The sequence below is a fragment of the Doryrhamphus excisus genome, chromosome 4 (assembly GCF_030265055.1).
Source record: "Doryrhamphus excisus isolate RoL2022-K1 chromosome 4, RoL_Dexc_1.0, whole genome shotgun sequence".
Taxonomy (NCBI): Eukaryota; Metazoa; Chordata; class Actinopteri; order Syngnathiformes; family Syngnathidae; genus Doryrhamphus; species Doryrhamphus excisus.
This window is the reverse complement of record NC_080469.1, coordinates 10292536-10550383: the sequence shown is the minus strand read 5'-3', so window position 1 is coordinate 10550383 and position 257848 is coordinate 10292536. Positions and strand designations below refer to the sequence as shown.

General features: G+C 41.1%; 20 protein-coding genes and 1 long non-coding RNA gene across 44 annotated transcripts in view; 13 read left to right on the top strand and 8 right to left on the bottom strand.

The window, feature by feature from the left end:
* The first annotated feature begins 19685 nt into the window (after window positions 1-19685).
* On the top strand, window positions 19686-28992 carry slc14a2 (solute carrier family 14 member 2). Of its 3 annotated transcripts, XM_058070840.1 has the most exons (9): window positions 19686-19778; window positions 22088-22262; window positions 23683-23872; window positions 24982-25110; window positions 25900-26092; window positions 26692-26839; window positions 26948-27082; window positions 27162-27211; window positions 27299-28992. In XM_058070840.1, the coding sequence occupies exons 1-9, from the start codon at window positions 19755-19757 to the stop codon at window positions 27683-27685; spliced, it is 1431 nt and encodes a 476-aa protein (XP_057926823.1). In that variant the 5' UTR covers window positions 19686-19754; the 3' UTR covers window positions 27686-28992. The 3 variants fall into 3 exon arrangements, with proteins under 3 accessions (XP_057926823.1, XP_057926825.1, XP_057926824.1); XM_058070842.1 differs by lacking the exon at window positions 19686-19778 and having other exon boundaries at window positions 22116-22262; window positions 23796-23872; XM_058070841.1 differs by lacking the exons at window positions 19686-19778; window positions 23683-23872 and having other exon boundaries at window positions 22132-22262.
* Window positions 28993-29070: 78 nt separating this feature from the next.
* Window positions 29071-44700, bottom strand: lnpep (leucyl/cystinyl aminopeptidase). 3 transcript variants are annotated; one of them, XM_058070836.1, is made up of 22 exons: window positions 44335-44700; window positions 41260-41354; window positions 40183-40385; window positions 39788-39899; window positions 39441-39680; window positions 38386-38576; window positions 38157-38295; window positions 37547-37681; window positions 37343-37463; window positions 37105-37256; window positions 36906-37019; window positions 36708-36839; window positions 36481-36615; window positions 36234-36394; window positions 36053-36141; window positions 35774-35957; window positions 35547-35703; window positions 35170-35354; window positions 34832-34993; window positions 31731-31871; window positions 31577-31658; window positions 29071-31492 (listed from the first exon to the last, which is right to left on the bottom strand). In XM_058070836.1, the coding sequence occupies exons 1-22, from the start codon at window positions 44360-44362 to the stop codon at window positions 31361-31363; spliced, it is 3090 nt and encodes a 1029-aa protein (XP_057926819.1). In that variant the 5' UTR covers window positions 44363-44700; the 3' UTR covers window positions 29071-31360. The 3 variants fall into 3 exon arrangements, with proteins under 3 accessions (XP_057926819.1, XP_057926821.1, XP_057926822.1); XM_058070838.1 differs by lacking the exon at window positions 44335-44700 and adding an exon at window positions 42438-42659; XM_058070839.1 differs by lacking the exon at window positions 44335-44700 and adding an exon at window positions 42483-42659.
* A 198-nt stretch (window positions 44701-44898) lies between these two features.
* On the bottom strand, window positions 44899-53396 carry erap2 (endoplasmic reticulum aminopeptidase 2). Its single transcript, XM_058071117.1, has 21 exons — window positions 53239-53396; window positions 51091-51446; window positions 50816-51002; window positions 50575-50744; window positions 50375-50513; window positions 50181-50315; window positions 49987-50107; window positions 49760-49914; window positions 48998-49111; window positions 48781-48912; window positions 48162-48293; window positions 48017-48085; window positions 47775-47950; window positions 47622-47701; window positions 47314-47497; window positions 46433-46589; window positions 46158-46342; window positions 45915-46076; window positions 45519-45659; window positions 45346-45427; window positions 44899-45204 (listed from the first exon to the last, which is right to left on the bottom strand). Exons 2-21 carry the CDS (start codon window positions 51258-51260, stop codon window positions 45040-45042), a joined length of 2856 nt encoding a protein of 951 aa, XP_057927100.1. The 5' UTR covers window positions 51261-51446; window positions 53239-53396; the 3' UTR covers window positions 44899-45039.
* Window positions 53397-54554: 1158 nt separating this feature from the next.
* rgmb (repulsive guidance molecule BMP co-receptor b) lies at window positions 54555-69037 on the bottom strand. The gene is made up of 3 exons (XM_058071118.1): window positions 68562-69037; window positions 63214-63743; window positions 54555-57930 (listed from the first exon to the last, which is right to left on the bottom strand). The coding sequence occupies exons 1-3, from the start codon at window positions 68677-68679 to the stop codon at window positions 57205-57207; spliced, it is 1374 nt and encodes a 457-aa protein (XP_057927101.1). The 5' UTR covers window positions 68680-69037; the 3' UTR covers window positions 54555-57204.
* A 41768-nt stretch (window positions 69038-110805) lies between these two features.
* Window positions 110806-115974, top strand: riok2 (RIO kinase 2 (yeast)). The gene is made up of 10 exons (XM_058071794.1): window positions 110806-110980; window positions 111582-111720; window positions 111852-111968; window positions 113324-113499; window positions 113584-113672; window positions 113760-113951; window positions 114035-114127; window positions 114620-115072; window positions 115332-115431; window positions 115559-115974. Exons 1-10 carry the CDS (start codon window positions 110915-110917, stop codon window positions 115718-115720), a joined length of 1587 nt encoding a protein of 528 aa, XP_057927777.1. The 5' UTR covers window positions 110806-110914; the 3' UTR covers window positions 115721-115974.
* Window positions 115975-116136: 162 nt separating this feature from the next.
* LOC131128700 (protein limb expression 1-like) lies at window positions 116137-121237 on the top strand. Its single transcript, XM_058071795.1, has 6 exons — window positions 116137-116758; window positions 117318-117523; window positions 119543-119683; window positions 119781-119876; window positions 120369-120446; window positions 120522-121237. The coding sequence occupies exons 1-6, from the start codon at window positions 116677-116679 to the stop codon at window positions 120990-120992; spliced, it is 1074 nt and encodes a 357-aa protein (XP_057927778.1). The 5' UTR covers window positions 116137-116676; the 3' UTR covers window positions 120993-121237.
* A 940-nt stretch (window positions 121238-122177) lies between these two features.
* On the top strand, window positions 122178-141099 carry epg5 (ectopic P-granules autophagy protein 5 homolog (C. elegans)). 2 transcript variants are annotated; one of them, XM_058071209.1, is made up of 45 exons: window positions 122178-122761; window positions 122954-123565; window positions 124050-124310; window positions 124407-124605; window positions 124695-124825; window positions 124905-125012; window positions 125082-125155; window positions 125357-125465; window positions 126556-126670; window positions 126749-126899; window positions 126973-127134; window positions 127204-127361; window positions 127455-127606; window positions 128150-128290; window positions 128368-128529; window positions 128609-128731; window positions 128804-129066; window positions 129147-129287; window positions 129378-129522; window positions 130000-130197; window positions 130274-130381; window positions 130457-130579; window positions 130659-130825; window positions 131163-131399; window positions 131489-131612; window positions 131677-131821; window positions 132268-132439; window positions 132519-132681; window positions 132778-132920; window positions 133016-133172; window positions 133463-133657; window positions 133727-133940; window positions 134624-134811; window positions 135121-135328; window positions 135401-135476; window positions 136096-136193; window positions 136280-136455; window positions 136574-136801; window positions 136882-137091; window positions 137834-137978; window positions 138051-138293; window positions 138379-138592; window positions 139122-139340; window positions 139428-139542; window positions 139619-141099. In XM_058071209.1, the coding sequence occupies exons 1-45, from the start codon at window positions 122714-122716 to the stop codon at window positions 139799-139801; spliced, it is 7704 nt and encodes a 2567-aa protein (XP_057927192.1). In that variant the 5' UTR covers window positions 122178-122713; the 3' UTR covers window positions 139802-141099. The 2 variants fall into 2 exon arrangements, with proteins under 2 accessions (XP_057927192.1, XP_057927191.1); XM_058071208.1 differs by having other exon boundaries at window positions 127204-127606.
* A 1740-nt stretch (window positions 141100-142839) lies between these two features.
* Window positions 142840-151313, top strand: dnajb5 (DnaJ heat shock protein family (Hsp40) member B5). 2 transcript variants are annotated; one of them, XM_058071781.1, is made up of 5 exons: window positions 142840-142964; window positions 143572-143655; window positions 144825-145079; window positions 145653-146314; window positions 148905-151313. In XM_058071781.1, exons 3-5 carry the CDS (start codon window positions 144869-144871, stop codon window positions 149136-149138), a joined length of 1107 nt encoding a protein of 368 aa, XP_057927764.1. In that variant the 5' UTR covers window positions 142840-142964; window positions 143572-143655; window positions 144825-144868; the 3' UTR covers window positions 149139-151313. The 2 variants fall into 2 exon arrangements, with proteins under 2 accessions (XP_057927764.1, XP_057927763.1); XM_058071780.1 differs by lacking the exon at window positions 143572-143655 and having other exon boundaries at window positions 142861-142964.
* Window positions 151314-153349: 2036 nt separating this feature from the next.
* Window positions 153350-156556, top strand: akr1a1a (aldo-keto reductase family 1, member A1a (aldehyde reductase)). Of its 2 annotated transcripts, XM_058071179.1 has the most exons (9): window positions 153350-153420; window positions 153855-153942; window positions 154073-154192; window positions 154409-154560; window positions 154643-154838; window positions 154904-154953; window positions 155026-155175; window positions 156226-156385; window positions 156447-156556. In XM_058071179.1, exons 2-9 carry the CDS (start codon window positions 153862-153864, stop codon window positions 156510-156512), a joined length of 975 nt encoding a protein of 324 aa, XP_057927162.1. In that variant the 5' UTR covers window positions 153350-153420; window positions 153855-153861; the 3' UTR covers window positions 156513-156556. The 2 variants fall into 2 exon arrangements, with proteins under 2 accessions (XP_057927162.1, XP_057927161.1); XM_058071178.1 differs by lacking the exon at window positions 153350-153420 and having other exon boundaries at window positions 153447-153942.
* A 328-nt stretch (window positions 156557-156884) lies between these two features.
* On the bottom strand, window positions 156885-165251 carry vcp (valosin containing protein). Of its 3 annotated transcripts, none has more exons than XM_058071174.1 (17): window positions 165070-165251; window positions 163603-163714; window positions 163351-163523; window positions 163128-163270; window positions 162913-163043; window positions 162709-162840; window positions 161776-161878; window positions 161379-161512; window positions 160295-160430; window positions 159399-159511; window positions 158939-159103; window positions 158741-158863; window positions 158431-158643; window positions 158043-158351; window positions 157795-157950; window positions 157569-157723; window positions 156885-157416 (listed from the first exon to the last, which is right to left on the bottom strand). In XM_058071174.1, exons 1-17 carry the CDS (start codon window positions 165084-165086, stop codon window positions 157311-157313), a joined length of 2421 nt encoding a protein of 806 aa, XP_057927157.1. In that variant the 5' UTR covers window positions 165087-165251; the 3' UTR covers window positions 156885-157310. The 3 variants fall into 3 exon arrangements, with proteins under 3 accessions (XP_057927157.1, XP_057927158.1, XP_057927159.1); XM_058071175.1 differs by lacking the exon at window positions 165070-165251 and adding an exon at window positions 164646-164808; XM_058071176.1 differs by lacking the exon at window positions 165070-165251 and adding an exon at window positions 164422-164440.
* Window positions 165252-165970: 719 nt separating this feature from the next.
* On the bottom strand, window positions 165971-173017 carry fancg (FA complementation group G). Of its 2 annotated transcripts, none has more exons than XM_058070899.1 (14): window positions 172862-173017; window positions 172521-172608; window positions 172309-172434; window positions 172040-172215; window positions 171805-171946; window positions 170851-170981; window positions 170603-170749; window positions 170379-170533; window positions 170051-170114; window positions 169448-169746; window positions 169340-169380; window positions 168635-168808; window positions 166476-166587; window positions 165971-166296 (listed from the first exon to the last, which is right to left on the bottom strand). In XM_058070899.1, exons 1-14 carry the CDS (start codon window positions 172943-172945, stop codon window positions 166203-166205), a joined length of 1833 nt encoding a protein of 610 aa, XP_057926882.1. In that variant the 5' UTR covers window positions 172946-173017; the 3' UTR covers window positions 165971-166202. The 2 variants fall into 2 exon arrangements, with proteins under 2 accessions (XP_057926882.1, XP_057926883.1); XM_058070900.1 differs by having other exon boundaries at window positions 172857-172967.
* A 3059-nt stretch (window positions 173018-176076) lies between these two features.
* On the top strand, window positions 176077-180192 carry LOC131128239 (neurofilament medium polypeptide-like). The gene is made up of 4 exons (XM_058070897.1): window positions 176077-176827; window positions 177771-177970; window positions 178048-178172; window positions 178241-180192. Exons 1-4 carry the CDS (start codon window positions 176077-176079, stop codon window positions 179232-179234), a joined length of 2070 nt encoding a protein of 689 aa, XP_057926880.1. The 3' UTR covers window positions 179235-180192.
* An 88-nt stretch (window positions 180193-180280) lies between these two features.
* thoc5 (THO complex 5) lies at window positions 180281-188004 on the bottom strand. Its single transcript, XM_058070898.1, has 20 exons — window positions 187862-188004; window positions 187540-187644; window positions 187253-187396; window positions 186974-187087; window positions 186572-186669; window positions 186157-186303; window positions 185934-186048; window positions 184729-184861; window positions 184573-184650; window positions 184443-184486; window positions 183898-183997; window positions 183188-183296; window positions 183008-183109; window positions 182838-182934; window positions 182083-182194; window positions 181887-181990; window positions 181006-181093; window positions 180826-180941; window positions 180547-180737; window positions 180281-180469 (listed from the first exon to the last, which is right to left on the bottom strand). The coding sequence occupies exons 2-20, from the start codon at window positions 187636-187638 to the stop codon at window positions 180406-180408; spliced, it is 2055 nt and encodes a 684-aa protein (XP_057926881.1). The 5' UTR covers window positions 187639-187644; window positions 187862-188004; the 3' UTR covers window positions 180281-180405.
* Window positions 188005-188318: 314 nt separating this feature from the next.
* On the bottom strand, window positions 188319-193351 carry tfip11 (tuftelin interacting protein 11). The gene is made up of 15 exons (XM_058070896.1): window positions 193222-193351; window positions 192733-192942; window positions 192463-192628; window positions 191875-192031; window positions 191666-191793; window positions 191416-191577; window positions 191050-191241; window positions 190617-190796; window positions 190396-190530; window positions 190196-190299; window positions 189954-190122; window positions 189616-189859; window positions 189392-189534; window positions 188876-189041; window positions 188319-188775 (listed from the first exon to the last, which is right to left on the bottom strand). Exons 2-15 carry the CDS (start codon window positions 192939-192941, stop codon window positions 188429-188431), a joined length of 2502 nt encoding a protein of 833 aa, XP_057926879.1. The 5' UTR covers window position 192942; window positions 193222-193351; the 3' UTR covers window positions 188319-188428.
* A 180-nt stretch (window positions 193352-193531) lies between these two features.
* On the top strand, window positions 193532-195154 carry srrd (SRR1 domain containing). The gene is made up of 6 exons (XM_058070915.1): window positions 193532-193806; window positions 193879-193919; window positions 194008-194165; window positions 194243-194341; window positions 194428-194579; window positions 194648-195154. Exons 1-6 carry the CDS (start codon window positions 193664-193666, stop codon window positions 194898-194900), a joined length of 846 nt encoding a protein of 281 aa, XP_057926898.1. The 5' UTR covers window positions 193532-193663; the 3' UTR covers window positions 194901-195154.
* A 507-nt stretch (window positions 195155-195661) lies between these two features.
* Window positions 195662-206618, bottom strand: si:ch211-166a6.5 (clustered mitochondria protein homolog). 2 transcript variants are annotated; one of them, XM_058070905.1, is made up of 28 exons: window positions 206275-206618; window positions 204270-204379; window positions 203820-203991; window positions 203266-203403; window positions 203024-203178; window positions 202792-202949; window positions 202582-202698; window positions 202100-202232; window positions 201927-202019; window positions 201675-201841; window positions 201418-201597; window positions 200345-200776; window positions 200193-200266; window positions 200015-200119; window positions 199836-199936; window positions 199596-199748; window positions 199419-199481; window positions 199106-199338; window positions 198935-199019; window positions 197967-198120; window positions 197735-197874; window positions 197514-197594; window positions 197278-197403; window positions 197076-197185; window positions 196899-196992; window positions 196686-196811; window positions 196525-196598; window positions 195662-196285 (listed from the first exon to the last, which is right to left on the bottom strand). In XM_058070905.1, the coding sequence occupies exons 1-28, from the start codon at window positions 206327-206329 to the stop codon at window positions 195799-195801; spliced, it is 4116 nt and encodes a 1371-aa protein (XP_057926888.1). In that variant the 5' UTR covers window positions 206330-206618; the 3' UTR covers window positions 195662-195798. The 2 variants fall into 2 exon arrangements, with proteins under 2 accessions (XP_057926888.1, XP_057926889.1); XM_058070906.1 differs by having other exon boundaries at window positions 195663-196285; window positions 202792-202946; window positions 206275-206612.
* A 477-nt stretch (window positions 206619-207095) lies between these two features.
* On the top strand, window positions 207096-217317 carry ddhd2 (DDHD domain containing 2). Of its 7 annotated transcripts, none has more exons than XM_058070907.1 (20): window positions 207096-207423; window positions 207790-207931; window positions 209738-209930; window positions 210449-210639; window positions 210733-210822; window positions 210924-211044; window positions 211598-211687; window positions 211766-211907; window positions 211995-212203; window positions 212288-212352; window positions 212436-212555; window positions 212626-212721; window positions 212871-213047; window positions 213140-213166; window positions 213798-213953; window positions 214033-214135; window positions 214217-214378; window positions 214567-214671; window positions 215365-215545; window positions 215747-217317. In XM_058070907.1, exons 2-20 carry the CDS (start codon window positions 207812-207814, stop codon window positions 215826-215828), a joined length of 2430 nt encoding a protein of 809 aa, XP_057926890.1. In that variant the 5' UTR covers window positions 207096-207423; window positions 207790-207811; the 3' UTR covers window positions 215829-217317. The 7 variants fall into 7 exon arrangements, with proteins under 7 accessions (XP_057926890.1, XP_057926891.1, XP_057926893.1 ...); XM_058070908.1 differs by having other exon boundaries at window positions 207097-207423; window positions 215368-215545; XM_058070910.1 differs by lacking the exon at window positions 214567-214671 and having other exon boundaries at window positions 207098-207423.
* Window positions 217318-220474: 3157 nt separating this feature from the next.
* LOC131128586 (transforming acidic coiled-coil-containing protein 1-like) lies at window positions 220475-235682 on the top strand. Of its 5 annotated transcripts, XM_058071561.1 has the most exons (14): window positions 220490-220779; window positions 224212-224254; window positions 226644-226735; window positions 228549-228909; window positions 230281-230335; window positions 230424-230502; window positions 231138-231184; window positions 232068-232205; window positions 232298-232374; window positions 232439-232482; window positions 232613-232773; window positions 232939-233045; window positions 233124-233244; window positions 233320-235682. In XM_058071561.1, exons 4-14 carry the CDS (start codon window positions 228602-228604, stop codon window positions 233386-233388), a joined length of 1206 nt encoding a protein of 401 aa, XP_057927544.1. In that variant the 5' UTR covers window positions 220490-220779; window positions 224212-224254; window positions 226644-226735; window positions 228549-228601; the 3' UTR covers window positions 233389-235682. The 5 variants fall into 5 exon arrangements, with proteins under 5 accessions (XP_057927545.1, XP_057927543.1, XP_057927544.1 ...); XM_058071562.1 differs by lacking the exon at window positions 224212-224254 and having other exon boundaries at window positions 220475-220779; window positions 232071-232205; XM_058071560.1 differs by lacking the exon at window positions 224212-224254 and having other exon boundaries at window positions 220482-220779.
* Window positions 235683-236285: 603 nt separating this feature from the next.
* si:ch211-113d22.2 (uncharacterized) lies at window positions 236286-241084 on the top strand. 2 transcript variants are annotated; one of them, XM_058070395.1, is made up of 3 exons: window positions 236286-236444; window positions 238791-238904; window positions 240276-241084. In XM_058070395.1, the coding sequence occupies exons 1-3, from the start codon at window positions 236303-236305 to the stop codon at window positions 240497-240499; spliced, it is 480 nt and encodes a 159-aa protein (XP_057926378.1). In that variant the 5' UTR covers window positions 236286-236302; the 3' UTR covers window positions 240500-241084. The 2 variants fall into 2 exon arrangements, with proteins under 2 accessions (XP_057926378.1, XP_057926377.1); XM_058070394.1 differs by having other exon boundaries at window positions 236288-236444; window positions 238764-238904.
* A 1820-nt stretch (window positions 241085-242904) lies between these two features.
* plekha2 (pleckstrin homology domain containing A2) lies at window positions 242905-255818 on the top strand. 2 transcript variants are annotated; one of them, XM_058070392.1, is made up of 13 exons: window positions 242906-243151; window positions 243232-243290; window positions 246684-246847; window positions 247005-247061; window positions 248710-248758; window positions 248878-248975; window positions 251221-251352; window positions 251463-251543; window positions 251615-251683; window positions 251767-251837; window positions 252867-252930; window positions 253991-254068; window positions 254478-255818. In XM_058070392.1, the coding sequence occupies exons 3-13, from the start codon at window positions 246707-246709 to the stop codon at window positions 254913-254915; spliced, it is 1278 nt and encodes a 425-aa protein (XP_057926375.1). In that variant the 5' UTR covers window positions 242906-243151; window positions 243232-243290; window positions 246684-246706; the 3' UTR covers window positions 254916-255818. The 2 variants fall into 2 exon arrangements, with proteins under 2 accessions (XP_057926376.1, XP_057926375.1); XM_058070393.1 differs by having other exon boundaries at window positions 242905-243290; window positions 253995-254068; window positions 254478-254903.
* Window positions 255819-256388: 570 nt separating this feature from the next.
* LOC131127965 (uncharacterized) overlaps window positions 256389-257848 on the top strand; it is a 2594-nt gene continuing 1134 nt past the window's right edge. The window contains exons 1-3 of the long non-coding RNA XR_009129585.1: window positions 256389-256791; window positions 256959-257275; window positions 257431-257848. The exon at window positions 257431-257848 is cut by the window's right edge and continues 1134 nt beyond it. This is a non-coding gene — a long non-coding RNA (uncharacterized LOC131127965). The remainder of the gene's footprint in view (window positions 256792-256958; window positions 257276-257430) is intronic.

The following is a 257848-nucleotide window of genomic DNA, read 5'->3' as shown; positions in this document are numbered from 1 at the left end:
CAATCTAATCTTTCTATGTCATTTAAGATGATTTTCACCTTGCACGCTTGAGTGCAGAAACTGCATAGAAACATGCTACATCATCACCGTGGAAGGTTATTCTGAATCAAGGACCCAGAGTGGACACTTCATAATCCAGTAGAGGCAGTAAAAAGGAACCTTGACCAGGAGTCATGCAGCTTTTTCATTGCACATGCACTTGCAGCACTGTAGTCGATTTGTTATTTTTGCAAAACTATCATTATTACTGTGGTCGAATACATGTGGTTTATTGTTACCTTGCACCACATTACCCTGTCACATACATAATTAAACTTGTGCATCATGCAGTGAAATGTACCTCAGAACAATTCACTGTGCACAACAAGTCATTCCTTTAAAACATAAGTAAAGCAATTGCACAGCATTGTAAAGATGCAGGAATCTGTTCTGTAAAACAAAAGTAGAATGAACCTGTAGTACTGTATATGAAAATCACCCCTTAAAGGACCCCCTTTTAAATTTGTCAGGTCATTAAACAAATATAATTCTTAGTCATTGACAACACAATGAAAACAAAATACATTTTATTACTAAGGGAGAAAAACCTACATGGCCCTGTGTGAAAAAATTATTGCAAAGAACTGCAGGCCACACTTGCCTCAGTTAAGGTCAATGTTTATGATGCCACCATAAGAAAGACACTGGGCAAAGACAGCCTACATGGCGGAGTTCCAAGATGAAAACCACTGAACAAAAAGAACATTAAACCTAGTCTCAAATTTGCCAGAAAACATCTCCATGATCCCCGAGACATTTGGGAAAATACTTGACCTTTTTGGAAGGTGTGTGTCCCATTATATCTAGAATGAAAGTAACACGCCACATTTCAGAAAAAGAACATCATACCAACAGTAAAATATGGTGGTGGTAGTGTGATGGTCTGGGGCTTTCAGGTACTCACTTTTCAGGTCTGAAATCTGATCTGAAGAAGAATGTCCAGCCATCTGTTTGTGATCTCAGGCTTAAACCAACTTGGGTTTTAGAACAAGACAATGATCCAAAAGACACCAGCAAGTCCACCTCTGGAAGCCTCAAGAATAACAAAATAAATACTCTGGAGTAGCTTAGTCAAAGTCCCGAGCTGCATCCTATTGATGCCGGGGCACAGCGCTGTAAGAGACTCATTGCAAGTTAGCACAAAACGCTTAATTGCAGTTGTTGCTGCTAATGTCAAAACCCCTACAAAGGACTGCTATTATGTTTTTTCCACTTTTCTGACCTAAAAATGTCACAGAGACACAAACAGGCAAGCAAACATATATGCATACATGCATATCAACATTATCTGCATTGGCCGATACTTGCTTTAAATCCAATCCCCTGCAGCATTCAGAACAAGCATATCTGCCATGTGTGGGTCTTCATGTCTGGAGTGATATAAGTTTCACACCCTGCGAAACGTGCCTCAAAAATGTCTCACTCGGGTGGCGTTTTGAAACGCTTTAGATTGGTGCAGGACTCAACAATGATTAAGTCAGGATGCATGAGTGTGGGTAATCCACTGCATCGATAGACAGAGCCATAAATTCACCACAGATAATGTTGCAGTTCAGGCCAAATAAGCAAGAAGCTGCCGTGTATCCCAGAAGAGCCTCCATTCATCTTTGTTGCTTGTGTTTCCAAAGATGGATAGAGCTGGAAACACTGGTCACCCCCCCTCTATCCTATTTCTGTCTTCTTTGCACAGTCATGGCAGTGATTGGAGACACCTCCTGGTGGTTAAGTGTGTCAGTGCAACTATGGGTGTCCCAATCCTCCCAGTAGGCCTTGGAGCCATCCATCCATTTTCTTAACTGGTCAGGGTGACAGGAGCCTATCCTGGGTGATTTTGGGTGAAAATGGTCAGTCAATCACAGGGTGACTGTGAACGGGGCAGTAGATACCCTCCCCAATGGCCATCGAAACGGGGCATTAAATCAAAACAGGGTATTGCATACATGCACTATTAATTTTGGTATTATATCCCAACGATATGATATGCTATTAAGTTGAAGATATAAATCTGTGACATATGTCAATGACATGCTGTTCTACCTCAAATACAATAGGATACCAACATGAAAAGTATAAAAATAAAAAAAATAAAAATGATGCCAAATATGAATCTGTGATTGATGGAAATGAATGATCAGTAATTAGTAGTAGTTTAAATGTGAAAACGGAACGTAACTTGTTAATCATGTCTGACACACACGAACAAGACCATAAAATATTAACATCATAATTGTAGACTGGGATTAAGTTGCTTTTGCAAGGTGAAATTATTTTCTTGCTGTCTAAAGTTGCTTAAGGAGAAACATAGAGTTGCTGGCCTCTGTTGCCATAGCGACAGTGTGCCAAGGCAAAACAACCCAGTTGTGTAAATACTTACACATTCTATCTTATAGCTTGTTAAAATATCCCCGAGGAAGATGGTGGTCTTGATGTTGCGTGTTGTCACTGTGCGCACCCCCCGCCCCTCACCCCTTGTGGGACAAGAAGGGATTCTCGTTTTTCTGCTTGATAAGAGGAAGCCACTTAATCTCTCTCTTTAGTCTCCATCTTGCAGATTCACACGTACCCTCTTTTTTCCTCTCCCCCACAAATCTCCTAATAAGCCGTCTTTCTGTCTCCTGTAATTTGGCAGACGAGTCTATTATATGATACATTCATATTTTATTAATGGACCCCTGCAGTGAACACACACCTCTGAGTGGATGCAATGATGTGACGCACAGAGGGAGCCCTCTTGTGTTAAAAAATGATTTCAAGTCCCAGGTTGGTTTTCATTGTGTCGCTGTGAGGCACAACCACACACGGTGTTGATGAAGTAGGCCACTGTTACTGCACACTTCATTACACTCCCATCAGACCCATGATTGGGTGGAGCCGGGCAGCTTTAAAAATGCACAACACAACAATATTGACTTTTTAAAATTTACTATAACACCTTGGTGAAATGCTTCTATGGTCTCTTTCCTTGCAAAATTAGACATTATTAATGTACTACATCATCAGCAAAAATGTGCTATGAATTTGGTGTATCTATGTGCCTTTTAATATTTTTGAGTACTTTTAAAAACATTCCTGGTTTTTAAATATCATTATTCAGGAGACTGCAAAATGGGCAAAAATAAGGCCCCCGGGCTAAGCTTTTTAATCCAGTCCACTGAATGCTTCACAATTATTAATAATACAACTAGGGAGATTTTGGTAGTTCATTCATTTTCTACTGCTTTTTCCTCATGGTTGCGGGGGGTGCTGGAGCCTATCCCAGCTGTCTTCGGGCGAGAGGCGGGGTACACCCTGGACTGGTCGCCAGCCAATCACAGGGCACATATAGACAAACAACCATTCACACTCACATTCATACCTATGGCCAATTAACCTAGCATGTTTTTGGAATGTGGGAGGAAACCGGAGTACCCGGAGAAAACCCACGCATGCACGGGGAGAACATGCAAACTCCACACAGAGATGGCCGAGGGTGGAATTGAACCCTAGTCTCCTAGCTGTGAGGTCTGCGCGCTAACCACTAGACCGCCATCTTTGCAATGATTGTAGCACACTAGTTATGAGATGGGAGATTACAGGAAAACTGCACTTTTTTTTGTTTCCCCTATCTTTCCCAAACATTATGTGCTAATAATGCATGTCATGGGACCTACCTATTTTGGCGCTAAAGGCGCCCTAACAAAAACATATACATAATATTACATATTACATAACTGATTTGTACACTGGAAGACACAGCCATCTCACTGAGAGCGGACATTATGTCGTCGGCGTTTCTATGCTGCTGTTGTTGACAGAAGTAGCGTCAACTCCAATGCATTGTTATCTAGCTCATATTAACTCTTTTTATGGGTTCATGTTTCACATAAGAATTGTGGACGATGGGCAAAACCCTTTAAAGGGGAACTGCACTTTTGGGGGAATTTTGCCCATCATTCGCAAGTGTTGTGAAACATGAACACACATTTCTTTCTCTACTCTGTGTATTCTAGCGCAAGAAAATGTGTTAGTACTAGCTAGCTAACAATGCACGTGATGTGACCAACCTATTCTGGCGCTAAAGCCTTAACAAATTAAATCATCAACAGTGTTCCATTTACATAACAGACTTGTATACTGAAAGACACAGCCATCTTGCTGTTGTTGACAGAAGTGGCATTCACTCCAATGCATTGTTAGCTAGCTCATATTAACTCTTTTTATGGGTTCATGTTTCACTTAATTGTGGATGATGGGCACTTTTTGGCGAATTTTGCCCATCAGTCACAATCCTTATATGAAACATGAACACATTTTTTTTCCCTTTTCTGTGCATTATAGCGTAGGAAAAACAAGTTAATATGAGCTAGCTAACAAATGATGTCATGGGAAATACCTATGATGAGGCTAAAGAAAAAAACAGTGTTACGTTTCCATAACTGACTTGTATATTAACCAAGCCACCGTGATATTATTATTGTAGCAGCTAACATGAAAAATGCTTCTTTTTTTTAACCAGTGTGGCCCGTAAAAAAAAAAAAAGTTAGCCCACCTCTGTCATCAAGACATGTATGTAAATAATGTACAATGTATGGCTTAGACTTGAGACTGTTTACAAAAGTGTGTTTATATATCTTGAAGCTGAGAGAAAAATAATTTACCAAATGATTCATGTCGGGATAAAAACATTGAAATTCATGACCTTATCATGCTTAAATCTTTATGATGAATGCCTAATGTACGAGGTATGATTAATAAATGTACACCCTATGGGCACCAGTAATAAGTGAAGGAAAAATGATGAATTAGCGTCAGTTTATAGGTCAGCATTTGTTTGGGTTAGTTTCACAAGAAGTGGGTCACATCGAAAACGCTTGAAGGCGATGTTGAAGGCGAAGCAAACAGTGAACATGATCACATGACCTTTGCTGATCCTCCTGTGGGGAATCAATGGTGTGACTGTTTCTTTTCCAGCCTTGCATGCCACATTACATAACTGTACTATTATTTTTCTTTGGTATGGAGAGGGGTCGGGGGGGATAATTCAAAAAAGGCCATGAGAATCATTTAATGTCTCTTTTGATCAACTCGGTTGTCATACATGAAACCTCATGCCCGATAAAAACCCTCATTTATGTCACTTTTGCACACATTGTGGTGCAAAAGCTTTCCTTTGATTCACTTCCCTGCTTTGAGATTGTTCATGCATGTGTGACTTTCTGTGTGTGCATCCTCTACATACCGTATGTGTGTGCGTGTGTGTGTGGTTGCCTGTGCACACACGTGCACTAGTGCATGCGTCTCCTGAGTCTCAGAACAGTATTATTGTAAACATATCATTTGATGGCAAGAGTGGTTCGGGTTCTTGGCTGGTTGACTTGCTTTTATTTGGAACAGAGCTGCCAACATCTGGACTGTGTCAACACTCACTGACTGTATGTGTGTGTATGTGTGTGTGTGTGTGTGTGTGTAGGGGCCAGAGTCCATGAGCTGTTCAGGACTGATTGGGAACAGATTTGCTCAGTTCAAACAGGTATCATGTTAATAATTGGAGCTCTATTCCTTCTTGAGTCCAGACTGCCATTAGAAGAACCTCTGAAAGTATCCCGCAGTGTATTGTCGACCTGAAAAAGGCCACAATGCAGTTGCAATTGAGTGATAAGAAAATGACCCTTCAAAAGGTTGCTCTTGTACGGTATATCTTTCTACCTGCACTGTTCTCAGTGTAATATGTTCACACTGGATGACATAGTTTAGGGTTCAAGACTTTCAATTTCTTTAACAACCAACTGATCCTGGTACCAGTGGTTATATATTATAATCTTGGTTCGATTCTCCGCTTGGCATCCTTTTGTGGAGTTTGCATGTTAACATGCTAGGTTAATTGGCGACTCCAAATTGTAGGTATCATAGGTATGAATGTGAGCGTGATTCGTTGTTTGTCTATATGTGATTGGCTGGCGACCAGTCCTGGGTGTACCCCGCCTCTCGTCCAAAGTCAGCTGGGATAGGTTCCAGCATGTTCCTTTTCACATTCATACAATTTGGAATCGCCAATGAACCTAGCATCTATGGTTTTGGAATGTGGGAGGAAACATACACAAGCATGGGGAAAACATTCAAACTCCACGCAGAGATGACCAAATGGAGATTCGAACCCAGGTCTTCTCGATTAACGGGAAGCGGCCACCGATTATGCAAAAAACAAACAAACCAATAAACCATTGACATGGTTTTTGACAAGTTCACAAGTTTTGGGAAAATAAGATCCTATATTATGTGAATAAGGTCAAAATATTACAAGAACAAAATGTACAACGGGAAAGTTGAAATAACTGGAAAATTAAACCAACAGCAACAACAACAAAAATGGGGAAAAAACAATTGAAACTTTATGGGAATACATGTAAAAATAATTGATATTCTAACTAAAAATAAGTTGTAATTTTCTGTGAATAAGCTGAGAATATTATGAGGGAAAATTATGTAATTTTAGTCGCATAGATTTCAATATTAAATTAAAAAAACATGTCATTTTTTAAGTGTAATATTATAAGAAAAATAAAACAAAAATTTCGGGTTGGTGAAAAAGTAATACTATTATGGGAATGAAGTTAAAATATTGTCAAAATTAAGTAATCATATTACAAGATGAAAATTGTCAAATATTACTTAAGTTGCAAAAATGGGATAAAAAGACTAATGTTTGTACTAATACATTTTTTCAACTTATTAGCACGTTTAAAAAATATGAAAGTGGCCCTTGCATCCTTTCTTTTTCCAGTATGAGGCCCTTGGTGGAAAAAGTTTGGGCACCCCTGTTTCATAGTCTGGCATGCAATGCAAATACTCATCAAGAAAGTCACGCTCGCTCTGCAGTATTATACTCCGCAGTCTCCCCTTTGTTGCAAGGGTCTGTTTTCTTACTGCCCTCAGTCTCTTTTTAAAATAAATCCTGTTTCCTTACCGTACCCATTAGCCACATGCTGTAAATTAAATTAAAGAGACTCTCCCTCTTTCATAGTGTGAGTGGATAATGGAGTCAGGATGATACATGAAATACATGAAATGTGATGTGACTGGGAATATGTGGCTCCGCAAATCCAATCAGTGTGGTAAAATGTAGAGTATGTAGTTTCATACATCAGAATTTATTTATTTGAAGCATGCAAGTCAAGGGGGGGTGTAACTATAGCGAGATGTTAGACTCCTTCACAGACTCATCTGAGTGCTGAGTGGAATTTGAATCCGATCTCAGTCGTTTATTTAAAGTGGGAGCAGATGCTTTGGTGTGTGTGTGTGTGTGTGTGTGTGTGTGTGTGTGTGTGTGTGTGTGCCTGAGTGAATGACAACAAATCCTATCAGTTGGTGCTTAAGTAATTTAACATTCACCTCATCTTGCCCCTTAGATCCTGCTGTTGTTGTTGCAAATTGAAGGTTCTTATACTTCACTGAACATAATTTGCACACTAAAATTCCAAATGTTATTATTCCAAAAACAACACTTCACATCTTTTTTCTTCATCCCCGGCATCAGCCTGTGTGTTTACAGCGTGTGAACGTGTAATGTATGTCTTAATGTGAGAGCACCCAGTAATCTCCCCATCAGGTGAGGCTAAAATCTTCTCAATGTCACACTGCAGTCTGCTCTCGTGAACCACCTGATCCAGGCTGGCTGGCTTCCACACATTTGAGTTTAGTAGGAGCTCATGTTATGGCTGGGCTCTGTGAAGGACTGGTCTGAGAAGTGTTTGTGTTGGCTGAAAGAAGGATGGAGCCTGTTTACCTACTGGGGACCCAAGAACTCTGCAGGGGGCCCCTCAATCAGCAGCGCCATCTGACAGCTTCATCTGTGTTTCACTGCTGCTATGGGACACCACCTACTGGAAGAAAAAAAATGGAGGGAACTCTGAGCGTGCCTTTTCCTGGCACCGTTCGGCTGTAGCGTTTTATTTATAAAATGGTTAATGGCGCCCTAAAGCTAGATAGCTTCTTCTTCTATTGTTTATTGGTGGTTAGCCAGCAGCTCACATTGTTAACTAGTTTGCTAGCGACCATTGAAACAGCACAAAGGCGATGGATTGACAATGGCCTACAGCCAATCAGTATGCAGAATACAATGGGTGGGTTTTCTGTTAAGCCAGTCAGGACTGCTGTGGCTCGTACAAGCACGTAAACATACTGAGACATCTTTACTCCAACTGCACAACTCCACATGACCATGCCAACATCCTGTACTGGAAGTAGTAGTAAATACAGACACATACAGCAGAGCACTGATAGATCGGTCTAATACACCACAAAGATGCAAAAACAATGCATATCCATATGCTGCTAAAAAAAAAAACAAAACGCAAAAATGTAGTGAAAAAACACTGTATTTGAAGATAATGGGTTTAATGGTTTCTTGCTTTAGTAATAATAGTATTTATTAATTCTTAGATTGCGTTTTTTGTTTTGTATATTATTAGTGTTTTGTACAATTGCAATATGATAGTGATTATATTCAAAGGTGGATTGGGTCACTTAACTCCCCAAATAAGGCCGAAGAACAAAATGCCGTAGCCGCTATCTGAAAAAAAACAATCTAACTTTTTAAAAATGGAGTTCAAGCCTCAGCTGGGATAGGCTCCAGCATACCGCCACAACCCTGGTGAGTATAAGTGGAAGTGGTAGAAGATAAATGGATGGATGGATGGATGGATGGATGGAGGTCAAGCCAGCCAAGTTCTGCCACACCAATCTCATCCAATCACCAGACCTTGCTTACCATCATGGTGCCCAGTCATGCTGGAAAGCAAACTGTGGCTCCATACGCTTTCCAATTGTACAAAATGAGGACTTATGAATCTGTGAGAGATCCAGCCGAGCCCCTGATTCATTACTGATCTTACTAAAGATCACTTATTAACGAACACGCCTGGCAAGAGTAATATCATGCGGTGACGATGTCTGCTCTGTCAAGTCATCGTGTCACGCTCGGGGGGTAAGGGTTGGCCCGTCTCCCACTGAGAGCAAAGCACCCTGGGAAAAAGGATACAGTCATTTCAAGTGAATGTCTGAGGGCTTAAATGCCATGACACGCTGCTGTCTTTTATTCTGCGGAAACTCTCGCACACTGTACATTGTTTGAGTTGGTTTTGATGAGTGGCGATCCGGGGAGCTTAGACTTGGGGAGAATAAACCCTGTGAAGGAGGCTCTCCATTACATTGAATGGAGTGGGAAGCCCTCACGGAAGCTTGAACCAAAGGCTGTATTGAAATGTCACAGATAATCATTTGCTCACTTGTGAAGATGGAGCTCCTTAGGCCTCCATGGGCCATCTGCCTCCCAGAAAAATGCAGCTTGTCTGTCAGTGCAAAAAGGAGAGGGGGCATCTTGGCACCGCAAACTGATCCTTTTTTTTTGTCTTAACTTTTCCCCTAATGACATTATTTTCCTGGTCACGCTTGCATAGAAAACAGATGAGCTTGATCCGTAAAGAAAAAAAAACAACTTTTAGGAAAGGAATGAAAAAATAGGAGCTGTCACTGTTTTGACTTAGTGGACAAAGCCTGTGAAGCGAGAGCAGGAAGCTGTGAGAATGTCAAACATCAGTCGGCTTTACTGACTCATGACAGGGATTAAGCATCTCCAGTCTTGTTGGAGCTGTTAAGGAATTATCAAGCTGCCTGGGAGTGACCTAAAGTGGCGCTCCAAGTGTTAGCTGCATATCAATTAGAAAGTGAAACTGACACAAAGCTGTCGAACTCTCAAGTCTGTCATTCGAGATAAATCTAGCATGCATTGAAACAAAATGTATGTTCTTGTTGAGTGATCGGAGAATTCTGCTCTCTGAGACTTACAAAAAATTGCCGCTTTGTTGGGTACAATTGCACAAATAAATGCTATCCAACAGGAACTGAATAAAAAAAAAATATTTTAAAATAGAATATAACTGAATAACGCTTTATTAGTCCCACAAAGGTGAAATTCAAATGTATACAAGTATCATAAGTGTCAGAATTTTAAAATAATTTGTAAAAAACTGTCTTGCAAGAACAGGCCAACCAGAAGCGAACTATGGCATCACTACAAGAAATTATATTTCATAGTGAATGATAAGTGGCAAGTGGTTCAAAGCAGGGGTGGACAAACCTTTGCACCATTTTCTTGTAGTAGTAGTAGTAGTAGTAGTAGTAGTAGTAGTAGTAGTAGTAGTAGTAGTAGCAGTGATACTGGTAGTGCACAACATTGACAGGTTGCATGCTTTGAGGAACAGAAGCAACACATGTCCACTTTTTTAATGTAATACGCCAATCATCCAATAACTCATAGGTTAATCAGCAGTCATTGCATCAATGCTTAACAGTAACAAACTAATGCACAGTTTTGAGTAGAATATGACTCTTCATTCTTCATTTAGTCCAGAGGTGTCCGTAGTGCTATCTGAGGGCCTTTGCAAGATTGCAGCTCTTTTTTTATTGGGCCGCAGCACATTGCAAAAAGTGATGATAATTTTTTTTGTTGCATAGTCTTGCACAGATGCTTTGGGTTTAACATCCTTAATAACCAATTTATAAACTCTTTATAAGGGCATCCTTTTTGAAAAGTGATACTTTTTATTATGATTGTAAAACTCCACTGTAACGTTGTGAACTCGCAACTTATGTCGCTAATAAATTAGGTTCCCGAAATAACCACACTTTCCAGTACTATGCTGTGCACTTCTGCACTACTGCAAAACACAACCACAATAATAAACTTTACATAAATGCCAATCAACTGTTCATAATGTTGGCGATGCCGCTATCCTCGCTAGGGTCGCGGGTGTATGCCGGAGTCTATCACAGCTGGCTTTGGGGGAGAGGAAAGCTGTCACGGTTCGGCTTGAGAGCTTTAAGGTTCGACCCCAGGATGCAGAGAGCAGGACCAAATGCAGGTAAAAATATTTATTTCTTGCAAAAATTGCAGCAGCAGGAAAGAAGCAACTCAGGAAGCAGAAGGACAAACTATAATGATCCCACACGGGGAGATGCACACACCTGAACTAAATACCAACACAAATTAGGGACAGGTGTGGATGATTGGGGCAACGAAGGAAGTAGGAAGTTCCATACAAAATAAGGGTGTCAAAAATGGAAACTAAAGCCCAGACAGGAAACACAAACAAACTGTCACGAGGGAACCCACACAGGGCGTGACAAAAGCTAGCCAATGAGTGTATTCTATGTTTTTATTGCAAGGAACTCATGTCTTGAAATGAGTACAATAATTATTTTATTACTGCGATAACTTGATAATGATATTTCAATAAAGCAAATGTGACAAATAATCCCTTAATTTAAACACAATAAAGTGTCACATAATTCTGCTCTTTATCTTCATGTTTTATTGTCAGGCCTTGTACATTGTAAAATAATCAACACCAGCATTAATCTGCCATGTGCTACACAAGCTGCGACTCGTCTCACGGTAATTTACGTTCTTTTTGACTATTAAATGTTCCTGCCACCTTGCACCATAGTTGTGTGAATATGCTGCGCCATGGGTGGGCAGTTAATTTCATCTAAGATACTTTCAAACAGATGTTCCAGGATGCCTGCAATGCTGTCTCAAATCCAATGCATCATATGTCATACAAAAGTCTACCTTGTCTTTTTTTTAAATAGACTGTCCTTCTTGTCAGCTTAGTCTAGCACGATGTCGTGTACCCCTTTAAGTGTGATCTCTTTGGCTTTGCTTTGGTCTGCATCAATATGGATGTAATCAGTACTAAGAACTGATTTTACACGTATAGACATAAGTCAATCTGTGTCACACATTGTGGTCAAGGACCGCCGAACAATGGCTGCAAAGCCCGAAGTACACATATCAATCGTGAAAGCATGAATTTACTTAAAAGTGCAAAATTTCAGCTTTTGTCAACAAACAAATGACAGGCTTATACAGCACATAAGAAGACCAGCTCTCATTTAGCACATGCTATAAATTGTACATTAAAAGTGTGCAATTTTAACTCACAATGTCCTCATCAAATTTACTTCTTTGTTCATCTAAAACACACAGAACAATAACCCACTTCATGCTGTCACTTTTCTTCTGCACTGTACTACCTGAACTGTGCCTGTTCACATGGGCCGTTCGAGCGCAATATGTAAATCTCAGTAGTAATTTAGTCAAGCTGTTTTTTTTACTCACGTACACCCTAGGGGTATACCTACCCCACTTTGGAAACCTGTGGTCTAGCAGCATTAGACGTCTGTATGCCTTTACAGTGTCCGAGTTTCACTTTCCACTGAGCTTTATGAGGCATTTCACCAGACTGTACACTTTATTAGGCGAGACAAAAAGAGTGAACAGGAAAGACAACACCACCAACCAAAACAGCAAATATAAAAATGGCATTTATAGCTTGTACAATTTGGAAACTAACTAAAGTTTATGGTAAACTATGCCACTAAAATACATATCAAAATGTCAACTGAAGAAACAGCCTCAAGTTTGTTTTACTATGAGGGGAATCACAGAAGGATCCAAGTGTGATGAGAACCATAAAGCCATGAATGGAACGTCCATGTTTTCAAATAATCAGTAAGTTTTCTTTTACTTTGTTTTTACTGTACAAAGGTTACTTATCACTGGTCAATAAAGGTTTTATGATGGTATGGGTTATTTTTCACTATGTTTCAGTATGCATAAACACTATGACAGAACACAAAGTACATACAGGTAGGACTTTTTTACATACAGCAACACACAAATGACTTGACTACAAGTACGCTTCTAGACAACTGATACCTTGCTCAAGGAAACATATTGTTCTCGAAAAGCAAACTGACTTCGCTCTACCAACTTGCACATATTTGCACATTTTGGTCTGCAGATGTTCATATGGACTGAGCAAGTATATTATAAGAATATTGTTTTTTTTTATGGAATTTTGCAACCATGTATGCCAGTACCATCACTATGACTATCATGTCACAGGCTTCTATGATCTTGTGCTACTAAGGTTCACTGCTGACTTGTGTGTGTGTGTTGCTTTGGAAGCATGCCATGCAGCTGGAAGCCATCATCCAACCACTTTGTCTTCTTCTCTCCCTCCTTCTCGTTCTCTTCATCTCTCCTGTCTGCTTTCAATTTCTCTGTCTGATTTTTATTCTTCTGCCTCCTTGTGAGCTAAGACTTGGCTTCCCCGTCAACCTCTTTGGTTTGCCTCCATTTGCGTTGTCTCTTTCAGATGGATTTTCAACCCCAAACCTCAATCATCTCTAGTCTTGTCTTTCATCCAAAGTACTTCCCCCTAATCAACATGCTGTTATAATATATGTTTACTTAGCTTGTGAAGTTCTCCTGTTCGTGTTGAGCCGCAGCGCACGTCATGTGTGATGGATGGCAAGCATGTAAACATGGATGACATACTTGCACTGCACTGAAGGAAAATGGCATCAGAGAGAGAGGTGAGGAAGTGAGAGTTAGCAACATAAACAAATGAGTCCAATGAGGATGAAACATGGCTGTGAACAAATCAGCCTTTGTCTCTCCACTACCACCTGCCCTCTCACACACAAACACACACATTTCATGTGCCCTGTTGTGTTTGGGTCTGTGGGAAGTGCAGTTTATTGGAAGTTAAGGAGGGGAAACGAAATCCTGCAGTTCATTCAAGGAGAGCGAGACTCTTCATGATGTTTTGTTTTTAGTGGTCTTGCCAAAGTTCAGTGCTCTCTGCCAGTCCATTAGTGTACAAGACCAATAGTAGAACAGAATGTGCAAACATTTATTTTATGAATACAAGGAACGGTTAGTGAAAAAAGCCTCTATAACGATAACCAAAAAAAGCAGGATTAAACTCTAAATGTATTATGGATACCAGTTACGTTCCCCTCCATTTTTAAGAAGAAATGTTAGCAGTTTGCTATTTCTCTTTGGGCGTTTCCCTTCAGGGGTCGCCACAGCAAATTAATCTCCTCCATCCAACCAGGTCTTCTGCATCTGTCTCACACACAACAACTACCCTCATGTCCTCCTTCACTACATCCATAAACCTCCTCTTTAGTCTTCCTCTATGCTTCCTACAAGGCAGCTTCCATCTAACAATATATTCAATATATGTCTCTCTGATGTACTCGTTCCTGATCCTATCCATCCTGGTCACTACCAATGAGAACCTCAGCCTCAGCATCCTCATCCTCAGCATCCTCTGCTACCTCCAGTTCCGCTTCCTGTCTTTTCCTCAGTGGCACTGCCTCTAGACCAAACAATGTGGCTGGTCTCACCACAGTTTTGTATACCTTTCCTTTTCATGTTAACTGAAACTCTTCTATCACACATCACACCTGACACTTTTCTCCACCTGTTCCATCCTGCCTCCACAGGATTCTTCACCTCCTTTTCACAATCTCTATTTTTCCCCAAGTACTTAAAATTCTCCATCTTCTGTATCTCTTCTCCCTGGAACCTCACTCTTCCACTTTGGTCACTCTTATTCATAACAGGAAACATGTTCCTGATACTACATATGTACCATAAATGCTCCAATTAGAACCATTAATTAGAAGCAGGAAATAATAGAGTGGCAAAGTAAAACATAGTTTTCTTTGAGCATGTGATCACTTAAAGTGCATTGCACAACCCAACAGCAACAGAACCAATGTTGCAATAGTGACAAGGAGCACCTCTGATACCTCTGATGAGTTCATTGTCAACAACAGTCTGGCAAGCGTTAACAGTGGAGTAGTGCAATAATGCTTTGAATGCAGCTACTACCATCTTGTGTAGTGAATTCCAAAATTAACAGCCTACAGCCACAGCTTTTCATGTAAATGTTTTTTTTTACCTGATGCTAATTAGTGACAAACCATCCTATCATCCATTTTCTTCCATTTAACGGGTCAGGGTTATGGGGGCAGCGGTCTCAGTAGGGAAGTCCAGACTTCCAGGTTCCCGGTCACCTCTTCCAGTTCCACCAGGAGGACACTGAAGTATTCCCAGGCCAACTGTGAGGCCTGAGGACACACTGAAGGGATTATGTCTCCAATTAGCGACCCCAGCAGTTATATTTGCTTTTGTAGATCATGCACCCGGTTCTGCGATTAAGGGAGCAGAGGCATTAATTGGAGTATTTAGCGTATATGTACCATAAAAGTTGGTCAATAATAAGATAAGCTTTTAAATGACAGTGACAAAGCAAAATGTCATTACTTCCTCACAACTGAAGAAAGGGATATCATTTTACAATAATCATAATAAAACTCCAGTATAGTGTAACTGCAAAGCCAACTCAATTTGAGTTATATAACATTTAAGATGAGTATTGCTTGGTTCAAAAGTCAGAAAGGTTATGTTTTCTCTCATACTGTCAACCATTTGTTATTTTTCTTTGTTATCTAAGCCATAAACCGAATGGAGGTTAATGGCTTTTCTCTACAGACAAAACACAAAATATGCATGTTAGTTTCACATTTGTCTGTCTGTGGTGTTTTTTTCACTAGAGAGAGAGAGAGAGAGAGAGAAGGTTGGAAAGTGGAGCGTTACTGCCCTCTGTGGTTAGATATCACACTTCTAGTGTAGGCTTGTACATGTCAACACACCCAGCAGGAGTGTTATAGTGTGAGGTGACACTATAAACTTAAAAGGGACATAGGGAGTAGTAGTAGTAGTAGTAGTAGTAGTAGTAGTAGTAGTAGTAGTAGTAGTAGTAGTAGTAGTAGTTCATTGATGAGGGGGGAACTCAGGTTGGTGCTCAAAACGGGCTCACAATTTAGTTTTAAAGCATGTTGATTTAAATGTTGACAGGTATGAAGTAAGTCCGTACTGAAAATAGGCCATTTTCCATATCATGGACTCAATTCTCCCTACCTTTCTTGGCCCCCGCTGGGCTTCGCTCACATGGAACATTCGTGCTTATTCCGTCATTGCTGTCATGCAAATTCCATGACTTTGTGGTGTGGATTATTTCCAGTCTTATTTGAAGTCATTCAGATTATTTCTATTGTGAAAGGTGGCAGCTGTCATGAATTACTTGTGACATGACATGTCTGCATCATTTCCATGTAGGGGCGGGGGGGTTGCACAGAGCATGTGAACCATGTGCAATGAATCGTGCCATGCCCTGACTCACCTATTAAGGAGGAGAAGTGTGCAGGGCTTGGACATGGACACAGAGCACCCATACTAACCAAACGGCAGCGCTTTAGATGTGAATCGTCACTGGCCTACTGTGAGTATGCATAACAAACACAAATATGGTACTTTGGTGGACTGAGTAACATTATGGTATAGCAATAACTTGAAGAACACTCTTGCACTGCACCAAAGTTTTGTTTCCTGCAAAATTGACAACTGATTTGTACATTGTTATCCGAAAAAACAAAGGAAAGAGAAAGAAAACATCTTGTGCACGGCTGTGTTCCATCCTGATCCAAGTCCTTGCTCTGGTGCTGCACATACCTGTTAATATTTGCATTTCAAAATACAGAATTGATTGCTGTGTCTCAAGCATGGATAATGTCACAATTGTCATATGTAGTGACGAAGAGGACTTTTATTGGAGCAAAAATGGTAGCAATTTCCAAGACACTATCTAAGCAAAATCGGAGAGATTCCTGCAGACAGTTGACAAACTTGACAGTAGTGGTGTTACATCACTCAAATAATAATTAAAAACAAAAGTGACAACATGCTAGCAAAAGACCAGAAAGCCAACGGCCTAAGAAAGTCTAAAAGAATGTCTGTGCTGAAAGAGGCTCAGAAAAAGGGGCAAATAGTAACACACACACACACACACACAGATGGAGATGTGGCCGGGCGTCTGGCCAGATGCTCTGAGAGAAGGAAAATCACATTCTTGTGATGGGAAGTCATCCAGTATCAGGTTCCATATACTGACTGAAGCTGGAACCCCCTCCCCACATACACACACACACTGAATGGAACAGACATGGGGGCATGCATATTTGTGGCCCCTTCAAAGTGAGGTGGCTGCATGAAAACACCAGTTCCCCCACTAATCTTGTCAGATCTCTCTTAGAGTGTCTGGTATTTGTGCGGCTTTGTCAGACTGGTTTTATTTGCCCCAGTACAGAATGAACCGAGAGGAATGTGCACGTTTGCTGTAGTCACTGTGAGGCCCACAGGTACAGAGATCACAGGAGGGAGATAACCGTGACTTCATGCTTTTTTCAACAGATGTCAGTATCTGCCAGCAGGTGATTGTGGTTATGAACTGTCCCGGATTTTGTAGGTCACCGTAAATAGTTTGATAAGAATGATTTGACACCATGGAAACATGATCCTGTCTGATAACCTTTCTACATATAACCTTACATGTGGCTATTTCTATATTTATTTCATTTCTAGGTGGGAACATTTCACCTTTTCAACAGAAAATAATTATTTTGTTTATGAGTTTTAATCTTGTTAAAATGACTCCCAGACTTTGCTTAGTTTCATCTTCCAAGCTTCCACATTCAATTAACCCCAAACATGCTCAGTCATGTTCCTGTCAGGTGATTGGCCGGCCAATCATGGAGTATCTTGACCTTCTTCATGAGAAGGAGTGCCATCCTGCTGAAGAATTTGCCCTAATAAGCAACAATAATTTAGAGAGAATGAAACAATGGTGTTGCATTTGCCAAGACCCACAGCTTGCAGAAAGGATAGCCAGTGGAAAAATGGCAGCAGGCTGATTCATTCCACTGCATCCCAATCACCACAAATGCTGCAAAAGACCAATTGAAACCCGCATGAACCCAGGATTCATCCAGAAAACAGTCAAGTTTGGTGGACGGTGAGCAGGAACAAGCAGAATGGATGGTAACATGCCCATTACCCTCCAAATCACAAGAGAAGGAAAATTCTTCAGTAATTTGGCACTGCTTTTTATACTTTAGTCTCCACATTAAAGTTCCAGATAGCGAGGAAGGTCAAGATACTCCAGGATTGGCCGGCCAGTCACCAGACATGAACATAACTGAGCATGAAGGTGGAGGCTTCGAAGATGAAACCATAGAATTTTGATTTCTACCATACATTAATTTGATATGTGACTTTATAGACTTTATATAGAATTTTGACTCAATGAAGGATACAAAACTTTATTTTTCTATATAATAAGCATCATCTAGAGGTTTTTGTGGTTCATATGAGCTATTTCTGAATCCAAATGAGCAACTTAATAGTGAAGTTATCACTTATTATTCCTCCATCTTGCTTAAGTGACAACATCACATGTAAGGTCAACAAATCTCGTAAGAGTTGTGTTTTGCTTTTAGGTGTTTTTCTGATGGTTATGTTATGCAAATTATTTTTTGCATACTTGAGTTTTCCATGTCCATACTTTTCCAGACCTGGAGCCTATCCCAGCTGTCTTTGGGTGAGAGGCGGGGTACAACTGGACTGGACTGGTCGCCTGCCAATCACAGGGCACATATAGACAAACAACCATTCAAACTCAAATTCATACCTATGGACAATTTGGAGTCGCCAATTAACCTAGCATGTTTTTGGAATGAAGAACATGCAAACTCCACACAGAGATTCCCAAACAGAGAGTCAAACCCAGGTCTTCCTGATCTATGACTGTGTGGCCAGTGTGCTAAACAGTAACCAGTAGGCTATAAAGTCAAATTCCATACTTTTTTCATACTTGCATAGGATCCCTGTTTAAATATTATTAAAATTATCTTTCATCCAGGTCATTGTATTCTAAGGGCATTGAATCAATCGCAACTGGAATATTCAGGTTGTCTTGTTGTTTGTTGTCATCTGAGCAATCTGACTAGATAGGACAGCTGTAGTCTGAGAGAGAGTCATTTGAAACCATTCCTGTCTGGACCTGCCTCCTCCTTTAGAAGATAAACAGATTGGCGCTTGGACCAAGTTCTCAGACTAGAGCTGTCCTATCTAGTCTGACTGGTGTGTGTCCCACCTAGAATGACCTGTTGAAAGCTGCTCGGCTACATGAACTTCATGTGACCTTCTCTAAACTTTTGAAAACACATGTCTAATGATAATGTTTAATTAATAATTAACAGTTTTCATAAGAAATACGTGATTCATTAATCGACAAATTCCTGTTTCAATTAAGGACAACTGTTTGTTTGTCTCAATACCTTTGTTCCGTACAGTATACCACTAAACTAAAGCTAGAGAAGAACTTGTTTGGCGTGTCTGATGTTTATCTAACCACTGTTTTCATTTTGTGGCAAATGTCACTGAAAACATTGATTTATTTTCAGTCTACAATCACTCATGTGATTCATTGATACTGAAGGATATACAACAATATTCAGTTGCCTAAAATCCTATTTAACATAATTCAAATTCTTAAAGAGACTCGGACTATGTGCAAGTTGGGCTTCAGGGAGACAAGAGTGGGGAAGTAAAAATTAAACAAAATTTAAAAAGTGTGAAAAAATGAAAACTGTTGACAGGGATGCCCCCTGGGGAGATGGGGCCCCCTGAGGAAAATCTGAAAACAGATTTATGTCCTCCTCGGGCTCCTGTCAGTCATGGGCCCATAGAGCTGTCATGACTTTCCTCCTCCTTATTGAGTATATATCTATTGATCTCTATCGAGCATATTTAAGAGACCAAGGCGGGGCAGAGCTTAGCACAGATTTGACGGAGAGATTTAAATACATAAATGTAGGTGAGAGGAAGTGGGAGTTTCTTTTTGACTGCAAGGCTTTAAAAATCTCTGCCCCAGGAACGATAGTCAGCAAACCAATGAAGTTGTTGACCATTTGAACATATGCCGGGATCACTTTGTACAAAGGTAAGAGAAGGAATATCATCAAATCAATGTCAAATTCATACATTCATGCATTTATTATGTATTTTCAGAAGTTTGCATTTAATTCATCTCAGTCTACACTATATTAGAATAGATCCAGTATTGATTATAGTGATTACTGCAGAACAGTGAAAAGCTGTATATCAATGTTTAGCCATTTAGGGTTTTTTTTTTTTCAAGTCTGCTTTTCGAGATATAATAATGCTTCATTTTGATCATCAGGAAAGTATTACAAAATGTAATTGTCGTTTTGGTCACTCTCACATAGCTACAAATTCAATCCATTCATTGCAATTACCATATTTTCCAGCATATAAGTTACATAGCATAAGATAAGATATGCTTTTATTTGTCCCATGAGGGGGTGTGTCAGATTTCATATATATATATAACGTATATAAAATGTAACATAAACACTGCCTTTATATATTTTAGCCATTAGTGGTGTTTAATTATTGACAGGAATGTGCAACACCAGGTCAAGGCCTGCAAGATGTTTTCTTTTAATTCACCATTCTTTCCTTTTAATTATACTAATTATGCCTGGGTGTGCTAGTGGTTAGTGTGCAGGCCACACAGCTAGGAGAGTTTGATTTTCGGGCATCTCTGTGTGGAGTTTGCATGTTCTCCCCGTGCATGCGTGGGTTTTCTCCGGGTACTCCGGTTTCCTCCCACATTCCAAAAACATGCTAGGTTAATTGGTGACTCCAAATTGTCCATAGGTATGAATGTGAGTGTGAATGGTTGTTTGTCTATATGTGCCCTGTGATTGGCTGGCGACGAGTCCAGGGTATACGCTGCATCTCGCTGAAAGACAGCTGGGATAGGCTCCAGCACGCCTCCGACATTCGTGAGGATAAGCGGTAGAAAATGAATGAATGAATGAATGATTAATTATGCCATACACACGTATGATTTTTAGTCAATTTTAATTCATTTGTGAATATGAAAATGACATTTTGGTGTTAAAGTACTTCTGTTTGATATGTTTCTACACACTGGGATGCATCCAGGTAGGGCTTGGCGATTTGGGCGAAAATCGAAATTTAACCTCGATTTTGGTTTATGTACGATGATACCACTCTGAACTATTTATTCTGTAAATATTTGTATCATTTTAAAACAAACAACATGAATTTAGGGTTATTTTGGGGAAAAAATGAACTGAAAACACACAACTAGAATTAAAATATTTTGTGAAAAATAAATCAAAAACTTCAATTTCCCTAAAAAAGCTGAAAAAACTGATTATTTTGCATGCAAAATAATTATATATCCTCATACTGAATAAAAATTATTTGAAGCAAAACAAACATTGCCATGTCAGAATAGAGAAGAATGAATCTATTGTAAAAAAAAAAAAAAGTACTTACACTGACTGTACATACTTACACACAAAAACTTTTAGTTTTAAATTAACAGGTATCTTAACTTGAGTGAAAAAAAACTACTACCTGACAGTTATGTTGAAGTTATGTTGTTTTACAAAGTCACAGTTTGCCATCGTGTAAAAATAAAAAATGCAGTTTCTCTTGTATCCTCTGCTGCAGTCGAGTGAGTGTGGGGCCAAAAAAAGGGAGCAAAAAAAGCTAATGAATCAGTTACATATTCACACAACTACTGACCTGTGAAGAAGACAAAAAGTCACAAAGTTGAGAATCCGCAGGGGTGGGCACAAAAATAACTGACTCTGCAGTTTTCCATCGCTTAGAAGCTCTAAATGTCAGTGAACTTTGTATTCACAAGTCTCATTTTAGGGGTTATGTGCATAAGAAATCACAAATAGGATTTGAACAAAAAATCATACCCTGCGGTGTGAATGCAGCCCTGCCACTACAATATAATTATCCATTGGAATGTGGGAGGAAGCTGGAGTACCCGGAGAAAACCCACGCATGGGGAGAACATGCAAACTCCACACAGAAATGCCAGAGCAGGGGAACCGAACCCGGGTGTGCTAGCTGTGTGGCCTGTGCGCTGACAACTCATCCACTGTGCAGCCCACAATACAATGAAACATATTAAATTAATACTTATCTGAGCATAACAATTAAAATTGAGCATTTTTATCTTTGTGACATTTTAAAACTTGCATTGGATATTTGTGTAGGTACACGTTTGTGTTTGTAGTTCTTAAATGAAGGTACAGTTACAGTTATCCAATGCATGTGATTTATTCTGCATTCTGCAAGAGGTTGATGAAAGTGTCCTCATCAGCCAACCACATCCACTGTGTGCAACTCCTCACTCTTGACAATAAAGTGGAATTCACTTCCTAATTGATTCATCAGGAATCACAACCCCTAATGGCGCAATCAGACCTGAAGGTTGAGAACACCGACAAGGACGCAGAGGCCGTCGTACAGACCGTCCAAACCACCAGGTTGCAAAGAACCAAAGCCTGCTTCCTAAAGGGGGTCTCCTACTTTGCTGGAGACATGCCAGTTTTTGCCAAATGGATGGAAAGTAAGTTTACCCTAATAGCTGACACTTCCAAAACAAATATATATGACATGTTCTCAGAATAAAAACCCGACAGGGAGCCAAAATGTAAACTTCAGGTACATATTCAAAATATGCTGATTTTTTGCAGTGTTTGATCACTGTCATATGACAAAGAAAGAAAAAAAAAGCTAACTGTACAAAGTTAAGTTAATGACAAATAGTGGCAAAACTTTGCACTCGGAAATATACATCAGCGACAACGACTGTGAGTGTGTAAAATTGTATTCACGTGGAGTAATATGGCCCCATAACTACAGTAATACCTCGATTCTCACTTTGCAGCTTGCATGTATTACTAGCAAAAACAGAAAGCATTTAAATGGCTTCCATTGCAAATTATCGAGCGTGAAGGCGGAAAACATAAGCGGTCCCTCTGCCCCACTGTGTTGTACATCCTGACTGGCTGTAGACCCTTGTCAATCAATCTCCTTTGTGCCACCCTGCTGTAACAGCTTCCAGTCTTAGTATGTGTGCAAGTTTCTCCCAGACAAAACCCACAATTTTGACGAAACGTTCTGCACCCCAAAGGCAGCACAAAAAGTTGGACTTCTGGACATGCTGAAGGAATGTAGAAGTTAAGCGGCTGTAGGACGCCATTATGGAATAAATGACTCTTCGGGGAGGAGGAGTAAAACGACGAGGAAAAAAGCACCACCGCAACATGTTTTAACAAGGATACAAAACGCTTCAGCAGGGCAGCGCCAGTACAAAGACGCACGGTCAGAGGAATTAATCATTTCTTGTGTTGGCTACTTTGCGAATTTCACTTATTGTGGGCTATTTTGGGAATCCATCCCCCGCGGTAAACAATTAACCCTAACCCTAAGCAAAAAACTGTATTTCATAATAAATCACCTTATATGCTAATGCGAAAGCTTAAAAATTCTTGCAAAATCTTTTTCAGCTTCATTCAAGCAGAAAAGATAACAAGTCTTTTGGTATTTAGGTTACTACTTAGGTACCGTGCGTCAGCTACCATGGACTTTAGGGGTGTCCTGGCTGGTCCATAAGTATAAGAGACTGTTATAAGAAAGCTAAGACATTATTCTGATTATTACAAGCCATTGTTTTGAGTGTGCTGCATGTAGTCTCATACATACATGCATATATACTGTACATCATATCGTCATGTAACATATTGAGAATTATTTTTTCTTTATGTGACATTTACAGGCCTGAGTCAAAAGGTCAGGTCATTTATTTAATTTATGTTCCTTAATTAATACTCCTCATTGAATTCCGTGTATAAAAGGAATTCCACATCAAGTAAGCTGGGACTTGATGTGTTCCACTGAGCCTGAGAACATTTCAATGGCATTTCAAGACTGTAAGGAAGCTTTAAGATAACATCAACACATTCTCTTCTTTATGGTCTTCCCAGAACAGTGTTTCTTGCTCCAAATACTGGACTGGGTTCTGCGTGGAGCTGCCCAGGTTATGTTTGTTAACAATCCACTGAGTGGCCTGATTATCTTTGCTGGCCTCATCCTACAGAACTACTGGTGGGCACTCAACGGCTTTGTGGGCACTCTCTTTGCCACCATCTCAGCCCTCATTCTGCAACAGAGCAGGTTGGAGCTCTCAATACTCGAAATGACACTTAGGGCTCTATTTTCGCCGCGCCAAGGCTGCGCCAACAGGGGGTTGCCAGTGCACTTTGAAATTTACGTGAGCAGCGCAGTCCAGCGCAGTCCAGCACAGTGCCGTGCACCCACGCCTCCATCACTCCCACTAGTGCAAGTGGGATGAGAGAAGGCGGGAGAGGGTTTAACACAGGAGAGTGTAATCAACCAAATAAACATTGCTTTTAAATGTGCACATTAAACATTAAAGTCACATTAAACACAGCAGCAGGCTAATCCAGGCATCGTGCTTGTGAGCCAGCTGCTGTCTGTCATCGACTAATAGGAGAACCTTTGATGGTAAATTCTCGGGATCCCCTCCTTGCATGTATTCCATCTTTTCAGATCACGTTAAGAATAGAAATTGGCATCGGCTCTACACTAGGCTAAGGGAGAGAAAGGCCACCCTAAATAAATAGCTTGTCGTTTTAGAAGAGAAAAGTGACACATGACAGCTCCACTCATCTCTCCCCTCTGTGGCGTCATCTGTGTCAAGTCACTGTTAGGAGAAAAAAGTGCATGACGTGTGTACACCCACTTAACATGCTTAAAACCGGCCCTGATAAAGATTAAAACTGAGAAATATGTTATAGATATTGCAGATATGGTGGGACAATTCATCCAAAAATCTACATTCTGGTTCGACGGTTACATTGAATAATGGTTTCTGGTTGCATTGAAATGTGCCTGACACTCTGAAAAAACCTGCTTCTGAGAATTTGGTGATGTGTGCGCACTGTGCGCCTGTCAGCCAATCTACCACTGCGCTGCGTGCGCTTCGCCTGGACCAAAAATAGACCAGGTAGGAGCTGGCAATCTTTCTATTTTGTCACAAAATTGTAATTTCGCCAAACTGAAAGTCTTCCAAATTGGCTGTTGTGTGCTGGACCAAATTATTACTGAATGGCGTTGTGTGCCACACTCCGCCACTCCGCGACACCTTGTGCTACGCCACGAAATTAGAGCCCGTAGATGTAAACTCCTTAACTTGACAAAACTTGTAAACTTTTAGACTGTATGGCACAAGTAATAATTTCATGTATTATTCATCCCTTTAGGGGTGCAGTAGCTGCAGGACTGTATGGATACAACGGTATCTTGGTGGGCTTGTTGATGGCTGTCTTCTCCAATGCAGGAAATTGGTACTGGTGGCTCCTGCTGCCCAACATCTTCATGTCCATGATGTGGTAAGCTGTTAGATTAAAAGTGGAGTGGAATGGAAGATACCTGTTTTTTCAACTTTTGCTGACAATGGCGTAAAATGGTCAGTACTGCAAAAGCATGCATCTTAAAATGTACCGGTACATTTTTGTAACTTCCAAGGGTGTTAAAAACGGTCCTAGCATGCTTGGATTAGAAGTGTGTGACTTTCAATCAGTCATTGAATCTAAATGGGATTTATTGAAAAAATGTACTACTGACAGAAATGTATAAGCTTTACTATAGTACTCTAGTAAACCTAGGTCTAAAATGTAGGACTGACCCAGTAGACTTGTTAAGTCTATTAGATTGGCTACGCTTAGGAGGTACAACTGATAAGGGAATAGTGGTCTGGCAACATTTCCTATGTAAACACTTGTCTGATACTCCTTCATCACACACTTTGTCAGCCTCTCTCTCTTTTGTTATCACTTTTGACTTGAGTCAAATTAGCCATTTTGGTATCCTCATCACTCGATCACTTTGAAAACACACTGGTGATTGTGGGAACTTGACGGTCCGAGCAATCCGAAGTCTACACTTCATCAGAGTATCATAGATCGCTGCATAAGATTTCAAAATATCATAATAGCTTCAACCTCACTCGTCCACCATGGGAAATGTAGTTTTTACCCATAAATAAGCCACATTACTGTGGCTCAGTGACCTCTGACCTCACAATGGATACACACTCCAAAATCTATCTGGAAATTTTCCCATAAGACTGCAATATTTACATACAGATGGGTATTGACATTCACATGCATTTCTTTCAGCCCAATTGTGTCCAGCGCTTTAGCATCCATTAACAGTCGCTGGGATCTCCCAGTGTTCACGCTGCCCTTCAACATCCTGGTGTGCCTCCACATGGTGGCCACAGGTCACTACAATCACCATTTCCCCCAAGTCCTCATCCAACCCCGTTCAGAGCTGCCCAACATCACCTGGGCGGACATTGACGTTGCTAAGGTCAGTCTTCATATTGCAGTGAGCTGGTGGTTTTAATACAGTATAATAGTGTTAAAGGGAACCTATTATGCTCATTTTCGGCTCTTTGTATTGAGTTGTGGACTCCTAGAGAGCAGCTACACATGATAACCCACATGGAAAGCTTTCTAGATCTCCCAGAACCTGCATCTATTCCAGCTGTATTTCCTTGTACTTCCTAAACTGTAGGAAGTACAAGGAAATACAGCTAATTTAGTCCACCCACAACCACAGGTTACACTCTCAAGCTCTCCCGAGGACTTCAGCACTACTGCCGAACCCTGCAGCGGTGGGCAGTCTACAGCTTGTGCGCACTGTCAGCACACTGTGACATCACAAACAGCCAGTGTTAGAAAACACTTTTTCAGGGCTCACTTCCAAATGAGCACACATCATTATCTGAAACTTTGGCATCGTTTAACACGAGAATACAACATTCTAACAACATTTATAGGTCAGAAAAGTGGAAAAGCATAATAGGTCCCCTTTGACCTTACTCCCTTCAGTGTCAGAACATCAGAAAACCCCCCCACGTGGAACTTAAAGTCTCACAGGGTAATCGTTTTTGGATGTGTCCTCAGTTGTTCATGTCCGTACCTGTCGGGATAGGCCAGGTCTACGGCTGTGACAACCCCTGGACAGGAGGCATCTTCATCATCTCCCTCTTTATCTCCTCCCCCATCACATGCGCTCACGCTGTGCTAGGTTCCACAATCGGCATGCTTTCAGGTGGGTCATTCTTCATTTGCTTCCTTATACTATTACTATTAAGTCAGAACAAGAACACAAGTTTATTTGCAACCCAAGTTAGTATTGTTGTCCATATCTGTTTTGTAGGACTCGCTTTGGCAGCTCCCTTTGGTGACATTTATTTTGGCCTATGGGGATACAACTGTGTGCTGGCATGCATTGCCATCGGCGGAATGTTTTATGCTCTCACTTGGCAGGTGCACTTGCTTGCAATTACGTGTGGTGAGTGAGCATTTTTTGAGTAAAAAGCACAGCAAACTCACGCCACATTGGTTCCTGGCAACACTTTTCTACCCTGCAGGGTTTTTCTGTGCATACCTGGGCTCTGCCATTGCCAACATCATGTCTGCGGTACGTTTTATTCACCATACAGCAGTACTTTACAAGCCCTTTGAAAATGAAATGGAACTAAATATGGAACTATATTTGTGTTTGCAGTTTGGTCTGCCAGCTTGCACGTGGCCCTTCTGTCTCTCTGCACTCACTTTTCTCCTCATCACCACGGAGACCAATAAGATCTTTAAGCTGCCGCTGGCCAAAGTCACGTATCCTGAGAAAAATCTCTGTTTCTTCTGGAAGATGAAGAAACAAAAGAAGAAGGAGAAGATGGAGGAAGAAAGGAAAACGAAAGAGGAGCAGAAGACAATTGAAGATGAGGCGATATTCAAAGAGAAAGAACAGCTTAGGCTTGAGCTTATAACATTGCAAGAGGCCCAAAAGACACAAATGGACACAATCGAAGCACAGAGCGAGCAATGGGACACTAGTGAAGAACAAAACACACAAAACTACCAGACAGAAGAAATTCTCACACATTATGTTTAAAATGATAAATCGTTTTGCAGAGAGAAACAAAGAAATTATAAGAGTATGAAAACATTCTCTTTCATTGTTTTTCAGTACAGTCATCCCTCATTTATCACTGTTAGTTGCAGACACGAATGAGATAGTGAATTTAGGATTCAGTATTAATAAATGGACCGTTTTCATAGTTAGAACATAGAAAACCAGTCCAGGGTGTGCCCCGCCTCTCGCCCAAAGTCAGCTTGGATAGGCTCCAGCATACCCGCCACCCTAGTGAGGATAAGCGGCATAGAAAATGGATGAATGGAACATAGAAAACCTGTTTGTCACCTTCTAAATGCATTTTTAACATTAGAAGAGCCCCAAAATAACAACCTTTTACAATTATAGGGCTTTAATATAATCAGATGTAATGGGACAATTAACACAAAATGTACATGTTGGTTCAGACAGTTAGATTAAATAGAGGTTGCTGTCATTGTTTTTTCCACTGAAATGTGCGCGACACTCTAAAAAACCTGCGTGTGAGGTTTTCGTGACGTGTGTGCACTATGCGCCTGTCAGCCAATTTACCACTGCGCAGGCTGAGGTTTTCCTGTGGAATAAATTAAGATAGACCATTTTTACAGGAAGCCTGAAATCAAAAGTAATACCGCTGAATAGGTGCAGGTTCTGAAATATCTAGAGAGCTTTTTGTGTGGGTTATCGTGTGTAGCTGCTCTATAGGAGTCCACAACTCAATAATAAAGGGCAGAAAAATTAGCATAATAGGTCCCCTTTAATCACACTGAAAATTCGAGACACATACAAAAAATGGCAATATTTTTTTTTTCCAAATGTTTCACTTAAAACTTATTTACTCAAAAGTGCAAATCAAGCATTTATATTAAAAAAGTAAATAAACTGGAAGATAATTCAATATGTAAATTGGTTGAATGACCCCTAAATGAAGAACATCTACATATCAGAAACAGCAACAGTCCAGATCCACTGTAACTGGAGAATACCCAGAGGCATATAATATGCTTATCTACAACCATGCACTTGTAGTTACAATGGAGTCTTTGAGCATTCATTGTATTATACAACCAATTATGTTGATTTTAAAGTGAGGTGCATCAAATTCAATTACGGCTTTAGGGAAATGTTGACGTTTTACTGCATTTGATGTCATGACATATTAATGTTGTATTCATGTAATGTGTTTTTGTGATTGGCGGCAGAGCACGCCTAACGGTAAGACTGTAGAACTGCCGTTGTTTAGAACTGCAGAATTTCATTCTACTACTTAAAATTTGTAATAAATTATTTCTCTGAGAAATTGAGAAGATTGTGGTTTTCTACTTTGAGTTTAGTGTGATACGGTTGAGTGGAAATAGGGTTTTACAAAACAATATACAAATGCACACCATAAAAAGAAAACTTTATTTAACATTTGTTCACACACAGCCTCACCCCCAAAATGAAATACAGAAATAATTTAATTAATCCAAGTGCAAAAAAAGGACATCATTATTGATCGCTCGTTGCACATGTTCCTCAGTGATTTATTTGCTGATAAATCGCTGGACAAGAGCCTTTGATAATCAAAGCTCCTACAATAAAAATTATGCACTTTGGCAGCTTTTTGCTAAATGCTTCCGAAACACATTTTCACATCTGTGAGCATTCATCACCCGAACCTCCTCCATGATTCTGTGACAACGTCTAATGAAATGCAGTATCATGGAGGAGGCATAGACTAGAGGAGTGCTAACACTTACCTTCTACAACCCTGGAGTTAACAACAGGCTGACAAGCACTTTGTTCATCAAACCACACTTTGGAGATGACCTCATCACACCTGTCTAATGATCTGATTGGAGGATTCTGCACAATTTTGCAAGATGTCTGTAAAAAAAGAGGTTGCTGTTGCTTTATTAATAGTACATTTGGTACATTTTAATAATAAATAAAACGTTGGATGTACTTACAATGAACAACATGGTTGTTACTTTGTCTAAAGGGTATTTAAAGTCAAAGGACTCAGGACCAGTTTAGGTAAGGGAACCAGTGAGAGACAACACTGTACGCCCTGAGCCACCCAGATTTAATCATCACAAAAAACCTCTTACAACAAACACGATTTGTGTTTGCGTAATGTCAACAAAGCATCATTTTGCATTTCGGCACGTTGGGTGAAAGGTCTGCTCAGGTCATCAGAGACAATCAGATGATGTGCTGATGTATTGAGTCCCATGACTTGATGTGTATCTTCAGCATAGCTGCACTTTGTCAGAGCTTCAGAAAGGTTACGCCTCGTGTAATGTAATCTCCTGTCTCAGTCCACACCGTTTCAATGAGTGTTTACATTATCGCTGGCGACTACAAACATGCACAAAAGGTGCAGATTGAACCGGAAACGCTGTGCTTTTAAATGGGAATCTGGAACATACATGGTAACTCCTGAAATGTGACAAGATGTTAAATGTGTATGGTCAAAATTAATCTCCGTACATGTCACTGAACACATTTGGGAACCAACAAAATGGGGTGGGGGTGGGCTGGGGGTCCAGTAAAGATAATAAATAGTTAGACAGCTCTTTACTCTGGAGCTGGAGTAACTTTAAACCTTTGTATCAAGATGAGGTCAGATTCTCCATATAAACATTCTTAGCCCTTAAACAATTCCTCAGCAAGCGACCTCCCAGCGGTGGTATGCATCAAAGAAACACAGTAAAAAGTGTCTGTGCAAGAGCCTTGATCATATTCTTGTAATAAATGCCCTCTTTACATTTTATGTACACAAGCGAAGGCTAAAATCAGGTTTTGTCACGTAAAAATAGCATGTCCAAACTGCTGTTTGACCCAAATAGCTTTACATTGAATCAACTGTTTTGCCAGCACATGTCCAAAACTGAATTTAGTGATCGCTACTCTTAAGATATATCAAACTGGGATTTTGGAGAGAAATGGAAAGAATGAAGTCAATGTGTATCCGGTGTGCTGCCCGCTTCAGTTCAAGACACGTTGGTTGCTTGAAAGCAGCACAGTGGTATACTGCCCCATCTACTGTACACAGTGAGAAGGGCTTCTTATGCACAATCAGCCAAGGTCCGTATTAGTAATGAAACAGATGCTCCAGCTTTCATTAATATACAGAATGCATAATTACAAGCTGACCTTGATGCTGTGCAGATTTGACCAAGAGGAAACTTCGGAAATTTAGGTAGCAAGCCCATGAGGAATCCCTGACAGCAGAGTCAATATATTAAAGCAAAGATGTAGTCCAGGCATTATGGGCAGGAAATAAATACTGTAATGTTGTCATTGTTCATATTACATTTCGGAGCAGAGCTTGACCAGCTCATGCAATGGCTGGGAAAAAGGCTGACGGAGGCAAGTGTCTGTAAAGCAAAATGGACAGCATGATTGTCTGTTGTAAGGTTTGGTCGACAGCTTCAAGTGTGAGGAGTGTTTAGACCTGACATCACACTGTCAGATACAATCAGAGCCATCCTGAGCTAGCTAACATCTCACAGGAGCAATACATGAGAGGATCACTCCGTCAGCTTGAGCACTGACTTGTACTCAGGCCTGCTTCAACAGAGCTAGGAGACAATAGTGCAAACAGTTGCCTTGACAATGTACCCTCGTGGGTCATGTTAACTGATATCGGAGGCAAGGGTGGAGAGAAAATTGAAAAGTGTGCCTGCATTACAGCCATTTGTGGAACGAAGGAAGGTTTCTCTCCATCCAGCGTTGGTTTAGTCGTATGGTATCCAAAGCTTCCTGTACACTTCGCAACTGAGAGCCGCGTTCCTTCAGACTGGACAAGAAACTCTGCACCTGCACAACACACACATACAACATAATATAACACGACACCCACTGAAACCTACATATATATTGTTTAAATATAAGCACAGCTACCTGATTAAGATGTGACTGTGTGGAGAACTGAGAAGTGGCAGACTTGATTATTCTTTGGATGGCAAAGGAACCTACTGGAAACCTACAAGCAAAAATACTGATTAACTTGTGTTCATCTTAATGTGCAAACAAAGCTCCACTTCAGTCTACACACTTTTCTATGAGCCTGTTCCAGTTCTCCTGAATGAAATCCCAAGCAAACAAGTTGCCAGGAAAGCTTCTGCAGACAGTGCTGATGACTAAAGGAAGCTCCTGTGTTGGGATGACATTGCCGTGTAATCCTGCACTGAGAAGCCTGAAAACAAAAAGAGTACAAAGAATGTCAAATGTATTTTAGTAAGGAAAAACTAAAAATAAAAATAGGGGGAAAATACAGTAGTCTACTTGTGCAGCATGAGAAAAAGTTAGATGTGTTCAATGACTATCGAACAAAGGAACCAGTCTTGGCCCTCATTAAACATGCAAAACCTGTGGGATTTCAAAATATAGATATTTTTGGAGTAAAATAATCCCATTAGATACAATTTGATGTAGTTATTTAAAATTTTTAAAAATAATTATTATTTTTAAGTGGGGTTTTTTACCATTGCACCTAAATGTTTCCCATGGTCCGGTAGTTGGGGACCCCTGCCTTAACGCATCTTGGGGACATGCACACATTGATACTAAATCTTCAACAAACTGTAATGCATGTGCTTATGATGAAGGAAGATGTAGTAATCCATGCAATTCAAACTGCATATGGAAGATATTTTTATGACACTTGTTTTGTTTACACAGACATGGGGCAAACAGCGCTTTTTTTTGAAGGACGGTCAAAGAAGTCTGTTCGTGTGTGAGGAATGTGTATTTACGGCTAAGACGAGCAATGTTCATAAATAAATTTGCTTCTTGTGGTGGCTTGGGGTTGTTGCGCTGTGGTGGCTGCTGCGGGGACCGGGCTGTGTGTTGGGAGGGGACCTGATCCTGCTCGTGGGTACGGGGGCCTGGGTGGCGTGTGGGGATGGGGAGCATGCTCCTCGGGGTGGGGCCTGCTGGGGGGGCGGTGCTCTTTCGGGCGTTTGGGTGTCTGCTGCCACTGGTCCTATGCTCTGCCGCATCGCTGTCCCTGTCTTTGCCCATCCCCAGTCTTGCCTTAGGGCTCGTCGGGGATGGTTCTCCGGTACGTGGGCGGAGCGCTGCTGGTTCTGGGGGCGGGGGGGGGCTGGCCCTCCCGGTGGATGGTGGGGTCCTTCGGGGGCCTTGCGCTGGTCTTAACTCCTCGGCTCTGGTGCGTGGCCTCCCCGTGACTTGGAGCTATGGCTCTCCCTCACGGGGGTGAGCTGCCCGGTGGATGTCGGCCGGCGCAGTGGAGCGCCTCACCACTCGCCTGCTCGCCCCCTCCGCTTGCTCATGTGCGGGCCTCCTCCCCTCGCCCGCTCCTTTGTCTGCCACACTGCAGTAGCCCTGATGCCGTGGTCGAGGGGAGTCTGGGGGTGCTATGCCTTGGCGGTCCGTACCTCCCTGGGCTCGGGGCCTGGTTGTGGGTCTGGGACCTCTGGGTCCCCCACCCTGTGATGCCCCGGACGCCCCACCCGGGGACGTCCACAGCATGTGTGTGTATTGAGTGGATGGGGTGTGCATGTGTCTGAGTTTATTTTATGTATTTATTGTTTTAAATACTTAGATAATTAATGATTAGTTTTATTATAATTATATATATATGTATATATATATGTATATGTGTGGATGTGTATGTGGGTATATGGCCATGTAGATATACGGGGGGGGGCTCTGCGGGGGTCTGGCGTAGGGTGTTCCATCTCAACCGCCCGGTCCTCCATGGGGCAGTGTGCCCGGGCCTCTTCTGTCCTGGCCGGGGCGGTCCTATGTCGGTGGTCGGGCCTGGGGTTACCTGGGGCGGGCCGGGTTCTGCTTCCTGGGGGTGTGTGGGGGGCGGGAGGCGGTGCCTCCGGCCGTGGACGGGCTCCCTTCCGGCCGGCAGGGGCGCCCCTGTGCCCACGGGTGTGTGGCCTTCGATGCCCTTCTGCCCTAGTAGGGTATGGTCTCCCGCTGGTCTCGGGGGTGCGGCTCTCCTCCGGCCTGCTGGCGCCCTGTTGCCGGTTGGGATTGCTCCTCCATGGCCTCTTGCTGGTCTCTTCGGGGAGTTGCTTCGGGGGCGGGTCTTGGGGAGTCGGCCCTGGCTTTGCCCACACCCACGGGGCCGGAGGATCTCTTGGCGGTGGGGGCTTGACCTGGCTGCGCGGGGCGGGGTTTGCTGGGTGGTAGAAGGCAGTCTCTCTCCTTTTGTCATTCTCAGTGACAATTACACATTCACACACTCGCATTCACATACACAACACACCTCCATATGGGCACTCACCATATGGTGGATATGGGTGCTTCTCTATACAATCTACTCTCTTATCTACTCTCTTAATCTACTCTCTTATCCCTGATGTTTATATAGTATTGGTATGCTATTATTACAGTAATAATGATGTCAAGCAATGAGATTTTAATTACTGTAACTGTATGGTTGCAATTGTGTTTACTATCATGGGTCATGTCCTCATTGTTACTATTGCTATTGGTAAGTTGGACTGTTTCATTCCACTGATATCATCTCCAGTGTGACCCTTAGCCATCATTGACATTTAACTGTTCTGTTTGTCACTGTTGTTGTTTTGGGAATTCTTGTTGCTGCTGTTTTTGTCTCTCCCTCTACTGCCCCCCCCCGACCCCACCTTTCTCTTCTCTCTTCTTCTTTTCTGTTCTTCTTCTTGCTCCGGTCCGGTCGTCCCAAATGGCATAACAAAGACATCAAATAACGGCAAATAAAATTTCATGGTACAGGGAAGTTGTAGCCAACACCTTTCCTGACACAGAGCAAATCTGTCTAGCATGTAAGGGCATTTAGATCAACAATACTATCTGCCCCAATGGCTGGACGGGACAAAAAATAAATAAATAAATAAATAAATTTGCTTCTTGTATTTTTTCCACCTAGAAACTGTACGTTGTCGCCAGGCACTGTAAACTTTCCTTACATTAAAGCCGTAAAATACAACGTGTTGAAAATATACCCATCAAGCCCCAGTCACGCACACACAACCACCAATTACCTCTTCCAACAATTTATTCTTAGATCTTTTTAATCCAAATTGTATAGAAATTCTAGCAGCTTCAGAATTCTGGTAGACCGAGTGTTAAACATCTCATTAGCATTAGCATTAGCATTAGCATTAGCATTAGTATGTAATGTTCCAAACTTACCATATGATACTGCCTGTGTCCTGAGTGGAAGCTAATCCCTGTAGGATCTTTTGCTTCTCTGAGTCATAGGTGGCATACTGATACATGTTGAGCAGTGTTCCCCAGTCATCAATGGACCGAGCCGCCACACTGAATACAACTTGCTGCAGATCTCCTGGGATCCTAACAACAACAAAAACAAAAACATATTTAAGGTTTTGGTTTGTTTCCCAATATCAGGCATCCATTCAACCAACCATCTTCCTCTGTCCATAGTTAAACAGCATTTTTATTTTAAAAGAGTCATTCTGATAACCCCAATCTAAAAACCAAAGTTTTGTAAGTGCCTTTATACTCACTGGGTGGTTCCATTGGAGTCGACATACTGCTTAAACAAGGTTTTGGCTTGCTGCGTGCATTTTTCTTCATCCAGATAGCAAGCGGTCTCCAGAAGGGCTGAACGCAACTCCTGCTTGGACACACTCTCCTCCTTGGTCCATGTTTGGTTCTCCATCAGCGCACCAAATTGTTTCAGAATGTACAACTGCAAATATTCCAGTTCAAGTTATGAAAGGTTATTTGAACTGGTTAAGATCCTCAATAAACCAGATGTTCACATATAGTATAGTATAAGCAACAAGAAAGTGTCTTAATTTTACTTTTTGTTAGGCCAGTATATTATCACATTCAAACAACAGAGTGCATTTCTATTGTATGTGTGTGTGTGTGTGTGCACCTTCATGCGTGTGACAAGGCCTTGTTCGTATCGCTTGTAGAGTAGATGATAAATGTTGTTGAGCTGCAGCAAGGCCTCTCTCACAGGAGACGTCTCAGTTTCATTGGGCATGTAGTTTAGGAGGCTGAGGACTTGACGGAAGGACACACGTCCCAGTCTGTTAAAGAGACAAGACAGTTAAGAGGTTAGTAGGAGTAGGAGTAGGAGTGAAAAATGAGCAGACCTACTTGGAGAGAGAGAAGATGTTGTGTATCAGCGAGGCACGGTCCTCCTGTGTGAGAACTTTGACGTTGTTAGATAGAGCGTCTCTCAGAGAACCCCAACCATCATCACCATAGTCGACAATATAGAAGCCTGTATTCTTGTAGTTCAGCTTCAGCCACTTCACACTTTCTGGCACCTTAAAAGTCCCTGAGAAAAAAAAAAACAGTTCTAGCCTGGATTAGCATTGATCATGTACACATACATCCCAACTTAATGGAGTGGATCGAAAAGTTTTGATTCACCTGACTTGGTACTCAGAGTGAACAACTGTGCACACTCCGGAGACAAGCTACAGCTGTCATTCACATACGTCACTGGAACAGTCCACATGCTAGATAGGAGTGCAAATGTAAAATTAGTTTGACCTTCTATAACTAGTACTGCAAATGGGAGGAAGAAGAAGAGGAGAAGGATGCACGCCACCTGGAGGAGTGTAAGGTGTCGTCCGACTTGAGCAGGAAGTGCTCCTGTGTTAATGTCACCTGATCCCCCTTGCGGGACACGGTAACCAATGGGAAGCCTTTCTGGTATGTCCATGACCCCATCATCTCTGACACATTGGGATGCTGATTTGGGACTTCAACCTAAGTAAAGAAATGAAAATAATACATGTCATTTCAGATTCATGCTTCATCTGGAACATTTTTTGGAATAAATACCAAGCACCTACCTCTGTAAGACTGTTCCAGAGGTCACCGGTGTCTGTGTTTAATCCACTGAACTGTTTCAGATACTGAATGATACCTTTTCTGAACTGCTGATCACCTGGCAAGGAGGCGTTCAACATCAGAAGAATGGAAGCCCCCTGGAAGATCAAGACAGGACATATCGTCAAAGCTGCAGGTTAAAAGCAAGAAGGTATTTAGTAGATGGGGACCATAAATACATATAGTGCACCTTCTCATAGGAGACCGAGTCAAACATCTCTTCCACCTGCTCCGCTGTGTTTACTTCAGTAGACACGGCGTGGGAGGAGTTGAGTGCATCTTTGTCCATGGCACGGAACCTCATGGCTAAGAACAAGTTGCCCTGCAAACACACACTACATAAGCATGTAGCAAATATTTACTGTAGGTGTGTATGGATTGCACCGACAATGTCCAGCTGTGGCAGCACTTTCTGCAAAGACATGTACTGCATGTAGGTTGCAAAGCCTTCATTTAGCCAAAGGTCACTCCACCAGCTCATTGTAACCAAGTTTCCAAACCACTGGAACACAACAGAGCTCAATTATAAAACTCAAACATCATCACCTTTCGATACATGCAAATGAATGCTAATGCCAAATAAGTACCTGATGAGCCAGCTCATGAGCAATGACCGAAGCAACAACTTGTTTTTCCATAGGAGAGGATTGTCTCCCCACGAGCAGGGTCGTCTCTCTGAAGGTGATCAGGCCCCAGTTCTCCATAGCTCCAGCCAAAAAGTCTGGAATGCCTACCAAATCTGACAAAAAATTACAGGAGGATATGAGCACTTCATGATCAAGAAACACGAGCGGGGGAAATGTTTGTTTATCTACATATATTCACCTAGTTTCTGGAGAGGATATTTAATTTCAAAGAAGTCATTGTAAAACTCCAGTAGTTTGGATGCTGTGTCTAGAGCGTAGTCGGTGTGATCCCTCTTCTCTGGGACACTGTACACGGACACCTAAGACACACAATCATTTCACACATATCCATTATGCCAGTCTGACTGAAAGTCAAATGGAAAAGTATACAAGTCAAACCTACCACAATGTCAGAGATGTTTTTGCTGGTGGGGGTGAAGTTGCCAACGATGAATGCCACCAAGTAGGTGCTCATTTTGACATTGGTCTTTGCAAATTCGTCCTGCATAAAGCCATTGGGAAGCAACGTTGTCTTCACCTGAACACACAACAATAGGACAAAGTTAGCCCACTAAACAAACGTATTCTCAGACTGATGGGGTGTTCTATTAAATGTAAATAAAGACAGTAGTCCCTGGTTACATTGTGGTCTCTCCCTCTAAACTCTATCACGGTTTTTCCAACAATGAATTAATATGTGATAGTTGTTTTGTGGTTGACTATGGCCTATTATTAGTCAAAAATATTGAGGGACATTTAAATGTAATATTCTGGTCACTAGGCGTCAGTAATGTTACAAAGACGAGACTTGACATTGTATTATATTAACTTCACACTGCCTATCTTGTTTATAGACAAGACCACAAGGGGAATGTATGGAGCTGTGTTAGAGCGCCTCTCTTGTCTTATCACAGAGCTGCCAGGCACCAACAAGCCCTGTTCACGTCACAACATCTTGGGACAAAAAAAACTCAAGCTGCTACTATATCTTATAATAACTACCAAAACAGTACCTTGGGCATATTGGAGAGGGTCATGTATTCTGGTTTCCTGTTGATTTTAACCTTAAAAGTGGCTTTGAATAATGGCTCATCAAAGCAAGGGAAGGCCATCCGAGCATAGAGTGGCTCGAACTGGGTAGCAGCTAGAACCCTGGAGACAAAAAAATTATTCATATATAGTCAGAATAAAGTAAAAAACTTTTTTGATTGCATAACAGTAAAAACGGATAGCATGGTATACCTTTTGTTACCATCTTCATCTGTGTAAGAACTGTTGTAGAAACCACTGTAGGTGTGCGATAGATCAGCAGTGTAATCCAGAGTCAGCACACAGTTCTGTCCTGCTTTCAGTTCTTCAGAGAACTTAACAGCTATCTGCTGTCTGGGTTTATATTCGAGAATATTAACTTCACTGGCGTCCCCATCACCAAGCTGGAACAGAAGACGCTTAGGTTAACAAGTTGTACACAACACATGAAAATGTCTCAAGCTGCTACTATTGCTAGTTATTGTAACATTAATATTGTGTATCTTAAGAAAAGTATGTGCCTATGCCGATAAATGTCTTTCACATCTGATCACAAAAAACGATCCGTGTGCGGCAGCCAACCCTACATGTGTGTTGTGTCATGTAGCGTTGCAAACACCCGAATTGAGCAACTTCGTCCAGCATCGGTGAGATAATCAAAACTAGTCTTCAAAACCTCAAAAGGCAATCGATACATGACCAAACCTACCTTACCAAACCTATTGCCATTTCAATTTCCCTGCATCTTTGTTGACACTCTTTGCCAGTGGCAGCTAGCTAGCAAGCTCGCAAGCTACAGTTATCCGCCTAGCTTCTGGTCTTGGGACTCCAAATGCAACGTTTTACCACAGTAACATTTTGTTTTTTTTAAACAAGCAATGTGGTTAGATTGGAGCTCCTTTTTGTCCCATGGGAAAGCTATATTTGGATATCACGCTCATGGGGTATGTACTAAAAGATAAGAGTTGATATCATGTTAATGGGGTATGTACTAACTTTTTTAAGTGTCCTGAACAGTTTTGTCATTATACTAATTATGGCTTGCCGTCAAAACACTATTTGTGTGTCGTTTAATGAACACAGACAAATAGTTTGTTCAGACTGATGATAGCAATAGCCAAAGGAGTCTCCTATCTTGAGATTTTGAGTAGCTCACCAAAGGTTAAGCACTGCACCAAGTACTGTGCAAATTCCCCCCAGCCACACAAATGTTGCACTATTATTACTTGGTAAGAGAGATGAAAAAGAAAAATCTGGTGCAGTCTCACCTTGAAAGTAGCTTTGGTAATGTTGAGATTAGCACTGTGCAAGACAATGCGTTTGGTGTTGTGAAGTACTGACATGTTGATGACAGTGTGGCCAGTAAAAGCCATGTTGTTAAAGTCGGGGCTCAAGGTGAGGTCATAGCTGAGAGGACTTATGCTGCGAGGAAGGCGGAATTCTGCCCATGGGAAGAGTTCGTCATCAGTGCCATTAGACGTCTTGTTTTCGGGTTTTGGGCAACCCTTCTGCAAAAATAAATAAACAAAAAAAATCAATAATATAATAAAATACATCAAGAGAGCCAAATTAGTGACATTAGTGTGCAAAAAAAACTCACTACTTTTTTATTTACCTTAGTAAAGGTGCACCCAGGCAAAAAGTACAATACCATTGTCATGGAGGCCACTATTACCAGAAATAACACACACACAACTGTGGTGCGGGCTGAGGGAGGTGAACAAGATCTAGGAGAGAGGAGGAGCGTTAACCAGTACAGCTAAATATGACTATTATATGACTTATTTGGCCTGAACAGCAATTTGGCCAAAGCTTAACTTCTAATTGTGACAAATAAAGATATTTATCTTATTTAAAAATGTGTTCAATATATCACTCCTTTTTGAGCATATTACATTGTGCATGTGTAAACATATGATGTTTCTTATAGCTATGGTAAGCATGTTGGAAATTAATTATAACATTATAAATACAATTTCTACAGTAAAAAGTCGGGCAAAAGCCTGTTACCTTGGTGGGGCCTGTCTGGCGTAAGGGGAGGAGTTAGATCTCTGGGCAGAGCTGCGATTCATGAAAGACATGCCTAGTAGTCGAGCTGACGACTCACAGTCCTCCTCATCGTCATCCACATCATTCTCACCGAGCCCTCGCACCAGCAGGCGAGAGCTGCGAGGCTCATACACTACCTCATCTGGGTCAAGACTTGGAAATGTCTGCATACACAGTACAAAGGCCATTAATATACACTTAAAGAGGAATTCCACTTTTTTTTTTAATTTTGCCCATCTTTCACATTCCTAATGTGAAACATGAACACATATTTATTTCCTTTTTCTGTGCCTTATAACAAGAGAAAACTAATTTGAGCTATTTTACAATGAGAGATAAAAATATTTTTTTTTCACTGTAGCTTGGTTAAGAAACAAGTCAGTTATGTAAATGGAACAATGTTGCCGTTTTTTTTTTCTTTCTGTGAGGGCTTTAGCGTCAGAATAGGTATTGACATCCATTGCAAACAAGCTAATATCAACTCATTTTCTCACGCTATAATGCACAGAAAAGGGAAAGAAATATGTATTCATGTTTCATATAAGCATTGTGAACGATGGGCAAAATTCCCCAAAAGGTGCAGCTCCCCTTTAAAAACAATAGGCATGCCTGTATATTTTAATGAGATTCAATCAGGGCACTGTAACAAGAAATCTGCCTTTGGAATGATAATGTTTGGTGAGATTATAATTCCAATTGCAAGATTTTCGTTCACTGTAACTCAGATCCACAGATGACGGCAGTCATTCCCACCATCTATAGGGTACAGGATGTTTCACATTCCAATTTAAATGTAATCATACTATTAAGATTACTTTATACTAATGTTGCCCCTCTTATATAGCTAAATGAGGTAACCAAAATCCCAATGTTGCCCCTCTTATATAGCTAAATGAGGTAACCAAAATCCCATTAGAAAGCACAGGTGTAAGGAAGGAGTACGGAATATGTGCTTTAAACAATGACAAATACAGCAATTTTTAAAAAATAAGACTGTGCTAAGCATGTCCAACACACAGTAAGATGACTTGAGAGTACCGGATATGCTGTAGAGTCTTTGGCCAGATCCACAATGTCAGGCTCTTCTTCAAACATGCTATTCTCAATCATGTTCCTTGGCAGGCTGGCTCGCTCTACAGTAGTATGAAAGAAAGTATCATAAACAAAATTGTGTCTCACAAGAGGAAATTGAAAAAATGTTGATGAAAGATGAACTCTTTAGCATTTTCTATAAATGAAGTACTGCATAATTCCATTCTTGGTTTAATTTAATTTGGCATCAATGACTCTCAGGGAAACCCAACCAGCATAATCAGCTCAATGACTCTCTTCAAAGATTCTCTTGCAAAATAAATTACTGTATGTATGAAACTCAACAACCACAAAATTAGGTGTGCCTGCACCAGACAGTAATAATCACATTTGATTGACACAGCCGGCTGTGAGACATAAAAATATGTTTACTGTTGTATTTCTAGTTTACAGAGTGATATAATATGTACTGCATACACTTGGGAAACTTTTTGTTATTATTCCAGAGGCAACATTTTAGAAATGTCCTTGCACCACACCTTGTCTTTGTCTTTGATTGTTCAGATGCATCCAAAGTTGTGGACTGTGAGTGTATATTAAATGTATTACAGTATAAAGAACATGTGGCCAAATTGGATCTTTATGACTGACGCTTATAGCACATAAACAGTACAGTTGGAAACTTAAGAGCAAATGTTACAAACGATATTCAAAGAATCAGTGTCTCCATTTCCTGGTATCAAATCTCTTACAGCACTTCCTGGTTCTTTGACCTAGATAGGCTTGATAAACCTGGTGATGTAGTGACTTCAAAAGAAATATGTACATGATTTACAACCACAGTGCCCATATAAGCTAAAAGACAATGAACAGAAAGGTAAGAAAATGCCAACACAATGACAGTGTATTGTCTGCTCATGTCACATGCAACTACAGATTACACAAGCATGCATATCTGCAACCTGCACCGCATCTTGAGCAGCAGGACAAGAAATGCGCCTTGTCTTACAAAATACATCACATTCTCCACCAGAAAATGTCTTTCTCTGCTCATTCTTTAAACACTATATGGCGTGTTTGGCTTCTTAATTCAATAATAGTCCTTGTAGTAAAACACTGCCCTATGCTAGTAGCTCTATGTGTAAGATGCAAACAAGCAAGACTTCTGGCTGGATTTCACAGACCTGTAACTTCGTCTTTTAGAGGCTCATCTGTCCTTAATGCGTTACCTGTATTAATGGCACCAGTTTGATCTCATTGTCAGACACTTGTCCACAATCTCAAACAGTCATACCCAAACTCCACTATGACCAAGACCAAAGACCTGTCAAATTGCAATGTGATTTTTCTGGATTGTTTTCATTATACCCATGATAAAAATTGGAGACCTCTCTCATCGAACATGCACAATTGGTGGCTGAATAAATACTTCCTTGATGTGTATCCTCAAATCACATGACATAGAAGCACCAAAGGAAAACATCCATCCATCTTGTATGACAGCAAACTATAAATGTAAAAAGAGGTTTGCCTTGTTCATCTTACACATTCATACATTCTGACACAAAGGTGGTCACTGTCTGTCTCTCAGCTACACACTGGCTGCATAAAAGCCTATTAATAGGTAAGGACCTCAGTAGTAATTTATGTCCAGAGAAGGAGGCGATAAAAATACAACCCCAAATAAGGCGAACCATGTGGCAGGTTTGCTGAGGTGCTAAATAAAAGTCATGTGAAGTAAAGCAAGACAGCCAACAAAAAATATGCCTAATTGTCTTTCTTTGGCTTTATGGTTACCAGTCACTATTCAAGCAGTTTGGCAGGTGGCAGAAGTGCATTTGACAAGAGCTCGGCATGGATCTTTTGCATGTATTTACACACTCAACAGCAAAGAGGATGTGCAAGTGTAGCGAGCAGACGGTTACGCATTGTAGGGAAACTTTAATGCATGCACAGGCCCGTGCGTTTATGCAAACACAGATATTTTGTTCCAAATGTGAACATTGTAAATAGTTCATGGGTGTTATATTTGCAAATAAATGATTTGATGTAAATGAAACTTTTTTGTATTGTTTATGGTGTGGTACAGTAGTTTAGTTAATTGAGCTGTCCAACAAAAGGCCAAAAAAATGTCCAAGTGAAAGTTACGCTTGAAGCTGTTTTTCTCCCTTTTGTTAGGCACTGATATTTTCCTGAAACGTACATATTTTGTACTGCTGATTACTACAGAATGGAAAAAAAAAAAAAGAAACATTTTTTTCCGACAAAAGATGAAATTCTAATCTTACTTTTGGTAGCCTCCATGTTTATACAGCTATAGAAAATATATATTATATATATAATAATAATAATAATAATAAATATATATATATATATATATAAATATTCTGTGTGCCTTAAAGTGTCCGTCAAAATCGTCTAAAATGGCTTGTACTGAAGGGGATGAATTCAAAAGAACGACGGGGATTGAATGAGTTAACTCATTCGCTATAAAAGACGTATTTACACATTTTTCAACCCCAACTGCTCTGTCCAAAATATTTATTTTATAAGAACTCAGCCTGCATCTCTCCCATAGAAATATACTGCAGAGCAACCAGGAAATGAAAAGGCATCTCGCCATGTTACACGAAGGAGGTTACGCACTGCTATGTTGAATTGTCACATCATTACACAACATAAAATATATATAAGGACAGCTATAACAGAAACAGTAACCGTGTGCTCACTGCCCGCATACAACAAGAAAACTCTGTTTTTCTGTCACCTGATGTACACTATCTTAGTGTCTATTTGTTGCTAATTATATATTGGGTCAACAGTGGAGGTTACTGATGATGTATACTGTGTACGGCAAAGCTCAGTTAAGCACGACCTGCTCAACACGCCATGATTAAGCTGGGGGCGTGCAATGATATGTTAGCTTCTGAGAACCATTCAACTTTCAAATCAAGTGACCATCAAGTTTTAATTAGACTTGCAAAAAGTCAAAGTGACCCCTCACAAGCTGAAAGTCACTCAAGTGTTTATAAGCTAGCCTGCTGCTAGCATCTTGTCCACGTTACCCCAGTACTTCCTTACCTGAATTGTTACTGTCAAAGGGATCCATGGCAGGCTGCTCTAATTGGAATATCTCTCAGGAGGAAGCAGGATACCTGGAGTCGTTTCGAGACGATTGATAGTTTTAATGGCTGGCCACGCCACCACACTTGACTGCAGTCAGTCCTTACAACACCAAAGCCAGCTACGTAGTAGCTAGCTCGGAACTAGCCAACTGGGTAACTCGCGTCAGGACATTACTCGTCCTGCCTAATACCACAAATAGGGAAAATAAATCAGGCGTTGGTAGAAAAATAAGTCATATACTCTTAGCTTAGCAAATGTCACTCTTGCTTCCTCGCCGACGAGTTGTTGACAGCCGACCGTCAAAAGACAGCCCTCGCATCCTATTGGGTAAAAGCATCGTGGGCGGAGATAATGTGACGCAGAAGACATACGGAAGTAAAACTTGTGTTGAGTTTTTGCTGCATTCACCTACTCAACCAATTGTAACACAACCTTAAAAGAAACAAATGTCATAATTGTGTTGATATTTAAGCTGATACATTTACCTGTATTTAAGCACAGCACATCCATCCAACAACAAACCAATGAAGCCTTTTATTGTCTAAGACATTATTTTGACAAGATGTATGTCAGTTCCTCCAACACAGACATACACACAAAATCACATATAATTTGAAAAAGTAATTTTTACACACACAACACACATTGTCAAATAAAGAATCAGCCGCCACCAGTCCGCATGTCACTTTTCTCTGTAAGCCATTTTTTTAAGGTCTCCAAGTTCCTCTGCATCCAGCGAATATTTTTCTGCATGTTTTCCAGTGCAATTTGAGGAGCTCTCAGTTGAGATGCCTGTTCTTTGATGGACTCAAAGAACAACTTAACCTAGAAGTCAAACATATGGACATTTAAACACATCTATTACATTTAATTAAAACAAATCAAGTACAGAGACCAGAAAGGTTGACGTATTAGTGAATATAATACAGTAATATTGCTTAAGACCGACAGTGAAGGTGTACATACCTCAGTGTATTCCTCTGGGTATGTAAACTGGCCTGTGGTGTGGACCAGGATGTTTCTAATAGAAGATGAGCCCAACTGCAATCTGAAGAACAGCAGGAACACAACAGACACTCAAGAGACACAAGGGACCAAAACTCAAACATTTCACTCAAATCATTTATCTCCATACGCACTTTTCAACCAGTTTGCTCCAGTTTTTTTTGACAAATTCCCATGCAATGTGGTGTCCCTTTGGATTTCTTGCCACCAACAAGATGAGTGTGGACAGGTCCTGCAGTCGTATCACCTGACCTTCCAGACCCAGGTCCAATAATCTGTGATGCAAAGGGGAACAAGACACACTTTGGCATTGGTATTTCTGTACCATATCATATAACAGGCAATTAGAGTGTTTCATTTTTGCCACATGGTGGCAGCATTAACCATGTGCAAATTCAATCATCAACTCTGTATTATGTAGGTAGGTATGCTTCACAAAAATTAGTCTCCATACTGAAATAAGAAATCAGAAATATATGCCAAACCTCTCAGTATGATGTTACCACAATAATAAAAATTATTACATATACCTGTATAATTTGTTTGTGTCTCGGCTGGAAGTCAAAGCAAACATAATTTGGTTTTTCTGTGCTGCCGAGAAGGAGGTGTTGTACAGGTGCAAGAGTGACGCCCATCCGTACTCATCCTGGGCACCAATTGCATACACTGTGCCAGCCACATCAGTGGGAAGTCTAAAGTTAACACAATTGAACAACGTGTGAGTTTCATAGTAGAAATTTGGGGGTAGGTTGAATAGGTTGATAGTTACACACTTGATAGATCCGTTAGACTGAAGCCAGTCTTTAAAACGCCAGCGTGCCCCTTCCACACAGGGAGGGTCATCCAGATGGCACGCCAAGGAGAGCACCTCTGACCTCAACCGCCGTGTTGACACAGAGCCCTCATCGCTCCATATCTGCTGGTCAATGACATCACGGAAAAACTGGAGAATGTGCATCTGCGTGACAGGGCATAGAGAACCAAAGTTTACCACTGCTTGTAACTGGTAAGCATTTCAAGCAAGCTCTATATGTTCTTGTCCTCTTACCTTAAACTTGCGCACCAGTTCTGCATCCCTCCGTTTCTCACTCATACGGTAATATACTTCCAGATAGCCTAGTCCTTGCAGTAGAGGTACTGAGTGTGTTTCCATTTGTAGATACCCGATTAAATCCAAGGCCTTATTGAGCGGTAGATAACCTGCCCTTCAAAACACAAATACAAAAATATTTCAAGGGTTAGATGACATTATAAAAAGCTTAGATTTTAATTCTGTTTGGATCAGGGGTGTCCAAAGTCTGGCCAGGAGCGTTATTTATTGAACTGTGGCACAAAACAACAACAACAACATAAACAAAGATGAAATAGTTTTTCAAGGCTTTTTAGAGAATTATCAATATCAAAGCTGCCCTTGTATTTTTTTATTTTTGAGTATGTGATGGAAAAAGTTTGGACACCCCCAGATGAGTCCAACAAAATGTTCTAAAACCTTTTACACAAAGTACTACCATCTCAAAAATATTTTACTTAGCAAGATGTGGCATATAAACATTAATTCATCATCCATCCATCCATCCATCATCTTCTATGCCGCTTATCCTCACTAGGGTTGCGGGGGAATGCTGGAACCTACCCCATCTGACTTAAGATAAAAGGCGGGGTACATCTTGGACTAGTTGCCAGCCAATCGTAGTCATTATAATAATAACATTATAATGAAATTCATTTGAATTTAATTGAAACAAATTTTAATATTTACTATGTACAGCCTATATACATATGTAGTATATGTATAATATATAGTTTTTTTCCCTTTCTCTGGTACTCCGCTGGAATGTCAGTTATGCAGCCCGCCCCTTGTCATATGACATCTACAAAGTGACATTTATGCGATCGACCCATGCTGTACAGTATATAGTATAGTCTTACGTGACCAGTTGGAATGCATTGTGTATCAAATGAGTCCTGTCTTTGTAGCTCAGGGCAGTGTGGTTTTCCCTCAGCAGCTTTGTTAGCGCCTCCCATCCACCATCCTCATAATGAACCACATAATAGCCAGTCATGTCCGCATTGACCTTCACCCAGCTGACCTCCTCTCCTACGTAGAAACTGTCTGAATACAAACACAACCAAAACAATACATTCTTTAAAATGTTATTCCAATGTGATGGGTACTTGCTATGCATATGTGCCATGCTCCTTGCTAATTCCTTAAGAAGTTTTCTTTTCCTCCGAACCTGTATGTTTTGTCATCAAGTGTTTATGGATGGTGCTGGAAGTGTCAGTCTTGTATGTCAGAGGGATATGCCACAAGTAACTAGAGAAGACAAAAAGAGTGAACACAACTTAAAAGTCATCATCTGGTTGTGCAGCTTTTACTGAATCCTCACCCTTCTTGCAATGTGGACCAGTTGGGGTCAGAAGGTAGAGTTGTTCTCAGGAACCGGACCTGTTTGAGCAACAAACGCGGTCCTACCCTTTTTATGATAACCAATGGAACACCTTTCTGCAGAGTCCAAGTGTTCATCATGGCTGTCAGGTCCAAGTGTTCTCCTGCCAATAGGTACTGGAGGAGAGTAAAGTTTGTCAATTAAGAAGATGGAGGTCAGCACATCCAGCAAGTTTAACTCACTGAGTTTTTATGGGCTTGCTCTCGACTGTAACAATGCTGCCCTGAGACAAAATCCTGTTCGGAACATGTCTGAAAAAGGAAATCTTGAATGACCCTAAATGTTATCTGATGCAAAACAAAACGAAAAGTGTGCTTGTGTTCATACGTTGGTCAGACTGTCCCATAGATTTTGGTTTTGTGCATTTCCGTAGCTGTATTTGCGGAGGTATCGCACAATCCCACTTTGGAACACATCTTCTGATAGAAAGTGGCGCAGCATGTGCAGGATGCATGCTCCCTGGAAGAAGCGAGAAAAAAAGCTTTCTTTTATAACAACACAATCAGTTTGTCATGTGATGAAAATGATGCAAATCCCTTGGAAATTGTGTATGAATAACAAAAAAATAATGAATTGAAATACCAAATACTGATATTCACAGCGTATAATAGCGTCCATCCAGTGAAAATGTCAGAATTTTATGAAAATATGCCCTCATACAAAACATCTGAAACATTGAGCAAAATGTTTGCAAATTGACCTCAGCATACGTGATTGAGTTCAGTTCCAAGCCAAATAATAGGCTGTAATCAACCACGAAATAGTCATAATTTATTAATAAAAAAAAAAAAAAAAAAAAACGCGATAGAGTGAGGGGGCAATCTGCCAACCACAAAGTGGCGAGGGACGACTATATATGTATTCCCCCTCGCATTCTCATAACAAATATGCAGGTTTATGGAAAAAGCACAAGACTCATGAAAGACTCAATGAAAGAAATCAATACTTTGTCATAGGAGACTGTGTCAAACATCTCATTAATGTGAGTAGGGCTCTCTGCTGGACTGGATATGGGCCGAGAAGAGTTCAACGAATCGTAACCAAACGCTGCAAAACATGTGTGCAGTAGATATTCCTCCTGCAAGAATGTGGACAGAAGAACATTCAGCCTGGTAGTGGTAATTATTATAAGATATTCATCTGATCATCTGATGAGCACATACCACTTGAAGTTCAGGGTAAGTAGCCTCAACTGCAATGTACTCCATGTATCTGGCAAAGCCTTCATTCAGCCAGATATCATTCCACCAATTCATGGTCACCAAGTTACCAAACCACTGCAACAAAAAGATTGGGGATTGATTGAAGATGGTTTGTCGGTCTGGTTAGTACCGTTAACGTCGGCACCGGTACCCAACTTTAGTCAAGACCTTTTAAAGGAATCTAAAAGGTTTCCACCAAGTGATAGTTTAGGTCCTTTCACTGTGGTATGTTTTGTTTATATAGGCAGGAAAGAAAAATACTACAGTGCAATGTTCAACCTTAAATTCATTCATCCATTCATTTTCTACCGCTTTTTCCTCATGAGGGTCGCGGGGGATGCTGGAGCCTATCCCATCTGTCTATGGGCGAGAGGCGGGCTACACCCTGGACTGGTCGCCAGCCAATCACAGGGCACATACAGACAAACAACCAATCACACTCACATTCATACCTATGGACAATTTGGAGTCGCCAATTAACCTAGCATGTTTTGGGAATGTGGGAGGAAACCGGAGAACCCGGAGAAAACCCATGCATGCACGGGGAGAACATGCAAACTCCACACAGAGATGGCCGAGGGTGGAATTGAACCCTGGTCTCCTAGCTGTCTGCGCGCTAACCACTAGACCGCCGTGCCGCCCCAACCTTAAATTAATTCATTCTAAAACATGAGAAGATTGACACTACCCCAACAACGGTTACGGGACTTAACCCACACCTACCTGATGGGCGAGCTCATGCCCAATCACCATGGTAACCCACAGTTTGTCAGAAACAGATGATACATGAGGATCATAGAGCAGGCTGATCTCTCTGTAGGTGGTCAAGCCCCAGTTTTCCATCGCACCGGCCTGGAAGTCTGGGATGGCGATCAGATCTGAATAGGAAAAGAGATCACGTCAGGCAAAGTATGGTCATTTCTGTTTGGTTACAGGAATAAAATATTTACCATGCTTGGGTAGGGGATAATTTATGTTGAAATACTCCTCGTAAAAGTCAAGCATTTTCACAGCAACTTCCAGGGCATAGTGTGTTTGGGACCATTTCTCGGGATCAGCATAGATGGACACCTATGACAATGAGTTAATGAATGAATCCCTCTACTGTATATATTCAGAGAAGACTATTTTGTAGAGGCCATACCTGCACCCCAGAAGATGTTATTGCAGTAACGGATTTAAAATCACAGACAACAAACGCTACGAGGTACGTGCTCATCTTTACACTGGCAGCATACTGGTCCTCCAGCAAGCCATCATCGAATTTAACTGTCTTGACCTAAAACGACGTCGTTAGCATTTCTAAACACTCACATGAGGGCCAGACATGACACTTACGATTGGCATGTTGGACAAAGAAATGTACTCAGATGTCCTCCTGATCCGCACCGAGAAGTTGGCTTTGAAGTTTGGCTCGTCAAAGCAAGGGAACGCCGTCCGGGCGCTCGTAGGCTCAAAGTGAGTGGAGGCTAAGGTTCTAAAAAGAACCATAATATGTTATTTCATATTGAACCCTCCTAAATACTTATACTTTTTACCTCATTTCTCCTGAACGGGTTCTATAGATGCTTTTATAGAAACCATCGAATCCTTCTACCAACTCTGCCCCAAACTCAATATATAGGAAGTATTTCTGACCGCTGCTGAGCACCCTGGGAGAAAAAATGCCGATCTGCTCATGGGCAGGGTTGTGAAGACACGGTAGGACCTAGAACAGAAGAAAAAGTTACCACCGGAATAAATGGACTGCCATTCTGACCACTTTGTGTTTGAGACTACCTGCTCAGACAGATGAGCAAGGTTCTGATCCAGTATGGTTGCCTTGGAGATATTCAGATCCTTGCTGTGCAACACAACCCAATTTGTGTTGTTCTGGACGTCAATTTGGATGGTGACTGAGCCAGTGAAACGGAGACTAGTGAGGTTGGGGTGCACCAAGATATGGTAGTGAAGTGGAATTATGTACCTAGGAAGAAACAGGCAACATGCTTTGGTAATACATTCCTGCCAATTCATTTTAATGACTTTTCCAGCAAAGATAGCATGAAGATTACCTTGGCAGGCGAAGGCGGCTCCACGGGAAGGACAGATTGTCTGTCCCTAAAGGAGATTGTTCTCCATGAGAATGAAGAGGGCTTGATGCCTGCTGTGAAATTTGAGTGGGCTGCAGTCCAACCACATACACATGGAGAAGAGACAGCACTAACAGCCTCACCAAGACCATTATGAATGAAATGTCCTTAACTGAACACAATGCCAACCCGCACGGCAGGCTAACGGCTGGTAATGAAGAACAGACTGTCAAATCCTGAACATGAGGAGCGACGCCTTTTTTTGGATGCCTGTAAAGGTGTCCGCTGCCAAAATGTATAGTAGCTTCAAACGTCCTGCTTCTCTCCCCTTAGTAAACCTAAAAAAATAATCAAGAACAAGTATAAGTATATTTATCAGCTAAGATATAAACCAATATACACTTAATTACAAGCATGGTTGGGTGTGGGGTCGTGACTTAATGATCTTTTACTTTCACTGAAGACGTGATTCTTGATGTGATGTTCCCAAAGCCCCAATATGGCACCAAGATCAGCGCCTTCCTCTTCAACACCACCTTCCTGTTTTGCCATGAGTAATTTTTTTGTATTCAAGAGTGTTTCTCAATGCACTAACCCAATATGGAGTCAAAGAAAGTTCCAAGTATCATCACTTTGATCAAAAAAACTTTAATTGAAGATGTGATTCTTGATATGACTTTTCCCAAAGCCACAATATGGCAGCGAGATAAGCACCTTCCTGTTTTGCCATGAGTAATTTCTTGTATTTAAAAGTGTTTCTCACCGCACTAACTCAATATGGAGTCAAAGAAAGTTCCAAGAATCAGCACTTTGATTAAAATAGAGAGAAACACTATTAAATTCAAGAACTAACTAATGACAAAACAGGAAGGTGGTGTTGAAGAGGAAAGATGTTTATCTCGCTGTCACATTTTGGAACAATTACATCGTTAATGGTGACAAAAGTAACCATAAATGCTCATTTATCCCCTTTAGAAAAACAATCAGACTGCACTTCCGGAATAACAAACAAAAACAGGCTGTGTACATATATTTATACTGTTATTCTGTATATTTTGTATTTAAATATTTTGTATTTCATATTTTGTATTCTCATTCTTTTTTAATAGATGTGTATGCACCTACTACACCAAAACAATTCCTAGTATGTGTTTGATCATACATGGCAATAAACCTTTTCTGATTCTGATTCTGATTCTGATTTATTTATCATTCATATGTATGTAGAATTGTTGTACATGTAAGACTGGTAAGATAACTGTAAAACTGTAATTGTAAAATGTGTTTTATGTTAACATTTTTTAGGGTATTATGAGGGTATTTTTACAATATGCCCAAGGGCCAAAAACCACACAAGCTGCCACCTGTGCTGCACAAGTCATCGGCCATTTTGGGGGGATTTGGGCAATTTGTGTGTTTTTGTGAGGCCCAAATAATAATGTGGTAATATAAACATAACTACAGATGATTTAAGCTTTATGTCATTAAAGCATATACATGTCTTAGGTAAAAATACCACAACAATCTGTCAATTTAGGACGGTTTTGGCCACAACTGCCACACTTCCTGCTGTCAATGGTGGAGACATGGACACAAGAATAGTTTCACTTAAAAGTAGTGACAGCAAGTGTCAGGAACAAGCGCAAAAAATCTCGCCTAATAATGATTCTGGTAGCACTGTGACAATTGCAAGGATCTGACGACGCCTGGATAGCGAGAAGGGAACTAAATATACTCCGGCTTATCTTATGACTGACGATGACGAGACACAGCAGGTAGAACACAATGGAAGGCCTCCCAAGTGACACACCAGGGCATGACTGACATGTTCAAGGGAACAAGAAGAGTGAATATGAAGCAGAAAACAACCAAAAGGTAAATAACGTAACAAGGTTAAGGCTAATGCCTGCCACACCAGAACAAAAGTGTGGCAGGCACAAAGACAAGCCACATGATTGTCAACCCACAGCTAAAAGTGTGAGGTGACAACAGCTGCAGGAACACTAGAGAGGTGGTTCAAATCAGGTTGCATGACAGGCTCGTCAAACTGTAAGCAGCATTCAACTTTAAATACTCCGAATAACATGGGGTGACCTCTAAGAATAGCTGCAAATATGAAGAAAGCTTTACCTCGATCATTTTAGCTTCATCAGTCCAGCTTTGTGTCGCCACTAAACACTTTCATTTTCTCTTTAAGCTACCCGCCCACTGCAGTGACTTAACGTGCCACAAGGGGGCACACGGGAGTAGGAATTGTGTTATGTTTAGGCGTGTATAAGTGTTGATGCAGTCAGTTTTTCACCTCCGATCTAAGAGATGTTGCCAGGTGTATCCCTCTTGTCCCCAATACAAGTGGATGTGTATGCAGCTGGAGGAGGGTCCATTGTTTGTATAAAGTCACGGAAGGATTCAATTCCCCACAATGCAGTGCACATTGCATACAAAATAGCATCCCTATATCACACATAACACGCAAACACATACCTGTACAAGCAACATGGGGACAAAGTGCATCGCCACACATTAGATGGAACAATGCAAGCACATCACAAAGCTCTACTCTTCCTCCTTATGATCATCTACATATGGACAGGTATGAACTTTTACATTTACAAAATGTTTTTAAAAGGTTATTAATCTTGGAATGTCATCAAAGCTTTTAAAATGCTACAGATGTACACTCTATATCACTATATCACAGCATCACCTTTATATTCATCATTTAGGGTTGTTTGTTTTCCAACTGATGTCTGCTGTACACCAGGCAATTGAATTACAAATAAGAAACATGTACTGTGTTTGAAATATCCAGCACCACCTTTGGATTAATTTATTTAGTTCTTTCTGGGGCTTCCATTAATCTGCCAATAGTTTACAAGCTGAAAGACTGATTTTTTATGCCAAATAACAGCATTTATTTAAACTTGCATTTATGCAAGTATTTTAAAGTATATATTTATAATTAAAATATGTAAACTACCAGTCAAAAGTTTTAGAAAACCCCGATTTTTCCAGTTATTTATTGAAATTCAAGTTCTTCAGTTGCAGGGACCACAATATGCGTCAACAATTTAAAGCCGTTCTGCAGAAATTCAGGTTGATCAAGCCCAATTTCTACAGATGTTCCAATTTCTGGAGTACATATACTACCAACTATGTCTGCATAGAAAGTGTGTTTGGAACACACCATGGTACTATACCCTTGTGAACATAATTTGAACACCATTGTACTGGAAAAAGTCATCTGTTGCTCCAAAAATTGCCAGAAAAAAGATAATTAATTTCTCCTCCTGACAAATGTGTTCCAAAAGGACTTTTTGGTGTAGTTTATATTATGGATGGAGTCTGACAGTTGCAGGAAGGAAAGACCTGCAATATCTCTCAACTGATTAATGGAAAATGTGGTCCCAGGATGAGACCTATTGAGAACTCCTCTGAAACATTTTCCACTTCTTTTGGAAAAAGGAGATGTGCATTGTGACGTGCTGGCATCTGTAGCACCCCCCGTTCATCTGTCAGGGAAGAAGCTGGGCTGGACCCTGCTATTCTGCATGGTGAGGGACTTCAGGAGAGGACGGTTGGAGATCAGTTGGAAGTCCCCCTCAGAAGGCCACACGTTTAACGGGCCGGTCCGCTTTGCTGCTAACAGCAATCATCTTGACCACAGTGCCGTGGCCATCATCACAGTGGCCACCGAAAAATGGCCATCATATAGCTGTTCTGTGAGCAGACATCCCAGAATGAGCAGGAAGCAACACCAAACTTTCTCAGGTAAGCTAAAACTATAGTGATCCTCATTAACAGTCACCTAAATAATCTATACATTGTTTGTGTTGCTCACTCCAGATGGCAGAGACATCTGCAATCAAGATGATAGTGCTGGTACAATGTTAAAATTACATTTTTAGCATAATTGATCAATTTTAAAATCTCTTAAAATTAAGGATGTCCCATAATTACCGGTACCGATTATCGGCACTATATCATCATAAAAATGCCGCTATGGATTTTTTTTTCAATCATGAAAACCTATATTTAAAAAATGCTGTATACAACACATGTGTTCATTCCACCAGAGGAGACATGTCATGTTACACATATCGGTATTGGTATCGGCTGATATCGGTATGGGAAATTGAGATATCGGCAATATAAAAAAAAACAATATCAGACATTCCTACTTAAAATCAATTTTTTTATCTATTGTTATTGTTCTTCTTCTTTTGTGTATTGTCTCTGGTGCCTTGTAGATGCTGCCGTATGGACAAACACTGTGATGGTCTTCATCTTGAGGCTGCTCCTCATAAAGCTTCTTATTTTTAACTCCCTGCTGACAGTGTATGTCATTATAAAGTGGTAAGACAATATATGACACTCACAAAGAAGGTATTTTCAAGGAGGCAATACCCTTAAAAATAAACATTAACTAAGATTTTAAAAGCTGGAGTACATTAGATTGTTGAGGGGTGTCTATTTCTGACTGTATTATTGAATGGTTATTGATTATTGAATGTAAATTGTTCATAGGTATGAATGTGAGTGTGTATGGTTGTTTTTTTTTTGTGTTGAACTGTAATATTGTCCGGGACTTATCCACAGCCACTGTCAAAGGAGAGGCATACAAAAGCTAATCGTCTGCATGCATCCCGGGTGCTGTGAACTTTGACAGTTGAAGTGGTGTTGAAGCCAAAACCTCACATCTTATCAGAAGCGTACATGACCTCAGACAGATGGGCTAGTTGACATTCTATTACAATAGCGTGATCCCATTGTTTCTTTTCTATTTCACTTTGTTGCTTTAACAATTACTGTGAAAGGCAAACATCTGTCACAAAGTATGCTATTTGACTTTATTGTTTCTTGAAATAAAACCCTTGCACACTTTTTTTTTCCCTCCACGTTTTTAAGTGCCTTGAACAACACACTGAAAAAGCAACACAGCACCACTGGGTGGCAGTACAATCACAACTTACAACTTTTAAATAATTCTTCACACAGCAAGAGTATGGAGCTTCTATACAGGAATCTACAGTTCATAAATAAGTTAAGTATGTCATCAACGAACAGCCGCTCTGCACAAAACATTCACACATGTTATGAGCAATCACATGAACAAAATCGGATAAAGCGGAATAATTACAGAGAAAGTTATATGACATAATGGCTCATCGTCCAAAGTTGACACATTTTCATCAGGTATAAAAAGCAAACATTTTGCACAGTGGACACTGTGGTTAAATGCTTTCAGTAATTTGCAAAGATTCATTGAGTGTTCTGTACTTTACACATGATCCCGGCAAGATACAGCTTTGTTCGTTTACAGTAGCACATTGAAAAACAGAACAGGAGAGGGGGGAAGGTGCTGGTTTGATGATACTTTTGTCCTTTTTTCACATAAAATGGCCCTCTTATGAAGCCCCCCTTGTCTGTCTTTGGCTCAAAATTACCTTAGACTACAGTGCCCATACACTTGCAGCCTATTGGCAAAGAGGTGGTAACTCTATTGACTCTCAGAAGAACTACAAACACATCTAGGCCAGTCAGCAACACTGACACGTGCACGCACGTTGAAATCAGGACTGAAGAAGAAAACGTGTCCATACAAATGTCATTAGTACATTCAAACGATAACAACTCACGTGAACTGAGTCAGAAGCTACAAGGAGATTGATGCATTTTCACAAAAAAACACTGAGAATTTAAGTCACAGAAAAGCTTGAAGAAACACTGATGTGGATTCAAATGAAACAAAAAATTAAAATAAAGTGCTTCTATCAATACAAACCTCCTCTGTCTGAGGTATTAATGAAAAATCACACCAAATGACACAATAGAACAAACTCTAATGCTAGGAAGACACAAAGGTATTTACATATCTGGTAGTAAACCCATTTATCGCCATTTTATTTACACAGCAACATTCACCGTAAGTCATTGTCATTGGCATCTGATCCAAAGATGAAGAAAGTGTTGTTATTGGAATCCTAGTAACTGTCTGACTTCCTGTTGAAAGAGGAACCAGTATTCAACATCAGTGCTCAACCAAAAACTCTCTCTAGTGCAGATCCTGTATACTATTTGCAGGCAAAAAGACTCTTACACAAAGCTGAGAGCACACAGCAGGACCAAAAGTTGACAACGGGGGTGCAAGGTAGAGGTGGCAGAACCTCTGGGATAGATCCTCCACCTGTCCCTGTGGGGGTGAAGACTTTCCATGTCCTTCTGGGCACTGTATGCTGCCACTGTAAAGTTAGCGTCCCCTGTGGTGAGGAGGTCAAACACGCAGGAGTGAAAGTAAATATCCTGCACCTCCAGCTGCTCCCGACAACGATCCTTAGCGCTCTCCACCGTGAAGACGTGTCTCCCACCGTGGGAGGATAACTGTACCTGGGAGGAGTATCTGGGCCCATGCAGGAGCTGGAGGCCAACTGAAGGTGGAGACAGGGGAAGGTGGCCGCCCTGGTCAATGCGCTCACCTCTGGGGCAGCCGTTCAGACACAGCTGCAAGTCCTGTGTGGCATCGTAGGCCTGAGCCATCTCCTCTGGGATCCGTACCGCCAGGGTCAGATAGCGACCCAGTTGTCGGACGATCACCGTGACCCCGATGTAGCCCGCGTGGAGCTCCACGTGATGGCCCGGGCTGCGCTCTGAGATCCAAAGGGCCCTCACTTTCCCGGTGGCGCCGTCTGCCCCCGCGGAGATATGGATGGGGTCGCCGCTGCTCACTGTGCCGTCATCGAAAGCGGCGGGGATGTTGTCTGTTACGGCCTGGTACACCCTCTGCTCTGTGCAACCCTCAAACGGCTTGAAGATAACTGTGATCTATAGGTATCATAGAAACAATATCAAAATATGCGTGAGAAATAAACAAGTTTTATGATGACACAGTGAACTGCATCCACCGCAAAACATACACCATTTATTCTATTCATGGGTTGATCCCTTAGTTCGCCTTCAAGCTTAACCATTCATCTTAACATGACATTTTGGACAATTCTATTACTTCCTACAAGTACAGTCGTCCCTTTACTCTTGGCGGCTCGAATTTTCATTCTTTCACAGTTTTCTAAAATATATTAATACATTCTGCTGTTTTGTGGTTCAACACTGCCCATTAACAAACATATACAACTTAAAGGGGACCTATTGTACTTTTTCCACTTTTCTGACCTATAAATGTAATTCTAATCTTGTACTCTCATGTTAAATGATGCCAAGGTTTCTGGTAATGAGGTTTGCGCATTTGGAAGTGAGCCATTAAAGAAGTTTGTGATGGCTCAAAACGCTCCGTTTCAGAAGGCGTGGTAAAACTGCCTCTTTGTGATGTCACAAAGGAGCTGATTTTCTTATATGTAAGCTAAATAAACTCTCTGCCTTCCCCGAAACTCTATTTACAAAACAAGCTCAGGCAGAAGTTATTGTATTTGGTATTTCCCAGCAAGAGAAAAATATTTTCCTCTGTCAACGGCAATTCACACGGGACTTATGACTTATTTATGTGAACATGAACGTGAAATAGCCGCCAAACTGTTGCTGGAGCCAGAAGCAGCGTGCTCTCACCAGGAAAGGAAACGCGGTGCGTCCACGCACTCCAGAGTTACCACTCCGAGTTCATACACGGTAAGTCAGGGCTCATGAGCTGTCAGTAGCTCCTAAACACTTTTCAATTAACTCTCCAAAGACTCCATTAATAACTCCTATCCACTATATTAGAAAGTGGGGTTCCTTTGTAGTTAGGAAGCACTTTGGCCGTGGGACCAATCACAGCAGAGTGGGCATGCTCGGAGGCGGGCCATGGGTGGAATATATTAAAACAGACCGTTTTGGCGGGAAACACAAATCCAAGGAAATATAGCTGAAATAGGTACATATGCTGGAAGGTCTAGAAAGTTTTCTGTGCTAGTTATTGTGTGTAGCTGCTCTATAGGAGTCATGATTGACATGATTAACATAATTTGGTGTCATCAGCACTTTAAACTAGGAGTGCTCCGATCAATTGGCCACACATTGGTATCGGCTGATATCAGTCAAAATAGGACGGTATCGACATCAGCTGATACTTGCTTTAAAATGCCAGTCCCCTCCATGGATCAGCTCTCCCCCCGTATGTGGGATTTCCAGTCTTTGTGAGAGTGCTATAAGTTATTATTTTGTTTGTGTTCTGGTAAACAAGCATATGGGCTTTAAAAGCTATAAAGCTATAAAGCTATAAAAATAAATGTTACAAAAATGAGTAGCTCTTGGCCATTTTCATTTTGTAAAAGTAGCTCTCACAAGTACATTTAAACAGGTATGTGATCGGTATTAGTATCGGTCAATTTCACTCATGGATTATCAGTATCGGCAGCATAAAATCCCTACTTTAAACATATTTTTCATTTGACTTTTACTAAGTTTAATTTTAGAGATATGCTAAAAGCTCGCTCCCTCTCAGCCCCGATATTACCATCCATCCATTACACACATTATTGACACTGGAGGCAACATTTGAGCAATTACTAAAATTAGTTTTTAACAAGTTGCAATTTGACACAGCTAAGCAAACACGCAGGCATGCATGCACACACGCAGACATGTAGATAAAAAAACACACACACAAGACTGCAGTAGTGAGTGGAAGCAGCAGTGTGTACAAGGGTGTGGTGTGAGCATTACCGAGCGCACTAGCATCATAGTTCCGGTGAATGGTGGCTTTGTTCACATGACAGCAATGAGGCATGAGCCCTGTCAGGCCATTAAGCCCGCAGGGCTTTTTAATGTGTGTTTGAGTGTGTGTGCTCGTATGTGCTCCTAATAATTGTGACTAATAACTTGCCCCACCTCTGACACAAGGTCAAACCTACCACTCCACAAGTATACTATTTTTCTTTGTGTGTATTGTGTGGGTGTGTAGGTGTTTGAATCACTGACGCTTGTGAATTGACTACACTGTCACATTATGTTGCTCCAAAGTTTGTATCTTTGTTGCTGTACAGGGATAAGTGTCTACAGACGTCACACACATGCTGATTGCAAGGCGATGCACAAATACACACAGCATAGTAAACAGGGGGTGCTTTCACACATTTTATTTTATGTTATTAGAGGTCGTGTTGAGCTATTAACCACATTAGGTTTTTCAAAATTGCCTCAACCGAGACACAGAAAGATACCTTCACACAAAAGTAGGGGAAGGAAGGACATAGACCAGGGGTGTCAAACATACGGCCCGCGGGCCGGAACCGGCCCCCAAGGAAGTTCGATCAGGCCCGCAGGATAATTTGAAAGTGGAAAAAATGCATAAAAGACATGGAATTAATATTTTTAATTCGCTGCAATTCATGGATTATCCGCTAAGGGGCACACTCTTTCCATCAGAGTAGAAGACAAGCCGCATCACTGAGACAGACTGAAAACAGCAGACGGTATCAATGCGCCATCTGCTGCTTGTTACGACGTTGTTAATACCTTGGTCTCTACCTCTCCGCTACACCCTCATTAGCCAAAATGTCGTTATCCAAACCGGCTTCTGATCTGCCGGTCGAAATTCAGCTGGAGATAATTGATTTGCAGTGTGATGCAGATTTGAAGGGCAAATTTGCCTCTGTAGGTCTGGACAGATTTTATCAGTATCTACTACCAGGGTACCCCAAATTAACAGCCCTGGCTGCTAAAATTTTGTGCATGTTTGGGACAACCTACCTTTGTGAACAAATTTTCTCAGTGATGAATATCAATAAAACAAAAATGCGTTCAAGGCTCACAAACAAGCACTTAAATGACATTCTGAAAGTGACAGCGAGTCAGGACATGGCACCTGGTGTTGATGCACTTGTACAGGCCAAAAGATGCCAAGTTTCAGGAAAAAATACAAGTCCAGACTAGACCAACACCTTTAAAATGCTGCCTTAGATACTGTTTGCATTGAAAGAATACAGCTCTGTGAAGATGAATCCTTACTGTGGTGATTTAAAAAATGTGCACTTTAATGTTAGTCAGCAGCTTCAAAACAAAAGTTGTGTGATGGAATTCTACTGTTCATACAACTCCATACATTTTCAGTATATATTGTATGTGTATGTATGTTTCATGTATGACGTTTACAGATTTACAGGATAGGCGAACACTTTCTTCATTACACATTTAAAATCACTCTCCTTAGTTTGTAAGGTGTACGCAGGGGTTACATTTAGATTTTATATACGTATGTGTAAGTGGTTTAAAAATCCCTTTCTTTAAAAGTCTCATTTAATCTTAAAGTGCATTACTATATTTTTCAGTACCAATTAAAGTTTTGTGCCTTTGTACAATCAGTGGAATCAGTTGCAATGCATATTTGTGAATGATAAACGTAAATTGCACATTTGTCTAAGGAAATATGAGGTGTTTCATGAAATGTTTTGTAAAAGGATAGTTCATTAAATTTCAATATTTTCCTAATGTTCTTGTGCTTCTTTACACCAAAACAAAGGAAAGACATGATATTTTGGTTATTTATAGCAGAGTATGGTATAATTTTAATGGTCCGGCCCACTTGACATCTCTCTAGGCCGTATGTGGCCCACGATGCGAAATGAGTTTGACACCCCTGACATAGACCAACCTGAAGTTAACATTTAGCTCAGATTCTACCAAGAATTGCAGTTTTTAGTGCTAAAAAATAGTGAGGAGCATCAAAATAACACAATGCAGAGGTCCAGACCAACTTTTTTTTGTTTTTACTAAGAGCACAGTGTGTATTTAAATACAATGTCTGTATTTACTTATCTGTTCTCTTCTATTTATCTGACACCAAGACTCGAGTTTGTGTTCTGCGTGGTTGTCCCAACAACATTCTGCCATTGTTAAAGCCGTAGTGGTTTGCCTTTGCAATCCAAAATCAAACTTGTGAGTTTACTGTCATCTTCATTCAACAATCGCTCCTAAATACACAAGTTGATAGATGGTAGTGGTTAAATTACAGTGACTTCCATCTGATATAATGTTGTTTTTTTACAGTACCATTTTAAGTAGTTTGGTTCCTCTGGACGTGATCTTGGCACCTCCAGATTACAATCCAAGGACTCAACAAGCTGAGCTTTCGTATTTAAGGGTGAGGTGCGCCAAATAATTGTAGTGTAAATTCCCATCATCCTTTGCCGCACTGCTCTTAAAATAGCTATATTTTAATAACGTTTTGTCTTTAATGTTATGTCATTAGATTTACATAGGTCATTCCATGTAGATGAATAAATAGATTGTTTTCAAGGGCCTGGTGTACGAAAGCAAATTACTGTCTGGTTCTCTAATGCTGATGCCTCAAAAAAGTGTCATTAGCGGCTGATGCCGTTTTTAAAGTTGCACTTGATGTACAGCATCATGAGTGGTCAGTGTGCAGCAACTTTATCTACTTCTGCATGCACTGCCTATACTGAAAAGGTTTCAGGGCAAAACAGCAAAATATTTTATCGTTTCAGCATCCCACCTACACAGAAACGTCTGGGAAAATCTGAAAATGCTGGTTTGTCATTTTTATGAACAGCCAAACTGCTGTTTTTCAAAAAATGACGTTATCGAACTGTCACCGTCACATGACCAGAAGTGAGCTTTGACGACCATCCAACATAATATGTGAATATTGAAACAGACATGACACACCCTGGGCAACATTCTCTCTATATTAATTTTTTTCTCCAAAATGACTAAGAAGTAATTCCACTTTGTTGTAACCCTTGAAGGGCTGCACAGTGCAGGAGTGGTTAGCGTGGAGGCACACAGCTCGGAGACCCGAGTTTGCTGGAGTTTGCATGTTCTCCCTGTGCATGCGTGGGTACTCCGGTGGGTATTTGGCAATTCCAATTTTCCTTAGGTATTAATGTGAGAGTGGTGTGAATGGTTGTTTGTATATATGTATATACATATAGGGTTTACCCCGCCCAGAGACAGCTGGGATGGGCTCCGGCACACTATAGCACACTACCATATTATCACCCACCAATTGGAAACATGTTGGAATGCAAGTCGGAACTTTACAAAGCTACACAAAATTCTACTGCTTGATGGAAACGATGTCTACTGAGGTTCCTTTACTCTCTTGGAAGTTTAAAGACGAATTATGATAATGAATGAAAATCACTTTTCTCTTACCTTGTTGGTTGCAGTGGCACTAGAGCCCGTGACCACTGGAACATTGGTGACCTGAACCGACAGATAGGCATTATCAATGAGAGGCCACGCCCCCTCCACCTTGCAGGTCTGGAAGCTGTCCTTGAACGTCCTTAAGTGGGGGTCCCCAAACAGGCCGCAGAACAGGAATCCCGGCCGTGGGTGATTGTGGCTGTGTGAGTGGGCATGGGCGTGTGTATGTGCGTGCTGTGTGCGACTGTAGTAGTTGCATGGCTCATGGTGGACCTCGGGATGCGTTGAGGATGTAGGGCCGTCTCGAGAGCAGTTCCTCTGGCTCATGAGGTCTGAGATGCCCAGCACGGCCGAGTGGAAGACCAGATTGCCCCTGCAGGACTTGGCTGTCCTCTGCGTGCAGGCCGAGTACGAACGCAAAGCTTTGCAAAATTCAACGTGAAAGCCATCCACGGTTGGTGTGAGGTGTGAGGTCAGGGAGACAAAGTCAGTGGTGCACTTTTGAATGCGACACTGAGGAGTGATCACCTGACACTGACCTAGAGGACAGAAAGAAAGAATATCACCACCAGGAAAAACATACATGTGCTACTAACTTCCTAAAAGATAATCACATAAGTCTGACAACGCTGGCAGATTGGCTTAAAGCAGAAATGGAAAGTTTATGTCCGCAATGAATACAACTAAAAGAACTGTTTGAAGTAGACTTTGATCTTAAACACGAAAACTTACGAGCCGGTTGCAATCCAATAAAACAAGAAAAAGAGCCGCCCGCCGGCTGGTTAGAACACTTGGATCAATCAGCCCGGCCGCTCTGTGAGTGTAATAAAGCCCAAGTGTAATAAACCAAAGAGCAGAGAGCGGCGGAAAGAAAAGATAAAGAATTGTTAGGCCTGCTTAAGACTGAAGAAGATAAGGCTGCGTCTATAATCAGGAAGTATACAAAGCTACCACAAATCCTCGCCACATTGTATGGAACAAATATGGCTTTTATAAGTATGCATCATATTAGATTTATACATTATTTCTGTAGATATTTGTAAATAATTTGTAAATTCTCCATTTAATTACATTATGATATTATGTATTATTTTCAGGACTATTTAAAACAGTCTCATGTCAGGTGCTAAATAGGGATGTCCGATAATATCGTGTGACCGATATGAGGGGTGCACCCTGGACTGGTCGCCAGCCAATCACAGGGCACATATAGAAAACTAACGTCCAACCTGTCTTGCGGCGCATGGCATGAAGCATTTTTTCAATACATCTAATCTATTATCATACCTCGGGAAAAAACACTTGGAGACGCTTGGAGTTTTGGCACTTTCTATAACTCATACTACACATTGTGGTATTTGTCTTATTTTGCACAAACAGTGTTTTATTTTATTATATCAGTGGCATCAAACTAGAGCATAATATGTGCATTACATGAGAGAGATAGTATCCGATATCGGTATATCGGATATCGGTAAGAAGGTCAATATCGAGCATCTGCACTGCTAAATGTTTAAATACATATATATTACTCTTAATGGATTTTTGGGATGCCAGATGGAAAGTTGGTGGGTCTTCATGACAAAGCCTTTCTATGTGTGGCAGTATGTGGTGTGGGAGATGGCGCTTTCAACCCACCACATTACAACCCGAATCTATGACTTCATCTTGTGTTTCGTGGCACTTGAATGACAGTGCCACAAACACAAACAGAAATACATACGCAAGTCGATTATGCTATATCATTGCGCCCCAAACAACAAATTCTGTATCGTTGTTGTTGCTGTTGCTTCATTTCGGAACATAACATTCGTAACATAGATCATCAGAGAGAGGAAGGCTGTGATTAGAATTTAGATCTAATGCATCAGTCAAAGCATGTTTCTATTAGATTAGTCCAGGGCTCTGCAGCGTATGGGCAGCTGCACGAACACACACTTCTGAACCCTGGATGGTGGTATGATCTCCTGATCAGGCCAAGTAAAATCAGAAACGGTTTCAGCTGAAATGCGCAAATTCCTTCAATGTCACACCATAACTTAACAATATTAGATTTGGCAACACACACATACATGCACACAAACGCTCCTTTATAAGAATATTGGAATTGGGGGGCGTGAAGCAGTCCCTTCAACCATTTGGGGGCAGCAGTGCTCTCTGAGTTTTAGGAAACAGGGTGCAGGTACAGATGCCCTCCATGATGCTACTACTACACCCTACTCAAGAATCTCTCCCCTGTCTATTAAACACTGACACCAACCCACAGACAGTATAAGTACTGAGGGCACATGTTCAGTACACCATTAACCTGATTTCTCTTCCCTCGAGCAGGCAGTGATAAAATAGATTCATATCTAATCAACATGGGTTCACTGCCTTTCAGAAGGAACAATAACTAGGAGCAACACAGACAAGGCACTGTAAAAAGTAATGATACAATCAATGCCAATGGGAACCGAGTTAAAAATAGCATGAATAAACTATTTTGAAAATACAGAGTTGCTCTATGGTTAATAACAACGGTTCAGTACATGATCTTGTTTGTGTTTCCACTGGGTATCGCTGTGTTTCAAAGCAATACCTTTCCAAACAGGAAAAGTGCATGGGCTTGAAGTTGGGAGTTCCCACTTGCAAATGAGTGGGAATAACAACTTTACAGGAATTAAGGAATATGATGTCTCTTTCACACACTAAAAAGGATATCTCTAACTTCTCCAACAGTATAGATTGAAGATGATTATCCAAAATTTGATCTAATATGTATTTGCCAGATTAATTTTCATAAATCAACATACCATGAGGCCCATGTTGCCATTCAAACAGCATTGCATGCCAGTATGCCAATGTGACTACGGTCTATGTGAGAGTGGGAGATGGAGCCCGATGAATTGTGCCTAGCAACTAGTAGCCATGCAAACATGTGACACGACTAGGGAAATGTATCAGAGCATCCCAGTGTATCTACTTTGCTTTGTTTGCTGGTAGTTGTAATGAATGGATTATGTGTTCACTTTGTGTCTTTTTTTAAAACCTTGTCAATAAAAAAGAAATAGCATATAAGACCGTAGAGAAATGTTATAGTTTGTAAAAAAAAAAAAGTACCCAAAGGGTTTGTGCCCGATACTAACTAATACTAACATATATAAATGCCACTAATATTAGGGTGACAAAGTGTAACCAAATAACAAAGGGTAAAAATGGAGAACGCAAAATATTTCTAGTCTTTTTTTATTGCATACTGTACTGAACTGAACTTATATTGGATTACTTAAAATGAAAACATAATCATAAACCGTTTGAGTCACCTCAATAATAACGGATAATAGAAAATATCATCTAGATGGGGAAAAAATCTCTCTTAAGGAACACAGAAGCGCATGAGGGCTATTCACCACATGTGCAGTCTGTGGTTCTTCATACCCTGGGGTGAAAAGACATAAAACAGTAGTCATATTTCTCTCTGGTGTTTGCTCTAAAATCTATTTTGCTCTATAGCCTCTCTGCTGTTGATTTCATTCCCACCTCAAATAATCCCCCCCCCCATCAGCAAAATTTCAGCCTGTAGTCCACCCCCTCCATTCCACACATGGCTTCTCTACAAACACACTATGGTCAAAAGATCCATAGTCTGGATCTCCCAGGCTTGGTTTGGATATTTCTTTTGTCTCCCGATTTGCCAGCCTCCAACCTTCTCTGATCTCCAGAGATCTAAGAGGGATCTACAGGGATGATCTGGCAGCCAAAGTGCTTATTGATCACCTTGTTGTGCACTCTCTCTCTTACACTGAGCTCAGATCACACAAACAGCCCTCCGAGCAGAAGCTGCAACACTTAACGGGAACCTACAACAGCAATGCACCCTCGTGGACTAGACAGTCAGGAGTGTGAACACAAGATTCCAACATTCCTGCCTTCCTGTTTAAACACACGCATGGTGCTGACGACTGTTAAGACCACAGCGGCCGCGTGAAATACTTCTCAGGAAGGAAAAGGAATGGTACAAGTTAATACAAATCAATGCTCTGTTTGGCAAATGAGTGATACACATTCTTTCCAGGTGAGGCGTAGGGGTGCCTAGAGGGTTCTTTTTAATGGAAAGTGGGTCCCTTTTTTTCCCACCAAGCTTTGTGCAGAGGAGCTTTTGTCCCACCGCCGCCTTGGCTGTGTTAAACTAATTACTGGAGGTGTAACTGCTCCACAGACAGCCGCCACAACAGGCGACCTCTTGGACACACACAATAACACACCACAAGAAGCTGCATAAGACACATCCTGCTTCATGAATCAAATAAACATGCATTTGCTCCACAGGGTGAAACAAACCAGATACAGTATGTGGTACTGTAAATGTATATCATGTGCTAAAACAGTTCGATAGGAGAAAAAAAGTTGTCTGTGCTATGTTGTATTTTATGGTAACACACTTAAAACACCTTATTAACCTTCAGCTTCCGGTGCACACACATCCTTCACACTCAAGTCTTTGTTTAGACAAGGACGTGTTTCTCCTGTGCTGGTTTTAAAGGACGACTTCTACAAAGGAAATGTGTCGTTAACACGGATCATAAAATTTGAAATGATACATTGTTGATCAAAACCTCAATTTGCTATTTGCTAGTGTTGATAAATGTAACAGTACATCTATTTTCAACACTATAAACTCAGCTTTATCAGTTTATCATTAATCTATGAAATTAAGCTGCAGACATTAGTTATTAGTTATAGCATTTTGTGTATGCAGTAACAATATATAAATGTTTCTTTCACTTCTGTTATGAATATTCACTTACCAAAGATGTTTATGCCATGTATTGCTTTTGCCTTGACCAAAGCAAGACAATAAAGAAAGCATACATACAGTACGTTATTTATTAGTATTGTAATAGTAAAAGTGTTCGATATGCTTTTCAACACAATAAACTGGCATTAACTTGTATTATTTATAGATCCAGGTCACTTAATTATATCGCTAAAAGCCGTAGAGCTGCTTTGTACTACAGTAAAACAAAGATTTACTTCCACTATGAAGGGAGGTGCATATGTGCATTTTATTAGTATTGATACCAGCTGTAATTGGCTGTATAAAAATATGTGGAGAGCCATGGTACATGCTTGCCATTAAGGAGCAGACAGGAGAAGGAGAGAAGGAGAGGAGGAGAGGAGGAGAAACTCGATCCGTGCTCGGACTGCTGCACTGCCGCTGCACACAGAGCCAATGTCAGCCAGGCGTCGGCTCGGCACAAATAATGAAATACAGTAAAACCAAAAAAACTACTCACTTTAAACTCTCCATGAACATGTGAGTGGGTTATGGGGTGTGACATATTAATGGTGATAAGTTAAACTGGTTTGCTTACCTATGCGACCGGCGGAGGTCAGAGCGATGATCAGCAGCAGCAGTGGCCGGAAGCGGCGCGCCAGAGACAGGGAGGCGAGGCGCTCAGCCCCGCTGCAACAGCATCCGTCTCTCCCCATCCCCGTCCATGCAGGGCCAGGAAGGGGGAGAGGACAAAGGTCCAAAAGGCGAGGACGAGTGGTATCCACGCCTTTGAACTACTTTTCCGTCTTCCTCCTTGTTTTCCTCCAAGGGTGAGAAGGAGCATTAAACCACTCCACGGAATGTTGGGCGGGGGTGCATAGGGGAAGCCAAAGAGGAGAAAGTACACTTCCGCTACACTTTCACATTTTCCTTGTCCACACTTGCACTCCCACACGTGATTTCAATGCATAACCTCTACCACTAGAACCCCCCCCTCTCTCTCTCTCTCTCTCTCAGCTTTCCACGATCTATGCTACTTTGTAGACCCAAACACGCTAATCTCTTTTGCCCCTCTCTCCGAGCCAAGCGTGATTTCTCTTCCACTCCTCCCCTTTCACTTTCTCCTCCTCCTCCTCCAACAAATCAATAGAGATTCAAGTAAGCCCTGCTAGCAAAAACACGCCCACAATGACTACACACGCGCACACACACAGAGATGTTTGACCTTTATAAACATTTATGGTCCATTTTTGAAAAAAAGAAAAGAAGAAATGAAAAGAAATGCATTTAATTTTCTACTGGAAATATTCACTACCAAATGTAAACACCTTTTTAAAATATTTTTTAAATTGTTTCATGGGAACTACATTTTCAAGTGTCAGGCATTCATTCATTCATTCATTCATTTTCTACCGCTTTTCCTCACGAGGGTCGTGGGGGTGCTGGAGCCTATCCCAGCTGTCTTCGGGCGAGACGGGGAGTACACCCTGGACTGGTCGCCAGCCAATCACAGGGCACATATAGACAAACAACCATTCACACTCACATTAAGTGTCAGGCATCTGAACAGAAATTAAACATACTCTGATTTACAGTGAGGTAATAAGATATGCGTTTATTCGTCCCTCAGTGGGGAAATTTGCATGAGGTTTGGGCATTTGGAAGTGAGCCCTGTAAGTAGTTTGGGATGGCTCAAAATGCTGAGTTTCAAAAGGCGTGGTAAAACTGCCCCTTTGTGATGTCACAGAGGGGCGGACTTCCTTATATGGTCCTTAGCACTTTGGCCATGTGACCAATGACAGCGGAGTGGGCATGCCCAGAGGCGGCCACGGGTGGAATAAATTAAAACAGACCGTTTTTGGCAGGAACCACAAATCAAAGGAAGTATAGCTGGAATAAGTACAGATTCTAGAAAATCTAAAAAGTTTTCTGTGGGGGTTATTGTGTGTAGCTGCTCTATACAAAAGGTAAAAAAAAAACAAGCATGATAGGTCCCCTTTAAAAAAAAAAAAGGCAGTTACTCTGCCAAGGCGGCACGGCGGTCGAGTTGTTAGCGCGCAGACCTCACAGCTAGGAGACCAGGGTTCAATTCCACCTTCGGCCATCTCTGTGTGGAGTTTGCATGTTCTCCCCGTGCATGCGTGGGTTTTCTCCGGGTACTCCGGTTTCCTCCCACATTCCAAAAACATGCTAGGTTAATTGGCGACTCCAAATTGTCCATAGGTATGAATGTGAGTGTGAATGGTTGTTTGTCTATATGTGCCCTGTGATTGGCTGGCGACCAGTCCAGGGTGTACCCCGCCTCTCGCCCGAGGTTCCAGCACCCCCGCGACCCTTGTGAGGAAAAGCGGTAGAAAGTGAATGAATGAATGAGTTACTCTGCCACTTTCACTGTTCATCTGACCAAATAAAAATATATATGTATATCATTTTTCTTGTCAATGTGCAGACACATACACCAAGTTTCCAGGTGAAATGTTTTACATTCACCCAACTTTATTTTAGAAGCTGTGCCCCAGAAATTTGCACACCTCCAGGGTCTCTTGAAAGCTGCTTCTTTGTTCCGACTTTATGTAATAAGTGTAGAGAATGCATTTGGAAATCTGTGCAGTGGATTGTAAATGAATTACTTGACAGTGGAGTTCACTGCCAGTTTGAAATGTAACTTTTTCATATACATAGTTGCTGGACAAGTCTCAAAGCAAAGCATCAATAATCCGAGGTACGTTTTATTTGCTTGGCTAGTTTGTAAACTGTGATTGCTTACTTTATATTCTGTCTTGGAGGTGTGCATGGCTTTACTCTCTTGCTCTCTCTCTCCCTCCTAGTGTCTTTAATGAGACTTGCCCTGGCTTGGCCTGTTTGTGTATGTGTGCACATGTTGTATATATGAATCCATGGGAGTGTATGTCAGCAAATAGAGCATGTCAGTGGTTTATAGTTTATGCAGTGTGTCACAACAAGGTAGTTTTGCCCTAACATGACGCAACTATGCACACACACACACACACAGGAGAGGGATTTGGGTTGTCAACCACACAACTTATCTCCTACACACTCATGGTTGTGTAAGTAAAATCAACACAACAGTCATGAGGATTCGACAATATGTGGCCAGCTAAACTAAATTATGTTTGCTTCCTGCCTGAGGAAGGCACCATGCATATGTGTGTGTATGATTGCGGATATAATGTCAGATGACGACAGCGGTTAGTGTACACATTAATCGTGTATTTGTTCATACAGGCAAGTGACAGAGGTAAAGCCTGAATAAATACTTGTGTAGAATTATCATATAGCCACATGTTGAGGAAAAACACAATGCTTTTCTTCCACAACACATACTCCCAGGCCACTATTCATTCTATTTTCCATGCTAATTTATTAAATAGATTGGCACACTAAAGCACACTATAGAAAATCTTACGATAGACAGTACTTGATAGAGAACATCTGACTTTAACATTCAGACACCACATAGCTTGCCATGCAATCACACACATAAAGACCACTGAGCACAAAGGCTGTCTGTTTATGAATGTCCAGCTTGTCTTCACCTCCACACCTCTGCCTCCACTCTCCACTTGTACCTCTCAGCACTCCTCTTCACCACACCACAACCACAAACAAGCCATCATTCAACAAATGGTGTTCTGTACATCTGTGTGGTTGTGTGGCTAAGGTAACCCCCAACCCCCAAACACACACACAGGTGTTAAAGTATTTGGTCAGAGGAGTTCAGTTCAACACAATACAATAAAGAAGTGAATGAGCCGAGTCAGTTTCTCATGTTGTCTTTACTACTCCTAGACAAGCCAAATCATGTTGTCCAGATAATCCAGAATAAATGATGCTGAGCCGAGATAATTATCAGATAAAACAATTATATCCAATTTTACATTTTGTGTGGAATAATGCCATAAAACACATCCACAAAGTAAAAAAAATAATAATATTGAAGTGTACGCACTCTTCCCGTTGAGCACCCACTTCTATATTTACGTTATATATATATTTGTTTAGTTTGGACCTTCAACAATACTTCATTACTCTAACTTTCATGGAAGAGGATACTTACTAGGACTCAGTATTGTACCATCAGGCACACATTGTTTTTAAGTTTTATTATTTTAGTTTATTGACAACAAATAATCTCCACACTTTGGACAAAGGCTCATCCATCCAAATATATAGATTTTTGATAACTGTGATACTTTCCATTTTCTACAAATAAGGGGCTGCCCTCCTCACCAAAGGAGAATCCAATAATCTACAGTATGTAGATCTTTTTCTTGTTATGTTAACCCTTTGTGTTACAATACATGATGGAACCTCACACCTCAATGTTAGTGCATGACCAACATTTTCAGAAAAAAACACACCTCTAAATTGTGTCAACAGGCATGACATCACGTGAGACTTGAGCTCAGTGGCCAGCTTGAGGATTAACTCCACATGTGTCTTTTTGGCATTTTCATGTTTTATTTTTCTTAGAAGTAATGGCAGCATGGGGAAAAAGTTATTATAACGGAAATTGGATTTATTTCAACCTCCGTAAGCAGTGCACACCTCTTTGTCCTGGCTGCTCAGTACAATATGTCTAAAGTGACAATAAGTCCACAATTAAAGAAGAATGAATTGTACACAGCAATCTATACATGTTATGTTTGTTATGATTAAAAAATGTTTGTGCCACTGTTAAATAACCTGCCATGGGGCCACAAAAAAGTTACACTTTTGAATTCAATCTTGCCAGGCTGTACAGGAAGTCTACAGCAACAATAAGTTCCATCTATTCCTCAAGTTCATCTTGTTTTCTGCAAGTGACTCTATAATTGTTGTCTGTAAAATATACTATTTGTTAATATTCTTGAATTCTTTCCTATAGTAAAAATGGTCTCCTTTTTGAACAAATTAATAACGAAAACCAAGGTACAACTGTACAGTGACAGTGATTAGTTTAGTACAATACAAACTGAAAGTGGTAATGGTCGTCCAATAATTGTGATGATTGACATGTATAATATTTTGTACTTGACGACACCAATCTATCCCAAAATGTAAGTGTGTCTTCCCTTGTGTCTATCCCTTAAACAAAAATGTACCACCCTTCAAAAAAGTTTCTAAAAACATCCCAACCAGCCACTAAACATGACAAGAGATCTAAGAAGGAATATTACAAATTCACACAATTCCTTCCATCATTATCTGCATATTAACCCCATTTTGCCTCTCCTTTCATTCTTTTTGTACAATCTGAGGCATTTACAACCCCCAACAATGACATTACAAGAAAGCTTCTGTTTCCTCTCATGCTCACACATAATTGCACACACAAAGAGCAGTAGGAAGGAAACAGCTGAAGGGTGATAGGGCAGATGAGAATCATGAGGCTGCAGTTTGGTTTGGGTCAGCATTTGGCAGCTGTGAGACAAAGATGCTATTAAAATGAACCCTTGTGGCCTCAAGCTTACAGAAGAACTATCACATTTGATAAGCAGATGACTTGATTTGGCATAAAGAGACCTCTTATATGCGACTTAGGAAATATGTCCAATGACTGGGGGATTCTCCAGCATGCAAAGAGAATACGATCATGAAATAATCATCCAGTATGTCACTTTATGAGCATACAGTGATCACATTATGCACACCTCATTTAATCACCCCTCATTACGTTCTTCCTGTCTCACACACAAACTCAGTCATTGTTGATGCTTATTCCACTTAGGTACACTTTCTGACGTTTTGCACATACTGAGCTACAGATGGTCCATCTCCTGCAGTGCCAACCTTATCCCCTGTTAGTCATGACAACCACTTCCACACGTGAAGACAAGGTGTGTGTGTGGAGGAAGCCAAAACCCAGATGAGCACCGCCCCTTCCCCCAAACATTCCAGCATACTGCAGACTGACAGACAGAGAGAGATGGAGGGAGAGATCTTTCTTGTCTATATCCAGCTGTGAGAGCTTCCATCGCTTCTCCTCCCCCTCCCCGTCCCCCCAATCCCCCTTGGGATAGAGTGCTCACACAGCAGCAGATGGGTGGAATGCATAATACATAGACTATTTGGGGGGCTTGGAGGGAGAGTGTGTGTCGTCTTTGGGGAGTGGGCTGTGCAATCGTTATAGATCTAATGGTTGAGCTGCGTTCCGATCTCATTTGAAGTGCTAAAGCCAAATGAGTGTGAAGCGTTTCATTACTCATGCTCTGCGTACTCGTGCTGCACAACCGATCACTGATGCAGTCACAACTTTTGACATGTGGACTCATGTGTGTGTATTTACAATTTGAAGGACTTTTACGGTGGCTGTGTGTGTTTTTCATTTATCACATTATCCTTATTCTGCCTGTCTGCTCATGTAAAGCCACTTTAATTCCCTAATTGCTCTGATTAGTGCAATATGAGACCGATGTATCATAATGCTGCGTAATTAGTACTCAATTGTGAACTAACAAGGCCTCCTCCGGCTTAGGTAATGGATTTGGGATAGACAAGTTGAGCTGAAGCATGACTAATATGGCACAGTATAATTAACACCTCCTGTTGTAGAAGAGGGTCACTTTCTCATACAATGCATTACTTTTGAGTTGTTATTTGACATAGGTCACAATCCCACAATCTTTGTCATTGGGAATCCATGAGGGGGTGTGTCAGACGATGAGGACAACTCACAAATGCACACATTGGTTTAAACAAACATCAAGAGAAATGCTAGAACAATGAAGACAAGACAGAACAAGAGAGAGCTGGCAGGTAGCGCTTCTCTAGGGATTCATTAGGCTTGTCAGAAACGTTGGCTGTGAATATGCTTGCACAGCAAGCTTCTAGAGGAAGATGTATATATGCACACACACACACACACACACACACACACACACACACACACATACACACACAGTTCAGGTGTATGAAGCTCTCATCTGCTGACAGGTTGGAATAAAAGCCAAGAAGGAGGGAGGGATCTTGAGTCACACGCTGCGTGTCTCCAAATGACTGCGGTGGGAATTAACATATCCTGAGTGGCGTTAAGTTCTGCCTGTCAGAGTACACATCTTCTCAAGTGATGACTGAAATGTTTATGTAGTGGTGAAATAACTTTCAAATGGCTTTAATTTTAAATGTGTTTGCCAGTCTTTAAGAGATCGTCTCTTTGTGCTGTAAATGATTCTTACTTTCCATGTGCACTTCCAAATTGTGAATTTGCTGTGTTCAAATGAAACCACATGAGACCTCTTTGGAAAAAGGTATTTGTTAAAGGTCAGATTTCAAGCAGATGATGAAACAATGTGAAACACTAAATGCAATCTCTGCAAGAGTTCTTGCTTATGTATCAGTGCAATTGCCAGCATATGCATATTTTTTGTCTTGGCAGAGGGGGGCTGTGTGTTTGTACTTTGTCCAGGTGGGGGTGAAAATTACAGTCTGATTCCCTGCCTGCTTTCATAGCCACACACACACACATATGTTGTTTCGCCTCCAGTGAGAGAAATGCCAACTTTCAGCCTCTCATCATGGTGAACATTTCAGTGGCTGCTAGATGACTGTTCCATGTATTCATGTCTCATTGGTGATCCATAATGCCTGAACTACACAGCCAGGGACCCAAAAAGTGTGTTTGAAAAAGAACCCCCGACAGCCACAGAGAGACCATTGCATTCATCATTTCAAGTACTGTATTATACTCTACACCCCACTGACAAGATACACCTCATAAAATTTTTATTGTATTTGTAACCCCCTACTTATTGTCTCATGTGGTCTTTCTCTTTGGCACATGTTGACATGGTGTCACAGTATATACTGCCACCTCATATTCTGCCAAAATCATCAGGATAGTGCAGTTCATTTTCTCTCTCTATCCAGAGGGGACCCAGCTGTGGGCTTGAGATCATGGGACCATGTTTCCGTGACAACCAGACATCATCACTGACACTAGAATAACAGACTGAATAATTCAAGCAGATCCATTTTCAAACACCATGTCTATTCACATGGAAACACCCCCAAAAGGACACGCCCAGGCTGTATGAAGAGTGGGGTGCAATCTGTAATATTCACACAATAATCAGGCAGCCACTACTATAACCCATAATGTACCCCACATTTTCCTTTTGTATTTCACTTACATATACTGTATGATGGAACCAACACTGGCAGAAAGAAATATGCCACTTACTGTTATTACTGGTAGTGTAAAGGCAGAACTTATGATACGGCTCTTGTATTAGATCTCATTAGATGCAAATTTTTCGCCTCACGTATGTATAATGTGTACTAACCAGTGGTGTTCCATCAGGGCCAACAAGGCTTTCTCTGCTCAAGAAGGTAGCTCAAGACTCATAGCTCATGGACAAAAAGGTTGTTTGATATCTTGCACCCAAGTGCCAGCAGCATCAACATAAACAACAGCATATGTAATAAAAATGTTTCAAAGTGTATTCCTGTGAAAATAAATCTGTGAAAAATTCAGGTGAGGGTGATAAAAAGTTCTCATCATTAAAAAAATAATGGGGAAGCTGTGCCGGTAGTTTTAGACTTAATTGCGGCATTCAACACTGTTGGCCATCAAATTCTAATGTGTCATATGCAGGTTTCAAAGGCACTGTCTAAAATGGTTTTAATCATGTTTACATATTTTACAGTCTTTCTCTGTCTTCCTTCTTTTTTCATGAAATTTTCTCTCCAGAGAAAGCCCCTTGTTAACTTGTGAGGGCCCTCAAAGCTCAATTCTGAGCCTCTTTCATTTCTTTGCAGACGATATGGAAATGGATTTACCTTTTAACTAATCTCAAGGATTACTTAGATGCCTACAACACATAAAAGACTGAATGAATGAACCTAAATTTCCCCAATTTAAATGACAAACAACAGAGATTGTCATATTTGGTGAGCCCAACCTTCTCTCTGGCTTTAACAGTGCCCTTGCCCATTTTGACCATGTTTAGGTGGGCCACCATAGGTTTGAAAATTTGGACAGCAAGGTTGCCGAATCCAGCAAGCTCAGAGGGTGAATATAACATTTGATACAATTACGCACAAAGACGGCTGGGATAGGCTCCAGCATGCCCGCGACCTTCATTAGGATAAGCGGTGCAGAAAATGGATGGATTTGATTGATGATTATATATTTGGAATTTTTCCATTTGACAAGTCTGTTTCTAAGAATAGTACATGGTAAAAGTTCATGTGGAGACATGTTTGGGGTTTCCCTATTGTCCATCGTAATCATTTATTCATTCATTTTCTACCGCTTTTCCTCATGAGGGTCGTCGGGGTATGCTGGAGCCTATCCCAGTTGTCTTCAGGCAAGAGACAGGGTACACCCTGGACTGGTCGCCAGCCAATCACAGGGCACATATAGACAAACAACCATTCACACTCACATTCATGCCTATGGACAATTTGGAGTCACCAATTAACCTAGCATGTTTTTGGAATGTGGGAGGAAACCGGAGTACCCGGAGAAAACCCACGCATGCACGGGGAGAACATGCAAACACCACACAGAGATGGCCGAGGGTGGAATCGAACTCGGGTCTCCTAGCTGTGTGGCCTGCGCGCTAACCACTCGTCCTCCATCATAATTATGCAATTTGAATTTCCATTTGAATTTTTTTTTTACTAAAAATAGTACGTAATAAGGTGCAGCGAATGTTTTGGCCATATTATCAGTACTAAATCACTTGACCAGCAGCTCTGCTGTGTAGTGCAACATCCCTTTGTCTTTGTCTTGTTGAGTGGATGTGGCACTGCCCGTCTGTTTCACCATAAAATTGGGTCAGCATTTAGCTCTTTTGACTCCACTGCACTGGTAGCTATACACTAACTTGAAAAACAGCCGCATGTACTACAGAGTGTGCTGTTGAATGGATTGGCTGTGCAAGCAAATACGTATCAGCAGGATCTTATCATCGGTAGGACAGTGTTCATCATTGTGTCATATGTTCTTACTGCTTGTTGTTGCCTGTCTATCACAGCGTTGCACTAAGAAATGGTACTCAATACATTTTAAGTTTATTTTATTTACAGTTCAGGTTGGATTTCGTTTTGTGAGCTGCATGGATTTTCCGTGCACTGAGAATGCTGGAGTAGTGCTTGATTGAGCAAATGCGTACCTTAGAGGTAACGTTGACTGCGAAACTTTAACAAAAGGAGACCATAATGATGGAGGAAAAGAAGAGGAAACATATTTCATTTTCTCTTAAACGTTGATGTTGTGTGGAAATGATGTCTATCTAACCAAAGTCTGAACTAATTAAAATGATTTCCGCAACGATCACAGAGTCTCAGTCATAAAATTTTAACCTTACAGCTTAATTATCTGCTAAATAAAAAATGCTTGTTTGGCATTTATGTTGCTATGATGAAAGAGGTCTAGTTTGATAAGAATGGCACGTTGCTCATTTGAAGATGATCAAATGGCATCATCTGGCAGTGTTCATTCACTTGTAATTGCATCATTTAATACCAAGGGTGCTCATTACGTCCATCGTTGTCAATCGCAATGGTCGTTTGGGTCGATCGAATAGATGTCACTTTGTAGATATGTCATATGATATCAGTCAGCTGATATTAACTACAAAGATTCAGTGTTAAACAGACGTCTTGAGCTACACACAGAGATGCAACTTTGGTATGATTCCTATATCTGTTCACTTGTATCAGCTAGTTATGTCAATTGCTTGATGGCTTTGCTTCACGTCCTGAACGTCACTACATAAATGCTTATTTTTCTACACTTCTGTTTTTTAAATGATTATTTCATGATGAATTGGAAAATGTGTCCATTGCTGAAACCTTTTTAATATGTTGCCTTGACTTCGGCTGCATTGTCTTTTGCATAATCATTTACATTTCTTGTCTATTGCTAATTTTTGACAGCAAATGTAGCTATTTTGGCAGTAAATGCATGCACCCCTGATATATGTGTACGACATACATAAGTACTCTTACGTATATGTGTAGCACATTTTCTATATTTACAGTAGGAAGTAGATCTTAAAGTAGCTCGCAGGCTGAAAAGGTATGAGCATCCCTGCTGTAGACATTAACATGAATGATGTGTAATACATAGCCTTAGTTTCAGCTAACCAGGATAATACAGTCTTAACAGTCGCTGTGTATTTTCTCCATCTGACATGTTTCTTGCTCTGTTTCACATCAGCTATTTCCATGAATTCCAGCAATGACTGCACACTCTCTCTCCTTTCATCCCCCATGAACCGAGTGTAAAGCCTCTGAGTATTAAGAGGATCATTCTTTGTTTTACGACAAGCTCACAGAAAGGAAAAAAAAAACATTAACCATCAGCAGCGGTTCAAAATCTGCTAACACAAACGACAGACACCCATATATATGAAATATCAGTACTAATGGCGTATTCAGATGAAACCTTGGCGTGTGAACCAAATATTGTTTTATCCTTCGTTCCTCAAGGCCAAAATGTTGAGGAAAGGCTTTTATTCCCAGTGTCACATAAGCAGACTCTATCATTCTATTGAACTTTCTTATCTAATTGTACCTTCTCTTGTCTTTTCCATATTTAGTATTCAGTAGACGGTCACAATTTGCATAAAAATACCTTCCAGCGCTTTCCAGTCTGTCTTTCTTTTTTACTTGACCTTATTTCTTCTTCAGGGATTTGGGGGAAATGATCCTCCCGATGCATCCTGTCGTCTCCTCAGACACACACACACACACACACAGACACACCCTCCTCTCAGCCCACCACCCTCCAGGCAGTGCACCTGGGTACAACACACATATACACACACACTGTTCTATGCATGCATACATACACATATGCAGTTACACATTCCCACAAAGCTGCACATGTAGTAAACACACAAAAAGACACATGATAGGAAGATTTGGCTGCAGCACTCAGTGTTGATGCTAACTAGCCATCATCAGGAGGTTTCTCAAGATGTTACATGATCACGTGGGAAATCATACATGCACAGCCACATGCACAAGAATTGATCTCCCTCGATGATATTGATTATAGCCAACCCCCTATCCTAGTCATTTACTTCCTGAAGCACTCCTGCAAGAAGGCTGAAAATAACAAAGCTGCAAGAGATGTCTTCAAGGGGGGTTCAGCCGGCTCCAAAAGGCCAAGAAGTCTACTGGGAAATGGTTGACTTAGATGGCAGGTGCTGCAAGCCATTTGTTTTAACCCTTACCCCTGGTTCAAATCAATATGCTGCAAAATAAAGTGTAACCACACCCTTGACTTATCTCGCCACCGGTTAGTGTGTAAGTGGTGTTTTTATGTTTTTATGTGATCTGCAGTCACATTAAAAGACCTCAGTAACATAATGAAATGTGGATACTGTCATTAAATACTACCTTTTTATCTTTCCTACTACAGTGGTTACACTATGCTACTACTACACTACTACTACTACATCTGTGTTGCTGAATGACCCTGAGGTCCTACAATACAAAATCTTCGCCCTCCAGGCATACAACCCGCAAGCTCAAGCCAAGAGCGCAGTTCTTAAACCTGGCTGGAGGTACCAGCCCACTACTTTTGCAACTGAAATTAATTTCAACATATCCATCCATCCGTTTTTCATACCGCTTATCCTCACGAGGGTCGCGGGCATGCTGGAGCATATCCCAGCTGTCTTCGGACAAGAGGCAAGGTACACTCTGGACTGGTCGCCAGCCAATCACAGGGCATATAAAGACAAACAACCATTCACACTCACATTCATACCTATGGACAATTTGGAGTCACCAATTAACCTAGCATGTTTTTGGAATGTAGGAGGAAACCAGAGTACCTGGAGAAAACCCACGTGTGCACAGGCAAAACATGCAAACTCCACAAAGAGATGCCCGAGGGGGGAATCAAACCCAGAGCTCCCAGCTGTGCTGTGTGGCCTTTGCGCTAACCACCGTGCACCCCAAAATAATAATATATATTGACATGCTTATTTTGAGACACCTGCCCATCATTCACATTCCTACAGTCTGAGCCGTGTTGAAGTCACTTTGGTTCCCCCTTTTCCTTCCCCACTCTGTATATTTGACACGTTGGCATCCTCCAAGCATGTTGTCAAAAGTGTATAAAATATAGAAAAATATGCTGAGAAGGTGGGGGAGATGACAGGAAAGAATGTGAGAGAAGTATTGGGAAAAAAAACCTTGGTGGAATGAAGTGAGAAGAGATCTGACCTCCCCGAGGTAAAAGACAATAAAGTGTGGAAGCTTCTTCCTTTGTTTGATGTCCGTACCTCGGGGGCTCAGTGACAGAGACCGCCGCATAAGCTCAGTTAAAAGAGGAAAAATGACAGCAGCCATTTCTCGTTTTTCTCCATGATGGAGGTATAGTGTGTGTCAGAGGGAGAAGAAAAGGAGGGAAAAAAGAGGGAGTCGGACACAAAACACCAGAGAGGAGCCCTTGGGGTCTCATAAATCAGACCTGCACTGAAAGGGAGGGTCCTGGAAGTTCTTGCGTGAGAAGACAGGTGTCCATAGCATTCTGGGCCAGAGGTTACGGTCCACCACATCAGTCACCACCTACAACACACAGTCCGATATCATCATGAGACCTCATTATTGTGTCGCAATCTTCAGCTTCAGTATCTAGTTTTACACACGATCAAATATACCAGAGCACCAGCAAAAAAAAGGCATAGAAGAAACGGCACCTCAATGCATGGTGGCTGCCAACAACATTATCATAGTAATAATGCACATATAGTTATGGAACTAAACTGAAAAGTGAATTACTCTGAAGCAGGCAGTAGTATTTATCCAAGTTATCCAGGTACAGTATTGCAGAAATTAATATGAAATGTAAATTGTTCACCGATGTTGTTGTTAAACTATTTCATTGTTTACTATACTTTTTTTATTGTACTGTTTGGACTCATGGGCAGCACGGCGATCGAGTGGTTAACGCGCAGGCCTCACAGCTAGGAGACCAGGGTTCAATTCCACCCTCGGTCATCTCTGTGTGGAGTTTGCATGTTCTCCCCGTGCATGCGTGGGTTTTCTCCGGGTACTACGGTTTCCTCCCACATTCCAAAAACATGCTAGGTTAATTGGTGACTCCAAATCGTCCGTAGATATGAATGTGAGTGTGAATGGTTGTTTGTCTATATGTGCCATGTGATTGGCTGGCGACCAGTCCAGAGTGTACCCCGCCTCTCGCCCGAAGACAGCTGGGATAGGCTCCAGCACCCCCCGCGACCCTCGTGAGGAAAAAGCGGTAGAAAATGAATGAATGAATGAATGTTTGATGACTCGTACTCTTTCTCTTCAGTGGGGCCTAAATAATCCTTCATAAATACAATAGTCAGACTTTTGAGTTAAAATTTTAATGATAAAACATACAGTTAAAGCGCCAAAGAATGGGAGTCTGTGTCGGAGTGTCAAATGCAGGAGCAGCAAACTTTATTTTTTTGTTCGACATGAAGACGCACTCGTAACTGCAGCGAAAGGAAAGCCAAAAAAAATCACAACAAAATGGTTCTTCCTACTGCTTGAACCGTTAGGGTGGCAACACCCTCAACTTTTGAATTACCGAATGTATGAACCACCTTGCACTACACGGTCTACAAAAAAAGGCTACAGAAGCAAAACAGTGAGTTCAGTTGAACTTTATTCGACTATTTAACAATACACTCACTGTATTTTTTATTCATCTTCTCCCACAAATCCATCCAAGTCCTCATCTTCTGTATCTGAATTGAACAGCTGGGCAATTTCGCCATACATTGATTAATTATTTTATGACTAGATGGCTCTAATGATGTAAAAATAAATATATATAGAAGACAGTAAATAGTTTTTTATGCCATAACTACGAAAATATGCTCATACTTCACAGAAAATCATTTATCTTGGCCAAGTCTGGAATCAATTAACCACAATAAATGAGGGATTACCGTAATCACTAGGGTGGTTATGTCTTGAAGCGATCAAACAGATTTTGAGGGAACCAACTGCCAACATATCTTGCACATTGACTGGATTTGCTCCACATCACTTTGGAGATACCCAAATCCAAGACCGCCACACAACCAACACTGACTGAATAGCCTCATCTTGGGAAGATAACTCCCAGTTACAGCTGACATATATTTCATTTACATAGCTCCATGTTTGGTTTTCTAGCAAGATAAGAAGGTTGACTCTAATTGGCTGTTGTCATGGACATTTCTGCCAGGTTTGATAGAGTAAATATGCTACTGATCAGAGTCATCAAGCAGAAATTTATCACAACCATACAATCCCCCAGACCAACCTGGAACAGCCTAATCCTATAGTATGGAGAGGACTCATCAGCAGTATTACTATATTTGTTTCAACTGGACACTATCAACTGGATACTATTAGTTGCACATTATTATTTTTTTGATTGTTGGTTCTGTTTTCCATGGACTTCATCTACAAACCTGCTCTTTGCATTATACTACAATTCCTGATCATTATTCTGAGCTTCTTTAGTTTTTTTTCCCCCTTTTGTATGCATTTTCTAAAGGTGTTTCTATGTTTTGCCCAACCTCTGCTTCTGCTTTATCAACCTGCCGCTCCTTGCAAGCTCCCCTTTTCCCATAATAAAAGACTTTTTCATCGTCTTCACTTCTTGGGGTAACACTAGCAGCGAGACAACCAGGATTATACAACAAATTTTCGTGAGCCTCTTGTAAAAGTTTGGGGTTTACAAACCTGCTTTACTTTATTTTAGTTTTCTAAATCAACTCCAATCAAAATATTTTTCACCTTTATGGACTACAAATAAAATGCCACATTTAGATGTATGCCATCTTACAATATATATCTCATTGATGTTTATGTGTAATTGTAAATCCATTAATGTGCTGCCAGCTTTTCAGCATGATTGCACATTTTATTAACTGACTAATCCCAGAGTAGAAAATACAGATTATTGAAAAAGCTCCTTGTGTTTCACTTTGGTTTACTGATTGTAATTGTGAAGCAACTTATTGGAATGTTCTTTCCACTCTGCCATGACTCCTTTATTGTTTCCAGCAGACACAATCATGGTGCAATAATAAACTGCTGGAAAAAACATGCAGAGGAATACAATTGCAATGAACTGTGTTGATTAAGAATACACTCGGACAGTTTTATTAACATTAATTGATATTTTCCATGCTGCCCAGGGGGCAGTTGAGGTAGGAGAATAAATCTGTGGCCGTCAAGAACCGGGCTACATTCTTAACAACTTAACCACAGCTGCGTTTTATTAGATTATTTTTTTCAATGTTCATCCGTAAGTCTCCTCACTCAGAGTTGGATGTGATGGTTCAATGATATGTCCCTACAATAACAGTAATACCAGCTGTGTGCACATGACTCAGAAACACAGACAGGTAAATTTTGCCTTTCTGTTACCTCCTTTCTTCTGAACATAAACAGAACAATAAAGCTCCTTCACACAAATACACAAAACACACACACATGCAGACAGTCAAAAAGTGAAGGGTCCCACAGAGTTCATGAGGTAGTGAATAATACAAGCCCCACATCGGACCTGGCTGCATGCTGTAAAAATGCCCTACGTGTGACATGCATACGAGTGCATGTGCATGCATATGTGTGAGTAGTGTACTCTCTATGGTAACAGGATGAATTATTCACTGTTTACTGATGAGGAGGCATTTAGACTCCCAGGAGTGGCGTGCAGACACGGGGCTCACCTCTCCTTTCACTTATGCCATCATCTTTTATTCTCTTGCTTCCTTCATCCCAGCTCACTGCACATCTGCTCTAACTGTTCTCATCTACTGCCTTTGTGGATAACAAGACGTATATATATATATATATATACTTAGAACGTGTTTAAAAGGTGCAGTCTTTATCTCCAAACATCTCCCCATCTGACCCTGCTGGCCTGGTTGAAAAACAAGCCTCTGATGTTAATAGCTTTGTTTCAATGCACACAGGAAGAATCTATTTGCATATATTAATTCAAGGAGGGTTTACAGGGCGCCCTCTTTGGAGCTTTCTGGTCTAAATTAGTATCACCTCACTGACTACATTTTTATTATTGCTACCTTTGTATTATATTGTTTCTATTGTTTATTGTATTATATTGTTATATTGTATTATATTATTGTGAATTTCTCTTGGAGATGAATAAAGTATCTATCTATTGTACACAAATATGTCCATCCACATAAGGTAAAACTCATAAAGCAGTACCGCTCAGAATTGGACCAACATTTGGGAGAAAAATAGGCCTCTAAAATCTTGTTAGTTGAAACTACTGATATGGAAGACATCCACGTACTGTACCTCAAGCCTCACCTGGACAATAATCAAAGGATTAACACTAATAAAATCAATTCTTGCATTTATTGGTTGAAAATACCAAAAAAGTTTAAATTAAGGATGCTCCAACCAGAGTTTTATGCTGCTGATTCCGATACCAATAGATGTAAATGTTTACATTTAATATTGGCTATATGATATGGAAAAGCGAAACAAAAAAATCACTGTCATTTAGACAAAAAACGTATTTGACTTACATACATCACTGGTGAAACTTGCAGAGGTTGAGACATCTTCTTTGAGGAGACTTTGGATAAGATAAGATAAGATAAGATAAGATATGCCTTTGTTTGTCCAACAAGGGGACATTTCAGGTTTGCAACAGTGAAAGAGCACACAAGAGCAGATAAAGTGCAAAAGCAGGGTGATACAAATCAGAAGTTATATATTCTGTATACAGCTGGAAGGATGGTTTTCTTGCCTTATTCTGTTTTTTCTACTTTTCTGACCTATAAATGTAGTTAGAATGTTGTATTCTCGTGTTAAACGATGCCAAAGTTTCAGATAATTAGGTTTGTGCATTTAGAAGTGAGCCCTGACAAGTGTGGTAAAACAGCCTTTGTGATGTCACAAAGGGGCGTACTTCCTTATATGGTTCATAGTTAGGAAGCACTTTGGGTGTGTGACCAATCACAGCGCCGTGGGCATGCCCGATGGCAGGCCATGGATGGAATAAATTAAACAGACCATTTTGGCAGGAAGAACAAATCAAAGGAAATACAGATGGAATAGGTGCAGATTCTGGAAAATCTGAAAAGTTTTCTGTACGGGTTATTGCGTGTAGCTGCTCTATAGGACACCACAACTCAATACAAAGGGTGGAAAAATTAGCTTAATAGGTCCCCTTTAATTAGACGTGTGCTCACACAGAAAATATAAAATATAGTATGAACAAAAATTTATCTCAAAAGGATTATATATCTAGAGCAAGATTTGTTTCAGAACCAGCGTCGCAGAACAGATTAGTTTCAACCTTAGAGGTTTCATTGTACAGTCAAGATAATCAAGCTCCTATTACCAGAAAGGGGCCTACACAGCTGGGACCAAGAGATTTCCTTCCTCTAATTGGTCCCCTGAGAAAATAACTAAGGTGTTCACGTCGCCATAAACACAATATTCACATAGTCACACCCATGCAGTCAATCTGAGCCAATCAGTGAAGAGCTCCTTGGGTAGTGAGCACACTTCCATCTTTCCTCTTATCCCTCCTTTATACCCTGATTCATCCCTCACTTTCAGCTCCATTGCTACCAATTACTAGAGTCAGGAGCCCCCAGTTTTTCACTCACACATGGTTCACTTAGTCACAGTTCAGCTTCCACCACCGTAACAAAACCAGCGCTCATGCTCCTTAGCCCAGGGTGATGGTGTGTGTGTGTGTGTGTTTGGAGTTTCCCATCCGGTGCAGCCGTTGTGCTGCTTATTAAATAAAGCCTGTCTAAAGCTGTCCTAATCCTTTCCCATAGCTATCCCTCAATGCACATATAGACACAAACACATTTCTGCACAGTTGCAGAGGTTCACAGGTCAGCAACATATCTTGTCTTCTGGCAACATAAGCAGATCAAGAGTAAAAGACGGAGGGGATACATGGGGTAACGTTGTGCACACATACCGAAGCACGTAAACTCAATAGACATAGTAGTGAGAGTTATTTCAGTAAAGTGGATTGGAGCCAGACACATTCTTTTGCAGTTTAAGTCAATGCAATTAGTAAGAAAATAATGCACATAATGTTGCAGACATTGCAGTTGTTAAAATACATTACATGCACGTCTTTCTCACAGTATATTAAACTGAATAATTTACTGTTGGCTGCATTATATGTGTGAAATGTCATTTTCAAGGAAAACATATGCGAGTCTGGTAATGTGTGTCAGGGTACCAAATGAAATAACACATGCTGGAGATGTGTACTCTCCAAACACATCCCTAATAATTACATCAATGCATGCGCATGTTCACACCCTCTCACACACATACACAATACACACCCCCACACGCACTAAAATAGGCAATTTGAGCACAGGTGTGGCGGTTTGAAGAGCCACTTGAGATACACACACACATCACAAAATATTTCAATGCATCTCAATGAAGGGTCCTTTCATATATGAGGACCCAGCTAGAAGCAATGTGCACATTTTGTGCTCTCTCTGTTACACACACACACACACACACACAAACACACAAATGGTATTATACAGTATATTGGATGTGTGACCAAGAAGAACATGTCAAAGTATGTCTTTGTTTCTGAGACAAAGACCATGTCAAAATAATTATTAGTGTGACGCTGCAGGACACACACTTTCACACTCTCTCTCTCTCTCTCTCACACACACACACACACACAGATGCTAATAGATTTGCCAGCAGGGGTTCTGGGTCCCAGTGAGACTCTGCAGGCAATCACCACACAAAATACAAGCTGGTCTCTTCTGCCTCGAGGACTCGGGTATATGAAACTACTGTATATTACGCCTCCCAGTGTCAAAAAAAGTAGCAACAAGGGGGGTGTAATGGGAAAATGTAATGCAGGCAATTTGTCCACAAAGGGGAAGATCAGAATGTTTTATTGTCATGCACGCTTTGCACAAAATCTGTCATCTATTTCGCAACCCATTCTGCAACACAGCATGCACGCATCTAATTGTCCATATTTCTATCAAAGGCAGGGGCCCCTAACCACTGGACTGCAGCTTGGTAGGGGAGTGGGGTGCAAAAAAACCTCCAGAAGGAATATGAAAAAATCAACAGCAATCACCATTTAAAAAACATTGCAGATAACTATGCCAAATTCAATTTAAAAGCATATCAAATAATGTGCGTTATTTTATTTGAAAACTAATCACTCAATCCATTTATTTTACTCTGACTGAATTGTGTGTGTTAACTGTTCTGTCATTTTGGATACACGTTAAAATGAACTACGCAGAACTTCGCAGAACGGCATTGAAGATGTTAATATTCCCATTCCCAAGAATGAACTTGAACCCAAGACACACTGCACATGTCACTTATGCACATCAAACCATGCTATTATCGTCTTCCCTCTGGCAACTACAGGCTCACAGCAATGGTCAGTCAGTATTAATGTTGTGTATTTTGTGCAGTGTACTTGGAGTGGGAGGTGCTTACATTTGTACAGTATTTTAAGCCTGAAATTAACATGGATTGATCAGAAGTTGTGATATTTATTATTATCCCACTCTATGTGTGCTGTGTATATGCGTTTAAGTGATCCATAAGACTTGGATTATTTTATTATTTTATAGTGATCAGTGTGAAGTTGGTGATTCATGCAAATATGCAATGATGGCAAACAGGAACACAGCATCAAGTACCCGCCAAAATATAAATGATAAGAATTGTGTTGGATAATTTAAACTTTTTCCTCACTCTCTGACCCGTCATTGGCCTCCCATAAAGCTATGGCTTCAGCCTCTTAATCTACATTATATCAAACTCACTTCTTTATATACGTATTGTATCTAATTAGTCCCTCTAAGTAAACTCTCCTCTCGTTTTACCATGGAGCCATGACCTTGGCTCACTGCATGACTGCGTGCTGTAACTGGGGTCAGACTAGTGGAATGTCCTGGTGTTGTTCTGGTGTCTGAGCTTGGACAAAGCAAAGGACAGGCGCTCAGACACACACACGCACACACACACAAACATGGGCAATGTTGTGTTACCTTAAGCCCCATAGCGTGGGCGTCAGGGCAGAGTGGAAAACCACTAGAAAGAACTGATGACAAAGAGATGTTACACCTTTTAGTTCTGCCTTGACTCCCCTCCCCCATTGCTCGTTCCTTGACATCAAGGTCAGACAGGGTTACAAATGGAAGACTTCTCTGCTCTGCTTCTATTTACCTTGGACACACAGGACTGACGAAAGATCCATGATGTAACAAGCTCCCTGCTGCAGCATCATTAATACAACATATTGTACACAGTGGCATCATTAATAAGAGCCAGGGTGCTGACTTCTCCTCAATGGCCCCTAAATATAAAAGGCTGACGTGTTTATTGTGAAAGTTTTGTGTGTGTGTGTGTGTGTGTGTGTGTGCACGTCTAGGTGGTGCAGGTGTACATCCACTGATGTCTGATTTACACCAGGAAATGTCAACCAAAGCCTGTGTTCCTGTGTTTCTGTCCCACTTCATGGCATATCTTCTCACTAGCACATAAACACAGACAAATAAACACAAAACATGAGCTTCCTGGTTGCTGGCACACGCTGAGTAGAAGATAGATGTTGAATAATTATAGAGATAATTGCCAACACCCGGGAAAAGGGGAAGATCAATGGCTGATCATTTGTTTGTGAGTGGGGAGGGGCGGAAATGGGAGACAAGTACATGTATCGACTGCCTGTGCATTCAATATTATGCCAAGCATATGCACACATGCATTGTGTGGTTGTTCATAGATAAAGCACAGAATAAAGCCTTGATAAATACTTACACAGCCGTATGATATTTACACTGTCACAACATGACAAGAGAAAATGCTGTTATTTTTTATCTGCACTAGGACTATAATTTTTTTTCAACTTCCTGTCAGCTTCAGCCTGAAGCACACATGTATTTCACGTCCTCTGGACTGGTCGTCAGCCAATCACAGGGCACATATAGACAAACAACCATTCACACTCACATTCATACCTATGGACAATTTGGAGTCGCCGATTAACCTAGCATGTTTTTGGAGGAAGCCGGAGAAAACCTACACATGCACAGGGAGAACATGCAAACTCCACACAGAGATGCCCAAGCAGAGAATCGAACACAAGTCTTCCCGATCTCCTGACTTTGTGGACAACATGCCAAACACTCGACCACCGTCCGGCCCTGAACGGAATTATAAATTCGTAAATGTAACTAGTTAGCAGGGAAGTAATTATTGCATTACATTCAGAAAAAAAACTCTGCGAGTTGAGTGTGAATGGTTGTTTGTCTATATGTGCCCTGTGATTGGCTGGCCACCATCCAGGGTGTGCCCTGCCTTTTGCTCGAAGAAGACAGCTGAGGTGGGCTCCAGCACCCCTCGTGACCCTAGTTAGGATAAGTGGTAGAAAACAAATGAATGAATGAAAACCCCTGCGAGACGTTTGATGGAATTAGCGTTAACAACGGACAATAACACTGACTTTGAAGTAGTGTCTGCCCATCTATCCTTAAAATGACAGTTTCAACTTGACAGACCATTTCAGACTCATCATTGTTGCATTGACTAATATCTTGTGACTGTAGTGACTGCGGCGCATTCAGGCATGTGACAACACCCACCTACCTCAACTCTGGCACTGATTGTGTGACGTGTGAAGACCAGGCATGTAATTTGCAGGATAGGGGAGTCATGACCCCCGCCCGGAATAATCAAATCCAATTAATATAAACCCCCCCCCCCCCCCCCCCCCCGGATGTAATCACATCATTCTGATTTAATAAAAATATACATTATCTTACATTAACATCTTGTTGATTTTCTTTATTTATATAATTTCCCAGCAAAACAGTAGCATGTTTAATAACCCCCCGCCCCCTGCTGAATGCTTGGTATTACTCAACTCGTTTTCTCACCCTAATGTTCACTATTTGCGGTATGTTTGGCATGATGGAGACAGCACAACAACGAAAACAATACAAGAGCACTAAAAGAAAAAATCCTGACCAAAAAGAGGTTAAAATTGTTAAGTTAGGTGATGATTTGTGACTAGAGTTAGCAAGCTAGTTGCTAGCCGTGTGAGGTGTGAGGTTGCTAGTAGAAAACTAGCAAAGGTGTCTTCATTATCTCGCAGCTGCTGTATTATTGCTACTATTGACAAAAAGCAAAGCATGGACTGTGTGGGTGCGGGAATGGCTGACTTGAAAATATCACTTTGGGTATTATGATCAGTTACTGACAGAGCTTTACATGGAAGATCCAAGAAGACACAAACATTTCTCGAGAATTCCCCCCAATTTGTTCCAAGGTGGAAAAGTCACAACTTCACGCAAGTGGGACAAGGTTTATGAGCGCCAAAAATTTGGAAAATTTCAAAGAGTTCGCAGTTTACACATACTTCACACCTGTTTATGACAAATTTACTCATTGGCACACAAAATGGACAAAATTCATACAAGTGTCAAGCTGGTTAGTAGTGCCCTTATTTTTAACACTTTTACTGGCAACACTAGTCAGTAAATGCCTTACTCTGTCTGCATCCATTACACTGCCATTTTTGAAATATGTTATGACTGTGTCCAGGAGTGAAATACCCTGGGCCAATTACCACCCCTATGATCTCACCCCTCGTTCAGTGGCACAATTCCCAGAACTGGGATCACCCCAAGGTGGAAGATTTCTCATCTGGCACTGTTAGATTCAATCCTGCCTGTGTCTACAACATTAGTATGCACATCTGGTTATCTTCTGTTACATTCAAGTAAAAAGATGAAAATAGATCATTTTCCATGCACCAGGAAGTGGACTAAAAACAAACCCTAATGGAGTTTCTGTGTAGAGGCACAATTTTTGGTCTAGCTCTTGTACTAGATCTTATTACATTTTGCGGATGTACCCTATGAAGTGTCCAGCAGTATTTATGGAGGCTGGCAATTTGGTAATGATGATGTCACGGAAATAAAAGTGAAGTTTTTGAAGTCCTGTACATATACTGCAAAAGACCCGAGTGCCCCCGAAGAATGTTTCATTATGTGTCTTGCTTCATTCTGTCATCATCAGCAGTTGCTGGCCATTGCTTGGTCAAACTGAAAGGGGGGAGGTAATAGAGGGTGCAAGGTCAGATTGCAACTGCTGAGCTGCAAATATTCTTAAGGCAACCATCCTTAGCCCCATTCTGTCTCCATTTGACACATACATGTAGGCCCTGTCCACATGGGAACCTTTTTTTTTTCTTTAGCGGGTTGAAGAAAAGTCACAAATAGTTCCATACGGAGAGGAACAGTTCACTGAGTGAAAAACGATGCAATACACAAGGAGCACCTACATGTGGCACTGTAAATAGACTCACAGGAATAAACTATAGAGAAGCAAGTCCATGGTCCAAGGTTCATTTAGACTTCCGACAAAGTGGAATTACTTCTTGGATTAATGATGGAGAATAAGACAACATAATGGGAATGTCGACTGGGGTGACTGGGTAATGTCTGTTGATATATTCCGATATTGTGATGGCTTCTCGTCCCAAGTTCACTTCTGGTCACATGATGGCAACAGGGGGGGTGGTGACATTTCTGTAAAACAGCGGTTCGGCCATCTATACAGCTGGCATTTTCAAATTTTCCCAATCTTAAAGCTGTTTTCCAAAAATATAGTTTCAGGTCACCCAGAGCACTGTTTCCGTGTAAATTGTAAAAAAAAATCTTAGCATTTTGACCTGAAAACATTTTGATATGGATAGCTCTGTAATAACACTTACAATTACCTGACAAAAGTCCGGAGTCCTTAAACTTATTCCACCTCTTTGTCCCTCCCACACTCCCATCGGACCGACTCACACCCACACACACACTGACATACATGATGAGTTGTCTACACCTGCCATGGCAGCCAAACAATGAGCTCCACTGACACATTCATCTCTATCATACTTATCTCCCAGCAGACTAAATGCGGCCGCCATGCTATCTGGGAGCCCTTTTATTCTCATTTTATCTGTGCCATGCATTTACATTTCAGGCCTTTACCGCCCGCCCTATTCACACTCCCTGAATTTACAATAATTAGTATCTAGGCAACCAACAAACGCTCACAACTGGACACAGTCAAAGCTACCATTTATATTTCAAGACCGTAAAGCTAACCTTATACCGTGTTCAGAAATGGGTTATTAATGATGTCATAAAGTTTTTGTAAATCATCAAGTAACCTTAATAATAGACAATTTCACATTTGTTAAATTAAGTTACAGTGGAGGGTCAGTTTGCATTATTAATCCTTTCCAGAAGGTTCAAACCCAAACATGCGCTAACAAAATCAAAGTTTCCCATAAGAAATTAAACCGTTCCTGACACCCACAATGTTAATACAAAACGCTTCTTTTTAATACATACAGTTTTACATGCATGCATTTAATGCCACTTTTACCTTGTTTGAAAACATGATTGTTAATAAAGATGGCTATGAGGTCAGTGATATCAATTCAGACAGCATCTTTGTGTTTGGCTATTTATTTCTTGAATTCAATATTGTTGTTCACCTTCTTTATAAGTAACTTTGTAACATTCTTTGGCTCCGTTGTGGGCTATTTTGTAGGCGTCATCAATAACAAAAGCAGAGACCTGTGGCGTAATTATGATTGGTGTAAACAGACATCCGGTTTGGGTGTCCATGCTAACAGGGATGTTCTGTGGTTAACAACACAAGATGTGTGCCACGCTACCCAGTAAATGTCGACAAATCATGTCAAAATCGTGGCGTAACATTTTCGACATGAACTAAAAAATATGCTAACTGGGGCATATGCATATGCTGCATTAAATGTAGTTACTTAATCATTTGCTACCATTGATATCTATCGCAAAAGAGCAAGTGGAAGAACGAAATGTGAGCTCGTTCTTTCTCACTTTCAAACATTCAAACTTTCGCTGATTATATGAATTAATAAAGACAATATAACCCATTAATAAAGCCTTAATCATTGTATCTATATCATAAAGTGGTAACCAAAACAATGCATATGGTCAAGGTTACAGTAACATATAAAGGAAGGAAGAAGAGCCCCATCACGGTTGGGGTGCAGCTGTGGGTGTAATGCACCAGGCAGTGGCAGGTCAGATCTGGACGAGTTAAGACACATCTCCATATGAAAGAAGCCTTGTGCCACTCTCAATAACACTATGCATTTATAATGCAGCTCAAACATTGGCCAGGGAATTCATCCACCTCTATATATGTGAGCTTGTTTAAGCAGGTGCTCGCAGGACAAATAGTAATCAATGTGAATCCAGCCAGCCTTGTTTCCACCTGGCACATGGGCGCGCTAACAAAAGCATCATCCCTGAGGAGGAGGCATCGGATTTTTGCGGGGGGCACCTCATCAAGCCATGTCATGCAAATAACACAGACAGCAGAGGTGAGATAACAAGGTGTCAAATCCTCCAATTATGACAGCTTAACGAATGTTAAGCAGTGACATTGTGGCATCTGAATTAACTTTTCACAGCATGCCATGTTCCCTGTCTGAATACTAAAAAGAGATCATCAGCGGTGCAAAAATCCACTGTTATTTTATCCACTATCTCTGAGGTGAACTGTGAAGGCTGCGCTGAAACAGCAGATGATTGACAGCTGAGGCTAAAGCATGAATCATCTTGTGTTTCAGTGCATCCTGACAGATGACACCAAGAGGAAGGATAGTTCATGTTAATGCTCTGCTTAGTTGGGAGAGTGCCTGAGTATGTGTGTGTGGGGGGGGGGGGTACAGAACTGAGACAGTCTAATCTGGAATGATGACTTCATGCACTGCACTAGGAAATGTATTCTTTTTTGTAACATTACGCGCAAAATGTTAGTGATATCAGGCCCTAGCTTTCTGTCATATTTTTCATTAATGATAGAATATAATTATTATTTGCAATCAGTGTCGACAAATAAGCCTTCATTTGGAAAATTGCAATTTATTGGCAAGGTGCTGCATGTAGGATTACTAAAGGGCTTATCTGTGTTGATTGATGATGTGCTCACATTCAGAGAAATACTACAAAACTGATGGGATGACTGGATGACCATCAACACAGTGCAAATGCAAATTAAGACAAGTCAAATAAATTGTGTGTGTGTTGGTGGCCTGATAAATAAATAGAGACTGATTTTCACTTACTATAGAAACCCACAAAAAGCAGACCCTTACGATGGCTGCAGTGAAGGACCCTGACAAAGCAGCTCAAGGTTATATTTACAATGGGAAGACCTGAGTTCAAATCTCTGCCTGGGCATCTTTGTGTGGAATTTGCATGTTCCCATGCATCGGTTTTCTCCAGGTACTCTGGTTTCCTCCCACATTCTAAAAACATGCTAGGTTAATTGGCGACGCCAAACTCCATAGGTCTATTGGCTGGCGACATGTCCAGGGTGTACCCGGCCTCTCGCCCAAAGTCAGCTGGGATAGGCTCCAACATACCCCCGTCATCTTAATGAGGATAAGTGGCATAGAAAATGGATGGATGGATATTCAAAAGACAAAGATTTGGTTATTAGTATCAAAATGTGTGTAACTTCTTTCTTCATTTTGCCTGTTTGCTCAAAATTTCCCTTTTGTGTTTTTTTGGTTTTATTTCTACAATGTGCTGCAGGCCAATAAAAAACTTTGGACACTTTGGACACCCCTGGTGTATAGCTCCCAGGCCTGGACAGAATCACACAAATGGAACAAATACTTCTAAAGCTACTTTCAACTGCAAGTGAAAAGTATTTTCTCTGAAATTGTCAACAGCAGCACATAGTACAAGCACCACAGCTACAAGCCTCAGAAATGTAACTTTCTCTCAGGGTGATTCATTGGTTCTGCTCCAAACTCATTTGCATAGTGCATTTACTTTTCAGAGGTTCATACATTTTCAGTAGAAATAAGTATTAAACACCACTGCTGCTTTCACTGGAGGCTCAGTCCTTCTTGTCAGGGTAAATAACATTTACAGCGGCGCATTATGTATAATTCACACAAGTGACTGTGTGTGCATAAAGTGGGACAAATTGTAACTGCACTCAGTGACAAAAAAGAGAAACAACGCAATAATGTCTTCTCTGCAAAATACGTGACCTGTAATAGAATCATCTACTAAAGACATTAAGTCGACATTTGACTGTCACAAGGTAGCTGATAAAGTAAAAGCTACATATTAATGCATGATTGAAGTAGTGTGATCATCAGCAGGGAGCGCTCATAGTCCTCCAGGATGTAGACACACATACATACATGATACGCTTTTACATTTTTATGTACTTAAATAGAGCTGTCAAAACAACAGCGCACTTCTGCCTTCTAAATCCAGTTACAGCGACAGAGGAAATTACCTCTACTGGGTCAGATGCAAGTGTGGTGTGTGTGTGTGTGTGTGTGTATGTTCAAACATCAAGAAAAAGATGGGACAGAGTGGAGTAAAAGCAGTGAAATGAAGTCTGACTTCATTGAGGTGCCTTAAATAACCTACGAACCACTCTTCTCCTGTTTTCATTTATTTCTCAGGATTTTCAGCAATGTGAGGAACAAGGAGAAGGGAAAATTTAGTCTATAAATATGTAATAGTGAAATAACAGCATCATCCCAATTAAAATGCATTTAAGGATGCAAAAGCTATGAAAAGAGCTATGAAAGAGACAATTTATTTCTTATTTCTTTCTTCCACCTTTAACTGTAGCAGCTGCTATAAAGTAATATAAGTTCACAGTTTAGCCTGGTGCAATAAATATGAAATAATGACATTTTAATTGCTGTGATTTAGTGCGGGTGAAGTAGGCAAGCTAGTCTAAATACTGTTAAATTAAAATGTATCATCGCAGTGTCTTCACCGATTAGTATGTTTTATGTTTAATTAAAGTCACACTATGTACTAAACTCAGTATAACAGCTTCTAAAATGTATTTTGGCTTGTAATGACTAGAATAGTGTCTCTGATGTTGCCATGGTGATCCCAAATCATCTAATTTAGTGTGGCACAGTAACATAATAGGCCTGGGGCTTCTCCTACTAAACAGATTTTTTATAGCATATTTTGTGGAGTTTTCTAGACTAGGCCGCATTGGGTTTAAAAATTTGGCATGGGGGGCCAAGTTATAAACTGTACAGTACATATGGACATACAGGCCAGGGTACGCCTGCCCTCCTACCTGCTCTGCTGAACTCTTTTGTGGAAGATTTAACCGTGTTAGCACCATGTTTATTTTGTGTCAGTAAGCAGTTGTCTGTGTAGCATTATAGATTGTGCCACAGCACCAACAGTGTCTCTGACAAAGTGTTACCGACAATGAGTGCTCCTCCTCGGGCAGGCCAGGTGGAGGCAGCGCCCTCAAGTCTGACTTCTCCTGAGCTGCACTGCACCACTTTTTGAGTCCATACACGGTAAGTCAGGGGTCTCCAGCCAGTATCTCATGAGTTACCAGTAGCTCTTGACCACTTTTCAAGTAGCTTTCCAAAGAGTTCATTCATTTATAATCAACTTCTATACTGACATAATTAGAAAGTGGGGTTCTACAATCGCGGCAGGAGTGCTTGTGAGTGTGACCAAACCTACCGGCGTGGGTGTGCCTGGAGGTAGGCTACGGGTGGAATTAATTAAAACAAACCGTTTTTGAAATCTGGTTACAGCTGGTACAAATGGGTACAAATTCTGGAAGCTCTAAAAAGCTTTCTGTGCGGGCTGTCATGTGTAGCTGCTCTATGGGAGTCCACATCTCAATGAAAATGAGCATAATACAGTGTAGGTCCCCTTTAAAATAAAGTGTTGTGACGCTAAAAGAGACGAATGTTGAAAAGCTGATTCAAATATCATAAAATTTGCTTTTTTCCCCCCACTGACAGAGACACACAATGAAATGTATAGAAAATAAACACTTCACACAGGCTGTGTGAAGCCTCTCTTTACCTCAGTAACAGATTGTATTTGTGCAGGTCACACAGAATTAACACATACACAGAGCTAATCATTCACATATTCATGCATGATATATCCAGACAAAAGACTTTCTTGTAAGTGCTACTCTTCTCCATATAAAATCACCTCTGATGCCAAAAATGATTTTAGTGTCAGATTAATGCGTGGCACCTCAGATCAACTTGCAATGTGTCAAGCAAGGGGAAACCATAACTGATATTTGCACCATTCATAAAAACACTACAGAGTTAGGAGCTCCAGACTCCAGATGTCTGTCTCGTTAAGATGATACTCTGTTATGCTGCTTGACTCTGCTAAGGGGATCTGGTGAAGGACTCCTCTTCTCCACTCTTATTGGTTGGCCCCTAGGTGACCTGCACCAAATGGGAGACTTGAGATGTCAGACTGGGTGAATGCACTATGACTGCTTAAAGGAACTGTGTTTGGAAAGAACTTTTGCATGGCTGGAAAGTGGGTCAAGTGTGTGTCTCTCATGGTCGTTTTCTTGCATATTTTCATTGCATTCAGGTGCATCAAGCCTGTACAAGCCGTCTTTACAAAATACAACAAAACAACAAGTTGTACAGCAACTACTTTTACGCCCAAGAAGCACAGTGTCTGGTCAATTTCAAATGCAGGGAGGAAGCTTTCAAGTGCCTCTGCACAGCCGGAAGCCATCAGTAAATCACAACAGAGAATAGATCAGCAAGGATCTGACAACATAGACACAGATGTCAAACAGAGAGAGGGGGTGGTAGTTAACGGCATCAATATATCAACATCATTATCACTGCCAATACCAGCAATGATATGTGAGTGGGTGTACATTAATGATAGACTGAGCTGATTTCTGGAATGAAGCCGGAAAGACAAACCTTCATATCCAAGCTTGTGTTTACTCTTCCCAGGAAACACGTAAACCAGGTGATTTACGAGTCAATTCCTATCAATGCAACTAATAAATTATGGGAGAAACATTCTAGTACAATATTTGAGGTCTTATGTCCCAACACGCTGACAAAGTAAGCTCTTAGTAAGAATATTTTTGGTTCAAATTCACCTGATCCGTGTGAGTTAAGCCACCTTCACACCTCATATTGCCCGCAATTAAGTGTGCCCATGTGTGTCATTTAGATGGTTCGCCTGAAAGCATGCAGACACACTATTAACATTTTGTTTATGCATAAATTATTGTTGATGTTTTCTCGACAATATTCACTGTTTTTCTGATTTGAATCACTATTTCCGTCAAGTACTGAGAGCTTAGTTGCCATTATTATAACAGGTGGCAAAACAAGCATAGAACCAAGGATGCTCAGTGCCTTCCATCCATTTTCTTCCTCTGATCAGACTTCACGGTCACTGCCAACCTCCTCAAATTCTACCCGGAGGACACAGGGGCATTCCTAGGCCAGCAGTGAGATATAATACCTTCAGCATGTCCTCAAACTGCTCAAAGAACAAGTCCTGATTGATCATGCACCGAACAGTCACCAAGGAGACATTCACCGTAGATGGAGAAGAAGCAACTTTCCTTTGAGTTCCTCCATTATCATCCAGCTTCTCATGTCCACAGACCTCTCTCAAGGTGAGACGTTGTATGACTGCTCCCTGCTTAAATAGTATCACTGAATGATTGCCAGACTGTAATCAGCTATCAATAAGATGTTGTACGATTATATGAAGAAGAAAAAAACACATTGGAGTGCAGTCCAGTGCAAAGGCTGACCACCTGTGTTTTGTAGGTGGCAATAATGTCCAACATCCTATGTGGCTTAGTGTTTCAGTTTTCACAATGACAAATTACAGTAGTACTCCTCCACCAATCTCTGCCTGCCTTGTTTCATTTAAAAATAATCTTGTGCAAGGCAATACAGTTGCACTCCAACCCTGTAGGCATAGATTTATCGGTTGTATCTGGTCGGGTTGTGACATAAATTGGCCCTAATGCAAGTGGACTGTATAAAAAATAATCTCTCAACCTGACACATTCACACTTGGCAGGGGCAATGATAAAATATTAAATGTATGCCATCAAGGCCAGAATTTAATGGTTTCTTTCTTGGTCAAACTAAGCTTGGCACGCTTGACTAGAGTGAGTGCTCTTATTCAAGCTCAAGTTTACTGCTGTGGCACAATTGGAAGAGGTGAGCACAACTGGTCATGCATGATGATAGCAATGAGACATGATGATAGACCATGTTGCACATGTACATGCATGCTGATGCAAAATACAGTATAGTAGTAGTAGGGACAGGGCATTGCAGCCATTTCCAGCAGAGTTTGACTATTACTATTACTACTACTACTACACCCTAAGGCTAAGGCATGTTAATATTAAACAAAGGAAAACATGTCTCATGTTTTCCACTTGTTAATGTGATTGGTAGAGGGATTTACTAATTTAGAGTTACTTCCTGTTTATCATCAGTAGTCAATCCATCAAAGTATTCTCTTTAATTCTCTTCTCTCTGAGTCTCCTCTCTTATGATGACTCTTTATTTCTTCCTGTTCAAACACACACCCCCACCCCACACCCTTTGCTTTTCTTTTACTCTATCAATTCTCATTTTCTAACATTAGTGTCAGGCTGTCCCGTAGCCCCATAGGTGACCGTGTCTGACTGCACTTTGTGTGTGACACACTGCAGCGGTCGAAGGAAAAGTCAGCTGTGATCAGCACAGATGGAAGGACACCTGCTCTGTAATGTCATTTCAAATCCTTCCTTTCTCTTTCATGGCCTAATAGAAACTCACACACACACACACACACATGCGTTCACTTCAGAGGCAAACGTGGGCATAACATGAAGGGACAGCCTCCTCCTCCCATGATCTACTATGAGGCAGGGTGATGGATGGGATGAGGAGAAATCGGCCAGAGATAAAACGGCAAATACAGAGCCATGGATACGGGTCCAAATGGGGGCAAAGGGGAGTCAGCTACAGAGGGAATGAGAGCTACACAAAGAGTGGTTCCTGAGTGAAACTAGATGTGATAAATCCAGCTGAGCAGCCTTATCTGTGTTCAAATGTGTGTGCCTATGATGAGTTTGTGTACATTTTGGTGTTACTTTTGATAAAGTGGCACCGGCTACTAAGATTCAATACAGGAGATTCATCCAAAAGTCAGACTTTTATACAGATGCTTAGTTCTAACACTGACACTGTCAGAGAGGTATCCATTCAAATATATGTTTATTTAGCAATTTGCATCATTATAGATCAAATATGTTACCATAAAAAAGAAAAACAATTGATGATCTTGTGGATGCTGTATTAATTGTTTATGAACATGCTCACTACTTGCACTTCCATCCAATATTCTATTTCTAATGCCTCACTAGATCCAAAATCAAACTTATTTTTAATTGTATGTTTCATAATGAATCTGATAGACCAGGGGTGAGGCTGCCACCCGTAGCTTGTTTTTTGTTGGCCTGCGGCACATTGTAGGATATAAAATTAAAAAATGCAAAAAAACAGCATTTAATGAGAAAAGGCTGAAATGTTAATACTAGTAACTCATAACAACACAAAGCACACAAAGCTTTGCCTCAAAGTGGACCACGAATCCTTTGATTTTTCAGTCTGGTAAAATGGTAAGAATCCCATCATGCGGGACAGTGTACTGTGGTTTTCCTGGTATGTGGTTCGTGCGTTATCTATTTTTCATACTAAAACGCCACAGGTTAATTTGCTTAACATAAGGAAGACCATGAGATGAAATTTGCAAACAATATTCATTTAACTGTCCGAACAGCCTGGCAGACAAGGACAGAAAGACCATTAGTAGTGGTTTAAATTAGGTTTCTGGCACCATGCATGGCATTGTTGGAAAGCTATAGACACACTCTGGGACATAATAAAAAAAAAAAACATGGACAAGAAACATACACAGATATTCACAATTACACTCACACAGCACTATCTCCCATGTATTCACTCACGGGGCAAAACATAGCCTACAGGTATTATTAACATTTCAAACAAGGAATATTATACACACACGCTTTCATGCTGTGGAAACTGGGCTAATTTAAAAAATTCTCCCAGCTGCACATGGACAACAACTAAGATTTTGTTATCATAGTACTGTTATTTGAAATCTGCTAAGACATGAGCGTACAGTGGAGCAGTTAAGAAGAAGCAATTTCATAAAAACATACACATTGACACATAAGCAATGGTATCAATTAATTAATATTTTCAGCTCTCAGTATCTTTTCTGGCCATGTGGAATACACTAACCATGAAACCAATCTGCTCTTATAACATCTGAATCAAGGTAAGGTAAGGTAAGGTCAGGTAATGTGTAAATTATGTGTGTATGTATATCCCAACCACAGGAAGTGTACAGTATGTACAGAGAATATGAAGTAATCAATCGCATCATGCCTTCGACAGTATTAAGGCATCAATGTGATCTAAGCACTCTTACCTTGAACACACCCAACCCGACACACACAAATACATACAGCATCTTTTGTAAGCTGTAACCCTCCACCTTGCATGCTCACCCAGTAGCATGCATGACCACATACTCTGAATATTTACTGAAAACCACCCTGACACAGTGTGGCCTCTGTGCAGTCTATATCCAAAGTGAGATGGTTTTCCAAGTGGGTGGTTGATCATTTGTATGCTTCTTATACTGTCCACTCTGTGCTATGAAAGTATAGACTCACCACCAGAGGCGTGCTCAACATTCCCAACAAGCAATCTCAACAATTTTATACTGATTTTTTTCTTGTGAGCACTGTACATGTGTGGGGTATTTTTTTCATTTATCAATATTGAATCTGGGCGGCACGGCGTTCTAGTGGTTAGCGCACAGACCTCACAGCTAGGAGACCAGGGTTCAATTCCCACCCTCGGCCATCTCTGTGTGGAGTTTGCATGTTCTCCCCGTGCATGCGTGGGTTTTCTCCGGGTACTCCTCCCACATGGGTTTTCCTCCCACATTCCAAAAACATGCTAGGTTAATTGGCCACTCCAAATTGTCCATAGGTATGAATGTGAGTGTGAATGGTTGTTTGTCTATATGTGCCCTGTGATTGGCTGGCGACCAGTCCAGGGTGTACCCCGCCTCTCGCCCGAAGACAGCTGGGATAGGCTCCAGCACCCCCGCGACCCTCGTGAGGAAAAAGCGGTAGAAAATGAATGAATGAATGAATATTGAATCTGTGAATTATTCGAATCAGTGACTTTAGTGTGCAAAATTATTATGCAACTAACTTGTGTGTTGATTTGATAAGGTCAGAATACTACAAAATATACTGTAGCCACCCTTCTTTTCAATAACAGCCTGTTCATCTGTTGATCATCAACATTTTGGACATCAGCAACCACAGCCTGCCAGTGGCTGTTGAGAGAGATTGACTTCTTCTTCATGGTAAATTTCCTGTTTAAGAGAATAAGTCCTCAAAAGGTTTTAGGACAGTTAAGGAAAGGAATAATGTCATTATTGGTTCATCCTAAAGGGGACCTATAAATGTAGTTAGAATGTTGTATTCTCATGTTAAACGATGCCAAAGTTTAAGATAATGAGGTTTGCACATTTGGAGGTGAGCCCTAAAAGAAGTTTGGAATGGCTCAAAACGCTCCGTTTGAAAAGGCATGGTAAAATCGTTCCTTTGTGACATCACAGAGGGGTGGACTTCCTTATATGGTTCATAGTTAAAAAGCACTTTGGGCGTGTGACCAATCACAGTGGTCATGGCTGGAGGCGGGCAGTGGGTGGAATAAATTCAAACTGCACAAATCCAAGGAAAAACAGCTGGAGTAGGTGCAGATTCTGGAAAATCTAAAAGATTTTCTGTGCGGGTTATTGTGTGTAGCTGCTCTATAGGAGACCACAACTCAATACAAAGGGTCCAAAATGGGCATTTTTGAAGGCCACATGAAAGATTAAAGACACGACTAGCCATAAAATGGAACACTGTACTTCCATGTGTGCACGTGTATTCTGTTCTTGAAAGATGTCTTTCAACTTCATAAGTCTACCTGATAAAGTCCAACTAGTTCACCTCTGATAACGGCAGTCCATTCCAGTACCCCACCTCCACCTTGCTGCCATCTGAAGAGAGGTTTTGTGCCTATTACTGATCCAGCCATGGGCTAGTCCATACTCTCCATCGAGAGTCATTCACATCTCATCCATTTTCTGCTATTTCTTGACCTGGTCTCAACTTTTCAAGTGTCTTGTTCATTTGTGGTGGGCTTTCAGCCTTCCTTGCCTTGACCATGTCTCTGAGCACCGAACACCCTGTATCTGGACACTCCAGGTCGGTTCCAATTGCACTGGAGAATAATGGTTTCCTGGGAGCTTCACTGGTAGCATCTTTTCTCCCCCAGAGTCTTACGACACTGTTGAATATTTGCAACAAAATCCAGTTCTGTGATAATGCCACTGTATCCTAGCAGTTTCAAGAGTTATGCATCCTTCCCATAGACTTTTTACATTTTGTATGTGAGTCAGTCGCACGGTGGGTGCGTATATAGGTTTTCTCCAGTCGTTTCCTCCCACATTCCATTGACACATTGACTCAAAATTGTCCATAGTGTGAATGGTGAATGATTGTTTGTATACGTATATGTGCCCAGCGATTGGCAGGCAACTAGTCCAGGGTCCAGTCCAGCAGATAACAGCTGGGATAGGCTTTCCAGCATACCCGCAACCCTAGTGAGGACAAGCAGCATAGAAAATGGATGGATGGATTTTTTTAGATTTTCTGAATCTAAAAGACGGAAGGAACAGCTGTACTACAGGAGTCCATCACATATTTTTATGAGGGTACAGGGGTACAACAATCCTGATCCGGATGGTCTAATTGCTATTTGTTCTGCTTTTTGTTAAGGTGAAATGCACTTCTCGGCTACCAACATTAACCAGAAGAGGAATGCATCAACTCCCCGGAGCTGATTGGTCCAAAACAGAGCCTAAGCTGGCATCTGGAGCGAGTCGCTTGTCACCACATACAGTCAACAGCAATGTCCATCACCTACTCCTTGACTCTCAGGTGACTGCCACCTTCACCACACTGTGCTACCTGCCATCCAGTGTTTCACTTCCGACACCAGTGTAACGTCTGCACAGACGCCATTAAAATCATGAGGTGTGGGTTAATGAACAAGCTCTTTATTGCAAAAAAAATAATGGCTACCCTCGGCCAGTGAAACCAATGTAATCACCGCTGGTTCTACTGTTCAATGTTCAACTGGGGGCAGCTACAATGGTAAGAAGAGTGTCTGAGACGTTTTCCCTGATTTATAATTAAGTAATTCATGATTTGTGAGAAAATGTGGCTAGTGATTCAACTCAAGTGATCATTTCAAAATGTTCAATTTGAAAAACTAGAAATAAAGGGTTGCATATTGATATTTATCTGTTTCTTTTTTTATTAAATCACTGTTGATATTTAGCCAGGAGGATGGCCAGCCGTACAAGTCTCTCTATAAGCAGGAGAATGAACCGATGAGAAAGCAGGACCGATGGAAGGTGATTTACGCTCCTGACATTTTTAACCAAATTACCCAGAATCCCTTGCAGTGCGAGTACTGTGACACAGAGTCTAGGTGCATGAGTGTATCGTTTTTCTTCTCTCTGCTCACACAGAGCTAAAGGAAAGATTTGGACTCAATTAGTATGATATAAAACAAAGAAGATTTAATTGTTTTCCCAGGCTTTCTTTTTATGATGTTATGCTGTTCTTCTTAGGAACAGTTACCCTGCTGATTGAACTGCAGGGGAGCCTAACAATAACAAACTGTGTCTGCTGTTGTTGGTAGTATAAAAATGTTTCATTTACCTTATTTTTCGCACCATAAGGCTCACTGTATAATATGAAACAAAACAAAAAATGGCAACGGAAGTGAGTTTAGTTTAACTTTATTGTACTATTTACCAATACACTCACCGTATAGTTTCTGGGCATATCTGTGGACTATTTGAATATTTGGTAAATATTTAGCTTCACACTTTGTGAGGCCTTCAGATTTGACATGAAATTAAACATTTAGCTTTAGCATTTAACATTTTGATTGAGCATTTAACATTAATATTCACCATTACATTTCTGCAAATGTGAAGAAAATGAGCTTAAAATGAGCTAAATATTGAAGATATATAATTTAGAAAAGTCTTACCATTTTTTTACATTTGGCACCCCATAAAATTCAAGCTAAGAAGTACTACACAAGTCTTTTTCAGTTTTGCCACATATTGCTAGTGAGAGTAATATTGCTGTCAGAAATTTTAAGTATCTCTCCACTCTTCCCAACCCTGTGTCAAGTAGCACTAAATACTTAAACCATGCATCAGTTTGTCAGCTACTCTGCTCCTAAAAACAGATGGAGGTAGACGCTCTCATTTCACGCTTGCAGGACTTAATGCTATTAAAGCAGACACATACACACATCAATGTGCTGTTATTCCGACACACACAAGCATACACACAAGTCACTCAGCAAAGACTAGATGTAGCTGCTATCTAATGGCCTCAACAACAGTAACCTCTGAGATAAAGAGCAGCGTTCCTCTTTCTGTGATACACATCCATTCTCAACCTCCTGATGGTGTGTGTGTGTGTGTGTCCGTGTGTGCGGTTTGGCTGGTTGTGCACATTTGCAGCTGCACTGTGACTGATGCAGGACCAATCACTCAGTGATCCTATTACAAGGGTCCGACAATGTGTGCGTGTGTGTTCACTGCTCTCTCTATCACTCTGACATGTTATTATCTATCTAAAAGCAATAAGCTACTTAACCCACAGACACACACACATTTTAAGACATATTTTCTGTGAGCCTCCCATGCATCTGGTTCAGATTCATTAATTTTGTAAATGGAGAGCATCAATAACGTCATTGGCACATGAGGCAAAAAAAAAAATATACATATTGTGAGGTCAAACCTGTCATCGGGTGTGATAAGCCATGTTTTAAAAGTCATTAGAATAGCAATAAGAAAGGTGCCAAAAATAATATACACTCCTGATCCAAATTTTTAAGTGGACCTACTATGTTTTTTCGACTTTTCTGACCTATAAATGTAGTTAGAATGTTGTATTCCCGTGTTAAACAATGCCAAAGTTTCAGATAATTTTGCAAGTGAGCCCTGAAAGAAGTTTAGGATGGCTCAAAACGCTCGGTTTCAAAAGGCGTCGTAAAACTGCCCCTTTGTGATGTCACAGAGGGGTGGACATCCTTATATAAAGTATAAACTCTCTGCCCTCCCCCAAGCTCTGCTTGCCCCACCTTCCCGCAAGCGCTGCTCCCCTGTTTACTTGCTAGCAATGCCTCGAAAGGGAACACCACATTTGTTTACAATTCCTAAAGACGCCACCATCACGCACAAGTGGTCGGAGTTCCTGATTCACAACCAGCAAAGCCTTACGCCTTTCCAACGTTACTTGATCGTATGGAAGAGTCAGAAGGGCAAGCGGTGTCTAAACTTCTTTCTTGAATAAACTCTGGCCTCTAAAGGGGGCGCAACCCCCAGTTTGCGAACCACTGGTATAATGTAACAATTAGAACCATAGAATTTCCATTCCACATATTGAACAGCAGATCTTTGTAACGATCTATGCAGGTTCAGAGAATGTACCATGTATTGAACAGTATATGTGTTTTTATGTGCTCATACCCTGACAATTGTGAAATTGTACGTCTCTCAGACTAAAACCAATAACAATATAGAGGAAATATATCCAAAAGCCAGTAGTGGCAAAGCATTAATATGCTGATGCAGCGTATGCACCAAAATGTTGGCTGTATCGGCTATCTTTAGTACAGGTTATGCCCTCTCTCCTCATATTTCTCCCCGGCCCCTCGTTTACTAGCTGCTGTGTGCTTGAAAGCAGATTATTGTTTAAGGGGCCTTCTGTCAGAACAGGAAAGAGTAAGTAGATCGGCTGTCCTTTGCTCAAATCTAATCATATGCAATATTTCCAAACACACACAGCCACAGGATCAAGGCAACAGCAATGACAAATTTAAGAGACAAAGACCTTCTTGGAAGCTTACCTTCTCCAGTAACTACCATTTAGTAGTGCACTGCTGGGAGACAATTAAAAAAGCTATTTAATGGACTCTGGTCATCTTATGCAGAGTTCCCTCACTACATCACAGTTCACCATTTGCAGATTCTTTAAAGTGCAATTTTGCATAATTTTTTAAAACAGAGTATGACCAAAGATTGTGTTCTGCATCCTTGTGGTGTACTAGAGCAATCTATTGATGCTCTATTATTATATTTACTACTGCAACCAGTATAGGGTGGTCTCAGTATATATGTTTACATGCCTGTACGAGCATATTAGGAATCCACAGTACGTAGACACTAGTCGGCTAAATACAGTCCTTATTTGCTAAGGGAGAACAAGCTCATTATGTTCTGCATCCTGATTGGCTGCAGATGATTGTCAATCTATCTCCTTTGTGTCGTTGGAAAACTAGTGTGAGTTGCTTTGCTGACGATAAACAATAGAAGAAGAAGAAGAAACAGCTAACCAGCTAAATTAATATTCAGTTCAAAGGGTAGGATGAGGTGGCGGATGACAGCAGGAGCAAAATGTTTTAACAAGGATACAAAAACGCTACAGCCAAACGGCACCAGGACAAGCCACAGTCAGAGGAGTGAATATGCATGTCACTTTTTGTGTGCTAACCAGTAGATAATTAAAATTAAAATGAAATTTGAACTTTGACAATGGTTAAACAAGAGATAAATGAGAGAATGTGAATGCCTGTCTGAGGAAAGTGTGTATTTACAGCCTTAAAACATCCACTCATCCATGCATTTTCTATGCCACTTATCCTCACTAGGGTCGCGGGTATGCTGGAACCTATCCCGGCTGTCTTCGGGCGAGAGGCGGGGTACACCCTGGACTGGTCTGCCTTAAAACATATACTCTATAATTATTATAATTCTTGTAAACAAATGAAGTTGGCAACTTTGTGGATTTCTCTTATTGTAGGCTATTTTAGGAACCTATCTCCCCCAATAAACGAAGTAACATATATAGGTCAATATAGTATTTAAAGATTATTTTTTTCACACACACAAGTTTATAGTACATTTTTATATTTTCCATCATTCTCTGTGATTTTAGATTGTCAGTTGGGGTCATAATATATTTTAGACAGAAAGTATTAACATTTATTGTGGTCTCATTTTCTCAATTTAAAAATAATGTATTTTGACATGGGCATGTCGACTTTCTATATGGAACATTCAATCACTGCTAGCACACAGCACTAAATATGTATTTATTTGGTAACTGATATTATTCAAAGCACGCATTTGGGGGATGGTTCTAACATTCATCAGCTTTCATGCATGATGAACATCATATGTACAAAAATGTATTTCATGATATAGATTAAATAACATGGAGAAGGGTCGATCCATTAAATATAGAAACCACTTGACTTGATCTCTAAAAGCCCTTTCATCACTTTGACCTATCCAGCTCACACTTTTATCCACAGATAACGAGGGACTCATTAATTTCTCATCAAAGAGAACTGGAAGGTGCGCGGTGGATATTCTGCTCCCCATAGACCGAAAATGGATAAAGATGGGGGTCATCATGTTTAAACAATAAATGTAAGGTACAAAGGGCACACAAGAGTGCTTAAAAGCATTAAAGAAGTGACTCTGTCTCAAGCTGTAGTATAATAAGTTGAATTTCATTTCTCACAGAAGAGACAAAAGTGAAAGCAGGAAAAAATGAAAGGAGGGACTTGGTGCAGTGTGAGTAACAGGCTGTTGCTTAACATGCTGGAATGGATATTTCACCATATTCCGCAGAGAGCATTCACACTCACTGTCAATGCTCGCTTGGTTTCACTCAGCTACTCCATGGCTAGTTTGCTTAGTTCAGTGCAAGAGGAGCCATTTTATCCACAAAAACACATTACCGTTAATTTAAAACGTCTGTGTAGAAATTATTTTAATATCTTAACTAGCTTTGTGTGAGAAACACAGCTGAGAGATATAATTATCTAATCCAAATCAGCTATCATTACCTAATGTAACTGAATTAAATGGTGATCATGTGCTGTCTATTTGCTTTCAGCACTTAAAAATACACTGGTATTCTCATCCTGTGAACTTTTGTGCAAGAAAAAAAAAACACAATTCATGGGTGAAATGCTGAGTTAAGTGCATTCGGACTCCATTCAAGGCCTTTTCTCTCTGGTTTAAGAATTTGTTAATACTAAATTTGCAGATGTTTGTAGAACACTCTCCAAAACATGTTTTGCAGAAATTTTTATGAGATGCATCACTGCCAAATTTGTCAAAAACCATTTGGGATATTCGTGAAACAAAGGTTCATGATCACCAAACAACCACTTCAAAAACTGGGACAATAGTCCTTAGAAGACAAAGACTGGGTTACTGTTATCACATTGTGTCACAGTGCCATCTAGCCTCAGATTAGAGAACTACAATTTTCTTTTAGCAATAGGATAAATGAGATCGATGCATACGAATTGAAGCCTAATGTATTTATTAAAGTAATAATGTACTGCACTCAGTAAAATAACTATTCTGTATTCTATTTGGGTGCACAATACTGCTAATTTTCTCACCAGGACACAATAGATTTATGTAGCTTTATTTTAATAGGTCTAATATGAATGTGGGTGTGAATAGTTGTTTGTCTATATGTGCCCTGTGATTGGCTGGCGACCAGTCCAGAGTGTACCCCGCCTCTCACCGGAAGACCCCGCGACCCTGGTGAGGATAAGCGGTAAAAAACGACTGAATGAATAATAATTATTGAACACTGTTTCCTACACTACGGATTGGTCTGCAATCATTTTAAAATTACGTCCCCAAACTAAATTAAAGTACAGTAATAAAATACGTAATCATTTTCTTGGGAGCCGTCAATTGCCGCCCCACAACACGTCATATCCGCTCCCACTTCCGTTATACCCATGTGTTTCCCAAAAATGTGGACATTATTTTAACATATTACGTACAATTCAGTAATTGTTAAATAGCTGTTTGGAATATGGGGAAACTGAATGTAGTGTTGTTGAGATACCTGTCTCGGGATGACTTCCGGGTGCTCACGGCGGTAAGGTATAGTTTTCTTGTCGGCTGTATCCTAGCTAAGTTGTTAGCTGCGGCTAACAGTTGTTGTCGGCAAGTAGATCAACGCGTTAATAATGGTTGTTACAGATGCTACAATTTTGTTCATGTTTATAGTGCAAAGTGACTGAGTCGAATGAAGATATTAAGCATTATCTTACCATGATATTGTACACCAGTCGTGACTTCCACTGGGCAGCTTTCCAATTTTAAAGCGACGCATAACTGGTCGTGGATTAGGTTTTATTGGGTTTTTGTTTGTTCCCAGATGAAAATGTTGTAAACTACTATTCCAGAACGTCAAATGTGTACACGCTTTTAACTGTTATAGACTGTAATACGTTGATTTGAGGGTAAAAATTATTACCTAAATGTTATTGTAAACCAAACCGAGCTTGTGTTGGACCTCATTATATGTACCTAAAGCTGATCAGTGTATTGTGACTCAATGAAATATAATCTTGGCAGGAGCCTACAAAGCAATATATTGAGAGTCATAAGGACAAATATCATGGATAATGTCAGCCTAACTGAATTACAAAAATTCCTACCAACTGTTCTCTACTTTTTAATGTATGTTCATGTAGGTTGAGATGGGGATGAAGAATCATGAGATTGTTCCTGTGAGTCTCCTTTCTGCCATTGCAAGTCTCAAACATGGCGGTTGCAACAAGGTCCTCCGAGAGCTCGTCAAACACAAACTTGTGGTCTACGAACGTACTAGAAGTAAGCTTGACGGTGTTACCGCATACATTTCAGCCCTAGTTGGGTGAATTCAGCCCTAAGGCTGATTGATGATCCCAAGAAGGTGTAATCTGTTGTTGCACTAATGTAATATGTGGTTGTTTTTTCATCAGATGTGCAGGGCTACAAGTTGAATTATGGAGGATATGACTACCTAGCCTTGAAGACCTTGTCCTCTAGAGATGTGATTGCTTCAGTTGGAAATCAGATGGGAGTAGGAAAAGAGTCAGGTAAACATAGTCCACGTATGAAGTAGGCATCGACCAATATGTTTTTTTTTTTCGGGCCGATACCGATTTTTTCCCATCACCCTTAGCTTATGGCTGATTTTGCTTAGGCCGATATTTGTGGCTGATAGTGCTTTTGCTCCCTCAATTTACATGAAAAAATGACAATGATAACAAATATTACAGGTCTCAAGTTTTAAACAAATATTTATTGAAATGTAAACACTGAACACAGTAGGATTCAGCTTTCTTAAACACACATTTAAATGGCATTATCAACTTTAAAAGGAATAAATATTCAACCATGTGCAAAATATTTCTGTCGTAGTTTTATCTAGCATCGATGTGATGACTGCTCCTCCACAGTGAGACGCACACCTCTCGCCTCCACACACACAAACACTTCACACTGACTCAATTTAGTACGATATATAAAACATTTCTCTCATCATTAAAGTTCGTGTTGTGCACACTGAAGACCACTGATAGACAGGGCTGCTTCAATTCGTTCTGTGTGTGTGTGCGTGTTCGGAGAGAGCGCACACACATAACATGACACGCATTTAACCTCAGCCCGGCGTTCACTGAATGAAACTCCTACGAACACCATGTGACTGAATTGACAACGTTGACATTAAAGCGGTGTTGGTAACAGCTGTACATATTAGCCTCCAACTACATCAACAGCTCCCTAATTACAAAGGTAGGCACTTTTAAAGATGAAGCACACAACATTAGGTGTAGCTGCACAAGGTATCAAAGTCTGCCTTTGCAAAAATATTAATTGTCAGTTTTGAATTCTACTGTCATTTTGGTAAATATTTTGTTCATCTTAATTTTGCTCAATAAGGTATGTTGTAATACGGTACTCAATATATTAGAAATGGATCTGCAAACAACAACCTCAACAATATACATAATGTTTAAAAATTGCCTCTCACACAATGTCAATCAAAATTGGGCATTACAGTCTTCCCGCACAATTCACACTTTGAATTTCGTGTTGTCAAAAAAACATTTTTCAAAAATTAAAAAACAAATCATAGTGTTTTGTGGTTGAATGCAACCTATTGCATATTTACAGTATTGTCTGCCTAAAGTAAGCATTTTGAAGCATATAAATTGCTAAATGAAGTAAGATACAAATAGAGACGCATTCAAATTGTGGCATGTAGTATTCACTAGGTGTCAGTAATGTTACTTTAATGTTCGGTGAAACACACAGGCACTGGACTTGATCAATCAATGATCAACTGCAATAAACGAGATATTACTTTTCTTTGTAAGCGATGAATGCAGGTGTACCAAGCTAAGCTGATCCAGACTTTTCATGCACATGTGTTTCTTGACTTTTTTAGATATTTATATTGTGGCAAGTCCAGATGGGGAACAATACGCTCTGAAGCTTCACAGATTGGGTCGTACATCCTTCAGGAACCTAAAGAATAAGAGAGATTACCACAAGCACAGGAAAAACATGTCTTGGCTCTACCTCTCTCGCCTCTCTGCTATGAAAGAGTTTGCCTACATGAAGGTAATAGACACCAAGCCATGTTTATAGCAGTAGAAGTGTAGCTTACTGTGATGTGTCTTTTGTGTCAACATACTCTTCCCCTAGGCACTTTATGACAGAGGCTTCCCTGTACCAAAGCCTGTGGACTATAACAGACATGCAGTAGTGATGGAGCTCATCAATGGATATCCACTGTATGAAACAAAACATCATACTTTCTTAGTTGAATTGGCTTCACTCGTTACAGACTGTGATTTAAGTGGTCTTCATCCTCCTGTTAGGTGTCAGGTGCATGATCTGCAAGATCCGCCTGCCCTCTACAGCGAGTTCATGGAGCTCATCGTCAAACTGGCAAATCACGGCCTGATTCATGGAGATTTTAACGAGTTCAATCTGATGCTAGATGACCAGGACCACATAACTATGATTGACTTCCCTCAGATGGTGTCCACCTCTCACACTAATGCTGAATGGTAGATGCCTATTTGAACATTGAACACTATTACACATCTCAAATACCATATACCTTCTATAATACTTTCTCTGATTGTTGTAGGTATTTTGACCGTGATGTCAGATGTATTCGAGAATTCTTTGCAAAACGATATAATTTCGAGAGTGAGCTCTTCCCAACCTTCAAAGATATCAGGTAATGGGTTTGTTGATAAATTATACACAACCAGTCAAAAGTGTGGACACACTTCCTCATGCTATTAATGTGAAAGTTTTTGACTCATAGTGTATGTACATTTTCAAATAAAAATGAACATCAGCATAAACTGGCATCTTTAAGAGACCCTTTTAAAATCTACAATTGGTGTGTTGATGTGTGCTCATAACAGCACTACATTTCAAAGTTCCAACTTTTTATTGTAGGCCGTTATAAGATGCTAGTTTAATCAATATCATTACGTACTCATTCAGTCATTAAATGCTTATAATAATTTGATACTTTTTGAAGTATTTAACTATGTGTGTGTATGTATTTATACGTGTGTGTGTGTGTGTGTGTGTATATATATATATATGCGTATGCGTATATATATATGCATATATATATGCGTATATATACACACACACACAGCAAATGTTTAATTTAAATGTAAAGTCTGAAGATAAAATTATGTGTTCATTTTTGCAGACGTTCATATTCTCTCGATGTTGAGGTCTCAGCAAGTGGCTTCACCAAAGATCTAGAAGAAGATGCTGCATTGCTCCATCCAACCGGACCTGAAGGAGAGGAAGATGATGATGAGGATGATGATGATGATGATGATGATGAAGAGGATGGCAATGAAGAGGAGACCTGTGAGGAAGTAACGCAAGAAGAGCAGAGTGTGGACGTGACAGAATACAATAAGGCAGTGATGGAACTCGAGGGCCTGAAGGTTAGCGATGACATGCGGGAGGCAGAAGAGGAAGCGAATGAAACGGGAGGCAAGGAGGAGATGAATGAAAATCGTAAGGAAGACGACATGGCTCCTGAAGCAAGAACCAATGACAAGACAGTGAATGTCTCGGAAGAAGAGCTGGAGGATGAGTTTCCAGAACTGTCTGACCTGTCTCCATCCAACAAAGAGTTTAAACCTTTCAGGTACTGAAGATGGTGAAAGGTTGACTTTCTTATGTTGTGATGAATTGTATTTGGGTTCTAAGATCATCATCATCTAGTACTCTTATATTCTGCCATCACAAATAATTTTTTTGACAGCTTCACCTCCACTTTTTTTTGTCACTTTTGACATATTTACTATAGGGATGAGCTCTATTACTACGTACAAAAAGACAAAACATAATTGTAATGTGCCTCAACAATAATTTGTACGTGTTTTGTATGTGTTTTCATCTTGCAGAGACTCAGAAAGCCTTCTACACATAGATGAGCACAGGAGGAGGAGGACTGACAGTGAGGCCACAGTGGGTAGCACAGGAAGCTGCTCAACCATCCCACCAGTAAGTAGACAAACATACACAAAACTGTCATCTAGACAGGGTCAGTTGTGCGTAGGTTTGTCACATCATGTTGTTGTGTAGTAACCTGCTTTTCTTGTGTGTGTGTGTGTGTGTGTGTGTGTTGCAGGAGGTGGTTCGTCAGAAGGTGCGAAGGCAGCTCACCAAACAACAGAAGTCGGTGTTGAGGAGACGTCTGCAAAAGGGAGAAGCCAACCTGGTGACCAAATCCAGGAGAGAGAATCAAATTAACATCAAGTATAGCCTGGAAAGCGACGCCTTCTGGGGGTGAATGTTCATCTGGTACTCATATGCCATACCCACTGTTTTCTACTGTGGAAAAATAACATGAAACAAACTGTATTTGTATTCAAAATATTATTACTTTTTACTCATTATTGGATCCTATACCATGTCATGATGGAATCTGTAGCTACGCCACAAGATCATCAATGGAATTTAAGATGAAAGGGTTGAAATTTCACATCCACCCATACTCCAAAACCTTACAAACAAGCATGAAGAAATAAACATGCTCCAGAACCATATTGTAAATTGTCTACTATTTATTCTCATATCTTTAGTGTGACAATCAAAGATACAGAGAAAAAGTCGGTCTGGCAGTTGGTAGGGTGCGTTTTGTTGCAGGCATTGAGAAAGCAAGTGAATTCCAACATTAACAAAGGCTATTCATTTCCAAGAGGATGAATGGAGCTCAGACCCTGAGCTCAGTGGGCTCAAATGAGTGGTTCCAAATGTTTTGGCACCATCACACATCCCACACAAAATAGGCAACATGGTGGTAGGGCATGGAGAAATTTGGAAGATCTATACACAGACAACATAAGTTGTGTGTTCCTGAGTTGTGTGTTGTGGCCAATGTTGCAACAATCTGCATGATGTTTTACGTCGTTGGTCAGGGATTAGCCAGCTGCAAAGCATGATGGGAGGGGCTCAGCATTCCATTGCTGCACCTCTGTTAGTGTGTGTAGAGCGAGGGGCCCTGAGCTAATTGGCAGGGAGGGTGACAAAGGTGGTCTGCTTCAGAAAGAAAGCGGGGTGGACCCGGAGGAGGAGGAGGGGGAGAAAGAGAAATGAGAAAAAGAATGTGCTGTTATATTTGATTTGGAGTTTCACCTGTGATGTGCTGATGACAGTGAAGCCTTATGTTCAGGTTTGGTGGATCACTTTGATAAAGCGGTGAATGAGACAAGTGGACTGTATTATATATGATTTAGGCACCTGTGGATGAGGATGAATAAAGTGGAAATGGACGAAAGTATCATGTCCTACTTGTCACAGAATGACATCGACATCAACCCAAAGGACTGTGAGTAAACTTAAAACTTTTTTTCTACCTTTTGGAAGGGTTTAAAAATAAGTACAAAGTAAAGTCATATACAGCTTAAGTAGCCTGGCATCACCACTTATACTCACTGCTATTTACATATACTGTGTAGTATATTTTTGTTAGTGGCATACCCAACTTTCAGTATAATCCTTTATATTAATATTTTTATTAAATATTATTTGTCATGAGAAGTGAGGGGAACAGCATCAGGACCAAGTGTCAAATATTATTTCTTGATTGCACAACAACTTGATTTAGTTCCATGCATCCTTTGGCCTTCCTGAAGTATCCCATTTAAGCAAGCATTTGTATTACATTATACCTGTATCTTTTCAAGAGACAATAAAGTAGTCAATGTCAAGCTATATATATAGCTTAACCGTCAACTGAAAATAAGTCAATACAAAGCCATTATAGTGGAAATAGCTGATAACACAAGCAAGTGCCAAAATAATTGTGTAAAACAATTGTTGAAATTTGAGGAGTGTACTCAGTTTTCTTCAATAAATGTCCAACCTTTATCACCATGTGTGTCCAGTGAATGTAGTGGCCATGCTTCAAAACTTCTGGGAGCAAAAGCATGGGGGTCACATGGATGGCTCCTCAACTGGATCTCAAAGTTCTACGGGGGAGGCAACAGCCCAGACAGACACCTTACTCCTATATGAGTCTGCTTCTTCCCCAGGACCCTCATATGTCTGCTATGTCACCCTGCCAGGAGGAAGTTGCTTTGGGAACTATAAGGTGCAGCTTTGTATCTTCAATTATCCAGATTTAATGTATTGATGGTACATAAAATAAAAGTAAGACAGGGTTTCCTTTGGATTTTTTCAAGCTGTGGTGGTAGGCAGTGTTGTGCCGTGTCTGCATTAAAATAAAAAAAAATTACAAATAGCAATTTATTATCACTTAAGAGAGCAACATTGTTAAGTGACAGGCATTGTCACACAAAACACAGCGTTGTGTTATACAGCATAACACAATATTATACACAATAACACAATATTATACAGCATAACACAATATTATACGGCATAATACTGCATTCTCCAGGTAGGGGAAGATGTGGTAATGTGAGACACTTTTTACATTTCCTCCCCTCCAGGTAAGCTAAATTGAGCTAAATTGATATATTAATACAATTTGCACATTTATTATTAGTTCAGGCTGCACGGTGGTTGAGTGGTTAGTGTGCAGGCCTCACAGATAGGAGACCCGAGTTCAAATCCACCCTCAGTCGTCTCTGTGTATTTTCCCCGTGCATGCATGGGTTTTCTCCGGGGACTCCGGTTTCCTCCCACATTCCAAAAACATGCTAGGTTAATTGGCGACTCCAAATTATCCATAGGTATGAATGTGAGTGTGAATGGTTGTTTTGTTTGTCTATATGTGCCCTGTGATTGGTTGGCGACCAGTCCAGGGTGTACCCCGCCTCTCGCCCGAAGATAGCTGGGATAGTCTCCTGCACCCCCACGACCCTCATGAGGATAAGCGGTAGAAAATGAATGAATTATTAATTCAGGTTTATAGAAACATAAATCATCAGGAATTGTGATGATGACTGATTTTTATGATTAAAAAAAAAGTGGTCAAGTGAACATTGAAATGACGGAACAAATTAGATTAGAACAGTCTTGGGCTCAGAACACATGACCCAGTCTGGGGTAGAACACAAGGCTCTTACAGCCAGCTAGAACAGTCTGGGACTCAGAAGCTTTGTGGCAATATTGTTAGTTAACCTGCATAATCATGTGATCCCTCGCAGACCCGAGCCTATACCTGCACATTGGGTTGTTGTCCAATTGTCAGAGGCAGGGACATTGTTTTGATCTGCATATTCAAATATTATTTGGCAACACTTGAGTGGATTGAGACTATGAAAATGGTCAGCTAGTTGTTTTGAGTGTTTTGCAAGATCCACCTCCATCCAATCTGTGAATATTCTCTTTGCCTCAGCTACTGAAGGAAAGCTACTCAGCAGGAAAGCTACTGTCTTTCCTGCCTTGACCTCAGTGGCTGCCTTCTCCATCTCGCCTCTCATGTGAGCAGGCTTCATCAAAGAAGCTTCTGTCTGACTGGTGTGTGTGTGTGTCCCACCTAGTGTTTGAGCATGAACTGATGAAGAGAGGCCAAACGTCTTCTAAGACAACCCGGACAGTCCAGTTGTGATTTTATAAATCTATTTTCTAGGCCTATTCCAGCTGACTTCGGGCGAGAGGCGGGGTACACCCTGGACTGGTCGCCAGCCAATAACAGGGCACATATACACAAACAACCATTCAAACTCACATTCAAACCTATGGACAATTTAGAGTCACCAGTGGCATAGAAAGTGGATGGATGGAAGAGGCAATAAATGAGCAATTTTTGCATATAATTTGAACATTATGCCTAATGTTTTAGTGAAGTAAGTTGCATATTTTTATATTTTCCATGCTGTATTATATCACATTTAATGACGCATGACAGTTGTTGTTCACATTCACTTCAAGACAGTTTCAAGTTGGCTTTAAATGAATGTAATTCAACTTAAATCCTGTGAGGCCTCTCTTTACGGCACATTGTGACCTGCAACCTCCATCACCATGTGATTGGCTATCTGTGACTGCCTCTAATGTCATTAACTCCTCAGCGATTTGAGCTCTGGTCCCATGACTATCTGCAGTGAAGTGTAAAATAGAAATGTATCCAAAAGATCCTGTTACACAGCACACAACTCCAGAGAATTACTAATTTCCCCGACAACCCCCCTCTTATCCCCAGCTATGTGACACTCTGGCAGAGGCCCGTCGAGATGCAGCACGAGTGGCCCTGATGAACTCACTTGTCAACGAGCTACCGTGTCGACGTATCAGCTCTCAGTTCATCGCTCAGAGTCTGCAGCACGCCACCACAGACAGTGCTGTGAGTTTTAACACACGCGACCTTACAACTTTTATTTCATTGTAGTGCATTCCTTTCAAAAGATTCATATTGATCTGCAGTCTATATTTTCTGCCAGGTTTCTATAGAAGATGCAAATGATTCAAGCACAAGTATTGGAACTTACAGTTTGCTTCTCCACTCTTACCTGGGTAGAACCATGTTGGAGTTCCAGGTAAAATAAGACCAAAGGTTTGTGCCTGATAATGATATATTTGCTTTCAAGAATTCGGACCTTAACATTATTGAGCCCAATATAAGATAAGATAAGATATGCCTTTATTCGTCCCTCAGTGGGGAAATTTGCATTGCACAGCAGCAAGAGTACAGAATCAGTTAAGCAGTACAAAATACACAATATAAAAAAATAAACAATATAAACAACCCTAGTATTAACAAAATCACGTTTTACTGCTCCTCTCTCCATTTTTCCTATTATATCCTTTGTCTATTTTTCCCATCCTTCTTATGCTCAGTATTGAAACAGGGAGTGTGCATGTTAATTGCGTATCAAAAAAAATAGTAACGTTAAAAGGGAATTTCAGTTATAAACGCATTAAAACAGCCCTAATTCCTATACATCAAGGTTCTGCTTCCAGTATATACGTTTCTAGAATGAAAACATCCACTCTATTAATTCACTTTTGTCCCTCCCTCTCTTCTACAGGAGATGATGATTGTTTTCCAGTTGTTGCACTGGAATGGAACACTAAAAGCTCTCAGGGAAAGACAATGTTCTCGACAGGTATATTCTGTGTTGCAAGAAGCAATGATTTTTTTCCCTTGAAAACTAAGTACTGTTCTTGTTTTTTTTACCTAGAGTGTGATTGCTTATTATACTCAGCGAGGCCTTGATGAGCACCTACACAGCAGCATGGCTCTGGATTGGCTCGGTCGAGAGCAAAGGTCACCAGGCCGACTCGGGGAGGAGCTGAAGGTGGCGCAAAGGGAACTGGTGATGGCCAGGAGTCGAGGGATAGAACTACGCTTCTATAAGGAGAAGAGAGGGATCCTCTCTTTGGCTCTCAGTCAAGCTTATATCCACCACTCACCAGAGGTTCTCAGTCAGACACATGATGACAAGGAAGAACAGCTTCCTTTACATATAATGTGTTCCCATGATAGAGATATGCAGATAACGCCACATTACAGTCCATCACCACAACTTCATGAAAACACAAACCAAGAATTTTGTGAAAAATGTGGCAGAAACTTTCCCTACGATAGTTACTCAACCTGCTCACTTTGCACACCTGTGTATTCTCTAAATCGTAATATGGAGGATGAATGAGACAATTCATCATACTGTATGTCGGGGCTGTTCAACTGGCCAGTAGGTCCTTAATAAATAGTATAACACTTGTTTCTATACCATATAGAAACAGTGTGACAGTTTGAGTGGGTTTACTTTGACAAGAAAGTTGTGTATTGTATACACAAGAAATCAGGGTATGTGTGTTCAAGGAGATTTGTGTCTAAAACACCATGTTATTGTCTGCAATAAAAACAATGCTGCTTTTAACATTACTGCCTGAAAAAATAAAGGGAAACTGTCAAGCCAGTCTTGTTGAAGTAAAATGTGTAAGTAAATATTACGGAATCATGTTTAAAGTGATTTAAAGTGACCCCCCCCCCCACCCCCACCCACACACACACACACACACACACACACAAGCTTATTTTCAGCCTTATTTAAAATCCAAAATGCTGTACAAGAATGAAACCTGTTGAGCTGTGGAGAGGTCAGTCATCATGAGATCATGAGCTATATCATATAGCTCATTGTTGGACCAATGAAATAAACCATCTGTATGCCCAAAATGAATAACATATAGCATATATAACATGAGGACTCTGTAGTTACTACTACTACCTTTTTAGTATAAAATGATAAAGATGGTTGATGCAATAAATCAAGATGCAGAAATGCATGTGTAATGCATATGTTCCTCCCATCAAAACAGTAGAAAAAGTTTAGTCCACTGTCCATCACAAAGGACAATACATAGAAAATCAATCAAACATTTTGGCATATTGTTGTCACAAGCCATGAAAAGTAGTTTACTGTTTTTGGTTTTCAGGAGGATATTTAACAACAGAATAATACAAAAAAACTGTTTTAAGAGAACTGAAACACATGTTGTAACTCTGGTTTACAAAATTTGTATTAGAACAGAGGCAAATAACTTGAAGCTTTTGAATTTTATTGTTTTGTTTAAAAATATATATATTACTATTGATTTGTTTGTTATTGTCCATCCATTTTCTATACCCTTATCCATTTTATGGTCGCAGGGGTGAGCCTATCCCAGCTGACTTCCGGCGAGAGGCAGGGTACATCCTGTAATGCTGGCCAGCCAATCACAATTACTGTGCAGCGTATCCAAAATGTTTGTTTTTTATTTTTATTTTTATTTTTTCAAATGATGAAATTTGGCCTATTGGCTTTTCCGTCGAAAGGTGGAGTTGTCACGTGACTTGTGACAGTGACGTCACAGTTCCTGGAACAAACAAAACAAATGACAGCTGAACGGCAAGCGAGGCTACCATCGCATGTCACCCGGTTAAATGACGGGTTTTCTTATTTATGTGACATGAGAAGCGAAACGGAGACGTTCAAGCCGCTGTTAGTTGTATTAAATCGGTGGAAACTGCGCGACTTGCAAAAAAATCATCTACCCATTAGCTATAGCTTAGCCTTGCGTCATTAATATGTGTCCGTTCCATTTGGTTTACGATAATACAGTTTGTCTACACTGTGAAGTAGACACTCCTTAAACTGCGTTGTTAGTTGTCGCCAACAAGCTTTCGATACATTGTTTTGTTTACTGGCGGTGTCGGTGTTTATCTTGACAACACAGCTTGCTACTTGCTGCTTATCACAAGGAATAACTTGTTTGCTCCTTTGACTGATAGGTTGTTATTGATCGTATATACATAAAGTACTGTAGAGACTGCTTACATTAGTAAAGCTTTCTCCGGGAGGGATGTGATGTGAGTGCAGATCTAAAGATGGAGGCTGTGCGACAGAAGAAGTCCAAGGCAAAAGTCAGTGGGAAGGTGAATAGTGCACGTCTTTTAATATATGCTTGTTTCCTGTATATTTTGTTATTGAGGTCATGCAAAAAATAGGCCATCAGGCAATACAATACAATTATTTGGTTGTGCTGATTGTCTTGCACAGACTCGTCATGTATTGTCATGTAAATATATTATGGTAATTTCCTTCCAATATATTATTGGTTTTGTCAGGTGGTCAGAAAGCAGAGAACGACAGAAGACAGGAGGACTACTGCCCCTTCACTCGTTTGTGATGAGGCTTCCACATCTGAATTTACCAGCATCCCTCTCAGCCTGCCACATCAGGAGAAGTGTGACCCTGCTGACCCCCCAGAGACTTTGCCTGTAGAGTCACACCAGACCTTCCTATCACAGGCATCATCAACAGCAGCGTTAAGTGAGACTTTGCAGTCCGCTCTATATTTGCCACGGACATCACAAGCCACAGTGCAACAAGCAGAGTCAACACAGAAGGAAGAAACTGATGGTGCCGTATTGCTCGCTCAGCTACAGGGTGCATCACAAGGCACCGACTTGGAAGCAGATAAATGTGTTTCAACACATTTTGACCTCAAACATGTCCCAAGTGCTCCGTCACTGTATCCATCTGTCCCAGTTCTGGAGGAGGGATCCATGATAGAACTTCACAGAGAAGCTGTGAGCACTTGTGGCAAAGGACCAGCAGTTTTGCCACTGGTTGAGCATGAAACTTCTCCCCCGAGTCTGCAGCCTCTGGAGTCTGTAGCTGAACTTTCCAGGAATAAACTCTACCCCGAATTACCAAGGCCGGCAACAGATATTCAGGTAATTAATCATGTACCGTGTCACTATTTAGTGGCTATATTCTAGTTCATTTTTCATTTGACATTGCTGAATGATTTTTATTTCCGAAATGAAGCTGCTGGTATTAAGGTTTTTGTAAGACCTACAATTAGGTATAATTTACCCAGATAGACCAAGAACAAAAAGTTGGGTAAATCCATTGTTTTTGGTGAAAATGTTCTGTGACGACTTTTTTACTTGAAACATCTAATGAGATTCAATGCAAGAACTTTAGAAGAATGTCTGCCTTTATAATAGAATGTATATTATATATACAAAGTTACAAAATAAAAAAATTCTATAGCCCTTTTTATTCTGGAATAATACAATAGCCTTTTTTTGTTTGATAGTAAGATTTTTAAGATGTTATCAAATATTTGATCGCTATTAATTAATGTGATATTATATACACTTATAGAGTATTCCATTAATGGTAATTACCCACCTCATATACTTTCTTCTGCAGCCATTCTCCCTGGAGCAACTGAGTGTTTGGGAGCCTGGTGAAGGACTGCGGGCTTGGCTAGAAGGCGTTGAATTATGTGCGGCACAGTTCTGTGCTCTGGCTCGACAGGAAAACCACGAATTAGCAGAACTTCTGCAGAACTACTGGCGCTGTCGCAGACAGCTGACCCAATCTCACACACAGCTACACACACAGTCCTCTGACTGCAAAAGTACTCAAAATCGTCTGTGGAGCTTCAGAGATGAACAGTTAACACTCCAGGTTCAGCGTTTTATAAACCACAACCAGCACACATTTGCAGCACATCTATTGACATAAATAATAAACTGCAAATGTCTTTGAATTTTTCTCCTCAAGGGTGTGTGTGCAGATCAGTCCAAAGTGTGTGGGTACCATCGCTTTCAGCAGGCAGAGTTCAGTCAGGGTGTACTGGCTGAGCTAAGCAGGTTGTTTGAAGTTCGCAGCGAGCTGCTCCATCAAAAAGTGGCACTGCATGCATACACTGCTTTACTGTCACGCCTCCAGGTGGAGTCATACTTGTACCACCTATTAAAAGGTAATTATCGACTTTTCCTTCTGTATGTAACAAATATTTGGCTCCCAAGCATTGCATATCCATTTGCTTTTGTAAATGTATGTGCGCAGATTGTTCTGCAAGCCAGTCCCGTTCCCTTCAACCTCTTAAAGAGGCTATCAGTGTCCTCTTTAGCTTCACACGAAGAGTCCTTGATGACACACAGTTCCAGACAGACATCCACCACTGGCTGGAAAGACTGGTAATACACACATACTCACCTCGTGTTTGTTCAAACCTCACGACACTGGCCGTATTTGTCATTTTGTTTTGTTCTGCAGGTGGCAGTGCTGCTGCATGTTGGTGGATCAGGAGAACACCTGTACCTGCTGTGTCATCTGATGTGCTGTCCTGCTGGAGTGGGCAAGTGGGCTGCCCCTTTCCTTCAGGTTAGCTGAGAGAAACGTTGTCCCATGAGTCGTCATGGTGGAGATTATGACCTTTTTTCATCTGCTCAGATCCAAGTTTTGAGGAACACTTGTGGTGTGCAGGACTTCATGCAAGCTCTTGCAGTTCTAATGTCACCTGCTCGGTAATGAAATTCACTCACTGGCCACAACATTAGGTCCACCCGAACAACCCAATTACATGTAAACCATAGGTCTTAATAATATACATGTGTTATTGCTGGATTACTCAGTTGTGGCCAATGAGTTTACTCCAACTATTTGTCTTGCTCAGGCATATAAAAAAATAATAAAAAGCACCAACAGCATCTCTGTTCTGAATGTAGACACCGTGCAGAGTTTATGGGCCATATGAAACCATGTGAGAGCCTTAATTCAACTTCATCTGGACCAGAGTCAGGCAACTGGACCCTTGTGGATGAAGGAGGAGAAGAGGTACTTATAGCTTTCCAGTAGATTAATTTAGAGAACAAACAAAAGTAACAAGATGCAGTATAAAATCAAAACTTTAGTGTCAGCAGCATGGTGGTAAATTAGGTTAGTTCGTGTTTGAATCTCAGACCAGACATCTCTGTATCTAGATTTTGTATGTTCTCCCTGTACTTGTGTGCGTTTTATCTGGGTACTATGCATTTCCTCCCACATCCCCAAAACATGCATGTTAGTTTACTTGGAGACTTTAAATTGGTCATAGGTTTGAATGGTTGTTTGTCCATAGTATGTGCCCTGTGATTGACTGGGGACCAGTCCAGTTGTACTTGGTCAACTGTAACCCAGAATAGGATAACTCATAGAATATTATTCATTCATTCATTTTCTACCGCTTTTTCCTCACGAGGGTCGCAGGGGGTGCTGGAGCCTATCCCAGCTGTCTTCGGGCGAGAGGCAAGGTACACCCTGGACTGGTCGCCAGCCAATCACAGGCCATATATAGACAAACAACAATTCACACTCACATTCATACCTATGGACAATTTGGAGTCACCAATTAACCTAGCATGTTTTTGGAATGTGGGAGGAAACCGGAGTACCCACGCATGGAGAACTTGCAAACTCCACACAGAGATGGCAGAGGGTGGAATTGAACCCTGGTCTCCTAGCTGTGAGGTCTGCACGCTAACCACTAGAGCGCCGTGCCGCCCCGTAGAATATTATAATGTAGATAATAGATTATTTTACAGTAATGTGAAAACTGCACTGCATCATTGAGTTTACATGTTACTGATAGTTTTTGTTACTGCTCTAGGACATCTTGTCTTTTACTTAACTGATGGCAATGGCATTAGCTGAACAGTTTGTAAATGTTGTAAAAAGCTATCTTCATACTGAAAAGGTTGGTGATGTTAAGATGAAGTTTCACATAACAAAATGTTCCAGTCTTTGTTCCAATCAGCTGAGTCACACAGCACTTTGGTATTAAAATATAAACAGTGTGCTAAATGAACACCTATTTAAGTATAAGTTTGTTGATTTATTATCTGCATTGTTAAGAAGCGTACGTCTGACAGGCTGTTGTCTTTTCTAGGACGAGGATCCACAGAGCAGTTGGTCGCTGCTGTGTGAGGATGACCTCATCTCCTTTATTACCCAGTTCCCTTTCCAACAGCTCTATTCACACATGCTGGGGATGAGCATACAAGGTGAATGTGTACGCCTTTACAGCTCTTTTGGCTTGTAAAGTTGTAATTGAGTGAACTGACTGAACAATTTGTTTTCAGGTGTCTATGAGCCTCTGGGGTACTCTAGTCAAAAGATGATGCGTGTTTTTGCATTTGCATCCTCACTCATTGAAGTTCTCGCCCTTGGCTTACAAACATACAACAGAGCCCGATATAGACAACTAGTGAAACGAATAGGACACATCATACGGTTGGTGCACCGACTGGATCATCCACAGTTAAGACACACACATTTGAATCATATCCTTTTCCATCTCTTGCAGGATGACAGTGTGTTATGTCAGTGACCACTGGGCCCAGTACGTGAGTGTGATTGGCTCCAGTGAGTCTAGCTCTCACGTACATACTTTGTCTCTGGAAAAGCTTCAGGTTGAATACGATCATCTCTTCTTCAGGGCTGTTCTGCATGTTCTCAGAAACAAGAGGTGTGATGCTATTCTCTAGATGTAGAGATAAAAAACAAGCATTTTATATTTTTATGTTCTCTGTCATAGGTTGGGAATTTGGTTGTTTATGACTGAAATGCCATACGGGACCCTGTCCAGCTCCATGCTATGGAGGATTCTTTATGTGATGCAATGTGCAGAAACAGCAGGACTAGAAGCTCTTGGTACTGCTAATGACACTCAGTCCTGCATTCAGGCTCTTAGGGGTAAACAGAGTTCACTTCATTTCTGGGGCACCTCTTCTGTACTAAATGCAGCAGTGAATGTCACTCTGATCTTTTTTACCATCTTCATTACAGAACCAGAGCACCAAGAGAGATTTGAGCTGTGGTTGTGTGAAGTGAACAGCTCTGATGGTATCTCCCTCCTCACCGCACTAGCACACATGGCCACACCCACTCAATACTCCGATCCTGCCTTTGTCACGACCATCACGCTGCTGATTTATCAGGTGTGACAGGAAGTTGGAATGGAATGGAATGGCCTTTATTGTCATTATACAAGATGTGCAACGAGATTGGAGAGCTTCTCCTTTCAGTGCAGTAGTCAAGTTAAAAAAAGTATATAAAATTAGAGTAAAAAAGATTTCAAAAGAAAATTTAACAAGATATATACACATAGTAATAATGACTGGTGTATACAGATGAGTAAAGTCACAAATGAGTGTATTGTATTGGGTTGTTAAATAAATAAATATGATTGAGGTAGTAACAGAGGCAGTGATGGAAATATTGTTTTTATATTATATTTGCATTATGCTAATGAACGGGTTCGTTGTATGTCTGAGTTCAGGGTGGTAATGGCTCTTGGGAAGAATTGTTTCTCAGTCTGCTTGTTTTTGCCTTGAAGTTTGTGATAACTTTAATAATTTAAAGTGGGAGGACATGGTATCATATTCACATTGGTTATCTTCAGAGACCACCTGCGAATAAACGCTAATAGACTCTAATCATGGCTGAATTATGCATTGTCCACTGTTAACATCTTCCTACAGGTGTCTTACGTGAGTGTGACTACTAGAGAAATTTACTCAAAAGTTGGAAGAGAGTTGTTGGCTACCATAGCAACAGCCCATCCTTACATTATCTCAGTGCTCCTGGACAGACTGAGAGAGACTATCCAAGCTGTTGGCATGGTTAGTTCTGTTTTGACCTGAAGTTTACCTTGAGCAAAGTGCCATACTACTACTCATGCGTTTCTTTTTTTGCCAAGGTGGCGCTCTACTTGTGCAAAGAGCTGCCTCTCAGTCTGTGGCGTCCGCAACCAGAAGAAATATGCGTGATCGGAGGTTGGCTACTCCAGCATCCTCTAGCTGCTGTGGAGAATCGTCTGGCATGTGTTATACTGGAGGGTCTCAACTGGGGATACTCACAGGTATCCAATGTGCAATGTTCTTCCTATTGTTTCTGAAACATTTTTGTTTTGAAATGAAAAAGCCTGCTTGGTCCCCCAGGATGGCTCTTTGGCCCTGTCATCATTGCTCCACAGTGAGGTGGCTCTGCTGGTGGCTGAGGCCTTTCAAAAATATCTGACTGACAAACCATACAGTGGCCTCATTTCAGAGGGAATTAAACAGGTCACACATAGTCACAGACATCTACCGTCCTACATTTTGATAGCATCACTGAAACCTCTCTCCTTCCCCCAGGTGTCTTACCTTGCCAGTGTCCTTCGGTTAGGTGTATCACCTGAAGCATCATTCAGCCAATGGGCTTGGCAGCTGTTGCTAAGGCTAAAGCTCCATGCCAATGCTCAGAACCCAAAAGGAGCGTGGTCAGTCCAGTGTCCAGTGTCCAGCCCACCTGCAGAACTTACACACTCTCCCAGCATGCACTCTGTTCTTCGGGCTGTCAAAGCAGGCATCCCTATTGGAGCATACCTATCGATTGCCATGACAACAGTGGGACATAGGTTTGTACATGCACTCATGATGATCATTTGGTAAATACAATGCAAAGATGAGGTTAAACTGTTTGTGTTTTTTTTATCAGCCTGGAGCACTTTTGCACTGATGGAATCAGCTTTTTAAAGAATCTGACTCAGTCTCGTCACCTAAGAGCTACCGTACACCTACTAGACAACATTCTTCCTCAAATCTACCCACTCAGTTTTTATCTTCTCAACAACTCTCAGTAAATAAGATACATCCTTTTGCTGCAAATGCGTCTGAAAAGGTGCCTGAACATTCCTGAAAATCTTGTCTTTTTTTCTGTTCATTCAAGGTTTGTCAACTGCATTCAGTTATTTTTGCAGTACGACAGTGTGTGTCCTCAAGGTGTTACACAGCAGGTCACACACCGGGTAGCACCCCTCCTCACCGGAACCACATATGGAGACAATGTTCGACTGCTGAACAGTGTCATTCAGGTAACTCTCTAAAATATTGGTAGCCATGAAATGTCAATTAAGGGAGTTTTTATTGTATAATGTTTGAACAATTTACAGAGGAACGGTTTCCAATACACTTTTTCCAGTGCTATCATAAATCTGTGAATCTCATAAATATTTTAGTAGAATCAGTGATACCACTTTTGCACACATAATATGTATTGTGCGTATTGTTTCTGAATAAACTGGTAAGGTAGTAAAATTAAAAGCCCCAAGTGCTCTTCTCTAGTAGATGTGTCAGACGGACAGCACCTTAAGTCCACACGCAATGTCATTCCCCTCCTGGTCAAGCTTGACCAAGTCCCCCATAAACATGGCACACACATCATAGTGGCATTACAAGCAAATAGCACTGACACAATGTGCCATTACACTATTTTCTTTGGCGAAGACCCAGTGACACGCTAGTTGGGAATCACTGTACTAAAGCCAATCATAAACCTGTTTTTCTTTTAGAGCCATGTGTTGGAGAGTTCACAGCCTGGCTGTGTTGGTGCTGCGGCAGTGCTGGAATTTTGGGTGGGGATTTTGACACAGCAGAACTTGTGGTACCGGGACAAAACAGTCCTGTTCCTCATGGATCAGATTTGCTGTGCTGCATTCACACACCATCAGGAGGATTGTATGCACAAACTCCTCTACCAACAACATAAGGTATTCTGATGTTGACTTTCTACTTTCTACAAATGAGAGACCGTTGGTCATGATATATCTTGTATGGGTGATGCAGAATGCTTTGGGATACCACGGAGACAGAGGTCTGCTCTCCTCTCTGGTAGGCTGGATTGCTGGACACGCCACACCCTCCTTCATTGAGGGCCAATCACTGAGTACAGAAGTAAGGATTCAGCAAACTCAACAGTTGGTACGAGAACTATTGCTCACACTTGTTTACAGGATGAATTGTTGCTAGGTTTGGTTTGCCTGGGTGGTGCTTAATATGGAGAGCACGTTTGAGGACGACTCTCAACTCAGACGCTGTGTTGAACACGAGCTACTGTCTGAGCCCAATATCTCTCCAGAACAAGCCTTAAAGGTACAAATATAATTCATTACATCCAAATGAATATATAACTTTAACAAAGAGGTTTATGTAATGTCTCTGTGTGAGTCAGAGGGCACAGCAGAGGCTGAAGTTGCCAGTCACGCCGTCTCTACAACGGCTGCAAGTGTATCGCTGGGCTTGGCAGGCATTAGCCACGCCCCCTGACCACCCTCTTATTCCACTGGTTTGGCAGAAGTTCCTACAGCTCTACCTCAGGCAGCCTGGTCCTGATTATGGGTATGATGTAAAGATCTTCTGCTATATAAAGCCAAGTTGTCAACAAGCGGTTCAGTTTGGAACAGTAAACCAAAGCATTGATTTTCCATCAGTGTTTTTATAGATAAATAATGGGACATCCCACAGCCCAATAGGGTACCCACCAGGGAATTAAATAAATGTTTCTCTAAAATATGTTCTTCCCATTGTATTTCAGTCATTGCATTGCAGTATAGTACTAGTATGGTGCATTGGACTCTGGACATTAAAAAGCTTACTAGAATTTAAGAAACAGAATTTAAGAAATCACAGTTTGCATGTGAAAACACAGATTTTTTTCCAATGCATTATCTAACAGACTGGCTGCAGGTGGCTGCATTGGCCGACGGTTCTTCCAGGCTTCTTCCCAGGCAAATTTACTTCGAGACCTGAGGCAGAGAATACAAGAAGTGTCTGACTTCCACCATACTGCTAGCCAGGCGCTGAGGGTGCCCCCGCCACATTCACCTTCAGCAGACAGTCTGTGCAATCAGACTCCGGGAAACCCCTGTCACCCCTGCCTTACCTCTCCTCAGCTGCACACAGAGCTGGTCAGGTAGGGTTACTTACAATGCTATGAGAGCAAAAGAGTGTCAATTATTACAGAGAGTTAACTGAAATAACAGATGACTCATTGCCTTACAGGTTGTTTGGTGTTTTTGCTGTGTGGTTGGATGATGAAACACTGCAGAAGCAGGAGGTTTACCTTCCCTCTCTTCCTCCTGAGTATGAGCCCCACAGACTTGCACAGGTTATGCAGCAGCAACAGGTATGTGCGTGATACCTCCGAATAAAACATTTTACTTTGAAAAATTGAATGCATTCTGCTTTAGGAACTGTGGCTGGAGTATGTGAACTATGAGCGGCTGCAGTATGACAGGAAGGAGGTTCTGTCTCTGTGGGAGAAGGTGCAGAGCGAGCCATCTTTTCTCCAAGCACATAACCCCAGCTTCACAGACTACACCAGCCTCAGCAATGGTAAAAAAAACAAACATTGTCTGTGTTAATTAAAGTAAAGTATCAGTTGGTAAAATATCAGCTGGTATGTGGGTGCAGCTAAAAAAATTACTTATTCTATAATGACTTGAAAACAAAAAAGGATCAACAAATCCTTATCTGATTTGATTTGAATACTGTATAAGATTTTCTGTGAAAACCTTCAGTTACACAATCAGATTAATTGGGCCTTGGCAAGCATTCTCACCATGCATATCAGATGTTGTCCATTGTAAAAGTTCCAATACCCATGTCAGTTGGACTGGTGAATAAGTGATGGTCCAAGTGAACAAGTCAATATCTAAAACTTTCAAAAGAAGGCTGCACACAAGCAAACAAAAGAAATGTTTTCTGGAAGGGGTCATTATGGTATCATGTGTATCCGAAGGTTATGTTAAGGTTATAAGACAAGGTCTTTTTGTCGACAGCAAAGGAACGTATCCTGTCCAACCTGCAGAAGCATCCAGTGCCACAACCAGCTCCAGACATCCAACACCTAAAAATCCCCGTCCCTGAAGTCCCCAATGTCTGCCTCTCTGACTCTAAGGCTGCTGCAGAACTACTGGCGCAGGACCTCAACATCCTGCAGGACCAAGCCAGGTACTCTTATTCAGCCGTGTAATAGCACAGTATATGCATGTGTGTAGTGTGAAGACACTCAAAAGAAAATATGTGACAGGGTTGCAGTATCAAGAGAAGCCCAGCAGGTGGCGATGGAACAGGAGCTTTTGGAGAGTCTTCCTCTGCTTTACAAGAACAGACCTGAACAAGTAACCATGACCCTGGAATGTAAAGGGAGGGGAGGGCAGCCATGCCAGGGTCCCGCTAACATCACAGTTACAGTAAGAGCACTGTCACTGCACAGAAAACACATTTTCTGATACCCTGTTTTTCCTATAAATTGTTCACCTGTGTCTGTGTGTGCGTTAATTGTGCAGTGTGAGAGTATCCAGAGACAGGAGGCAGTACAGACTCAGATAACGTCACTGCGTAGGGACATCAAGAATCTTCAAACTGATGCCATGGCTCCTCCTGCTCAAAGCCTGGCTCAGGCTGCTGTCCACACAGAGAACTTTATCACGTCAGTATAACCTAATTTGAGTAGAAACATTAACACAACTGTGTACTAAGATTTTAATAATAGTGTGATGTTTTGTTTGTCATTATTGTGTACAGGGCTCTGGTGAATCTGTACAAATCACAGAAGTCCCCATCAGTGCAGCATGTTGGCGTGTCAGCCTTCTATCAGGTGGTCTCCTTTGTATGTGAAGACACACTTCGACATCCACCGACACGCCAGTACCTCACCTCGTGTGTGGAGATACTGGGACAGGTACACACACATGCAAGTTGTTGAAACCTTTCCTACAGTGTATAATAATAATGAACACATCATACACTACTTTCAGTAGCACATCCTCCTACTAAGGTCACACAATCAGACTGCTCCTGCATTCCTGAATTATGATATTAGTCACTGAAGTAGTGCAAATAAAAAAGAGAGAAATTAATTAATTGGTTCGTCTTTAGTTCATCCATCCACAAAGTTTCATAGTCCAACATTATACAGTACTTACTATCAAAAAACAGTGATTCAAACAGGTCTTCTCATTTCATATCAAGGTGTTCATCCAGGGTAATGCTGAAGAGTGCAGCCGTGTCCTGAAGACCATCCTGGAGCACAGACGTCTTTGCCCTCTCATTTCTTCTTTTTTCACACCCAACGCAGCCCCAACCCAGCTCGTCTTCCTTTACCAAGACGTGGTGACGTCCCTACATCTTGATTGTGCAGACGTCATTTTCATGCTTCTCACTAAGGTCAGTCCAGTTTCTGACTAATTAAGATCAAGTACACATATAACACATGAACTCTTGCATCTGTTGCAGTTTGATTTGTCCGCCTGGCTGAACGAAGCCCAACCTGTGTTCTCTGAGAGGGCCCGTTTACTTGAGTTAGTCCATGGAGGTCTCTGTGTCTGTGGCCCAGATCCCGAATCAGAACTTCTCACCCCTTTTCACCTTTTCACCAAACACTGGACTTGGCTTCTACGCCACCATTTTCCTGACCACTACAGTGACTGCCTGCGTCTGCTTATGACCAGTAAGTGCGTCATGCTTAGTCATCAAATGAAAATAAAGACAGCATTCAACTGTTTATGTCTGTCAGCCAATATTGAATTCAAGCGCTGCCAACAAGAAAATTAAGATGATAAGTGACTCATACTAAGCTACAGACTTTTTCGTTTATATCTGTTATCCTTTATTTGCATACTAATGCTTTGGAGTTGACATTCAGACAAAACACATATTAATAATTCATTTTGAAGGACTGCCATTCACTCATTGTTCACTTTTACAAAACAAATATGTGTAATACATTTGCATAAATAAGAAGGATTTCAGTTGTACAGTATATTTGTTTAATTTGCCTAAATTAAATTTGATACCGTGTTTAATGTAACTGTCAGGAACAGATGACGAGGTGGCCTATGTGGTGAATGATGCGCAAGGTGGCCTGGATGCGCAGTCCAGTCCTGCGCATTTAAAGGCAATGCGAGGCATTCATTTGATTGGTTAAGATTACACTCGGCTTTGTTAAACCCTTCTCTCCTCCCTCTTTGCCACTTGCGCCGGTGGAAGGTATGGAGGCGTGGATGCGCAGCGCTGCGCCAGACTGTGCTGCTCACAAAATTTGCAAAGTGCACTGGCCACACCCCATTGGTCCACAAAATTAGAACCCTGAGTGTGTAGGAGTGGTTCTGAAACATTTCTCAACATCACCAGGTTCGTCAAACCAGTTGCTAAGTCCTGAATGCTGGAAGGTGACTCTTCGAGTGTTAGGCTGCTCTCCTCCATCTCGCAGCATCAAGAACAAAAGCGAACAAGCCGTTAGCACTTTTGAAGTATCTGGACGTATACCAACATCCCCAGCATCTGCCCACCGCTCTTCCATCAGCCTCTCTCCTCAGCAGGTAACCTCTGAAATCTGACCGTGTCTTACACTGCTAATAAGATCCAATCCAATAAACAATAACAATATTAGCTAGATTGTAATAATAATAATGATATTAATGTGGCGGCAGTGGCTAAGAGGGTAGAGCAGGTTGTCCAGAAATCATAGTGATTTGGAACAGCGGCAACAGTTGTACTGTACTGTAATCCACTTTGAGTATCTTGAAAAATATATAAAATTCAATCCATTAATGATTGCAGCTTTTGTTTCCACTCTTCGACACAAAGTTTAAAATGAGGATTTGCAAGTCAGTTGTTGCCCCTAACAGGTGGATGAGACCATAGACTGGCTTAGTGATTACTTCCTGCGGAGTCGTCTCAGCAAGCCTGACCTGCGCAGCTTTGGCCTGTACTCTGCCTGGTCTCCTTACATCAGTGAGGTTGTTTCCTTCTGCGACCATTTAATCGGCTCTCTAATCAGCGTGTCACTGAGCAGCTGTGCCCGAGAGTCTGTGGGCAGCAGTAAAGTCATGAAAGGTAAATGTCACAATGGATTCAACACAACTTTTGAAACTCGTATGTCATAACATAATTCTGACATTCTCACAGCGCTTCATGGCTTGCACAGTAAGATTGGGAAATTGTTCAAGCCTTGGATATTTCCGCTGGACACTGAAGATGGAAGGTACGTTAGGTTATTCATTCATTCATTCATTTTCTACCGCTTTTCCTCACGAGGGTCATGGGGGGTGCTGGAGCCTATCCCAGCTGTCTTCGGGCGCGGGGTACACCCTGGACTGGTCGCCAGCCAATCACAGGGCACATATAAACAAACAACCATTCACACTCACATTCATACCTATGGACAATTTGGAGTGGCCAATTAACCTAGCATGTTTTTGGAATGTGGGAGGAAACCGGAGTACCCGGAGAAAACCCACGCATGCACGGGAAGAACATGCAAACTCCACACAGAGATGGCCGAGGGTGGAATTGAACCCTGGTCTCCTAGCTGTGAGGTCTGCGCGCTAACCACTAGACCGCCGTGCCGCCACGTTGGGTTATAATGAGCCAAATTGTACACTTCACTTCAGCTTCCCATGAAAATATAAATGGTAAACCTTGATCAAGTCGATCATTTACTTTATCACCTATCCCTTGCAGAGTCTCGCCAATTTATTAAGCAGACATAGTAGATCAAACAAGTCCTGTATTACTTTAGCATTGAAATAAATTAGTAATATCATGTGATCACATATTAAAAAATAAATGTTGAAAATGCACTTTTTTAATTATCACTGCAGTAAGTGCTTCCCGTGGCTGGAGACCGATGCAAGTGTGGCAGGATGTCTGGTTGAACTCTACGCTCAAATAAATGACACACTGCACCAGAGATCCAAAGGTACACTCCGAGTCACTGTGTTCTTCTATTTATATTTGTTGTGTGGGATATCTAACTGTACTTGCGTGTGTGCACATACATTGCAGACCGCCTACTCCCCGATCAGAGAGGTGCTCTGTGGCTCTGTATGATGCAGTACTGTGAAAACTGCACCTCTCCGCGGACACCGGAGTACCTGTTGTACCTGCACCACACTCATCTCCGCAGCCTGCCATGGAGACATTTACATCCTGACACTCAGCTTATGGAGCAGCTCTTTAATGTCAGTCCCTATGCTATAGTTGTGTATATTGACCTTGACATGAATGGAAAACTAAACCAAACTAACCTGACCCCAAAGGTGTTACTCAAATTTGTGATTTTTTTCCTTCCCTATGCAGGTGGAGAGAGGAAGTCCAAAGAGCTGTTTCCTGTTCATGGGAGAGGTGTTATGTGAGGTTAACTGGGTCAGCGTCCTCAGCGACCACATACACTCTCTTCCAGCATCCATAGCAGGCCCACCTCAGTCCACTGTAGATCCTCAGAAGAAGGAATCACACACCATTCTGGTCTATTTGTTATACATGCTGGTATTTCTGGCAAAAGAGGAGCAGCTCCTCAGCCAACAGGTGATTAGCAGCTCTTTTTTTTGTAACCCTTTTACGTCTCATGACTTTATAAAGCTCCACTTTTCTTCCTCTTCACCTAGGACTCCCCTCTTCTCAGTCTATTGGTCCAGTGCACATCCCTGCCTTGGCACCAGATGGACCTGTCGTCATACCAAGGGGTTCTGGCATATGTCAGCACGCACTACACTCCCTCCCTGCTGCTTAGCACCGATTCAGCATCCCAGTTGTTGCTGAAATCACTCCGTAATGCTGCTGGCCTCCATCCTTGTCCTAATGAAGCAGCTCACATGGTGAAACACTGTGTTATAATTACTTCTATAAATTATTGATTAGTGTTACAGTGTAATACAATATAATATAACATTTAGAGTGCATCAGTAGTCTATGTGTTGCTTGGAAACGCTCTCACACACTTCATTAAGTACATTCATTCATTTATTTTCTACCGCTTTTTCCTCACGAGGGTCGCGGGGGTGCTGGAGCCTATCCCAGCTGTCTTCGCGCGTGAGGCGGGGTACACCCTGGACTGGTCCCCAGCCAATCACAGGGCACATATAGACAAACAACCATTCACACTCACATTCATACCTATGGACAATTTGGAGTCGCCAATTAACCTAGCATGTTTTTGGAATGTGGGAGGAAACCGGAGTACCCGGAAAAAAACCCACGCATGCACGGGGAGAACATGCAAACTCCACACAGAGATGGCCGAGGGTGGAATTGAACGCGCTAACCACTAGACCGCCATACCGCCCTCATTAAGTACATTGCAGTCCAAAACAGGGGTGACCATAGTGCAGACCGCAGCTGTTTTTTATTGGCCCGTGGTACATTATAGAAATAGAATTTAACAATAATATAGAAGATGGATGGATAGAAAAAGCTGAAAATATGAAGTTGAAATATTTATGAAAAAAGCACATATTTTACAGGTGTAATGTTGTATATACTTTATATTATACATATATACTCTAGTAATGTTCACTAGTGTACCTCCGTATCTAAAGAACTTGGTGTTGTGTGTGCCAGGATGGGACGCTGAAGGCTGCTGCATACGTGTCCTGGTGTGTGCAGTTTTTGGCGACTCTTGAGCAAGCTGGCAGCATCAGTGTGAACACGTTGGAGACACAGCTGGAGATGCTGTTGGAGAGCATCATCACATTCAGCCCACCAGGTAAGCTCATTTCAAACAGCTTCATCACACATCACTAGTCAAGTCTTCGATCACCATCTGGCTCCTCTACAGAGACAGGTTTGGAACAGAGGCACATGGCTTTCAGCAGCCTCTTCAGTGGTGCGCTAGCTCTGCTGAATGCAGTCAGCGTCTCAACGGGAGAGGCCCTCGCAGCTCAGGTCATTACCTGGCTGGACAGGAAAGGGAGGGGCTTTCCTATTTTGCCTCTGCTCACAGCTTGCTCCCGCTGTCTGGCCTCAGTTCGCCACATGACACGCATCATGGAGGCGTGCATTACAGCCCACTTTAACCACGGTAACTGTTACTTTCCACACAGTCCTCTGAATTCTAAGTTTCATTCTTCTGTTTTCTTAATGTAATATCATGTGTTACTGCTCAGCTGAAGAGGAATGTGTAGGCTGGGGTCCTGTGTTGGCATCACTGCAAGTGCCCGAGCTCACAGTGGAAGACTTCCTGTCTGAGAGCCAATCAGGATGCAGCTTCCTCACACTCTATGCCTTCATCCTGCAGCGCCTTAACTCTGAACACACAGCAACCAATGAGAGGAGGACGCTAGCACTCATCAACACGTGGACCAATCAGGTTTTCCCTAGGTTTGTTTTTCAATGCTTTCAATGTGATTTTTTTTTAACCTACTCATTCTGTAGTTTGGGCGGCACGGTGGTCTAGGGGTTAGCGCGCAGACCTCACAGCTAGAAGACCAGGGTTCAATCCCACCCTCGGGCATCTCTGTGTGGAGTTTGCATGTTCTCCCCGTGCATGCGTGGGTTTTCTCCGGGTACTCCGGTTTCCTCCCACATTCCAAAAACATGCTAGGTTAATTGGCGACTCCAAATTGTCCATAGGTATGAATGTGAGTGTGAATGGTTGTTTGTCTATATGTGCCCTGTGATTGGCTGGCGACCAGCCTAGGGTGTACCCTGCCTTACGCCCGAAGACAGCTGGGATAGGCTCCAGCACCCCCGCGACCCTCGTGAGGAAAAGCGGTAGAAAATGAATGAATGAATTCTGTAGTTTGATCACTTGGGGTTGGTGTATTTTTTGGGGCAATGTCAATCCAGGTTCTGAAAGAGAATCCCAGTGCATCACTTAAGAGGATATATTTTGTTTGTGTGTGTCCAGTGGACCCAGTGATGAAGCCAAGCTGTTTCTGTGGTGGCACAAAGCACTGAATCTAGCAGTGGAGCAGCTGCAGCCTCAGGGGGGCCACAGCGAGTTATCAGGAGTGGTCACAGGTCTGCTGAAGTTGCAAACCAGGCTGCTTCAACTGGGAGAAGAAAGGCTCAACTCTGGACTTCTAGGGGCCATTGGTCTCGGGAAGAAGTCCCCCGTTTCAAACAAGTATGTCCACCAGTTGCTTGTTATATCTATTGTATTTTTAAGCTTTATGTGGTGTAGAGCAGCATTCAATGGGTATTGTGTTTCTAGATTCAGGGTGGTGGTTCGCAGCCTTGCAGCATTCCTCTCCATCCAGATACCGTCAGAAAGCGAACTCCGATTGCAGCCCACCGCTGACCTGCAGCTCTCTGCAAAAGCACAGCAAGTATGCACCACATCCACATCAGCTTCAATAGTTTGAAACTGTCTCCTTAACATAAACATTGTTTTTGTTTATGCAGACGTTGGGGCTGCTTGAAGCCATGCCCGGCAATAAGCAATACACGGAATTGGAGGATTCCCTGAAAAAAGCTCTTCAGTTCATCCGTTATCCAGGGCATTGTCTTAAAGATGGACCTCGACTCCTGGCTCTGCTAACCAACCTGCTTTACCCAGACCTCAGATACCTGCACGTTATACATTGACCCAATAGGATGAACCCCTGGAAAACAATGATGGAGCACAATGTTCTCACAGCTGTGACGTCACGTCTGTCAAGTGGCCTTTGTAGTGACAAACTTCTCAAGAGTTTGATGATGACTGAACCACATTTATGTCCTCTTTGCACTTTGTTTTCTCCTCTTATCATCAAGCCTTTTTACACTTTTAATGACATCCCTGGTCATCTCCATCGCGTATTTATTGCAGAATCATATCTCTGTTCTGTGTGTGGACAGGAAAATGACATAATGGCAGTTATAGAGGACATGAAGGACATGAATCATAAGCTTTTCAGAAATAAGGCGGAGAACACCACTCGGAATATGAGTGGTGCTACTTTCTCGTTATTATGAAAACATGATGGAGCCTTATTACTTCTGGCACACGGAAAGGATGGCTGCCACTCTTGAAATGATCATGTACCAGTATTATCATCTCCCACCAAATGTGCTTTTTAAGGTGTATTAAGACCAGACTGAAAAAGAAAAAAACATTTCCTAAAGGTTGGGAAATTATGTAAATAAAGTTAAAGAAAAAAAATCTACATTTTAGGAAATGTGTAATTTGCAAGTATATATAATTGAATTAAGTCAGCTGAAGATATTAAACATTACCATGAGTTTGATCATCAGTATCATTTGTCATTGTGCAAAATTCCTTTTTTTTTACAAATACTTAATCAAATTAGCTGATTAAAATATGGCAGACATCTAGAGAGAGATGCCAGCTGCTGGGTCTCCAATTGTTGCATTTGTGTGGGAATTTTGTTATTCTCCCATCAAAAAAGTTTTAATCTCTTATAAGTTTTCTTAACATGATTTTTCATAACTTTCATTATGGCCTTTATATTCCTCCTTAGCTGTTTTTTGCATGATCAGCCATGACCATGTAGTCTTCAGGCTGGTAAATCAACTTGCAGTTTGGCACTCAAAGATCCTTACAGCTCCTCTTCCGGTGTACCACACACACACACACATAAATAGCGTTATGTAATGGTCTTATATGTTCTGATTCACCTGTTTTTTCCCCATTTCCAGTCTGTGTCGTGCAGTGATTATTAAGCCTTTCTTTGTATGATGAGTCAGTGATAATAGATGAGACTAAGAACAGAACATCTCACGACTGCTGTTGGATACAAATGTTGTCAAGAGGAATGGTCGCCCTGCAGTGCAGTCATAGTGTTTAGTGAAGCCTTTCCAAAAAAGCATCCATTTGTATTCTCCAAGAGCAACATGAGAGGTGCCCAAACTGCAATTAAATACTTTTTGTGTTAAAAAAAAAAGGGATTTGTTCACGTGTCCTCATCTGACACCACTTTGGTCACTATGGTTACACAAACAGTGAATGTGAGGGAGGACGGGTTGTATTCAAGCTTGGAGGAAGGGAACGAAGTGGGGAGGGTAAATGTGCACAGACTCACGTTCCTGCCACTTTTTTACACTTGAAAAACGTCCTGTGGTGATTTGGTGTAAAGCTTCTGTCTGGCGCTCTCCTCGACCTTCTGTTCTATCGTCTCTCGGCTCAGATGGTGGAGAATATACACTGAAGCACTCTGCCATGCTGGCATACATACCATGTTCTCAGACACACACATAAAAATGAGAGAGTACTCCTGGCAGACATCACTGTCTGGCAGATCCCCGTGTCACCATGGTAACCCAGCAGCAGGTCAGGAATTGTTGTTCCTAGACTCTTGTAGCCCACAAACAAACATGTCTAGAGACATACTGCATACTTTACGTACTATACACAATTTGTCACAGGACATTTTTTATATGACATTCATTAAAAAATGCTTGGGAATTTCTGTATAGTTCATCAAAATACATAATATACTTGTGTTTTCCAACTCTGACTTATACCCATTGTTTTGTATCATGTGTCTTGAGTACTTGTGTGTGACGGACAAGTGGAGGAGGGTGGGCCTGATGACTCACGCCTAAATGAGCCTTCATTTCTCTCAAATTGACCCATCAGGGCAGTTTGTCCTGCTGAGAGCGCCTTCTTCTATACTGCATGTTAAAAAGTCACCAGTAATGACTCAGAGCTCCACGGGTGCTCGATGCTAAGTGCATTTTTAGAAAACAGTGGGCTGCTTGTTGATGTGCATCATACTATACCATGTACTGCATATGCTCACATTATTATTATTATTATTTTAGTGCACTTCTTGACACTGAAGAACAAAAGCAGGGGATGTTTTCCGATATATTATTTACACAATTCGAATATACACTGGCTTTCTGCCTGTTTGTGGGTTTTATGGCCTTCATAAGTGAAAAGTATATGCTCTATTGAAATCATCCCACTGCCATTCAATTTGTTTGCTTGCAAAAAGTATTGAGTTGATTTTCACAGTAAATCTACTCTCTGCTCCCATTCGGCCAACTCAAGACTTTTTGACAACAATTAAATAATAATAATTAATATAGGTAGAAACTTCCAATTAACTTAATCCAATCCAACTTATATTTATCTTATTTTTATTCTGAAAAATACTTTTAACTGGTTATTAATGAGATGTAGGGCTGCAAAGGGCACACAGTCAGGAAATCGGGCATATTGGGTATCTGTGTGGAGTTTACGGTTTCCTCCCACATTCCAAAAATATGCATGCATGCGTGTGAATGGTTGTTTGTCTATATGTGCCCTGTGATTGGCTGGCGACCAGTCCAGGGTGTACCCCGCCTCTTGCCCAAAGACAGCTGGGATAGGCTCCAGCATACCCGCAACCCTATTGAGAATGAGCAGCATATCCCCACCTTCCCACGCCAAAATAAAAACTTGCTAAAGTTGTTTAAAGAGACGAGGTGGCTGTTGGCTGTGTGGTGCAGTTGAGTTGTCTCGCGGTATCTCCACATTAATCACACAAAGTCACAGAGTTATTTTAAACCAAATCACCAGTGTCGTGTGTGTGTGTGTGTGTATGCGTCTTCCACTCCACTTTGGCTAGCTCACGCTTTATTTTCTCTCCTGACGTCACGTGAGACGGAACCGGCGATAGCAGCAGACCGTAGAAGAAGAGAGAGAGGGGGGGGGGGGAGAGAGAGCAAGCGAGAGAGAGAGAGAACCGGGCCGGAGTGGAGGCGAGGAAGCCGGTAATCCGAACCATGGTGATGTGAACAGCCGGAACCTCATCTCTTATCGGTAGGATTTTCTTTATCTTCCCTGTTTTTGTCTTTTAGTCGCTATTTTTGCCACTGTCTGTTTCAGCGTTTCACACCGCATTTGAGGCTTGTTTAGAACAGTGAGCTTTCCAATCGAAAAAAAGGAGGATTCATTTTGTTGCATACCGATATTTATTTTCTAATAATGCCACATTGTAGTCATATTTCATGTTTATGTGTCTGCCATAGTCAGTATGTGATAGCCAAGCAAATCATAGCAGTATGTATATAATCCCTCTTATTTAGACCAGTTATTTATTGTCAGGTTGGGAGAAACCCTTTGACAAGGTAGGTGATGGGGGATTCCTCTGTGAGCTGCCTGACTTCACTACATCAGCATTCACATCCCCATGACAACCCTTTTGTCTGGATAGACCCAAGGAGGAGAGCCCTTGGATGCACTCTCGGTGCTAACTACTGTATATATTTGCCTGATTATCTCAGCACATTCATAAATAATGTGATAGCTAGAAGAAAACTAGTAATGCCATGTCACTTGATGACCTACCTGACCTATCAATTATATGATATGTTGTGATAGGACACAAAACTGATCCCTCCTGCTACGTCTTCTTATTCTCTGGCAGGACAGTTGTGTTAAGAAGCAGAGTTAGGATGCCATCTACTGTATGAAGTCAAACTTAAGGCCCGGGCGCCGGATCGATACCATGGTCTGTATGCTAGGTCATTTTATGTGGTCTCCAAAAGCCTGGGAATAATTCATCTTTTTCCTTTTAAATGTGCATATACCTTTATGTTGACAGAAATTGGACTGCATGCAGATCTTCTAAACCTGACATAATAATCAAATATATGGGCAATTGTGTAATAATATCATCAGTATATTCATATATACAATGTAGTATAAACCATAACTGCGATGTGGCCCTCAATGAAAACAAGTTTGATAACCCTATGGTATGGCTATATGTATTACCACGTTACAATGAGTCGATGTGGCTGCGAGTGACAATCACCATCAAACACTAATCCGATGAGCAACTGACCTACATGTCTGCCACCTTTACAGCAAAAAAAACAATGTTTTTATCGATTTACATCTTTGACATTTCTATATGACCCCAAATTTTGACCTGTTAAAATCTATGATAAATAACAATAATAATAATCGGTGGGGATTTACAAATGTGTTCCAGTTTATTTGTGTGTTTGAGGACGTCAGAATAACTAGTTAGGTCAGCTAGGTCATTGGGTCATCACCTGAGGGCATATTGACAAAATAGTTGGGCTATTATTTGCGCTATGATCAATGTATTTTGCTACTAATTGATTTTGACCGTGTTACCAGTTCAGTTCATTTTCATAAACATAAACTAATCCGTTTTGAATCCACTATGTCAACCGAGTTTGAAGATTGCTGATGGAAAGTTGCAAAATAATTCAATTTAGCAGTGACCTTGACCTTTATGAAAAGCCAGAAAGCTATGAAATTATTTTGACAAATTATTAATAGTGATCAATGTGAATGATCATTGAGTCAAGTAATTATTATTAGGAAAAAATAAGATGGGACAAGCCAACTCTGAATGTTCTGAACTCCTGTCTCCATGGTAATGTTGTACAGAGATGTGTAATACTTCATAGAGGAACTATGTCTTTGTTACCATGAAGTTACCATAGCAAATTACTTAAGAGTGGAACAACAGCGCCTCCGCTGGTTGCAGGTGCATCACCTTTCTTTTCTGATTGGCTGGGAGAAGTCACATGAATCTTGCCATAGTGACATTATTTTGACCAAAGCCTATGATACCAAAATGGTTCCTTGCTCATTAAAGGATCGCTGTTAAAAGTAACAACACTGTATGTACCCTGTCAACAGCCACATCCTGACTTGAAGAAGGGTTAGAGATCGTGTGTGCAGTCATGGGGAAGGACTACTACAAGACCCTGGGCATCCCCAAAGGCTCCAACGAGGAGGAGATTAAGAAGGCCTATCGACGCATGGCGCTGCGCTTCCACCCTGATAAGAACACAGAAGCTAACGCGGAGGAGAAGTTCAAGGAGATCGCAGAGGCCTACGAAGTGCTCAGCGACCCTAAGAAGAGGCTGGTCTATGATCAGCTGGGGGAGGAAGGTATGGAGATAGTTTATGAATGAGATCCAACACAAGACGCAGTCCAGTTCTATGCCACAGTGATGAAACATTATAACAGCATGCAGTATGATCATCACATATCATCAGAACTGAGCCTTTGTCAGGGATTTTGTTGATATTGTTTGGGATCTCGTGAAATTTTGCAGATGTACTTGTGACCAGTTGTTGTAGTTGTTGAAATTCCCTATGAACAAACATCCAAAATGTGAGTGGATGCCATTTGAGGCTCTCAATCAGGAAGCACACAGACATGCAGTATGGCTAAGATAGGGGAGATGTGAATAGAAGCGACTGCTGGAGTTTGCATCTGTGGGTGTTTTGTGTCAAGTTTGGTGTCTGTATGTGTGTGTGTGTGTGGTTTTGGATGGAGTTTCCTGATATCTGATGATTTTTCCCCACCTACGTTATGTTTAAAAGATCAGTGATCCTGTGGAATTTTTGTGCTGCCAATTTGTGCTGTGCTACTTTGTACACGTCTTGGCCATTTTGGACAAGATCCTGCATCTTGACCTCATAGTGATGTGGGAATCACAGTCTAGTTCTTATTTGCAGGTTTAAAGACAGGAGGCAGCAGTTCTTCAGGTGTTCCTGGTACCTCAACACACCACTACACCTTCCATGGAGACCCCCACGCCACCTTTGCCTCCTTCTTCGGGGGCTCCAACCCCTTCGACATGTTTTTTGGCGCAAACCGCAGCCACGGTCGCGGTAACGGCTTCTCTTTCCACAATGACCACAGTAATGACACAGAGCAGGACGTGGACATGGAGGACGATGAGGCCTTTCCTCATTTTGGGAGGCATTTCGCCTTTTCCGGAGGGTTGAACAACGGATTCCCAGCGGAAGGCCGCAGAAGGAGGGGTGGACCCTCAGAGCGCCAGGGGGCAGCTCGAAAGCAACAGGACCCCCCTGTGGTTCATGAGTTGATGATTTCGCTGGAAGAGATCTTCCACGGCTGCACCAAACGCATGAAGATCACCCGCCGCAGGCTGAATTCAGATGGAAGGAGCATGAGAACCGAGGACAAGATACTCAATATTGTGATCAAGAAGGGCTGGAAGGAGGGGACCAAGATCACCTTCCCAAAGGAAGGAGACCAAACCCCTGAGAATATCCCTGCTGACATTGCATTTGTGCTGAAAGACAAGGGACATGCCCACTTCAAGAGAGACGGTTCCAATATTATTTACAACTGCAAGATTAGTCTCAAAGAGGTACGTCACTCGTGCATGACTCTGGTTTCCTCCCACATTCCAAAAACATGCATGTTAAATTAATTGGTGACTCCAAATAAGCTTGAATGATTGTTTGGCTGGCGACCAGTCGAGTGTGTACACCACCTCTCGCCCAAAGACAGCTGGGATAGGCTCCAGCATACCTGTGACCCGAGTGAGGATAAGCATGATGGAAAATAGATGGATGGATGTTACCAAAGTAAAAAAAAGTGCAAATTTGTGTTTCATACCTTCAGAGAGGTATTGATTTAACATTCTGTTTATTATTGTAGTTTGCATCATATGGATCATGTACTGTAAATAAGCTAATACTAGAAATAGCATCCACAGCAATGAAGAATATGCAGGCGTAAGAAATGTTGTGGCCAGTGAGCGCACCGTTACATCCTTTTTTTTTCACTCAGCCTTGGGGCATTCTGTCACAGTAGTGCGGTATATGTGGTGTCCTTGTGTGACTGGCTCGCAGTCGCCGTGCTCCTCTTGTTCTGTCTGCTTTGTAAATAGAAGCAGGCGGCCCCATTGGAGGCTGCGCGTGGTGGATCTAAACACGCATGGAGGCAGCCTCTGCAAGTGTATTCTAGCAGTCAAAGATAGGCTGGTGTATGACGGTTGTCTGCTATTACAGTGACTGGCACATTTAATTAGACGCCGCCCACAAGGTCGACAAGTGCTGCACGAATCAGACTTCATAGTCTTTGAACTACACAATGTTAATATCTCTAATAGCTCCCACTTACTGGTCTGCACTGGATAAGTGGCAGATGTTCTTGAAAATGTTGTTGTTTGGACTGAACTCAAACACATTTCTGACTCACTTCGTGGACTGGGAAAAGAATAGGAACATAAAGTATTTGAGTGTGTCTGGCCACATAAAATACTTCATAAAACCTGCATAAAGATTAGGATTATACTGAACACCCACCACAACCAAAGACTTTAGACTTAAGAGTGATGCAGCTCAAGTAGGGAATATTATGGAAGTGGGTCAGATCCAGTTCAATATCCAAAGCAAACAGGAGCTATTGTTCCATCCCTGAAGATGTGATGCTAAATACTGGAATGTGTACAACACACAGTTACCATATTACAGGGCACTGGCATGAAATAAAACGTACCGCTTAGAGCAGACCAAAAAGCCACTCTCAGTGGGTCGCAAGTCTATGCCTTGGCGGGTAACTTTGTGAAGACATCGAGTGGGCCCATCTGACACACAGCTGGAGATACCTGCTTGAGAAGAATGCGCTATAAAGTGTTTGACAGTGTTTCACCACTGCAGCTCACATTAGGTTGCAAATAGTCAATTTAAAAAAAGATATTTGAGAAGTTTGAGTGGAAATAATTCTCCAATTTGGCTCGCCGCTTTGGCCGGTTCCACAGCCAAACCAGTTGAGAACCACGGGCTTACAGCAGGTAATCATCATGATGATTATGATTATGATTATGATCATTAGGTACCCTAACTGCCACTGACAAATTTGATAAACACTCCATATGGTGTTACGGACATTGTCAGTCTCATTAGATTGGGCAGGTGTACCTAATGAAGTGTCCAGCATCATTATGTACCACCAGACATGTTCCGCCTTCACTGCGACAGGAGTTGGAAGCAATTTGAGAGATTAGAGTGAGTGAAACACACTGATTTACAATTTCCATGCTCTGTCTTGTGATTGACAAGGACAGACTGGGACTGTCCTGTCTCCATGGGAACATATCGGGGTCACAAATGTTGGCTCACAATCTCAAGTATCATTGTAAGAAGTCAAAGTGTGAGGCAACCAGGTTTTCAAATGAAGAGGATGAGCCTGTAGTACACGTCACAGACTAAAAGTAGTGCAGCGTTGTGAGCAAGACGTCATGGCTTGAAAAGCCAGTCAGTACTACAAGGGGGGGGGGGGGGGGGGGCAGCTGCTCTGCTTACCAGACTCAAAACCCAATCACCCTCCCCTTGGTGAACAAGTCTGACCCTGTTGGTTAAAATTTCTCTCAGACGAGACAAGAAAATCCCCCAAAGAGTGTCACAACATAGCGTGTGTGTGTAATGACATTGAGTGGCTTAACTTGGAATTGAGCAGGTGTCAGTCCAGACATCACTGTTACATCACATGTAACAAAAACTCCTCTTCTGCCATGACTCTTATAGTTTATTTTCAGGTATAGAGCAATCCCAAAACTGCAAATGTTCAGTATTTAGCACATTTACTACACTGTATTTGGTACGTCTACTCCAATGTACTTTAAGTTTGATTATTCTTAGAATATTTTGACTTTATGTGTGTGTGTATGATAAGCCCTCCGTCTATTTACGAGCTCAACCCATTCCCCTCTCTCTTCATTAGCTCTGGCGATGAGAACTCTGCTAAAATTAGTCATGTGCCCTCCCCTCTCCTACACACACACATTGACACCAAAAAGTTTTCCACTACAGGTCATGTTTTTCTAGCTCCGTGCATGGAGTCACAGAGTTATACACACACTATCTTGGCACTTTGACTCATTATTTGACTTCATGGAAAGATGATATCATCCATAAACTCACTCATTTGTTGCACGTTCCTTTTCTCCACAGGCATTGTGTGGTTGCACACTGAGCATCCCCACGTTGGAAAAGCACATCATCTCCCTGCCATGCCATGACATCATCAAACCCGGAACGATGAAGCGAATTAGAGGTGAAGGCCTTCCTTTCCCAAAGAACCCTTCACAGCGTGGGGACCTCATCGTGGAGTTTTCAGTCCGTTTTCCCGACAGGATCCCGCCTCAGTCCAGAGAAATTATCAGACTCCACCTGCCTCCATCATAAGAAGAATCAGAGAAAAAGATGGTGACTGAAACATCCTCTAAATTGTGAAGAAGACCCTCATGAGTCGCGTTAGTGCACTCAGCATTTAACAAGTACTCTGGTGGGAGTACATCCGCACAACGTATTGAAAATCCTGCCTTTACAAAGACAATAATGCTTGATCAGTTATTTCATTTTATGAGTAAGCTGTAGAGAGGGAAGTACGGGCGTCCCTGCTTAGGCTGCTGCCCCCGCCACCAGACCTCAGATAAGCGGAAGAACATGGATGAATTTTATGAGTGTACTACATTTTATTGACATGTTATTTTAATATGTTGGCTGAAAAATATGTATCGACCAAATGTCCTCAAATAGTGACCTCCACTTAGTAATAATAGAGGCAATGCCTCAATTAATTGCCAATTGCGGGGCCAAAAACGCCTCATCTCAAATAAATGCTCATTTTTTACCCTCAAGAAATAAAATAACAGGTGGTTCTATTTAAATTAACTCTTATTTAACTATTTCTATGTGTATTAAGTAACCATTTATACAATACAGTTGAATTAAGTATTGGGAAATAATAACAATATGCTGTACCATTATAATTTATACAAGTATTTATTACAGTACATGTGTATGCATTTTATTATATTTAGAGTTTTTGTTATTTAAATTAAGTACAACATTATGCTCTTGTGTAAATCAAACAAAGGCCTCCTAAATGCCGTACCTCTAAAAATAATGCCTGGCAGTAAATGGCAGCAGCCCATTATGCGAGGGAATATGATATAGGAGAAAATACTGGATTTGGAATAGTTGTTTTTTAGGTGACTTTTATTAGATTTTTGTCTTTTACCCCAAATCTTGTCTTTTAATGATTGTGTCAGCAGTTTTCCATGCCCCCAACTGTGCGTCTGTGTCTCGTTCTACACAAACATTTCCCAACAGCACCTTCTACCTGGACTATACCAGCATCCTCAATGTGTCCAGCACACAGACCACACTTTCTTTCAGTTTAGTGCGGTGTTGTACTGCAGTACTTTTGTCTGTTTGTCACTTATCGGTTTGCTGTGTGCTGCAGTGCCACATCACTCTTTAAGATGATGAAATGCTCTTTCCAAATGACAATCACTCTCAAACACAATGATAAGCTCAGAATCTGCACAGAAAATCGGTGCTGTCTTGTTTGGAAGTCGTCAGGCTCCACACCACCACACAGCCAGGCTTGCTATGTATGTGCCTTAACCCGGTGTCATACCACACACACACACACACACACACACAGGTAACACTGTAACACACAAGCAGCCATGTTAAATGCACACCAGATAAGCAGCCATCATATTGTACTGTATTCCAATAAAACCTTTCAGCATCTTGCTACCCAGGATAAGTTGGACATCCCAGAAGAATTGAAGCAGGATTTAAAGATGTAGTAAAATGAACAATCCACACTTGTAGTTCCTCTGGGGAAAGCCATGTTATTTTCTTCTGCTTTCTTTCGCATCGTTTGAAGGCCATGTCTTGGTGCTACTGTGAACAGTGCCATTTATACATATTTAAAATGTGCTTCTGCCATATGTAACATGTGTACATTGTTACTTGAAATTTGTTTTTGAAAGTAGAAGCCCTTGTAGGATTTGGAACTGTGCGTCTGCTGTCAGGGAGCGATGTTAAGCCTCCTTGACTCTTTCTACTGTACTCTTGTAAACAACAAAAGATCACACTCATTAGACATAACATTAGGTACACCCGCAGAGTCTAACGAGACATGTTTGACAAATTCTGCCTGAAAGCTTTACATTAAGTTGTGCGGGTGTGCCTAATGAAGTGTATACCATGTACAATCAATAGTAATAAACGGGGGTGTCATGAGACACTCAGTTCATAAGATGAGACTTTAACATTATGTGAACTCTCTTGCTGCCTGTTTGGAGGCAGGGGGAGGGGGGCAATATATTGAATTATGTATTTATTAGTGTTCATTTCAATTTATTGTGTGATAATTTATGACCAAAAGCCCTTTTTTTCAGAACTAGAAATATTGTCACGTTTTAATCTCATGAGACCTTGTGACACCCCCAGTAGTACCAGTAAATACATGCGGGATAGTGAGTGTGTGTGTGATCCTAACACACACTGCTGGACTCACCGCTTGTGTGCCAATATTCAATGTTTTCAAATGCCAACAAATAAACCAAATGTTTCAACCTGGTGTTTTCTGTACAGTTATTTGCAGTAATACTAACAGAGTATACTTTTATGAGTATGACTATCACATCATATTGATTTTTTTTTCATATTGAAAAGTGTACACAAAAAAGACTACGGTATTGATGCGAATATTTTAAATGAGAAAGTCAACTTATGGGGGGTCCGAAATGCAGTCTGAGGTTTTCTTCCTCTCACTTGACCTTAAATAAGGCAAAGACATATTTAAATGTAATGGTGATCAATGAAGCATAGTCATTTATGTTGCAATAACACTTATTGACTAATATACACAACATCATTTTGTCTTTTTTTGCCTTTGATCTTGTCTCTTAAAATGTTTTTCGTCTTATATTCTGATTATTGATGCCTGTCAACTCTCCCATTTTCCCCAGGAACTTTTTCTTTATTGTGTCCTTCTTTCCATTCACCTTCCAGCTTAAATAGTTTCTTGTAAATTTCTGGAATTTTACCTTCCATTACTGCAGGTGAACACGATGACGCTATCTATTATCTTTGTTTATGGTGTACCATGAACAGCAACAAGTAAGAATATCTCAATTCAATACTAATATCATGAGCTCCGAGACAGCAACAACCTTCCTCACTACCAGTGGCCATTGCTCTGAGACTGCAAGGGAAGCTCAGCTTCCCCTAAAATGTCCACCAAAAAGGCGGTGAAATATGTGTGTACATTTCATTGACTATATATGGACGAGAATACCTTCATCTTTTGTTCACAAATAGCTTACTTATGATTTACGTCTTCTTTCTTGTTCATTCCCATTGCTTTCCTTCTCACTATTTTTTGGTCTACTGATTTCAATGAGGAAGCATATAGTAGGTTGTGCCACTGCAAGAAACTGGACTGTCATTGGATAAATGCTGGGTTTTGTCCCGCCCATCGGACTATCAGCGTCTCCGGAGGTTTGCAGTGGGCTGGCCCGGACATTTGCCTGCTGCATGATGATTGGATGATCTATCTGAGCGGAATCCCTTTTTGATTTACATTAAAATGAGCGAATCAGCGATGTTCAAGTATAAACCTCATAGGAGAAGTTTTTCATTCCATTGTTCTGAACTATTCCCAAATCCCTGAGCTCAAACAGAAAACACAAAATTGACAGATAATTCCACTCATTCAGAAGACAATTATTCAGCTTCAAGGATTATATACACTCTCTGTGTAACGCTAGAACAGCTTACAACTGATCTTTAATTGAACAAAACAAAAATAACCACAATATCCTCTTCAGCACTATAGCTAGGGCTAGACCATGATGTTGAACAATATTTGCTTTCAGGTCATTTGACAGTTGCTTTGAGGCTAGCTAGTTGCTACTCTTCAGAGAAGATGCAACTAGCAAGCTTAAATACCTTTTCTCATGATTGGCTTCACTTGTGTATGAAGGTCAACACATTTAGGGAACACATTTATGGCAACACACACAAACATGAGTCTTGGTTATGTCTTAAGTCAGTGGTTCTCCACTGGTGGGTCAGGACGCAAAAGTGGGTAATGGAGACGTTTTCCGTGGGTCTCAGGTCGTTGCCTGGAAAATAATAATAATAATAATGTCATGACTCAATGTCTGTGAACGAGGTGCATGCCATGTTTCTAGACGACTGTCAAGCTTGAGCAGCAATGGAAGGTCATACTGTATTAACGCTGCAGCTCACATATCAGATATACAGTATGAGACTTTTGAGTTTAAAAATTCTTGCAATTTGGGTCACCATTTTTGTCACTGAGCGGTGCTGGTGATTTAAATGGCTTATTTTTTCTGATTATTGGAGTGTAAAAGTGACTATAGGGGTGTTATATCTTGTCTAAAGGGCCCCTGTGCAAGTGGACAGTACCATCATAAACCAATTAATCTGCACCAAAACTTTTCCTGGAAACAGCAATTTTAACTAATAAACAAACTCAGTGACTGTAGGAACGCTACAGATATTTTGGAAGCTTGTGAGCTGCTGTGCTGAGTCCAGTGGAGTTTGGACATCGGCATTGGTTACACATAAACAAACGATTGAGACTTTGACCTTGGATAGGTCGTCACTCTCTTGCTACCAAAAACAGAAGATCCAGGTAGGAAATTGCATGTTTTTCTTATCTTTCAGACAAAGCAGATGGCCTGTGCTAAGTCCACTTCAATCATGGAGGACATGAGCTGCTGTTAACAGAGTGAAGATAGTGGACGAGATGAGCTAGAGTACACGCCACACTGTGACTAAAGCTCCATCGCTGCATCAGCTATTTCTGGCAAGCAGACAGCAGAGTTCACTGAGGGTTTACATCTCCAATTATGTCCAGTTTATACCGTATACGTATCTCCTGAAAAAAAAAACATATTTTGTGAGGTTGAATGGGGTTCAACAGTCGCTGTCTCATCCAGCAGTGGTTAGTGGGCTGAGAAGTGGACGCTAATCAGTAACTATCAGGACTGGAGTCATGATGACGAGGGTGACTGGCCCGTTGAGTTCACCTCACAATGTTCCACTTTAAGTGTCAACTGCACACAGGGGGGACATGAGCGCCTTTGTCACTCTCACCACGGGACAGAGGATGCCCATGGTGGGCCTCGGGACTTGGAAGAGTGCATCAGGACAGGTAAAGGCGTGTGTATTATTGTGGTTGAGGAGGTTTCATAGAACATTATTCCCTAAGGCAGCTATTCTTTTATTATTTTGTGACAACTACTAGTCATTTGTGTCAAGGTGTAATTCTGTGTGTATTCCAGGTGAAAGAGGCGGTGCTGGCAGCATTAGACTGTGGCTATACACACATCGACTGTGCAGCAGCATATGGCAATGAACAGGAGGTGGGGGAGGCCCTGGCCCTCAGAGTTGGTCCTGGCAAGGTGATTGCTATGTAGTCAGAGATATTTTTGGAAGTCAAACACATCTGGCAGTAGATTTCTTCCAGTCAATCAGATGAAAGATAATGACAAATGTAGAATGAAGTAAGATTTTACTGACATGCATTAATAAAGTGAAAGAAGTCTTGCAATGTACTGCAATAATGTCAGCCTAACATGGACTCATTCAACCAATCTCATGTATCCTTGTCCTTCCAGGTGTTGCGTCGTGACCAAGTGTTTTTGACATCCAAACTGTGGAACACCAAGCATGACCCCTCAGATGTTGCGGAAGCGTGCAAGACCAGCCTGGACCACCTGGGTGTCTCCTATTTAGATCTGTATCTGATGCACTGGCCTATGGCCTTTCAGTGAGGGATTTTGACGTAAACTGGATTGTATAGAAATAAGTGTCACATGACATTGACATGATTTTTTTTTTCATTGTTTCAGGCCAGGGAAGGAGCTGATGCCTCGACGAGAAGATGGGAGTGTGTGTTACTCTGACACACACTACAAAGACACATGGGCGGCCATGGAGAACCTGGTAGACCATGGTCTGGTCAAGGCCATCGGCCTGTCCAACTTTAATGCCAGACAGACTGATGACATTATCAGCATGGCCCGACACAAACCTGTGGTCAACCAGGTAAAATTAATTAGTAGTATTCAGACAAGAACATTTCACACCGATTGTGTATGTTATTGCTGCAGGTGGAGTGTCATCCATACTTGTCTCAAGTGGATCTTCTAGCTCACTGCAAGTCAGTAACAAAATTGGATTGCTTTTCTTAAATGCTGGAAGCCAAGCCTGTCTGCTCATGAATGCACATCAGGTCAGTGGCAGTGTGCCTGACAGCCTACAGTCCTCTGGGCAGTGGGGATCGACCCTGGGCGACCGCAGAGGAACCTTCTCTGCTGCAGGACCAGCGACTGGGAGAAATAGCCAAGAGGTACCATAAAACACCTGCACAGGTCATACTCAGGTAAGATTTCAATATTAAAGCAGTTGGTAAAGTTGACAGTGGTGGAATTGGTAGAATCTTCAAATGTCATTAAATGTTATTTACAGTAAAGTAAACCATAGGTGTCCAATTAGCAGCCTGCTCCTTGTATTTTAGTGCCCTGCAGTATATTCTAAAAATAAAACTTAAAATTTGTGTGCACTAGGCCTGTGACAAATGTATTCATCACGCAATAAATGAACTAAATTTGGGCGGATCCATGTCTGTTGCCTTTGTCTCTCGCCTCCAAACAGGCAGGAAGAGCATTCTCGCTGTAGGGTTTTTGGTTTCAGCACCTTGGTGTGTTTGTTTCATAGAACAGCATGAACGGAGTGAGCCCTTTTGTTAGTCATAAGGGGTAAACGGCAAAGCAAGTTTAGTGGGTTAGCGAGCTGTGTTGAGTGTAAAGCTGGACTTGCGGGTTCAGCGAAGGTATACCCTCGGTTTTGAAGCAACTGTATCACCATGGTAACTCATGCTAAACTCATAACCTGGTCCCAACCAGCTGTAAATGTACCACTGTAACTAATTTGCATATGGTGTCCACATTTATTTTCAAACTACAAGGTTCCCAAGGGGACACTGAGGGAAAAAAAAAATATTCCCTGATATTATCCATCTATAAGTGAGAGCTTTTCATACTAGGGACTACACAAGACGTGGTGACAAGCACCAGGAATAAAACGCAATATGAATCGTAGTCCTTGTGTGAGTGCTCCCCTGCACACTTCCTTTTAGTGGTTACAATGAGGTGCAAGAAAACATAGTTCTAAAATATTCAAAAAGGCAGTTTGACAATTGGCAACACTTTATGCAATCACATTGGTGCACAAAGTTGTGCAATGTTGAGGTTTGATAAATGAAAAGACCAGTAGGGTATAGTTAGTATAAATCAACATTTGGCGGTGACACACAAGAGTACAGACGAGTGCCGTAGAAATGTGTCTCGCGTCACCACCATTGGTTACTTCACTTCAGACGTGCATATGAACGCACTTATTTTCACCGTTCTAAACTTGTGGCTGTATGCAGATGGCATATTCAGAGGGGTGTGGTGTGCATCCCCAAAAGTGTGACCCCCTCCAGGATCCAGCAGAACCTACAGGTGTTTAACTTTTCTCTGTCGGAACACGACATGAAGCTCATTGACACCTTCAACTGCAGCCAGCGCTTCATTGTGCCAACTGTGGAGGTGAACCATGAACCACGCATGTTGACATTTACAGACAGCTCATCATTTGCTATTTCTACAGATGGATGGCAATAGAGTTTGGAGAGATGCTGCACACCCTCTTTTCCCATTCCATGACCCTTACTGAATGTTCTTCTGGATTAGAACATGAATAAACCTGAAACTATTTAACCAATTTTTTTCCATGGTTTACACAAGATACAACTAATCCAGATACTTGTGCTGTCAATTGTGGCTTGCCCAGCAAGAATAATATAAATCACTGCCACATCAATTTTCTAGTGAGCTGGAGTCTATCCCAGCCGTCTAAGGGTGAAAGGTGGGGTACAAAAGTTAGGGCCAGTACAGATTTTTAGACAACTGCATTAGGAGCTGCACAACTGTTGGCTAAACAGTGCCACTATGTGGTTAGCACCGACATTACATGCAGCACTGGATTGCACCACACCTTTGGGCAAACATGAAATGCAGTCACTGCAGTGATTTGAACCAAGCACTATTACCACTTTGTGAGATTTTATTTTCAACAACATAACCTTGACAAATTTGTAATACATTATATGCTACTGTTTTATTTAAAAAAAAAAAAAGAATTTAGCAATGTTTTTTTCCTCCACTTGTCAGGTTCTAGCGTCGAATCCCGCCACTAAAATGTATCCATCATATACTGAAAACGAGACCACTCAACCCCTCACCCCCCCACTGGAAAAGCTTGGTTACTCACCTTCCATTTGCAAATATCCCCTTGTCCCCTCCCACCACAAAGCGAGGGCAAACCAAGTGGCTACATGCTGTCTCCGAGGGAAATCATAGAAAAAAAACCAGGAACACAAGAAAGAAGCACAAAGTCCTAAAAAGGTGGAATCTGGTGAAAATTTGTACAGGTGTCATTCCTGTGCCGACCACTGAGGGGCAGTGTGTAGGTTTATCCATAAAGGTCGTCATCATTATCTTCATTGAAAACAGGACCAGTGCCACCTCCTCCTGAACCGTGGCTTGGACCGCTGCCCCCTGTTGTACTGGTGGGGAACCTGACAAAGAGGAGGCCAGAACCAACATGATTTAACATTTGGAAAGGATTATGTGGCTGTGTATTTTTGGTCAACATAATCTGTGCTTGAGTCATAATCTCCACTGCACTACTCAAATGTAGCAGATGCAGAAACTGTGAAAAAACATTTACCTGAAGCTGCCGAAGCCACGACTCTGCTGGAGCGTCTGTGCAAACATTTCATATTTGCGGATGTCGTTGTCACTGACAGAGCGACGGGCAAATCGCATTGCCTCTTCAAAGTGGTCCTTCCTAATTTCAGGCACAGGATCATCCTCTTCCACCTCCTACAAAGAGCTAATATGTTAGAAACACAGAAGATGACAGAGGCATAAAGGAGGAGGGGGGACAAGCTGACCATAGCTGAGGGGTTGGTCTGTCTCTCCCTCTCTCTGCGGATCTCGTTCTCAATGCTCTCCCTGATGGCCAGTTTACACGCCCGCTGGCAGATCTCTGTGAGGTCGGCTCCAGAGAAGCCATTGGTCATCTTTGCCAAGAAGTCAAGGTCCACATCCTGGGTTTACATGAATAAAAATATGCACACATTGGATGTTCATTCTTGTGGCAGATCAATCCATGCTGGCATGTTAATAGAGTGACCGTTACCTTGCTGATGGGACTCTTGCGCAGGTTGGCTTTCAGGATGCTCATTCGGCTCTTCTCATCAGGCAGGGGGATGTAAATAAGCTGGTCCAGACGGCCGGGTCTCAGAATGGCGGGGTCGATGATGTCTGGCCTGTTTGTGGCGCCAATAATGAAGACGTTCTTCTTGCTGGACATGCCGTCCATTTCGGTCAGGATCTGGTTGATGACTCTGTCGGCTGCGCCACCACCGTCTCCCACATTGCCACCACGGGCTTTAGCTATGGAGTCCAGCTCGTCAAAGAAGAGGACACATGGGGCTGCTTGACGAGCCTGGAACAGAGCAGTTGTCAGAACAAACAAGTACACTTGGCTTCTCAACAGTGAGAAATCATCACGCCTGAGAACCAACCTTGTCAAAAATCTCTCTGACGTTCGCCTCAGACTCTCCAAACCACATGGTGAGCAGCTCGGGTCCCTTAATAGAGATGAAATTTGCCTGGCACTCATTGGCGATGGCTTTGGCCAGCAGAGTCTTACCACAACCAGGGGGCCCGTAGAAGAGCACACCCTTGGATGGGGTCATGCCAAACTTGAGGAATTTGTCTGGGTGCTCCACTGGGTACTGCATTTAAGAGGATGCATGAAAGACAAAGACCACATTTAAAGCTTTCAGTTCGTAATCACATGTAGTTCACTTGTAGCGGACGCTTGATTCATACCTGCACCAACTCCTGCAGCTCCCTTTTGACATCTTCCAAACCACCAATATCCTCCCATGTGATGTTGGGAACCTCAACAACGGTCTCTCTGAGGGCTGATGGATTGCTCTGACTCAGAGCCCACTGCACAACAGCGTTTACTTACAAAAGGTCAAGAAAAGGGACTTTGGAAGAACATCTTACACCCAAGATTTTTACCTTGAAGTCATCCATTGTGACAGCCAGAGAATTCATAACTTCAGCATCAATAGTCTCATCCTCCAGATCAATCAGGTCCATCTTCTTCCTGATGGCCTGCAGGGCTGCCTCAGAGCATAGAGCAGCCAGATCTGCACCCACATGGCCATGGGTCTCATTGGCAACCTGCCATGGAATATGAAGGTCTCATAACTACACACATTCATATGAACTGTCACATTTCTGACTGCAGACATGTACAATAATTAATGCTAATATATAATGGTCCGTACATAATAGCTATTTGCCTTACAATCATAATTCAATGCACAATATGACATGTGGGATACTGTAAATGGTGCTCACCTGAGTAAAAGTCAAAAATGAAGATTCCATGTATTATGTACAACAATTAACAACTATATCACTCTTGTTTTGGGAATCTATTTATAGAGCCAAAAAAAAGAAAAAAGTGACAGACCTGCTCCAAGTCAACGTCATCTGCCAGCTTCATGTTTTTGGTGTGAATTTGGAGAATCTCCAGTCTGCCAGTGGCATCGGGAATGCCAATGTCCACTTCTCGATCAAAGCGGCCTGAGGGAGTGCAAACACTCTTTTTAGTTACACTGAATGACGTCATGACAGGCAGTTATATATGGGATTGTTACACACACTAAACCCCTAATTAATGCTGAAGCGATACCATTAGTGTCAAAATATGTGAACAATCTGGTTGGTTTTGTTCCATGGCATCACAGACCATCATTGAACAGAGTAACAACATAATTAGCACCTATGCATTTTAAACATGGTAAACAAACACTTAACCGGACTGTATCGTATAGCCAGGAAGGTCTCAACTGGTTTGTATGTGGGACATACCATTATCCTTCTGTGACAAGTGGCAACACAAACTACAGAAAATTTTCAACTACAACTTCTTATAATATATAATCTTATAATTAAAAGGGATTGTTTGCAAGGATTACATAACTTACTCGGCACATGACCCATGACCCACTGAAAACATACTTTTGGGTCACAACCCACAAGCTGAGAATCACTGGCATAGCCATTCTGTATCCAACTTTGAACCAATTTCCAACAAGTTAGACAAAACATGTCACAAGGTGTGCTCAGAAAGCTTAAAAATAACTCATTAAAAAATATTGAGGCTGGCAAAATTATTGGGTTGATTTTAATTTGTGATGCATTTATTTATTTATTATGGTGACTTTTTCTTCACATGATCACACGAGATCCTGTGACACCCCTGATATCAAGCAATTCAATACTCTCAAAATTGCAAACCAAACTAAAATCAGCAACATTGTTTTTGTTTGGATTAGGACATCTACTTCTGTCAGTGTCATTTACCAAATCGCCTCAGAGCTGGATCTATGCTGTTGGGTCTGTTGGTAGCCGCCATTACGATGACATGAGCTCTCTGTTTCAGGCCATCCATCAGAGTCAGCAGCTGGGAGACAATGCGCCTCTCCACCTCTCCATGAGTCTATTTAAAAAAACAAAACAAAAAAAAAAAACATTGTTGCAGCACAACTCGCATTGTGGAATCTGACCAGGATTACTAACTAATACAGTATACATATGTAAAGCCCTATTATTTTCGCCTTCACGGACAAAGGAATCACGTTTCAGAATTGGTCAATAAAAAGGGAATCAACTGTTACACATAGAATCTTGCGGAAAGTACTATGTGAATGAAATGTCATTGTGAGAACAGGGAATGTTCGAATGGAGAAGTATTTCCCCGGCGGGCCACTCAATCATGGCAAACACTACTAAACATGTCAAAATGGCAGTGAAAAACCTTGGAAACTCCTCTTACGAAGCATGAATAGAAGGTAGCAGGATTAGCTTAGTTTAGCAGTGCGCACTAGCGCAGTTGTGTGTATGTCCACAACTCCGTCTGGATGAGTATTTTATTGCTGCATTTTACCGCTTTAAATGTAAGGCCCATTTCACAATGGCCGCTGACAATGTGCAGGCTGTACGTGGGGAAAAAAAGACAAGAGGCACGTTTATTCTTGCACCCAGTAACTAAAATAACTTACATTAATAACGCAGTTAGAATTACATCTGTGACCACAACTTCCTTAATCACAAGCATGGTGGGCATTACAGTTTGAAGATTTTGTAGCAATGCGTGCAGAGGCATCCCAAGTTAACCAAGCCACATCCATTTCTGGACAAAATGGGCCGAAGTTCTGCATTAGTAAATGTACGGTATTTGCAATTAATTAATGGACATTTTATTCCCTAACCTAAATAGCACACACTCTGAAGGGGTAAAATAAAAAAGGAAAAGGTTTATAAAAAAAAAAGGGGGGGGGGGGGGTATTTTATGGAATTTATCAAAAACAGGTTTCAATACGTCCTACATATACGAGACTTAAGTTCTGAAATGTGTGTTTACAGTTATGCATCCATTACCACTCACCTTCTCTCTCTTAGGAGCAATGGCATCCAGCTCATCAATGAAGATGATGGCAGGAGCATTTTTCTCTGCTTCCTCAAATGCCTTCCTCAAGTTACTCTCACTCTCTCCGGCCAGCTTGCTCATTATTTCAGGGCCTTTCAAAAAAAAAAAAATTAACAAAAAAAAACAGTTTCACTTAGGAAACAGTGTGGGATGGGATACACACATTTTATTTAAAAAAAAAGATTATTACTTAGAAATAACACCTAAGTGTTGAAATCAACCAAAAAAAAACAACAACTATTAAAACTCGTCTAGCCAGTTCTAATGACAATACTACATTCATACATGATGATGCACCAAGCAAGGAACCCTTCATGAAAAAGAGCACGTGTGCACACACAGCTAATTCTCCTACCATTAATCAGGAAGAAGAAAGCTCCAGTTTCATTGGCCACAGCCCTTGCAATCAAGGTCTTTCCGGTTCCAGGGGGTCCATACAGAAGGATTCCACGTGGGGGCTACAAATAAAATAATTTTAAAATATAATTCAGTATAGCGCAATAGATTGCAGTGCCCAATGTTCACATATATTCTCATCTTATGTATAGTCAACACTACATATCCATCAAACCAATGCAAATGCTCTTTTTCGCCCCACTACTAGTTGATCTCTTCATTTTTTCAACTAAATAAAAATGATAATTGAGCTGATCAGTCTAATTTTAGTAAAAAAAAATGACCAAAAAAAGTCCAAATCAGGTGAATGTTTCACCATTACTGGTAATGTGATCTGTTTCAGACGTGCCTATGTTGACACAGAACATGTCCAAAAAGGAGTCAAAAAAAGAGTTATGTTGATGTAAAACATTAATATGAACTTTGTAGAAACAATTTATTTTCTTGTCTATTGCTAAAAGCTGACATAAACAAATAGACTTGCATCTTAAAACAGTTGTTCCTGTAAGCATTATGAAGTACACAATGTTAAAACAAATGTACATGTACAACATATAGTAATGAGCTCTCAAAATCTGCTTTTATATAAACACACGTGTGACAATTTGTCTCCATTAAAATCTGTCATGAAAATTTCACATATAATGGTGGAAATACAATTGAAGACCTTTTAATTAAAAAAATAACTATAATAATAATAATTTTGTATGCTCGTTGTGCAAGTAAGTTTCTACAAGTGAGGCTGTATTAGATCTAGAACCAAAAAGGTGTATGTTCCCATTATTCTTCCTGTATTATCAGGAATGACTAATTGCCACCCCCGGTACCAACCTACAATGCTAATGCATCATCATCATCGCAAAGAAAGATGTACAGCTGTGTAAATCCATACCTTGACACCTATGGCCTTAAAGAGTGCAGGGTGCCTCAGAGGCAGCTCCACCATCTCTTTGATTTGAGCCAACTGCTTCCTCACGCCACCAATGTCATCATAACCAACCTCATTCAGAGATTCCTCTTCATCCTGCATGTTCAGTGTTCAAAGTTTGAATTTTCAATGTCATTCCATGCACATATTGACAAGCCTGCTACCCACCTCTCTCCTGATTGGCTCTCCCTCACAGTGAATAACAGTGTCAGGAGCAACAATGCAGTAGGGAGAAGGATCAGTCTCCACCACTTTGAATTCCACAGCACGCATGCCCCCCCTGACCAGGAAAATATCACCTTCACAAAGTAAAATAAGCTCATGTTTAAACTCATACATTGAGTGAAACAGTTTTGGGTAATGAGGCCCTTGCATCCACTAACCTTTGCGGATTGGCCTGTAAGCCTCGAGGAAGTATGGCTTGAGATAGACCTCAAACAAGTTTCCAGTGATTCCCTCTACTGTGTCATCTATTGGAAGGACATGGATCCTCTTGCCATACTTCACATCAGGACAGGGCTGAATGCTGGGTCAAAGCATTTTGGACACTTAAATTCTTTATCCGTGTTTGGGGCAAAGCCAAGACAACTGTGCACTCCCTCCTACCTGATGACATCACCGAGTCGGACCCTCAGGTTGTTGCGGACCACCCTGTTCATACGAACCTTCTCATCAGAGCATGTGTCGTCAGAAAGCACGATGCACACAGTCTCACGTCTTTTCTTGCCCTTCATTAGCACTGTGTCTCCACGGAAGAGTTGCAGCTCATCCATCTTGGTCTGGGAACATTGTGATAGAACTTTTGGCCTCCGCTTGAATGCTACTATTGAAAATCACTAACTTTTGAAATGTAGGTACCTGAGAGAGTGAGACCACACTGTTGTCCTCATTGATGGATTCATCCACAATCAGTCTGTTGGGCCTGTTCTTCTGTTTCAGAATAGCAGTGGCTAAGTCATCATTCTTTGATCTAGATGGAGAGAAAGAGGGCATGTAATGCGTTTACACCTTCAACAACATATTAACTTTCTTAGTGAAGTTTAGTTAAATCTCAAAACAGCTGGGTCATGAGATGACATCACTGCTTACTCACCTCAAACCTAAACAATGTATATTAAAGGTTTGTTTTTTTCAGTTGTGTGTATACTCTATGGTAGGTATATTTAGAATAGTCTGAGAATAGCCTATATTTTAAATTACTTTACAAATAGCTTGAGACCACAGATACCATGTATTTTTAACCCAGCATATTTAAAGTAAATATACACGTATGTATTGTGTCTTCACATACCAAACATATTTGATGGTGATTTTAAAAAAAATACCGAATGAGCAAAATTGCCCTTCATCATATTGTAGCCAACATAACAGTCAATTGTTTAGCATTAAAGTTAAGCCACGATGGTCGTATTAGTCGTAATATAGTCCACATTTATTGTGCGGAAATAATGATTAACATATACTCGGCTATTTGTTGCGGGAAGGATTTTGCACGGTGATCAGAACCAATTTCCATGTCGTTAGTAGGCTAATGTTAGCATTTAAGCTAAGTGACTGGACAGCCAGCAAGCCCAGATGACACAGCAAAAGAATCAAGGGAACTAACTTTGTTAGCTCTCTATATGCCCACATAAAGATATGTTTGGATGTAATAGCCCATTGTAGCATAGTCCACACCTGCTTTCATCAATTGGCGTGTTTTCATCGGGCGAAACAATATTTAACCACTGGCGTTATTGGCAAGTTAACTGGGTTCAATCTTAGCATAAAAGCTATTCAGGTTAGCCTAGCTAGCTTTGCGGCAGTTTGCAGTGGTGTGACGCTAGGTAGCTTAGTAGCTAGCGTCGTTGTACTACATAGCGGTGGTTATGCCAAGTTGTTGTAACGTTAATATCACTCACATTCCATTCCCTCGACAACTCTGGGCAAATTGTGTTTGGGTGGCTGTAAATGCCACCTCTCTGTGACGGTGGATGGCGTTGGCCTTGATGGCTCTGCTCTGCTAATACTAGCACTCGCCGACAGCAATGACTGCGCTTTGTCAAGCCGTTGTCAGACGACCAGTTAACACACAAGCCATTAACCGATTAGCGACAGCAGTGCGAATAACACCAATCTGACAACTTTTAACAAGTGTTGGGGATAACACACTGTCGGTAGCTTTTCAATGACGTTCGCTATCAAGTAACTGACCCCGTTAGCTTTCTTGCTAAATTGCTAGCAGCCGGGCTAGGCTGCTAACTTTATTAAACTTCTGTTTTGAGGACACAATGACATAATATTTCCATAACCGTTGCGTTAGAAAAAGACAATGTATTTACTTACTCTCCTCCCGATGCCATGGTTGTCCACCTGGGTCACAATTAATAAATAAAGAAAATCTAGCTAAATTTGCAATGCTTCACTGGCTTTCGTATCCCTACTTCGACAAACAACACACGAATGTACAGGGGTTTCCGTGGTTTTCTGTACTGGTGTAGCAAAGCTGGATGTATCTGTTACCCTGATTGGTTGGTGGTCTTTGCCAAATTCGTCGACCAATGACAAACAAGAAAGAAGACGTCAGGGTGTATATCGACTCTCTTTAACCAATTGCAAATGTGTAGGCTGCAGTGACGTTCCGCCTCCTTTTCGCGTATTGGCCATTCAAGTCTGTCAGTAGAAATAAAGTAAACCAATCAGTGTGTACCGCGTTAAAGAATTGATGAACATTTAAACCCACTTCACTGTTTTTCAAGTTCAGCAATATTTTTTTTGCTAGAGATAAACGAAACGCTACACCTCTCAGCGTGTCAGTTGCACAGCCGTCATGTTTTGAGACGTTAACAGGACGCGTGCGCTTTGATTCTTGTGTGGTTGGAGGAAAACGTCATTGTAAGAAGAACCATCTGGCGATTTGTTGCAAAACTTCAGCAAATAACAAACTTTCAAGAAACACATTTTGCTGGTACAATTGTGTAATTGCGGAGAGGAAAAAAATAATCTAACGGCCATTCATTAATACACGTGTTATTTAATTCTTCTGTTCGTTATTAATCGCACATTCACAAATTCAACAAATATAGCCCTATAGTTGGCCAATAACATCCATAATAAATATATAGAGATTTGGCTTATAAGCTGTAATTTATTTTGTGTATACAATTTCAAGGCAAGACTGCCATATCTTAAAGCCAGTACTTCACCAAATGATAGTCTGGAATAAAGTAAAACGCAGACAGTAAAACAAGAAGCACAAACAGAATTTATTGAAGAACCGCTTGCCAAACACCGCAATACAACTACATAAGTTATGTTCATCTAATATATGTTGTAAATCAACATTTTTACATTAGAACAACTTTACATACATGTTACTACGACAATATTCTTTTGTCTGTTGACGTCTGCTTCACGATACACTGGAATGGTTTTCCAGCACAAAACCTGCAAGATGGTTCTTCTCCGTCCAAGGTGCACTAGGTGGGATCCAGTTCAGATATTCTGAGGCGAAGCTCTGCAGAGTCCAACAGTGGTCCAAACTGGGGTTCCCTTAAGTATAGAGGGATGCTCCTGCACCACAAAATGTTACAAACATGAGACAGTTTAACCCATAATGCTTCAATGTAATGTAATGTAATCTAATCTAATCTAATCTAATCAAGAGACACTTGTTTTGGTGAATTCACAGCCAATGCAGCTCTGTTAACATGTGTTTCTGCATGACAAGGGTTATGGAATCCGTGTCTTACTCTGCCGAGAGTGCAGTGATGTTCCAGGTCTTCTCCCAACAGGAAGCCGCTTCTTTTCTCCTGCCAAGCTTCCACAGCACCTCCCCACACCACAGCCCTGCACCCACACACTCTACACAAGGATAAGCAAGATGCTATCAGATCTACAGCTTACTGTTTAGATTTTAACTGAAATTTGTGGAATCTATGAAAAGATTATATTACTTAGGATTCAGGTCCTCATAGTATTATTCATACAATGGACTGCCAAGCTATGCATTGCAATATGAGAGATGCATATACATAAGATAATGATGTGCTAAGGCCACATTTTGACAATGTTTATTTTGCAGTGTTGTGAACTGCACTGCATCATAACAACCTCTGTTAAATACAGTGCATCCGGAAAGTATTCACAGCGCTTCACTTTTTCTACATTTTGTCATGTTACAGCCTCATTCCAAACTGTATTAAATTAATCTCTTACCTCAAAATTCTACACAAAATACTCCATTATGACAATGTGAAAAAAGTTTTTTTGACATGTTTTGAATTTATTAAAAATAGAAAACAAAAAAAAATCACATTTACATAAGTATTCACAGCCTTTGCTTAATACTTTGTTGATCCACCTTTGGCAGCAATTACAGCCTCAAGTCTTTTTGAATATGATCCCACAAGTTTAGCACACCTATCTTTAGGCAGTTTTGCCCATTCGTCTTTGCAATAAGTCTCAAGCTCCATCAGGTTGGATGGGAGACGTCTGTTTACAGCCATTTTCAGATCTCTCCAGAGATGTTCGATCGGATTCAAGTCTGGACTCTGGCTGGGCCACTCCAGGACATTCACGGAGTGGTTCTGAAGCCAATCTTTTGAGATCTTGGCTGTGTGCTTCGGGTCGTTGACCTCAGGCTGGGGCGAAGGTTCATTTTTCAGCAGGACAAGAGCGCTCTGGAGCAGGTTTTCATCCAGGATATCTCTATATATTGCTGCATTCATTTTTCCTTCTATCCTGACTAGTCTGCCAGTTCCTGCTGCTGAAAAACATCCCCACAGCATGATGCTGCCACCACCATGCTTCACTGTAGGGATGGTATTGGCCTGGTGATGAGCAGTGCCTGGTTTCCTCCAAACATGGCGCCTGGCATTCACACCAAAGAGTTCAATCTTTGTCTCATCAGACCAGAGAATTTTGTTTCTCATGGTCTGAGAGTCATTCAGGTGCTTTTTGGCAAATTCCAGATGGGCTGCCATGTTCCTTTTACTAAGGAGTGGCTTTCGTCTGGCCACTCTACCATACAGGCCTGATTGGTGGATTGCTGCAGAGATGGTTGTCCTTCTGGAAGGCTCTCCTCTCTCCACAGAGGAACGCTGGAGCTCTGACAGAGTGACCATCGGGGCCTTGGTCACCTCCCTGACTAAGGCCCTTCTTCCCCGATCGCTCAGTTTAGAAGGCCGGCCAGCTCTAGGAAGAGTCCTGGTGGTTCCAAACGTCTTCCATTTACGAATAATGGAGGCCACTGTGCTCATTGGGACCTTCAAAGCAGCAGAATTTTTTCTGTATCCTTCCCCAGATTTGTGCCTCAAGACAATCCTGTCTCGCAGGTCTACAGACAGTTCTTTTGACTTCATGCTTGGTGTTTGTGCTCTGACATGCACAGTCAACTGTGGGACCTTATATAGACAGGTGTGTGCCTTTCCAAATCATGTCCAATCAACTGAATTTACTGCAGGTGGACTCCAATTAAGCTGTAGAAAGATCTCAAGGATGATCAGTGGAAAAAAGATGCACCAGAGCTCAATTTTGAGCTTCATGGCTAAGGCTGTGAATACTTATGTAAATGTGATTTCTTGGTTTTTTATTTTTAATAAATTCAAAAAAAGTAAAAAAAAAAAAACAAAAACTTTTTCACATTGTCATAATGGAGTATTTTGTGTAGAATTTTGAGGTAAGAGATTAAATTAATACAATTTGGAATGAGGCTGTAACATGACAAAATGTGTAAAAAGTGAAGCGCTGTGAATACTTTCCGGATGCACTGTATATCCTGCCCCTCTCTGGAGCTGAGGATGGCAACCAACATGTAAGGAACAACACTCACTAAACTAAGATGCAGGGCAGTTCCACACCACTGCACACTACAACCACAATAATAAACATACTGCAGAGTATTGCCTACCTGGCAAGGCCTGTAGTCCGAGCTGGAGGTCTCTCAGCGCGTTTCTGGGATTGTCTGACTGCATGAAGCTTATGCCCCTCCAAGCTAGAGAGAGGCCCTTCAACCTCTGAAGGACCCCAAGATCTGCTCTTTGTTCATCAACCATGTCTGCGCTGGGGACTTGAGGTTGGCCACCTAAACATCGACAGGTGAGCTATTCTCTCTCCATGTGCAGACCTAATCAAAATCTTAAGACCATTTGATAGCTTTGATAGAAATAGCTTGAATTTACCTTTTCCACATTTGGTTCTTAAAACTTTGCCTGTTTTAAGTAGAGCTACTATGCTAATATGCAAAAGCAAGAAGGGGGGTGCGACAAAAAACTTCACTTCAAAAAATGGTTTGAGCATGCTTGATACAATTGTTTCCTGGAGGCTATTGGGACCAATGCTCCAAGTGGTGAAGATGGCTTCACGAAGACCATCAACTGTCTGGAACTGATGGCCATTTTCATAAACTTCCCTAGTTGTTGAAGAAGACTGTGTCGAAGAATTTTTTTTTTGTTTTTGAAACCCTTTTCCCGCAGATGCCATCTGATGTTTGGCACCAGTAAGGGCATTAATTAAGGTCCAAATGTGCAAAGTGCACATGCTAGCAATTTTCAACCGGTCTTAAGATTTTGATCAGGGCTGTATGTCTGAAGCTTCCAACAAGATAAGTACTTGCCTTTCTCTTTAAAGTGCACCTTTACCAGCAGGTTGATACACCTGTAAAGCAATACAGTCTCAAGTTGGGAAAATAAAGATGTGAAAGAAGACATCCTGCCTCTCAAACCTTGTGTAGTGCATCACAGCTTGTTTCCAGTCCTGCAGGTGACAGTGACAATGACCTTGAAGGAGGTAAGCGGCGCCTGTCCAAAGTAGCATTGCCACCTTATCTTCACCTCCAGTGCACATATCGGCAGCTTCAGGTTCCTCCAGCACCACCATCGCTGGCAGCAGATCCAGTGTTGCGGTGAGGACTTCGTCACATAACGTCAGGCAATCCAGGGGCCGCTGGGCCATGAGCAGGGCAGCGCCGGCCTCCAGGTAAAGTTCAGGTAGTCTTGGAAGCTGAGAGTCCTCTGTACATACCTGAGACAGATAGATGGACATGGGGACTGCAGCATATGCTACATAAGACGTAGACTTGGTGAAGAAAGGCACCTCTTTATCAACTCAACCAATGAAGGGTTTGTTACATCTGCATTCTTCACTTGATCAGGATATTTTGAAAAATTCTATGCCATGAGAGCAAGCCAACAGGTCCTCTCCTAGATCTGGATGACACACTCCAATATCTTGTAGATAGTCTTCCCATTTTCACTGTCAATAGGTATAATAATCATGTGTTCCAGTTGTTTTGTCAATGTTGTGCAGGTGTGTAAAGTGTTCTTACTCTGTGCTGTTCCGAGTGAAGAGCAGCCAACAGGTCAAGATAATGTTCTACACCTTCTGACAATCTGCAGAGAAAGACAGACATCCGTCATCACATCAAACATAATTAAATCAGAAGGTCAAAACAACATGACAAAAACATGCTAACAAAAATATTTTGGAGTAAACACTCATTATTTATTTTACATTCATTTTTATTTTATTGTTTTTCTATTATTGTATTTTTACACGGTGCCGTGGAGTGGTGCCTATTTAAGAAATGTTTCATAAAAGCCAAATTACTACATATGCTTCATACAAAAGTAAAACTTGTTACAAATGCAACTGACCTTGAATGCAGCACACACTTCTGGGCTAAACTGTGAAGGATACAGAGAGCAGAGGGAACAGAAACCAGGCTGATCAGAGTTTGGCTCCGTAGCAATAAGGATGAGGAGAGGACATGATCGTTGATCATAACTGGCTTGGAGGGTAACAAAAGTGTCTGGAAGACAAAAGGATATTTTAATTTTTCATACACATTAACCCTGCATCATAATGGTGGTATACCAACCGAGTGAAGCAAACGAAGGGCTTGTATCTCTGCCTGTGCGTTACCCAGGCATCTGAAGATGAGTGCACTCTGGTATAGAGCACAAACACATTGGGAGTCTGTCTCTAGTGCTGTCCTGTAACACTGTAGTGCCATCTGAGGGCGACCCTGTGTGTATATACATACATATATTATATTTATAGTATAAAAAAGACGCCTAATCACTGTATTTCTTCTCTGTTTGTATATGTGTAGAAAAGCAAGCTTACTGTGCGGGCTAGACAGGAGCCAGAGAGGAGGTGTGTGTATGCCACTAGATGTCTGGGAGCAGGCAGCAAAGATGCAGCCTGTAGATCGGTTATTGCCTTCGAGTTTTGACCCTCATTCAGCCTTTCTGCACCTGAACAATATTTAAAGTGGACCGATTATGCTTTTATCACTTTTCTGACCTTCTTAGAATATTGAATTCTCATGTTAAATTATGCCAAAGTTTCAGATAATGATGTTTGTGCATTTGGAAGTGAGCCATGAAAGAAGTTTGGGATGGCTCAAAACGCTCTGTTTCAGAGGGCGTTGCAAAACTGTTCTTTTGTGATGTCACAGAGAAGCGGACTTCCTTATGGCCATAGCTGTAGGCGCGATACACTCTCTGCCCTCCCCCAAGCTCTGCTTCTGTGTTTACGTTGCTAGCAATGGCTCATAAAGTGTTTCTTTGGATGTATGGGAGAGCTACATTTGTTTACAGTTCCTAAAGACGCCACAATCAGGCACAAGTGGTTGGAGTTCCTGATGCCCTACCAGCAAAATAAATTAATTTTAATCTGTCAACGGCATTTCACACTGGACTGTTTCATGAACATAGGCCAGCTCACATGCCACTACATTAGGTACACATGCATAATCAAAGTCCTTCTGTAGGCAACAAACTTTTACGTCTCAGCACACATAGTGAATGAGATGTGCTTTCTGCGGGAATAAACTGCCTACCTTTCATGAATTTGCGAGGCTGTGAAGGCTAAATTGTGAATGTGCAGGGTGGTATGGTGCAGTACAGTTCAACACAACTGCAAAATTCAACTACAAAAATAAAGATATTGATAAATTAATATGTCGGTCACAACTGAGCAGGGGTATATTTGTGAAAGCAAAATTTCTGACACATCTCTTGTACTAGAGCTTATTATAGACAGAATGTCGGTGAGGGTATTTCAAATATGTTATACCTTGTGTAATCAAAGTGCACATTTGCAATAATTCAACAAAGCGTCTGGGTTCCATCACCAAAAGGGGAATGTTTGAAGACGTTTGCCCCACTTCATTTGGCACGTCTTGTTCAACTCCAGCAGATAGAGAAGAAAACTCTTCCTGCATGGCAAACAAAAATAGGTTTTATCTCACATAATTTTCTTATGTATCTATTTCATTAAATTTAGCACGCAATAGAAGAGTCCTGCTTACCTGAAGCGCTTCTATTTTATCAACACAACAGTTCGCCAACCATATAGCCCACTGCACACAGAGAAGGTTCGCGACACAGGATTTCACCACTTCACGGCTTTCCACTGACTGAAGAACGGTACGCCAAAACACAGCGCAGTGGAAATCCACTGCATCAACTCCTGTCATCTGGAAAACTGCATAAACAAAAGTCGGATTGAATTTGAAGTGAAAGCATGCAGTGAATACATGATTGTGTCCTTTGGTTTGTAGTCATTTCACATACTGACCTCTATCCATAGATTGTGTGAGGAGCAGCTCAGCTTCTGATACCTGAAGAAGCACCATGGACAACAAGCACACATTGTACACGACACACAACTCCAATTGGGAGTGATCTTCAAGAGGAGGAAGACCTGCAGAAACAGATTGTTAATTAAGAAGTTCATCAACGAGTACCTCTTGGGCTTTGACGGCAAAAGTATGCTGTAAAATGAGGTACCTTGTATTTTTCTTATAAGTTTGTGAAACTCAGTGAGCAACAATCTGGTATGGTTCTGGTCTCCACTCAAGGCATCTCTGTTATGTTGCTAAAATGACCAGATAAGAACAAGCGCATCACTTGAGCACATTAATTAAACAAGACAATCTCAACTTCTTGCCGATTTTTATATTCAGTACACGATACACTTACACACTCTAATATATGCATTTATACTGATATGTATCTGTAATATTTGTTCGAAAACATGTGATGTTTCAACTGTGCTACTTTGACAGCATACACTACTGAGCTACTGCATTTATAGCAGAGAACACGCTAAAGGAAGTCGTTTACCTCACCTGCCATTTCTTTACTAATTCGTTGTTCTCTTGTATCCAACTATTTGATAAATTAGAAGACGACTGTTGTCTTTTAGGAGACATCGGTAGAAGTTTTCAACTTTCCCTCGTTTGTCAAATAACCGGAAATTCTAACCAGGAAGTAAATGTTGGTGAATCTACGTACAGGGAACCTCTTCTGCCCTCTTGTGGTTGATAGGGAAAACCACCACATTAATGAGATTAAAAAAACACTAGATGGCGCCAGAGTAGTGATTTAGTGAAACGTTGCTAGTGTATGTGTTTTACAGAGATTACATTCACTGCGTTAACGTGCTCTTACAATTGCAGCCTTCCATGACAGTGTGTTCATTTTCTTTCTTTAAGGTCGCCATGCACCAAAGAACAGATATAGTCAAAGCACGCAAACCAAATCCAAGGCCTTAATCAAATTACAGCTGAGTCATCCTTGATACTGCTATGACAGCCAATTTTCTCGTTTATCCTGCCAAGGTGACTCTGATTTTCTCCCCTATTTCCTGAACCGTCTCACCCTTTTTTCTTTCATCCATGCATCACCGCTTCATCACATCATCACGTCCCCTGTTGTCTGCAGACTCCCTTGTGTGTGTGACTATCTCACAACATTACAGCTCATTTTTCCTTTCATCTTCTGAAATCACAGTATGCTTTAAATAAAACAGCATGCTAGGACCAGAACCATGGGAAGATCCAGACTCTTATGACCTTGCAAACCAATATGTAGGCATTACATTCAAATATACTATTGATCCTCAGTTTCTTTATGTTTTTATTAGTATGCATTCATTTACACCAGTTCATGAGAAAAGCCATTGCAGTAAGATGCAATAATGTTTACATAATAATGTTTAAAATATTGACCATGGCAATGTTTTATGCTGCTAATTTTCCTATAAGAACATGGAGTGAAAATGAGTTTGTCCCCTTCCAGCCATCCATTTTCTATGCCAGTTATCCTCAGAGGGTCGCAGTTGTATGCTGGAGCCTATCCCAGCTCAGGCGGGGTACACCGTGGACTGGTCGCTAGCCAATTGCAGGTGTGTCCACCTGGCATTGTAGAAAAAGAACATCATACCAACAGTAAAATATGGTGGTGGTGGTGTGATGGTCTGGGGCTATTTTGCTGGAAGACTTGCTGTGATTTATGGAACCATGAATTCTGTAAATTCAGTCTTCCAGGCCATCTGTACGCGACCTCAAGCTGAAACGAACTTGATTTCTGCAACAGGACAATGATCCATAGTCCGAACCTGAATACTATTGGGGGTTCATGCTGGATTTTGTTCTTCCTTATTATTTAATTAATTTTTTCATTTTCTACCACTTTTCCTCACAAGGGTCGCGGGGGTGCTGGAGCCTATCCCAGCTGTTCGGGCGAGAGGCGGGTTACACCCTAGACCGGTCGCCAACCAATCACAGGGCACATATAGACAAACAACCATTCACACTCACATTCATACCTATGGACAATTTGGAGTTTCCAATTAACCTAGCATGTTTTTGGAATGTGGGAGGAAACCGGAGTACCCAGAGAAAACCCACGCATGCACGGAGAGAACATGCAAACACCACACAGAGATGGCCGAGGGTGGAATTGAATCCTGGTCCCCTAGCTGTGAGGTCTGCGCGCTAACCACTCTACCGCCGTTCAGCCCCTATTTAAATGTTTAATTTAACAACTATATTTTACATTCATTTGTGATGTCATTGACTATTGAATATTTATTTGATGATCTGAAACATTTAAGTGTGACAAACATCCATCTATCTTCAATGCCGCTTATCCTCACTAGGGTCACCCTAGAAGGGCGCAAACACTTTTTCAAAACATTGTAGATATGAAAATAGCAGGTGAAAGTGTGAAGACAGCTTCACTAAAGCATCCAAAGACAGGCAGAGGTCATTTGCTGAAAGCTTCACAGTGTCCTGGCTGTCATTGTTGTGACAGCATAGGGGAGAAAAATAGCTGAGGTGGTAATATACTGATCCCTTTATCCTTCAACATAAATATAAAGAAAAACAATGATTAAGATATGTAAAATGAACTCAATAACCCCATGGTTGGAGGAAACATATTTTCACACTATGAATGAGCAGAAACAACTTCTTTGGTCATCCTGCGTCACCCCAAGTCAGTGCACACCCTGATGTTCATGCATGACAACAGTTAGACTCTCTTATGTGTTTAATGCATTGCAATTACAAACTCATGTAGGGTGAAAACATTCAACAGGGGTGGATATATACAGAAAACACAATGTAGAGGCAAAAACAACACAGTGTGTGTGTGTGTGTGTGTGTGTGTGTGTGTGTGTGTGTGTGTGTGTGTGTGTGTGTGTGTATGCGTGCCAAGGCACCCTGTGGGACTGGTGTGGATCTGCAAACTCACACTGCAGCAGTAAAGCTTTAAGCATCAGCAGAACACACAGCCACATCTCTCCTATACAACGAATGCAGAGATTTGGGCATTTTTTTTTACATATTTTTTCCTGCCTATGCTTTTTTTTCTGAGTTTTGCATTCATTTTGTTTTTTCTGACTCTTCATAGTCAGAAGTACTGAATGTTAAGAAATTAGTGAAAAACTGAGATGATGTTGCATCTTTAAAATACCTTGTGGAATAAAGTCACAATGATGACCATGTACCAAAGAACACATATTTGTGGTGGTTTATGTCCCAAGGTCACCCACAAATAGCAAATAAATATTGATATTGGTTTGATTTTAGATCAACATTGGAAATAAAAGTGATATTAGATTAGTTTTGCAGTCTTTGATCTTGAATTTGATCTTGCAGTCATGTCATGTTGTTTGGTTGCATACATACTGTATGCTGTATTCTGACATACAGTATTACAAATATAGGGTGGATGAGGCGTGTTTTCTCCAAAAAAAACTATTTTTTTGGAGGAAAAACAATAATAATGTCCAATTTAATTGGCATTATGGTCTGGGGCTGCATGAGTGCTGGCACTGGGAAGCTGTGGTTCATTGAAGGAAACATGAATTCCAACATGTGACATGATATTACCTTTCTTGGGAAATTGGACTCCATTGCAGTTTTCTAACATTTTCTAATGATTGCTGAAATGTGAGGAAAAGATGTCTCTTTAAATAGTGTTGTGGTGCTGACTGGTGGCCCTCCGTCCCCTTATATAAAGCGGGCGCTCCCCCCCTCCTGCTGCAGTCCCCAATATGAGTTTCACGGTGGAGAGCCACTTCTTCGGCCCGAGTGGGCTACGCAAGTCTCGGCCAGCGTCGGTGTCATCTAGCGGCTTTCACTCCCAGCGCCGCCGCCTCACCAACAGCCAGCCGTCCTCTGTGGACAGCATGGACACTTTCAAAGGGGACATGTCCCGCAGGAGTGAAAAGGAGATCCTGCAGGCACTCAACGACCGCTTCGCCGGCTATATCGACAAAGTGCGCAGCCTGGAGATGCACAACCGCAACCTGGAGGCAGAAGCGGCGGCGCTGCGGCAAAACCAGAGCGGGCGTGCTTCTGTGGGGGAGTACTACGAGAAGGAGTTGGACGACCTCCGGGGTCTCGTTCAGCAGTTAAGCGGAGAGAAGGGCAGCGCGGCTCTGGAATATGGGCGCCTGGAGGATGACATCCAGCAACTGGGGGCAAGACTGGAGGAGGAGGCGCGCAACCGGGAGGAGCTTGAGGCTGCAGCCCGGGCCATGAAGAGATACGTGGACGAGTGCCAGCTGGGACGGCTGGAGCTGGACAAGAAGCTCCAAGCCCTGGACGAGGAGGCGGCTTTCCTCAAGAAGAACCATGAGGAGGAAGTGGAGGACCTCCTGGCACAGATTCGGGGTGCACAGGTGACCTCTGACTTGAGGGAGACCGTTAAGGCGGATGTGACTGGAGCCCTGCGGGAGATCCGAGCACAGCTTGACTGTCACGCTAACAAGAGTGTCACGCAGGCTGAGGACTGGTTCAAAGGTAAAGTGGGAGGTTTTTTTAATTAAGTTTTTTAATTACACAAGTTAACTTATTTTTACACTTTAAATCAACCCCAAATCTGTTATGACATTTGCAGCCATGACTTGCAATGCTTCTCATGTACCAGAGTGATGTCCAAAGAGTGGCCCTAGCATGCTGCTAATGACATAAATGATTGCTTTACCACCTGTAACACAAAACTGAAATGTGGTGTTTTGTTCAGCGTAGCATATATTGACCTATACACTGAATTTTAGCATCTTTAATGCAAAAAATGTTATTGTATCACAGTGGCTCCTTGCATCCTTTAATTCTTCTGCAGCCCTCGCTGAACAAAAGTGTGCACATAAAAATCTGAGATAAACAATTCAAATTTCAAACAAATTTCAACTTAAAAAATACAATTCCAACATTGTATTTAGTACACATGGAAAAGCTTCAGAAAATTACAGTAAATCAATAAATAAGATGACCTTTGTGTGCCCTACAGCTCATATAAAGAACACATTGCACGCTATTTCCTTCTTCCTGTGGTGGTTTTGGACAATCTCTCCAAATATATTATGTTCAAGGTCACTATAAAGGTTGGCTGATCCGTGTGTGGTTGAAGCATGGCCGGGTGACCTTCATCTGTTCCTTACAATAATCTGACTGAAAAAGCAATATGACAAATTGAATAATAAAATTGAATAATTAGTCAGAATTTGTGGGAGGATATTAGTGTACAAGAACAATGTATACATTAGTGTATCCTGCTAATTGGTATGCTCCAAATGAAACACTGTTGGATGTTTGACCTTCTCTGTGTGATGTCTTGCTGACTTCACGCTTCTAAGAGTAGAGCTGGTGAGGACGCTTAGTCAGACATAATGTGTTTATATGCATTAACCCCAACATGCGTTTAGTGTGACACAACATGACACTGACCCCAATATGCCTGTAGTGCGCCTGGAACGTCTGACAGAGGCAGCCAGGTCCAACCAAGATGCCATCCGTGGGACCCAAGAGGAAATCGTAGACTACCGTCGTCAGCTCCAGAGCCGCACCATTGAGCTGGAGACACTCAGAGGAGCAAAGGAGTCTCTGGAGAGGCAGCAGATGGAATGTGAGGACAGACACCAGGATGACCTCAACTCACTCCAGGCAGGACACCACGGTCTACTTGATTTCTCTAAAAGATGATTTTAACACATGTGAGGTTGTGTGTGTTTATTCTGCAGGACACAATCACTCATCTGGACTCAGAGCTGAAAAACACAAAATGGGAGATGGCTGGTCAACTAAAGGACTATCAGGAACTACTGAATGTGAAGATGGCTCTAGATATTGAGATAGCTGCTTACAGGTTGGTGTCCCGATGGTGTTGCCTATATATTCCACTTTTCATGATCATGTTTTCATGTCCAACAACAGGAAGTTACTGGAGGGAGAAGAGAGCCGCTTTGTGTCCGGAGGAAGTCCGTATTCCTACCTAGACAACAGAATTTCAATTCATTTGAAAGTGAAAGAAGATAAAGTGATTGTGCAAGAGCAGACAGATGAGACCCAAGTGATAGAAGTGACAGAGGAAGCAGAAGAAGAAGAAGAGGAGGAGGAAGAGGAGGAAACCAAAGAAGAGGAAGAAGGCAAAGAGGAGGAAAAAGGAGAAGAAAAGGAGAATGAAGAGGAAGGAAGTGAGGAAGAGAAGTCAAAATCTCCAGAGAAAGTTCCATCCCCTGCTCCAAATTCACCTCAAAAGCCAAAATCCCCAGTAAAAAAATCTCCCCCAAACTCACCAGAATCAAAATCTCCTCCCCCTAAGACACCTGAACCTCCAGAAAAGGAGGTCAAGCCTGCTGCCCCTAAAGAAGAAAAGAAAGACACACCTCAGCCTGTGAAAGAGCACAAAGAGCAACCAATAGTCGAGAAGAAGCAGGAGAACAAAGAGAAAGAAGCAGACAATAAAATGGACAAGGATAACAAACCCGATGTCAAGAAAGAGACTCAAGTAATTGAACTGCCAAAGGAAGATACGCCAAAACCTGCAAAGCCAGCTGACAACAAACCTTCTCCCTCCAAACCTAAAGAGGAGGTTCCTTCCCCAGCCAAGGAGAAACCCTCTGGTCCGACATCAGAGAAAACAGAGAGCAAAAAGGAGGAGAAGCCGGAGGAGAAGAAACCATTGGAGAAAAAGCCTGAGAAGAAGTCTGACGAGAAGGACCCTGAGGAGAAGAAGCCGACGGAAAAGAAGCCAGAGGAGAAACCTACACCCAAAGTTGAACCAGAGAAAGAAGAGAGTAAGAAGCCTGAGGAGAAAAAGGAGATCATTCAAGCAGCAGCAGCTGCTGACAGCAAGGGTGGAGGGAAGACAGAGAAAGTGGAGAAGTCTTCTGGCAATGAGTCCAAAGAAACCAAGGCCAAGAAGTGAAGCTGGACAAAAAACTGGAGTGTGGGAGGTGAAGTTAAAGAGCATACGCAAAATGCAAACACTATTTTGTATTACCCTGCTCCAAGTATGTATGCACCGTTGATGCTAACATCACTGTAGGCAACACTGTTCACTAAGCTCTTTAATTGAATGTGATTGCTGCCCTTCAATAATAAGTGCATTTATTATTATGAGCCTACTCATTGACTCCAGATAATATATTTGAATATATACAAATGTCTATATTATATTTACAATAGTGATTTTAGTAAGACATACAGTACTTGAATGCTTGTTGTGCACTTTAATGCAGCTTATCACAGATGAGATGTCTCACTTCTCTGGCCTGCAACGCTCTGACAATGACTGTGCTATGTATAAATTGATAAAAGTGACAATATGCAACACAAAAAATAAATTAAAATACAGAAAACGCATTTGTGGCAGAGAAATCTTTGTTAACCTTGGGTGAGGATTCATCAAATAAAATGTCAAGACTTAAAAGGTAAATGCTGCAAGAGTTTGCACTGCATTGCAGTGGAAGAAGGGGGAGACACTGCACCCATGTATAAATCAGGAGCAGCGCAGCATGTTTTGCAACCGTTTCATATTTAGTTGCATATAGCTCCTCTGCATCATAGACGCACGTCAGAAGCCAGCATGTCATGTTCTTGTTTATTCCTCAGTATTGTCTCTTTAAGTATTTAATAACAGCAACCTATTTTGATCTTCATGTTAGTGCAGCATTTCCAATACATATTAGCATAGCACCCGTTTGGTATTGAGTCATTGGCTGACATTGAGGTGATCCCTCACCATATTGCTCTTTCTATATATGTTGTAGTACACCTGAATAACAATCAACAATCACAATAAAAAGTGAATTTTCTTGACTTGGATAACATTTTGTAACAATTGTATATACATGACATGCATGTACTTGTAGGGAAGAATAACTAGAGTGCAAACACGCACACACACAGACAGACAGACAGACACACAAATAGTGTACAAGTGAGGTGCAGACAGAATGAAAAACAAATAAACATCCCAAAACCATTTCTTTATTTATTTGTAAACCATTGGAAAAATTAATGTCTAGAATGTGTCTAAAGTACTTCGAATAGCCATGAGAACTAAATGCTAGTGATGGGGACTCACAAGCCCTCTTTTAGCGATGACTGAAGAGGCCCAGAGGATGGTTGTATTTGAATGGCTTCAAACGATTTGGACCCCTGAAACCCAAAAAACATAAGTCAGATATAAGGATAATAAAGTGATTAAGTTGTGCAAAGTTTGAGATTTTGCGCACCTTACAGTACGCAAGCACATCTTTTCACGGGGAAACTCGCGTGGCCCCTCCACGCCATCATCTTGTTCTTCAGTCTCCAGGTAGACATCCAGTATGACACACAAGCGTGCAATCTGATTGGTCAGGAGCTGATGGCCGGGACGTGGGCCTTGCAGTTCGTTTTTGAATACATTCACTTCGCTTTCCATGGCCTAGACAAGTAAAATACGACTTGGTTTTCTTTTTGCCCAGAAAAAGTGAACACAACATGACATGACTTTTATGGAAAAGGCTTTTTACCCGAAGGTTGTCATCAGTGCGCCCGCTGCGCTCGCCCTTCCAGTTGAGCAAGAGGGAAAAGACAGGACAGATTTCTGGGTAACGGGGATTAAGCACCACCGCAGCCTGGAGACGAGCTACATGAAAGAGCAGATAGGTTTGCAATTGTATGTAAAGGGGAAAAAATGACATAATTGTTACCTGTTCCTCTCTCCACCTCTCCAGAAAAGTACATGTCAGTCTCTCTTGCCAGACCAGCATCAGTCACGTGACGAGTATATGGCAGGGCCTAGCAGGGCAGAGATGCATTATGGGTTCTGCTGTAGACTACCGCTGATTCATAAATTAACTCAATTGGAAAAGAGCTTTGATTTCTATTCTGTTGCTTCGAAAACAGGTCAAATTCAGACCACATTGAGTGCAGAAAACTTAAAATACATGGAAATTGTTTCCACATGGAGAGTAAAGGAAACCAAAGAAGGTGTTGAATGTTCGGGATTATTTCAGACTCCAAACCAGACAAAGTGGAGCAGTGTTTGCACTGTCAAACAGAGCAGGAATATTCAACAGTACAACAACAATGCTGTAATACATGACCAGAAAACATGGCGCATTTACAGAACAAACTACAAACAAGGTAAGTCTATTTTGGCAGCTAACTCACTCCCTGACAGCATTATTCTAATTCTCATGGTCCATATATGCACGGAACACTATAAGGCAGCATGTGGCATCAGTCTTATTTTTTTGTTGTTTTGTGCTTTTTGTGTGGCCGTTTGGTAAACATGAGTAAAAGGAGCAGGGTTTTCCCTTCCCCGGTGTTGCTATTTATTCTTCTGCACCTTGCAGCTAACTGTTTCTCAAGCTAGTCTTGTATTCACAAACTAAACCACTTCAGTCAAAACTATGTTTTGAAGTAATTCATGGGTGTGAGTCCTAACACAAAAATCGTAAACTATGGACCACCTGTACATACCAGGGTCATTATAAATTAGACTTTTTAATTTACTGATCAAGATGTTTGATGGCACCAGACCCTTTGTCAATAGAACGTATGGTAATATCGAGTGCAGGGGGCTTACCATGTAATCCTCATACGTGATGGTGGTCCAACAAGTTAAACGGGAAAGTATCTTGGCAGGAAAGAGATGCAAACACTCACTGGTGATGGGGATGATGCTGTGCTCTGAACAGAAAAACAAATGACCTCAGCTACAATTGAGTAGCTCATGATTAGGACCACTTGATGTTTGTGGTCAATAGTAGCTTTAACTTTACCTAGTGAGGCAAACTGCTTTTGCAAGGCCAAGCGGGACAGGATCCGTCCCCTCAGGAGCTTAATGGTGTTCTCCATATGGCTTGCACTCAAAGAACTGCCCATGAGTGCACTCTGGAGAAACAAGCAAGGACATCCTTAATTGATTTTAAAGAAAATTAATAAATTACCTTGGCAGAAAGGACAAAAAATATATAACAACTGTTATACATACAACTACATACTGTATAACCTCTGGGTGTTAACGATTCATTCACTCCATCAATGAATCGATTTATATTCCTATGACTTAACGATATCAATCTGTGTTTCCCAGGTTTCCTAATCAGGACAGCATATATCGATATAACACCATGTTAGGAGTTAATTATCTTCATTCAATAATCATGTTTAACTCACCGGTCTTGATTTTTTAAGTGACATTTATGGGGTCATTATGCAAAGCATAGGCTACAGTGACCCTTATGATGATACGCGGTATAGAAAATGGATGGATGCAATATGCCAAGTAAGGATGTTTTGTACGCATCGACAATAATTTGCGGTCCAATAGCAGTAATACTTAGTGACGTTGTCATTCAGCGTGGCGTGTCAAGGTCAAAATTTGTGTATTGCGCATTTGTGTATTGTTGCACTGAATCGTTTTGGATAGTTCCAAATGGACCAATATCATCCCTGACCTGTACCAGCAACCACAAATGGTGATACAAATCCAATCATCATTAAAATGAATCATAACACCACTAACTACACTTACCTCTGAGGAATCACTGGGAAAATGTAGCCCCCCGAGATTCTGAACCCACTTGTACGGATGACCGAGCTCCTCCACATAGTCAGCAAAAGAAACAATCCTGTAGAGTAATGCGATGCTTATGATTAATACAGACATAACATCCTTAACACTAGGTCAGAACTAATCCATACCCAATTTTATCAAACTGATAGCGGTTGGCTGGATTGGGTGTTTCTCTGCCATGATCATTGGCGTACAGACAGCTTAGAAGTGTATCAGATTTGACCAGCTCCCTGTAAAGAAGAGCTCATTATTAGTAATACAGTGGAGGAATAGAGCTCAAATCTACTAGCATGCACTTCTGCACGTACCCTGCACTTATGGCTGTGGTGAGGTCTGTGGATGCAGACACCTTAGCCTTGACGGTCATAATGTTGAGATTCATCAGGTAGTAGAAGAAAAGATGGAGGACACTTCCATCTGCAAAGGTTATTTGCACATTACAAGGTCAACTTCATGCTTCTGTGACTGTCCCACTGCTGCATCAGTGAAAACTGAAAGTGTGGTTTTGATGGAGCCCTCAGGGGACATACACTCGGCTGATGGTCATGTTTCACGCTCCAAACCTGCAGTCATAGTGACCGCCATGACAATGACAAAGCCTTCCAGAGTGCAACTAGCAGAACACAGTGGGGCTGAAGGTAGGCGTGAGAGAGCTCAGCAGAAGGTGGGCATAGAGTGCGAATGAGAAAATGTGCACCTGCACCTTGAAATGCTGCAGACCCACAGAGATGTGTGCACCTCTCTCCTCCCCCTTTAGGTAAGTAAAGCCTGCAATGCAGAGCCAACTGTATTCCTTTAGTCACCAGCAGGGGGAAAACAAGGCTCAATAAATGGCATCACTAAGCACAAAGGTTCTTGGTTGCTTTATCCATCAAACATTACCTGACTGTAACGGTGGAAACACTACAGAGGATTTATGATTTAAGATGCCGCATAGTCACTTAGACTGTGTGAATTTGCAGGCTTCATTTTATGCAGCACATTTGCCAATTGAAGCTGTTAATGTGATGAGTATTACCTTTGCACATCAGGTCAAAAGAGAGGGACAGTGGGTGCCACTTCAGCATCTCTCGTCTCTTGTCGTCAAGCTGGCCGCCAGCGGTTGGCCTTCTCCTTTTCTGTGAAACAGGGGTTTTTGACGTTGCGGTTTAAAAATCACATTCATATACCAATTTCAATTTGTATCCCATTTCACAGATTAGGCAACACATCTTACTTTTAATACTTGTCTCAAATGAGTGACAAAAGAAACTTAGTTTAATGAGTAAAAAAAACTAGTTGGGGTTTTGAGTGTGACTGTAAAGCGGTAGTGTCGTGTTTCAGCTACTCAGCCATTCTAAGAAGAAGAAAAAAAAGCTTTCCCCAAAATCCCTCAGCTGGCACTCATTCTGATTCAGGAAGCGATCAATGTTGCCTCCCTGCCATTCATGTGTCCTGACCTCAATGTGCTAGCTTGTGCTTTAGGGACAGTTCATATGTCAGTTGCAGAGAAGACTTTGTGGATCTTAGAGACTACACTAACCTGTGTGTGTGTGTGTATTTATCAGTACAGCAAATACTTACTGTTTTTTCCTGCTCTTCCTCTGCGTCAGAGTCACTCTCATCATCTGCAGGACAAATAAAAATGGCGTCAGTAAACTAGACAACTATGCACAGTGTGTGCTTGCTTGTATGCGTGTGTAAACGTCCTTACCCTGAGAATCCTCTGGAGGTTTGGACAAAGCCTTGGCCTCATCAACATCCCCCCTGATTGAAATGCTCAGGTTTTTGTCTGAATGAAAATAGAAAATCAGCAATTCCAATTATAGTAAACAAGGTGGGCTCAACCCTGTCTGAGAATCGTGCTTACCACAAGCCTGTCCGTATGCATTAGCTTGAACGAAAAGGACATAGAGTGGCGGCGGCAGATGCTGAGCAACCTCGGTTTGTTTCTGTGTTTGTTCAACAGGCATGGAGAGGTAATCTTGCACTGGGAGAGAGGCCTGCACAAGGAGAGCAAGGAAAAGTCACAATGCCATTCTGAGGATACCTTTGTTACGGAACAAGAGAACAAAAATGTACCAAGATGCTACAACATTTCGATAGGATCTTCTGCGCTAATTCATCAGTTAGGTTAACTGTCGTCCCTTCATAACTGGTTCCAGATTCGACTGCGTTGGGTGAATTTCTACAAAGTAGGATTCACAATGATCAAATACAATATTTCTGTAGTTAGAGCACACAAATCCTGTTTGTAAATTTCTAAAAACATTTTACCATTATTAGAGCCCTGTAGACATGAAATTACTCCCCATCAAATCCTGTCTATATCGATTTACTTGTTTTTTTATATCGTGCTTACCAGAAATATCGATATTTTTCAAAATATCGATATATCACTCAGCCCAATGTACAGTACTACTTATACATAGAATGGAAAGAAAACTGTCTTTTCCCACTATGTCACGACAGACCATGCCACCCATGCCTGCAAGTTAATGTAATGTCACGTAAGTGACACAATCAATCAATCACATCAATGCAACTGAATACCATACCACATAATAAAAAATACTTCTTTTATTGTTTTGCCTGGTGAGTGAGTTCCAACAATAGGGGGAAAAAAAATCACACTTCTCGGCCTCCTCGGCAAAGTCTATTCAAGGGTGCTGAGAGTACGACGGTTACTTGAACCTCGGTTACAGGAGATACAAAATTGTTTTCACTCCAGTCGTGGAACACTAGACCAGCTCTACACCCTTGCAAGGGTACTAGAGGGTACGTGGGAGTTTGCCGGAACAAACCGGAACCGTAACTTTTAAGTACTCGCTAGCGTGACCAACCACAGCAGACTGGGGGTGCCTGGAGGCAGGCTATGGGTGGAATACATTAAAACAGATCGTTTTCGCAACCACCATGAAATCCAAAGAAATACAGCTGAATAGGTGCAGATTCTGCAAGAACTATAAAGCTTTGCGTGCTGGTTCTAGTGTGTAGCTGCTCTATAGGTGTCCACAACTCAATACAAAGGGCAGAAAAATGCGCATAATAGGTGCCCTTTAATAGGAATCGTACCTGCATAATGGCATTCAAGCCGGGCTGCAAGCTCCTCAGATGTTCCTTTTTGACCTCAATACTCTTCTGGATCTTCTCCTTCATTGCCTGAGACTCTTTGTATTGCTCTGCTAACCTGCATCAATCACAAACTTTCAGTATGCTGTCCATGTCTAAACAAACATTACTAACATCATTATTATTATTATTATTAACTAAGCTGTGTAGCGCAGATTTTGGTTACCTTTTCCTCTGTTCAAGCTCCCAGTCTAATCGTGCCAGTGTCAGCTGATGAGGATCATTTTTTGTAAGTTGTGGCCTGGAAATCTCCTGAGGTGCATCTTGGTAAAACTCTTCTTCGGTCACCAGGTCAATTTCCTCATGTTTAGACCTGAAAAACCAACAAAGACGTTATCACATGAAGACACATTACTAAAAACGTATGGATAAACTAGAGCTAGAAGAGCTTGAGAGTCGATCACCACTATTTAAACCACAAAAAATGTCTAAACCAGGGGTATTCAAATAAAATGATAGTAGGTCCAAATACAGAAAATTTCCGGTATAGTATGGAGTACTGTAATTAAATGTGCAGTAACACAACATCATGCCTTGTCAAAAAGTAAATTTAAAGTACATTTAAAAAGGTTAATACTAACTTGAACTCCAAACATTTGCTGATTTCTTTCTGAAGATGCAAAACTTCATATAAGAGATTCTGCAACTGGAGGTGCAGCACATCCACTTTCTGTTTTGCCTGTGGGACAAAAGTAAAGGCAAAGTTATATTTGCCAATACACAGCATAACATCGAGCAGCAGTATGCAGTGAATCAGAATTCATAGGAACAAAGATCGCTGTCCATGCTTTGAATCCGAATACAAGCTCATAATGAACAAGAACATAGATCGATGTGCATGACTTTAATTTGGTGCAAGCTTGGAGTAGAACCTTTCACTTTCGTAACTCCAGCTCAAATAAATTCTGATGCAATCAAAGGTGTTACTCACCAATACAAACAAAAAAAAACAACAAAATAAAACAAAAATAGCAGGAGGTTACCTCATGTGTTTGATCCCTGCCTCTCTTCAGTCTCATGTGAGCCAGACGGTTGAGTTTTTTCAATGTCATGAAGTGGATGCAGCTCTGCAAGCGTCTCCGTTCAACTTCAGCTGACTGCATCAAATGTCACACATCAGGTTAGTTGCCTTTGCAGATGTAAACATGAACCTTATAATTGCCCATAAACTAGAACTTAAATTTCAACAAAAAATGCCTAATTTCATGAACAAGGTAACAGTATGTCCATATCAAGAAAGTTAATGGAGATGTAGGTCTCACCCCCTCCTTGGCGCCATTGGCTTTGAGCTCCTGAATTTCCCTCATTAGTTTGGTCAAATTTTCACAAGACTCTTTATACTGGAGGAAGTCCTGCTCTGGGTTCCTGCTCTCAAATTCAACTTCCTCATTGTAGACACGTACATCCTAGAAACATACACATACAATACAATTGAGCGGTGGGCTAACAGTACCCGTTTTGCTTTTTAGCGTCACTTTATTATTGACATTAACAATAAACCAGCACCTTGCTATTGTGTTTATGAGTGCCGAGTGTGTAATTCAGTTACCTGCTGATCTCCGTCGCCTCTGCCTCGCTTCACCTCAGGAGGGCCTGCTTCATTGCGAAGAACCTTCGATTTTCGCTTCTTCAGTGCGTCTGAAGACATTTGTGGCTGGGGGGAAATCGTTCACAGTATTTTAAGGTACAACTTTTAAACAACTTATCGTTCACTGCACACATTTACTAAGGAAAAACACGAGGTGTCCACAACCGCTAGCTGGCTAGCTCGACACAAAGTAACTTCTGTGGTACGTTAGCTTTTGGCTCATATGGAGCTTTTACCAATGAATATCAAAGTACCAATACTTTAATACAAATGTAATGCATACCTTGATGTTCTACAAAATGGTTCTATATTGCAAATGTAGAATGTTCGCGTAACTGAACAATCCAAACGCGAGCTTTTGCAACCGGATACAGACGGAAGCCGTGCCATGCAAAAATTGTCGTAGCGGATGGAAAAACAAAAAATATGCCGCCACCTACAGGAATGTAGCCATCTTGCAATAATAGAAAATTGCAGCAAACATATACACTCCAGTTGTACAAACTGATACTATAAAGGGGTTTATTAGTTTAGTTTTTAAAATGGTTTTATGTAACTAGTAAGCAAGAAACCTAACCATGTGGAAATAAAGGTTTGATAATCATCAAATGTATGTTGATAATCACTGAATGAATGAAGTTCACATATAAAACCTTATTAAAAATATCAGCACATCAGAGTTGTATACCAGCAACCCACAAAGCAGAACACATTTATACAAAAACATTTATTCATATTTCTAATGAATGTTTAAAAGTGTACAAACATGCCTGTGATTCTACTTGATGGAACTACACAAAAATGAAAACATTTACTGCATTTGCTATTCACAATAGTTTAGTATTCACAATCACTTAGCCATATCTATCAGACTCTGCAAAGATGTGGGAACCCACGTCTTCTCTCCTTGCACGAATACAACTCCTCTGTCTATGTAGATGACAATGCGCCCAAATGTATACAGTTGTTTGCCCTCATGGCGTTTGGCCACTAGAGGCATGAAAACAATGTTGTTCTCCTCTGCCTTGGTCTGGATGAGATCTTTAAAGTTTGTGGGTACGGTAGCGCCAACTCCCCTGTGAGTAATATTTTCAGCATCCCTGCGCTCTTGCATGGCCTCATAGTGGAAGTCTTTTCTTCTCTCGGTCTGAGTGAGATATGCAATGTTTTCTCTAGCCCCAGGTTGCATGTATCCACCTATTGGCACAGAAAGAGAACACATTGACGTATGCTGTAACGATACATAATGCAGACATTTGTTGTGTGATGATATAATTGCATATGTGCTGAAACCCACCCATGCCTGAAGACACTGCACGGTTCATGATGTCCAATGCTTCATTGAATTTCTCTTTTATGACTGACTGTAACAACAAGGCATCACTGAACATGCCCTTCCAACCGAGGTACCATTTTGTAATTTCCTCATAGTTGGGACTGTTGCTCAACCACGAGCACAGGACCTAATAAAAACAAACAACAATGTGAAATACAACAAAGTAGTGGATTGCTTTGGTATTGTATTACAGTCATCCCTTGTTTATTGCAGTTAATTGGTTCCAAAAAAGACCGTGATAAGTTAATTTCAATATTAGGATTCAATAAATAAATTTAATATTTTAGTAGTTAGAACATAGAAAACCTGTTAATGACTTAAAAAAATAAAATTTCTACCATTATTAAAGCCACGTAGACATGGCATAACACCCCTATAGTCACCTTTACACTCCTATTATTATTCTTTGTTTACACTACATTGTACAAAACTGAAACATAATTCAGTGCATGTCCCTTGATAATTATACTTCCTTACCTGCAGCCACTTTGGAAAAAAGTTTTTGTCCAGCAGAGACACTAGACTGGAAGAGGACAGCATGCCCTCCCAGTCCATCACCCAATTAAAGGGTTCCATCTGTTGCTGGTGAGGGTTGATAACCAACTCTTCCAGACACAGAGCTGTGGAGGGAAAACAGACACCATCACATATCAAGGCAAAAATAAGAAGTACATTTGATTCCATCATCACTGAGGCTGTACCGAGTTTAGGGATGATGTTTTTCACCATGAAAGCCTCCCAAGCTCCTGGGGTGAAAACATCTTTCCACGGTTGTAGGATGAGGCGTGCAGAGGCATCGCTGGGATGCCACCGCTGCAAAGCATTTACAAGTTTGCTCCTGATTGGCGGGTAAAGAGGCTCGAGGCGTGATTGGAGCAGGGGTAGCCAAGGGTGGATCCAGGAGTGGATGGGCACTGTGTCTGTTAAAGGGTTCCAGCTGTCCACCTATTAATCATAAAAACACCATTTAGAGAACACAATTTTTAAATGATGCAAAATTATGAAATTATTGTTTTATTATAAAATGAATGCACCTCACCTCTCGTTGAAGACGAGGTAAAATGAGCTGCTCAAGAAGGTTATCTGAAATCCAAACAGGAAGAAGAGGAGACCACAGTTCCACACAGTCTACCATTGGCGCCACCATGCGAGGCTGCCAGCCTGACACTGTGGACCGCATTACAGGCATCCACACCTCCCACAGCAGTCTTGAAAAGAATCAATGCATCAAATCAAAACCGGTTTCTGTCAAATATATTAGGCTGCTTAATCTGTTTTTACCTGTGATATGCGTCCATGTTTGAATCATGGCCACCGGTATTCAGGTTTCTAGATTCAAGAATTGCTCTCCACTGGCCGATCTCTTCAAGGCAATAAGAACTGTCCTGTAACAATCAAAAAATGAAGAGGCAGCTTGACTTACTGACACAAAACTACAGGGCTGCATAAGAGAGAAAGAAGAAACATCTGCAAGAACATACCTTTAATGGATCCCAGGGGAAAAGTTTCTCTTTCAATAAGGGATGAATTACAGCTGTGGCCAAGTCAGACAAACCCATTGTCTTGTATTCTTCATAATAGTCTGTCTGCAAAGTCTCAAAGATGCGGGCACACTCCTGGTGGAAGACAACAACAAAAATTGAAAACATATGGATTGACACTGTGTTGGGCCTAAACACATAAGCTTAACATAAAAAAGGACCTGTAAAGTGGGTCCCTCCCCTAGTGCTGTCTCTCCAGTCGGGAAGCGGTCCACCAAAGCCAGCACAGCCTCCATTCTGCTGATGGCATCTTGCTCTTCATCTAGTCTGCTCTGAAGTGCCTGAGACTCGTGGCTAAGCGTCACAACCACATCTTTTTCATGCTGGAGGCGGCGGGCTGACTACAAAGTTGGTCATAAATACAGAGCAGATTAGTTAGCGTGTGTTGGAGAAGAATAGTTGTGATGACTGATAAACAGCCAGCACGGGAAAAACGATTTGGTTAACGTTGGTTTTCATTAGAGTTGGACCTTCTGGTAATTATTTCTACTAATTATCGACACTAACCGAGGCTCCATTGCACAGATGGTTGACTCAATCCCAATAGACTCTAAGTACTGTACCTATTATTTGTCTACTAAACTTCTGCTGTACCTGTAATATGTCTTGTTCTGTAAGGTCAATCAAAAGTTGCAGGTTATGTTCCAGTTCAGGAAGTGCAAAGCCAGCTTCCTTCTGATCTCGTGTAGCCATGCCGGGTGAACCTTCTTCTGGCATGCTGTGCTTGTTGGACATCTGACTGTAACTGTTGTATATTCTTTGCTCTCTTCCAGTCATATCGATTACCTGCAGATGGGAAGAAAAATTGATAAATGAAACTGAGGTAGGATATTGCCGCAGACCATGTTTTTCTAATATATCCAGTCAGCTTTCTCTACAGAGTATTCTGTTAGTATGATATACAATCTGGGAAAAAGTCTCATAATATAAAAAGTGGAATAACGTTTTCTGCAACATTACCTTAACTTGTGCCAGCTCTCCAGCAGATGCCCCAATGCTGCGGCCAACAAACTTGCCTTTAGCCTTCAGTTCATCTATGGTTTTGTAAGAGTACTTTGGTTTCTTCTTTGCACCTGAGGCAGCTGGATCTTTACGCCACTGGCCTAGCTCCTTCTGAAACTCCTACACAGATTAAGGATGAGAAAAACATCATTACAACCCTAGTTTGTACTTTTGTTTCAAAAGAGGGAAGAACTGAATACAAAATCACCTTTTCCTCCTCCTCATCTGAGTCAACCATAGGGAAATCCTGAAGACTTTGTTGGGTTCGTTCATTGCCGTAAGCGCCTACTGCTCCCTTTCCTTTGCGAACCTTTGCCTCAATAGGGTTGATAATACCTGTAGCAGGGAGGCAAATGGTCAAGAACCCTGTATTGCGATCACCTAAATCCTAAAATAAACAACATTAATTCTGCTTACCCTGAGCATTCTTGCCCAAGCCTTTGCCTGGTTGATATCCCATTTTCTGCAACAGTTTTTGTCCAATACCCTTGGTGTGTTTCTCCCAGTTACCTATTCCTTGCCCAGTCTGTATGCCACCAGCAAACCTCTGAGACTGGTTTCCACGAAGATTGCCCTGTAAAGATTTTATATTTGGTAAATACTAATATAAAACTGTGTTAGAATATACAGGGCAGTGATATTATGACAATGTACGCAGACACAATGAAGGGACTTGATGGAGCAGCTTTATATCAAGCTTGGATCGTTACATTACAACATTGTTGTGGACAGAAGACAAGCAATGTACTGTATAATGACAATTCTGACTTGCAAACAACACATATACTTTTCAACAGGTGGATGTCAACTTGACTAACACCCATGTATTTATAGCAAGGACTTAACAGATACATATGTAAGGCTTTACCAGGTATGTCAAGGCATACCTGTCAAGGTCAGCCCCTGACCAAAATGGGGCCTAAGTGAAATGTTACTATTCAGATTTCATTCATGACACCACTGCAGTGTGTTAACAAAAAAAATATTTAAAAAAGTATAATGAACCTTTTGAAGTTTTTTGAGTGCTGGCCCACGAGAAGGTGGAGGTGCTGAAGGGGTGTCATCATCAGAATTTTCAGAGTCTCCTTCTTCTTTTTGTTGTTTTTCCTCTGCTGCGGTTTTTCTTAAACCAGCACTCACAAAGTTTACTGGAGCAGTATAGTCTTTGGATCTAGAAAAAAATATGCCCCTGGTTTAATATATTAAACTTGAACCAGTCAACCATTTTGGTCCACTTAGGATGATGATTGCAGCGTTATCAAAGCCATGATTTACCTCTTGCCTCCAAAGCTGGGTCTCTCATCGTCATCAGAATCCCTTTCCGCCCAGATGCCATAGGTCATCTCCTCTTTTGTTTGTCTGTGTCTGCGGCGGTCTGGGTTGAACTCATTAGCCAAGTCCCAATCTGTGATCTCAAAGCTTTCGATCTCTACACCTTCTTCCTCCGCCTCCCCTCTCCGTCCATACAGGTGTGACATTGACATTCTGGAAATGATGATTATGACATAGGCAGGCAGTTCAAGAACTTGTTAAAAAAACATAGTAATTCTGATCGTTACCCATGGATAATCTGTCCAAGTAGAAGTAAGCCAACATTTGGGTTATATAGTTTGAATCGCTAAAATCAATAAACATAAATGCACCTGATTTGTTATTGTCAAAAGAATTGTAACGTGTACAGCGTGACGAACATACAACTATCTAAGTAAATAGCACATATAGTCAAACATTACAGGTAACTACGTATTGTTATTTGTCAATTACCTGTTTCTCCAGAGATTAAATTAACATGGTCTCTTTTGTAAAAGTAGATCAGTTTCGATAGCTAACACCAGCTAGCTTCTTGACGTACAGCACACGAGAACACTTTTTGTACTTCCGGTAGAAAAAGTACTTCCGGTGGTTACTAGCTTAAAAAAATAAAAATGATAACTATTTTTTTGTCAAAAAAGTAAAAATATATTGATCTATACAAATCTATTCCAGTGTTTATATAGAGAATAAAACGTTTAAAATTCATTTTGGAATAATAAGGTACGTTCACGTCAGGTTCAGAGACAAAACCGGAAATAGAAAAGCTGTGCCACACATAAAATATTCCGATGCATTATACATGTTTATGACATGATACGCTTGCCCGACAAAAGGGAAAGTTGGTTTCATAATATATTTTGCCCACATATTTATTCAAATTGTATGAACCTAGATGACTGACACGGGGGGAGAGTGGCAGGTTGCACGCCGACGAAAAGGTGCGTCCAAAAGGTCGACGAGTTTCTTTGTATCTACATCATGCTGTCAGAACCAGCTGGATGTCGGGAAAACCATCAAGCGCATCAGAGAAACCGCGTAAGATTTGAATTCAATAACTACATCAAAAAGGTCAGTGAAACTATTTTAATTCCACGTTATTCGCTACAGGGCTGACTTAAAATGCCAAGATGTTTGGGAAGAATGGAAAGGTGAATCCAAAGTCAATACAATTACGAATATCTCTAGTCAGAAGCCAAAGCCATAGATAGTTGACCTCGTAACCACCTTGTCTTCCAGGGCAGATCCAGGGCAACGTCTCAGAAAAGTTGCAAGAGAGTTCAGATAGCAAAATAAGTCCACTTCAGTACGTGTGTTATGGCTTGGGCACCTTTTCCTCGTGTGTATCTGCACGTTACCAGCTGGCCATGCTGCTCCTGCTCCTGGATGCAGGAAAGGTGAAAATATATTGATGCTGTCAGTCACCATCATATCCGAAACACATTACCCTAAGTGTATTTCTCTCATTCAACAGATTCCACTCAAAGACTGTTTTGTTTTTGACCCTGCTTTCTCCCCTGGAGAAAAGGATGTCCTGAGAGAGTTGGACCTGACTGTTCTCACAGAAAATGAGGTAGGTTTGGAATGCTTTTTTTATGTTGCGTTAAAATTGTGACCTTCCCCTTCACTATTATTTGTAATCGACCTTCTGTTGTGTAGGAGGGGAAGCGACTGGCCACCAAACCTACACTCTTTTACCTCATGCATTGTGGGAAGGCCCTGTACAACAACTTATTGTGGAAAAACTGGAATCCACAGAGTCTGCCCCTCATTATGATAATTGGAAATAGCTTTAGTAGCATGCGAGAGAGGTTTGTACAAGACATGTTGGTTTGAAAATAAACTGTTAATGTGAATTGTATTTTTGTTGTGTTAACAGGATGATCGAGAGAGAATTCAAGAGGAACTACAGTTACATCAGCCAGGCGGTGACTGTGTGTGAGGAGAGACAGCTGACCTGTCCATCTCATCTTATTGATGTCTTCGGTGATACTGCACTTATCACTTTTAATTCTACAAAGCTTATTAGTCTCCCACAGTGTAGTTGGACAGAGACCCCTGAACCCCAGTATCAAGACTGCCCGGATTTGGAGATAATACAGAGAGAATCTAACAATGGCGTAAGGACATAAGCTATTGGTAGTAAAGGATGGCAGCATTTACAGTTGCACCACTAGCTGAATATGGTGGACTCAAAGCAGTGATGGATGGTCAGTGCCTTGGTTTTTTTTTAACTTGATAAAGTACTTTTTAGAAAAAAAGTTTGACATTTGGTAAGGACAAATCTATGGGTACATTGTGAAATCCAACTTTGAGTCATCCATACCTCCAGATGTGCACAAACTACATTTAAATGTAAATAAAAAATGAGCGATATAAAAAGTTATCAATGTCTGCTTAGGAAAAAAATATTGTGCATCCCTAATATTTCATTTTGTAGGATTCATCATGTATGATATACATAATATACATAATTCATACAGTATTTAGGGTTTTTTTTGGTATACCTGTTCTATTTGTTTGACAGGATTAGACAAAACGAGGTGTGGTGGCTCTGATCATTTCAGTTTGCAAATTTTGATCACGAACCATCACCTTTTTCCTCAATTTATTTCCATTAAATTTTAAGAGTTGTTCTTGATCTTTGAATTCGTTTAAGGATAGTCATTGGTGCACGTAATGTGTTACTATCTGCATTTTAGAATTAGTATACTGTATACTCGTTGAGAAATGCCACCTTTTTCACCCATTTTGTGGAAATTGTGCTCAGTAACAAACAGCTGTGAGATTATTGGCACAACAACATCTACACAAAATAGATTTAATCACTTATTCAATAACAGTAACTACCTGCAAATGATGATGATCTGATTTTGTTGTGTGACAAAGACCAAAAAAAAGAAAGCTATACGGTAAAAAGTTTATTTTTAAAAGAAAAACAGCACTGGACCATACAGACCTCTCCCATCATTACATCATCTGTCTGTTTCTAACAGTGTGTCCACTGCGCCCATTGACAATTTGATGTTTTCACTCTTGATCTGTTCCATTGACTGAGATTTTTACCCCTCCATTGACCACAGTAGTGTTGGAGACAACAATATCTGCCCAGGTTGCCTTACTCTTCAGGCTCCCGGTGACCTTGTCTGATCCTGACTTCATCTCATTTGTTTGATCACAATGCATCTCTTCAGTGGTCTCGACTCCATTGGCTGCACTGGATTCAAGATCAGTGCAATCCACCATCTTGGGCTCTGCCTCACCTCCGGCCACTTCTTTTTCCTCCTCAGGCTCCACCATTTGACAATTAGCTGAGGCCGCAGTGTCGACTGAGGTTTCTTCAACCGGCTTTTCTTGCAGGCTTGGAACTTCCTTCCCATTTCCTATTCCTTGAGCTTGCTCCTTGTCCTGTCCATTCATAACCTCCAAGAGCTCGTTAGCTGCTTTGCTCATCAGCTCTTTTGCCACCGCTGCCTTAAGTTCCTGATGTTTCTGCTTCAACTCCTGGAACCGCTCACTGCAAAAAAAAAACAAAAAAACTGGTCATTCAATCAGACTCAGTCAGTTAATGAGTAAGGTTCCTTGTTTGGACAATTGATTTCGCAGAACGATACTGATAGTGATACAGAGCAAATCCATCTACGCATTTTCTATGCTGCTTATCCTCACGAGGGTCGCGGGGGTATGCTGGAGCCCATCCCAGCTGTCTTCAGGCGAGAGGCGTGCAATACTGTATGAAAACCACGAAACATTTACCTGACAGTAATCCTCCTGATCCCTGTGATCAGACCCATCTGCTCCAGAACAGTCTCACTTGTAGGAGACAGGCACTAAAAGGTACAGAGTAAGGGTAAGGAGAGAGTAAAGATTTTGCAGATTATATTTGCCTTTTAAATTGAAAAGAGACGGCATTTTACCTCCACTATTTGCTCTGTAACATTCCCTCCAGCCTGCCTTAGAGAACGTTCCACCTGCACTGCCTGCTTGGTAATTGTGCACAAAAACTCTTTGCTGCATCGTGTCTGAGGGTGATCCTCATCAAACTGTGTGAAGGAAAAAAATAACTATTAATTAAAGGCACAACAAATCCATTGTATTTCAGTCATACTCGCTAAGAAAATGATGCAGACCAGGGAGGTAAAAGCAGAAAAGGCCTCTTTCTCATGATTCATAGCCCCTCGGTAGTCTCCTTTGCTGCACAGCCACTGGGACATCAGGTGCTGACTGCATAGGAAAGAGGAAAAAGAGGTGTTGGTGATGCTGGGGCCAAACAATGAAACAGAGGATGCTACAAAAAAGCATCATACGTGAGAGCAGTGTGCAGATTTGTTGGGCCAAAAAAGGATGTGTTGAGTCTGAGGGCGTTTTTTAGATACTGCCCTGCTTCCTCCCCTGTTAACACCAATCCAAGACAACTCTGCAAGGAAAATAAAACCATGATTAATTCATATTTGTTTTCAATTGTGATATTCATATAGTGATATGATACAGTATTTTTTGATAACCTACATCTAGCATGGCTGTGTATGGGTGGTCCTCTCCATGGATGGTAAGTAAGAGATGGCGTGCTCTGAGCAGACACTTCTGGGCCAGGTTAGTCTCCCCTCCAGCATAGACATAGACAGCTAAGAGCGCCTACAAAAGAAATCACACTAAGACCATGTGTAGTTTCTCTAAAGAAATCCCAAGATAATTCAACTTGCTCAAACATAATAAAGAAGCAAAATGGCATTTTTTGTACTCACATATTGGTGAAGTGTATGTGGGTGGTCAAATCCGAGCACTCTCTCACTTATGACCACTGCTCTCAATTGGACACTGCGTGCCTTGAGGACAAAGGGAGTTGTTACAACAGTGTTAGAAAATGTTTTCACTGCTGTTTCAACTGTTAAACGACATCCTTGCCCTGCACAGATTCACAGTCAAATGTTAGATTGTAGTCATAGTAGGAGAATTTAGAGCCTACCTCAACAGCTTTCCCCCGCAGAAAAGCTAACTTGGCCAACAGGCTGTGGCAATAACATGCCTCATGATGGAGGTCATCGCATACTCTACCAAACAGATATGCAGCATCTTTCAGTTGTTCATAGCCATGATCCAACAGACCTGCAGTGGGGAAAACGTGGAATTTGAGAGTTGATTTTAAAGATACATACTGTATTGCAGCACTTCAGTCTCAGATGGACTGGATGTCCCACCTTTCTGGAGGGAGTTCTGTGCAGTACGAAATGCTTTGGAAGCGTCAGAAATGGGCATGTGAATGTGTTTGACGACAGGGAAGATGTTGATGATGTCATCAGGTCCAATGGGAGCTTTGCTTTGGCTTTCAAGCATGTAGTCCCTCAGTCTGAGCTGGCGTGGACAAAGAATGAACACAAAAATCATGATCATGATACTGATCGTCATACTTTATGTTACTAAACTTATGTATTCATTGTACTTTGTTGGTTACTTAGTTTTTTTGTTTGTCAGTAAATCTGTTTTATCTTTGCTCCCTCCACCTCGTCACTGTTGTTGTGTCCATGGGCAAGACACTTCACCCGCCTTGCCTCGAGTGCTACACACACTGGTGTGTGAATGTGAATAAATGTTTGGTGGTCGGTAGAGAGGCCATAGGCACGCATTTTCAAATCAAGTTTCCAACTGTCCATCCAGGGAAGCTGTGGCTACAGATGTACATAGATTACCAGCAAGTGACTGAGGAGTAAATGAATTATGGGATCACTTCACTGTGAGCTTGTAAAAAGCTTTAGAAATGGCTTTCTAATTCAGTTAAGGTATGTTTTAGCGGGATGAGGGCAACCAGTTTCCACACAGGGCCATCTAGGGTTGTATTGTAAGGGTTTTTCTCCCTTTACAACAAAAAGTGGCATTAAAAAACTACATTTTGTTTCAGTTGTGTTGTTGTTGACTAATATTGATAATATAGATTATCTGAAACACCACTGTAAAATGAATCCATTATTATAGTACTTTGTAGCTTCATTCTGCAATGGCCAAGAAAATTATGTGTCAATAATCTCATGGAATCTAACAGTCTAATCAGATGGCAATTTATAAAGGAATTATAATTATAGTGTTACTACAATTGACTAGTGACAGAATGGAAGAGGACTACAACTTCATATCTAATACGATATTATATTATTGATATCATATTTAATACCTGTACTCCAGTCTTCAAACAGAACTCTCTGACCAGGGAGATTTTCTGAAGCCCGTAGCGTTCGACCAGTTGGTTCAGACCAGAACTGTTCAGAAGAAAAATGGCAGTTGTGAAAGCGATCGCACTTCAAACAAACTTAAAATCTGAGCAAACAAAAAGCCTCAGCCTTACCCAAGGCTATCGGAAATGCTGTATGTTTCCTCAACATCCTGGCAGACCAAGTTCCACAGCTCGACCGCAGTAAGCGTGCTCCAGGTCGTGCTCTCAGAGGCCCCAGGACCTCGGCCACGCCGCCTTGACTTCTTCTTAGTGTCCTCTCCCAGCGAGGTAGCTGCGAAGTGAGGGACCAGTAGGCAGCACAAGAAGTGACTGACAGCTGTAGCCAGACACGGCATGTCCACTCCCTGCAACAACCCCAATCACACACACTATTTAATGACATGAACAATAAGGTGTACGTGCCTAAGACAGCAATTACAAGTACCTGGAGGAAACTGTTGAAGACTCTCCTTGTCGAGCGCATTAAAATTTCACAGATGGCCAATCTCTGGTGAAAACATAATAAAGAATGTTTCAAAATATGCATTGGAAGGCAAGTACATTATGAAAACTAGTTCAACTTAATGGTGGGTATGGTAATAATTTTGTTTTGCTGACACACCAGTAAATGCCTCATGCGCTCTTTGTGCTTTGACTGTTTAATGGCTTTGATCACATGACCCAGATAACGCAGGTTGATGCCTCTCTGGTGTAGTGCTTCTTTCAGAGAAGCTCCGTCCATGGGGGTATCATTGCTCTGAAGGCAATGGCTCACCTACAAACACAAATAGTTAAAGTAGATGTAGAAATTAAACAACAGAGGTGTATACAGTATAATAACACCAACAATGGATGCACATACAAAAGCTGGTATCTGGTGGGTGACAATGAAAGCTGCAGCTTCACGTAGTAATCTTTCATGCAACTTTATTGATGCGCTCTCACTACTTGGGAAAGACACTCCTGAAAACACAGAATGACAAGCCCATTTTGTTTTTATGTAAATTGAGTGAAATCACATACTGTAGTTTCTCTTGGTACCTGGTGAGAACAGATTGGGGCACAATCGCATCTCAAAGATGATGTCGCTAAGAGAGCCCACCTCTTTACAAGCAGCCCTTACAGCTTCAGTGGCCCGAGAGTCACCTGCAAATAGACGTTTGTGTTTAAATGATGCAAAGACTTCACAGTATGCTGATATTTATATATGACTTCTTACAAGCTGTTGCACACTCTTCAAAGCCTCCATTATCATCCAATTTCTCCTTGACAAGCTGTGTGAACTGAGTGTGTCTAAAATAAATAGAAATCTTTCAGAAAATAATACAAAAAAGAAAGAAAAACTATTTTTTGGGAACAAATTTGACTCACTTGTGCTGGATAAATGCCTGCATCAACTCTGGCCTCAGTCTACAGAGACTGTGAGGAAAAGTCCTTGGGAGTCCACAGTCTTCCTGATAGTTCAGTGGCCAGCCTTCTTTTACACTCGTGCTGTTTTCTTCAGCTCTTTTGCAGCTTTCTTTCAGTTCCTCTTCTCCACTTTTTATCTCACTGTTCACATCTGCACAGTAGTTGGCATCAGCTGGGAAAGTCCTGAACACATCCAGTATGTATAACCTCCCATCAGCCCCCAGCAGTCCCTGCGCGTCCACTGAAGTGAACAGCGGTACCCGGTGACCATTGGGTGCTGCGACAACATGTTTCTGCAGGGAAAGTGCTTTGGCGGAATGAGCCAAGAGCTCAAGCATTCGTCTGCGATGGGGGGACTCCTGGCATCCTGCATTCACTCCATAGAGCAAACCCCTATTCAAGACAAAAACATTACATATGTAAACTCAGACGAGAGCACGAGTGACTCTGCAGTAGGATCAGTTGTAAGGTCCAACATAATCATAACAGTTTTTTTATATTTAGACCAAGGATCTCAAACTTGTGGCTGGCCACCATATTTTGACATCCAAATTTAGTGTCCTGGGCAATTTGTATTAATATTTTCTACATGTACCATATGTATATCATAGCAAATTTGAGTCCCACAAGAGGTTAGAGGCTCTTCAGCTTGCTAAAATGAAGAGGCTCAATTGCTTGTCACACAGTTTCATGAACAGGTGGGTCACCTGACAGAACGCTAACTACAATCATGATGCAAACACAGAAATTGTGGCACAACATGTAACAGGTAAGTAAACACATGTAGGCCACTACTACTACTATAAGGAATAATAAAAACTTCAGTTAATTTGAATCAAGTAATGTCAGCAACGTTTTTTCCAAAAGGTGCTGCAAGGCATGCTGGAAAGATAGAAGCACTGTCAGCAACGTTGTGTAAAAGTGATGCCAAGCCTCTGGCAGCAATAAGTAGGCAAGAGAAGCCTATGTTCTGAAGAACAATTCATTTTCTGAACTGATACATATAGTAGCTACTGTATATTCATGAGCCGTACCGTGAGACAGGTGTGGTTCCTTCCTCCTGCTCAGTGCCTTCCAAACCAGGAGCCAAACCCTGGGCAGACAGGCGCACTCCTCTGTAGTCAACAATGGCTGTAGGTAGAGTGTGTAACCCCTGTAGTCCCTGTAGATCACTGTAGGCCTGAACCCCTTTAAGCTCCAATCTCTGAGCAGCCCTGCAAGTTTACATGGTACAATAACCACAATCACAGGCTTTCATCAAGCAACCTTTCTTCTTGTGTTGTGTCCTTACCTGCGGCCCCTCACCCCACCAAACACTGCACTTGCTGCCCCCTGGCTCATGAACAGACCACCGAACAGAAAAGCTGGGTCCTCAGGGTTTCCGTTGACTGGCTCTGCAAAGCCTTCAACCACTGTCTCCGCTCCTAGGGACACTGTCCTCACAAATGCACTGTTTACCTGTGAAAGGAGTGCTGATGTGTAAATCTCGATATTTCTTATGACACTAAAAATAACTGCAGCCACTTTTATGGTTTTTGGTTACCTGTAGAAGTGCTCTCTCCCTTCGGAGCCTCTCCTCTTGGTTGGTTTGTGGAAGATCTCTGGCTGCTTGCAGCTCCTCATTCCAGTCTGGAGCCTATGTTAGTGACACATAACAAACTTAGTTTAATTATAAAAACCTTTATAGTTAAGAAATCTGTAATCATACGGTGTAACCTGGTTTGCTGGTTGCTCATCTACTCCCAGCCTGCTGAAGTTTTTTTTGTGAGTGCGGGTTGCACAAGGAGGACCAAGCCAGCATCGGGTTTGATAAGGAGTAGGCATCATCTCGACTTGCGGTACCTGATGCCTAAATAAATCACAAACAAATTTTACTATTTACAAAAAGGTAATTTAGAACCATTAAAATTTCAATCAAAAATGGTATGACCCACCATTATCTGTGCACCGAGAGAGTTATGTTTTATGGAATCGAGCTTATTGATTATGGTTCATGGTATGTTTTAACAATATATTCTGTTGCACCAGGTGTAAACTTGCGGTTAGCAGGACAGATATAATTTTATGTATAGATAATAAAAGCCATTCATTGGCATCAACTGAATTGTTCTTGCCAGAAAACATAAAGATGCCTGGAGAAATTACTGGTCAAATTGAGGTCCATGGGTCTGGTCCATTGAGTGCTATTGAAGTTTTACCTATTTTTAGTAAAAGCTTGTTGGAAGGCAGGACTAATATGACTCAGCAGGTCAGTGAAGCAGTGGCACACTGGGGATGATTGAGCAGGACGAGGATCAAATGCTTCCTGTGTAGATCTGAGATTAATAAGTCAAGTTAATTAGATCAGGAACATTTCATGATGCAAAATGTACAGTATATTCCATGAAATGAAAATAATATCTCTTAACCTGTTGATAAAGAAACCTTTTGGAGAAGATGTTATGTCACGCCGTTGTCCCTCCAAGGTCACCACAGTGATGTACAGGAAGTCTCCTTGCAGCTTCCTGTGTCCTGGAGGAGGGTCCCAACAGCTAAGAGACAGGTCCTTCATGTAGCTTGGGACCTGCTGACACAAACTTCCAAAATCAGCTAATGACATGTAGTTTATTTGTACAAACAGATTCTGTTGGTAAACTTTACCTCTGGTTGGGAGCTATGTGGTAGGAGAGCCATTAGCGGTCTGTCTGAGGAACCAGGCAGGAGGTATTCCGGAGGTGCTCCATCATGGGTGGCTACTTCTGGTTTTGGGTTGCTGGTGGATCGTTTCAGGCTTTTTCCGTTTGATAAGCTACAGTCTGAAGCAGCAGGTTTCAGCGGTACTATTTTAAATGTATGTCACTGCATTGACCTTCTGTACAAACAGTACAGTATGGGTGCCTTACCTGGTGTTGGTGCATGTGTAAGAGTCTCAAGTAAACTTGGCGATCGTCCTTCCCTCAATGCATCCTGGGGTCCAGATGTCCTCAACAACTCTAAGACTTGAGCCAAATGATGCCTGGCTGAGCAGACAGTGTAAGGCTCTGAAAAGACATTGCATGCATCACCTTATTGAACCAAATGCTGATGCTCTACAATGTTTCATATACTTAAAATGTTATATTAGTATTGGTTTTAAGATTTTACTAAAATATCACATTCAAAATGCTGAATAACATTGATTCTATGAGAAAAAATGTCAGTACTTCATCAACAGAAGAAATTGGATGGTCTAAGTACTACTGTTACACAACACACACAATTTAAAATGTCTCCCATTTTGGGATGGCGGCAATTAATATCTGGAATCTGGAATTGACAGCTGCTTTTGTTAGGTTCAAGCCACGAGACTGACTTATTGATAGCAAAATGGCATTCCTAAATGACAATAACGTGTCACTTGAAAATAAATTTCCAGTAGCAGCGTAGAGTATACAGACAAGGAAACAAACTCCTATACCCTCAACCAGACGGAGGACTGTTCCACGTTTGAACCCCTTGAGGCTTTGCAATTCTGCAAGGGGGTCCAGAGTTGCTCCAGCAAAGGCCAGGGACAGGTTGGAGCGTGGGGACACCTCATTTCTCGAAAGCAAAGTTGTTACAGTATCTTGAACCAGCCAACATCCACAGACCTTCAGACAAAGCAGAGGATATCCACACACTATTATATGTGCACTTTACAAATGTACACACAACAGCAAGAGCAGAATCAAACATAAAAAAACAGCAAATACTAATTTAATCAGTTCCAACACAGAGCAAGTAAACCAACTGTTTCACTATCATTTACATTGTTATCAGTAATTATAAACTCCATAAAGAATATGATGGACTGACTCTGAGTAAATTCACTGAAAGGCTAATGTTGAAAAAAAACAAAAAAACAAAATGCAGCCAGTTTTGTTTGTACCTGAAACTCAAACGGCTCCACTCCTGCTCCCTGGATCTTGACAGGGAATGAGGTGTCATCTCCTTGCTTGACAGCAGCGGCATCTTTCCCAGCAGTCACACTATTAGCATCTGTTTGAAGGGAGAAAGAAGAAAGCTAAATCTATTTTAATCCTACTCTCCTACTCTCACAACACTGGTCTGAACTAGGAACAAGCATTTTAATAAATATTTATCCATTAACAAATAACTAATTGCCACCGCATGGCGATCGAGTGGTTTGCACGCAGACCTCACAGCTAGGAGACCAGGGTTCAATTCCATGCATGTTCTCCCCGTGCATGCGTGGGTTTTCTCCAGGTACTCCGGTTTCTTCCCACATTCCAAAAACATGCTGGGTTAATTGGTGACTCCAAATTGTCCATAGGTATGAATGTGAGTGTGAATGGTTGTTTGTCTAATGGTTGTTTGGCTGGCGACCAGTCCAGGGTGTACCCCGCCTCTTGCCCGAAGACAGCTGGGATAGGCTCCAGCAGCCCCGCGACCCTCGTGAGGAAAAGCGGTAGAAAATGAATGAATGAATGAATGAATAATTGCCACCGCAGAACACTGCATGAATATAGGTAATCACCCCATCATCCCTGTTGTCATGTTGTACAGTGCATCGATTCACAGTAGCGATTCGCGGCCCCACAAATTTGCAAATTTTTGGTTGTAATTTTTTTTTTTTTAATATATTTGTTTGCATGTCATTCACCTTAAGTCTGTGATAATTTATGAATAAATATGTGATAAAGGCTGCAAGGGGGACGAGTGGTTAGGGTGCAGGCCTTTTTTTATGGGTTTTGCTGGTGGTCTTGGATCATAACCCCTTTGAAAGCGGGGATCTACAGTATTTCATTCGACAGCAAACTTGTTGACACTGAATCATCAGTCAATTCCACACACACACACAACATAATCCTTAAGAGCAACAATCAACTACTTGATGAATTCATTATTAAGCCCACCCCTTGTTTAAATTATAGTATTGCATGTGTATCAGTCAACAAATGAATGACTACGAATTGTGATTCATATTTCTAGAGCAAGCACTTTGGAAGGTGAAAGTGAGGCCAAAAACATAAATGGGTGTGTCCTTACGCATGCACACACACACACACACACACAATAACCCCACCCTCACAGGGGGAGAGCAGGACCTAGCATGCACAACCTACATTGTGACTAAACCTGTTGAATTTGCATGTCTTCTAAGGTTGACGGGACAACCACACCCAGCAGCGGCATGTGGAGACTGCAGAGTGTTAACGTAGATAAACTAACAAGGCTTTAACATTGCAGTGAAGCATGCATGCATATTACTACATCTTTTCTAAGTACGCTGCACACCCATCAATTAGGAATGTAACCGTTCTACAACAGAAAGCCTTGCTGTCAGTGTGAGAGTCCACCATTGGAAAGCACCCAAAAAACAGCTTTTGTGTTTGCAATTGGCTGCAGGAAGTTTCCTCCTCTTTGTTGGCACTCGGCCACCAACCTCTTCTCAGTTGGAGTTGACTTAATGCAACAGAAACCTTGCATGGTTGACAACTTTTAGTATTAATGTCTTGGTATTTAAAACAAAATTCCAGGTTTAAGGCCTAAAAGGTCACTTTCAGTGACTTTCGAATGAGCTCTTGGTGATGAAGCTTTCGAAGACTGTGCCTGTAAATTAAGGAGAATAGGAATGCCGTAGGGCACTCTCACCTGCAGACAGGCCAGCGCACATTCAACCGTAATCACTCTATCCTGTGTAAAGGGAGTGGCAAAGGTAAGAGACTTATACGAGAATGAACATTCCCTTTTTATTCTAGGATATCAGGTTGTGTCTGTGTGAACATTTGAACAAAGAATGTCAAAAAGCTACATTATCATAGCAACAGAACCATGTTGAATGTCCCACCTTCTCTCACTCTCCTGCTAGGGAGGCAGCAAAGACATGGAAGGAAATGGAATGAAAGGATACAAGAGTGTTTGAAAGTTACCATTTGTCTTGGCTTGATTTCTTCCTCCTGCTCCTTTCCTCACTTTGTCCTTCATGTCTGCAGTTGATTTCTTTGCAGTCGTGTAGTGTTTTGGCTACACTATGCTGGAAACTGCTACGGTCTTGTGTCAAGCTGGAATGCAGCACTGGGGTATCCGGGTAAATGTGCGGCTGGATTGCTTGTGAGCCCAGCAGAGGCCCCACCCTCTTGTTGCTCCACACAGTCAGCTTACTCTGCGTGTCTCCCACACTTTGTTGGGTGTGTCTATGCATACTATCTGTGCTCACTCTTGCTTTCCCCAGCATGCTTCACTCCTTAAACCCTGGAGGAGAGGTGGGAATGCAACACACAGTTTGACTGGTCACGGTTAGACTTCAGTCAGCACAGGAATAATTTTTTGTTTGAAATGAAGCGAAAAATAGAGTGAATACTTAAACGGTGATATTATTGACTGGGTAGATTCCTGGTTAACTTAATACTACGAGGAAATGTTTCTCCAAATGGGTGTGTCTATTTCTTGTGACGTGTTACTCACAAATAGTTGAGCTATTAATTTACACATTTACACTAAGCACGACATTTTTGTGCGAAACAAACATCTAAATTATGTTCTAAGTTGTTATTATACTAATGAAATGAAGTGTATACAAATACAGAAACACTCCAAATTACTCAATATGCACAAAACGTTTCACTTTAAAGTTAAAATATGTCTACTGACTTAAAATGAAGAATGACCACCGCATTTTTAAATGAAGCAATAAAGTTTTGTTTTCACAAACTTTCACAGCCATGACGTTACGTTTGGGGGCGGCGGTCTGGTGCTTTTATGTACTTCACGTAAATAACACAATCACTTTCACTTTTCTGCATTTCGAACTTGGGGGTTGTGGTGAGCCGTCAATATTGTAATATAACGTAACAACTTAAACGATTTTATTTGTTTATCTGTTAATTTTTTATTTATCAGCAATTTCTTGTTATTTATGTGGTTATTCACGAGCGCATCACGTGAAATCCTTACATTTCCGATAACCTTAAAGTAGCAGCGTTTGACAGAATGCTGTCCTTGGCTAATGGCTAACCTAGCTAAAAATAAGTAACAAATACGAAGCCTATACATCCATACAAGTGTTTTGAAGGTTGACGGTGAGTTTAAATTTACTTGTGTTTATCTGAAACGTTTACAACACTAAGGGGATATAAAAGCTGTGTTTTACTCGTGTTCCGTGTCGCTTTTGGAAACCAGCTAGCTTGAAACATAAACACCCTGTCTCAATGCCATGATGGACATAGTACGTTCGAGTATTACAATGCTTTTAAATACCGTTAGCAAGCGGTTTCCATCGTGTGGTACTATTACAGCTATGTTTAGTCATGTTGACAGTGTTGGCTAACGTTTCATTGTTTATGTCGTATATCTCATCATGATGATGCAGAGCTCGTCAATATACATTTCGAATACCAGTCACTCATGGTTAGGTACTGTGTTTCTGTTGCCCCCGGTCCTCTCAGGTCACAGCTGTAGGTTGATCTAATGTCATTTAGTTCTGGTGAACAGCGGGGTCAGTCTCCAGTTACCCCACCAGTCAAAGTCCAGGACCTGTTGAACAACCCTGGGCACAATGTGACAGCAGAGAGAGCATGTATGGACCAGGTGAGTACATTTGGGTGTTTGTCATTCCTTTACCAAGACTTCGCTGTGAGTTTCAGGTATGGTCAAACATTGTTTGATTGAGTTTGAGTAATGAGGCACGTTTTATTTCCAACACTGGTATGATGTGCATGCAGCTGGATGTATTTTTAACATTAATAATTAAGTCCACTTGAGTGTGACTGACTGAACCAACTTATTGAAAGCATTGACTTTAAGTAAGCCAGCAAGTTTGTAGGTCGTGTGACCAAAGAGTGGGTGCTGCTTGGGATTGTTTTTGCTTTAGTCACCCATACGTGACACTAAACCTTAAACATCTGACTTTGGAACAGCAAAGTGCAAGGCTGGGAGTATCCTCCATTCACGTCTTTGATACCACAAGATTCAATGTGCCAAAAAGTTATGTGTGATCACCAAGACGGTGTACGAGAACTGTGGCAAAAATTTTGGTGAACATTTTTGTCAAAAACCCATTCATTTGAATCATATAGGGTGTTTGTCCAAATAAACCAAATAATTGCAGACATAAAAATAAAAAATCAGCATAATGCAGCTATGCACATACACATTGTAACCTGCAAAACATTTTCATAACATCAACTAATTTCACTTTGTTACAGGTTTGGTGACTCTGAGTCCTTAAATGGAAAACACAGTGAACCACTTATTTATGGAAAATGTGTCAATATTTTAAGTGAAAAATAAAATTAACATGCTAATTCAGTTAAATATAGCAGAGAAGAGTCTAAAATCAGTGCATTGAGATGTGTTTAAATGTAGTTGAGCCAAAGAATCCCGAAGTTTAAAAGTTAAACACCTATCCATAGAGATGTTGGAAATAAATAAAATTGGTCCATGGCCCAGATTTCAGCAAATCTCTGGTTTGTTATTTGAAATAATACTGAAATCTAGTCCATCCACAAAAGTTTAACCAAGTCATGATAAAGTAACAATGTGCCTCTTTGCAGCAACTCCTGACACTTTGCACAACTTGAAAGCTATGCCAAGCAGCTCTAAAATAGTCTATTGACTCAGCATTGTCACAATTCACACCACTGAAGTCTCCATAAATCTTGGTGCTCAGTAATTCTTATTTAGTGTGAGAGTTGGTTTGTGCTTCTGTTCTAATGGACAAAAATAGCTGCAACATTCTTTACCCACTGAGCGACAGTGTGGCAAAATGAAGACACTGCCCTCGTGTCTTGGCATGGAAATAGCTAGGCTATAGGTGAAAGTCACATACTGTTCCTCTTATGGTTTCACACACCGTTAACATTTAGAGACAGGCACAGCTTCCACACTACTGTGTCTACTACAATGTTTAGCTACTGTATCTTTTGTTTTTTTAATAAAGACACATCCGACAAATTATTAATCGTCCTTTAAATGTAGACAGTCTCCTGACTTGGCGATTGTCTGATGGAGCTGCTATGTCAAGCAGTGTCAGGCGCCCAAATCTTTTAAGATTCAAGGAAACAAGGCTGTTTACAAGCTGTAGTTGTGTCACTCGTACAAAGCGGGGGAAGCAGGATTAGAGGAGAGCAGAATAGAACAGAGCTTTGTGTGCATTGCTGAGTGGAGTACAAGCCCAATCGCTTCCTTTTCACTGTCCTTTACTTTGGCGCATAGTTTCAGGTTTCTTTGTTCAGGAGTTAATAAAACAAAACAGACTGAGCTCAGATTTATGTAATTGCCATAGTTGAGATACAGATACAGTAGGTGCAGAGGTAACTTATAAGGCAATATGGCATTATTGTAAGATTTGATTTCATTTAACACTTTGACTGTTACTTTGCCATTTTCCTCCAGGTGTCGCCTGCTTTGGATGAAGCCTCTCCTGGCTCGACTTCACCCTTTGAGATGCTTGAAATGGAGCCTGTTCCTGCTCCCTACCAAAAGGTGGCGCCTCACTGGTTCTTCTGCAAACGGGCCGATGACAACACTCTGTGGTTCCCTTTTAGCAGAGAAGACTCAGACAAATTAGAGAATGCTCACAACGCAGGTAAGCATCTACAAACTCTGTACAGACCAGATGAGGGGTCAGGAACTAATTTTGGCAAAAAGGCCAAGAGTGAATGCAGAGTCTCAACACACCTGAAGATTCACAGGTGCGTAGGAAGCAGGTGTAGCCAACAAAGTGTTCAAAAAGAGGTTCCCACACACTGTGTCGCTCTCATTCATTAGTTTATTCAGGTAACGTTTCGGTCCGTTTGACCTTCATCAGACATATTGGCCATGAAAGCCACATATTTTAGATTAAAATGCATTAGAATTTTTTTTTTATGTTGAACAGTATTTTTAACACTTTTAAAATGTCAACGGATAAACTTCTTCTGGCAAACTGAGCCATAAGAGTGATGTTAGTGGTGTGGTTCTCAAACTTTTGCTTTTTATGTTACACTGTATTTTCACACATCCCCACTCAAAAAAGCTATGTGAGACTCTGTGTAAATATCTTGTGCAGAGATCTTAAAGTGCGTGTACATATGCTAATGTGTGTCTGCGTTAACTGCGTACCAGGAGACGATGAATGTGAGGTGGTGGTGGCTGTTGATGGGGAGCGCTATGATGTACATGTCAAGCAGAGGAAGCGCTATGCTGTATACTGGGAACAAGCAACCACTGAAGTCCGCCGCTGCACCTGGTTTTACAAAGGAGATAAAGACACCAGGTTCCTGCCATATCCAGAAGATTTCAGCAACAGTCTAGAGGTAGTCCAACACTAAAGCAGTACCTTCAAACTTTTGGTATTCCGTAATTGGCTTGAGTCTTACTTGTTGGCAATTTCTTTTCCAATTTATCAGGATGCCTATAAGATCGCTGTTACCTCAGATGAGTGGAAAACGAAGCTGGATTTTCCCACTGGAGAAACTGTCATTTTACACAATCCCAAGGTAAATCCTTCCCCTGAAATATTCCCATAAATGGTCTATTCAAATGCTCACATTACATTCTTCTGTTTAATGTTTTCCCCTATTTATTGTCATCCTCTTAGCTGATAATGCACTATCAGCCATTAGGCATGCAAGAAGACTGGATCTCTTCGCCATCAGAGCAGACCCGTCCTAGAACAGTCAAGCGAGGAGTTGACAACATTGCTGTGGAAATACCAGATGGTATGTGTTTTGATAATAGTGGTATGTTCACACACTGATGACTTCATTACTTTGATATCCAGTATAAGTGCTGTATTGTACAAAAAGTTTATTTTTTACAAAGATTACAAGAGTGCAGGTCTAACAAGGCTGCTAACAAGGACATTTTGTAATTAATAATGCCAGGGCTGTCAAAAATATTATGTTAATGGAGGTAACAAATAAATTGAAACCATAGACAGGAATCAAAATGTTTCTTACTGATGTGACAAAAAGGAAATCATTGGTACTGTCAACGTTATTTTCTACTTGATATTTATTTATTCCGGATAACAAATGTGCAGGAAAAAATATAATGTATAGTTTTATGTATGCTGTCATGGATACAAACAGTTGATGAATAAAGTAGCCCATTGATTATAAACAACTTCCACAATGATGTAGTACAGTTCTACGTCATTTCTAAAAACACTACTAAAAATATATTTGACAATTCCGTGCATTCTGAACTTTTTTGTGTATATTTACATAACTATAGCCACTTTTGAGATTTCATATTCTTATTTCTTTGCAGGTGAACCAGAAAAGGTGGACCACCTCGTATTTATGGTTCATGGAATAGGTCCAGCATGTGACTTGCGCTTCAGATCTATAATACAGTGTGGTAGGTGTATTTCATGTATAAATGCCTTTACTGTGTAGAAATATATTTATCTTTTCTGTGTTTTTGTTCTTCCTGTAGTAACTGACTTCCGGAACGCTTCACTGTCCCTCCTGGCCTCTCATTATAAAAATGCTCAGCTGGAGGGCAAGGTGGGCAGAGTGGAGTTCCTTCCTGTGAACTGGCACAGTGCTCTGCATGGGGATGCTACTGGTGTGGATGAGTAAGTACATGGAGAGACGGAGTACTCCAAATTCCTCTATTTTTAAAATAAAACATTCTCACCAATCTTCACTTCTTTCCTTTCCAGAGATATCCATAGGATCACTCTGCCGAGCATCAGCAGACTGAGACATTTCACAAATGACACCCTGCTGGACCTGTTTTTCTACAACAGTCCCACCTACTGCCAGACCATAGTGGACACCGTAGCCTCAGAGATCAACAGACTACACACGCTCTTTAAACAGAGACATCCAGCGTTCAAGGGGGAAATGTCTGTTGTTGGCCATAGTCTTGGTTAGAGACACACATCACGCATTAGCTCATTACTAACAAATAGTCCCGTGGATCATTAAAACACTTACTGTGCTCTTTTGTCAGGTTCACTGATACTGTTTGACATGTTAACCAACCAGAGAACTGGTTCAGAATCTTCCAGAGGCAAGGTAGAGTTGCATTCACTGTGATTGCTTTGTCAATACATTGATTTAAGAGGTAAATAAAAAAACAAACCCTCTCTGTGCTAAAGGTTCTGTCTGAGGACCCCTGTCATCCAAAACACGACACACTGGAGCAGGCTCTCACCAGACTTGGCCTGCAGCAATACCTGCCCACATTACAAGCAGAAAACCTGGATCTGGAATCACTGGTAACACACACACGAAAAAGCAAATGTAATATATTCAAATAGTATTATGCATGGTTTTATCTTTCTTTAGGCTCTTTGTCAAGAAAATGATGTCAAAGATTTAGGAATTCCACTTGGACCACGGAAGAAGATCCTTAAATATGTCAGAAGGAAATGTTTTTCAGAGGTAAGATACTGCCACTTAAGTTTTGGAATGGTCCAACCTTTTTAACAATTTGAAATAAAATGAAGTCTCAAATGTTTTAAAGTCCCTACTACAAACATTAGCCTTAGTCATACACAAACATTTTTTTGGAATGCTTTCAATTTGATTAGGATTACAAAGCAACACGGCAGCCAAAAGGGCTGCAAGATCCACCTCAAGGTTCTGCCACCAGTGAGGACAATGGTAATTCGTCACCAGGATCGGAGGCACAGAAGGCCCAGTTACACAGAACACAGTCCGTCACCAGTTCCGTAGACTATGAATATTTCAACATGGGCATCGGACAGGTACCATGCATGCATGCACAGGCGCAATTATTTCTGCTTCCCGCCTTCATGCATCACCTTCCTGCTTCTCTCCTGCCTGCTTGCCCGGACAGACCAGTGAAGGCATAGCCAAGGGACAGGTTTGTCTCAAGTGGTCTCCACATGATGGCCTTGGCACACCCTATAGCGGCTTATGGTGTATTATTGTAATGGCTATTCAGGTTGTGTCATGAGGCTGGTGTATTGGTCCCATATATTGGAAGCCAATACCACTTTTGACTTTTTGTCATTCAGTTCTGCATGAGTAACCAGCTCCTGTCCTTACCTGCTCTCATTCTCTCTAAACTTTGTCTCGATGCTCTGAAAGTTTTTTTCTGACATCCCATGCATCATACTTGTCAAATTGAGAAATTCATAATTGTCTCAACCAAGGGTGTCAAGCTCAATTGCACAGGCGGCCAAACTCAAAACCGCCTTGAGGTCATGGGCCGAATCAGACAAATGCGTCCCACCCCAACTACCCACCCCACCCCCTGCCACAGGCTGAACTGAAACTGACAGAATTACTTTAGTGCATAGATTATTGTAAACATGTTTGAGGTCTGTGGTGCAGCCTGACTTAATGTTATTTTCACGTTTTTCCAGTTCAGCGGGCCACTTAAAATGATGTGGCCACATTTGGCCTGCAGGCCTTGAGTTTGACACCTGTGGTCTGATGTAAACTCTTTTGTTGTTTTAGTTAAATAAGAATTATTCACCTTCTTTCTCAAGGTATCCATCAATTACCCGCAGCTGGCATTCCACCCGCAGACCTTTTTTGCATTTGGATCTCCCATTGGAATGTTCCTGACTGTCCGAGGGCTTAAACGTATCGATCCCAACTATAGCTTCCCAACCTGCAAGAGCTTTTATAATATATATCACCCGGTATGCAACAACACATATTCAAACTTGTTCCATACAATGGTTTTTAAACATCTAATGTCTTGCTTGTTTTGTCGTGTAGTATGACCCTGTCGCTTACCGGATTGAACCCATGATTATATCAGATGTTGATCTGGAGCCGATGCTAATTCCCCACCACAAAGGCCGTAAGAGGATGCACTTGGGTATGGATATGCTTGTCTATCATTATTGTGGTGTGAGCTTTTCTTTTAGTAGGGCTGCTTATCTATCTCTTTGCTTTCTAGAACTGAAAGACAGCTTGACCCGCATGAGCATGGATTTGAAGAATAATGTACTGGGATCATTGCGCTCAGCTTGGCAGTCTCTTGCCCGACTACCTGTTGCTGCTCTGCCCCCAGTGGATGAAGGAGAAACTACAGTAGAGGGAAACTCTCAGGAGACACAGGGTAGAGTGATGGTTTTAGGTTCCCAATATGTTTCTGTGTTGGTGTATATGTATGTGTGTGTCTAACCCAAATATCCTCACACTCTCATCACTCTCTGCTTGCCAACATCCTCCCTGTTTGTCTATAACTCTGTCTGGTGGTCACACCTGCTTTCCTCACCCTTTACTGCGCTTTACTGCAAACCTCAGCCTTGGGTGCACTTTGTGCTTCTGCGCAGAGGGAAGAAAAAACTGGTGACTTTTGGACAAAAGTAATTGATTGGCCCAGGGCCCTTCATAGACATTACTTACAAGGTAAGACAATGTGGTCACATGGATGATCTAACATGAGAGAATTCCACAGCACTCTTGAATTAGTTGATCTAACAGCGGCAGGTAGAGAAGCAGCTCAATTACAGTAGCACTGTGTGTGTGTTTTGGCCTTTTGTAAAGCATGTGCTTGATTAATCAGCAATTGTGACATTTTTCCTTCACCATTCCATCCATTCTGTATGCCACTTAACATTGGGACCGTTGTTGATATGATGCTAATTCTAATTTAGAGTCTTCTCTAAATCTAACATGGAAGTACAGTGCATTTAACCTTTAGCGAGGAGGTTCTATCCTTCATTCCTATCTCATGACATAACCGTCACATTTTCAGTTAACAAAGTACCTGCATGATTTTTCAGCAAGCAATTCCATTGCTTTTGTCTTTTAATATCAATATTTAATTTAATATGTATTTTATTTTGCATGCCCTTAGTTTTTTTTACTACTTTTTCTTGTTTTATTTTCTTTTATTATTACTGCTGTTTTATGTTGTACCACCACACCACAAAAATTGTGTAAACTACGCGACCATTGCAATAAAAACTATTCTGATATATAATTATATTTAATTAATTTTATCTTTAACATGAATGTCCCTTATAAGTTAACCTATAAAGTTGAGTCTAAAAGCTAGATATCTGGTAAAATGATGGTTGACCTGTCCCTCTGTTCCAGCAGCAGAGAACGAGGAAGCAGAGTTCAAAGCGCCCATGGACCAGCCGGAGCCAGCAGAGCAGCCCGAGATAAAAGTGGGAATGTTGAATGGAGGAAGACGAATCGACCATGTGCTCCAGGAAAAACCTATAGAGAGCTTCAATGAATATCTGTTTGCTATTCAGTCTCATCTTTGCTATTGGTGAGTCCGACATTGGTGTCCAGGTGTTGTGGCCTGAATAAACTTTCATTTACTGTAAGTCCACTATGTTCTCTATTTATTGTTATACTTGTTGTATAACAAGTGTTTCAAACATGTTTACAATAATCTATGCACTAAAGTAATTCTGTCATGTTGTTCTTTATTATATACTTTTAAAAACACTGCCTTTTTGCCTCCCAGGGAATCCGAAGATACAGCTCTACTGCTGCTAAAGGAGATCTACGACAAGCTGGATGTGACATTGGAACAGCCGCAACAGTAATTAGATTTTCCTCAATAAATCCCACTTCTGCAGTGGGTACATAATGGACACTTGACAAGGTTGTGCAATCATCTTCAATGAATGCCTTAATGCCTGCAACAATTGGTCAGGTGAACTCTGGTTCTGTCAGTCAATATTTCAGTCACCACATACGTGGGTTGGTGACTTATTTATTGATTCAGGCCTACTCTGTTGCACTAGTCTGTCTTTTAAGCACTTCATTGTTTTCTTACCTTGCACTTTTACTGTTTTCAACATGTCATGCGCACAATTACATGTGAATAATGTAAAAGATTTAATGTAAAAACTTGGAAGTATAGTTAAAAAAAATATGGTTGCTGAGTTAGACTTTCAACCTTGATTTGTTATACAGTAGGAGGAGGTCAAACTCTGAAGTGACCGGTTCTTTATCCTATTAGCATTATAAATAGCAATGGCGTTGTTTTGGTTGACTGAAATAGTTTTTTGGATATTTAGGCACCATCCCAAAGAAACCCAAAGCTGCTACACCTTTAATGTGCAATGTTAAACTGAAGTTGATCCTTTTCAGTTGAGCTTTAATAATTTTTTTCAGTGTTATAGTCACACAGAAGTGTGAAGCAATTCAACTTAAAATTATATGCATAGATGTGTGCCTTTTCAGTACTGTCCTTCGCCTCTTTGTGGCCGACTTCAGCTTTCTGCATTCTATAAAGGCATTTTTCAAATACATCTCCAACGGGCCAAATCATAAAATCTTTGCGCCAATGGACTGTACACTTATAGTTTGTCTTTGTATCACATGTACAGTCGTGTTGTTCCGCTTCTCTCAATATATTCCAGTTCCCATGGAGTTTAGACATTTAATTGTTTGTAAAGTATGTGAAGCGGTATTCTTATTACTTGTCATTAATTTGAGTAAGAGCTCAATCACCAATAACATTTGAAGCTGTTTATATAGCACCTATCAAATATTCATATAGTCTAAATCCTGCACCATCTTCATCGCACACACCTACACATTTTAAACGACAAACTGTACCACACTTTCCCAAAAAGCACTTCTTTACTTGAAATCTCAGCTTATATCATGATCACAGTGTTAATGATGATACACACAGAAAAGAATAGCTCTTTTTACCTCGTGTGTGTGTGTTTTAATAAATCCATGTCTTGCTTGGTATTTTGTAAGTATGTCAGTATTTTTATTAATTTGAAACCTGTATACAAACTACACTGAGTGATTCTAGGATTTAAACTTTTTTAAACCCAGTGCTTCTCATTTATTTTCTGTCATTCCTCCACTGGTGTACAGAAATGTTTTCACGGCTCACTATTGAGAAAATAATATCTATATCTGTACGGCACAGACTGAACTCAAAACTGAAATCAGCTAAATGCAACAAAATGGAGAGCGGTGAAGCATACGAGTGTATATTTAAGAGTCGAATTACATGCTGAGTACGACAAATGAATTCATGCTGCCAGGTCTGCACTAGTATTGATTGTCAGTCCCCCCCCCCCCCCCCCCCCCCCCCCCCCCCCCAAGTCAGTCTGACTGACAGTTCTGTTTACTATTTGAGAAGCACTGGCTTAACCTAATGTGTGAAATTCATGTTTTGTTTAACCAGTATATAGAAGCTTTTCAATTGAAATATTTTTAATGAAAAAATATGATTACCATGAATTCTGTTATCCAAAAAATACTACAATACAAAAGAAATTATGTTTTTCATGAAGCAAATTACAGTTATTTCTCTGCATTCCTTAAGGGGGAATATACCTTTGTTTGATTGTGTGAAAAATGATATAGTAGTTTCATTTTTTAAATTGCCAATAAATGACATTTTAAATTTCACACTCAACAGGTTTTTGGGTTTCTGAAATGATTTTATGTTGGTGAGTCTAATACTGTATGTAGACAGTTGAAATATCAGCTGTATTACTGATCATTCATTACAGATTCAACTTTTACAATGGAAGGATTTGCCCAACATTTTTTGGCCACCAAACCGTAAGGTAAATAATGTACTAGTGAACACATTTCCAAAGTAAGATTTGTTTTACATCGGCAAAATGCACCACTAACTTGGTTCAAATCCCATCCAGCCATCCATTTTTGATACCCTGGGTAGGGGTATGCTGTCTTCGGGCGAGAGGCGGTGTATACCCTGGACTGGTCGCCAGCCAATCCCAGAGCACATGCATATAGACAAACAACCATTCACACTCACATTCATACCTATGGACAATTTGGAGTCGGCAATTAACCTAACATGCACGATTTTGGAATGTGACAGGAAAATCTGAGAATCGAGCCAAAGCTCATATCCCACACAATGAAAATATGAGTGACAGGTACTAGCAACTGTGCACAAAAGCTATTGCAGTGCACTGAGTCTTATAATATTACCAGTGTCTGTGTTTTTGCTTGGAAGGTGTTTGGTTTGATGACCTCTGGGTATGTATTACAATTGTCAAAATGGACATCTTAATGGGTGGTCTGAGAATACCGTGCATTGTATTGCAATATCTTGCCCAAGGATGCTTTGATATGATTACGGGAGCATGGAAGATCGAACCCATAACTCCAGGTTGGGAGACGACTATTCTACCACTTGAGCCATGCCGCCCTTCTACCTTATTCTATTGAAGAACAAGCCCTCCTAAAGGGAGAACATAGTCTATGAGGACACACGAAGAGACTTCACCTTCTTGATTGCAGAAGGCAAGCCATCGAGAGCAACTGCATTGTCCTCAATCCCATTGTGGGACTAATATCACCAGTACAAATATTATATATGTATGTATAATATTTGTGAACACATTTTTTTTATTTATGGGAAACATCATTTATGGGCATGTAATCAATCTCCTTTGTTTGGTAAAGCCAAACCTTGACTTTGTTTCTTCTTCATATGCAGTGCATCAGCTTGATAGTTGCACCATAAACCACCAGGACAATATCACCCTATATGCCGATCTCATTCACGGCGCAAACACGAGTAACACAATTCTTTTTTAGCATCAAGCTTGGGTGGATCGACAAGGATATGATCTACTCGTCTTCGAAGAAGCAAGTTTCCATACGATGAGCTAGTATGGAAATATCGAAATTGTAGCATGATCCGCACGTCACTAGTTTGCCAAAGACATGGCTAGAGCAAAGGTTTGTCTTTTCTTTTTCTTCATATTCTTGCACCCATGCTTGAATGTATCACTTTGCCACTTGTAACACTGTCACGCAAATTATCAACTAAATTCTTTTTCACAATGTACTTAAGTTTGTCTGTTTTCAGTGTAGTAATAGCTAGCTAAATAGCTAGTTGCTATTACTGAGGAAAAGCTAAGTTAAGCACGAATTTACAACCCTACACATATTGGAAAAACACCGTTCACACTCATATTCAAACCTGTGCACAATTTACAAACAAGTTTCCAAATAACATTATTAAATTATCTTGTTTTTCAGTTTTCACTTGCTAGCACACCTCTGTCTAAACTCGGCTAACACGTGGCTCTTATTATAGCAGCAAACTATATATATTTTCATTGTCGGTGACAATTGAGTGAGTGAATCAAACATTTTTGATTAACAAAGAGTTAATGTGAAGTAAAAAGTGATGCTTCTAAACTCTTTCCTCTTCTGACATAGTGGGATTTATGCTTGCAGCTGGAAGTAACAAACTGCATGAGCAAGCTAGAATGCCTTGTTGCCATGGACAATCCTGAGGGAGCCACACGCACAGAATCCAGCCTGGCATCATCTTCTCTGCAGGTAGGAGAATCACCATCATTTATTAATTTCACTGCATTTTGACTAAATAGACTTTCTGTACTCTCAGAACAAGCCTTGCATACATACTTTATGTCACTTTAATTGTGCATGAAAGTAAGAAAGCCATTTGGGGTGGTGGTGGTCTATTCGAACAGCATGTCACTTTGATTTGCATGTTGCACTGCTCACATTTAAAATCTTCAAATATGCCAACATTTAGACTTCTAAATAAGAGAAGCCATTATCTAATATGTTGATGATTTTTAATAATCAAGACCAAATAGTACTGCTCAACCATCATAAAGTATGTTGTTTTAGTGTGCGTGTATTTGTGATCACAAATAATTTCACTTTGCAGGACGCCAAATTGTTAAGAATGGAATTGTTAATGAGGCCACTTCCTGGTTCATGGTGGATGCCAAGCAGATGGAGGTACCACTATGATTTGTTGCAGGGGTGGACCATGCCTTTGATACCATGGTGCCTCAAACTGTGATAAAGAATTCCTGTATTAGCTCTTTTATACAGACACTCACCAAAAATGATTTTTTTCTCCCTTGTTCCATGCGCCACCCCTCTACAAAGTTTAGTGGAAGTGGGTTTTGTATTTTCAGTGGAATGCTTCTAATTGTATCTGTGTATTATTTTGTGGCCTACATGTGCACAGTACAGTACAGTAAGAAATGAATAGCTTTAGTTTGTCTCTGATGTATGCTGTGTATATATTCCCAGCAGTTAGTGGGTAGGTGACACAACAGGAAGTGGGGCTGCCCTCCCTCCTGCGTCTCTCATGCAGCTGGTTCCCAATGGAGGAGTGTCTTTCTGTATAGGACAATGCCCCCCATGACACTCCATCCCCGTGTTGCCTTCTTCTTTTGCACTCCACCTCCCTGCCTTTCTTCCAAGTGACTCTCCCTGGCGATAGAGAGAGAGAGAGAGAGAGGGAGGATGGGAATGGGATAATTAAGAGGTAGGACTGTCACTAGGGTTTATGTGTGATCAGTGGAGAACATTTCAGAGTGGCCAAGGGAGCTAACATGACTAGTGTATCATGGAGTTTTAATATTTTGAAGGAGAGATAAACATAGAATTTTGGGGAATCACACCTGACCCTTGCACAGCCCCAGCTGATGACAACATGGGCGGCTCCTTAAGCCAGCACAAGAAGGGCTCCCCACGCAAGAAAAGCAGCATGTAAGTTCCTCCATTTGTCTTGTTTTTGTAGACTCATGTGCAGGGATATCTGAGTCATCAGAGGAAGCATATCTAGTTGCCACTGCAGGAGTGGGAGATGAGGAGCTCTTGCTGTTTTGATGACTTGTGTAACCATGAGTTCACTGTCGTGCTTTCTGCATTAACACACCTTGTGATTGCTTCGCTTTGGAGTTACTGGAGTATTTTTAGGAGCAGCATGCTTGAAAGTGCAATGAATTATGCAGTCCTAACCCTCATTCCCGCCTATAATCATACCGTATGTACAGTATTGCACATTTAAAACAAGCAGGTAGTGAAGAGTGATGCAGACGTGTATCAATGCACAACCATGCTCCCTCTTTATTTTCACTAATCCTCTATAAAAAGAGTCCTTTTGCTTTGTGTACTGTAAGTAACCCCCCCCCCCCCCATCCACCCACCCACCCAACTGCTAATCCAAGCCATGCATTTTATGTCACTGGTTAAAAGCTGCTCTTCACTGTTTTGAGACATGTATTAATCCATAGCTTAAGTCGCATTATGCAATACAGTATAATATTCTCTGGGATCAGTCATGGAGAAGGAGTCTTGTTTTCAAAAAAGCATGTTTGGGTTAGTAATGGTGGGGGGTTGGAGTCATTCTCATGAGAAACAGAAAGCTGTCCTCTAGGGTCTTTGCACTCAGCATCTGCTCTAATTTTAGTTGGACTAATCAGCCTTTTAATGTTCCACTGTATATTTTAAAAGCACATTGTCAAGTATATTTACTGTATACTGTATATAGAGCTTTATTTTGGAGGAACGTGATCAGGATAGGGTTAGAGTTTGCTACAGTGGAGAGATGAACTGAGTGGCCAACTGAAGAATACAAGCACATTGTTTTAATTAAACATATTTAGACACTGATGACTTCAGGTTTGCTGGAATGATTGTAAAATTCACCTATAAATACTTAACATCTTCTACAGCCCCATTGGGAAAGATTGTGATGACCTTTCCTGCTTCAGTTAGTTATACAGCATGTCAAATAGAAATGGCTTCTGACTGAGCTAAATTTAGAAGCCTAGTGAAATGGGTTTAAAGTCTTCAAAGCAGAGCTGCAGGAGGGTTTGTTACTTGTTCTTTGTGCATGCATGTGTGCACAGTGCACATGCACTATTGTCGGGTGTCTTTTGGCGTCCCTATTGTAGTCACAAACAAAAGCTCAGTTGGTGTCTTTCTGTATGACCTCTCCTTCACTTTTGGTCTCAACATTCCGCGGTTACTATGTTACCAAGCATCGCTGTATGGAGGAACTCTAAATTACATTTAAAGTTTCCACTTGTGTTTTCAAGGAGGGCTCTTGTGGAACTTGTTCCCCAGTTGGTTAACCGTCAAAGTGAACTGCCTCTTTATTCTCACATTCAAACTATTCATCAAATTTCATGTAATATTTATTAATCTCTTCTCCACATCTGCACTATAGTAATATTTTTTTTAGAGTGAAGAGAAACCAGCAGAATCAAATGATGTATTCTTTATTTCTATTGTATATCTGAAATATGTAGGTAAGGATCATGGACACTAGATGGCAGCATAACAACTGTAGATTGAATCTTAAGAAGGAACAGTTAACAGAGATATTATTCATTTAGTGTTGGTATATAAATGATAAAAATGAAAACAGTAAAAAAAAAGTTACATTCAGCTATGTGCAAAATGACAAAAAAAGGCATTATTATGATTTACATGTTTGTCCAGCTGATGGTGCTGTCGGAAAGCTCAGTATTTACTGTAGTAGTCACATGTAATTTTCAGATGTGCTTCCAGTGGAAATGTTGACCTGATGGTGGCGCTAGATGAGAGTTCAGTCATGCAGGCTCGTTCACCTTCTGTTATCATAGGAGGATTGAGACATTTGAGAGGCTTCTCTAATTTTCTAGCACACACACACACACACAGATAATGACCTGGCCTGTAGTGGCTCACACATGTTTGTCAATGCTGCTTTATTATTAGCTCATAATAAGCACACATGCTGCTATCAGTCACAGTGTAATTGATGATAAGGGATGGGCACTCTTGCTGGATTAACTTGCACACAAGGCCGACTGGGTTTTACAGATACTGTGTTTTCCTTACTGTTAAAACTATGTACTGTATATGTATGTGGGTTTTTTTTCCCTTTGTGAGCTATTTGCGGTCTCTAGGTATTACATAAGAGTTGTTTCTGCAGTTCCCTCTCTGCATTTCCCTTCTATATTGCTGTTGTTATTACCAGAGTAAGAGCGCGAAGCACTCTGCCTTTGCTGAAATAGTGTAACCTCTTTGTGCAAATGGATAACAACACATGGCGTCCATGCTGTCTGACATTGAGTCATTATTCAGTTTTGACCTATTCAGGACAGACAGCTGTCTTGACTGACAGAAAAACAAAAGGGGTTGAGCTGACAATGTCAGTAATTTGAGACTTTTTTGCCTCACTTTCAGTATCAAAGTCCCACTTTCCCAGCTGAACAAGGCCTCTTTCTCTGCGTTCACCAGTGTGTGGTGTTATTTGGCAGCATGTTGGCACGACTACGTGCCACAGTGCCTCGTTTAAAGCTTCATGTATGTTAATTTATGCTATCACATTGCAATATTTCATATATTCAATTACAATATTTAATTATGAACCTTGTTCCCACTTTCTCCTTTTTTATTGGTGATGTGTTGTTATTTTTTAAAGAGCACTTCTCATCTGGCCTAGTTTCTGTGTGTGTGTGCGTGTGTGAAAGGGATGCCTCCAGTACCCTTACATAAGCGACCCATGAGCAGTGACTGTGAGTCAGTGTGATGCGCCATTATTGTCAAACGCGAGTTTGCTTTATTGACGTTTGCTGTCTGTCCTAGATGTGAACAATAGATTCTTTTTGGGTCTCTTCACACATCAGTGCAGTAATGATCTACACATGATCTGAAATATGCTGATACAAAAGGCAAGGCAAACATACAGTTTTGTACTTGACTTATTTCTGAATCTAAAAAATGTCCCAGTATTTGATTTAAAGGATTCTGATATTCTCGGTGAAGCTGTTCCACTTCAGTCTTGTAAGTTGCATTATGCACATTAGAAATAGGTGTCAGCTCCCACACACATCAAGCTTTTTCTACCACAGTCTGATGTGGGGACGCAGCAGACATTACCGTCTGTTTTGCTCATCTTTCGCCTGTGGTTTCAGCACCTTGGCACATTTGTTCCATAGAACAATGGCATGAACAGAGTGGGAGCCTTCCCCCATGCTGATTTCTCATGTTTGCATGTTAAGATTGTAGTGAGCCACTTTGATACATTTTGTGCATTGACGATGCTAAAACCAATCTCATGCAGGTTAATTTTGTATTTTGTTCCAATTTCAAAATGTGGCAGCTCAGGAGTATTCAGCGATAGAGGTTCTTCTTTACCACCCACAGGCAGTGCTGGATAGGGATGACCCTGCAGCAGTCTGATTGGACAGTAAGTAAGTCTTTGGCGATGCTGTCACATCATCGCTACATCATTGCTTTTCTGTCTATGATCTCATCTTTGATCATCTTGCTTAAAAAAGGTCAGTATTTGACATGACACTTATTTAATTAGTGCAATGAAAGGCATTGATGATGTGTTCCCCGATTATAATTTCTCATGGCCAGTTAAACAGTAATACCTGTGTGTGCAGGGGTACAGCATCATAAAATATGTAGGCACCCACATATGTACACAGTACTGTGTGCCTCATAAATCCCAGGTTTTAAGTCTTTACCTTCCTGTTTGGTCGTCTGTCCCAGAGTAACCCAAGTCAGTCCTCTCTCTGCCTCATAAAACAGGAAGCTTTGCCTCTTGTGTTTAACAAGGAGGGGAGGAGGCACTAGAAGGAAGAGAGAGGCAGACTCCTGTAGAAGCCATGTAAAAGTGAGAGCGGCAGAGTGAGCCGGTTCTGTTTGACCAGCTGATCGTTTCTCCCAGTGAGAGGAGGGAGGGTAGAAGAGAAAGGAGTGACCACTGGTGCTCCACTAATCTGCATCGGAGAGCAAAATCAGATGATGGAAACAGCAGCTGCAGCACAGGCTAGACATCTTTTCTTTGCAGAGGATTGGAAGGCTGCAGAGGAAGTGATACGTTCAAAGGGAAAGCAACAACAGCTTATATTTAGAATGCTTCTTGGTTGAGAGTGGGACAAACACTCTAATCGACACTCAATAAGGAACAGAAGCCATTGTTTTCCAAGCCAGAAGCAGTGCAGTGATGTCCTGGTTGTCTCCGGTCCAGTGGGCCAAATGGACATGGTCGGCGGTGACAGGGGTTGCGGGGGACGATGGGCAGCAAGATGACAACAAGTAAGACACGCACAGTTAGGCTTGTGATAATAGAGAGAACAGCAGGGATACAGGTGGGTCTGTATAAAGTGTTTATGTGATAGCACTCTGTGCCTCTATGCCAGAGACAGTTGCTAGATAGATGCCGAAGTCCTTGACTTTGAGATTGAAGCTAAAGTGCATCTCCCAGGCCCGTATTATGTGTTGCATTTAGTGTGTAAAAATGAGAGGTGCAGGGTGGAGTAACTTCAATTGCAGAAAGTTGGGGGATGGTTGAAGGGAAACCACAGTTTCCAATCCTTTTAGGTTTTTTCCATCCACTTCTAGTCTCTAAGTAACCATCCAAGATTGCAGGCGTGGGGCCATCACTGGGATGGCATCCAGTGTGTGTGTATTGGATGTGAGAGTAGATGCAGACTGGGGGTATGTATTTAAGGATTAGCTGTGTATGGTGGGAGCTTGTATCAGATGGACTGTGGTCAGGTTTTGGCTCTGGCAGCTTTGTTGCGAGTTCTGTTTTTCATTAGTGTGTGGACGTTTTGATGTGTGTTTTAGCGTCTGGGAGTGGGAACTCTCAATGTTTCACTCCCTTTTTTTGTCACACCCTCCAATGTTAAGGAAATTAATTTGGGCTGAATGTCAAGGCAGCCAAAAGACTGGGTGTTTTGTGTTGGGAAAACACCCAATACTCACTGTCGGGAAAGTGAGTATTGAAGGGCAAAGGATGCAGGTGGTCTGGTTGGACCACCTACTTTACTTCCTCACCTCTCCCTTTCCTCTGACTTGAAATAAAGCCAACTTGTGTATTTTGAATCCTTAATGTTATTGTTATCTTGTCATTCTAAGAAACCCCCCAAACTAGGGTCAACCACTACAAGACTCTCAGTTTTCATTTACAGTACTCAGAAATTGTTGTAATTTAGTCCATCATTATTTTTAGCTTATTTCATGCACACAGTATGTCACACTTAAATGTTTCACATCATCAAAAAATATATCAATATAGTCAGTGACAACACAACTGAACACAAAATGCAATTTTTAAATGAAACATTTTATTATTAATAGAGAAAAAAAACCCTACATGTGTTTGCCCCCTAAACATAATAACTGCCGCTGTATATGGAGGTATTTGGGGTAAATGGTTGTCACACCAAATACTGACTGGTCCCCCCCCCCCCAAGTCATTAAGTATTTTTGTGATTACATCAACTCAGAGGATATTTGTATGATGTTTGGTTGGATTTCATCCAAAATATTTGGATCACAACACATAAGGGCCGCAACAACTTTTTCAAATTAATTGTGATTGTCTTCTTATAAATAGACAATAAACATACTTAACGTATCATGTCATAGTAGCATTGCTAAAAACAACAGATCTAACAATGGCCAGACTATTGCACAGTACTGTACTGTCATTGTTATTTTCTGTATACAGTAAACATGACACCGATGATGATCACGATCACTTCTTTCTGTTTTAAAATATATATATTTCTTGGAGCTTGACCAACACCACAAATAATTGTTGATTTCTCTCTTTATAGTTCGGACTCAGAGGGGACCTTTGAGACCCCAGAGGTTGAGTCTCCAGGTGTCGTGAAACTGCTGAGTGAGCTGGACAACTCCATTTCCACAGGTGAGATGGCATTACATTGGCATTAACAGCTTTGGGAGTAGGCTGCCTCCTGATGTAGCATTTGTTTAAATTTGATGAGCTGCATTTGAAGTATGATGAGTGGTTAGCATCCAGCAGCATGATACACCACTGCATGTACTTTAAAAAGTTGGTTGCATTACTTAGTTGTTGGTTGCTGAGCAGTTTGCTTCTTGCTAGTGGTATTACAACACTGGTTTGGTTTGTTAATAAATAATTGTAGTCAAAAATGCAGTGATTTCCTTCTGACTTTCTCAAGCACTCCAAATCATTACTGAAGTAAAAAAAGAAAAGTTGTTTATTTCTGCATAGTGAGTTTTCAAATTTCATAAATATGTACCTTATCCTCTCTCCAGTTATCAAATAAATGTCTGTTCTCCCTGTGCTTGCGGAGGAGGGTTTCTCTAGGTAGTCCGACTTTATCCCACATCCCAAAAACTTGCAAGTTTGGTTAATGGTACACTCTAAATTGTCCATAGGCGGGATTGTGATTGTAAACAGCGTGTACCCCGCCTGTCACCCAAAGTGACGACAAATGGTACAGAACATGGAAGGATGTATTTGGGTGTTTTAAATACCATCTCTGTGAAATACCACATTGGCAAACTTGTATTTGCTTATAAGCAAAAACGCTATTCAGCTGAATTTTCAAAGAGCTTTTCCATCTAAATCAATATTCAACCGTTGTGTGTATTTGACCACATAGCTCATATGATTCCAGTCAATAAAGATGCTTGTGTTGACATAACTCCCTTTCCCATCACATGCTCTTTTTCAAATGTACTATTCTGATAAGGGATTCATAATATGATTCCTGGTGTACTATAATTAACTGATGCCTCAGAGGAGGCTTAATAATGACAGTATGAGTAGTAATGTTGAACTAATATGATGAAGAAATTATTCTTTATTTCGCATTGTCATTGTTTCCTCATCCTCTTTTTTTCTTGTATCAGCAATGGTCATAACGGCTGATGTTGACATTGTTGCTAGGCCATGTGGTGCTGTGAACCCTATCTGACTGGGTGGGGCTCCTCTACAGCTGTTCTCTCTAAGAAGGGTGTGAGCGTCAATAGAGAGCCCTAAATATAGGGAGTAACCTCAGCAGAACATTTAGTTTTTTTTAGATTAACGTGCAGAACATATTAAATAAGATTGGACTTACTCATAATAAAGTATAAACAGTGCATGTGAGAGAGGAGTAGTTAACGGAAGGTTTGTAGCACAGCATTAGAAGTATGACTCAATGGTATGTTCCTGGGGCCATTAGCCTTCTGTTCACAGGATGTGAAAAGAACGCTGCAGCCACTTGAAGTGTTGTAGCGGGAGAAGGGAAGTCACTAAGAGTTAAAATCCCTAGGTGACACATGAAATCATTGTATAGCCAGTGGACCACAACATTAGGAACAACGGCATATATTTTTTTTATATACAGTAACTCATAGGGATGTAAAGGTACAACTCCTCTGGGTTTATGTACCTTGTTGTTCATTTTCATTACAGTCCATGTATTTTGTATGCCGCTTATCCTCATTTGGGTTGGAGCCTATCCCAGCTGTCTTTGGGCGAGAGGTGGGGTACATCCTGGACTGGTTGCCAGCCAATCGCAGGGCACATATAGACAAACCATTCACTTATGGACAATTTGGAGTTGCCAATTAACCCAACAGGCATGTTTTTTCAAATGTGGGAGGAAACCTGAGTACCCATTGTTTCTAATTATGTGATCTTTGAGTGTATACATTTAATTTCATTTAAAAACAAATGTCTCTTTGTCTTATTGTTGACATTATAGAGCAATGTGTCCACAAGATTTCCAAACAGGATGCGGTGGACACCCTCAACAACATGATGAGCTCGTCCCCCAACAACAACAGCTTTGGTCTGAACCCCAATCTCAATCTGACTGTAACACCCCCATCAAATCCTTCCCCTCAAGTGCAGAGGCCCCCATCGCTGCCAGTCCACTCTGTGCTGAACAAGCCTGATCCCACCGAGGTGGACGATGAAGCTCCCGTGAACTTCGACCTGAAATTAATACCCAGCTATGACCACTCCCTGCATCATGACCTGCTCAACGGCAACGTGAACTGTGATGCATTAAAACAAGCCTGCAACCAGGAGGTTTCCAGTGAGGTCTGCACTACCATTGACACGTGAGTAAGACTGCAGATGGAAACACACATCATACTGAGCATTGAACCAATGCTCAAATCACAGCGATCTTCCATTTATTGGCCACTTTGAGCCTCCAGCTGGATTGTGACTCACATGTTCAGTTTGAACAAACTTTGTCTTTCATGCCAGAAGGAAACAACTTAGAATGCATGCTTTTGTGCAAGAGGAACCTTAGCTCAACCAACTATTGTGTATCTCAACTATCAGAGGCTTTCTTTTATTACACTTATTTGAGGTCACTTGCACAAAATTTGAACTAGAGTATCAAAAACCCAGTTTTCATGAGCATATTAAAATATCAGCAATACTATGATGCAGTGCAGGTTTAGCAACACTCACTCGGGTTGTGGTGGTATGCTGGAGCCTATCCCAGCGGACTGCTGGTTGCCAGCCAGTCATAGAGAAATTAAAATTCACTCTCACATTCATATCTATATACAATTTGGAGTCACCAATTAACCTAACATGCATGTTTTTTTTCCACAAGGATTGTGAATGATTAAAGTTCCTCTTTAATGTGACCATTTGTGGTATCCATTAGGACGATTAAAAAAACATATTTTATCATTTAAAACAATAATATTGCGTAATATTTCGAAAAGTATATTTTATCACGTAATTATTAATATACCACAGGCTTTTCTGTTAAAACATCCTTGCGGAAGGGCTCCCTCTCGTGGAGCATCTAAGTAGTGTACTTACTATAGAAACTAGTTTTTTTTTCCTTGTCTGTCGATCGTCCAATTTAGCCTTCATTTCAATTCCTCGTATTCAGTTAGTATTTTCTTGTGTTCATGGGACTTTTTCTTTAAATCCCCTACACAATTCGACAGTTTTAGCAATCGTATAAGTTATGTTTTGCAGAAATTGCTTTTTTCCTGTCGTCATTTATTTCATTTCATTCTTTTTTCCATCCATCATTTTATTTCATTCATCCATTGAAGGAAAAATCAACACAACAAACAAAATGATTTGCCAATCATTAATACATGACAAGGAGCAAAAGGAAGACAACTCTTCATTCAAATAGAGCAGTGGATTTCAAATGGGTGTACTAGGACCTCCAAATGTATTTGAGATTTTAAATATATATATTTGTCCTCTTAAACTATAATGTCACATACTGTTGTTTGTTCTGACTGTGGAAAGTACAGAACTTATTATGGTCTATTGTAATTGATTGATAAAATGTTAAACCAAAAAAACCCTGATAAAACTGAATATGTCGTTAAGTTATTATTCCTCTGTGTGCAGTTTCTAGATGTTGAGAACTACTAAAAGCATACAACGGTAGATCTGTGATGGTTCTCTCTGATGGTCACTCTGCTGTTCTCCCTTTTTATGTTCAGGAAGTCATGTAAAATAAAGTTGGATCAGCTGGCACAAAAAGACATGTGCGGGCAGGTGAGGGTAGCTGTGTGTTTATGACCAACATACAGGATATGTGGTTGTATTTATTTTGCATTCTTAATCATGTTTGTCTTTGGTGAAGGATGATCGAGGTGGCCACGCTACAGATGAAGAGAAGCTGGCCTGCAGCACAGGTGTCAAACCAGACAAGGAGCAAAACGGTGAGTAAATGGATGAGCATGCCACAATACACTTGTATCCACTGAGTCAGCACTGGTAAATAGCTCAGTTATTACTCTCAGAAGGACACTGTTGTACCAGGATCAGGTAGCTGATAGTTTCGCAAACAATCAGTCGATCAATCCAGGATTGCGAGAAGGTCATCGGTGCCTTAATGTCACACATACGTCCAAGATAAATGATTAACTGTGGCTGTGGTGTCCTGCTTCTGTGACAGTGAGTAATGTGCACTGTGACTGCACAGTACAGTACAGTCAGTCAGTCAGTGCTTATCTGCTAGAGAAGATAAACAAGACATGTCTTGCCAGGTAAACACATCCTCACTTAGAGCACAACACAACTCTAGTAAGCGGATTCTTAGTAGGGAATCATTGATTGCTTCCAGCATAATCTCTACAGTATGTTCTCATGCTAGTTTACTAGGAAACTGCAAAAGATAAGAATTGGACAACACACAATCAATAGCAATCCACTCTTTTGATTCTTAGTTAAGCAATTCTATTCAGTTTAACTGAATGCCCTATTGTCGTGAAATTACACAATTACAACAATAACATGCTCATCTTTTACAAATATTGCAAAGCCTGATCAATTCTACTACCCAATTCTCTTTCAGTCTGCCATGTGACCCCCGGACCAAATGAGTCAGACATCTGCACATTGGTGAGAAATTGTCTTATTTATTGACTTGATTTGGTTGGATGTAAATTGGCCCTTTATCTCCTATGTACCAGAGGTTCTCAGTTGTTGTTACCATGAAGCCGCATTTTCCCATAATCGTTCAGTTGTGACCCACTTTCCGTGACTGTAGTCATTGGTTTTCAAGTGCCTACAATAATAATACATTTAATCCATAAGCACCTTTACAAAAACCTGAGAAGGGAGAAGCTGAAGGATCAGGCTGTAGTTATATTTTTGTCATAATGACATAGTTGTGTAATGTATTTTTTGTTTTTTTTTTACAAGTTTGTTGTTACAGTGTAATCAGTACCTGATCACATGGTTTTACTGCCTATAGCGAGATGTGTGGCTTCCAAGGTACCAATTATGAATTTTGGTGCCTAAAACATTAAGCAACTGAAAATATTAATCTCTAATTGATGGTCATTTTAACTGACATCCACAGCAGATTTCCGAGTGAAACTGTGAACTGATTATGTGATGCACTCAATTATAATCTGATGCATGTTCAAATGAAATAAACCATATTATTAGCAGACTTCACCCACAATTGTTAACTCTGCAACACAATGACCTGCATGTCTGATATGATGGCCATCACATTCCTCTCCTTGGGTGACAGATGGATTTAGATTATCATTCAGGAGATTAGAATGGTCCTCTCATAATCCAATAAAAGACAGAGTTTGGGAAATGGGGTGGAGGGTTTATGTTTGTGTTTGGTAAGGACTACATTTAAGATACTGTAGCTAAATAAAGTAAGCTTTAGAAATTAGAACGCTGCTCTCACACTAATTCAAATATTGCAAATAATGAAATAAACTAAGTGGGTATAATAGTTGAAGCATCTGGTTTCCTCTTCCAGCAGCACAATGAAGACCGCGGTGAGTGGAAAAACAAATCGGAAGGAAGTGGGATACAGAAAACAGGAAGTCAGGTCCTGGACTCTATTTGCATCAGTGAGGAGGAGAAACAGGCCGTTCTCACTCTCATTAAAGAGGAGGTGCATACTTTCATAAATTTGTGATGTTTTACCTTTATCTTTTTTGCGACCATATTGTAGTTTTCATCACAGCACAGATGTCCTTTCTTTAGGTCATCACAAAGGAGGTGGAAGTGAGTGACTGGAAGAGGAAGTATGAGGACAGCAGACAAGAAGTTAATGAGATGAGGTGAATACACTTAAAAAATGATCGATGGATAAACGTCTAATCAATGTGTTTTACATTTTTATAGAAAGATTGTTGCTGAGTATGAGAAGACAATCGCTCAGATGATCGGTGAGTACAACAAGTCAATTTTATCACTGTAATAAGCAAGTGTTATTGTTTATTTGGTACCAAAGGAAATAATAACAAGGATGATGACCTGACCTTCAGTGGTATATTACACATTCACACTTCCTCTCAGAGGACGAGCAGAGGAATAGCCTAAGTTCCCAGAAGTCTTTGCATGCTGTGACCATGGAGAAGGAGGCCGCCCTGGCAGACCTGAGCTCAGTGGAACGTTCGCTGTCTGATGTTTTTCGGCGCTATGAAAACCTGAAGAGCACCCTGGAAGGCTTTAAGAAAGTAAATGAAAATGTTTCCATCCAATCATTATTTATACAGCATGGCTGACACATTTAGACAAACAATTCCCCCACATACAATTGAAAGACATTTTCACATTTTTGCCCGACAGAAGCACACTGATAGACAAAAGTCCACTAACTGTCTGTTTTTATTCCTCTACAGAATGAAGAAGTGCTGAAGAAATGTGCTCAGGATTATCTTGCCAGAGTCAAGCAGGAGGAGCAGAGATACCAGACACTCAAAGTCCATGCTGAGGAGAAACTAGATAAGTAAGACCTGCCTGAAATACACATTTTTTTTTTGTTTTAAGCAGCTAGTACAGAATATAAATTAATAATCTCGGTCAGGGCCAATGAAGAGATCGCTCAGGTGCGCACAAAGGCGAGCTCTGAGAGTATAGCGCTGACGGCCAGCCTGAGGAAAGAGCAAATGAAGAATGAGTCGCTGGAGCAAGCCCTGCAGCAAAAGGCAAGCAGCCTCATCATACGAGTGATGAACACACATCGAACACACATTCTAACTCATCTTGTGGCAATCCCACAGAATCAAGAGATGGAGGAGCTCACCAAAATCTGTGACGAGCTCATCGCCAAAATGGGAAAAGTAGACTGAGATGAGTCTCTTGTGGCTCAACCGTGACTTCCTGTGCATGCTTCCATAACCAACAAGACACTAAAACCCCTCCCTTGTGCTAGCCTTTCTAAGATCATTCTAAAAGGGACTTTTTTTACATGTAGTCATCTGTTTTGATTGCATTTTATGAACCCCTCGTGATTTTGTCCATCCTGCCAGTGCACAACAATGACCTTCTTGTGAGGGAGCAGCTTCATGGCTAAATTGTCATGCAACTCCTACAGCAGGATGACATCACATTTAAGGCAGGCAGAGGTTCTCATATTCAGGAGTATGCTCAGAGAGGCTTTGACAAGGGTTGTTTCACGTTAAAGCAACAATCTGAATAATGTATTCTCCTGAACTACTCTCCGGGGTGTTGTGTGGAAGCAGAAGAGGGAGGAGGTGGAGGACTAGGCTGAAACGGTTTAAGGTTCATTAGTTCAGGAGGACTATTGGATCTCTGTGTGTTCTGACCACTTTTCCAGTGCTTCATAATCCTTCGCAACCTAGAGTTGTAATTGCACACAATTTCTTATCAGACAATCAGTGGCTCCTCTGTGATTACGTTAACACTGTGCACTTTGTGGGGGGTTTTAACACTACATGAGGATATTTAGTAGAGTGCTGACCTCCACCAAGGCCGAACAATCATAATGTAATCAAATTTTTATTTTGTCAGAGAAAGGAAGGAAAATACTGTATGTACTATCAACTAGTAGAACATTCAGAGTCCAGATCTCCGCCAAGGTTGAACTCATAACAAAACTGAGAAAAAAAAAGGGTGTCACATTTATGTTTGTCCAACCAGATTATGATGAGTGGCTTTTTCACCCATCAGGAGCATGAGCTCACAAAAATGAGGCAGGACATGAACTGGACTTAATTATTGGACTAACATTTTTGATTCTGGAGCGGCTGGTGCTCTGCTTGATGTTTCATTAACCATGTACCAATAGAGTTAGCGTAATGCAGTTATAGATACAGCAGGGGGACCCTCAGAAATAGATTTTAGCACATTTAACAGCATATAACATTATTAGTGTTTGCTTTAGCAAGAATATTTCAAGGACAGAGATTTGGCCATCCAGATCACCAGGGACTGCAGTTTAATTCTGTCTGATTTATTGGCGAATTACGGAAGATCAGGGTTCCTACACATATATGGATTTTCATTTTACAAATTTCCAGGTCTGGAAAAGTGTAGAAAATGGAAACTCAAGTATAGAACAATATACTGTACAATATACATTTAAAAAAAAATACAAAATGGATTGATCTAGTTCCTGAGGGGCTTAGTAGGGCAGCTATGATTCGATTAATTGAGTAATCGGTAAGGCTGTACACGGACCAAGTCAACATGAAACAAACACAGTGAGTGGTTTGATCTGCAGCATATCGGAAAAAAGGCAAAAATGTCCATGGCTGTTTTTCAAAGTCAAAGCTGATGTGTGTGAATATCTTCTGCCTAAAATGCAAAGAAATGTTCATTCATTTGTGCAATTTTATTCTCAGGGCATTGAATCGATCACTACTGGACTGTTTTAGTTGTCTTAGAAGATGTTTTCCGACTCTCATCCGAGCAGGCTTCATCAGTTCTCACTGACAAGGTGGGACAAACACTAGTCTGACTAGGTAGGACAGTCCTGTCTGATGCAAAGATCAGGTCTGCTTCCTATAGGATAACATTTTAAAATCACAAAATAGTTGTAGATTGATTGGATAATGGATCAATGGTCAATTAATTGATAATGATAAACGGCTATTAAATAATACTGGAAAAAGTATGGAATTTTGAAATGTCAAATCCATAGGAACCCTGTAAGATGTTATGATTCTGGGACTGGGATGATCAAATGTCAGATGTTCATCAAATGTCATACATTCTTGTTGGGCACACAGTTTCATACAAATGAACAAGAGTACAAATCAATACAGTACCTTTTGCTGCTTCCATACTAGGTGGGGTTAATAATCCCAACGCTGCGTATTTAGAGCCACACGAAAAATTCTGAGGTTCTTTGTAGTCCCTAGACAAAGTATTGTGGCCATTGGTTAACAAGCTTTTGTGTACTGCTGTACTACTGCACTCATTATAGATATTTTGTACTGTATGTAAGGATGTAATACAAACTGACCTTTTGTTTTTTCAAAATAACAAACCAACACACACCATGTGCCACAATTGCATTACATTTGTGCGTTGTCTCAATTCTGTGTTGGCACATTAAAGACTTACTGTGTATGTATACTTTTAACTGAGAAATAAAGATATAATTTGTTTTATTAGGGTTTTTTTTTGTCATGAGGTCATCTTTTACATCTTTTTGAGTAGTAGGCATTGCGATTGACTGGCGACCAGTCCAAGGTGTACTCCGCAACCCTAGTGAGGATAAGTGGCATAGAAAATGAATGGATGGAGGAAAGTAGGCATACCTTGAAGAGTTTGATAAAGAAAAATTTGATATTAAACAATAAAAATAGCTTACCACAAGGAAACTGAGTTATAAACTCAATGAATGTTAAGAATTAAGTATCTTTAAAAGTGCATTACAAGCTTATACTCCGTGTACGTGGCCTGATAAACATGAGCGTCATCGTGGCAGCTGTGAGAATTCTCACAGCGTACGTTGTCAGTATGTGTGTCATGGCTTTGACCTCCGTACTGGGATGATGCATTGTTTATCCCATGCTTTCATACACGGATCCCATCGGACTGAGGCCATATGAGCACAACAATCACCTTGAGGTCGTATAGGAACATCATCCAGCTGAACAACTCCCAAGCGTTGGTTGAAAAAGAGTGGTCTAAAGACACAAAGTGTGTGCTACGGCTTGTTTTTTTTAAGTCCATTAGTGGAGGCTGCTGGCTGTGCAGCATAAATGGAGATTATAGAGATTAGACTTTAATGCCATGAGACACCTTCCAGTGTCCAGCGTTTCCAACCCTCGGTCACAGCTTCGTCTAATCTCATCCACTCGCTCTTTGGACTCATTGCATGCTGCCATGAAGGCACCGCTTGTCCTGGTCCTGGTTCTCTTTCTGGCTGCCCACAGTAAGTTTTGATCACAGTGGGGGAGTAGGCAAAGTTAGCTTTAGTTTTACTTTTAAATATCAATGGGAAGCTACTCACCAGTTCCTAAGAGGCTGGAGAAAAATGTGGTCACAATAAGTAAGACAATATGGACACTTCAAATCAAAGACAAATAGTATCAATTAACTGGGGCTTTTGAGTAACAAATACAACCATTCTGTACTATAGATGTGGATACTAGCTCAGCTTATATTAAAAGCCAGTGTTTAAAGGTCTTTAGTGCTGAATAGTGTGAATATGACTATTTAGAGTGAGTACCATTGTTATCTTGTACTGACTTAATCCTCTTGGGAATGTAAATCACTGGAGCTGCACAGGTTGTTACTGGAATCCTCTTCCACTCCTCTGTGATGACATCACGGAGCAGGTGGATGTTAGACACTTTGCCCCCCTCCACCTTCCACCTGAGGAGGTCCTAGAGCAGGGGTCTAAAACTCAATTTACTTGGGGGCCACTGGAGCTAGGATCTGGGTGAGACTGGGCCACATCAGGTTTTCAAAAAAAAACCCCAAAAAACGCATTTATTAAAAACAGTTAAATATACAAACTTTTTCAGTGCTTTGGTTCCGATTTTCTACAATAAAAGCGCTGATAAAACATTCCACTATTCTCAAATATCTTAATTTTTATTTTTCTGCACAAAATAAAATAAAATAAATAAACAAATCAAGAATAAAGAAAAGAAATCAATCAGTAATAAATAAATATAATAATAATAAAACAGCAAATAATAAAAACTTAAGAAACCACATATAGTTGGTGGGTAGACAAATAATTTTTTTAGAGCCATTAATATAAAGCATTATTAGAGCCCTGTAGACATGACAAAACACGACTATAGTCACATATATACTTTTTTTATTTACAACATATTGCGCAACTGCAGGGTCATGAGACACATGCTAACTCGCAAACTAGAGATCTAGCGACCTAAACGGTAGCCTCCAAGTTATTTCCTTTAAACTTACAAAAGCCAAAAACTTACCACTTCCACACGGATAGGAAGGATAACTATTAACAGTTATTTAACCTTTAACATGAACATTAATCAAACTAATAATTTTTTCTGGGTACATGATACCATACAGCATCCATATCAAACTTGCGCGGGCCCCACTAACATTAAACTTTCATATCAAGGCGGGGGCCTCAAACTAGTGCCCTGCGAGCCACATTTGGCCCACGGGCCACGTGTTTGAGACCCCTGTCCTAGAGGTTCTCAGTTGGGTTCTGTTCTGGAGACATACTTGGTCACTTCTTTACCTTCACCTTCACATTCCTCAGCAAGGCATCTTGGAGATGATATCATGGTAGAAGATTGCCATGTGGCTCAGTTTCCCAAGGGACTTGAGAATGTCAGTACACTTTAGAATTCATGTTCCCATCAATGACTGGTGCTGGCAGCACTCATGCAGTAGGCAAAAAATAAATATGTTGCCGTTCATTTGTGTTGCCAACTATTAGACAATAGTCATTTTCAGTGGCTATTAAATCTACACTGACTACACTAAAGTGCATCCACATTTCATTTTAATTATATTGTCATTTAATGAGATTACTGTAATAAAAAAAGTTGCTGAAATGTGTACTCACATTTTGGGTTACTTCACTTACTATTATGCTTTTCCATAAACAGAAATGCTTGATTTGTATTGCAAAATCTGATTCATTTTTGGTTTCACTCCTGATACATTGGTTATTAACAGATTGGAAAAAAAAGTATATACTCCAGCAGCACAAATACTATTTACTATTACATACTATTACATATATATACTGTTACAATATTTTTAAACAACACCGAAAGAAACAAACAAAACATTTAATTCCCCTTTATAGACAAAGTTGACATTTATTCCCATTCATTCCTGTAAATTCACTTATATCCATTAAAGTCACTCCGAATTTTGCAACCCAACTCAGCAAAAGTACAGCAAGTTGTGTGTGTGTGTGTGTAGTTAGACTGACAAATATTCACCAGCCACTTCATCAGGTACACCTGCACAATCCAATGAAAGCTGTATCGAAAATGTAGGATCATCAATTTTGACTGACAGTTTGCAATACTGTAGAAGTGCCTTACATCTGAGTAAGAGTTGTTTCTAATATTTCGGTTTTCATTCTTTAGACTTGAGGAGCAAACAACCTCTAAGTTTGATTCCAGTGTACCAACAACCACGATTAAGCAGTAAAGCATTATTGTACTGGATCACATGAATTGTGCAGATGTACCTAATCAAGTGTCTGGTGATGGAGTGTACATGCTTAGTTTCAAATCAGCTGTTCTTTCCTGTTCTGTCTGCAAAGGCTCTGCCCTCAAATGCCACACGTGTGCAGCATCCAGCGAGGAAGACTGCAATAAACAAGGCTCGGCATCCTGCCCGCAGTACGCTGACGCCTGCGCCACCATCAGTGGACCACGTCAGTAAATATATACACATTATATTACACATATTCACATTTAGGTCAGCATAACAATGGCTTAGTGTAATTTCCGGAAGTGACATCATTGGAGTAGTATTGCTCAGGTAAACAAACATGGTGATGTACAATGTTTACAGTTATTATAGCAAAGATTTGAGCACTTTGTCAATAGTTTTCCAGGCAAAAAGAAGGAAGAAACATTTGGAGATTAAATAAGCGCAGCCCCAACCTGCTGTCTACTCGCAAAAATGTGGGCAAAATTTTGTACCGCCTTTGTACAAATTTGGGAGCACACAGACATGACATGGCACTTTTAGTGCAGGAGGAACTTTCGCGGGCTGCGTGCTTACAATGCACATTGTGCACACTGATTTCTGCAGTATAGCCAAGCTGACGGACGAGTGCCAACATTGCGTCTAAAAGATGCTGAAGATGCAGAAATAGGGGTCGGCTGCATCTGTATGCAGCTGAAAAGGCAGTGGATACAGCCAGAGAGGCCCAATACAAAACAGGTTGTGGAAGATGAGATGGTGACGGGGGGAGGAAAGGAGAGGAGGAGCGTGATCATGAGGGGAGTGTTGCTGAAGTGTTGCTTGAAGCTGCTCTTGCAGCATCAGAACCCTGAGTCTCTGTGGTAGAATGGGTGGCATCTTGAGGCAGCAGCTGGAGGAAATTCTGCAGAACCTCTGAAGGTTGGAAAAACTCACGTTTATCACACTTGCACGCACTTACAACATGTAAGTACGGCCTCCATATGATAACATGGCAATCACACAGAGATTGTAAGAACAATTGCAAGAACGTTGTAAGCACGGACAACTCATTAACCACGTGTGTAACGCGCAATGCACGCAACCCCTCACAGCCAGGCATGGTATGCTGGCCACCTTGTGCAACCTTGCATTGACGTACTCTCCCTGCTCTTGCCACTCCCTCCCCACATTCTCAGAAAAACATAGCGGCCATACACTTTCCCCAAAAAATGTATGGAGTAAAACGGTTGTGACAGGGGCTTTAGAGAACTTGCAGAACATGGACTTAAACATGGAGATGAAGATTGGTCGCCTTCAAAACACAGAATGGTAAGTGGGAAAGAAAGTAAACTTACTAAACTTACTGTTAACATCCGGCAGCAACACAACCTTTTGGCATGGCCACTATTCTACATCAAGAAGCGTTTGTTTATTTGCTTTAGTGGAGATGTGACATCGTTGACGTCACTTCCAAAAATGAGGCTGAGCTGCGAGCTCAACTGTAAATGTTTTTTTTTTCCAATTTACTGTTAACTTTGTATAGCATAATTACAAACAACATATAACATATTTAAGCAAAGTTGATGAATCAGGGACCCTTTAATCTCTCTTTCAGACACTGTACTCAAGTCCTGCACCTACAAGGCTTTCTGTGACAAAGCTCAGGGCAGCAACTCTGGAGCTAAGATGGAGTGTTGCTATGGCGACAACTGTAACGGCCCACACAGGAGCCACAGTCACGGTGATCAGCACCACAGCAGCACAGCAGCGCTGACCAGCAGCCCTGTCCTGCTGCTCGGCACCCTGCTGCTGCTGCGTTTAGGCTTCTCTCACATGTAGACACAACTTCCCAACCTTCTGTCTTTGGAACCCATTCATCTTCTTTTGATCCCTGCTGTGCCCCAACTGTATTTACAACTCTTATTGTTTATGTTTATTTCATGTCAGCTTAACTGAATAAAAGATACAGTGACAACTCTTTTTTTCCCCTACATACCTCACAACATGAGGCACTAGATTGTGTGGTCAATGTGGCACACGACCTTGTGCTTGACCTTGAAAGGTAAAAGGAAGGAAAAGTCTAATGAAGACGGTGCAACTATGACACATGAGCTTGAACTGACAGGACAAGAACGCTACCTCACTGATTTCTTATCCTGTCACGCGGTCCCTTATTGGGTGATGATGTTCTACCACTTCCTCTTAACAGGAGGTCACAGCTCTTCACTAACCAGATGACAAACAGATTGACAATAGATTGATAAAGGGAGCAAATTAAGTGCATGAATATATTTCACTGCTTAACATATTGTAGCATTGATGGGAGCACTTCCTGCTTCCCAGCATACTTTGTTGGACTGCTGTGTAAATAGTTCATTAATAAATTAATTCAAAAATTCACAAATTAATAAACAGTAAATATGACCTGTATGTTGTTGTGTCAGTGAATGCCTCTTCACCAATACAAGATCGCCACATTTACATAACAGATTTCTATATTAACCAAGTGACTTTGATTTTGTTATTGTAGCAGCTAACATAAAAAACTATAAGTATTAGGTGGACGAACAACACACCTCACTAGCTGTTCATGTCAGCGCCATTCACAGAGGGAAGAGCGGATACCTATAGCTCTCCATTTTGCTACAAAGATTCAACAAGATGCTCATTTGCTGTCAGCATTTTTTACCTGAGGACTGGAGCACACATCTTGTGCTGGAAGACACAGCCATGCCAAGGAGAGCGGACATCGTAAGTGTTGTCGCTGTATCTATGCTACTGTTATTGATGGAAGTAGTGCAAGCTAAATACTTGATGTGAAATCAATGCGCCAAGGAAAGTAGAGTTTTTTTATAGGGTTTCGTACTCAAAATACGTGTATCCCAATGAAGTGCATTGTTAGTTAGCTCGTATTAACTCATTTTCTGGCGCTATCGTGCACAGAAAAGGGAAAGAAATATGTGTTCATGTTTCACATAAGGATTGTGAATGATGGGCAAAATTCCAAACAAAGTACCCTTTAAGTTTGCTGCATAGTGCTTATTGCTTAGATTTTTGTCTGACACCATTGCCATGGTTAGTGTTCTTTCTAGTTAATCCCTTTTAGTTCCTATTGTGTACCTATCGCGCAGCTGAAGCGCCTCTGAGCATGTCATTGCCGATGCGAAATCACCACAATATCCTGACTTACACTGGATTGGTTTAAATGTTCAAGGGTCCCCACTTTTGAGAGAAGAGGTGCTCAAATTGTCGATTTTGAAGTGGTTTTCATGGCATCATGTCCTCATGGAAGTGATTCTGCCTCTGACACACCCCTAACTGGATGAGCCCTCCCCATTTTAAGGAGGACTGCTTTGTCAAAAAAAAGCAGGCTTCGCTACAGTCTACTAAATATCCATCAGTTAGCTACAGAGGTGGGAAGCTGTAAGTATGAGCATCATTCTGTCCAATGAGTGATGAGCCTATGCAAATGTTGGTATACTGCACTGTAGATCCGATATCAAGTCGATTCAGGGCCAGCATTACCGATACTGATATTGAATGATATGGTGATTTTGCCTTAAATTTGTTGATCATGGTTATAAACTAAATAATACAATTTTTAAATATATAAACGGCGGCATGGCGGTCGAGTGGTCTGCGCGCTAACCACTCGACCGCCGTGCAGACCTCAAAGCTAGGAGACCAGGGTTCAATTCCACCTTTCACCCTCGGCCATCTCTGTGTGGAGTTTGCATGTTCTCCCCGTGCATGCGTGGGTTTTCTCCGGGTACTCCGGTTTCCTCCCACATTCCAAAAACATGCTAGGTTAATTGGAGACTCCAAATTGTCCATCGGTATGAATGTGAGTGTGACTGGTTGTTTGTCTATATGTGCCCTGTGATTGGCTGGCGACCAGTCCAGGGTGTACCCCGCCTCATGCCCGAAGACAGCTGGGATAGGCTCCAGCACCCCCTGCGACCCTCGTGAGGAAAAGCGGCAGAAAATGAATGAATGAATGAATATATAAACAGCAATTTAAGACTAAATAATATAAAAATATAGATAAAATTATATATTATATGATATATCCCTTATATGTATGTGTCTGTGTGTACAGATAATTGTCTATTAATATCATCAATATTTTGTTATATATTTCGTGATGAGAATGTCGTTGTCACGCTCACCTTCTATTGTGTACTCGCGCGCGCGCGTGACCTACTTGTGCTGCGTCAACAACAGATAACAAAGTTTGCACACATTCCCCACACTGAAGAAGTCTCTTAAATGTGCCCCCAAACAGACAGTGGTTGCACGGATAATCGAAATGGAGAGATATGCTTAAAGAAGGTTTTAGTCGAATGTCTACTAGTTCCTCATATGAGTTCAGGCACCGTGTAAAGGAGGAGGAGGATCACATCCGGGGTTGGTTTTACCCTATTAACGAAACCCGGAAAGAAGCAGCAGCAGAAGAAGACTGTTCTGTAGTCGGAGCACACAAACAAAAAGGCAAGACGGGGAGGGGGTTCACCTCGACAAAGTAGTTTTGAAACAAGTTGGGTTCCGTCATGTCGGCCTGGTGTGTTCAGGAGGAGTCGTAGCGGTGTGGGGCGCTGCTTGTGGCGCAGACACGGACTCTGTAAGGCGGGTGAGTCCTCAGTGGAACTTTTGCATTGCAACTCTGTCTTTCTATAAGTGTGTGTGTGTGTGTGTGTGTGTGTGTATGTGTGTGTGCGCGTGCTTGATGCTTGTCGACACAAGCATGTCAGGTGCTGCTGACTAAAATCTGCGTGATGGCCTGGAAAGTCATCATCATCATTGTCATCATCACGTTGTGTGCATTGTCAAGATGCGCCAACTTGTACTTCCTGTTAAAGCATGAAACTTTTAACATGAGTTTACTTCTGTGCACAGCGTGCCAGAGAAGTGTATACAATACATCCTGTCATTTGTCAGTTTGCAGCTTAGACAAACTCATCTTCATACAGTTACAGTACTTTGGTGAGAACAAAAAATGTGATAAAAAAAAAAAAACACATGGTGACACTTGTTTTTGCATCCACACTGGTAAGAACATACTCATAAAGTAGGGACTTGATTTGGCAGCTTATTTTTATTTTTTTTCCCCCAAAGCTTCTAAAATATACTATTAAAGAGCGCTGTTGTCACACACAAATATGGAGAGAGACAGCAATGCATTTTGACTCAAATATTAGTCATTTCTGCATGTTTTTTGCTGCCATTTCAACACTGGTCCATGTTGTGTTCACACTGGCGCTCAAGTGAACTGAATCGCATTAGAATTCACTTTCTAGCAGACCACTTGCTTGATTTGTGCACGCCAGGGTTCTGATGATCACGTTCATGGTTGACCAAACATGAGTCACATGTTGGTAGTTGTATGGTTCCAATTTTGTGGGGACAGTTTGGGGAAAGCGCCATTTCTGTGCCAGTATGACTGTTGTGAAGGCAGGAGGAGTTTGGTGTGGGGAATAACATGACCTGAAGTCCATCAAACGGCATTGAATTAGAACAGAGATTGCTGTATCCTAGTTTAGGGATAATATCATCAGTGATGATCATAACAACATCAGTGACCTCTGACAATATAAGATAAAAATGAGATATACCTCTTACTCCTGCCGACGGTGAACCAACTTAATATGATCCTTCATGTTCCTGTGAGTATAATGGTCAGGTGTCCAAACACTTGCATCCATCTAATGTGCCACTGGCTAGAAATACATTTAAAATTAGAGGGAATAATTGATTTCAGTTGCCACATGCATGAATAAATTGTACATGAATCAAGTGACTTGCTGTGAGTTGCATTGAAGTCTATCTCTGCCTCCATTGCCTCATCTTTGCATCATCCTGTCCTTATTCGGATTAGTCACAGACTTTGATTAGGTCAGATGTGCTTCCTTCCTTCAGTATCCTCACTAAAATTGAGTAGAATCCATAAATTAAACAGATGCCTGTGGCAAAATTGTCACTATTTAGATGAAATCTGTTATACTACGTGTGGGGCTTCCCCTAATGGTTAAAGCAATACATGCTTTTATGTCACAGTTTCCAAAAATCTCAAATTAGAGCAGAAAAAGTAGCTAGAGTTGTTGCCTTTTTGCAAGACAATATCTAGAGGGGTCTGACTACTCACTAAATATAGCAAAAAAAGATGCTAACTTGGTACCAGTGACATCTCTTGCCACATCTTCTTATTCTCTGGCAGAGCAAGGGTGATAAGGTGTGTTAAGCAGTTATGATGCCTACCTATAGCAACAAGCTACTGTGGTCATAAAATGTATAACTTAGGTCGCATGTAAGGTATACATCCATCCCTCGCGTGGTCGACTACGCACGCTTATTCCTCAAAAAATATGAATCTTTTTGTTGTATTTTATTTTGTTATTGAAAAAATGTGGCCTAAATTTAAACAGGACCTATTTTGCCCATTTCTGCGCTTTGTATTGAGTTGTGGATTGCCATAGAGCAGCTGCACACAATAACCTGCACAGAAAGCTTTCTAGATCTTCCAGATTATGCTCCTCTTTCTGCAGTGTTTCCGTGGATTTCCTGCTTCCCACCCAAACAAGCTGTTTAATTTATTCCACCCACTGCCCGCCTCCAGTCAGGCCTACTTTGCTGTGATTGGTCACACTACCAAGCGCTCCCGAGGACTTCCGGATACATAGGTTAAAGTGCAGGCAATCTGCTGCCCATACAAGGAAGTCAGGATCACATTGACGACAGTAGAACTCAGTGTGCAAAGCCATCCAAAAATGTGCAAACCTCATTATCTGATGCTTTGGTGTCGTTTAAAACGATAATACAACATCCTACTTTGCGGAATAATCACGGTTGGGTCTGGAAACAAGTAACCATGATAAATAAGGGCTGACTGTGTGTATTATTTTTAGGGCTGTGAAAAAACCATAATCATGTTAAATTTCGTAGCGTAGAACATACTCATCATGGCAAGCCATGCCTTTCTGCTATGATGACAGACGAGGGCATAGTGTAGTGGAGGTTATCATTTTGTGGAGTCCCAGCAAAATATTTGATGGGGCTTCCTCTTCAGGTCTGTCCTCAAGTAAGAACCAGTAGGGCGTCCTGTAAAACAAGTGTTTAAGAAAGTACCTACTTTCGATTCAACTCCTTCCCCCAGTCTTGGTGGGTGGAAGTTGGCTTTTTTGTATGTGATGCGGTATAAGAGTTTCAGTTGGGAAGTCATTCATGGTCATATGCATTGCATTCGGTATGCAATCTGGTTCCATTGCAAAGGTTATAGACTGCACAAGTTCTGTGTCTTTATTTCAGGCATTTTCTTTCTTAGTCAAGACCACTACATTTACAGGCAGTTCCATTATAATGTGTTTATGAGTTAGCGCAAACAGGTGGCGCTAAATGTATTTATGGTGGTTAATATGAAAGTATGAGGAACTGCCGTTTGTTAGTCTTAAAGTTACAATTAAGACTGACAACGGATGCTGGCGGAACATTGGACCTCCTCCAGTAAGTTAAGTATTACAACACCGCTGAAGAATCATGTCGTGCCACCCTTCTCACTCCCTCATAAAAATTGTGTGTGTGTAAGACATTGGCTGGACAGCATTGTGTGTCACTAAATGAGTGGTAGCATTTTTGTCAGTCATGATCTTGGTGATTCACTTGCATGGCAGGCAAAGCATGGTCTTAATGAATATATTTTACCATCTAGAACCCCCTCCACCATCACCACCACCCTGGTGTCTGGCCAGTTGAAATGTGAGCAGATCTTCAGCACAGTCTGTAATTTTTGACTGTGGTGGAGTGCCGCAGCGAAGCCTCAGGCTTCAGACTTTGCTGCCGCTCAGCCTCAATCACGTCACATGAAAAACTGCTGAGTGTGAGACGCTCTCTCTTGTTTCCTGTGTATATGTGTGTGTGTGTGTGTGTGTGTGTGTGAGAGGCAGGTTTTAACCCTTGCTTCTCTTTTATTATAGTATGTGCAGCTACCTTGAGTCATCTCATTGCATGCGTGTATGTGTGTGTGTCCCAGTGATATGTGATAGCAGCAGCAGCATGCCGTACCTGGACCGTCTGAATCGTGTGTGTGGCTTTTTGGATATTGAAGAGAAGGAGAACAGCTGCCGTTTCCAGAGGCGCTACTTCATCCTGGATACCGAGGAGAATGCTTTGCTGTGGTACATGGACAACCCTCAGGTGCTTTGTGTATCACTGAATGACACAACACACTTGTACAAACAGCAAGAGGAAGTGGGCCTGGGTAAACTTGGACTCTGATCTAATGATTTGTGTGTGTGTGTGTGTGTGTGTGTGTGTGTGTGTGTGTGTGTGTGTTTGTATGTTTTTCATGCAGAACCTGCCCAGTGGAGCAAGCTTTGTTGGCAGTCTGAGACTAACCTACATCTCCAAGGTAAAGCCCTATTAGCTTTCACTTGGTTCCACTGTGGGAATTTCAAATATACTCCATGTTTAATACATTTTAAAGTGACAAGAGTTCTCATTTGGAGAAAAGCTGTTTTGCTACTCAACAGGGTAGCCAGAAGCCAGTCAGACTGCGAACTATGGCATTGCAACTATGGCACTGAATGATATATGAGTGTAATGAGTAACGTGGAAGTGACATAGAAAATGAATGAATGAATGGAAGTCGCAGTATGCAATGCATTACTTGAAGTGCATTACTTGAAAGTCATTTGTGACGTGACGCGTGGCTGTTTTTTCCATTGGAGTTGAACAGCTGCTTGCTACTTAGGCCTGTTACGATAATAAATAAATCAATAAACCACACAATAATTAAAAGCTAACTTGATAATATAACGTTACATGGCGGACATGTCTCCATGGTGGTGTTGTGTTTTCTTCTTCTTGTGGGTGGCGGTAGTCGAGTGGCAACCAGCTTTGTGGCACATTACTGCACCTACTGTGGGCGTGTGGCCCAGAGTTACGAATGTTATACGGCAACCAGATTGGCCTGAAATTAATCAATCCTCAAAACACAGCGGATCGGGACTTCCCTACTTGGCATGCAATTCGCAGCTGAAAATGGTGCACCTTATTTACAACTTTTCAAGTATTATCTATGTCTAGTAGTGTCTGTATGGAATTTTCTCGCCAAATTACAACTTTTTTTACTTTATTCTTGTATAATTAATAATATAATTAGTGTTTCACAATGTGCTGTGGGCCAATAAGAAACCTAAAGTCAGCTGGAATAGGCTCCAGCTTCCCCGTAACGCAGAACAGGATGCGCGTACAGAACTGCATACTAAATTGCAACCGAACAATCCAGCATGTGTCTTATTGGATACATAATGGTTGTCTACAAGCATGCTTTTTTATTAGGATGCAGTACAGCTGCTAATAGCCAAGACTAAACATGTGCTTATATACACTTTGACACTGTTTATTGTGTTAATTAAGACGGATTTGGAGATACAAACTGTAGACGTACCTAATGAAGTGGCCAGTGAGTGTACACAGAGAAGACATTTTAGCAGTGTGCAGTCCCAAGACACGCAGATAGAAGCAATCTGAGCTATCTGCAGCTGAAGCTGATGGTCACATGCAGAGCGAACTGCTGACATTTTCCAGATGTGGACTTTAGCAAAGATAATCACAGCTGGCTGCAGTGTTGACAGCTCTTCTCTGGACAGTCTGAGTCAATGTACTTTTTCTTACTCAAAAATCACTTTGGAGTGTAAAGAATTGGAAAAAAATTAATGACTACATGATTTTTCTAGTCTTTCTCCGAAACATACTTATTTTAATGAAATATGAAAAGGACATACTTGATAAATACACTGTATGCAGATTATTACACCTTACAGATAGTAAAAGAGGATACAGTGGAACCAGCTGAAGTCGACATACATGGTCTACCACCTTTACCGACATAAAAGGGGTCATTTCTATTAAAAATTGGTCCATATACTGTATGTTGACTTGTGTTGGAGTATTGTCAACTTTTTCCTTATCTCTGCTGCAACACACCTACTGTCTTAACGGGGATGCTAACACAGCAACTAACAAGATCCATATTTGACATGTTCTGCTGTCAGGTGAATGAAGCTACGGCAAAGCAGAAGCCAAAGACCCAGTTCTGTTTTGGTGAGTCGTAGAGGAAACACTGAGTCAGACTCACAAGCTCTCGCAAACTCTTTATTTATAAAACAGTGATTGTCGGGATTCATTGAACTCTAAATTGATCTTTTCCCTCTTCCCCGCAGTCATCAATGCCGTATCCCGGAGGTACTTTCTCCAAGCCAACGATGTAATGGACATGAGAGACTGGGTTGCAGCTCTTAACCAGGCCAGCAAGATCACTGTGAGTGTTTATTATCAAAGGTTGAACACACTGTTTCCCATGCTTTGCTTCAGATATTTAGGTAAGATATAGACCAAATGTTTAAGTGATTCTTTCTGTGATGGAGGATGTTCGAAAGAGTCCGACCGATTATATCGTTATATTGCTGTGCCGTGATTCAGATTCATTTTATGTACACATCATGTGTTAGTTGAAAAACTCCTGACATCAGCCTATGTATTATCACTTTCAGACCAATGCAGTCACTATTGTATCAAACTCTATGCTAATGAGCAAAATGCACTAAATGTGTATATTTGCATTTAACAGGCAGAAGGGAAGAGTAAAGTGTGGAGTCATTACATTAGATGCAACATGTGCAGTAGTTAGCCAGGGCTCCAGTGCCAGCAAAGCAAAGAACACCCACGGCTATCCTTTATGTTGAAGTCTTACTAATTCATGTGGATATCAATGCTCTTCTTTTATATATTGGTTATCGACAGATATATCACAAATAATTACAGGAGACCGAGTGACCACTGTATAATACTACACAGCACGTCTTTGAATGCCTTGTATTTATATTTTAGTTTGTGTCATCATTCTTATGATTGAGAATTTTAGGCAAAATTTTTGCAAAATGTGTTTAAATATGTAAATATATATGTAACTTTTTCTAACTAATAATAGACTGTATTCAACCACAAAGCATAATTTAATTTATTAAATTATTCATAATTTATTAATTAATATATTTTTTTCGAAGCTATGATCGACTGAAACCGTGAAATTCGAACCATGGTGAGATGGGGGATGACTGTATTTTCCAATACACTTGTTGATGACTGTGGTGACTTCCAGAGTGGGAAAATCTGAAACTGTAACCAGATGTGAGGCAGCATTCTCCTGATATTTCGCTACCCTTCAAAATGAATCGTAGAAGTAATTCCACTTCGGCGTGAGCTGAGACAAGCCTTGGAAACTGTACACGTTCTTTCTTCCTCTGTATTTTAGTATGTCACGTGATTCCGTCTGCATGTCAGTTTGTACAGAGCCGTAGTTTTTGAGCATTAGCCAATAAATCTTGCTTGAAGATAACCAACAATCCAATTGCGATGGATTCAATGCCCTGGGAAAGAATGTGAATATTCAGACAGCTAGTGTCATCTTGTGGAGTGAGTAAAAATTACATTGGGAGGTTGCCTACTGCCGCAGTTGTTAATGCCAAGGTTTTTCACCCAGTGCTAGTAGAGCCTGGGGTATATCACACCACATACTGGGGTTTATTGAATTGGTTGGTGCCTTTACACTACTCTCTGAGGCGCTCTAAGCCAAGGTGCTTGAAAGACATACTTGTGATATGTAGGTACATAGGCAGACTGAATTCTTCTTAAAGTTCAAGTTGGACCCACATTTGTAAGTTGCAAAACATTCTGCCCCAAAAACATTACAAATGCATACAAAGTAGTAAACAACATGCAGCGATAGTCTTCATTCATATCTGTGTTGAAATAGATTGCTAACTGAGTTGCCTCTTTGTCAGCTCAAACCAGTTTGGCTATGTTTGTCACACCTCTGCCATCAACAAGGCATTTCCAGAACTGCCACTCACATTTTTTGTCTCCTGCTCTGCCAATATTCTTTGCGTGTGTCTAAAAACATGACATAACAACAAGCCTACCACAGTAGGTTTCATAACAAAACAGTAATTCATTCATTTCAGTCTAATAACCCGTGGAGGGGACACTTTATGTTTATACTTTTGATGGTTTGTATTGCGTCACTTTGACCAAGATCAGAAATTCATGTTTCAGTTTGTAAATGCACTTGTGGGGGGATTACATTCCGATATATGTGCTGGCGATGTGCATAAATGGGGAAAATTGCATGAATTTTAATTTGAGATGCTAATTATTTTCTGCGTGCAGGCAGTCTGGTCCCATGGGCAACTTCTCCTGCTGTACATTCTGGTTCTGCTCCAGTAGAGGAGTAGGACTGACAATATCACCCGCCCGCAACCGGAAGTGTACTGCTGTGTTATGTTGCAGTCACATTTTAACAGCAGCATCGTGCTTGGTTAGCCTATTCACCGAAGAAAAACACAATTTTTTTTTCATCACAAAGCTGTCCTCTGTGAAGTGGTGGGCGTATACACTAATGATGATTTGGAGCATAAAGAGGCTCGGAACACCTATTATTGTTATATCATCTTTAAAACGTCAATTTTGCACAGTAGGTGACCTTGAATGATGGTGTTTGCTGATAGGTTCCTAGGTCTGGTCCTGCATCTCAGAGGTCCCATATGTCTGCAGTTGTCAGTGACATTCATGGAGGAAAGAAACAGCACGCATACAAGACGGAGATCATAGGCGGAGTGGTAGTGCACACTCCTATTCAGGTATAGTGGCCACAAAATAAAAGTTGTATTGGTCCAGTAAATATGGCATTTAGGAAATGTATGCAGACATGTTTTGATGACTGTGATTGAAGATGGCTATGATGTTTCAGAATGAAGCAGAAGAGACTGAAAAGAAGGGCGTCAGGCCTGGTGTGGTGAGGTCCAGTTATTGTGTCAAGCAAGGCAATGTTGTGAGTAGAGAGCTACTTTCAACTTCTGCGGCGATAGACTGTGAGCATGAGGAAACTGTCATATTTTCCAGAGAAAAAGCTGGAAGAGACGTTTTTTTACCCTGGATAACAACGCAGTCAGTTACTACAAGACTGAGATGGTGAGGAGAAGGCCTACTGTCTCTCGCCGATCTTCATCTCTGCTCTTCTTCATTGGCTTATGTCTGCTGTGTTTGTGTGTCAGGACAAGGAGCCTCTACGAGCCATTCCCCTGAGAGACATTCAGAAGGTCCATGAATGTCTTGTCAAGTCGGGGTGAGTCAGTGTGACCACCGAGTCCAATTCTTATTTTGTCATCATCTCACTCATGCACTTGTAATTGATTATAAACACATGCGGTGTGTGCTCATCCAGATAATGATTGTGTCATCTGAATTTATGCAGTACAAACACACCACCTCCAATAAAGCAGCTTTTTGTGACCACAGCGAAGCGCTGTGTACTTCTGGTAACTTATAACCCAAACAATGAAAAGCAAGAGGAAAAGGAATAGGTCTCCATTTACAGTAATTTACTTTTCATCAGCCATCCATGGTAAATGCAAATCAAGAACGGTTGAACTTCATTGACAAAAACTTAAAACTAAAACTTGACCTATGGTGCACATTCTAGCAAGATTTCATTTGAATCGTTTTCTTCATTGATTCCTACTCCGTTTATTTAGAAACAGTTGAATAATGTATCCTAAGTTCAATTTTGCAAAAACATGATCAGAAGATCTAAACAGTAAACGGCACAAATAAAGCTAATATGGCTAATAAGGTACACAAAATTACAGAACGTAAATGGGACCTTTTATGCTCATTTTCGGCCCTTTTTATTGAAATGTGGACTCCTATAGAGCAGCTGCACATGATAACCCGCAAAGACAGCTTTGTAGATCTTCCAGAATTTGCACCTATCCCAGCTGTATTTCCTTGGCTTTCCAAAACGGTCTGTTTTAATCTATTCCACCCATAAACCTACCTAACTCTAACCACTACTTATTAGTTCTTCATTAGTTCCTCAGTAACTACTCTAAATGTATGTGCCTTAGTCAGTGGTTCCTCATTATTTCCTTAGCTTCCTTAACTACTAGATTTTTGTGTTCCTTATTGTAAAGTGAAACTGCTAATAGAACCAAGTGTTGAGTGATGACGGTACAGAAAGTGTAGACTGGACATGCACTCTGCATTTGATGAACAACTAAACTTGCAAATGCATCTGGGGATGATTAACTGCAACATAAAAAAAATGTTTTGACCTTTGGATTTATAATATGATGCTATAATTTGTGTCCATCAGTGATCTGCTGCTGAGAGACAACTTGTTTGAGATCATCACTGGATCCCGAACTTTCTACATTCAGGTAATAAATGAACAAATTTAATGAATGAATTTAAATGTTGTTGTGAGACAGCAGGTGTGTTGTGGGATTTTGAGATGTTTTTCTTGAAATGCTCCACTGCTGATGTGTAGCACAAGCTCTGTTTTTAGGACCCTGCAAGCTTTGTTTTTGTGGTGGATGCAAGCATCTGTTACCATAACAACAATAACATCCTGTTGCTTCCTTCCCATGGGAGGACAGCTGACAGAAATGGCAAGCATATTATTTTTTGTGCAAGAACCAAGAAGCGTAGAGAAAAAGTGTCTTATGGACATTAAGGCCCGATTGTGTACCAGATGCATTGTGGGTGAAGAAAATAAATACACAGAGATTGTATAAGCAAGGGGTTTGAGCATTCCTAAATGTTCGACAGTACTCCCTTCTTTATCGCAATGTATTAATTGTAAACCTGACTGTAATAAGTGAATTTCCATGAAGTAGGATTTCTTATTTGTACATGGAATATATATGTAGTTAGAGCATAGTTAGAGCATAGACTGAATCTGTTTATGAACTTTTAAATATGTTAATTTACACCCCTATATAGTTATTGTTACACTCCTATTACCCAATATAGCAGACACAAAAGAGTAAATAAGTCATTTAAAACACAAGCAAGACTCGTGCTTGTGTGTGTTGCTATAAATGTGTTCCCTCGTCAATGAGGGGGTTAAGAATTGAGTTTTAGCTTGGAGTGGGTTACCGGAGCAACAGTAGCCAGTGTTTTTGTTGCAGATTATTGTGTCTGTTGTGAGATAATTCAAACCTGCTAAAAAGCATGTTGTTCCAGCACAACTAGAGACAAGTGTAGAATACTTTTTAAATTAATTTTTTATGCTTGAAAAATGCTTAATTTAGGCACAAAATGTGTAAAATTAGCTTCAGTATGCATATTTAAGGCTTAATAACAGGCTGTGTTCAACCTCAAAATGATTTGTGATATTCAAATGGTGAGGGACGACTGTATTGGTGTATTGATCTGGTGTCATTTGACCCATAATTATTATAAAATATCATATAACATGGCATCTTCCCTCCTTAGACAGACTCTCCAGAGGACATGCATGGCTGGATTAGGGATATCGAGATTAAGATTCAGGATTTCAGAGGCCCCCCGAAGGTAACACTCTGGCTCTTCTCAATACCAATTAAATTACCATATTGACCGGAATATAGGATGGTATGTTTCCCTAGAAAGCAGTCTGGAAAATATAATAATAATTATAAAACATTTATTCTGTTTTTGCTTTTTTGTAAAAAAAAAATATTTTCTGGAAAATGGGTCATGAAAAAGAGGGGTTTTTTTGTGTTTGTGTCACTATAAGTCCATAATATAATATATAGTCTATAAGAAATTCTGGATGTAACTCACATGAGGATTAACTCACACAATTAATTAATTTGTATGCTGATGATTGCAAGTAGTGCTGCTGTAGTAGTAGTGCTGCAATTTGGTCAAACAAAGACTTCTTGACTTTACTGAAAACTGAAAGCTCCTGATGTGGTATTTTTATGTTTTTTTGTTATAGGGCTTTTCATTTAAAAGGGGTTCATCTCTCTATCGAAGTCACAAGGCTTCCACATGTCAAGTTCGACAATGCGATGAGCGCCGCCCAACTCTCGCCAAGTCATGCTCCGTGGCGCCGGGCTGGCAGCCGTGGACACCTGTCCGTGCGTCTGGGCCCGCCATCATGGATGCTGAAGACGATGACAACGTTTTCAGCGCCGTGCCTACCTTGGCTTCACTCTCCTCCTCCCCCAACTCTTCCTCTACCTCCTCTTCCTCCAACTCCCTCTCCACTCTAGCTCCTTGCCCCACTGCGCCCTCCGTTGGACTGGGTATCCTCACTGCATCCGGGGATGTGGCGTGCGGGCGTCGCAGGCATCGCTCGCAGCCTCTGTCTCACACAGCGTGCACTTTCCCCTTCAACTTGGATGATGACAGCATCCGTACCACCGATGTCTAGGTTCTATGGTTCTGTGTGGTTCTATGTGGTTCTTGTTACGTACTTTGTAGTGAATGTGAGTGATCGTGGTAGTGTTCCCGGTAGGTGCCGTGACCTGCAATGAGGGCCCCCCCCTGCTGGTCATGTAGCTGTGTTACAGATAACGAGGATAAACAGTGTTGGATTCTCAGAGGAATGTGTAAAAAAATAGGATGAAGCCTTTTATTGTTGTTGATGTTGTGCAGCTTCCTCTGAAAACTTGAAAACATGGTGTTAATTGTTCTAATAGGGCTACAAATTATGTTTTTAACCCTTAGCACTTGGCTACAGTCAGACAAGGTCTCTGCAAAAAAAATAACATGCTAAATACTCAGGCATGTGTTTTTCACTGTTAATAAGCTTTTCATTTAGTATTATTTACAGAGACACATGACACAAAGGTCTGGCAGCAGCCTTTTTAACATTCAACAAGCATTTCCTGACCACAAGTGAAAGTAGTAACCTCAAACTTAAGAAACAAGCTCAAACCACCCTGATGATCAGCACATTGAATTTTAGCATGCTTTTTTTTTAATCAGGATTTTATACATGGCGCAGAAAACGGTAACACCTTGTTATATAGTACTGCAACTTTTATGGTACTTGAAGTATATACTGCTGATTAGCAGGTTGAAAAGTATCTAAATGTGATTTTTTTTCTCCTTGCAGCATTATGAGGGTGTAAAATGCTGCCACTTCATGTAATTTATTCGCATTTTTGCACTTATTTTATTTTTCTACTTTTGCATATGCTTCACCACTTTCACAACATCCTGTAAGGTGCCTCAAATAGTTTGTGTTGTAACACCGGTGCCTTCAACTCATGCTTGAATGCTCTGTTCCCTTCATAATTTGCCTTCTTTTATATTAAATTCTGTTTTTTTATTTGTGTTGTCTTTATTGATAAAAAAAAATGTTGCACATCTCATTTTAGAGACACAGCTATAATTAATAGACAGGCATACATGTAGGTATTGTGCAGTACATTCATTTATCCTGTAGGTGTCACGTTTGTCTCTGTCTCAAGTCTATTTAACTACAGAAACTGGGGGTTGGGCGATACTGCAAATGTTTGTATTGATTTAATACCAAGTAAAAAGGGTCAATATTGTGGGTGTGGATACTTTTTAGTACATTTGGTCGTGATTATAACCAGAATAAAACACAGGAATAAAATGTTCTTTTTTAGGCTTATCAAACTTATTAGTGAACAATATAAATACAATACAAAGACAATGTAACAGTATCAACAAAATAAAACCAATGTACCATTAATTGCAACACAAAGAAGGCGTTATTTGTGGAAAATAAACAAAGAGAAGTACAAATATCGATCTCATCACGCTAGTAGCGATCCGATACGGATCTCATCTTTGATATCGATGCGATTGCTCTTTGGCTCGATCCGCCCATCTCGATAAGGAACCCTTGTCACCAAACAGGTGTTTCCACGGGGAGGGTCACAAGCGGTAATACGTCAGTCAGTCAAAATCTAGCTAGTTTTTAATTTATTTGTGTTTTATTTGTTTATCAACAGTCATGTCGGACAATTTGAAACAGCAATAGCATACCTATGAACAACAACGTTGAACTTTAACAGACGACGATAGATCTGGTGGCACACCTTTTGAGTTGTTTTGAGCATGACTAGCCAGGACCCAAGTAGCTTTTAAGTTTTAGGCTTTGACTCAACATTCAAGTAAAATAAGTGCTTAAGGACGCAAAAACAAAGAAAGACAGGAGCGTCAACCAGAGGGCTATGCAAGATTTGGCTGTATCTTCCTTCGAATCAACACAACACCCACCATCTTGAGGCCTTCCGGGTTTGCTGTTCAAAAAGAATAATGGCGCCAAACAGGTAAGACTGTAGTGCGTAACGGATGTCTGATGTAGTGACTGAATGACAACAAGGCAATTGTTTTAATACATCTGTTTAATCAAAAGGGATCATTGTGAAAGTTGAGGAGCTGTTTTATTTTTAATTGCAACATTTTAATTATATGTGACACTGAAATATGTTTACAGGTGAGCTGCAGCTGTCCTAACTGACTCAAGATAAGTGGCCCCAATGACTGATCATCGGTCAGTCACAGGACACGCATAGACAAACAACCACTCACTCCTATGGACAATTTATATCCCAGCTGACTTCGGATGAGAGGCGGCTTACACCCTGGACAGTCCCCCCATTAATCTACCATGCATAGTTATGCGATGTGAGAGAAAGTACAGGAGTACCCGGAGAAAACCAACATGACGATGTACCGGAACAAGATTTGAATCAGGTTTGTCTGGATGTGAGGCACACATTCACACCACTAGGACACAGTGTGGCTCTCAAGGTAAGCAGTGCTTGTAATTTAAGAGTTAGCAACTAACAATTACAGTAACAATCTGCTTTGTTACCAAATGATGATGACGTTTTGCATTTACAGTCTGCCTTACAGGATAATGATAAGAATGCAAATGGTGATTATGTGGGTTTTTTTCATTGCAGAAGAGATGTTGGAAGCCCAAAAGGTCACCTTACTCTGCTTTCAGGTTGTATATTTCCGAATTAGAATGGTTTGGGGAAAAATTTGCATGAAACATCCGTCATGTACAATAAGTAACCCTCCCTCCTGAAGTTTGTTACCGTGTCAAATGTCATCAAAATTTGTTAAGTACATGTTTTGGGTCCGATTTTGTTTTTGTTATATGTTCTCCCTCTAGGAAAGATTATCCAGGATTTTGATGATGTCTCCTACCATCTGTTTGCTGACGACATTCAGCTGTACTGTTCTTTTAAGGCTTCGGAGATACAAAAATTGAACTCTTTAATGAATTGTTTAGTGCAAATAAAACAATGGCTCGGCGCTAATTCCCTTCAACTTAATTCAGATAAAACTGAGGTGCTGGTGATTGCCCCTGATGAA

Coding starts and splice junctions, on each gene's coding strand:
- slc14a2 (XM_058070840.1), top strand. CDS start 19,755: ATGCCGGGATCACTTTGTACAAAG. Junction 19,779..22,087: donor CGGGATCACTTTGTACAAAG/GTAAGAGAAGGA, acceptor TTGATTCATCAG/GAATCACAACCCCTAATGGC. Junction 27,212..27,298: donor TTGCCAACATCATGTCTGCG/GTACGTTTTATT, acceptor TTGTGTTTGCAG/TTTGGTCTGCCAGCTTGCAC.
- lnpep (XM_058070836.1), bottom strand. CDS start 44,362: ATGGATCCCTTTGACAGTAACAATTCAG. Junction 38,296..38,385: donor GATGAAGATGGTAACAAAAG/GTATACCATGCT, acceptor TTTTGTCTCCAG/GGTTCTAGCTGCTACCCAGT. Junction 35,704..35,773: donor AACATCTTCTCTCTCTCCAA/GTAGGTCTGCTC, acceptor TCTCTTTAACAG/ACTGGGACGTGTGTCCTTCC.
- erap2 (XM_058071117.1), bottom strand. CDS start 51,260: ATGGTCTTGGTGAGGCTGTTAGTGCTGTCTCTTCTCCATGTGTATGTG. Junction 47,951..48,016: donor AGCAAGCCCATAAAAACTCA/GTGAGTTAAACT, acceptor ACTCTCCTCCAG/TACCTATTGGCAGGAGAACA. Junction 46,343..46,432: donor AACTGGTGCGCAAGTTTAAG/GTAAGAGGACAA, acceptor CCTGTCACGCAG/ATGCACATTCTCCAGTTTTT.
- rgmb (XM_058071118.1), bottom strand. CDS start 68,679: ATGGGGAGAGACGGATGCTGTTGCAGCGGGGCTGAGCGCCTCGCCTCC. Junction 63,744..68,561: donor GACCTCCGCCGGTCGCATAG/GTAAGCAAACCA, acceptor TCTGTCCTCTAG/GTCAGTGTCAGGTGATCACT. Junction 57,931..63,213: donor GTGCCACTGCAACCAACAAG/GTAAGAGAAAAG, acceptor TGATACCTATAG/ATCACAGTTATCTTCAAGCC.
- riok2 (XM_058071794.1), top strand. CDS start 110,915: ATGGGGAAACTGAATGTAGTGTTGTTGAGATACCTGTCTCGGGATGAC. Junction 113,500..113,583: donor AAGAGTTTGCCTACATGAAG/GTAATAGACACC, acceptor CTCTTCCCCTAG/GCACTTTATGACAGAGGCTT. Junction 113,673..113,759: donor CTCATCAATGGATATCCACT/GTATGAAACAAA, acceptor TCCTCCTGTTAG/GTGTCAGGTGCATGATCTGC.
- LOC131128700 (XM_058071795.1), top strand. CDS start 116,677: ATGAGGATGAATAAAGTGGAAATGGACGAAAGTATCATGTCCTACTTG. Junction 116,759..117,317: donor CGACATCAACCCAAAGGACT/GTGAGTAAACTT, acceptor ATGTGTGTCCAG/TGAATGTAGTGGCCATGCTT. Junction 119,684..119,780: donor ACGCCACCACAGACAGTGCT/GTGAGTTTTAAC, acceptor ATTTTCTGCCAG/GTTTCTATAGAAGATGCAAA.
- epg5 (XM_058071208.1), top strand. CDS start 122,714: ATGGAGGCTGTGCGACAGAAGAAGTCCAAGGCAAAAGTCAGTGGGAAG. Junction 128,291..128,367: donor CTATCCAAGCTGTTGGCATG/GTTAGTTCTGTT, acceptor TTTTTTGCCAAG/GTGGCGCTCTACTTGTGCAA. Junction 135,329..135,400: donor CAGCAGTAAAGTCATGAAAG/GTAAATGTCACA, acceptor ACATTCTCACAG/CGCTTCATGGCTTGCACAGT.
- dnajb5 (XM_058071781.1), top strand. CDS start 144,869: ATGGGGAAGGACTACTACAAGACCCTGGGCATCCCCAAAGGCTCCAAC. Junction 145,080..145,652: donor TGATCAGCTGGGGGAGGAAG/GTATGGAGATAG, acceptor TCTTATTTGCAG/GTTTAAAGACAGGAGGCAGC. Junction 146,315..148,904: donor GCAAGATTAGTCTCAAAGAG/GTACGTCACTCG, acceptor TTTTCTCCACAG/GCATTGTGTGGTTGCACACT.
- akr1a1a (XM_058071179.1), top strand. CDS start 153,862: ATGAGCGCCTTTGTCACTCTCACCACGGGACAGAGGATGCCCATGGTG. Junction 153,943..154,072: donor GGAAGAGTGCATCAGGACAG/GTAAAGGCGTGT, acceptor TGTGTATTCCAG/GTGAAAGAGGCGGTGCTGGC. Junction 154,193..154,408: donor TCAGAGTTGGTCCTGGCAAG/GTGATTGCTATG, acceptor TTGTCCTTCCAG/GTGTTGCGTCGTGACCAAGT.
- vcp (XM_058071174.1), bottom strand. Junction 159,104..159,398: donor ATGACGTTGACTTGGAGCAG/GTCTGTCACTTT, acceptor ATTCCATGGCAG/GTTGCCAATGAGACCCATGG. Junction 157,724..157,794: donor AGACCAACCCCTCAGCTATG/GTCAGCTTGTCC, acceptor AGCTCTTTGTAG/GAGGTGGAAGAGGATGATCC.
- fancg (XM_058070899.1), bottom strand. CDS start 172,945: ATGTCTCCTAAAAGACAACAGTCGTCTTCTAATTTATCAAATAGTTGG. Junction 172,216..172,308: donor CACACAATCTATGGATAGAG/GTCAGTATGTGA, acceptor TTGTTTATGCAG/TTTTCCAGATGACAGGAGTT. Junction 170,750..170,850: donor GCTCCTGTCTAGCCCGCACA/GTAAGCTTGCTT, acceptor ATATACACACAG/GGTCGCCCTCAGATGGCACT.
- LOC131128239 (XM_058070897.1), top strand. CDS start 176,077: ATGAGTTTCACGGTGGAGAGCCACTTCTTCGGCCCGAGTGGGCTACGC. Junction 176,828..177,770: donor GGCTGAGGACTGGTTCAAAG/GTAAAGTGGGAG, acceptor ATATGCCTGTAG/TGCGCCTGGAACGTCTGACA. Junction 177,971..178,047: donor ATGACCTCAACTCACTCCAG/GCAGGACACCAC, acceptor TTTATTCTGCAG/GACACAATCACTCATCTGGA.
- thoc5 (XM_058070898.1), bottom strand. CDS start 187,638: ATGTCTTCAGACGCACTGAAGAAGCGAAAATCGAAGGTTCTTCGCAAT. Junction 183,110..183,187: donor ACCACAGCCATAAGTGCAGG/GTACGTGCAGAA, acceptor TCTTCTTTACAG/GGAGCTGGTCAAATCTGATA. Junction 182,935..183,007: donor TATCAGTTTGATAAAATTGG/GTATGGATTAGT, acceptor ATTACTCTACAG/GATTGTTTCTTTTGCTGACT.
- tfip11 (XM_058070896.1), bottom strand. CDS start 192,941: ATGTCAATGTCACACCTGTATGGACGGAGAGGGGAGGCGGAGGAAGAA. Junction 190,797..191,049: donor CAGAACAAGACATATTACAG/GTACAGCAGAAG, acceptor CCAACTTTGTAG/TCAGCCCGCCGCCTCCAGCA. Junction 190,300..190,395: donor TCCCCTGGGATCCATTAAAG/GTATGTTCTTGC, acceptor TGATTGTTACAG/GACAGTTCTTATTGCCTTGA.
- srrd (XM_058070915.1), top strand. CDS start 193,664: ATGACTGACACGGGGGGAGAGTGGCAGGTTGCACGCCGACGAAAAGGT. Junction 193,807..193,878: donor AAGCGCATCAGAGAAACCGC/GTAAGATTTGAA, acceptor TATTCGCTACAG/GGCTGACTTAAAATGCCAAG. Junction 194,166..194,242: donor TGCTCCTGGATGCAGGAAAG/GTGAAAATATAT, acceptor CTCATTCAACAG/ATTCCACTCAAAGACTGTTT.
- si:ch211-166a6.5 (XM_058070905.1), bottom strand. CDS start 206,329: ATGAAGGACAAAGTGAGGAAAGGAGCAGGAGGAAGAAATCAAGCCAAG. Junction 199,339..199,418: donor TCTTCAACAGTTTCCTCCAG/GTACTTGTAATT, acceptor GGGTTGTTGCAG/GGAGTGGACATGCCGTGTCT. Junction 199,020..199,105: donor AGCATTTCCGATAGCCTTGG/GTAAGGCTGAGG, acceptor TCTTCTGAACAG/TTCTGGTCTGAACCAACTGG.
- ddhd2 (XM_058070907.1), top strand. CDS start 207,812: ATGTCATTTAGTTCTGGTGAACAGCGGGGTCAGTCTCCAGTTACCCCA. Junction 211,045..211,597: donor TGCTGTGGAAATACCAGATG/GTATGTGTTTTG, acceptor ATTTCTTTGCAG/GTGAACCAGAAAAGGTGGAC. Junction 214,672..215,364: donor TCATAGACATTACTTACAAG/GTAAGACAATGT, acceptor CCTCTGTTCCAG/CAGCAGAGAACGAGGAAGCA.
- LOC131128586 (XM_058071557.1), top strand. CDS start 225,023: ATGTCCTGGTTGTCTCCGGTCCAGTGGGCCAAATGGACATGGTCGGCG. Junction 231,185..232,067: donor AGTCAGACATCTGCACATTG/GTGAGAAATTGT, acceptor TTCCTCTTCCAG/CAGCACAATGAAGACCGCGG. Junction 233,046..233,123: donor GCTGAGGAGAAACTAGATAA/GTAAGACCTGCC, acceptor AATCTCGGTCAG/GGCCAATGAAGAGATCGCTC.
- si:ch211-113d22.2 (XM_058070394.1), top strand. CDS start 236,303: ATGAGACACCTTCCAGTGTCCAGCGTTTCCAACCCTCGGTCACAGCTT. Junction 236,445..238,763: donor TCTCTTTCTGGCTGCCCACA/GTAAGTTTTGAT, acceptor GTTTCAAATCAG/CTGTTCTTTCCTGTTCTGTC. Junction 238,905..240,275: donor CGCCACCATCAGTGGACCAC/GTCAGTAAATAT, acceptor TCTCTCTTTCAG/ACACTGTACTCAAGTCCTGC.
- plekha2 (XM_058070392.1), top strand. CDS start 246,707: ATGCCGTACCTGGACCGTCTGAATCGTGTGTGTGGCTTTTTGGATATT. Junction 248,976..251,220: donor ACCAGGCCAGCAAGATCACT/GTGAGTGTTTAT, acceptor GTTTGCTGATAG/GTTCCTAGGTCTGGTCCTGC. Junction 251,838..252,866: donor GAATGTCTTGTCAAGTCGGG/GTGAGTCAGTGT, acceptor TGTGTCCATCAG/TGATCTGCTGCTGAGAGACA.